General features: G+C 48.1%; 11 protein-coding genes across 24 annotated transcripts; 5 read left to right on the forward strand and 6 right to left on the reverse strand.

The window, feature by feature from the left end:
- The first annotated feature begins 4036 nt into the window (after positions 1-4036).
- CCT3 (chaperonin containing TCP1 subunit 3) lies at positions 4037-31020 on the forward strand. Its single transcript, XM_066362189.1, has 14 exons — positions 4037-4192; positions 9524-9585; positions 10372-10422; positions 10509-10571; positions 12323-12419; positions 16663-16780; positions 21599-21785; positions 22748-22897; positions 25497-25629; positions 25812-25893; positions 27305-27485; positions 29024-29269; positions 29539-29670; positions 30682-31020. Exons 1-14 carry the CDS (start codon positions 4162-4164, stop codon positions 30784-30786), a joined length of 1638 nt encoding a protein of 545 aa, XP_066218286.1. The 5' UTR covers positions 4037-4161; the 3' UTR covers positions 30787-31020.
- Positions 31021-42275: 11255 nt separating this feature from the next.
- On the forward strand, positions 42276-45594 carry GLMP (glycosylated lysosomal membrane protein). 2 transcript variants are annotated; one of them, XM_066362191.1, is made up of 6 exons: positions 42276-42433; positions 42879-43136; positions 43353-43553; positions 43679-43897; positions 44745-45001; positions 45114-45594. In XM_066362191.1, the coding sequence occupies exons 1-6, from the start codon at positions 42317-42319 to the stop codon at positions 45277-45279; spliced, it is 1218 nt and encodes a 405-aa protein (XP_066218288.1). In that variant the 5' UTR covers positions 42276-42316; the 3' UTR covers positions 45280-45594. The 2 variants fall into 2 exon arrangements, with proteins under 2 accessions (XP_066218288.1, XP_066218289.1); XM_066362192.1 differs by lacking the exon at positions 44745-45001.
- Positions 45595-45842: 248 nt separating this feature from the next.
- On the reverse strand, positions 45843-53622 carry TMEM79 (transmembrane protein 79). Of its 3 annotated transcripts, none has more exons than XM_066362194.1 (4): positions 53509-53622; positions 51942-52739; positions 51479-51692; positions 45843-46905 (listed from the first exon to the last, which is right to left on the reverse strand). In XM_066362194.1, exons 2-4 carry the CDS (start codon positions 52696-52698, stop codon positions 46698-46700), a joined length of 1179 nt encoding a protein of 392 aa, XP_066218291.1. In that variant the 5' UTR covers positions 52699-52739; positions 53509-53622; the 3' UTR covers positions 45843-46697. The 3 variants fall into 3 exon arrangements, with proteins under 3 accessions (XP_066218291.1, XP_066218292.1, XP_066218290.1); XM_066362195.1 differs by having other exon boundaries at positions 45843-46861; positions 51942-52861; positions 53509-53606; XM_066362193.1 differs by having other exon boundaries at positions 51942-52861; positions 53509-53606.
- A 1440-nt stretch (positions 53623-55062) lies between these two features.
- On the forward strand, positions 55063-92981 carry SMG5 (SMG5 nonsense mediated mRNA decay factor). Of its 3 annotated transcripts, XM_066362198.1 has the most exons (23): positions 55063-55288; positions 64348-64485; positions 64872-64970; positions 65494-65617; positions 65940-66096; positions 68527-68616; positions 69583-69672; positions 70344-70422; positions 75554-75679; positions 75785-75853; positions 77333-77541; positions 78161-78298; positions 78454-79038; positions 82176-82351; positions 83392-83467; positions 84199-84374; positions 85243-85401; positions 88974-89033; positions 89424-89583; positions 89991-90081; positions 90881-90955; positions 91357-91495; positions 91675-92981. In XM_066362198.1, the coding sequence occupies exons 4-23, from the start codon at positions 65519-65521 to the stop codon at positions 91756-91758; spliced, it is 2838 nt and encodes a 945-aa protein (XP_066218295.1). In that variant the 5' UTR covers positions 55063-55288; positions 64348-64485; positions 64872-64970; positions 65494-65518; the 3' UTR covers positions 91759-92981. The 3 variants fall into 3 exon arrangements, with proteins under 3 accessions (XP_066218295.1, XP_066218293.1, XP_066218294.1); XM_066362196.1 differs by lacking the exon at positions 64348-64485; XM_066362197.1 differs by lacking the exon at positions 64348-64485 and having other exon boundaries at positions 78161-78292.
- A 787-nt stretch (positions 92982-93768) lies between these two features.
- Positions 93769-98827, forward strand: PAQR6 (progestin and adipoQ receptor family member 6). 2 transcript variants are annotated; one of them, XM_066362199.1, is made up of 8 exons: positions 93769-93874; positions 95058-95169; positions 95574-95701; positions 95814-96019; positions 96142-96268; positions 96644-96740; positions 96940-97090; positions 97867-98827. In XM_066362199.1, the coding sequence occupies exons 2-8, from the start codon at positions 95083-95085 to the stop codon at positions 98139-98141; spliced, it is 1071 nt and encodes a 356-aa protein (XP_066218296.1). In that variant the 5' UTR covers positions 93769-93874; positions 95058-95082; the 3' UTR covers positions 98142-98827. The 2 variants fall into 2 exon arrangements, with proteins under 2 accessions (XP_066218296.1, XP_066218297.1); XM_066362200.1 differs by having other exon boundaries at positions 95058-95133.
- A 97-nt stretch (positions 98828-98924) lies between these two features.
- BGLAP (bone gamma-carboxyglutamate protein) lies at positions 98925-100944 on the reverse strand. Its single transcript, XM_066362205.1, has 4 exons — positions 99840-100944; positions 99584-99622; positions 99324-99393; positions 98925-99199 (listed from the first exon to the last, which is right to left on the reverse strand). The coding sequence occupies exons 1-4, from the start codon at positions 99976-99978 to the stop codon at positions 99070-99072; spliced, it is 378 nt and encodes a 125-aa protein (XP_066218302.1). The 5' UTR covers positions 99979-100944; the 3' UTR covers positions 98925-99069.
- Positions 100945-101106: 162 nt separating this feature from the next.
- Positions 101107-134928, reverse strand: PMF1 (polyamine modulated factor 1). 2 transcript variants are annotated; one of them, XM_066362202.1, is made up of 5 exons: positions 134745-134928; positions 109024-109129; positions 106990-107090; positions 103822-103956; positions 101107-103475 (listed from the first exon to the last, which is right to left on the reverse strand). In XM_066362202.1, exons 1-5 carry the CDS (start codon positions 134900-134902, stop codon positions 103436-103438), a joined length of 540 nt encoding a protein of 179 aa, XP_066218299.1. In that variant the 5' UTR covers positions 134903-134928; the 3' UTR covers positions 101107-103435. The 2 variants fall into 2 exon arrangements, with proteins under 2 accessions (XP_066218299.1, XP_066218298.1); XM_066362201.1 differs by having other exon boundaries at positions 103822-104017.
- On the forward strand, positions 131231-131746 carry LOC136390980 (NHP2-like protein 1). Its single transcript, XM_066362204.1, has one exon. It carries the CDS (start codon positions 131252-131254, stop codon positions 131636-131638), a length of 387 nt encoding a protein of 128 aa, XP_066218301.1. The 5' UTR covers positions 131231-131251; the 3' UTR covers positions 131639-131746.
- A 214-nt stretch (positions 134929-135142) lies between the features above and the next one.
- On the reverse strand, positions 135143-157125 carry SLC25A44 (solute carrier family 25 member 44). The gene is made up of 5 exons (XM_066362206.1): positions 156991-157125; positions 152641-152794; positions 147461-148098; positions 142520-142647; positions 135143-137808 (listed from the first exon to the last, which is right to left on the reverse strand). Exons 3-5 carry the CDS (start codon positions 148083-148085, stop codon positions 137617-137619), a joined length of 945 nt encoding a protein of 314 aa, XP_066218303.1. The 5' UTR covers positions 148086-148098; positions 152641-152794; positions 156991-157125; the 3' UTR covers positions 135143-137616.
- Positions 157126-168914: 11789 nt separating this feature from the next.
- Positions 168915-200425, reverse strand: SEMA4A (semaphorin 4A). 7 transcript variants are annotated; one of them, XM_066362210.1, is made up of 15 exons: positions 200263-200425; positions 190641-190808; positions 188737-188897; positions 187123-187185; positions 186768-186866; positions 186430-186535; positions 185500-185616; positions 184979-185103; positions 184650-184822; positions 183485-183638; positions 172837-173017; positions 171277-171395; positions 171028-171185; positions 170631-170731; positions 168915-170262 (listed from the first exon to the last, which is right to left on the reverse strand). In XM_066362210.1, the coding sequence occupies exons 2-15, from the start codon at positions 190777-190779 to the stop codon at positions 169670-169672; spliced, it is 2289 nt and encodes a 762-aa protein (XP_066218307.1). In that variant the 5' UTR covers positions 190780-190808; positions 200263-200425; the 3' UTR covers positions 168915-169669. The 7 variants fall into 7 exon arrangements, with proteins under 7 accessions (XP_066218307.1, XP_066218306.1, XP_066218308.1 ...); XM_066362209.1 differs by lacking the exon at positions 200263-200425 and adding an exon at positions 195912-196028; XM_066362211.1 differs by lacking the exon at positions 200263-200425 and adding an exon at positions 195936-196021.
- A 10310-nt stretch (positions 200426-210735) lies between these two features.
- LMNA (lamin A/C) lies at positions 210736-231355 on the reverse strand. Its single transcript, XM_066362215.1, has 12 exons — positions 230776-231355; positions 218808-218964; positions 216874-216999; positions 216432-216602; positions 216128-216253; positions 214775-214995; positions 214462-214684; positions 213926-214033; positions 213711-213830; positions 212970-213059; positions 211969-212238; positions 210736-211674 (listed from the first exon to the last, which is right to left on the reverse strand). The coding sequence occupies exons 1-12, from the start codon at positions 231129-231131 to the stop codon at positions 211648-211650; spliced, it is 1995 nt and encodes a 664-aa protein (XP_066218312.1). The 5' UTR covers positions 231132-231355; the 3' UTR covers positions 210736-211647.
- Positions 231356-252504: the final 21149 nt, after the last annotated feature.

Below are 252504 nucleotides of genomic sequence, written 5' to 3' on the forward strand. Positions count from 1 at the left end.
GAATTAAAGGGCTCAACACAATAAGAACTCCATAATTTACTGTCTTAATGAGATAAAAAATAAAAAGGACAGAAAAATTGAATCATTTCATTAATGCATACACATAACAGGTAGCTAAAATGCCTGCGATGTGTCAGCCACTGAGGATACCACAGTAAGCTAACCAGATAAGGTCACTACTTTCATGAAACTTACAGTATTGCAGTAGAGATAGTAAGGGATCAGACACACACATTATTACACCCCAAGAGTGCTATTTAGAGCACCTAACTTAGTCCAGGGAGCTAAAGAATGTATTCTGAGGAAGTGATTCAGTGTCAGCTGGGGTTTGAAGGATGAAGATAGAGGACCTCTTTACTGAAAACAAGCCTAAAGGCAGAAGTGTGACAGTAGGTTGCATGAAGATCAAAGACGTCTTACTCAAAGTGCAACAAAGAAGGAAGTGCTCCTACGTGGGTGCCAAGCTGAAATGCTTTCTGTTTGGAAAGTCATCAAGCCTATGAAAAAAAATTTTTTTTTACAGTGACAGAGAGAGAGTCAGAGAGAGGGATAAATAGGGACAGACAGTCAGGAACGGAGAGAGATGAGAAGCATCGATCATTAGTTTTTTGTTGCGACACCTTAGTTGTTCATTGATTGCCTTCTCATATGTGCCTTGACCATGAGGCTGCAGCAGACCGAGTAACCCCCTGTCGAGCCAGCGACTTTAGGTCCAAGCTAGTGAGCTTTGCTCAAATCAGATGAGCCCGCGCTCAAGCTGGCGATCTCAGGGTCTTGAACTTCGGTCTTCCACATCCAAGTCTGACACTCTATCCACTGTGCCACCACCCGGTCAGGCAAGCCTATGAAAATTTAAATATATTTTATTCCCTGTTACTCTTTGGTGAGGGGAATCTGTTTTGTTCTGTTTTTCTCTTTGCATAAAGTTTGTGGATTTTCCAAGCCCTACTGTAAGTTATCCACCTTCTCCTTCCTGCTGCTCTAGAGTCATCAGCCAAGTGATGGCTCATGCAGAGCAGTAAGGAGATAGAAGCTGAAACTCAGATGCCAAAATTCTCTTTACCAGTTGAAAAATTTGTTAACTTCCATGCAAATGCACCTCTAAATAATTTGAGTTCTTCCTAGATATATGAGGATACATTTTCTCCTTGGTTGTAAGATTTGAAGAATACTTTAGACACACTCCATACTAAAGGAACCATACTTCTGATTAGACAATAACAGAGGATAAGGTTAGAGAATAGCAAAAGGAGGCAGGAGAGAAAATTCAAAAAGTTGCTTTATATACATTATCTTATATATTTCTCAGAGTAACCTGATGAAGTAGGTAGCTTTATCTACATTTTATTTTCTTAAGTGAGTAATGAAGAGGCAGAAAGACAGACTCCCACATATGCCCGACCAGGATACACCTGGCCAGCCCACTAGGGTGTGATGCTTTGCCCACCTGGGGCCATTGTTCCTTTGCAACCGCAGCCATTTTAGTGCCTGAAGTGAAGCCATGGTGCCATCCTCAGCACCTGGGCCAACTTGCTCCAGTGTAGCCTTGACTGCAGGAGGGGAAGAGAGAGATAGAAAAAAGAGGGGGATGGGTGAAGGAGATGGTTGCTTCTCTTGTGTGCCCTGACCAGGAATCAAACCTGGGACATCCACACACCAGGCCGCCGCTCTACCACTAAGCCAACCAGCCAGGGTCTTTATCCACATTTTATTTGAGAAAACTTAAGTTAGAAAATTTGCTCAAGATTCCACAATTAGGATATGGCAGTGCTGAAATCAAATCCAGGCCTGTAGACTCCAAAGTCATGCTCTTTACCACCGCGCAACATACTCTGCAAAAAGAGCTAGTTCACTGATGTCCCAGCTGTGACACAGTAAGCCTCTCAGATCTGTTCCGCCTACAGTGAAGTGGATAGTCAGATAGCCTCAGGTATTTCCCTAGCCACTGTGTGACTGTCCTACTCAAACTGAGTATCTGTTCACTTTAGTCAACACTATGTCTCCTGGGATCCCTGTGCAAATTTTGTTTAAGTATTAAGAGGAGACACAAAGGAAGAATACTGTATTCATTCAATATATAATTATTGATCATTTATTATTTAAGAGATCCAGCTCCAGGCTCTGGAAATACAGCAATGTTCCCATTTAATGGGAAATGAAGAACAAGGACAGATAATTTCCAATTCACCAAGTAACAGGAAAAAACATACATACGAGTAGAATCATTTTCCAAAATGCTATGCAATTAAGGTCTGGCTTTTAAGGGAAGGGAAGCAGGGCCTGCAACACATAACTTTTCCATTAGTAGGATAGCTAGTATGCTGCTGCTCCAAGTGAACACCAACAACTGTGGTGCCTGGAAAAGAATTATAGGATTATATGATCAACAACTGTGCTATCATTTTACTATTGACAACTTCCTAAGTTCTCTCCAGCAGATCACAGGCTGTCCCAATTTGGGGAGGATAAAGTATGTAAAAGTTCTCTTCTGTTTCATGGCCAAATATAAGTGACTCCTGAATTGTTCATGCTCTCATGGTTCCTTCACTAGTTTGGAAAACAGCTGTTTCTACCATTATTATTGTTTCTCTTTTTTTCTTTTTCTTTTTTTTTTTTTTTTTAAGCAAGAGACAGAGCCAACCAGATAAGAAGAGAGATGAGAAACATCAACTCATAGTTGCAGCACCTCACTTGCTCATTGACTGCTTTCTCATATGAGCCTTGACAGAAGGGCTTCAGCAGAGCCAGTGAACCCTTGTCCAGGCCTTGGGCTCAAGCCAGTGACTATGGTGCCATGTCTATGATTCCACACTCAAGCCAGCAACCCTGCTCTCAAGCTGATGTGCCCGTGCTCAAGCCAGCGATCTCGGGGTTTCAAACCTGGGTCCTCAGCATCCCAGGCCAATGCTCTATCGCACCACCACCTGGTCAGGCTGTTTCCCTTTTTTTTCTGGAAACAAGAAAAAGAAAAAAGGAGGGGAAAAAAAAGAAATGTAACTAAACCCCCGACACAATGTCTTAGATAGAATAATTTTGGGGATAAATAAGCCATAACCCTCTGGTACAGCTCACAGCCTCTGTAGAAAACATTTGTCTAAAAAAGGTAAGGTCCTCAGCCATAAGAAATGATGACATCGGATCACTTACAACAAAATGGTGGGATCTTGATAACATTATACGGAGTTAGTAAATCAGAAAAAAACAAGAACTGCAGGATTCCATACATTGGTGGGACATAAAAACGAGACTAAGAGACATGGACAAGAGTGTGGTGGTTATGGGGGGAGGGAAGGAGGGAGAGGGGGAGGGGGAGGGGCACAAAGAAAACTAGATAGAAGGTGACAGAGGACAATCTGACTTTGGGTGATGGGTATGCAACAGAATTGAATGACAAGATAATCTGGACCTGTTTTCTTTGAATATATGTACCCTGATTTATTGATGTCACCCCATTAAAATTAATAAAAATTAAAAAAAAAAAGGTAAGGTCCGCGCACAGCAAAGAGCCCGGAGACAATAAACCGTAAATCCCAACGTGCCCACAAGAAAGAATGGTTACCACTTAGCCCAGCCCCATGGGACTACAACTCCCAGTTCACCACGTACTCAGCTCGCCAAGTCTTCCCTTAACTGCAAGTAAACCCCGCCCCTTTATTCTTGCCCCTTGCTAAGGCTGGAACCAACTAGCGAAACTTTCACGCCTCTTTTGACCTTTGTGGCCCCAGAGGAGATGAGGTACATGCCAATCTATTGACTTCACCTGCGCTACACTGGAAACCCATCCTTTAATTGAAACACATGCGCAGTGGCGTGCCAGCCAACGGCCCAACCTTTGGCGCTTGCGCCGAGGTTGGCTGCCGCACGCGGCCGGGAGCGGCTGCCTTATTGCGCAAGCGCAGGTGCTCTCCCACATACTTCATCGCGCTGTCTCTATCTAGCTTGCCCTGCCGTTCTTGCGTAGGGGGCGGGGCTAAGAATGTCAATTGGCCTATTTTCGTGCCGGTCAATGAGGTGAGTGCGGTGATTGGTGGCGACCGGAGGGTAGCGGGGTTAGGTGTAAGCCCTGAGGAGCAACGTTTTCTGGGCTTTTCTCCGATTCTCCCTCCGGAAGCTTCTTTCTCTTCCCTCAGCTGTGGGTGTCGGGTTCTGCATCGCATCGCCATGATAGGCCAGCGTCCCGTCCTCGTGCTCAGTGAGTTGTGGGAAAACCGCGGGATGGACCCCCTTTTTTCCTCCCTCGGTCCACACTTTTGAGATTTGCCACAGCCCAGTCCCTCTGTGGTCCGGCCATGAGTCTTAACAATCATTCTTTCTCATTTGGGGATCTCTTGTCTCCAGCTTCCTGCCATCCCATAGCGCCTTTTCCCGTTTTCGCAAACGCAAATAGACCTTCCCATTGCCGAGCCTCCTGTCTTTACGGCTACTCGCCTCAGGAAGCTCCTTCCCACTAGGCCTTCGTTCTTCACCCTCTGTACCCTTCCTAACGTGATTTTCAGTGTGTAAGTGAATGAGTAAATGTTTCTCCAGTTTGCCCTCGCTTTACAATCTTGGTCCATCCCTTAATAGCCGGTGTGGCCTCGGCCAAATTGCTTGACTTGAGTTCTCCCATCGATATCATTGAGGTTAACAGTATTTCCTCGTAGAATCATGAGAATTAAATGAATAAGTTGGTAAACTGCTTAAAAGGGTGTCTGTCTAGCAAACAGGCAAGTGGTTAGTTTTCAGTAATAGCCCTCTTGAATTTCCGCTAAGCAGCCCCACCCCCACCCCCACCCCCACCCGCACCCCCACCCCCTGAAGTAACTGCTTTCTTCGCTGGTCTGCGGTGGGTGGCAGTTACTCCCTCGGTATTTGCGCTGTAATCATTCCCACTGACCAGCTTGAGTTTGCCCAGATTTTTTTGACTGGTTCTCTTTACCCTTCAGGAACATCCTAAATTTCTTTCTGACCAATAAGGACCTGATTTATTGTCTTCCATAGATGTGTTTCAATTCTGTGTGTAACTTGGATATGACATTTGCAAGACCACCCAAGATGGCCAACTAGCCGTTTCCCTTGCTTGCCATTCTCTGTATATTGAATGCTGCTCAGATATTTTTATCTCTTTCTTTATACCTGAAAGATAACTTTTCAGAAAAAGAATTGCTAACCTAGAATAAAACCTATTCTTTCTGATGAATCCATCAGAAAGGGTCATGCATGTTTCTACTTGCCACTGCCTGAAATAACTAGATCCTGAGAATTGGAATGTTTAGATGGTATTGGATTTAAATTTTTACAGGTTTAGATTGTAGGGAATGTATAATTTGAAGAGAGGAGGGGAATGAATATATGTTGGTTTGGTTATAACCACTGATTTGTCTCCATTGAGAGGGCCCAGGGGTAAGTGGTGCATTGTGAAGGCTTTTTGAGGTCTGCATTAATCCCTGGCATTAGTGGCTGTAACTGATTGGGTGTCCTGTAAAAATATGTACACAGCCCTTACTGATACATTATTATACCCAAGCAAGGAGTGACTGTATCTTGCAAACTGGGACACTTCTGAAGAGTATGTTCCTATTCCACAGTATACAGTGGGGGGCACTGTCAATGATTATGAAGAGTTTGGTTTACCTGACCGGGCGGTGGCACAGTGGATAGAGCAGTGTTTCCCAACCTTTTTTGTGCCATGCCCCACCTTAACCTTTCTAAAATTTTTATGCCCCCCCCCCATGTAACATACATAATTTTTAACATTAAAAAATTGATTTGTTCACTTAATAAACATAAATGATAGGTTCTAGGAAGAAATCACTATGAAATTGTTAACAAAACACAGTAAGCAAAATTTCAAAACATATAATGAAAAACAGAAATTTAAATTCCAAATAATTTTAATACAGATTTTTCTATATTAATTTATTATTTTAATTTAGTGTGATCCTTGCGCTTGATGCTTGCTGCACAGAGATTTTATATTAGGTTCCAATTTGGTTAGCTTTAGTCTCAAGTCTCCACGTTGTGTTATACCCAGCCGATTTCTTTTTTTTACCAGTAAATCATTTACAGCACTAAATCCACATTCAGCTAAAAATGAAGATGGAAACGGTAGCAATAGTTTTCTTGCACATTTGGTTGAATTTGGGTATTTGATTTCTGTTTCTTCACAAAGCCATGCCATCGCTCCTTTGATATTAAATAAAGCTTTAACTGACTCATCATTTTGCAATTCTGCAAGTTCTTGATACTGCATATTTGATATATCAGACAAATCCACTAACATTGGCTGCATCATCCATGTTGGGAAATCAATTTGTTTTAAATCAGAAAATCTTTCTTTTAAATCAGCCGATAGAATATTCAAATGATTGACAATAACAAGTAAAGCGGTATCAGTTACTTCACATTTTGGAGCCAATGAAACTGTTTAAAGTTTTTGTTGTTAATATGTTTCTGACATAACTCAATATTGGTAATGAAACCAAATATCTTTGCATCGACAAGAGTTTTATTTGTTCCTTGAAGTTGCTTATTTAATATATTTAGTTTTTCAAAGATATCGGCTAAATAACTCACAAATGCTTTATCATCTATTGTTAACAGATACTTCATTTCAGGTTTGTCGCTTAAAAAATCACTAAGAGTATCAAACAGTTCCATAAATCTTTTCAAACAGTTTCCTTTAGATAGCCATCTTACTTCAGTATGAAGTAAAAGTCTCACATGGTCTTCATTTTGTTCTTCACAAAATAGCTTGAAAAGACGCTCACATTTGGCACTAGCTTTAATAGCATTAACACACTTTATTACTGTATGTAATACTTCATTCAGAACAGGCGAGATGTTTTTAGCTACCAAGTTTTCCCTATGAATAACACAATGCACAAGAATCATTTCTGGATTCATATCTTTCATCAATTTTAAGCAGCCATTTTTCTTGCCCAACATATTGGGAGCATCATCTGCAGCACAAGATGTTATATTTTTCATTGGCATATCATTGACATCTAAGTAGTTTTTTAGCTTATTATATATATCTTTGGAGGTAGTGGTGCTTTCTAATCTTTTACAGAACAACATTTCTTCAGCAAAATGTCCTTTATCAATATATCTTACGTAAGTTATCAATACTGCCTCACTGTCTCTCAAAGTTGATTCATCCATTTGCAAGGAGAATTTTCTTGATTTCAGCTTTTCAACAAGTTGTTTTTCAATATCCTCACTCATTTCGTCTATTCTTCTGCTAACAGTATTGTCACTGAGTGGCATAGCTTTTACATCTTTGTCATCTTTTTCAAGAACCGTTTTAAGAAATGCTGATATTGACGGTTTTATTAAATTCTCTCCTATAGTGTGATTTTCTCCAGTTTTAGCGATGAATAAAGAAATTTGATAACTAGCCTCAAGAACACGATTATTAGTTGAAGTATGGGCAGTAAATAGAGACTTTAATGTTCTTTTTTCAAAATTTTTCTTTAAAGTTTTAAAGTAACTCAAATCTGAATTAATATGAGCACTATGTTTCGCCTTCAAATGCGCCTCAAGACAACCTCGTTTCATTGATTCGTTGGTCAAGCATTGCTGGCATAAAAGACAAAAAGGAATCCACTCATTGTGAACAGCGGGTATGAACCCAAATTTTAAATATTCCTCCGAATATTGAAGAGTTTTTTTCTTGCTTGCACCACTCATTTTACTATGGGCTATAAGAAATAAAAATAAGATCAATTAAAAACTAATATTAAAATATGTGTTAAAATATATTCAATGTGACATAGAGTAAACGTATACTAAAAATTCGTATTTATTTAAATGTATATAACACATTTACTACACTACCACCGCAAATCAAAAGGTATCTATATTTTTTTCCACTTGACAAAATTTTCTGGAAAGTTATGCATCTAAAATTAAAATTGTCGTGCATGCACTATTATAGCCCCAATAATATTTATAAAATATTAGTGCTTTCTAGCCCCAATGCAAGAAGTACTTAATAAAGAGTTTAATATTGATAAAAATAAAATCAAATACTTACCAATTATATCTATACAATATATATATGTATATTTATTAAATCAACGAGCTTTTACAACAGTTTTGACTGACACTTATTTCAAATTAACACCAACTGAATGATGTGAAACACTACAGAAGTTGCGATGGGCCAGTTAGGTGAGAATAACTGCATTGTTTAGCGAGTTTTTAAAATGTCCGGGGTTCCCCACGGCAGACGGCACGCTCCGCGGTGAACCCAGGACGAAGTTTACTTGACGACGCCAATCACCCAGTTGATATTTTGGTCTCGTCAAACGAAAGTATACTTAATAATTATTTACCGCAATTATTTAAGAATTGCAGCATCGACCTGGAAATGCTGAGGTCGCCAGTTCGAAACCCTGGGCTTGCCTGGTCAAGGCACATACGGGAGTTCATGCTTCCTGCTCCTCCCCCCTTCTCTCTCTCTCCTTTCTAAAATGAATTAAAAAATAAATAAATAAATAAAAACGTACCCTTTAAAAAAAAAAAATTGCATTTTTTGTTAAATTTGGCACTGATATCTAGCATTGCATTTAAATGGCCCGGGGCGAAAGAGTTAAAGTCGTGTTGAGTCCATTTTCGAATTGCCCCCCTGTGGGGCGTGGGCGCACGTTGGGAAACACCGGGATAGAGCGTTGGACTGGGATGTGGGGGACCCAAGTTTGAGACCCCGAGGTCGCCAGCTTGAGCGTGGGCTCATCTGGTTTGAGCAAGGCTCACCAGCTTGAGCCCAAGGTCACTGGCTTGAGCAAAGGGTCATTCAGTCTGCTGTAGCCCCCCGGTCAAGGCACATATGGGAAGCAATCAATGAACAACTAAGGTGCTGCAATGAAGAATTATGCTTCTCATCTCTCTCCGTTCCTGTCTGTCCCTCTCTCTGACTCTCTCTGACACTAAATAAATAAATAAATAAAATTAAAATGCTTTTAAAAAAAAAAGGAGTTTGGTTCTCCTTATCCAAGTAGGAAAATAGGAACTCCAAAATGCTCTTTTTACATAAAGCAGTGATTGGTGCTTTTTTATAGTCACCAGCCCTTTAAGAATCCAATGAGAGCTGTAGATCCTTTTCCCAGACAAAATGCAGTATCTCCCGTTTTGTCATATAATCTCAGGGATTTCACTTTCTTGCTAAGCTGCATTCATGAATATCAGGTATGATTCCTTGCTATAAATCCATGAGTATTAGGTTAAAGGGAACATGATGACCAGGATTCCAAAGTTGAAGCATTATGGATTGTTTCTTAGTATACCAGGGGTTGAAGAAAATAAGTAGCTTTAAGTACATAATTTTATGTTTTTTGAGGTATAATTGACAAAACAAGCTGTACCTATTTAAAGTGTCCACTTTTGATAATGTATACACATTATCAATGTATCAATGTATACATTTCATCAATGTATACACCCATGAGACCTGTGTGTGTTTATTTTCAAAGGTTGAAGAATAAATAGCTTATATACAATAGGACAGTCCTGAGTTGTCTTTTGTTTTTACCTATTTTAGGCCAGAACACAAAGCGTGAATCTGGAAGAAAAGTTCAATCTGGAAACATCAATGCCGCCAAGGTAGCATATCTTTGAAGTTATTTAAAGTAGTAGATTTTCCTCTATCTGCCTTCCGTATTAGCTATCTGTATATGCAGTTAGGCAGAGGGAAAGTTGACTTCCCTTTCAGGACATTTTATTGACGATGGTAGGGAAAAGGAAGCCCTCCCTCTCTGAATTAGGCCTAATAGCTTTCTCACATTAACTTATGCATAATTCTGTTGCTGTTTATTGCTTTATATTCTATTTGTGTTTGTCTCCCATTTTAGACTGAGTTACTTCAAAGGAAGGACTATGTTAATCCTCCCCCCTTTTATTTATTAAATTTCTTTTGTAGTCCTAGTGCCACTGTAGATTCTGGATAGGTATTCAATATCTTTTGAATGAAATAGTGCTACATCTGATTTAGTGTGGTGTGGAAGCCACTGTCATGGAAAGAAGTACTAAGACATGGATTTCTATTTATCTGAACTATTAGGAACCTGAAGTTCTGGAAGGCATGTCCCCATTTTTCTTGTGAAAAGGCATTTCTTTCTACATCCACCCTGAAAGCATTCATTCCCAAAGGGGAGAACAAAAAACAGAATGTAACCACACAGCATGCTATATCTAAAGAGGCTGCTGCCCTGGTCAGAGGTTGCCAGTTTGATCCCTGGTCGGGGCAATTAAAAAAAAAAGCCTGCCAACTCTGCTTTAGAGATGACATTGTTAAAACACTGGCACTTGTGGGTTACTGATATCCCTTTTTCTACACATTTTCCTCGGATTTGTGCTTACCTGCTGCCTTTTTTTTTTAATTCCCAATAGACTATTGCAGATATCATCCGAACATGTTTGGGACCCAAGTCCATGATGAAGGTAGGCTTATTCCTTATTAAAACTTTCTGATTTTTTCTTTTTGTTACCTGGAACATTGAAATACATAACTTTTTCTTTTGTCCTAGATGCTTTTGGACCCAATGGGAGGTGTTGTGATGACTAATGATGGCAATGCCATTCTTCGAGAGGTGTGATTTTTCATTATGCTTTCTAACATTTTTATAAAGTATTCATAAAGATATATGTAGATGATGATTAGTTTCTTAGGCTGTTGGAACAAATTGTTGCAAACTATGTGACTTTAAACAACAGAAATTCTTTCATAGACTGGAGGCTAGAAATCTGAAATCAGGATGTCACATTTCTTCTTAAGGCTCTTGGGAAGAATCTGTTTTTGCCTCTTTTTTTTTTTTTTTTTAATTTTTATTTATTTATTTATTTATTTTTAATTTTTTTAATTTATTTATTCATTTTAGAGAGGAGAGAGAGAGAGAAAGTGGGGAGGAGCAGGAAGCATCAACTCCCATATGTGCCTTGACCAGGCAAGCGTAGGGTTTAGAACCGGCGACCTCAGCATCCCAGGTCGACGATTTATCCACTGCGCCACCACAGGTCAGGCTATTTATTTTTTATTTTATTTTTTATTTTTCCCTGAAGTTGGAAACGGGGAGGCAGTCAGACTCCCGCATGCGCCCAACCGGGATCCACCCAGCACGCCCACCAGGGGGCGATGCTCTGCCACAATCAGAGCCATTCTAGCGTCTGAGGCAGAGGCCACAGAGCCATCCTCAGTGCCCGGGCAAACTTTGCTCCAGTGGAGTCTTGGCTGCGGGAGGGGAAGAGAGAGACAGAGAGGAAGGAGAGGGGGAGGGGTGGAGAAGCAGATGGGCGCTTCTCCTGTGTGCCCTGGCCGGGAATCGAACCCAGGACTCCTGCACGCCAGGCCAATGCTCTACCACTGAGCCAACCGGCCAGAGCCTTGCCTCTCTTTTTTTAACTTAGAAATTTAATGGGGTGACATTGATCAATAAGAGTACATAGGTTGCCTGACCAGGTGGTGGCGCAGTGGATAGAGCATCGGACTGGGATGCGGAGGACCCAGGTTCGAGACCCTGAGATCACCAGCTTGAGCATAGGCTCATCTGGTTTGAGCAAAGCTTACCAGCTTGGACCCAAGGTCGCTGGCTCGAGCAAGGGGTACTCGGTCTGCTGAAGGCCGAGGTACATATGAAGGTCAAGGTACATATGAGAAGGCATCAATGAACAACTAAGGTGTTGCAACAAAAAACTAATGATTGATGCTTCTCATCTCTCTCCGTTCCTGTCTGTTCCTATCTATCCCTCTCTCTGACTCTGTAAAAAAAAAAAAAAAAAAAAAAAGAGTACATAGGTTTTAGGTGGACATCTCTATACTGTAGCATTTGAACTGTTGATTGTGCCCATCACCCAAAGCTCTTCTAGCTTCTGATGGTTGACTTGACTACATCCTTGATATTGCTTGGCTTGTAAATTCAATATCCTCTTCAGTTTTCATATGGCATTCTCCTGTGTCTCATTATAAGGACACCAGTGGTTGGATTTAGAGTCTACATTAATATTCGTATGAGCTCATCTTAATTTGTTTACATCCTTTTGGAAGACATAATTCAACCAGGACAGTTGTGCTCCCAGAAAATAAGCTAAAAGATATTGTTCTATTCTCAAAAAACTTTAATAGTTCAGATGGCATAATACATTTTTCCCAAAAAGAAAAGGAACTTGGAAAGGTGGTTTAGTTGGAATCCTTTTGGTGGCCACTTTTAATCTTTCAAGCTGTGGGAAAACAGGAAAAAGGAGTTATTATGGAAGCAAGAAGCTTAAGAGTTTCGGCCAAGCAGAATGGATTAAAAGGTGTTTGAGTACTGTTGATTCTAGTGGCAGTCTACATTTTTTTTTTCAGATTCAAGTTCAGCATCCAGCAGCCAAGTCCATGATTGAAATTAGTCGGACACAGGATGAAGAGGTTGGAGATGGTACCACATCAGTAATTATTCTTGGTAAGCAGACAGTGGAGGGTTGGTAAAGAAAATTGGATTGAAACAAGAAGGGTTTTTTGCCAGAAGTAACATAGTATTTTAAGAAGGAAATTGTTGCCAATCTACTAACTATAAATACTTGAGTAACTTGTTGCTAATTACTTATGTATTCTCTCCATTTGAGTATAAAATATTCATCAATAGTGCAAGATGAGCTATGTAAATCTGGATGAATAAAATAGTTCTCATTAGTCATAGTAAGTTATGTTCTTATAAAGTCACCACAAACTGAATTAATAAATTTAAACCACTCCTAGGAGAGACACGGGATTAAGTTCCTGTGAGCCTCTGGTGCACATGCATCAACTGATAAATATATTTTACTTTATTTTATGTGTTTTTTGTTTTAAAGACATTTTATCTAATATTATTGAATTATTAGCATTGAACTTATGGCCATTGACTATAACTCATGCCTAAACAAAGCTAATGTATTTTTTTCTGTAAGGCACATTACAGCCTTCTTGTATTTAAAAACTAGACGGCACTTTAGAGCTATACTTAAGGGCTTTTTTTTTTTCTTTTAATTTTCCACTGATTGAGAAGGAGAGAAGCATTAACTTGTTATTCCATGTAGTTGTGTACTCATTGATTGCTTCTCATATGTGCCCTGACCAGGGATTGAACCTGTGACCTCAGTGCACTGGGATGCACTTTAATCACTAAGCCACTTGTCCAGGGTCTGGGGGCCATTTTAAAGTGAAATCAACAAAAAACATGGTACTAAATATATCGATTAAGGGATACTTATTTACAGTGAGAGCTAAAACGAGGCAGAATGTTGTCTTGTTCAACCTGATCTGGGACTGTATTCATTGGGTAACTCAAAAGAGAGTCTTATTTCAGAGTTATTTATTTTTTTTATCAACTTTTTTTTTTTTTAGATTTTATTTATTCAATTTAGAGAGAGGAGACAGAGACAGACAGAGAGAGAGAAAGGGGGAGGAGTAGAAAGCACCAACACCCTTATGTTCCTTGACTAGGCAAGCCCGGGGTTTTGTACCAGCGACCTTAACATTCCGGGTCAATGCTTTACCCACTGCACCACCACCGGTCAGGCCTGTTTTCAGTTTTAATGATTAATCTTTCCACTTATAGAATCATAAAGCATGTTGCTTCTATTTGTCGTATAAATTTTAAATTGGTAAGATTTTTATGACAAACATTTATTTTTTTAAATGATTGCAGTGACACATTGTTAGGAAATGAGAACTATATTTTAGAGATGCCAGTTAATAGTGTTGGCTCACATGCCTGAAAAATAAAGTCCTTAGAACAAAATTATATGGACTTTTTAAAAAATGACATTTAAAAAAAAAAAAAAAATGACATTTTAAATTATTCTAGAATATCTTCATGTACTGCATTTTGAGAATGGTGGGTTGGGTGGGATATTGACTTGTGTCACCACCAACCAGTCACATCTTTAGATTTATTTCTTTTAAGAATTACATATCACCGGCTTGACCTGTGGTGGCGCAGTGGATCAAGCCTCAACCTGGAATGCTGAGGTCACTGGTTCAAAACCCTGGGCTTGCCCAGTCAAGGAACATATGAGAGTTGATGCTTCCTGCTCCTCCCCTCTTCCCTCTCTCTCTCTGTCTCTCTTCTCTAAAATGAATAAATAAAAATAATTAAAAAAAAGAATTACACATCACCAATTCTGTACCTTGGAGGATGAAACAGGGAAGAAAGACTTCAGATGCTTTCTCACCTTTTTGGGTAGAAGATGAGCTTCAGGTATCAGGCAGAATTTTCTAGCTAATAATTTTAGTTAAATCTCCTGGAGATATAGGAAGGTTAAGTATCAGTGAATCTAGGTATCTCAGATGTAGGTTACTTTTAGAAGAAAAACAGTTTTGCCATCAATATAGACATCTTTCTTCTGTTACTGTTGTTTTTGTTTTTTGTTTTCCCTTTTAATTATTTTTTATTAATTTTAATAGGTGACATTGATAAATCAGGGTACATATGTTCAGAGAAAACATTTCCAGGTTATTTTGACATTTGATTATGTTGCATACCCATCACCCAAAGTCAAATTGTCTTCCGTCACCTTCTATCTGGTTTTCTTTTTACGCCCCCCTATAACCACCACTCTGTTGTTTTTAACAAGCCGTATAGCCTGAACAGGCTGTGATGCAGTGGATAGAGCATCAGACTGGGATGCGGAGGACCCAGGTTTGAGACCCCGAGGTCGCCAGCTTGAGCACTGACTCATCTGGTTTGAGCAAAGCTCACCAGCTTAGACCCAAGGTTGCTGGATTGAGCAAGGGGTTACTCGGTCTGCTGTAGCCCCACGGTCAAGGCACATATGAGAAAACAATCAATGAACAACTAAGGTGTCGCAACAAAATACTAATGATGCGTCTCATCTCTCTCCGTTCCTGTCTGTCTGTCCCTCTCTCTGTCTCTAAAAAAAAATACACACACACACAGAGATCAGTTAGGAATTGATAACAAGTGTTGAATTCAAACCTTTGAGCACATAACAAGGAGAATAGATATGTACTTGGTATAAGTTTTAAAAATTAGTGCCTGTGCCTGATCTGTGGTGGCGCCTGATCTGGAATGCTGAGGTCGTTTCAAAACCCCAGGCTTGCCAGGTCGAAGCACATAGGAGAAGCAGCTCGTAATATTTGTATACAGTGTGTCCGTAAACTCATGGTGCACTTTTGACCGGTCACAGGAAAGCAACAAAAGACAACAGAAATGTGAAATCTGCACCAAATAAAAGGAAAACTCTCCCAGTTTCATACCTATTCAGTGCAGTTTGATGTGGGCTCACACACAGATTTTTTAGGGCTCCTTAGGTAGCTATCCCGTAGAGCCTCTACAGACTCGTCACTGACTGATGGCCTACCGGAACGGGGTTTCTCCACCAAACTGCCGGTTTCCTTCAACTGCTTATCCCACCGAGTAATGTTATTCCTATGCGATGGCGCTTCGTTTTAAACGCGCCGATATTCACTTACACTTTGGTCACAGATTTGAATTTAGCAAGCCACAGAACACATTGAACTTTCCTCTGTACCGTCCACATCTCGACTGGCATGGCCGTGGGCTTCTCCGCTTTATACATGGTGTTACATCACCCTCTGTGCATGCTGCTACATCATCCTACAGAAACTGGGAGGATTTACCTTTTATTTGGTGCAGATTTCACTTTTCTATCATCTTTTGTTGCTTTCCTGTGACCGGTCAAAAGTGCACCATGCCTGACCAGGCAGTGGCGCAGTGGATAGAGCATCAGACTGGGATGCCAAGGACCCAGGTTCAAGACCCCAAGATTACCAGCTTGAGCGCAGGCTCATCTGGTTTGAGCAAAAGCACACCAGCTTGGACCCAAGGTTGCTGGCTGGAGCAAAGAGCAAAGGGTTACTTGGTCTGCTGAAGGCCCGCAGTCGAGGCACATATGCGAAAGCAATCAGTGAACAACTAAGGTGTCGCAGTGCGCAACGAAAAACTAATGATTGATGCTTCTCATCTCTCCGTTCCTGTCTGTCCCTGTCTATCCCTCTCTCTGACTCTCTCTCTGTAAAAATAATAATAATAAATAAAAATAAAATAAAAAGTGCACCATGATTTCACATACACACTGTATTTCTGTGGGTATTTTTTCAGGTGTAAGGTTTTTGTGTTTTGTTTTTGTTTTTAGTACCAGCTATTTGCATCCTAGGTGTTCAGATTAGTCCATTTTCTGTTCTTTTTTTTCTGTTTTAGAGTCTTGGAAAAATATTTTCCTTTTGTTTGTTACACTGGTGTAACAACTATTTAGTTAGATGAAGAGAATAAGTAACAAACTCTAGGGTCAATCTTTGATCACTTAAGACATATATGAAGTTGGCCTGATCTGTGGTGGCACAGTGGATAGAGCGTCGACCTGGAAATGCTGAGGTTGCTGATTCGAAACCCTGGGCTTGCCTGGTCAAGGCACATATGGGAGTTGATGCTTCCAGCTCCTCCCCCCCTTTCTCTCTCTGTCTCTCCCTCTCCTCTCTAAAATGAATTTTAAAAAAAAAGATTTTAAAACATATATGAAGTTAGTTTATGAATTGTCTTATACAAAGTGTAAAATTTGGAATAATAGTAATAGCCAAATAGCCTATTTTAGGAAGAAAGGTAAGATATCTCTAGAAGCATTAATGAAGTTGCATTTATATCCAGGCAGTTTTTAAAACATGGTGTTTGTATTCTTTTTCAGCAGGGGAGATGCTCTCCGTGGCTGAGCACTTCCTAGAACAGCAGATGCACCCGACGGTGGTGATCAGTGCTTACCGAAAGGCATTGGATGATATGATCAGTACCCTTAAGAAAATCAGGTATGGAGGGGAGGGCCAAAAATGGGTAGTATCAAATACGGGAATACGGGAGGCCTGGTAGAGTGACCTGTTCTTAGGCAGGTGCAGGGAGTCCCAATATATCACACGCAGTGGCTTACACTCTTGTTTATATCATGTTGTGAGAAGGAGAAAGAAAGGAGAGCACATAAGGAAGAAAAGGGTAAGGGAAATAAAGAGTTTTAGAAAATGGTAAAGGATACAAAGCACACAAATAAAAGCAGCTAGGTTTAATTATAACGTTTTGATTACTTGCTATCTTCTGGTTTCCATGTTAAGCACTGCAATGGGAAATGTGTAGTAAGTAAAATAGACCTACCTTCTAAGAGCTTTGATTCTTGTGGAGAAAAGTTAAGGAGTTAAATAAATGTAATTATGCCTGACCGGGCGGTGGCGCAGTGTCGGACTGGGATGCGGAAGACCCAGGTTTGAGACCCCGAGGTCGCCAGCTTGAGTGCGGGCTCATCTGGTTTGAGCAAAGAGCTCACCAGCTTGAGCCCAAGGTCACTGGCTTGAGCAAGGGGTTACCCGGCTTGCTGAAGACCCGCAGTCAAGGCACATATGAGAAAGCAATCAATGAACAACTAAGGTGTCGCAATGCGCACCGAAAAACTAATGATTAATGCTTCTTATCTCTCCGTTCCTGTCTGTCCCTGTCTATCCGTCTCTCTGACTCGTGTCTCTGTAAAAAAAAATTAAATTAAAAAAAATAATAAATGTAATTATTCAGGATTTAAACTATCCTACCATATGTACATTTATAACTAATTCAGCCAGTACAGTACCCTAATAAAGCTCTGTGAAAGATGGTGGCCAACAGGTCTGTTGTTGTTGTTTTTTAATTAAGTGAGAGGCAGGGAGACAGAGAGACAGTCTTCTGCAAGCACCCTAACCGGGATCTACCTGGCAAGCCCTGTACAGGGCAATGCTCTGCCCATTTGGAACTGCTGTTGTGTTGCCCGGCAAACAAGCCACTCCAGCACCTGAAGTGAGGCCATGGAGCCATTCTCAGTGCCCGGGGCCAACCTGCTCAAACCATTTAAGCCATGGCTGCAAGAAAGTGTGAGAGTCAGAGAGAAAAGGGGAGGGGGAGGAGTGGAGAAGCAGACGGTCGCTTCTCCTGTGTTCCCTGACCTGGAATTGAACCCAGGACTTCTACACACTGGGCCGACGCTCTAGTCGCTCTATCGCTGAGCCAACTAGCCAGGGCAGGTTTGGGGTTTTTTTGTCTATTTTATTGATTGTTTTAGAGAGAGACAGGAACATCTGTTCCTGTATGTGCTCTGACCAGGGACCAATCCAGCAACTTCTGCACTTTGGGACGATTTTCTAACCAACTGAGCTGTCCAGCCAGGGCTCAGTCCCAGTCTTTTTTTTTTTTTTTTTTAATTCATTTTAGGAAAGAGAGAAGAGGGGGGAGAGCAGGAAGCATCAAGACTCACATATGCCTTGACCAGGCAAGCCCAGGGTTTCAAACCAGCGACCTCAGTGTTCCAGGTTGATGCTTTATCCACTGCACCGCCACAGATCAGGCCAGTCCCAGTCTTTTTTATTTTAATGAAAAACTGTAGGCTACTTGCCCTGGCTAGATAGCTCAGTTGGTTAGAACATCATCCCAAAGCACAGAGGTGGCTGGTTTGATCCATAGTCAGGGCATATACAGGAACAGATCGATGTTCCTGTCACTCTTGCTCACTCGCTTTCTCTTTCTCCTTTCCTCTCCTTCTCTCACTAAAATCAATAAATAAAAGTTAAGCCTGACCAGGCAATGGCACAGTGGATAGAGCATTGGACTTGGATGCAGAAGACCCAGGTTCAAAACCCCATAGTCACTGGCTTGAGCAAGGGGTCACTCCCTCTGCTAGCCCCCTGGTCAAGGCGCATATGAGAAAGTAATCATTGAACAACTAAGGTGCCACAATGAAGAATTGATGCTTCTCATCTCTCTCCTTACTATCTGTCTTTCCTTATCTGTCCCTCACTCTGTCTTTGTCATAAAAATAAATAAAATAAGTAAAAGTTAAAAAAAATAACAACTGGGACTGAAAATGCTATTTGAATCTCAGTAATTGAAGAACTTATTATTAGTCTCTGTTTGCTAAGGGCAAACGGTAATGAATATAGAAATGCATGACTTTTAACTTCAGGGAATGTTAGTTAAATCCTAACAGGCAGAATGCAAAATTTTTTTGATAAAAAAATTTGTTTTACCTGACCAGGCAGTGGAGCAATGGATAGAGCGTTGACTGGGATGCGGAGGACCCAGGTTCGAGATCCTGAGGTTGCCAGCTTGAGCACAGGCTCATCTGGTTTGAGCAAAAATCACCAAGGTCGCTGGCTTGAGCAAGGGGTTACTCGGTCTGCTGTAGCCCCACAGTCAAGGCACATATGAGAAAGCAATCAATGAACAGCTAAGGTGTCACAACGAAAAACTAATAATTGATGCTTCTCATCATCTCTCTCCGTTCCTGTCTGTCTGTCCCTGTCTATCCCTCTCTCTGACTCTCTCTCTGTTAAAAAAAAAATTTTTTTTGTTGTTTTAAAAGTAAAACTTTCCTGACCTGTGGTGGTGCAGTGGATAGGGCCTCGACTTAGAATGCTGAAATAACCAGTTCAAAACCCCCATTTTGGCCCTGGCCAGTTGGCTCAGTGGATGGAGTGTCAGCCTAGCTTGCAGACATCCCTGGTTTCATCCACAATCAGGGCACACATGAGAAGCAGCCATCTGCTTCTCTTCCTCTTTCTCTCCCTCTTCTTTTTCTCTCTTCCCCTCTCACAGCCAGGTACGTATGAAAAGCAATCAATAAACACCAAAGTGCCACAACTACGAGTTGATGCTTCTCACCTCTCTCCCTTCCAATCTGTCTATCTCTTGCTAAAAATGATTACAACTAACTCATCCCAGCAAAGTCCCTGAGTAATCTGTTCCTATGTCTGGTAACTGGTACTTCTTATTTCTCTCCATTCCAGTCTTCCCCTCATCCCCACCCAAAAGAGCAAGCAGTACAATACAAAGCTCACCAAATTACTAGGTACTTATGTACCAAATGACCCAGCCATATCAAAGAATAGAATGTTCTGGTTTCACTTTATTCATCATCATCATTATTATTATTATTATTATTTTACAGAGACAGAGAGAGAGTCAGAGAGAGAGAGAGAGAGATAGGGACAGATGGACAGGAACGGAGAGAGATGAGAAGCATCAGTGATCAGTTTTTCATTGCGACACCTTAGTTGTTCATTGATTGCTTTCTCATATGTGCCTTGAATGTGGGCCTTCAGCAGACCGAGTAACTCCTTGCTCGAGCCAGCGACCTTGGGTCCAAGCTGGTGAGCTTTTGCTCAAACCAGATGAGCCCGTGCTCAAGCTGGTGACCTTGAGGTCTCAAACCTGGGTCCTCCGCATCCCAGTCTGATGCTCTATCCACTGCGCCACTGCCTGGTCAGGCTATTCATTATTCTTAAAAGGTTTTTAAAATTGATTTTAGAGAAGAGCAGAGAGACAGAAAACCTAGCTGTATTGGTTTGAGCATCAGCCCAGGTGCTGAGGATAGCTTGGTTGGTCTGAGCATTGGGCCTGGATGGGGATTGCTGGGTAGATCCTGGTTGAGGCACATGTAGGAGGTGGAAGTCTGTCTATCTTCCCTCCTCTCAAAAAACAAACACAAAACTCGGCTTGCCCTGTCAAGACACATGATAGAAGTAACTGCTATGAATGGACAATTTCTGCTCCTTCCCCCTTTTCTGTCTCTCTGCTCTTCTCTAAAATCAATTTTAAAAACCTTTTAAGAATAATGAATAGCCTGACCAGGCAGTGGCGCAGTGGATAGAGCATCAGACTGGGATGCAGAGGACCCAGGTTTGAGACCTCAAGGTCACCAGCTTGAGCACGGGCTCATCTGGTTTGAGCAAAAGCTCACCAGCTTGGACCCAAGGTCGCTGGCTCGAGCAAGGAGTTACTCGGTCTGCTGAAGGCCCACATTCAAGGCACATATGAGAAAGCAATCAATGAACAACTAAGGTGTCGCAATGAAAAACTGATCACTGATGCTTCTCATCTCTCTCCGTTCCTGTCCATCTGTCCCTATCTCTCTCTCTCTCTCTCTGACTCTCTCTCTGTCTCTGTAAAATAATAATAATAATAATAATGATGATGATGAATAAAGTGAAACCAGAACATTCTATTCTTTGATATGGCTGGGTCATTTGGTACATAAGTACCTAGTAATTTGGTGAGCTTTGTATTGTACTGCTTGCTCTTTTGGGTGGGGATGAGGGGAAGACTGGAATGGAGAGAAATAAGAAGTACCAGTTACCAGACATAGGAACAGATTACTCAGGGACTTTGCTGGGATGAGTTAGTTGTAATCATTTTTAGCAAGAGATAGACAGATTGGAAGGGAGAGAGGTGAGAAGCATCAACTCGTAGTTGTGGCACTTTGGTGTTTATTGATTGCTTTTCATACGTACCTTGACCCGGAGGCTCCAGCTGAGCCAGTGACCCCTTGCTCAAGCCAGCAACCATGAGATAATGTTTGTTTTCATGCTCAAGTAGGTGACCTTGGGGTTTTGAGCCTGGGTCATCAGCATCCCAGGTTGTTGCTCTATCCAGTCAGGCGGGTTAGTTGTAATTTTGCTAAAGAGGCAAAAGACTTGATTTCACTTTTACTTTCCTATAAAGAACAGATTCCCCTAATTTTACCTGCTGGCCCATTATTATAGTCATTGCGATATAGATGAGGGACTTCCTTAAATGTCCAAGACTCCTGTTGAGCATATTATTTTTCTCTTTTTCAGTATCCCTGTTGACACCAGTAACCGAGATACAATGCTGAACATTATCAACAGCTCCATTACTACCAAAGCAATCAGTCGGTGGTCCTCTTTGGCTTGTAACATTGCCCTGGATGCTGTCAAAACTGTACAGTTTGAGGAGAATGGTCGGAAGGAGATTGACATCAAGAAATATGCAAAAGTGGAAAAGGTAAATAAACTCTTCCAACCAGTACTTTGAGACAAATTGTTTCCTAGAATGAGTCCTCTCAATTGTAGAGGAAATAGTTTAAATCCAGAGCAAGCTATATTTATAGTTAGAACTCAGAAGAAGAATATTTGCTGCCTGGAAAACAAAAACTTGGAAAAGGAGGTATCCATGAAATAATTCTATTACCTTCACTGCTATTCCGACACAAGATTTATAAGGGCTACATGCTCTCTCCGTGTTTGTGTATTTGTGTACACATCAGCCACTTGGTTGGGATATAAATAATACTGTTAAATTCTATCTCCTGGCCCTGCCTGGTTGGCTTAGCGGTAGAGCAGCAGCCCAGCGTGTGGAAGTCCCGGGTTCGATTTCCAGCCAGGGCACACAGGAGAAGCGCCCATCTGCTTCTCCACCCTTCCCTCTCTCCTTCTCTATTTCTCTCTTTCCCTCCCGCAGCCAACACTCCATTGGAGCAAGGAGGATGGTTCTGATTGCAGTGGAGCAACGGCCCCTGGTGGGCAAGCCAGCAGGAGTCTGTTTGACTGCCTCCTCGCTTCTAACTTCGGAAAAATACAAAAAAAAAAATTCTATCTTCCTACTTATTTAAGATTAGAATGTAGCATTAATATCTTGTGGCCAGTAGATGGAGCTACAATCCAAAAATTTTGTGGAGCTATCTTTCGGGAAGTAGAAGAGATCTGAGCCCCTTTATTAAATCTTTGTCAGTGGCTCAGTTTCTGTGAGTCCCAGATGATCTTAATGTTAGGTGTCAGGGTCCAAGGTTGATGTGCTTCCTAGAGGGGGGAAAATGTAATTGCAACAGAATTTTGCTCTTGAGGTTAATGGAACAAAGATACTTTAGAAACCTAAAATGATGGTCCTTTGGGAAAGATAAACATATGGGAACAGAGTTAAGAAATTCTCTCCTCCTGGTCGTGGATTAAAATGTATCTTTTGCTCAGGTACCTGGGGGTATCATTGAAGATTCCTGTGTCTTACGTGGAGTCATGATTAACAAAGATGTGACCCATCCACGAATGCGGCGCTATATTAAGAACCCTCGCATTGTGCTGCTGGATTCTTCTCTGGAATACAAGAAAGGAGAAAGCCAGGTAAGGTTTCTGCTTGTTTTTTTTTTGTTTTTTGTTTTTTTTTACAGAGGCAGAGATAGACAGGGACAGACAGACAGGAACGGAGAGAGATGAGAAGCATCAATCATCAGTTTCTCGTTGCGCGTTGTGACTTCTTAGTTGTTCATTGATTGCTTTCTCAAATGTGCCTTGACCGTGGGTCTTCAGCAGACCGAGTAACCCCCTGCTGGAGCCAGCGACCTTGGGTCCAAACTGGTGAGCTCTTTGCTCAAGCCAGATGAGCCCGCGCTCAAGCCAGATGAGCCTGCGCTCAAGCTGGTGACCTCAGGGTCTCAAACCTGGGTCCTTCCGCATCCCAGTCTGACGCTCTATCCACTGCGCCACCGCCTGGTCAGGCTGCTTCTGTTTTTTAAAGATGTAAGAACCTATGTACTGACCAGGCGGTGGCGCAGTGGATAGAGTGTCGAACTGGGATGCAGAAGACCCAGGTTTGAGACCCTGAGGTCGCTGGCTTGAGCAACAGGTTACTTGGTCTGCTGAAGCCACGGTCAAGGCACATATGAGAAAGCAATCAATGAATAACTAAGGTGCCACAACAAGAAACTGATGATTGATGCTTCTCATCTCTCTGCATTCTTGTCTGTCCCTATCTTACCCCTCTTTGTCTCTAAGTAAATAAATAAATAAAATCTTTAAAAAAAAAAGAACCTATGTATATGGAAAATAAAAGGTATGGATATGTTTATTCCATGTCTGTTAGGTGTTATTCACCAACCTTTATATGTAATTTATTTATTTTATTTTTTTTAAGATTTTATTTATTGATTTTACAGAGAGAGGAAACAGTTGGGATGGAGGGGAGGAACAAGAAGTATCAACTCGTAGTTGCATCACTTTAGTTGTTCATTGATTGCTTGTTGTATGTGCCTTGACCAGGCAATGTAATTTCTGATTCTTTCAACACTTTAAAATGGTTGGTATTGACTTTCATTTTACAGATGAGGAATCTAAAGCTTAGAGAAGTTGATTAATTAGTTAAGGAATACAGGTGATACTGGCCAAATCAAGGTTTGAACCCTGCTCTGTTTGGCCTCAAATCCACACTACCATGCCAGTAGAACATAGAATAGGAATTAATTTAATTTAGCTTTGAAGTGCTAAAGAAGAATTTCCAGAGAGCAGGTGTCTCACAAGGCTCCTTTACCCTTGTATAAAACAAAGTAATTAGAACTTATTAAACAAGGATTGAAAATAAGAATCAATTTATTGGTGGGAAGAGTTCAGACCTAGCATTACTATGCACACTGACGGATAGAGATAACATTAAATTGATTGGTTAGAGATTAGGCCACACTCTCTCCTAATTATAACTTTGAATTGCAGTTGCTTTATAATGAAGGAGTTGAACTAAATGATCACTAGAGCTAAACTGCTTATAGAGGTGTGAGGTCATGGCTTTAACATTACTCTGACTCGTGCTTTCTGGGATACATGAGAAGACTGGGTAGAAGGAGCATAGTAGCTGGAATGACCCTGATTTGCTCCTCAGCTACTATTAATGCAACTTTTTATTGCACTACTTTTGCACTGATGTTGACTCAGATAACAATTTTAATGCTATTTTATAATAAAAAAGATTAGTCTACCCCAGCATCAAAATACATCATAGACCCAAATCAAATTTTTATTTCGGCCTGACCTGTGGTGGCGCAGTGGATAAAGCGTCGACCTGGAAATGCTGAGGTCGCCGGTTCGAAACCCTGGGCTTGCCTGGTCAAGGCACATATGGGAGTTGATGCTTCCAGCTCCTCCCCTCCTTCTCTCTCTCTGTCTCTCCCTCTCCTCTCTAAAATGAATAAATAAAAAAATTAAAAAAATAAAATAAAATAGTGAATTTAAAAAAAAATTTTTTTTTATTTCTTCCCTGTTCAGTTGCTCAGTGATAGAGCGGTGGCCCAGCGTTGGCCGTCCTGGCTTTGATTCCCAGTCAGGGCACACAGGAGAAGCGCCCATCTGCTCTCTACCCTTCCCCGTCTTGCTTCTCTTTCTCTCTTACTTGCTTCTCTCCTCCTGCAGCCATGGCTCAATTGGAGTGAGTTTGCCCCAGGTGCTGAGATGACTCTATAGGCTCCGCCTCAGGCACTAAAAAATGACTCTGGTTGCAACGCAGCAAGGATCCCAGATGGGCAGGGCATCATCCCCTAGTGGGCTTGCCGGGTCGATCTTGGTCGGGGCTCATGCGGGTGCTCCCCTCCTCTCATTAAATTTTTTTTTTTTTATTTCTACTTCTGCTTGCTCTGAAATGGCTCTGGGTATATTTGCATGTATTTAGTTGACCCTGCATGCCCATAAGTGGGGGGGAAAGAGTGACAAATATGAAAATCAGTCCTACATTTATTAAATTAGGTCAGACATATATTTATGTACTTATTTACCTTCTCCTTGCTTGCCTTTGCATCATCTTTAGTAGAGTCCAGTTATTGGCCTTGAAATCTAACTAGGTAGGATAGAATGAATTCTATCTAGAAATGACCATGATGTGGTATATACATGTAAAATATGTGTAAGAACTCATTTGTCCAAGATTTTTAAATTGGAGTGACTTTTCTTCTTCACACAGACTGACATTGAGATCACACGAGAAGAAGACTTCACCCGAATCCTCCAAATGGAAGAGGAATACATCCAGCAGATCTGTGAGGATATCATCCATCTGAAGCCCGATGTGGTCATCACTGAAAAGGGCATCTCTGGTAGGGCTCTACTCATTTATTTAGCCTGGTCTTGAGGTAGAAGAGGATGGGTGATTTTTCCTACCCATGTCGATATAGACTGAACATAATAAACATGTGATGGTTAGGGTATATTGAGGATAAAACTAGTTTAGAACCCAATTCTGGTTTCAAGCTTGACACCTCTATTCTTGGGTCTGCAGATTTAGCTCAGCACTACCTCATGCGAGCCAATATCACAGCCATCCGCAGAGTCCGGAAGACAGACAATAATCGCATTGCTAGGTGAGTAGGCCAGGTAAAAATAAGATTCTTCCTTTCCCTGTGTTGTTGTCATCATTAATTGGAAAAGTCTAATTAATATAGGATATAGTAAAAAAAATAATAATATAGGATATAGTCAGTGAAACTGGTTACAAGTTGGAGATGTCTGCTGTCTTCAGAAGTGCTTTATCTAGTCCAACAACTTGTCTACTGCATGAGTCTCTTCTGTACTGCTCCTAACCAGTAGTAAGAAGTTTATACTTAGTCTGACCAGGAGGTGGCGCAGTGAATAGAGTGTCAGACTGGGATGTGGAGGACCCAGGTTCGAGACCCCAAGGTCACCAGCTTGAGCGCGGGTTCATCTGGTTTGAGCAAAAGCTCACCAGCTTGGACCCAAGGTCATTGGCTCAAGCAAGGGGTTACTCAGTCTGCTGAAGGCCCGCGGTCAAGGCACATATGAGAAAGCAATCAGTGAACAACTAAGGTGTCACAACGAAAAACTATTGATTGATGCTTCTCATCTCTCTCCATTCCTGTCTGTCCCTGTCTATTCCTCTCTCTGACTCTCTCTCTCTGTCACTGTAAAAATAAATTAAAAAAAAAAAAAAAGTTTATACTTAGATATCTGTGATCACTACTTTGGTGTAGGAGTCCATTACAGAGTAGCCTGTTTTTAAGTCATTCAGAATATAGCAGAACCATCTGTTTCCTTAACTGGCTCCTAAGCTGCTATTAATGCTTCTTTAAATTACATTCACTACTTCTGCACTGATGTCTGTGCTTAGAAACCAATTATTTTTAATGCTAATTTATAAAAATCACAGTATCACAGAATATATCATAGATCCAAATCAAGTTTTATACTTCTGCTTGCTTTGAAATGGCTCTGGGCATATGTGCATGTACATTAGTCGACCCTCCATGCCCATTAAGTGAGGAGAAAGAGTGATAAATAATAAATTAGTTCCATATTTATTAAAATTGGGTCAGACATATATAGTTATTGACCTTCCTCCTTGCTTGCCTTTGCAATACCTTTAGTAGAGTCCTATTATTGGCCTTGAAATCTTAGTAGAACAGAATGAATTCTGTCTAGAAATGACCACTAGTATGTACATGTTAGATATGTGTAAGGACTCATTTGTCCAAATTTTAGTAGTCACAAAATTAATTAAATTATACCTGGTTATAGTATGTAGTTGCCTTAGGTATGCACACTTTTATTTATAAAGCCATATTAGTTTAAGCAGATTTTACTTATACATGTTTGAAAATCTATTTCAGCAGGCAGCCAAAACCTCTTGAGTTAGGCAACAATGTTTCTAGCAATCCACTTTTATCCTTATCCCCAGCCATGGATCCCAAGGACTAATAGATGAGTAAAAGTATCTGAAATCATCTGATTTTTTTTCCCCCATCTTCTAATTAATAGAGCCTGTGGAGCCCGGATAGTCAGCCGACCAGAGGAACTGAGAGAAGATGATGTTGGGACAGGAGCAGGCCTGTTGGAAATCAAGAAAATTGGAGATGAGTACTTTACATTTATTACTGAGTGTAAAGACCCCAAGGCCTGTACCATTCTCCTCCGGGGAGCCAGCAAAGAAATTCTCTCGGTGAGTCAGCCTTGGAAGTATATCTGACTGAACTTCAGGTCATTTCATTTCTTGACTTTTCCAGAGGGCTTAAAAATCACCCTGTTGTCTACATGTAGCTATTTTGATCTGTAGCCACTTATATCTGTCTCTCCTGCTTGCTTTTTAAGCATGTTTACATTCTTGTACAACAGAACTCTCTGCAGAACTGAGACAGTATTGAACAGTGACTCATCATTCCCCAGCCTCTGGCAACCATTGCTTTCTTATTTTTTAAGTTAAAATGATAAATATGCCTGACCTGTGGTGGCGCAGTGGATAAAGCGTCGACCTGGGAACACTGAGGTTGCCGGTTCAAAACCGTGCACTTGTCTGGTCAAGACATATATGGGAGTTGATGCTTCCTGCTCCTCCCCCCTTTCTCTCTCTCTCTCTCTCTCTCTCTCCCCCTCCCTCCCTCCTCTCTAAAATGAATAAATTAAAAAATAATTTTAAAAAAATGATAAATATTCAAAACCCCAGGCTTGCCTGGTCAAGGCACATATGGGAGTTGATGGTTCCTGCTCCTTCCTCTGTTCTTTCTATCTCTTTCCTCTCTCTGTCTCTTTCTCTCTGTGTGTCTCCTCTCTCTAAAAAAATGAATAAATAAAATGTAAAAACTAAATAATAAAAAAAAAAAAAAAAAAATGATAAATATTACCTGACCAGGTAGTGCGCAGTGGATAGAGCAGGGGTCGGGAACCTATGGCTCACGAGCCAGATGTGGCTCTTTTGATGGCTGCATCTGGCTCACAGACAAATCTTTAATAAAAAAAAATAATAACGCAAAAAATATAAACATTCTCATTTATTACAATCCATTCATTTCCTATCACTCATGTTCATGGTTGCAGGTGGCTGGAGCCAATCACAGCTGTCCTCCGGGACAACACCAAATTTTTATTGGATAATGTGTAATGTACACGGGTCGTTGAATGGCTCTCACGGAATTACATTTTAAAATATGTGGGCGTTCATGGCTCTCTCAGCCAAAAAGGTTCCCGACCCCTGGGATAGAGTGTCAGCCTGGAACACTGAGAACCCAGGTTCAAAACTACGAGGTTGCCAGCTTAAGTGCGGGGTCGCTGGCTTGAGCAAGGGGTTACTCTGTCTGCTGTAGCCCCCCAGTCAAGGCACATATGAGAAAGCAATCAGTGAACAAATAGAGTGCCACAACAAAGAATTGATGCTGTCCCTCCCTGTCTCACTAAAAAAAATTATAAATACTACTTTTATTCCTCCATGACATTAAGTAACTTACCCAAAGGCACAAAGCTAGTAAAGAGTTTAACTTCACTATGACACCTTCTGTCCCTGTCTCCCCCCACCCTTTTGCAGTTGTAGTTTGTCCATGGTAAATAGCATCTGCCTTGCCCAGTAGGTAGTCCAAGGACCTTTCTTATTTCTTAGTTACTCTCCTTGGTGATTTACTGAACTTGGCAGTCAGGAAGTCCTTTGATACCTCTGATTTGTCCCTGAGTCATCACACTTGCTTCATACTATCTGCTTGCTTTCCCAAGGAAGTGGAACGCAATCTCCAGGATGCCATGCAAGTGTGCCGCAACGTTCTCCTGGACGCTCAGCTGGTGCCTGGAGGCGGGGCTTGTGAGATGGCTGTGGCCCATGCCTTGACAGAAAAATCCAAGGCCATGACTGGTGTGGAGCAATGGCCATACAGGGCTGTCGCCCAGGCCCTGGAGGTTATCCCTCGTACCCTTATCCAGAACTGTGGGGCCAGCACCATTCGTCTACTTACCTCCCTTCGGGTGAGTTCCTTTCTATGGTACAGTATTCTCTTGGTGGGGTAGGGGAACTGTTTTGCTTACGAAGATGGCTGACATCTGTCGAGGTTCTCCTTTATTAGAGCTTGTTTTCTTAATATTTCCCCTAATTTTTATTTGCTGTCGTTGCCATTTCCTCTTACTCTTTTTAACAGTCCATTGTTTTTGGTTTAGTTTTTTAACTGATGTTCCCTGCCAGATTATTTGTTCCCAGTATTTCCCCCTTTAACTGTTTATGCTTGTTTCAACTACAGGCCAAGCATACCCAGGAGAACTGTGAGACCTGGGGTGTAAATGGTGAGACAGGTACTTTGGTAGACATGAAAGAACTGGGTGTCTGGGAGCCATTGGCTGTGAAACTGCAGACATACAAGACAGCAGTGGAGGTGAGGCATCCTAAGGCATATGCTAAGCTGTTTACTCCCAGATAACCAGAAACCCATGCTTTTGGTCCCATCTTGAAGGGAGGGGGTATAGAAGGCAGAGTATTAATCCAAAGATCTCTGAGGGAATTCCATTTCTCTACTTACTTTTAGCTTATATAAAAAGCAAGGTCGGCCCTGGCCAATTGGCTCAGTGGTAGAGCGTCGGCCTGGCGTGCAGGAGTCCCAGGTTCGATTTCCGGCCAGGGCACACAGAAGCGCCCATCTGCTTCTCCACACTTTTCCCTCTCCATTCTCTCTCTCTCTCTCTTCCCCTCCTGTAGCCAAGGCTCTACTGGAGCAAAGTCGGCCTGGGTGCTGAGGATGGCTCTGTGGCCTCTGTCTCAGGTGCTAGAATGGCAACATTTACAAAAGAGCAACAGCCTCGATGGGCAGAGTATCGCCCCCTGGTGGGCATGCCGGGTGGATCCCAGTCAGGCGCGTGCAAGAGTCTGTCTCTGCCTGCTTCTCACGTCAGAAAAATACCCCCAAAAAAACAGAGGAAGGTCACCCTGGCCGGATAGCTCAGTTGGTTAGCGCGTCTTCCTAAGGACAGAGGTTGCTGATTCAGTCCCTGGTTAGGGTACATACAGGAACAGATCAAATTTCCTGTCTTTGTCTCTCTTTCCATTCCTCTCTCTCTAAAATCAATAAAATAAACATTTTAAAAAGAAAAAAAAAGGTTGCCTGTTTGATCCCTGGTCAGGGGACATTCAGGAACAGATTGATGTTCCTGTCTTTTTGTCTCTATCTAAAATCCATAGGTTTTTTTTTAATTTAAATATAAATGAAAAATAAAAAGCACAAGCTGCATTCCTTGATTAGGGAAAACTACATTTTACATTCAAGACTCTGAAAAGGTAGCTTTCAGATAAAATGGTAATTATGTAGAAGGAGTTAGTTGTTAATATCTAAAATAAAACAAATGTCCTTCCCTTCTCTGCTTACCTCTTTGGGGCTGTGGTTTTCTTCTAGACTGCAGTTCTGCTGCTGCGGATTGATGACATCGTCTCAGGCCACAAAAAGAAGGGCGATGACCAGGGCCGGCAAGGCGGGGCCCCTGATGCTGGCCAGGAGTGAGTGGTGGGCAAGGTGACCTCAACACGCAGAGTCATCACTCTCTCTCTTCCCTGAGCCTGACTGCCAGGGACACTGTGGATATCTTTGTTTGGAAGGGATCAGGTTGAGGGGCAGCCCCAGTTCCTTTCTGTCCCAGTTCAGTTTGCAAAAGGCACTGACATGTAATTCTTCTCTATTGTAAGCTTTCCATTTAGTTTGCTTCCGATGATTAAATCTAAGTCATTTGAGACAGTTCTTATGTGTTTTTCAATCTTCGGTTATATCTCTTCCTCCGGGCAAAGAGGGAGGAAGCAGAACACTGTACTGAGGAGGAGGGAAAATGGGAATACAGTCATTTAAGTGATTATGCCTTCTTGAAAGAGTATTTTTTAGACTTCTCAGTAAATACTGATTGGAAAGACTTGGAGTTCAAAGGATGTTACTGTAAAGCTTAAAGAAGCATCACCTTGTAGTCACCACCTAAAGAACAGGAGGAACCTGTCGATAAACCATAGGTGTTTCCCCATCTGTGGTTGTTTGTAGAACAACACTCAATTTATGCTAGGGCTCAGGCATGTGTCTTAAAGCACGTAGAACATCTATTTTTCATATGTAGTTTATGGGTTTTCAGAATCCTTCCTATCTTAGCTGTAATTTTTTTTTGTTGGTTTTTAGGTAAGAGGAGGGGAGCTAGGCAGATTCTCACATGCACCCCAACCAGGATCCACCTGGCTTCCCCATCTGGGGCCAATGCTCAAGTACTGATCTATTTTTAGCACCTGAGGCCGATGTGTTCCAAAGGAGCTATCCTCAGTGCTCGGGGCCACACTCAAAGCAATCAAGCCACTAGTTGTGGGAGGGGGAGAGGGAAAGAATGGGGGAAAGGGAGGGTGGTAGAAGCAAATGGTAGTTTCTCCTGTGTGCCCTGACCACGAATTGAACCCAGGGCTTCCATACTCCACACAGACACTTCATCCACTGAGCCACCAGCCAGAGCCTGAAATTTTTTTTTTTTTCAGAGCCTGAAATTCTTTTTCTCTGCCTTCTCCCAGTGTTCTTCCTGATTTTAATTATATTTTAGGTTGTTAACTTATTGTTGAGGCATGCTTTGTCATAGTAGGACCTCTGCCTTCCCTCCCAACAGAAATAAAATAACATTAACTTTGCGCTTTTTTTTTTTTTTTTTTTTTGTATTTTTCTGAAGTTGGAAACAAGGATCCACCCGGCATGCCCACCAGGGGGCGATGCTCTGCCCATCTGGGGTGTCGCTCTGCTGCAACCAGAGCCATTCTAGCGCCTGAGGCAGAGGCCACAGAGCCATCCTCAGCGCCCGGGCCAACTTGGCTCCAATGGAACCTCGGCTGCAGGAGGGGAAGAGAGAGACAGAGAGGAAGGAGAGGGGGAGTGGTGGAGAAGCAGATGGGCACTTCTCCTTTGTGCCTGGCCGGGAATTGAACCCGGGACTCCTGCATGCCAGGCCAACACTCTACCACTGAGCCAACCGGCCAGGGCCACGCTTTGTTTTTATAAAGGAAAAAACTTGACTATTGGCCCTGAGATGTAGGAGGCTAGGTAGGCCTAGCCCTTGATTTCTTCAGTCCTTCTATTGGGGCTTCCACTTTTTGTCCTTAAACCTATACAATCATCCTTTAACTCCTCCCTGCCCATAGGACTTAATTGTATTAAGTTGAATAGGAGATTGAATAATACAGTGTAATACACATGTTCTAGTCGTAATACACGTTTTAGTCACTTTGCATATATTAACTAATCCTCACACTGACCCTATAAGATAGGTAATATCCCCTATTATTTTGTGGGTAATTAAAAGCATAGAAAAAGAAACTTGTACAGAGGAACCTAGGGCAGACATGCAGTCAGCAGATCGGCCTTTGGTCCAGGTTTACCCAGTTTGAAGTTCAATCCCCTCTAGGATCTTGCAATGTTTAAGCATCTACCAGTTATTAAAACATCTCCAGAGAAGCAACTTAACAGAGATTGAATTCCTGAAGTCTAGAGTCTCTGAAAATACATGTTAAGAATTACCTTAGTCCTTTCCAGTGGCTCAGTGGATTGTCAACCAGCATATGGATGTCCCAGGTTTGATTCCTGGTCAGGGCACACAGGAGAGGCAACCATCTGCTTTTCTTCCCCTCCTGCTTCACCTTCTCTCCCTCTTCAGCCAGTGGTTCTATTTGTTTGAGCCTGGCCCCAGGCCCTGAGGATAGCTTGGTTGGTCCAAGCATCAGCCTCAGGCACTAAAAATGGCTCTGTTGCGAGTGGCCCCAGATGGGCAAAGCATTGACCCCAGACAGGGTTGCCAGGTGAATCCTAGTCAGGGTGCATTTGGGAACCTGCTTCACTTTCTCCCCTCCTCTCACCTAAGAAAGAATGCCTTTAGATAACAGAATCTCCATGTTGAGGTGAATAATTCTGGAATGATCCTGAATCAGAAATCTAGAACTTAACTCTAGCCAAGAACCTGCCATTCAGGAAGGAAAGGATTCCTGAGCACTGAACTCAGTTCATTTCAAAGCAGCAATAACATGTGCAAGGTAGGAACTGCAAAGACTAAGTCATTTCACTCAGGGCTGCAGCCATAAAAACAGCAAGGATGAAATTCTCATTTGATGCTGAAACAGTTTACAATCAGTAAGCACTGCAGTGATGGGTCCATGTTGAATAAGAAATAGGAATCAAGAGTAAGAGAAACCTGGAGACATTCATGGAAGACCCAAGTGATGATTGCATGAAGCCCCTTTAGTCCACATCCATATGCAGGGACAGAAAGCCCTCTTTTTTTTTTTTCGCTCCATTTTGAGAGTGGGTGAGAAACCTCAAGTCTTCGTTGCTTTCACTTGAGTTGTGCATTGATTATTTCTTGTACATGCCTTGACTGGGACCAAGCCAGTGACTTTTGGACTCAAGCTGGCGAGCTTTTTAGAATCATGTGGACGATTCCCCTGCTGAAGCCTGCAACCCTATACTGATGGGCCCATGCTAAGACCTCCGGACTTCGAACCTGCAACCTCAGCATCCCAGGTTGACACTATCCACTGTGCCACTACTGGTCAGGCAGAAGCCCTCTTTTTTGTGTGTGTATGTGACAGAGAGGGACAGACAGGGAGAGAGATGAGAAGCATCAATTCTTTGTTGCGACATCTTAGTTGTTCATTGATTGTTTTCTCATATGTGCCTTGACCAGGGGGCTACAGCAGATTGAGTGACCCCTTACTCGAGCCAGTGACCTTGGGGTCTCGAACCTGGGTCCTCCACATCCCAGTCCGACGTTCTATCCACTGCGCCACTGCCTGGTCAGGCTGAGAATATGCTCTTAAGTCACTGCACTTCAAGAAACAGTTGTCAGCAGGACACCAACGGTGGCAAGAGTGGGAACACCATCCTGAACTCCCCAAAATACTTCTCTGCAAACAACCGGAGATAAAATAGTGGCAATACTTCTATGAAAACTACTGAAGTAAATGACAATGTTACTAGTCAATACAAACCCCTTCCCTGCTCATCCAGGAAGAGAATTGTCTTGGGCCAGAAGAGAGAGGTGTTTCTATGGAGAATCCACTTAGCTCCAGAAGAGCAAGTCTAGGCCTCTCCAGGTCTCAGGAAGGATCCCTAAAAGGACCCTTTTATCAAGATGTCCTTGCCTGACCTGTGGTGGTGCAGTGAATAAAGCATCAACCTGCAATGCTGAAGTTGCCTGGTCAAGGCACATATGGGAGTTGCTTCCTGCTCTTCCTGCTTCTCTTTAAAATTAATAAATCTTAAAAAAAAAAAAAAAAAGAGCCTGACCAGGCAGTAGCACAATGGATAAAGCGTCAGACTGGGACTCAGGACCCAGGTTTGAAACCCCAAGGCCACCAGCTTGAGCGCAGGGTTGCTGGCTTGAACATGGGATCATAGACATGACCCCATGGTTGCTGGCTTGAGCAAGGAGTCACTGCTGTAGCACCATGGTCAAAGCACATACGAGAAAGCAAACAACTGCCGCAACGAAGAATTGATGCTTCTGATCTCTCCCTATTTGTACTTATCTGTTTGTCTCTGTCTCACACAAAAAAACAAAAAAAAACATGGAGGTGGGATCAATGTTCCTATGTGTGTTCCCTGTACCAAAGAAACTACCACCAGTCATCCACATACCACGGCCACCTGAGGACACCAGAGAACTGCCTTCAAATGTGTTCCTCCACACCAGGAGCTTCCTCAATGTAATGCATATGAATATGTCTGCGAGTATGTATGTTTCCATAGCACTACTCTTTTTAGAATATATAACTTCCTGAGTATATTTTCCATTCATTGTCTCCCCCCACTAAAATGTAAGGAGGGCAGGGAATTTCTGTTATGTTGTTCACCAGAGTATCTTGAGTATCCAGAAAGTGGCTGATAAATTTCAAATGACCAGTAACTAACTGTTGAATTAAAAAAATACAGCAGCAGCAGCTTGTCCAAGGGTCACAAAGCTGGTAAGTAGCAGACTTAAACTGTTTAGGCAGACTGGTTGTAGAAGCCATGCTATTAGAGCTGGCTATGTTGGCTGGATTGAGGTAGAAGGTGGAAAAGGGCTTTTGACAGGGCCTTTGGAGGCTGTTCTGTTCGTACTAGTATTTAGCTTCCTGCTTAGGCCAGTCTAAAGTCCTTAGCCTATAGACTGGGGGCCCACAATGGACCTATAAGAGTAAGGGACTCTGCCTGACATGTGGTGGCGCAGTGGATAAAGTGTTGACCTGGAACGCTGAGGTTGCCGGTTCAAAACCTGGGCTTGCACAGTCAAGGCACATGTGGGAGTTGAAGCTTCCTGCTCCTCCCCCCTTCTGTCTCTCTCTCTCCTCTAAAATGAATAAATAAATAAAAATAATTTTTTAAAAAAAGTAAGGGACTCTAAAATAAGCCTACATACTTTCTGTTGGGTTGAGGTCCTACCTCCTGTGGTGTTGAATACTCTCAAGAGTTTTAAAATCTTAGATTAATTCTTTAAGTAAAAAGATCTTGAAGGAGGAAGCTAATCACACCGTGTGGATTGTTTCCTACTATTTGTCCCTTGCTCTTATAGGTCCATTGTGGATTCAATTCTTAGCAGTTAAGCACTTGGATAATTGTACATGGTAAACTTCCCTTTAGGTACCAACAATGTCTCCTGAAACTCTGGAAATCCTATCTGGTATGTTAGATCAGTCTGTACTCTTCAGTCTAGCTTTCAAAGCCCCTTTGTGCTGTCCAAAGCCTCCCAAGCCACTTTTCTTACAGCCTTGCATGAACCCTAATCACTAAATTTAGTGATTCCATTAATACAATTTTTCTATCTCTTTAACTTTGCTCATGGTTCTTCCTATTGTAAACTCCAAAATTCAGCGAAATTATATCCACCCTCCCCCTCCCCCAATAAAGCAGTATCTTGGGTGGTGAGAGGCTTGATTTCCTGAATACTCAAACCTTCTATACTGAGTCCAGACTTGTTTTTATTCTTTATCGGGCCCTAGAGTTGATACCTCATAAGACACAAGTACTACATTTTTTTCCCCAAGAAAAATGAAAGTTTTTGAGGAAAAGAGTTCATCTTAGAGTAGCCACTTGGGAAAAAAAATGAAATAGAATCTCTACTCATTACCGTTAAATTAATTCTGGGCTGCTGAAAGATTTAAATAGAAGAAAGTGAAACCATAAGTACTAGAAGAAAACATGATTTAAAAATATATAAGAGTGGGAAAAAATAAGTGCAACTATGTTAGATAATTTGCATGGTGCCTGGCCTGTGATGGTGCAGTGGACAAAGCATTGACCCAGAATGCTGAAGTCACTGGATCGAAACCCTGGGCTTGCCCAGTCAAGGCACACATCAGAAAAGCAAGCAGTGAACAACTAAAGTGAAGCAACTATGAGCTAATAATACCTCACGCCCTTCCCCTGTAAAATCAATAAATCTTTCAAGTTTTTTTGCATGGCAAAAGACAAACAGTAGCCTGACCAGGCGGTGGCGCAGTGGATAGATCATCGGTCTGGGATGCAGAGGACCCAGGTTCAAGACCCCGAGGTCGCCAGCTTGAGCACGGGGCTCATCTGGCTTAAGCAAAAAGCTCACCAGCTTAGACCCAAGGTCGCTGGCTCGAGCAAGGAGTTACTCGGTCCGCTGAAGGCCCGCAGTCAAGGCACATATGAGAAAGCAATCAATGAACAACTAAGGTGTTGCAACAAAAAACTGATGATTGATGCTTCTCATCTCTCTCCATTCCTGTCTGTCCCTATCTATCCCTCTCTCTCTGACTCTCTCTGTCCCTGAAAGAAAAAAAAAAAAAAAAAAAAGTAGAGGGAGGATGTTTTAACAATATAAATTAATTTCCTGGCCCTGGCTGTTTTGCTCAGTGGATAGACCATCGGCCCGGGTTCAATTTCCAGTCAGGGCACACATGAGAAGTGATCATCTGCTCCTCTTCCCCCTTCTGCTCCCCCTTCTCTCTTTCTCCCTCTCACAGCCAGTGGCTTGACTGATTTGGGTGTCAGCCCCTGGCACTGAGAATAGCTCATTTGGTGTAAGCGTCAGCCTCAGGTGCAGAGGATATCTCCACTGGCAAGCCCGTTGGCCCCAAATGGGCTTGCCAGTGGATCCTGGTCGGGATGCATGTGGTAGTCTGTCTCTCTATCGCCTCTAAAAAAAAAAAAAAAGGTCAATTTTCTGAAACAACATTTAGGACTTAGCAGCCAAAAAGACAAGACAATTGGACCTCTATGCCTGACTGATGGTGGCACAGCATTGACCTAGGCTAAGGAGGTCCCTAGTTCGAAACCCTAAGGCTGCTGTCTTGAACTTGGGCTTGTGGGCTTGAGGGTGGGGTTGCCAGCTTGAGCGTGGAATAATTCACATGATCCCATGGTCACTGGCTTGAGCACAAAGGTCATTGGCTTGAACCCCAAGGTTGCTGGCTTGGTTGGAGCCCCCCTCCCCGGCCCCATTAAGGCACATAAAAGAAGCAATCAATGAACAACTAAAGTGCTGTGCAACTACAAGTTGATGCTTATCTCCTTTCCTGTGTCTGTGCCTCTTTCTCGACACACAAAAAAGAAAAAGGGTATAAATAGCTTCAGAAAAGGAAAGTAATTAAATGAAAAACATGAAGAGATGCTTAACCTTATTTATAGGGAAATGACAAATTAAATTTGATAAGCATTTGCAAGAGTGTGGGGAAATGGGCCCTCAAAACATGGTTTGAGCTGACCAGGCGGTGGCACAGTGGATGGAGTGTCGGACTGGGATGCAGAGGACCCAGGTTCAAGACCCCGAGGTCACCGGCTTGAGTGCAAGCTCATCTGGTTTGAGCAAAGCTCACCAGCTTGGACCCAGGGTCACTGGCTTGAGCAGGGGGGTTACTTGGTCTGCTGTGGCCCCACGGTCAAGGCACATATGAGGGGGCAATGAATAAGCAACTAAGGTGTTGCAACGAAAAACTAATGATTGATGCTTCTCATCTCTCTTTGTTCCTGTCTGTCTGTCCCTATCTGTCCCTCTCTCTGACTCTCTGTCTCTGTAAAAAAACAACAACAACAACAAAAAATCCCCATGGTTTGAGCAGCAATTGATAAGCTTCACAGAGCAATTTGACCTGGAATTTCCACTCCTTGGTGGGTTTAGTTAGATTTCCACTCCTTGGTGGGTTTAGTTAGGAATATACAAATATTGATTGACTTACGACCTATGCAACTTATGGCCATTCGACTTTACGACCACAATCGCTAGCCACGACTGCCCTGTGTCTGGCAGCGCAAGCGTTGCCCAGCTGGGTTTACGACAGGGTGGACCAGCTTCCGGCAGCACTACCATCCCGCGTGCACCATTTCAACTGTTATCCCAGACTCGGTACAGCAATTTGTGTTTTGTGTCTTGGATTTTTTTCATCAAACCCCTCGCAAGATGTCTACCAAGAGGAAATTGTCTTTGCAAATATTAAACCAGTTGTACTGGTAATGCAGTGTTTTACTTAAACCTGATGAATGTAAAAATAAGAAACAAAATGGTGTAGAGATGATACAAATGGCATAAAATGAACAAAGAAAATTATGATATATAACAATAATGAAAGAAAATTATGATAAAATATGACTTAAAGATTTTTATAACATCATTTCACAGTACTGTACATGTAGCCTACTCAACTTACTACCAAATCGTTACAACTGGTCTGTCAGAACCAGTCGTAGTCGTAAGTCGAGCACTAGCTGTATATATGAATATTCCCTTCAACATTGCCATAGTGAAATATGGAACTCTGAAGGTTCTGGCTAAATATATTCATGGAACATCCCTCTGCAATGTATATATAGACCTATTATGTATTTTGGATATAGATATATATTCTAGATATATATATGTTTTTAGAGATGGAGTGGAGGAGAGTGAGTAACATGTAGTTACTTCACTTTTTGTTTGTTTTATTTTTGGGTTTTAATTTTTTTGTGTGACAGAGACAGAGAGAGGGACAGTTAGGGACAGAGAGACAGGAAGGGAGAGAGATGAGAAGCATCAATTCTTTGTTGCAGCACCTTAGTTGCTCATTGATTTCTTTCTTATATGTGCCTTGACGGGGGGGGGGGGGGGCTACAGCAGCCTGAGTGACCCCTTGCTCAAGCCAGCGACCTTGGATTCAAGCTGGTGAGCCTTGCTCAAACCAGATGAGCCGCGCTCAAACTGGCGACCTCGGGGTTTTGAACCTGGGTCCTCTGCATCCTAGTCTGATACTCCATCCACTGCGCCACCATCTGATCAGGCTGTTGTATTTTTTTAAAGATTTTGCTTATTCATTTTAGAGAGGAGAGAGAGAGAGAAAGGGGGGGAGGAGCAGGAAGTATCAACTCCCATATGTGCCTTGACCAGGCAAGCTTGGGGTTTTGAACCAGTGACCTCAGCATTCCAGGTTGACACTTTATCCACTGTACCACCTCAAGTCAGGCTGTTTGGTTTTTTGTTGGTGCTCCAAATAACGGTGCGGAATTAAGGAAACACACTTTGTCAAAACAAAAACGATGGGACCCGGAGGACTCCTCAAACTGCCTGGCAGTATCTGAGTGCCTCATAGCCCCAGTTAACTTTATTATATAGACATATGCAAATCAAGGACCCTGATACAAAGTTGCACAGCAAAGGCTAAGACAAGAACTCTCCCAAGGCAAAAACAGGATACATTAGTGAAATTTACAAACATCTGAAACAAACAAAGAGTCAGAGGAAAGGCATTTATATTGCTTCCAGCAACCCAACGAAGCAAGTGGAGTGAGTGCAAATACTCAGCATCAAAGCCAAATATGGAGATGGAGGGGGGAGAACTTAGCCTTTTGCTAAGCCTCGAATCTATAATGGCTTTTTGCCATTAACGGTCCACAACATGTTGGTTTTTTGTTTTTAATTCAGTGAGAGGAGGGAAGACAAAGAGACAGACTCCTGCATGCTCCTGGACAGGGATCCACCCAGAAAGCCTACTAGAGGGTGATGCTCTGCCCATCTGGGGTGTTGCTCTGTTGCTCAGCAACCAAGCTCTTCTTAGCGCCTGAGGCAGAGGCCATGGAGCCATCCTCAGCACCTGGGGCCAACTTGCTCCAATTGAGCCATGGCTGTAGGAGGGGAAGAAAGAGAGAGAGAGAGAGAGAAAGAGAGAGAGAGAGAGAAGCTAAAGGGGATGGAGAAGCAGATGGGCATTTCTTCTGTGTGCCCTGACCAGGACATTCATGTGCCAGGCCAACACTCTACCACTGAGCCAACTGGCCAGGACCCATAGTTGCTTCACTTAAGTTGTGCATTGATGGCTTCTCATGCATGCCTTGACAGAGGATCTGACATGTGGCTCAAGCTGAGCTAGTGATCCCTTGCTTAAATTGGTGAACTTTGGACTCAAGCTCCAACATTGGGATCGTGTTAATGATCCCATACACAAGCCAGTGACTCCGTGCTCAAGTCAGCAACCTTGGGATTTCTAACTGGCAACCTCGGCATCCTGGGTTCTATCCATTGTGCCACCACTGGTCAGGCTGCAATGAAATACTTCCGTGGAGAGTGAGACAGTTCCAACTGTATTGATACAGAACAGTGTTCAATATACAAGTGAAAAAGCAAACTTCAGAATACTGGATGCCATTTTATGGTATTTTACACATGTACCTAATATGTATTGTACACTTGAATATACATAAAGTATCTTCGGAAGGATACAAACTGGTAATGGTAGTTGTCTCAGGGAAGGAACCAGGTTGCTAGGGAATTGGGATGATATCCTGTGAATATTTTTACCACATCCATTTATTATTAGTGAAAATAATTTTAAGATTAAGAAAAAAGCCTGACCAGGTGGTGGTGCAGTGGATAGAGCATCGGACTGGGATGCTGAGGACCCAGGTTCAAGACTCCAAGGTCGCCAGCTTGAGCGTGGGCTTATCTGGTTTGAGCAAAATCCCACCAGTTTGAACCCAAGGTCGCTGGCTCCAGCAAGGAGTTACTCGGTCTGCTGAAGCCCACGGTCAAGGCACATGTGAGAAAGTAATCAATGAACAACTAAGGTGTTGTAACGCGCAATGAAAAACTAATGATTGATGCTTCTCATCTCTCTCCGTTCCTGTCTGTCCTTGTCTATCCCTCTCTCTGACTCACTCTCCGTCTCTGTAAAAAAAAAGAAAAAAGAAAAAAACCCAGCCCTGGCTGGTTGCTCAGCGGATAGAGTGTTGGCCTGATGTATGAATGTCCCTGGTTCAAGTCCAGGGTACACAGGAGAAGCGAGAAGCGGCCATCTGCTTCTCCACCCCTTCCCTTTCTCTCTCTCTCCCCCTCCTGCAGCTATGGCTTGATTTGTTCAAGTGCCTTACCCCCGGGGGCTGAGGATGGCTTTGTTGCAAGTATGGCCCACAAGGACAGACCATTTGCCCCAGACAGGGGCTGCCGAGTGGATACTGGTTGGGGCACATGCAGGAGTCTCTCTCTCTCCTCGTCTCACTTGAAAAATAAAAAAATAAAAAAACAGAAAAAGAAAAGCCCAAGAACAACACAAAAAACGTTCGTTCCGCCAGCTATAAGCTCCTTTTGACAAATAACATGTTTTGCTGTCATACCTTATTTTCAGAGGCATCCTTTTTTTTATCCATCTCCACCTCGGGGCTCAATGAATAATTGACAAAGAGCCTTCTAGAGTGTGCTACCTCCTCCAAGGAATTCCTTTAAATTCCTCTCTGTCCCTTTTCTACCAAAGTCATTTTTTGGGATCTCATTTGAATCTTGAATCTAGACATCATATAGGTAACTAACTGTTCAGTGGGATCAGTTGAGTAGAAGAGGTTGGGCGTATGTCTATGTATCTATCTAGTCTGGATGTCTTTCTTGCCAGCCCAATTAGGGATGACAGACTTCTTACCTTTCTAATTTCTATTCTCACTCAAACCTAAATCTGGAAGTGAAGTGGTCTCTTTAAGAACTGGTGTGATGGCCCCGCCCGTTAAAGAGATCAGCTGAGTGTGTAAGTCACATGACTTCGGTGTCTCTTCCGACCTCTGAAGCTGGGGCTGCATGTGCAGCTGTGAGGGACCCCGCTGGGGGTGGGGGCACTGTGCCCCCACCCCCATCCTCCTCCTGAGTCTTCTGTCCGCAGCTCCGTTTGGCCTGTTGGGGGAGGAGACGCGCCAGGTGAGGGGCTAACGCAGTAGAGATTTCAGGAAATGCTACCCTTGAAGGGGGTGGTTGGAATCTAGGGCGTCAAGGGGTGGAGGGGCAATGGTGGCTGCAAGGAGAAGAGTTCTTCAACTTGAGGGTGGGGGCAGCCGTGGAGCAGGGCGGGTATGAGGGCTTCCTGTCTGCTGGGGAAATTTGGACTCGTACTCAGCCCTGAGTTACCCAGGTCCAGGCAGTGGTAGTTTTTCTTCCTCCCCTTAGCTTCATGCCCTGATCTCTCAAGCAGGGTAAGGGCAGTTCTGACTCTTAAACCCTCTCCTTCACCCTACCAAGATACCTTTAGTTCCGACACATATTTCTCTTGCCTAGGCCCCACCCTGTGTCTGTCCCCAAGCTGCTCCTTTGCCCTCTGTCTCTCCCTACTCCTGTTCTCTTCACCCTCCACCATTCCATGTTTTAGGTGTCTCTGGAGGTCATCCCTGACCAGGTGGGCACCCCCCAGAACCTGCTTCATATCCGAGCAGTGGGCACCAATTCCACACTGCACTATGTGTGGAGCAGCCTTGGGCCTCCAGCTGTGCTTCTGGTGGCCACCAATACCCCCTACAGCAACCTGAGTGTCAACTGGAGCCGGCTGCTCTCCCCTGAGCCTGATGGGGGCCTGATGGTGCTCCCCAAGGACAGCATCCAGTTTTCTTCTGCCCTTGTCTTTACCAGGGTGAGGAGGTGTGGGAAAACCAAGGGGAAGAGGAGAGGGTTCATCAAATTAGAGGGAGGAACTGAGGAGTGGGTGTATTAAGTAGAGTCAGGTGTGAGAATCTGGGCATATGGTCCAGTGAGTGATTGTGGTGGTGGTGGGGGGGGGTTGATTCAGAAGAAAGCTGGACTCAGGCAAGCCCAGTCCCACCCCACCCCACCCCACCCCACCCACCAGCTGTTTGAGTTTGACAGCACCAACACGTCTGATGCAGCAGCAAAGCCTCCAGGAAAACCATATCCCCCGTACTCCTTGGCTGAATTCTCCTGGAACAACATCACTGACTCACTGGATCCTGCCACCCTGAGTGCCACATTTCGAGGCCACCTCAGACACGACCCCACCAGGGCTTTTGCCAATGGCAGCCTGGTTTTCAGGGTAAGGGCATGGGAAGCAGAAGAACTCAAAAACCTGGTTTATGAGGGTGGGAGTTAATGATGGGAGTGGCCTTCATGTACAGACACCCATCTGCTTCCCACACCCCCGTGCCTCCTCCATCTTAGGTGCAGGCTTTCTCCAGATCCGGCCGAGCAGCCCAACCCCCTCACCTCCTGCACACAGTGGACACTTGCCAGCTAGAGGTGGCGCTGGTTGGGGCCTCTCCCCGAGGAAATCGCTCCATTTTTGGGCTGGAGGTAGCCACCTTAGGCCAGGGCCCTGACTGCCCCTCAATGCTGGTGCAGCAGTCCATCAACGATGAATATGCACCTGCCGTTTTCCAGGTCAGCCTTCAGCAGAGAGGCAAGTGGGTGGGGGAATGTAGATGGAACCCCAATTAGGACCTCAGACATCATCCAACTGTTTATCATTTAGCAACACTTTATTCAGCTTTTAGAGCTGGGCACCATGCTATTAAATTTGGCTAAGGCCCTGGCCGGTTGGCTCAGTGGTAGAGCATCGGCCTGGCATGCAGGAGTCCCGGGTTCGATTCCCGGCCAGGGCACACAGGAGAAGCGCCCATCTGCTTCTCCACCCCTCCCCCTCTCCTTCCTCTCTGTCTCTCTCTCCCCCTCCCGCAGCCAAGGCTCCATTGGAGCAAAGTTGGCCCGGGCGCTGAGGATGGCTCTATGGCCTCTGCCTCAGGCGCTAGAATGGCTCTGGTTGCAACAGAGCAACGCCCCCTGGTGGGCATGCCGGGTGGATCCCGGTCAGGCGCATGCTGGAGTCTGACTGCCTCCCCGTTTCCAACTTCAGAAAAATACAAAAAAATAAAAAATAAAATTGGCTCAGTCTCTGCTCTCAGCAGGGAAGACAGAAGGCAGAAGGCAGGCAGTGCAGTGTGAATCAGTGCTCTGGCGCATGGGATGTGCAAGGGCCTAGGGGCCCAGAGGAGGGAGCTGAGTGTAGGCTTGCAGAGAGTCGGAATTGGAAAACCACCCAGTGCTCATCCAGTCCACCTCCCCTCTCTACAGAGGAAAGATCGAGGTCCTGGTACAAACAGCCTGTGAGTTCTAAAACCAGGCCCAGGACTCAGGATAACTAGTGACAGATGAAGTCTGAGAATGGTAGAGGTACAGAAGAGTCACATACAGGTTGGTCCTCCTCACCCTGCCTTGCCTTTCTCCCCAGTTGGACCAGTTGCTGTGGGGCTCCCTCCCAACAGGCTTTGTGCAGTGGCGACCAGTGGCTTTCTCCCAGAAGAAGGGGAACCGAGAATCATCCCTTCCATGCCAAGCTTCACCTCTTTATCCCACCTTGGCGTACTTTCTCCCCCAGTCACCCATTGTCCGAGCCTTCTTTGGGTCACAGGACAACTTCTGTGCATTCAATTTGACATTTGGGACTTCTACAGGTCCTGGCTACTGGGATCAATACTACCTCAGCTGGTGAGAGTTGGGTTCTGGGCCGAGGGTTTGGGAGGTGGAAGTGGAGGAGGGCTGGGCCTCTCAGCCTTTCCTTTTAAGCCTGCTGACCTCTTTCTCACTCTGCTTGCTCTAGGTCAATGCTCCTGGGTATGGGTACCCCTCCAGTGGATGCCTTGTCCCCGCTAGTCCTAGGCATCATGGCGATGGCCCTGGGTACTCCAGGGTTCGTGCTGCTGGCAGGAGGCCTGTTTCTGCTGCTGGGCCCCAAAAGGCACTCAGAATATCAGCCCATAAATTGAGGCCTGCTCTCAAGAGGGAAGGACATTACTGGACTTGCCATGCTATGCCTTAAACCTCTGCAGGTTTGAGGGTCAATGTTTCCAGCCAGCTACTCCTTTCTCCCATCTTGCTTTTCTGCAGAACCTCAGAGACTAGCATCAACTTCATATTCTGGATGACCAGGAACAGGTTATTGCTAGAGGGCTGGTGCACTTGGAGTTGCCTCGCTGCCCCTCTAGACCCCATTTCTCTTGGATGGGATTCACAGGCTGAAATGAAAAGCTTTCTGACTGGTTGCTGCCTTGTGGGCATGAAATAGACCATTTTGTCCCAGGGTTTGTCTCTGTGAGTGTTGTTGGGTTGGTTCCAGAGAATAAAAAGGCTAAGTGGTGGGTGTGGAGGGCAGGTTTCTGTGTATGGCCCCATTTTCTCACCAGATCTAGTTCTTTCTCTTCACATGAGACCAAAGTTCCTCCCAGCCACTCTCCATCATGTGGAGCAGGGAAGTTTCTGGCGTAGTATGAATCAAACAAGGAAGGGACACTTGTGACTCAGGTGCAAAGATAAAGAAAGAGCCAAGTAAGACTGTAGTAGTCATTTACTGTCACACCCACTCCCCCACACACATTCACACGGGGTTAACACCAGCCTCTGTGCCTTCCAACCACTCCCCAGCACCACATGTGTGGACACAGATGGGGAAACACATATGCGCACGCGTGCGCGCACACACACACACACACACACACACACACACACACCCCTTTTGGGAAGCAGGTTTCTCTGTCCGCTCCTCTCTTCTGGGCCGTTTGGAGATTAGAAGTTACAGGGGCCTAATAGGTTGGAAAGGAGGAGGCAGCAGCTCTGGGCTGGAGCAGTTGTAATAGTCCTGACTGAGGTTAAAGGGCCTGTGAGGGCCAGTCGTGGAGGGTCTTCAACCCACACCTCCAGGGTGGTTTTACCCAACATGAAAGTCCTATTTGATCTGATGTCCAGTCTTTATCTTTAGGCATGAGCAATATTTCCAGTCTCGTTGAGGGCCTCTGCTGAGACAACTGGCACAAAAATGGTCAGAGTTTTGGCTGTGGCTCTGCACACTGCCTCACAGGAGGCTGGAGAGTAGAAAAGAGTCCAGCAGTGGTGGGCCCTCGTGGCTGTAGTGGGATGCTGCTCACGAAGGAACCATGCTTCTCCTAGTCCTGGCCTGGTGTTCTCAGCATCCTTAAGGAACATAACTGTTTACCTCTTTCTCTGCAAGAAAACATCTGGTCTACCTCCCTCCCTCATGACTATCCCAGGTTCCTAAGGTGAAGGACATCTCCAATTGGAAGAGAGGGAGGAAGGCAGTCCAAGCTCTGATTGGATGGGACCCTGTCCAGTTAGTAGCAGGGTTCATTTCATCGAGGCACCCAGGCTGAGGGCAAGAGGACTCAGTGGTTCAGCCCCAGGGGCGAGGCCTGTAGTCTGAGTGGGCATAGTCGGGGTAGTCCAGGCGGCTCTCGGTGGCAGTGAACATGCGCTCAGGCTCCACCACGAACATGTAGTAGAGGTTCCACACCAGCATGGACAGCAGGGGCAGGAACGTCAGGCCATAGCCGAAACCTCGGAAGGAGCGGCCCACAGCAAAGGTCAGCCAGTATATCAGCCTGCCAGGGTGAGAAAAGGTCAGGCCACCCCCAGGGTAGCTAAGTAGCAGTAGGCTGAGGTGGGAAGAACACACAGCGAGGGAGGTAGATGAGGGTTGATAGGTACGACTGATACTTCTAAAGACAGTACATGTTTATGTACTGTGTGCCAGGCACACTGATAGTTACTCAAGGGGCACTACGTATTTAATTTAGACTTCCGGCCCTGGCCAGTTAGTTCAGTCAGTTAAGTGCATCAGACCAAAACAACAAGGTTGCGGGTTCAATACCCAGTCAGGGCACACACAGGAAGCAACCAATGAATGCACAACGAAGTGGAACAACAAATGAATGCTTCCCTTTCTCCCTCTCTCTCTCTCTCTCTCTCTCTCTCTCTCTAATAATCAATCAATAAATTAAAAAAAGAAGAAGCCCTGGCCAGATACTTAAGTTGGTTGGAGTGTCATCCCAGAATGTAGAAATTACCGGTTCAATTCCTAGTCAGGGCACATACAGGAGCAGCTTGATGTTTCTGTCCTCCCTACTTCTCTCAAAAAAAAAAAAAAATTGTTTTTTAGACTTCCTCACATTGCTATGAGGTGAGTTTATTATTCCCCTCCCTCTTTTGTTTACTTTTCAAAAATTTTGTGTGTGTGTATGGTGTTTTTTGTGGTTTTGTTTTTTTGGGAGGGGTTTCTTTTTTGTATGAGAGACAGACAGGAAGGGAGAGAGATGAAAAATGTCAACTCATAGTTGTGTTACTTTAGTTCATTGATTGTTTCTCGTATGTGCCGTGACCCTGGGTGCTCCAGCCAACCCAGTGACCCCTTGCTCAAGCCTGCAACCTTGGACTCAAGCCAGACCTTGGACTTCAAACCACAGATCTTTGGGCTCAAGCCAGCGACCATGGGATAATATCTATGATCCCATACTCGAGCCAGCGACACTGCGCTCAAGCTGGATGAAACTGCGCACAAACCAGTGACCTTGGGGTTTTGAAGTGGGGTTCTCAGTGTCCCAGGTCGACCTTTTATTCACTGTGCCACCACCTGGTCAGGCTACTTTTCAAAATTTTTTTTAAAGATTTTTTTAAATTAATATTTATTCATTATAGAAAGGGAAGAGAGAGAGAGAGAGAGAGAGAGAGAGAGAGAAGGGGGAAGGAGCAGGAAGCATCAACTCCCATATGTGCCTTGACCAGGCAAGCCCAGGGTTTTGAACCGGCGACCTCAGTGTTCCAGGTTGATGCTTTATCCATTGCGCCACCACAGATCAGGCAACTGCTCAAATTTTAATTAAAATTTTTTGAGTAGGCAATATAGTCACATGGTTCAGAATTCAATGCATATAGTTGTCTTTTTTTTCTTTTGGCTTGTTTTTGAGAGAGAAAGAAGAAGGGAGAAAAATGAGAAGCATCAACTTTTAGTTGCGTCACTTTAGTTCACTGATTGCTTTCTCATACGTGCCTTGACTAGGAGGCTGCAGCTGAGCCAGTGACCCCTTGCTCAAGCCAGTGACCTTGGGCTTGAAGCCAGCGACCTTTACGCTCAAACCAGCAAAACTTGGGCTCAAGCCAGTGACCTTGGGTTTTTGAACCTGGGACCTCAGTGTCTCAGGAAGACACTCTACCCACTGCGCCACCACCAGTCAGGTGGTACCAATGCATACAGTAAAATGTCTTCCTCTACCGACCCCCAACCACTCTGTTCTCTTCTGCCTGGGGTATTCTCCACCTCTACTCCACTCCCACCCCAGGCATCCAATATTATGGTTTCTTGAGCCACAGTGATTTTTTTACATATCTATGAGCAAAAAGATTTATATTTTCCTCCTACCACCACTTTTTATTTTATTTTATTTTATTATTTTTTTTTTCTTTTCATTTTTCTGAAGCTGGAAACAGGGAGAGACAGTCAGACAGACTCCCGCATGCGCCCGACCAGGATCCTCCCGGCACGCCCACCATGGGGCGACGCTCTGCCCACCAGGGGGCGATGCTCTGCCCATCCTGGGCGTCGCCATGTTGTGACCAGAGCCACTCTAGCGCCTGAGGCAGAGGCCACAGAGCCATCCCCAGCGCCCGGGCCATCTTTGCTCCAATGGAGCCTTAGCTGCGGGAGGGGACGAGAGAGACAGAGAGGAAAGCGCGGCGGAGGGGTGGAGAAGCAAATGGGTGCTTCTCCTGTGTGCCCTGGCCGGGAATCGAACCCGGGTCCTCCGCACGCTAGGCCGACGCTCTACCGCTGAGCCAACCGGCCAGGGCCTACCACCACTTTTTAAGCTTGGTAGCATACTATGTAGACTATTATGCACATTGACTTTTTTCCCATTTTAAATATCATGGAGACTATTTTCATCAGTATATAAACAGTTTCTTCATCCTTTTACAAATACAATACATTGCACTGTATTTCCCCTTTCACAGATGAAGAAACTAAGATTCCAAAGGGGTTAAGTAAGACTAGTTTAGGGTCACACATCTGGGAAATAGTAAAACTGTGATTTGAACCCAAGCCTGTTCACCACCCCCTCTCCTGCCATTTCAGAGGGGCAGAGGAAAAGAAGAGAGTAAGGAAGGCAGCTTCAAGAGGGCTTGAAGCCCAGAGGGATGAGTAAGCCACAACCAAAGTGCCCCTCTGGGAAGATCCACTAAAAATACACACTCCCCCATGGGGGAAGGCGGCAGCTTCCTCTTAATAGGTGAAGAACAACTTATTACAAAATTGACATGCCTCTACATTTTTACCTGTTAAACATAGGGAAGAGTAACTGCTGGCTTCTCTATTGCACCAGGAGGCAGCATGTTACAATAATGGTAAAAGTTCACATTCAGCAAGCCCTTACCAAGAGCCAGGCTATTGTATTCACTCTACGTGATTTAACTCAATCCTCACAGCACCTTCATTTCATAGATGAAATGGATGATGATGAAACAGATGCAAAATGCTTAAATAACTTGTCCATGGTAGAGAAGAAAGGACTTTGAATGAGGGAAGGAAGGGACCTGTATTCTAGTCCTGTCCCTTCTGCTGACTGACCTGAGTGACTCTCCCCCAATCTGTCATGATTTCCTCTCTATAAAATGGGTAGGATGGCCCTGGCCAGTTGGCTCAGTGGTAGAGTGTCAGCCTGGTGTGCAGGAGTCCCGGGTTCGATTCCCGGCCAGGGCACACAGGAGAAGCGCCCATCTGCTTCTCCACCCCTCCCCCTCTCCTTCCTCTCTGTCTCTCTCTTCCCCTCCCACAGCCAAACCTCCATTGGAGCAAAGTTGGCCCAGGCGCTGAGGATGGCTCTGTGGCCTCTGTCTCAGGTGCTAGAATGGCTCTGGTTGCAGCAGAGCAACGCCTCAGATGGGCAAAGCATCGCCCCCTGGTGGGCGTGCCGGGTGGATCCCGGTCCGGTGCATGCAGGAGTCTGTCTGACTGGCTCCCCGTTTCCAACTTCAGAAAAATACAAAAAAAAAAAAAAAAAATGGGTAGGATGGACCAGACAATCGCTGAGTCTTCATCTCCCTGATGATTCTTACTGCTTAAGCCAACTTATATCTGAGACCAACATTACCCGAGAGGAAGATGGGAAGTGGAGTTACACGAGCGGGGACATTTATCTCAGGAAACATCTACTGGGAGAAAATGCAGGGCTGCGTGATGGGAGCCTGGTGGGACAGATGACCACTAGACAACAATCAGAAGTAACAGGAAGACAAATTTTAGCTCAATAGAAAGAACATTTTAGCAGTTAAAGCAACCTGGAATCATAGATCAAAAGTGACAAAAGGAAATATATTAGAGAAAAAGTGTGAAGACCTGCATTTATTTGGTTTCAGAAATTCAAAGGTACCTTCTGGGTTAACAGTTCACGTGAAAGCACACCTAAGGATATCAAGTGACTGTAAATTCTACATGGAAGAGAATAATGAGGCTGCCATGATAGCTAATATAGCCTTGGTTTGTATGAGCAGGACAATATCCTTGACCAGGCCCCCTCACCCTGTATGACAAGCAGGAGAATTTCCTGCCCAGAGGGAAGGACCCAGGACAGTGAAGGAATCAGGGCCACTTAGCAAAGTAAACACTACGGAAGCAGGGTGTTGGAGGGAGGGTATTGAGAGCTGTTGTCAAATTTCTAAATCTGTCCTAGGCAAGTTCAGAGACCAGTCAGGGCAGCAGTTTTTTTAGCACAATATAGGGAATTTTGTATTCATTAGGATCTTTGAAAAATGAAACAGATTACCTGAGCACTTGGTTATAGGGGGTGTTCAACTAGAGGCCAATGGCTACTTGATCTGATTGTCACAGAGGAGTGACTGCAATGGGTGGGAAGCTGGGTCTATACGACACCTGAAAGCCTTTCAGTTCTAGATGGCTAACTGTCTCTGAAATCAGCTTCCAGTGGAAGACATGCAAGCTTATCACCTGCCACCAGGTGAGGTGAGGTGAAGTACAAAGGAGAGAGTGGACTCACCTTTCCAGGGCACACATTCGGGCTGATGCAGGATCCAGAAAGCTCCCTGTTCCTGGCTCTCCAGATATTCAGACACGGGTTACTTTAGCACCAGTACCTCCCCTGTGCCCAACGCCCAGCCCCAACTCACCGGGAGACTGCGAAGAGGCCAGTGAGAAGAGGGAGCAGCTTGAGGGTGTCTTGGGGCAGGTAGGTGGAAAGCACAGCCAGGTTGAAGAAGTAGAGGATGAAGAGCTGGACCGACTGGGCCACATACTGCCGGTGGATCTCCACCTCCCGCCGTGGCTCCCCAAAGGGTTGCAGGGCAGAAAAGCACAACAGGCTCAATCCATATACCAGGAGCCCTGGGCAGGGGTGGGGGTGGAGGGGGTGGAGAACCTGGGTCAGAATGGAACAGGAGGCAGGAAGCAGGGGCATGAGCTCTACCACAGAGGAACTTAGGGGGTCCTGGGAGGGGAGAGGCACAGAGGGTGTGGGAGGCCCTGAGGGTCTAGGCTGAGTGAAGAAAAAGTCTTGCTCCCCAAGCCAGGCAGGCCCTGACTGAAGGTTCAGTTCCCAGATGCCCCCTTCCTTCTCACAGGGCCCCAGCTCACCCAGCACGATGGGGAAGGTGGCGAAGACACCACAGCGCAGTGTGTAGACAAGGCGTGAACTCATGGTGGGCAGCCGAGGGGCATCGAAAGGCAGGAAGGTGTATGCCCCATACAACAGGCAGGGGAAGAGGATGAGGGCAGCTCCCACCGAGGCCACGGCCCTCAGCCCCTCATGGCCCCCACAGCTCCCGAAGCTCCCACAGGAGTGGCCGGGTGGCCTCACCACAGCTTCGGCCCACTTGTGCTCAGAGGGCTCAGGTTGGGTGGTTCGGGTGGGCAGGAAGGTCCGGCGACGCTCACCCTCGCCCACCTCACAACGCACAAGGTCCTCCTGGGGCCGCCGCTCAATGCACTGTAGGTCAATGGGCACAAAGGCCCGGATCGCCTTCTCAGGCAGCAGGTTGACATCATCTTCAGGCAACTCCTCTAGCTTGCTGAGTGGTTCCGACTCAAGGGGCTCAGGCTCAATGTCCCGCCAGCCAGGGGGGTCTGGGAACAGGGCACTGGGCTGCGGGCCAGTCCCCCAGGGCAAAGTAGCAGCCTCACTCACTGTGCTGTCTAGACCATCCTCAGCCCCCTCTCCAGCTGTGGGAGACCCAGCTGAAGACCTCACTCTAGAGGACTCAGCACCGGGGGACTCAGTCCCACCTTCCCCTTCTGGCTGCCGGCCATTGGGAACCAAGTCCTGGGGTGGGCTCTTCTCCAGGGCCTCAGGCCTCTTCACTTCCAACAGGGCCAGGGTCTCAGGTTCTGTCATCCTGGGACCTCAGTTCTAGAGTCTACCGTGAGGTCATGTCACTGTGGAGGTTAGCAGAAGAAAGCTCTGTCAGAAGCTCCTGTCCTCTGGCCCTTAGGATGAGTTGATAAAATGGGATCGCTCTAGGGCAGCTGGCCTCATGGGCTTTTGCCCCTTCTGGGACCTTAGGAAGAACATGATATGGAGGAAGGTGTTGAGCAGGAGGCAGGAGGGAAGTAAGCAGCTGAAATGGAGGCACCCTCTCGACATCAAATGCAATCTAGCAGGAGAGGGTGAGTCAGGGGGCATAGGCCCTGGTAGCTGTGACCTCAGCTAGTCCCCCCCTGGGGTCATTGCCACCCTAATGCAGAATAGGAGGAAGAAGAGGCGCCTAGAATTTTGTTAAGAGCTCCCTTCCCACTAAAGATCTCCTTGTGGACAGAGAGGCTGTCCCTTTACCTTCAAATCTCCCTTCTCCCTTGAGATCCCTGCATGGAACTCTCCTGGCAACTGATACCAGTGATTTCCTGACAAATCTGTCCCAAGAAACTGGCAGTAATAGTGCACCCTGTTCTTTAGTCTCCAGTCTGGGTATTTGGGCAATTTCTAAACTCCTCACTGGCCCACCTCATCAATCTCGGGAGGGCCTAGGTCTGTGCATTCTGATTTCTAGGTCCAATCATGGCTGTTTTCTATGCCTCCTCTCCTGTCTTTCTCCTCTCCTTACCATCCATCCCTGTTTCACTGCTCCTTGATGGGGCTGACCCCCTCCCTCTACCTCCTTAAATGCCTCTTACCCCCTTGCCATTTGGACCCATGACACCCTCTTACTTTGCATCTGGAGAGAGGTGGAGGGTCGGTCCCCAGCGTCAGCGTCAGCAAAGGAGCTGCCCAGCTACCTGCTGGCTCTGCAAGTATTTCTTTCTCTCCCTCCCTTTACCTGTGTCTCCAAACCAGTCTGACCAGAGCAGGTGGGGCCCAGATTAAAGGGGCAGGCCCCGCCCTGCTGAATCTGCCGACAGAAAAAGCATTAGAACAGGATGTCATTCTTTCTGAAAGTGGGGGGGGGGGGGCAGCTGGTCATAAATGGGTGTGTTCTAGGTAAATGGGATATACATATAGGAGCTCCCACCTCAGGAAAGCAGAGGTGAACCATCGGGTTTGTGCATCAAAGGGTGTTTAAAGTAGGTTGGAATACCCAGAAAAGAGGTGGAATTTCTACACTTATTTACTCAATATTTATTGAGCACCTATTATTAGCTAGGCACTATTCTAGGCATAGAAAGGGAAGAGAACAAGATTACAGGCAAGGTCTCTGCTCTTGAGGAGCTTGTTCTATTGGAGTAACAGATAATAAAGAAGTTTAGCAACTAAATCAATAAGATAATTTCAGTAGGAAAAACCTATTCGCCAAGGTGCCATTTGAGCTGAGACCTAAAGGGAAACCGAGTATGAATGTTCCAGGCAAGGGAACAGGGAGTGAAAGGCCAATAAGTAGGAAAGACTTATGCTGTTTCAGAAACAGAAAAGGGGTGGGTGGCTGGAACCAGGATGATAATGGTCAAAGGGAAATTTATGTTTCCACTACATCGTGTACACAGCACCCCAAAACCCGAAACACCTTGCTTTTTAGCTTAGGTTTAAGGTCAAGAAAGCAATAGGCATCCAGGAATCCAAGGTGATCTTTTCAGTAGGAGGACAGAGGGGGGACAGAAACATGAGGGAGTGGTTCCTCATTCCTTTGGGACCTTACCTTTCTAAAGTCATTTGGGCTTTGTGTGGGGAGGTGTATAAGGGTTGTTCATTTTTGTCTCCAGAACCCAGCATTTGAGGCCGGAAAAGAGCAGGTGTTCAATAAATGTTTGCTGGACTGGAAATCTTTGAGAGGGAGAGTCTGAAGGGCTAAGGCGCTGTACAAGTCACGTCTTGGAATGCCTTACTCTTGTTTTGTTCGGCTCTTTATAAGAAAATTTTCACATACATTTTTGTTTTGTTTTGTTTTGTTTAAATAATGGGAAAAAGGCAGACTTGTAATCACTCTAATCTAAAAAGTACTTGGCTCAAATGGTGAGGGGGAGCAGAATGATGGACTAAATAACCACTGTAGGACAAAGCAAAGTCATAGTCCTAGCTCCCAGCATGAGCCCATCTACCGCATCCCGCTTAGCTTCATTCAGCCCATTGACTGGGTCCACTGTTCATTCTCTGGTAGCTTTGTCAATAAAGTTTTCCTTAAGGACTTGAGGAAGCCCGAAGGAGGCTATACTGCCCGAAGTTAGTTCGGGCAACTTCCCGGGAGGGAAAACGAATTTCGCGAGATTTGGTAGCAGCAGGCCACTGGCCCGCAACTGTGGAGCTGCTATCGCGAGATGTGGCAGGAAGAGGAGGAGCTGTCGCAGGCAGCCGCCTTACAACGATGGCGGCCGAGCAGGGCCGGTCGTGGTGGCGGCTGCGGCTACGGTCGGAGACAGCAGTGGTAGCAGTAGCGGTGGGTGGCGGGGGCCTGTGACCGGGAGCCATCCCCGGATCCGGGCATCATGAGCCAAGGCCCCGCCACAGGGGAGAGCAGCGAGCCCGACGCTAAAGTCCTTCACACTAAGCGACTTTACCGGTGAGAGGGGCCGGAGCGTGAGTGCAGCTGCGGAGGGAAGTAGGGGACAGCGAGGTTTGGGGCCTTTGGGCGGCTGGTGCCAGCATGCGGGGCTGGGGTGCGGGCGATGGAGAGGTTGCAGTTTTGGAGGGGGCGGGGGGCGGGGTCCCGTAATCCGTGATGGAGCTGAAAGTGGGAATTGGGTTGCTGAGAGGTTTGGATAGAAGCACGTGGAGGACTCCCCTCCGCGGTGCGCGGTGAGCTAGGTATAGGCACCGAGCTTTGCGGATTTGGGTAAGAAGGTGGGAATTGAGGGGTTGGGAAGGTAAAGCGTGGGGTCAGAGATGGAGAAACCCGGAAGGGAATAGTACTAAGAAGCCTGTAGGATTTACTGGAGAGAGAGCCAGGTTCAGGTCCTTGCCTTGTCACCTCTCTGTGTGTGACCTTAGGAATGAGTTTTCTCATCATTAAAAGGAGAGATTTGGATGTAATACTCTCTGAAGCCTCTTATGGCTCTAATTCTTCGGAATCTAAATGAAAACAAAGGCCGGAAAGACTGTTGAACCGAAAGAGGCATGAAAGACTTTGAGGCGATTGGCCTTAGGTCATGGTAGCCCCCATTTCAGGGCACCAGGGGACTCCTGATTCCTGCCGTCCTGCCAACCTCATGACAGCAGTCTTTTGCCAGGCAACTTACATTCTTAGTTTCTGATTTCCACAGTGCTATGCACACTCCTCAACATCTTCAACCCTCTATTGGGAACAGGCCAGTATGAACTCTTCCCACCCTGGGTCAAGGACTTTTTGTGGGGGGCAGTTAGAATATGGGCTGTAGAACTGGATCGAAATAGAATGAAGCATAGAAATCAAGCTGAGTTTTCTGCTTTCTAATAGGGAGTAGGGTTCAGGCTCAGGTTCTACTGAACAGAACTGTTTGCATGAGAAGACTGCCCGCTGAACCCTGGGCCCCATCTTGGCAGTGAAAGAGTCAAGAGCATGTGTCTTTTCCTCCTCTGAGTAGGCATCCTGCCTGCTCTGGCTTTGTAAGTCAAAAGATGGGGTAGTATAGGCTGCTCCCAAAATAGAAAAGTGATCCAATCCAGCAGCCCCTGGGCTGCCGCTGTGGGTTGCCCCAAGCAGTCCCAGTGAGGAATTGGCTGGGGTAGCACGTGTGCCTTGTCATGCTGCCAAGTGTCAGCACTGCCTTCAGACAGAGCATGGGCAGTGTCTGCAGGATTCCTTGTCTCCAGCTTTTAGTAATGGCTTTGGTCATCCTTCTAATCATTGTCAAGTGTAGTTCTTTTTCAAGTCTGTACCTTCACAGGACTGACTGATTTAAGCTGATGTATTTGTATGTGTGGCTTACATGTGTGCACATAGGTATCTCTGACTGTAATTGTATGTTGTTGACTTTAGCGGGGTAGAAATTTGAGGCAGCAGGTCTCTGTTTTATTCTTTATTATAGCAGCGGTGACTGATGGAAGGAACTGGAGGAGTGAGGTCTGATTTCAGTGCCCAGGATAAATTTATCGTTAGACCATGAAACTGTTACTCAGAGCTTTAGTAAATTCAGGACATTTCCATGGTGAGCTGTTTCCAAAAATGAAATTCTGAAGTTTTTTAAGTCTCTCAGAAGAAAAGGCAGCTGGAGAAGAGATGCTGGAAGTAATACAAGCACAAATTAATTAGGCCAATTAACTTAAAAAATATTTTTCTTTTTTTAACACTGTGCTTGGTCCTGGCCGGTTGGCTCAGCAGTAGTATTGGCCAGGTTTGTGGATGTCCCAGGTTCAATTCCCAGTCAGGGCACATAGGAGAAGCAACCATCTGCTTCTCACCCCTCCCCCCCTCTTTTTCTCCTGCAACCATGGCTTGATTGGTTCGAATGAGTTGACCTTGGGTGCTGAGGATGGCAGTATGGTCTCTGCCTCAGGAGCAAAAAAAAAAAAAAAAAAAAAAAAAGGCCCTGTTGCTGAGCAATGGAGCAACAGCCCCAGATGGGCAGAGCATTGCCCCACAGGGGGCTTGCTGGGTGGATCCTGGTCCTGGCACATGCCAGAGTCTGTCACTGCCTCCCCTCCTCTCTCTAAAATGAAAAAGAAGCCTGACCTCTGGTGGTGCAGTGGATAAAGCGTCGACCTGGGAACACTGAGGTTGCCGGTTCAAAACCCTGCACTTGTCTGGTCAAGGCATATATGGGAGTTGATACTTCCTGCTCCTCCCCCCTTTCTCTCTCTTTCTCTCTCTCTCTCTCTCTCCCCTCCCCCTCCCTCCTCTCTAAAATGAATAAATAAAAATTAATTAATTAATTAAAAATTAAATTAAATTAAAAAGAAGTTAAAAAAAAACAATACTGCTTGGCCTGGAATTGCAGTAGTGAATGAGACACAGGACAATTTTTGTGATTCTGTTCTAAAAGAGATTACAGTTTAGTGGAGGAGCTATGGTCTGATGGGGAATGGAGAAAAAAGTACTGAGTCCACTGAGGTTTAAGAATTTATGATTACCCAGTATTTATAAAGAACTTATAAAACTCAACACCAGGAAGACAGGAATCAGTTAAAAAATAGACAAAAGATCTGAATAGACACTTCTCCACAGAGGATGTAAAAAGGCCCATAGGTATATGAAAAAATGCTAAATGACACTAGTCAGAGATTTGCAAATTAAAACCACATGAGATATACAGTAATCTCACACCTGCTAGAGTGGCTCTCATTAACAAATCAATAAGCAAGTGCTGGTGAGGGTGTGGAGAAGAGGAAACCCTCCTGCACTGCTGGTGGGAATGCAGACTCCTGCAGCCACTGTGGAAAACAGTATGGTGCTTCCTCAAAAAATTAAAAATGGAGCCCTGGCTCATTGGGTAGAGTGTTAGCCTGGCATATGGATCTCCCTGGTTTGATTCCCGGTCAGGGCACACAAGAGAAGCGACCATCTGCTCCCTCCCCTTCCCCTTTTTCTCCCTCTTCTCCCACAGTGAGTGACTTGATTGGTTTCAGCATTGGTCCTGGGCACTGAGGATAGCAGATAGCTTGGTTGATTCAAGCATTTGCCAGATGGGCATATGTGGGGAGTCTGTCTCTCTTATCTCCCCTCCTCTCACTTAAAAAAAAAAGTAAGAATGGAGCCGCCTAGCCTGACCTGTGGTGGTGCAGTGGATAAAGTGTCGACCTGGAATGCTGAGGTCACTGGTTCGAAACCCTGGACTTGCCTGGTCATGGCACATGTGGGAGTTGATGTTTCTTGCTCCTCCTCCATTCTCTCTCTCTCTCTCTCTCTCTGTCTCTCTCCTCTAAAATGAAGAAATAAAATCTTTTAAAAAAATGGAACTGCCTTATGACCCAGCTATCCCACTTATAGGGATATATCCTATGATTCCCAAAACACTAATTCAAAAGAAGATATGCACCTCTGCGTTCATGGGAGCGTGTTTGCAATAGCCAAGATCTGGAAACAACCCAAGTATCCATCAGTGGATGAGAAGATAAAAAAGCTGTGGCATGCCTGACCAGGCGGTGGCACAGTGGCTAGAGTGTCGGACTGGGATGTGGAGGACCCAGGTTCGAGATCCCGAGGTCACCAGCATGAGTGCCGGCTCATCTGGTTTGAGCAAGGCTCACCAGCTTGAGCCCAAGGTCGCTCGCTCGAGCAAGGGGTCACTCGGTCTGCTGTAGCCCCCCAGTCAAGGTGCATATGAGAAAGCAATCAATGAACAACTAAGGAGCTACAATGAAGAATTGATGTTTCTCATCTCTCTCCCTTCCTGTCTGTCTGTCCCTATCTGTCCCCCTCTCTGACTCTGTCTCTGCCACATAAAAACAACAACAAAAACTGTGGCACATTTACACAATGTAATATTACTCGGCCATAAAAAAGAAGGAAATCTTACATTTTGCAACAACATGGATGGACCTGGAGGGTATTATGCTAAGTGAAATAAGCCAGGCAGAGAAAGACAAATACCATATGATCTCAATTATATGTGGAGTATAATGAACACAATAAACTGAGGAACAAAATAGAAACAGGTAGGGTCACAGAGGAAAGATGGACAGCTGTCAAGGGGAAGGGAGAAGAAAGAATGGAATAAAAGAAGGTGAAGGGATTAGCCAAAATCATATTTACATAATACATATATACAGACAGCAGGGTAGCAATAGCCAGAGGGAAGAGGGGAAATAGGGATGGAAAGCACTTTGCATGGGGCATTGATGTGTTTAGAGGATGTTATAGTGAGTGGGACACTTGAAACAATGTCAAGAGAATAAATTAGAAATAGAAATTTAGGCCCTGGCCAATTGGCTCAGTGGTAGAGTGTTGGCAGGCATGTGGATGTCCTGGGTTCGATTCCTGGTCAGGGCACACAGGAGAAGCGCCCATCTGCTTCTCTGCCCTTCCCCCTTTCCTTCCTCTCTGTCTCTCTCTTCCCCTCCTGCAGCCAAGGCTCCATTAGAGCAAAGTTGGCCTGGGTGCTGAGGAGGGCTCCATGGCCCTCCGCTTCAGGTGCTAGAATGGCTCCAGTTTCAACGGGGCAATGCCCCAGATGGGCAGAGTATCGCCCCCTAGTGGGCTTGCCAGGTGGATCCCAGTAGGGCACATGCAGAAGTCTGTCTCTGTCTCCCCGCTTTTTACTTCAGAAAAATACAAAAAAAAAAGAAGAAAGAAAAATTGAAAGCTAAAAAAAAGAATTTGCAATTAGACCTTAGAATAGTGGAGGGTTTTTGTTTGTCTTTTTGTGACAGAGAGTCAAAAAGAGGGACAGATAGGGACAGACAGACAGGAAGGGAGAGAGATGAGAAGCATCAATTCTTTGTTGTGGCTCCTTAGTTGTTCATTGATTGATTTCTCATATGTGCCTTGACCGGGAGGGGAGGGACTCCAGCAGAGCGAGTGACCTTGGGCTCAAAGCTGGAGAGCTTTGCTCAAACCAAATGAACCTGTTCTCAAGCTGGCGACCTCAGGGTCTCAAACCTGGGTCCTTCGCATCCCAATCCAACACTAATCACTGTGCCACCACCTGGTCAGGCAGAGTAGTGGTTATTAACCTTATTTGGATTGAGAATCTAAGGAGAGCTCTGGAGCCTCTCCACAAAAATATATACATAGTCCTTACATCTTCCTATGGCACTGAAGTTAAAAGCCCTGTTCTGAGGCCTGGCATGTGGTGGTACAGTGAATAAAGCGTTGATGCAGAATGTCGAGGTTGCTGATTCAAAACCCTGGGCTTGCCCGGTCGGAGCATATAAGAAGCAAGCAATGAACAACTAAAGTGAGGCAACTATGAGTTGATGCTCTGCACACTCTATTCTCTCCCTCTCTCTAAAAATCAATACCCCCCCCCCCCCCCGCAAAAAAAACCCTGCCCTGGGGATTAAGCTGGTATAGAGTAATTACTGATTGCTCCCGGACACTGCTCCTGCCATCAAGGGCCAGGCTTGCTAAAAGGAGTTGGCCCCCTTCTCTAGGCAGCCCAGAAAGTGTTTGCAGAAATGCTGTGTTCTCAAGATTGCCTGTGAGAAGGCCTTAATTACCATCCCACCCACTCATCTGGGTTCTGGGGGTCACTTTGCCCTGTAACGGGCAGCTTTTATGGTGTACCACCTGAGTCCCCACAGAGTGCTCACCCGCTGTGACCCGCTTTCCTTAGCCTGGGAGCACGTGTGTTCTGAAACAACCTTGGATTGTTTTGGGAATCATCACTTCTTGGTTTTTGGTTGCTTTTGTGTTCAGAGCTCTGCCTGATTCATTTGTTCACACAGCTGCTGTCTGTCATCTCTGGATTTTACCCTTCCAGAGATGACACCTGCCTCTGGCATTTCTTAGCCATCCATAGAGTTTCCTTGTCCTTTTCTGTTAGTTTCTGGAATCTCCTCCTCAGCCTTATAACAAAGATGGAGATTTATACTTATTGAGCACTTAAAGGCACTGTTATAAATGCATTCTGTATTAACTAATTTAATCCTCATATAGTAGGTGATAATGTTAATTCCCATTATGCTTTTTTTTTTTTCCTGTATTTTTCTGAAGCCGGAAACGGGGAGAGACAGTCAGACAGACTCCCGCATGTGCCCGACCAGGATCCACCCAGCACGCCCACCAGGGGGCGATGCTCTGCCCCTCCGGGGCGTTGCTCTGTTGCGACCAGAGCCACTCTAGCGCCTGGGGCAGAGGCTGAGGAGCCATCCCCAGCGCCCAGGCCATCCTTGCTCCAGTGGAGCCTCCGCTGCGGGAGGGGAAGAGAGAGACAGAGAGGAAGGAGAGGGGGAGGGGTAGAGAAGCAGATGGGTGCTTCTCCTGTGTGCCCTGGCCGGGAATCAAATCCAGGACTTCTGCACGCCAGGCCGACGCTCTACCACTGAGCCAACTGGCCAGGGCTTTTTTTTTTTTTTTAATTCAGTGAGAGGAGAGGAGGCAGAGAGACAGACTCCTCCATGCACCCCAATGGGATCCACTTGGCAAGCCCAATAAGGGATGATGCTGTGCCCATTTGGGGCATTGCTCCGTTGTTCAGCAACCCAGCTCTTCTTAGTGCCTGAGGCAGAGGCCATGGAGCCGTCCTCAGCGCCCTGGGCCAACTCATTCCAGTGAAGCCATGGCTGCAGGCTGGTGGCTGGGGCAAGAGAGGGAAGGGTAGAGAAGCAAATAGGTGCCTCTGTGTGCCAACTGGGAATCAAACCTGGGACATTCACATGCTGGGCCAATGCTCTACCACTGAGCCAACTGGCCAGGGCCAATTCCCATTTTATAGATGGAAGAAGTGAGACATAAGGAATTTACGTATTTTGCCCAGGACCACATAGCTGGTAAGAATTAGAACCAGGATTTAAACCTAGGCAGTCTGGTTCCAGAGCCTACACTCTGTATTAAACAATCCCTTCAGCAGAATCCAGAAGATCTATGATAAGGCAGCTTAGGAACTGTGCCCCCTCCTTCCCCACTACTTTTTCTTACTCCACTATTCTTTTTCTTTTACTTTTTTTTTTTTTTTCAGAGACAGAGAGATAGACAGGGACAGACAGACAGGAACGGAGAGATGAGAAGCATCAATCATTAGTTTTTCGTTGCACATTGTGACTCCTTAGTTGTTCATTGATTGCTTTCTCATATGTGCCTTGACACCGCGGGCCTTCAGCAGACCGAGTAACCCCTTGCTCGAGCCAGCGACCTTGGGTCCAAGCTGGTGAGCTTTTGCTCAAACTAGATGAGCCTGCACTCAAGCCGGTGACCTTGGGGTCTCGAACCTGGGTCATTCTGCATCCCAGTAGAATGTTCTATCCACTGTGCCACCGCCTGGTCAGGCTTTTTTTACTATTTTTAAAAAGATTTTATTCATTTTAGAGAGAGAGAGAGAGAAGTGGGGGGAGGAGCAGGAAGCATCAACTCCCATATGTGCCTTGATTGGGCAAGCCCAGGGTTTTAGACCAGCAACGCCAGCATTCCAGGTTGACACTTTTATCCACTGCGCCACCACAGGTCAGGCCAGTCTTTTTCTTTTTTTATGTTTATTTTATTGATTTCAGAGAGAGGAAGGGAGAGAGCAGGAGAGATCAAACTGGCATCCTGAGCTTCAAGACAATACTCTAACCAACCGAGCTATCTGGCCAGGGCAATACCCCACTATTTCAAAGCACAATTTTATACTAGGAATACGTTTCCTTTCTGTCATAAATAATACACCCATACATAATAATAATACTTTTTAGTGTGTGTGTGTGAGAGAGGGAGTGGGAATACAGAGGAAGGGAGAGAGATGAGAAACATCATCAACTCATAGTTGTGACACCTTAGTTGTTCATTGATTGCTTTCTTTTTATTTATTTATTTATTTATTTATTTTTTACAGAGACAGAGAGAGAGTCAGAGAGAGGGATAGACAGGGACAGACAGACAGGAACGGAGAGAGATGAGAAGCATCAATCATTAGTTTTTTATTGCGCGTTGCAACACCTTAGTTGTTCATTGATTGCTTTCTCGTATGTGCTTTGACCACGGGCCTTCAGCAGACCGAGTAACCCCTTGCTGGAGCCAGCAACCTTGGGTTCAAGGTGGTGGGCTTTTGCTCAAACCAGATGAGCTCAAGCTGGCGACCTCGGGGTCTTGAACCCGGGTCCTCTGCATCCCAGTCCGACGCTCTATCCACTGCGCCACCGCCTGGTCAGGCCATTGATTGCTTTCTCATATGTGCCTTGACCTGGGTTGGGGGCACCAGCCGAACCAGTGACCCCTTACTCAAGCCAGTAACCTTTGGGCTCAAGCCAGCGACCTTGGATCATGTCTGTGATCCCATTCTCAAACTGGTAGACCCATGCTCAAGCTGAATGAACCCGTGCTCAATCTGGCACCCTTGGGGTTTCAAACCTTAGTCCTCACCATCCCAGGCTGACACCACCACCTGGTCAGGCTAATAATTCATTTATTCCATCATTTATTAAACGCCCACCATTTACCAATGCTGTGTGTAAATTTATTTTTTTTTCATTTTTCTGAAGCTGGAAACAGGGAGAGACAGTCAGACAGACTCCCGCATGCGCCGGACCGGGATCCACCCGGCACGCCCACCATGGGGCGACTCTCTGCCCACCAGGGGGCGATGCTCTGCCCATCCTGGGCGTCGCCATGTTGCGACCAGAGCCACTCTAGCGCCTGGGGCAGAGGCCACAGAGCCATCCCCAGCGCCCGGGCCATGTTTGCTCCAGTGGAGCCTTGGCTGCGGGAGGGGAAGAGAGAGACAGAGAGGAAAGCGCGGCGGAGGGGTGGAGAAGCAAATGGGCGCTTCTCCTGTGTGCCCTGGCCGGAATCGAACCCGGGTCCTCCGCACGCTAGGCCGACGCTCTACCGCTGAGCCAACCGGCCAGGGCTGTGTAAATTATTTTAATTCTCACAACAGTACACTGAGGTAGCTGCTATTTTTTTCTCCATTTTTATCACGGTAACTAAGGCTTAAAGAGATTAGGTAATTGGCTGCCCAAAGTTACAGAGTTCTTAAGGCATAGCCAGGGTTCAAACCTTGTATTTTCTGCCTGGGATCACAGCCTATGCTCTTTATTTTTTTTAAAGACTTTATTTATTCATTTTAGAGAGGGGAGAGAGAGAAAGAGAGAAGGGAGGAGCAGGAAGCATCAACTCCCATATGTGCCTTGACCAGGCAAGCCCAGGGTTTTGAACCGGCGACCTCAGCGTTCCAGGTCGACGCTTTATCCACTGCGCCACCACAGGTCAGGCACAGCCTATGCTCTTTCCATTGAGAGGGTCCACCTTCTCATACCACAGGGCTTCTCTTCCTTGACACTGTTGACATTTTGGGCAGGATAGTGACTGTGGTGAACTGTCCCATGTATTGTGGGGTGTCTAGCAACACCAGCTAAATGACAGTAGCAACTCCTCTCTACTCTCAATTGTGACAATCAGTACTGTCTCTGTTATTGCCAGATAACCCCTGGGAGGGCTGCTGTATCAGGATGGAGACTATTTATCTTGTTTTACACAGAGATCAACCTATAGCTTTCCCATTTCCCTACCCCTAATTCTTGAGGGTCAGTGCCCTAGCATCCTAGGTGGGCTGTACATGGCTCAGGGACTGTTTGCCTGTATTTCCCTGCAGGGCTGTGGTGGAGGCTGTGCATCGACTTGACCTCATCCTTTGCAACAAAACTGCTTATCAAGAAGTGTTCAAGCCAGAGAACGTTAGCCTGAGGAACAAGTAAGCTAGAAACTAAATCACAGATCCTTACAGTTTTTCTACCTCTTTTCACCTAAAACCGTCACATATAGACACATGTTCTCTCTTATCTCCTGTCCGCATGGTACAACGATGGTCTCTGAAGTCTCTGGCCCTCCTAAGAAAGGAGATGGGGATCTCTCCCTTTATCTGCAGCTTCTACATCTAATAAACTGGAGCCATAGATTGGCGTTTGAGTTGGGAATTGGCCATACTGCATAATGAAAGGGAGAAAAAGGGGCTAAAAAGCAGAGGGGAAAAAAAGACAGGAAGGTACAGGGAAAGAAAATGAAACTTGTTAAAATTCTTACTGTCCTGTCTATCTTTTGGGGCTTCTACTATCTTCTAGCACTGCTATTGTCCTGGGTCATACTTATTGAGCCTTAATGGCTCTTGGGAGGCCCCAAGATTTGTCAGTAGGGTATTGGTCAGTGCCTCTTTGCCCTCAGTTCTTGTGTCTTTCACCAAGGAATGGGCAGTCTCATGCTCCTCTGCATCCTTCCAGGCTGCGTGAACTTTGTGTCAAGCTTATGTTCCTGCACCCAGTGGACTATGGGAGGAAGGCTGAGGAGCTGCTATGGAGAAAGGTATACTATGAAGTTATCCAGCTTATCAAGACTAACAAAAAGGTAAGGGGAGATCCTAGGTATTGGAAAGAAATGTGTCTAAAGAGGGGAAGCTAAGGAAGGAAGAAACAGCCCGGAAAGTGGGCCATAACATAATTGGAGACAGGAGGGCATTAGATAGAATTAGGATTGGGGAAGGAGGGGAGCCTGATCCCAGATGGAGAGACCTAAGGGTATGGGGCAATTCGTGCTAGAGAGGAGATGTGGATAAAGTTCCAGAGCCAAGATGTGAAATTTATTTCCTCAGTGAGATGAAAAAGGTAGGGAGGGGGGAGTGGAACCCTGAGCTTGTTGCTTAGTCAGCCCCTTCCCTTTCCAAATCTAGCATATCCACAGCCGGAGCACCTTGGAATGTGCCTACAGGACACACCTGGTTGCAGGTATTGGCTTCTATCAGCATCTCCTTCTCTATATCCAGTCCCACTACCAGCTTGAGCTGCAGTGCTGCATCGACTGGACCCATGTCACCGACCCCCTCATAGGTTAGTGAAATGTGAAAAGTGGACTTGAGGAGCAAGTTCATAGCCTCTACCTCTGCTCTTCTTACCTCTCAGGTAGCTTGTGACCCAGCCAGGCAGAGAGGAATCTGGCAAGACCCACAAATGGTTTATGAAGTTTGGATTTATCCAAATGAGCATATGAATTAGGGTGCAGATCTTAATAAAAGAGAGGCTCTGTTGGTCTGGGATTGTAGACTGATGCAGAGTCGGGAGGAGGGGTGGAATGATCTAGATTAGGTCTGGCACTGGAAGATGGTATTAATAGCATTTGTTTTCTTCTCCCAGTTGAAATTGGCTGGCACTGTTTCTTTAAAGCTCAGAGATTGTTTCTCAGTGTTTGATGAAAGTACTAACATTTTTAGAAATGTTGGGGATATTTTGGACATTCTTTGAATATAATACAAATCTATAGCCATCAGGTATCGGCAGCTACAGTTTACCTCCTTTTCTAGTTGGTAGTTTTCTCTTTAATTCAGCCACCCTTTAGTACTCCTTCTCTCTTCCTCCAGCTTCGCTTGTTCTTTATACTCCCTTCTTTTCCCCCAACCCCATGCTCCTGCCCCCACCAGGACATAGACATTGTGTGTCAGAGATGGAGGTTGTGTTCGTGCCACCACATGGAAGCATTTTCTGGTTAGAAGCACATTACTGTATTTTGTGCATTTAAAACCATCATTTAGCCCTGGCTGGGTTGCTCAGTTGGTCCTGATATACCAGGGTTGTGGGTTCAATCCCTGCTCAGGGCATATACAGGAATCAACCAATGAATGCATAAATAAGTAAAACAACAAAGTTGATGTTTTTCTCTTTCTTGTTTTCTTTCTCTCTACCTTCTCTCTCTAGATCAAAAACTATATCATTTTTAAAAAACAGCCCTGGCTGGTTCGCTCAGTTGATAGATCATCAGCCCAGTGTATGAATGCCCTGGGTTCAATTCCCAGTCAGGGCATACAGAAGAAATGACCATCTACTTCTCTCCACCTCCCTCCCCCTTCTCTCCCTCCTCCTGTTGCGTAGCCAGTGGCTCGATTGTTAAAGCAGCATGGGCCCTAGGTGTTGAGGATAGCTCAGTTGGTCTGAGTGCAGCAGCTTCAGGCACTAAAAATAGCTTGATTGATTCAAGCATTGGCCCCAGAGGGGGTTACTGGGTAGATCCTGGTTGGGGTGTGTGTGGTAGTCTGTCTCACTATCTCTACTCCTCTCGCTTAAAACAAAACATTCATCATGTATAGGTTTATACCAGATGGCCAGAGGTGTGTAGCCTAAAAAAAGATTAAGAACCCTTACTTCAAAAGGTTGGTTCCCACCTGACCTGTGGTGCACAGTGGATAAAACGTCGACCTGGAACACTGAGATTGCCGGTTCGAAACCCTGGGCTTGCCTAGTCAAGGCACATATGGGAGTTGATGCTTCCTGCTCCCCCCCCCCCATCTCTCTCTCTCTCTCTCCCTCCCCCTCTCAAAAAATGAATAAATAAAATCTTTTTTTAAAAAAAGGTTGGTTCACCAAACTACTTTAGTTTTTCTCTTTAGAATTGATATTTTTTCCATTCAGCCAACTAAGAGATGCCTCTATAGAAAACATTAGGAAGGGCTTTTCAGAATGGGAGCTGCACCCCCAGGAGAGTGGCAGCAAGGTGGAATAGATAAAAGGATGGTCTCTGGAGTCAGACTACCTTTTGAGTCCTGACTCTGTCACTCACCCGCTGTATGACTGATTTCCTCAGCTATAAAATGGGAGGAAAAGGAGTAGCTACCTTACGGGGTCGCCGTGAAGCTCAGCTAAGTTGGTATTGTAAGACTCTTAGACCAGTACCCAGCACATGAGAAACTGCCTCCCAGTGAGCTCAGACTTTCTGAACTGAAATTACAAGGAGGTGAGAGCCCAGCCATCACCATCCTCGGGCAAGGCAAGTGTACCATGTTCCTTCCTGGTTAGACTGTTCAGTCTGCTACTGTCTCTTCTGTGACTTCTCTCCTAGGCAGAAGCTGAGCATTTACCTTGGCCTCATTTATATTCCATTCTTCCTGGGCATGTTTCCCTTCTTGACCCAAACATTTTACCTTTATGTGGTGATCTACCCAAGGCACCCATGACTGTCCTGACACTTGAGCCTCACCTCTTCTTCCTTTCTAGATGCCTTCCTATGATGACTTATCACATGACATTGCCCCAGGGAGCTATGCTAGGTTGAGGACCCTAGCCCTTCTTCTATTCCTTTTCCTTCCTGTCCTATGAATGAGTCTTACCTGCAAAACCTTTGTGTCCTGGATGAGTGTCTTCTCTGTCCTGTAAGACAGTGTTCCAAGACTAGCCCTTGATTCTTGAGTTCCTTTCTCCACCTAGGAAAGGTATTTCCCTGTAGGTAGGGGAAGAGAAGGATGGGTTCATAAATCTCTCTCTCTTTCTCAGGATGCAAGAAGCCAGTGTCTGCCTCTGGGAAGGAGATGGATTGGGCACAGATGGCATGCCACCGATGTCTAGTGTACCTGGGGGATTTGTGTAAGACAATGAATCTTTCATTTCCTCTGTTTTAGGCTATAGGACAGGCTCTAGTTGCTTCAGTTGTTGGTTCCACCCTTTTGTGATTTGAGAGCAGGAGGAGTAGTTTGGCCTCTGATAACTTTCTTTTTTGTATGCTTACAATGTTCCCTTTTCACTGCTCTTCCATGAGTCAGAGAGGATACAGGAAGAAGGAAAATGCTTTTGAGCTTTGAGAAAGTCCAGGTGATAAACTTAGTTTTAGTAGTGTATTAGGAAGATTTTAATTTCTTCTTTGTGGTTTTTTTTTGTTTGTTTGTTTGTTTTCTTTTCTTTCTTTCTCTCCATGGACTCATAGGGGAATTGAAGTCAGGTTCCAGGGAGGACTTATCTGCCTAACAAATGTTTCTCAAAATGGAGAAATACTCTTTCTATGGCTCCTGGGTCTCCAGTTCTAATAGACAAAGGGTCATCATTAGGCTGCTGGTGTGTGGCTTTTGGGTACATTATCTTTTATTGACCTGAGGCTCCTTCTCCCCCTGCCCCAAGCCCACTTCTGGAACCCTCAGAGCAGGTGCACAGCAAGAATCAGCTGTTTTACAGTAGACTGAGCACTGTCATCAGTAATGTCTTCTCTCTAGGACTGAGCAGTTACATTCCAGAACCAAATATCAGAAGTCTTTCTAAGTAATTATAAATGCTGCAGCTTCCTTAATTGGGAAGAGATAGTTAAGAAGAGCTTCTTTACTTTACAAACTAAGTATTGTTTACATTTTTAATTTACTAGTGAGAAGGAGAGGGTCGGACAATTTGCTCATAGTCATGCACATTTAAGACTGTGCTAGAGACCCAGGCAGCTGGCCTCCTAGCTCATGTGTCTTCCTCCCAGGCTCTTACTACAGTTCCTCAAAGTGGGCGCCCAGATGAGAGAAAGATTTTCTGAAACATGAAATCATCACATTTCTCTTCCTTTTCTCTCTCCTGCAGCACGGTATCAGAATGAATTAGCTGGCGTAGACACCGAGCTTCTAGCTGAGAGATTTTACTACCAAGCCCTGTCAGTAGCTCCCCAGATTGGTAAGTGGACCCTTGTTTGGGCCTTCTAACCCAGCATCATTTCCCAAGAGGAAGATCATGTTGAGATGGCAGGCAGGCCACACTCACTGTCCCCTGGTCCTCCCCTCACTCAGTTCTCTTGTGTTTCACCTTGGTTATGCATTGTCCCCCTTGTGATGTGCATTCAGAAGATGATGGATGGGAAAGAGATATGGGAGTTTGGAACTAAGAAGGAGGGAGGGAGAAGAGAGGGAAGAGAGATGTTTTCCTTGTCTCTGAGGTCTGGATAGAAAGAGGAGACTGGACTCCATCTGCCCCCACGGGGAATTAGGCTTCATTACAGGAGGAAATGGGGATTAGAGAAAGGCATGTCAGAGGTAAGAAACAGCTGGGTTAGAGAGGAAGGCTCCAGGGAATTCTGTCAACCTTGGAAGAGTCATATATGCCACTGAAGGAATGAGACCCGTCAATGCTGAAATTCTTGTCCTGCTGGGCAGGACTGATAGGAAGTGAGTCTATAATCGATAATTCCCTGGAGGAAGAAGATTAAGCTGCTAATCACCTAGACATTTGCAAGATGCAGCTTTTCTCCCCATGAGTTCTCTAATGCTTAGTTTTGGTTGGGCCTGGCCGCTTTGGGTGAGTATTGTGGCTACAGGCTGTGTGACTTTCTGACTTTTCTATCTCCCCAGGAATGCCCTTCAACCAGCTGGGCACCCTTGCAGGCAGCAAGTACTATAATGTGGAAGCCATGTATTGCTACTTACGCTGGTGAGTATTTGCTGCTCTCCCCAGCCCTGTTTTCTTATCTGTGCCATTCCTGCTTTGTTTTTCCTCTTCCCTTCATCTGTCTCTAGCTCCTGGCTGAAATAGATAGGGGAATGCTATGATTGACAGGTCCCTCCTGCTGGGGGCATTCTGACACAGTCCTGCTGCTTTTCATACAGCCACCTGGGTTTATAGGCTATTAGGCAGCTAAAATAGCTCTTCACTATCTTATGCAAAATATAGGATTATTGTCTTGAAGAAGGAAATAAATTTGACAGAGTTGGTAAAATGTTACTAAAGTAATAGCCTCTGACAAGAACCTCAGAATTGTAGAGCTTCAGTGTTTGGAGGTGACGGTGATGATAATGTGGGGAACCAGCTTCCCCAGATCTGACACTCAGCTCTTAGGATAAAAAAAGACATTATTTAAAATTTTTTGCTTACTATTTTTAATTTATCTTATTTTATTTTTTTTTTAGCGAGAGAGAGACACAGGAACGGAGAGAGATGAGAGAAGCATCAACTTGTAGTTGTGGTACTTAGTTGATCATTGATTGCTTCTCATATGTGCCTTGACTAGGGGGCTCCAGCTGAGCAAGCAACACCTTTTTAAGCTAGTGACCTTGGTTGCACTTAAGCCAGAGACCCTGAGCTTCAAGACTGGCCTTTAGGCCTGACCTGTGGTGGCGCAGTGGATAAAACGTCAACCTGGAAATGCTGAGGTCGCCGTTTCAAAACCCTGGGCTTGCCTGGTCAAGGCACATATGGGAATTGATGCTTCCAGCCCCCCCCCCGCCCCCCCCCGTCTCTCTCTCCCTCTCTCTCCTCTCTAAAATGAATTAAAAAAAAAAAAAAAGACTGGCCTTTAGGCTCAAGCCAGGGACCATGGGTCAGGTCTGTAATCCCTTGCTCAAGCTGGCGATATTGGGGTTTCGAGCCTGAGTCCTCAGCATCCCAGGTCAACACCGCACCACCACCTAGTCAGGCAAAATCAATCAATAAAATCTTAAAAAAAAAAAAAAAAAAAAGACAGCTAGAGAAACATTAATTTGTTCTATTGATTTATGCATTCATTGGTGATTCTTATATGTGCCCTGACTGGGGATTGAACCCACAACCTTGGCATATCAGGATGATGCTCTAAACAGGCTGAACTACCCAACTAGGGCAGAAAACATATTTAAAAGTAATTTTTAAAGCCCTTACCAGTTGGCTCAGTGATAGCGCATCAGCCTGGTATGTGGATGTCTCAGGTTCAATTCCTGGTCAGGGCACACAGGACAAATGACCATCTGCTTCTCTACCCCTCCCCCTCTCCCTTCTCTTTCTCTCTTCCCTTCCAGTAGCCTTGGCTCTATTGATTCAAGTGCATTGGCCCTGAATGCTGGGAATGGCTCCATGGCTTCACCTCAGGTGCTAAAATACATAGTTTGTCTGCCGAGCAATGGAGCAGCAGCCCCAGATGGGCAGAGCATCACCCCACTTGGGGCTTGCTGGGTGGATCCTGGTGCGGGCACATGTGGGAGTCGGTCTCTCTGCCTCCCCGCCTCTCACTTAATAAAAATAAAAATAATAATTTTTTATTTTTCAATTACAGTGATGTACAATTATTATTAGTTTCAGGTAAACTTTATTTTATTGATTTGAGTAAGAAAGAGAAACATTAATTTGTGTTTCACTTATTTGTGCATTCATTGGTTGATTCTTGTACGTGACCAGACTGGTGATTGAACTCACAATCTTAGCTTATGTGGACGATGCTCTAACCAACTGAGTTACCTGGCCACGGCAGGTCAACACTTTTTCAGGGCACTCAAAGTTGATTAGGCTTCAGTTACTGAGTCACCATCACTAAATGCACCTGAGACTGAAAGGTAAACCAGAATGCCATTGATTGTGTTATAGTGAGAAATGAACTGCCAGGGAAACTGGGAAATTCACTATTGTCATCAAATCAGGGCTGAAGTGTACTTGTGGATCCAATTATTCTAGGAGAGCTTATATTGGCAATTGAGCTTCAAAGGAAAGGAATAAAATGGTATTCATAGCTTAGGTGGTCAAATACTGAAGTGTAAAGGAAAATACCGAATTCTGCCTTAAAATTCTTTGTGCCGTGATCCTGGGTTCGCTTGTCCAGTGAACCTGTTCCCTATTATCAACAAAGTATTTGCTCTTGCAGTGCCTCTCTTCCTTTCAGTACAGACTCGCCTTGTACCACTGTATTTGTCCCTAAATATCATTGTCCTGGGTTCCTCCTCACACTTGGGATTATGATTTAGGGTGAGTCACTTCCAAAGAGAGCCAAGTGCATCCAGGTGTAGGAGGTGCCCAGGAAGATTCTCTCCTGTGCTAAAACAGTTACATATCTCAGGCAGGGGTGAGGCAGGTGGGTAGGGCTCAGTTCGGCAGTTCTCCTCTTGGTGTCACTGTCCAGGATTAATATTGATATTCAGCTGACCTGGAGGTCGAATATGTCTGAAGGGTGAGCTCAGCTGGACCCCTCTCCCTCTCCTTGTAGTCTCAGGGTCTCTTCAAATGGTTTCTTCCTCAGGGTAGACGGACTTCTTACATGGTGGCTCAAGGCTCCAACAATGAGTAATGACCTGAAATACTTGGAAGTAGAATCTGCTAGTCTCTTTAAAGCCTGAACCTAGAAACTGACAGAGTTACTTCTACAATATTCAATTGGTCAAAGCAGGATTTAGTCCTTTCCTCTTCCATCAATACCCTGTCCCCCAAGATTTAAAGGGCTGAAGAGATATAAAACCTACTTCTCAACATGTATCTCTTTTATACCTCTTTATTTTTTTATTTATGCCTGATTTTTAATAATTAAAAGGTTTTTGTCTTTTAAAATATTTATTGATTTTTTTGCCTGACTAGGTAGGCGGTGGCACAGTGGATAGAGCTACGGACTGGGATGCGGAGGACCCAGGTTCGAGACCCCGAGGTCGCCAGCTTGAGCGCGAGCTCATCGGGTTTGAGCAAGGCTCACCAGCTTGAGCCCAAGGTCGCTGGCTCGAGCAAGGGGTTACTCGGTCTGCTATAGCCCCCTGGTGAAGGCACATATGAGAAAGCAATCAATGAACAACTAAGGAACCACAACGAAGAATTGATGTTTCTCATCTCTCTCCCTTCCTGTCTATCTGTCCCTCTCTCTAACTCTCTCTGCCACAAAAAAATTAAATAAATAAATAAAATGGGAAAGAAAATTAAATAAATAAATAAAAGCTCACCAGATGTCAGAGATAGACACAAGAGTGGACCAGAGAGCTAAATATATATATTTATTTTTAGGGGGGGGGGGTACAGAGGCAAGAGTGAGGGAGAAGCAGGAAGCATTAAATCATGCTGTTTCCTATATGTGCCTTGACTGGGCAAGCCCAGGGTTTTGAGCCGGTGACCTCAGCATTTCAGGTCAATGCTTTATCTACTGAGCCACCACAGGTCAGGCTTGTTTTGTTTTGTAAAATGGCTTGCCTGACCTGACCTGTAGTAGCTCAGTGGATAAAGCATCAACCTGAAATGCTGAGGTCACTGGTTCAAAACCCTGGGCTTGCCCGGTCAAGGCACATATGAGAATTGATGCTTCCTGCTCCTCTCCCTTCTCTCTCTCTCTTTCTTTCTCCCCCCCCCCCTTTCCTCTCTAAAAATGAAAAAATAAAGTCTAAAAAAAAAAAAAAAAAGGCTTGCCTGACCAGAAGGTTGTGCAGTGAGTAGAGCATTGATCTGGGATGCTGAGGACCCAGGCTTGCAACCGTGAGGTCGCCAGCTTGAGTGCAGGCTCATCCAGCTTGAGTGTGGGCTCCCCAGCTTAAGTGTGGGGTCATAGACATGAGCCCATGGTCACTGGTGTGAGCCCAAACCAAAAGGTCTCTAGCCTGAAGCCCAAGGTTGCTGGTTTGAGCAAGGGGTCACTAGCTCAACTGGCATCCCCTGGTCAAGGCAGATATGAGAAGCAATCAATGAACAACTAAAGTGCAGCAACTATGAGTTGATGCTTCTCATCTCCCTTCCTGTCTGTATCTCTCTCTCTCTTAAAAAAAAAATTAAAAAATATACTGAGCATCACACAATTTTGTCAGGCACTGTACTCTGATATTGTCCCTACATATAGATGAGGAAATGAAGCCTGAGAGAACACGTGTATTGCCACGGTCACACAGCTAATACATGGTAGATAGAGCTAAGTCTCCAAATTGAGTCAGTCTTGCTGCAAAGTCTATGACCCTAACAGTGTGCTATGCTTTTAAACTTTTTAAAAATATATTTTGTGTGTTTATTTTATTGATTTTAGAAAGAGAAGAAGGGAGAAAGAGACAGGAACACCAATCTGTTTCTTGCCGTGACCAAGGATGAAACCGGCAACCCCTGCACTTTGGGACAATGCTCTAACCAAATGAGCTACCCGGCCAGGACTTAAGTCTTTTTCCTTTATTTTTTTTTTTCCAGAGAGAGAGACAGAGAGAGGGACAGATAGGGACAGACTGGAAGGGAGAGAGATGAGAAGTGTTAATTCTTTGTTGCAGCACCTTAGTTATTCATTGATTGCTTTCTCATATGTGCCTTGACCCGGGGTCTTCAACTGAGCCAGTGACCCCTTGCTCATGGCAGCGACCATGGGGTCATGTCTGTTATCCCATGCTCAAGCTGATGATGTCAGGGTTTCAAACCTGGGTCCTCAGCAACCCAGGCCAACACTTTATCCACTGCACCACCACCTGGTTAGGCTATATTTGCATTTGAATGAGCATTAGGCTCAACTGAAATGTATGTAAATATCCTTAAACATAGTAAATGCTTGTTAAATACTATGTTTTAGGCACTCAGTGCTTTAAAAAAATGGAGAGAGGGATGGTAACTAAGTTAAGTTTATAATATAGAGTAGGATTGTTTCATTTTTAGATATAGAGGAAACCTAGACATCATCTTTATTCTGAGGAAGTTGTGTGTATGTGTGTGCACATGTGTTTTATCAGGAGAGTAGCTTTCACCCTGAGTATATCTAGTAAGGGAGGTTGGGGTAGCCTGTATTTACTAGAAGCATTGTTTCATAAAACCCTGGCAGAGTGATGTTTCCCTTCCCTTCGTGTCCTTGCCAAGACTCAGTAGCTTGCTTCTGTGTCTCCTTCAGCATCCAGTCAGAAGTGTCCTTTGAGGGAGCCTATGGGAATCTCAAGAGGCTATATGACAAGGCAGCCAAAATGTACCATCAGCTGAAGAAGTGTGAGACTCGGAAACTCTCTCCCAGCAAGAAGCGGTGAGTGAAGCCTGTGGCAAGAAGGGGCTCTTCCTGATTTGGTGCAGTAGAACCATAAGGACTCTGGAGCCACTCAAGATTTACCCTGGGCTCCTCTCATTTCAGATGTAAAGACATTAAGAGGTTGCTGGTAAACTTTATGTATCTGCAAAGCCTCCTGCAGCCCAAAAGCAGGTAAGTGGAAGAGAGCATGAGCAGGAACTCTGTCTAGTTAGCCCATCCATGACAGCTCCTTTACAGAGCACGCTTGAAGGGGAGGGAGTGGGCTGCTGAATTCTGCTTCTCAAATATAAATTCTGTAGCCAGTTAGTATTTTCTTTTTTTTTTCTTGTATTTTTCTGAAGCTGGAAACGGGGAGAGAGTCAGACAGACTCCCGCATGCGCGCGACCGGGATCCACCCGGCACGCCCACCAGGGGGCGACGCTCTGCCCCTCCGGGGCGTCGCTCTGCCGTGACCAGAGTCACTCTAGCGCCTGGGGCAGAGGCCAAGGAGCCATCCCCAGCGCCCGGGCCATCTTTGCTCCAATGGAGCCTTGGCTGCGGGAGGGGAAGAGAGAGAGAGGAAGGAGGGGGGGTGGAGAAGCAAATGGGCGCTTCTCCTATGTGCCCTGGCTGGGAATCGAACCCGGGTCCCCCGCACGCCAGGCCGACACTCTACCGCTGAGCCAACCGGCCAGGGCCCAGTTAGTATTTTCTTAGCATCCCTCACTGTTTTGCCTAAGGAAGGGTTCTGTGCCGATTCCCCTCTGAGCAGCTCTTCCTCTGGCACAGAATGGGCTTTTTTAAATTTTATTTTATTTACAGAGACAGAGAGAGATGGACAGACAGGGACAGACAGACAGGAAGGGAGAGAGATGAGAAGCATCAATCATTAGCTTTTCATTATGACACCTTAGTTGTTCATTGATTGCTTTCTCATATGTGCCTTGACTGTGGGGCTACAGCAGAGCAAGTAACCCCTTGCTCGAGCCAGCGACCTTGGGTCCAAGCTGGTGAGCTCTGCTCAAACCACATGAGCTTGCACTCAAGCTGGTGACCTTGAGGTCTCGAACCTGGGTCTTCCACATCCCAGTCCAACACTCTATTTACTGCGCCACCGCCTGGTCAGGCACAAAATGGGCTCTTAATAGATGTTGAAGGAATAACTGAATGGGAAGCCCACTTACATCCCTTCCATTTTATGTCTGCCTTTCCCATATTGTTTTGTCTGCTTCAGAGATCAGCCTGGCCTGACCAGGCAGTGGCGCAGTGGGTTGAGTTGTCTGCCTGGGATGCACGGGTGTGTCCGGCTCGAGCGTGGGCTCACCAGCTTGAGCGTGGGGTCGCTGGCTTGAGTATGGGATCACTGGCTTGGCTGGAGCCCCTCAGTCAAGGCACATATGAGAAAGCAATCAGTGGACAACTAAGGAGCTGTAACTATGTGTTGATGTATCTCATCTCTCTCCCTTCCTATATGTCTGTCCCTGCCTGTCCCTCTCTTTCTCTCAAAACAAGAGAGAGAGAGACCAGCCTGGCACCTACTCCCCCCGCTGCACTGTCTGAAGTCTCCCTTGCAGGATCCCTTAGTCTTTTCTCTGAATCCTGTATTCCCAACTCTCCACCTGCCCCAGCCTCCATCACTAACCTCCACTATTATTCCTGCCTTTTTGTAGCACTGTGGACTCAGAACTGACGTCTCTTTGCCAGTCAGTCCTGGAGGACTTCAACCTCTGTCTCTTCTACCTGCCCTCCTCACCTAACCTCAGCCTTGCCAGTGAGGATGAGGAGGAGTATGAGAGCGGGTATGCTTTCCTCCCAGACCTTCTCATCTTTCAAATGGTCGTCATCTGCCTTATGGTTGTGCACAGCTTAAAGAGATCAGGTAACTCTTTCTGGGTCCCTCTTTTCTTTCCCACTGGCTTCTGGGATCCTCTACCCTTTTCTGCAGTTTCTATTTATAAACTTCTACCACAAGCAGCCCCTTCACTACTGTGTCGCTGTGTGGCTGTGGGAGAGTGAGGGACAAGGTGCCTTACCCTAAAGGGCCTCCTGATGAATGAACAAGGCAAGCAACATATTTCCTTTCCCCATTGCCTCACTCCCGCAGACACACACACCCTTGGCCAGGACCCAGGCAGATACAAGGGTCAATTCTGCACACTTTCCTGGCAGAGGTATATGTAGAGCAAGGTGGAAGGAAGGAAGGGAGAGGCAGGGCTGGATATGAAGGTGCTTGAGGTTTGCAGAAGAGCCTTTGTGAAGGCATCAAAGCCAGGAAAGATGAGATGGGACAGGAGGATGCGCTTATGTGAGGAAGTGCTGGGTGAGCTGGCACAATCTAGATTGCAGGATAATAGTGGAAAGTCTTTTTAACCTTAGAAGAAGCTTTGAGAGGTAATTTGATCCTTGGAAGGGTTGAGAATAAGTGAGATTGGGTTGGAATCAGTGGTGCCTCATTCTCAGGGCCTTGGGCCCCTAATGCCTGGCTTTCCTGGCTTTAGGATCCAAGCAGTACAGTGCAGCTATTGCCTTCACCTTGGCCCTCTTCTCTCACCTCGTCAATCATGTCAACATACGGCTACAGGCTGAGCTGGAAGAGGGCGAGAATCCCGTCCCGGCATTCCAGAGCGATGGTACAGGTGCAGGAATGGGGGAGGATGTGACTGGAAATGTGAGCATGTGGATCCAGGGAGGGGAGCACAGGCATGGCGGGGTTGGTGGTGCCGAAGGATATCTTCCAGCTTTCAGCCTCCGCTTTGTCCCTAGGTCCTACCTGCCCGTCCTCTTTCCACAGATGAACCAGAGTCCAAGGAACCCTTGGAGAAGGAGGAGCCTCCTCCCACAGCACCTCAAGTGGATGATGTTAGAAAGAGCCGGAAGTTCTCCCGCCTCTCCTGCCTCCGCCGCCGCCGCCACCTGCCCAAAGCTGGTGATGACAGTGACCTGAGCGAAGGCTTTGAATCTGACTCAAGTCATGACTCAGCCCGGGCCAGTGAGGGCTCAGACAGTGGCTCCGACAAGAGTCTTGAAGGTGGGGGAACAGCTTTTGATGCTGAGACAGACTCGGAAATGAACAGCCAAGAGTCCCGATCAGACCTAGAAGATATGGAAGAGGAGGAGGAGACACGGTCCCCAGCCCTCGAACCCCCTCAGGCCAGGTCAGAGGCTCCTGAACCCCTCAATGGCCCTCTGGGCCCCAGTGAGGCTAGCATCGCCAGCAATCTACAAGCCATGTCCACCCAGATGTTCCAGACCAAGCGCTGCTTCCGACTGGCCCCCACCTTCAGCAACCTGCTCCTCCAGCCCACCACTGAGCCTCACACATTGGCCAGCCATAGGCCCTGTGTCAATGGGGATGTGGATAAGCCTTCAGAGCCAGGTATTTAGGGCCTCTGTTCATGATCCTGCTCTGCTCCACACCTCCATGCCATCAGCAGTCACCTGAGAGAGGCCACTTCACTGTCTGCGAGCACCTCTCACCTCCATCCTTGCAGCCTTACCTTTGGCCCTCTTCATAGCCAGGATTTTTTCCTGAGAACCCTCATCACCTGCTCACTTCCTCATTCCCAGCTCCAAGCCTACCTCATGGTTTTCTTCCTCTCTCCCTTCACCCTACCCTGTGGGTTTGGGGCTTCTTCATGTGACAAGTGCAGCTACAGTTTCTTCCCCTGGTGCCACCCCAGGTCCTGTCAGAACTACTGGAAGTTAGAAAAACCAGCACTCACCAGGGCAGGTGAATTAGAGTGAGACTTACCTCCTGAGCGTCTTTCCTACAGGGAGCACCTGGTCAGCAGCAGCAGTGAGCACTGCTTGAGTCTGTGCCAACCACTAGGCTGGGCCTTTTTCAGGTGTTATCTCACTTAACTTTCACAGCAGTCTGGTGGTGGAATTGTTGCTACTCCTGATCTAAGTGCTGTTCTTTACCTCCAAGCTGCTATACATGGTGCTCCCTTGGTCTGGGCCGTATTTTTCTTCTCTTTCCCAAACCTATTGCTTGGCTAATTTTTACTTGCTGTATAGATTGTAGCTTAAAAGTTAACTTGATCTGGGACTTCCAAGGTTAGGTTAGATTTTCTTTTCCTCCCCTCCCCTTCTCTTCCCTTCTTCTTTTTCAGTGAGAGAGACAGGAAGGGAGAGAGATGAGAAGCACCAACTTATAGTTGAGGCATGTTAGTTGTTCATTGATTGCTTCTTAGACATGCCTTTACTGGGGGCTCCAGCCAAGTCAGTGACCCCTTGCTCAAGCCACCGACATTGGGTTTCAAGCCAGCAACCGTGGGGTTATGTCTATGATCCCACACTCAAGCCAGCGACCCTGCACTCAAGACAGATGAGCTCATGCGCAAGCGGGCAACCTCAAGAGTTTTGAACCTGGGATCTCAGTGTCCCAGGTTGACACTATCCACTGCACCACCACCAGTCAGGCAGGTTAGATTTATTTTACGTGAGCTCCTTTAGTTTCTGCACTTGTGCAGCTTCCAGCCCTTTCCCAGTCAAGTGTAATTGTCTATTGACTTTCCTGTCTCTCCCAGTAGCCGTGAGCCTCTTGAGAGCAGGATAGTCTATGTTTTATCCTCAGTACCTAACACTACCTGGCATATGGGTGGGACTTAGGAAACATTGAATAAGAGAAATGATGCTTAACCAGGTGGTGGCGTAGTGGATAGAGCATCAGCCTAGGATGCTAAGGACCCAGGGTTTGAAACCCCGAGATTGCCAGTTTGAGCATGGGCTTATCTGGCTTGAGCGTGGGTTCATAGAATGACCCCATGGTTGCTGACTTGAGTCCAAGGTTGCTGCCTCCCCCCCCCCCATGCATGTGTGCGCAAAAAAGAAAAAGAAATGAGGAAGCTGATGCTCAGAGATTGACTTAGCATACCGAGTTGCAAAGTTGAAGAGCTAAAAACTAGAAGTAGTTCTTTTAGTTCTGTACCCCTTTTCTCCCTGCAGCTCCCCTCTGTCTGCCCTGCCATCCAGCACAGAGTAGACACTTCATAAGTACTGGTTGAATAGCCTGACCATGTGGTGGTACAGTGAATAGAGCGTTGGCCTGGATGCTGAGGACCCAGGTTCAAAACCCTGTAGTTGCTGGTTTGAACACAGAGTAACTGGCTTGAGCGTGGGATCATAGACGTGAGCCCAAAGGTCACTGGCTTAAAGCCCAAGGTCACTGGCTTGAGCAAAGGGTTACTGGCTCGGCTGGAGCTCCCCAGTCAAGGCATGAGTGAGAAAGCAATCAATGAACAACTAAGGTGCCATAATGAAGAATTGGTACTTCTTATCTCTCTCCTTTCCTGTCTGTCCCATCCTCTCTCGCTAAAAAAAAAAAAAGAAAAAAAAAAGTATTGGTTGAATATAGCTGTAGACCAGCCTCACAAATTACCTTGAGACTAAAAGAATCATTTAGGCCCTGGCTGGTTGGCTCAGTGGTAGACTGTTTGCCTGGCATGTGGGTGTCCCAGGTTCAATTCCCAGTCAGGGCACATAGGAGAAATGCCTGTTTCTCCACTCTACTTTTGCTTCTCCCTCTTTCTCCCTCTCTCCCTCTCTCCCTCTCTCCCCCTCCCCCTCTCCCTCTCCTCCTCTCTCTCCCCGTCTCCCTCTCCCTCTCCCTCATTACCCCTTCCTTTCTCTCTACCTCTCTCCCTTTCCCCCTCTTCCTCCCCTCCTCCTGCAGCCATGGCTTGATTGGAGCGAGGTGGCCCCGGGCACTGAGGATGGCTCCATGGCCTCCACCTCAGGTGCTAAAAAGAGCTTGGTTGCTGAGTAACAGAGCAACACCCCAGATGGGCAGAGCATTGTCCCCTAGTGGCCTTGCCAGTTGGATCCCTGTGGGGACACATGTGGGAGTCTGTCTCTCTGCTTCTCTTCCTCTCCCTGAGTTAAAAATTATAAAGGATCCCCTACTGCCAAACGTACACAGCTTCCCAATAAATGGTTGTGGGGAGGAAAGAAAAAAAAATTATAAAGGAGCCTGACCAGGCGGTGTCGCAGTGGATAGAGCGTCAGGCTGGGATGCGGAGGACCCAGGTTCGAGACCCCGAGGTCTCCAGCTTGAGCACAGGGCTCATCTGGTTTGAGCAGAGCTCACCAGCTTGGACCCAAGGTTTCTCTGGCTTGAGCAAGGGGTTACTTAGTCTGCTGTAGCCCCACGGTCAAGGCACATATGAGAAAGCAATCAATGAACAACTAAGATGTCGCAACAAAAAAAACCCCTGATGATTGATGCTTCTCATCTCTCTCCGTTCCTGTCTATCCCTTTCTCTGACTCTGTAAAAAAAAAAAAAAAAAATTATAAAGGAATCATTTACAAAGGTACCAGGCTCTTGGTTGAAAAGCAACCAGTTAGAAGTTAGTAGGTCTGGAAAAATTAAGCAGGGATCTATAAGTGAGTTTTTTATTTTTCATATCAATATTTTGCAAAAGAGTCCAGACAGGGTGGGACATGCTCTCCCCACATACCTGAAGCCTGTTGTCACATGCCTATTCATCCCAGTTCTCTTCACCCACTCCCAGGCTCTGAGGAGGGTTCTGAGTCAGAGGGGAGTGAGTCCAGTGGGCACTCCTGTCGGAATGAGCGCAGCATCCAGGAGAAGCTACAAGTCCTGATGGCAGAAGGCCTGCTTCCTGCTGTGAAAGTCTTCCTGGACTGGCTGCGGACCAACCCCGACCTTATCATTGTGTGTGCACAGGTGTGTCACTCCACTGCCCTTTGTCAGGTCTCGGCATTGGAGAGTATGATGGGGCCTAGGAATCCCCTCTGATGGTCTGCTCAAGATTAGAGTTGTTTCCAAGCACCTGCTCTGTGCTGGGCTCTTAACACTTTCTACGGAGGAGTAGGCCTGAGCTTTGCTTTGGAAGAGCCTATGACCTGGAATATAAATTGTATGGATGGGAAAGTGAGAGAGCTTCTTACTCTGCTTTGTATCTCCAATGCCAGGCATTGTACCTGTCATTAGGATTAATGCTGATGAGAATATGAGTTTGGTGAGTCTCAGGAGAGGAAAGCATACTGAGCAGTAACAAAAGAGATGGGAACTAGGGAATTGGTGGCATTTTCAGACGGGTTGTGAAGGTGCTTAGGGAATAGCTCAGTCCTGCAACCGGACCAAATGGTGTCAAGCTGACAGCTCAAAGGCTGGCTGGGGCAGTGGTGGCCGCAGGTTCAGAGTCTTGGTCTTGAGCCTCTGGTGCTTTTATTCAGTGTAGCTTTACCCTAGTAGCGCACCTGCCCTGAGTGGAGGTCCCTTCTCCTTGCAGGGCGCCCTAGATGAGAGGGGTCAGGGCCACACACACCATTGGGTGTGTGCTTATGTCTGATGACAGCTTAATTACTCGGTCACTGTTAGTCATTGAGGGAGGTGGGGTCACATTTCTGAGAGGTGTCTCAGTGTGGGCATAGTGAGGTTCTGTAGTAGGCGTGGAGAAGCGTCCTTCCATGTTCTGGCTTTTTCTACCACCAAGATTCAGACAGTTCTTCCTGTAGTAGCATACCTTCTCTTTTTGTAAAGCCTTCAGCTGGGGGTAAAGTTCAGCAAGGCTCCATAGCCCCCTTCATTCCTCTCGGTTTCCAAGTCCTCCACAAACCCTTCTTGACCTCTGTTCATTTTTTATCAAGTCTGACTAGGCTTGTGATCACAACCGGCAGCCTCTCAAGTAGTGCTTTCTTGCTCCCTCCCGTCCCCCTCCCCCACTGCCCTGGCTGAGGACCTCTTCTGCCCTCTCTCCCCAGAGCTCTCAGAGTCTGTGGAACCGCCTGTCTGTGTTGCTGAATCTGTTGCCAGCTGCTGGCGAGCTCCAGGAGTCTGGTGAGTGACTCCCAGCACCACTCTCCTTTCTCTCTCCCTCATTGGCCCCACGAAGCCCATCCCCCCCTGCCTGGTAACCTGGCCCTTGGTGTAAGGAGGTTAATGGGATTCACTGCCAAGCCTCCCTCGCACACAGCAGTCATTGTGGCCTTGGCCTCTCTGGTTTCTCACCTCAACACTGCCCCACTGTGGGCAGGTGGCCTGGTCTTCCAGAGGATGGCAGTGGAGTCATCCCTGGGGATGGCAGTGGAGTGGGCAAGAGCAGACAGAGTAAGGGTGACTCGGAGGCCAGCTGCAGGTGCTGGTGGCACGTTGGTGCCTTGGTCAGGGAGCATTGATCTCGACCTCCAGAGCTCATCTGCCGGGCTTGTTTCCTTCCACTACCTTTCAGCCGAAAACCTCCACATTCTCCTCCGACTGGACTCAGCAAAGGCTAGGTTCCTTCCTTCCTCCAGAGTCAGCCCCTCCTTTCACTTTCATCCTGATGTCATTGCCCTTGGTCACGGAGCCTTAGTCTGAGCTGTCCTGGTTCTCCCCACCTGCTCTGCTCGTCCAGCCCTTCCAGCTCTGGGCTTCTGCATTTGTCTCTGTCCTGTCCTCCATTTCTCCCCATTCTGTCCTCAGGGTATGTATATCTCATTAGCCTGGGAATCTCCAAAGGACCAGGCTGTGTCCCTCTGACTGGGGGTTTCCTTAGGGCAGGTGGTCTCATGGGTCCTCTTTCTCCCCAGGCCTGGTCCTGTGTCCCGAGGTCCATGACCTTCTTGAAGGTTGTGAACTGCCTGACCTCCCCTCTAGCCTGCTGCTCCCCGAGGACACAGCACTTCGCAACCTGCCTCCCCTCCGCGCTGCCCACAGACGCTTTAACTTTGACACGGATCGGCCACTGCTCAGCACTTTAGAGGAGGTGAGAACATCATTTCTCAGGCCACAGGTTCTGTTGTTAGTCAGACACAGTAGCACAGCAGGTGCTCAGCGCTGGCGGGGCAGGCAAGCACGCCTCCCGCCCAGGCAGGGAGTGAGCCATTGAGCTTGCTGTCCTTCCTGGCGGATGTCCTTGCACAGGTCTGCTGTGGGTAGGGTCTTCCTCCCCTTTACCTATCTTTTGTAGAGGACAGAACAAATGAATTCTTTGGGCTTTGAGTCTTTTATCAGTCTCTTTTTTTTTTTCCTATGGGCCCAGGCTTCTCTGAGCTGAGCATCAGACAATCAGAGAGTTAGAGCTGGAAGGGCTTGCACTGCCCACTTAGTCCTTGAATCTGTGTCACCACGTGGGCATCTGGGGGCAGCAGAGGGAAGCCAAGCAGACAGGCTGCTGGGCTTCCTCCCTCCTCCCTCACCCCCGACACACACACTTTTTCGTTGCTCTCTCTGTAGCCAGAGCAGCTTGGCTTTATTCTCTTTGGCAATTTAGGGTTCTAGATAAGGTATTTGATGGGAAGAAGGGTTCTGCCGATAAAAGTAAAGTAAGTTAGAGATGTTGGTTATACCTGAGGAACTGAGAGTCAGAGGAGAGGGATGGCATTAGAAGCCAGGCCTCCAGGCTCTTCTCAGCCCGAGTCCTGGTTCTCTGGTCCTCTGAGTCTCTCGCCCTTTTTGCGTACTCCTCGCAGCTGGAGGCTTTGGGCCTCGCTGCTCCTATTTTGCACCCTGCAGACCACGAGCCTTTCCAAGGAGCACTTGTTGCTGAGGTGGCTGACGTAGGGAGGCAAGGGGGCAGGAGCCCTAGTGGGCAACCCTGCTCAGCTGGGCTGGGCCCCTGTGTCTCCTCACAGTCAGTCGTACGAATCTGCTGCATTCGCAGCTTTGGCCACTTCGTCGCCCGCCTACAAGGCAGCATCCTGCAGTTCAGCCCAGAGGTCGGCATCTTCGTCAGCACTGCCCAGTCTGAGCAGGAGAGCCTGCTGCAGCAGGCCCAGGCCCAGTTCCGCATGGTGAGTCAGCCCCGCTACCGTCCGATCCACTCAGCCCCCGTTGGACTCACTGGGAAACCAGGGTGAGGGACTTAAACTGGTGGCCCGTGACTGAAGAATGTGGTGATGGGGTTGAGAAACTGAGCCTGGGGAGAGAGGAAGCAGGGAAGGAAACTAAGGGAGAGGCTGCCCGACAGGAATGAGAGTTGCTCTGAGCAGAGGCAGCATGGCACTGGACCAGTATCCAGACAGCCTGGGGATTGGGGGCCATCTCTGTCATGTCCTTGTCTGTGATTTGAGCGAGTTGCTTAACCCTTGCTAAGCCTCTTTCCTTTTCGGTTTTGTGGGAATTGCAGCATCAGCTTTCGTTGTGATGATGGAATGATAGTGCCTATCAGGCACCTTGTACATGATCACAGCAGATGCTCCCTCTCTTCCCTTCCCTCTCAGAGGGCTGAAGACGGACGAATGGAAGGGAGTAGAGGGATGTTGTATCAGACACCATGCAGGGACCTTCCCATCCCCCAGAGGCCTCAGACAGGTGGAGGCGGCCTATTTTACCCCTTTTCCATTCAGTAATTTATCCCATAAATATTTATTGAGAGTCTGTTCTGTGTCGGACCTGTCAGTATTCCAGGCACTGAGGTTACAGCCCCAAACAAGACAGACTTTTCTCTTGTGAGGCTAATACTTTGTGAGCACAGTCTGTGTTCCACAGTGGGGCCTGCATAGCTCTGGGTATGTCGTCCTCCCTGAGCTGAGTGGCTCCCGTACACTTTGGGGGGGGGGGGGCGGCATGTGGCTAGGGAAGCCTTACGTTCTTTTTCATCCTAAGCCAGTCCTTTCCCTGTGTCCCTCCTTCCTTAGCCCAGGCTTCCCTACTTGTCTGAGCACCTCCTTCCTGCACACAGTCTTGGCTGGGAAGGAGTACAGGCTCTCCAGAAATTCTCTTCCTTACTGTCTTAAAAGCAAGGACATTTTGTTAAAAATAATTCTTTGTGTTAAGGTTTTTACTGCTGTTCCATTGGGGAATATACAGGAGGGTTACAAAAATGACCATGGGGAAATTACATAGCTTCAAAAACTGTTAAAAGTTTTTGCAAGCATTTCCTCTAGCCTAAATTCTTGAAGACTGCTCCAGAGGGGCAAGGAGTACCTGAGAGCGCCTCTCATGTGGTATTGGACACCATCGACCAAGCTGGCCCCGGGCCACATTGCCACGGGGCTGCCTCCTGCTCTGCCTGAGTCCCAGGGGTGCACCCGAGGGCTTTATCTCCTAGCAGCAACAGCAGTGTTGTCATCGTCATACTGCCATGCTAGCCCCTGTCATTTATCGAGAGCTTTCTGTGTGCAAAGCCTGGTTTGTATGACATCTCATTTAACCCTCGCAGCAATCCTGTAAGGTAGGTGCTGGATCCTCATTCTACAGATCAGGAAGCGCTAGGGCTCTGAAATGGACAGATCAGGTTCTTGTCTGTGTTCAAAGCTGCTGTGGGCTCAGTTTTCTGGTACCACTTGGGCACCAGAAGTCGCTGCTCCTACTTTCTGGGGCTCTTCCATCTCTTCTGGTGAGACCTCAGGTTTCCCCAGAGGAACACGTCAGCCCACATCTCTGAACTCCTGGACCAGAGGCGGCAGAGCCTGAGATCCACACAGCACTCCTCTTCCTGGGTCCGGGTGGATCCCCACTCATTGCACTGGGTCGCTGGGGGGACTTACTCCCATCCCTCTCCTGGAACATGGGGTTTCACAACTCTAATTTTAGCCTAAAAGTAAGATTCCTGGGCTTGATTTTGACAGTTAGAAAAGGTGAGTTTGTCTAGTGCTCTATTTCCTTACCAGTCTGCCAGTGGCCTATAAGAAAATGGCTCTCACTTAAGTTCTGGTCTTCTTTCCTTCCTCTACCAGTATTTTTCAAAGGGGATACTCAGCATTTTGGGCAGGAGCACTATTTGTTGTGCAGGGCTCTGCAGAGAGGATCGGAGTGGAGATGGATCTTACGTAACTATAGTGTAATTATCAAAACTAAGAAAGTAAGGTGCCACAGTGGATAGAGTATCAACCTGGAATACTGAGGACCCAGATTTGAAACCCCAAATTCACTGGCTTGAGCATGGACTCACCAGCTTGGGCACGGGGTCGCCAACTTGAGCATGGGGTCATAGACATGACCTCATGGTTGCTGGCTTGAGCACAAAGGTCTCTGGCTTGATGGGGGTCACTGGCCCAGCTGGAGCCCCCCTCGCCCCCCCCCCAAGGCATGTATGAGGAAGCAATCAGTGAACAACTAAGGAGATGCAACGAAGAATTGATGCTTCTCATCTCTCTCCCTTCCTGTCTGTCCCTGTTTGTGTGTGTGTGTGTGTCTCTCTCTCTCTCTCACTAGGGGAAAAAAAAAGACAAACCTAGGAAAGTAAGGAATGGTACATAACTGTGGACTACATTCAGATTTCACTAGTTTTTCCACTAAGGTCTGTTTTCCCTCCCAGGATCCCACTTTGCATTTGGTTGTTTTGTCTCCTTAATCTCCTCCAGTCTGTGACAGTTCCTCAGTCTTTCCTTGTCTTTCATGACCTTCCTACTCCCGAATAGTACTGGTCGGTTATCTTGTAGAGTGTCCCTCGGTTTGGCTTTGTCGGGTGTCCTGTCAGGATTAGAATGAGATGATACATTTCAGACTCACATTTTAAAGCACCACTCTAATGATGCCACTGTAGTCATCACAGAGCCTTTAGTGGCTGCCCATATCTTTTAGGATAAGTTGTCATCTATGGTCTCATCTTTTAGACTATATTAAGAAATTTGCACTTTGTCCAAAAGACAAAGGAAAACCATCAAAGGACTTTTAGTCAGGCCCATGATGGATATCAGATGGTTTTTTTGGAAGAAGCCTTGGTTAGAGGCAGAGACTAGTAAGGAGGTAGGTATAATAGTTGAGGTGGGAGATGCTGGCTTAGACTAGAGTTGTGCAGTGGAGATGGCGGGATGTGGAAGGATTTGAATAGTTTTTTTAGGAGGTACAATTGACAGGAGTGAGAGGCCCGGTAATTGCTGGGGCTGAGAAAAGGAAAAGTCAAAGCCAGCTCAGCTTTCTGAGTAGGGTAGATGGTGGTTTATTTACCAGGTTGGGGAACACTAGAGGAAGAGGAGGAGGTTTGGAGAAATAGATGGGACTGCTAAGTAGGTGGTTGGCTATGTGGGTCCGGGATGGTTGGGTGTGAGCTGAAGCTGCAGATTTGGAAGAAGTGGGCAAGGTGAGGAGGTGGTGCATGGACGATAGCCCCTGGAAGGGAGAATGGAGTGAGGAGAGCAGAGGGGCGGAGCTCAGGCCCCAAGGCACAGCAGGGGCTGTCCTCTGCGATGACAGTGCCCACGGTCCGCTCCCCCCTCCTGGATGCGAGAACACAGTGAGGAATATTTTTCTCTCGTGCTTCTCTTCTTTTTACTTAGCAGGATCAATAGAGAGCTGACTTTGTATGAGGCCATACCTACTTCAGACTCCAGAATTATTCTTGGTTTTCTTGATTGCTGGCGAAAGGAATATGGCCCCAACTCCTCATCCCAAGCTGAGCATTTGTTTTTTTCCCTTGTAGGCACAGGAAGAAGCTCGGCGGAACAGGCTGATGAGAGACATGGCCCAGCTACGACTTCAGGTAGGAAGTCGGAGCCCAAGGACTGTTCCTACTCTTAACCTGGTCATTGCCTAAAACCCACCATAGCCCCTCCCCCTCCAGCTGCAGTCCCTTTCCCTGCGGCCCTCCACTTTGCTCAGGTTACCTTCCTGGCCTCCGAGATCACCCTCCCAGCGCTGTTCTTCACAAAGCCTTCAGAACGTCTTCCTGCTGCCTTCCCTTCTGTCTCTTTTCCTCTCTCTCTGTACTTTAACCCTGTTTTTGTCTACTTTTTCTCCGAGGCCATTAGGAGGAGTCCCCTGTCCCTGGGGCAGCAGGAGGAGACCCATAAGAGCCCTCTTGTATTCCATTTTCCCCCTTCCCAGGCTGTGGGGCCCACACAGCTCCACCCGCTCTGCCTTCTCTCACCAGCTCGAGGTCTCTCAGCTGGAAGGGAGCCTACAGCAACCCAAGGCCCAATCAGCAATGTCACCTTACCTCGTCCCCGACACCCAGGCCCTCTGCCACCACCTCCCCATCATCCGCCAGCTGGCTACCAGTGGCCGCTTCATCGTCATCATCCCAAGGACAGGTGAGCATGTTGGGGAGGTGGGAGGACAGAGTGTGGCTGAAAGAAACTCTGGGCTTGGGATGGAGAGACCCTTTTTTGGGACCCAGTTTATACACAGTGGCCTTGGTCAAATCCTACCACTTCTGAGCCTCAGTCACTTCACCTGTGAAATGGGAGTGATCTTCTCTGTTAACCCTGATGGAGAAACAGATGAGAATAGCTTAGTGAAAGCATCTGGTATCTTGCCGAGTATATAACTAGCAGAAGGTCTTGTTCTCTGACAGGCTGTCAGGAGCCCTGTCAGAGTCATAGTCCCTTCTTTTCCTGCAGTATGTGCTGGAGGAGCTCAGATACTTCCTGCAGAGCCCACGTCACAGCACTCTGAACTCGTCTGTTTTGTCCTTCCCCTCCCCCACCGTGCCCACTAGTGATTGATGGCCTGGATTTGCTGAAGAAGGAACACCCAGGGGCCCGGGATGGAATTCGATACCTAGAAGCAGAATTTAAAAAAGGAAACAGGTGAGTGTTGGCCTGTGAGGCCTGTGCCGAGCCAGTGTCTCCCAGACAACTGCGTATGTATTCCTCGTTACCTGTGGGGAAGACACCTGCAGTCCCTGCTCACAGTTTGCTCACTCCTGGGGAGGGAAACCAAAGAAGTTGGTAAGGTTTCTAAGAAATACTAAGAAGTAAAGGTCTTAGATGCTGAAGTAGAGGGCGATCAGAAGAGCCAGGAGCCCTGCAGGGGAGCGCTGACCTGCTGCCCATTTGCTTCTGGGGCACACATGAAGTCAGTATCATCAGGAAGAGGGGACAAACTTCCCAGCCCCAGGCTGATGGCACCTTTGCAAGCCTTTCTCCTGCTTTTGGGTGGGACTGGTGATCAGGTCTTCTACGTAGGAGTGCTTTCCTTGGATCTGCCTGGGGCTTCCTGCCTCCCCCTGAAGCCGTGATGAGCAGACCGCAGGCTTGTCCTGCCCTCCCTGCTAGCTGACACCCTCTCCCCCCCACCCCCACATCTGCCCTGCCTGGCTGAAAGCTGCACAAAGCCTACTTGTCTCCAGAAGCCCTGACTTGAAAAGCATCTGCTCTTCTCCCCTCCCAGCTCCTCCCTGTGGGAGGACGAGGAATTGATGTTATCAGGAGGAAAACTGAGCCAGCATCCAAGAAATGTCGAAATGACTCCCAACAGACCTGTGACGGGAGAGATGTGCCCCTCCCTGCTCCCCTGGATCTGGGCCCCTGAGCCACAATGGTCTGCTCTGTGTGAGACACCCTCCCTACTCTGCCCCCCATCGCCACTCTCCTGTGTCCTTTGCAGGTACATTCGCTGCCAGAAAGAGGTGGGGAAGAGCTTTGAGCGACATAAGCTGAAGAGACAGGATGCAGAGGCCTGGTAAAGTTTCAGTCCCTCCCCTAGAGCCTCAGACAGACTGCCTGCCTCGCTGCCCCGGCTCCTCTGTGCCGCCTCCCGGGAGAGCAGGACAGGGCCGAGGGATTCTGAGACGGGGCAGACCCAGTCTGGGGCCTCCTGCAAGTCTTACCTTGGAGGAAGAAGTTGCTCTAGCACCCTCGGCCTTGAGAGGCTTGGGCTTGGTGTCCTCACTCAGTGCACGAGTGCCCACTTCCCACAGCACGCTCCAGCACCAGCTTCCAGGACCTGCTGCCTCAGCTGCCTCATTGCTCACTCCTTGCTGGTGCCCTCCCCACCCTAGGCCTCCCCCGTGCCCTGGAAATCCTGGTGTCCGGGCTGTGCTAATGCTGGGGCTTGGCCAACTTTCTCCCCCTCTCCACCAGGACTCTGTATAAGATCCTGGACAGCTGCAAACAGCTGACTTTGGCCCATGGGGCAGGTGAGGAGGACCCAAGTGGCATGGTGACCATCATCACAGGCCTTCCACTGGACAACCCCAGCGTGCTCTCAGGCCCTATGCAGGTGGGTTATGGGGCGAGTGAGGGGACTAAAGTGGGGAAGAGGCTCCAGAATAGAGCCTCCTCAGACCCTCCAGACAGTTGCCCTTTTCTTTTCTGTCACCCCTTACCTAGCCCCGCAGTGACTTGTCCCATAGTTCAGGATCCTGGTCAGACTCTCATCTGTCATACCCCCTTCCACAGGCAGCCCTGCAGGCCGCTGCACATGCCAATGTGGATATCAAGAATGTTCTGGACTTCTACAAGCAGTGGAAGGAGATTGGTTGAGACTGATCCCCAAGCCCTGCAGTGGGGCTGACTCCAGATCTTTCCTGCCCTCCCTGGCTGCCAGGACCACCACCTGTAGTCACCCCACCACACGCAAGCTCATGCACGCACTCGGAAAGGAAGCCCAGCTGCACACAGGCCGAGGGAGGGCCCAGGAGCCAGCTGGGAGGGTAGGGTCCCCCTGTTGCCAAGACGATGTCAGGAAAGTGAGGAAAGTGCCAGGAGTAGGAGAGGCCCCTAGTCAGCCTTCCTGCCTCAACCTTCCTGCTGTCCCAGAGGCAGGTGGCAGGCATGGGTGCCTGAATTTCATTGGAGTGGTTCCTGGACCTCTGAGGGCAGGGTCGGCAAAAGCGGCCCTTCACTCAAGATGCAGGGTGGTTGGGGCTAGGAGTTTGGACCCTCCAGCCCTGGGGGAAGAGTTGGGAACACCAGATATCTGGGTGGTTTTCTGCAAACTCTTCCCCTCGAAGATCACCCATTCTCTCATTTCCCCCTTCTGGAGGCTGGGCAACTCTGGAGCTTTGGGGACTCAAAGAAGAGGGGCCTGGAGTAGTCTGGAGCTTCTGCAAGATGGCAGGGCCTGGGCTGCACACCCAGTTGCCCCACCTGCTGTCTGTTCTCCCTCTGTCTGGCTTCCAGGGCAGGGAGCAGGCCCCACAAATGGCTGCAGGCAGTCTGGCCTGTACGCCAGTGAGAGTTCCTATGCCCACCAGCCCAACAACAGTCACCATCCTTTGTGCTCTTGGCTGCTGTGCTGGGACAGTGGATCCAGTAAGAAGAGAGGGGGGTAAAGTCTGAGGCTGCCCAGTCAGGATCCCTCATCTTGATGGGCTTCCTAACTCTCCCTTCCCCAGGACTGAAGGCCTGGAAGGACTGAGGATGGGGCTGGCTTTTGGAATGTGGAGGTGACAGGGAGCCGAGATCATGAAGAGCTCAATAGCGCAGGACAGTGAATGGAGCGAGAGCAGTGCTGTGGGTGGGGAGCTTTGGCCAGGACTGCCTTAGCCCCTCCCCCTGGAGTGGAGGGTGGGAATCTCAGTTCTGCTGTCCCTCACCCCAGCTCTAGCCTAGCTTCCCAGGCCGTTCTCAGAGGGCAGGCTTCCTGCCTCCTTCCTTCCAAGACAGCAGCTCTGGGACAACCTGGGGGGAGTAGGGTCAACCCCACTCCCAATCCTTGTCAAACTGAGATGAAAGCATCACTTAATAAAGACCCCTGAAGCCCACTCCCTGTCTCCTGGTGCCTTTCTGTACAGTTTTATTGGGATATTGGAGAGGACATGCTAAAAGTGGCATTCTGGAAAGGTTTCTTCAAGATGGGCCCACTGTAGGAAAAAGTTGGCAATTCCAGAAAAACCAGAAATTGTTTTGTGACATTGTCAAGTCGTCGATCCTGTGAACTGAGCTGGTGCCTTTGCAGGGGTGATAGGTGAAAACAGTATTTTGAAGGCCACAGTGCTGCCTGGGGCTGGTTTGCTATCTCCAGTTGGGTCCTCTGAATCAGAGAAGCATCCTCAAGGGGGAGGGATAAGCCTTGAAACCAGCCTCAATAACTGTCTCAGCAAAGACTGGCACCTCAGGTGTGTCTTTGAGGAGTAAGCTTGGCAAATCCCTTGTAGTTGAACCAACAATTCCTAAAGGCATTTGCTCTGGACTCTGCCTAGCATCGGGAGCTGAGCGGCATTGAAGCACAGTAAGCGGTGGCTTCTGAAGCCCAAGGCCAGGATTTGGAATTTGCCCAGTCTATGGCAGAGCCTACCCTGAACTGGGAAAGCTGGAATGGTGGTACAGCCCGATCGGAGGGGGAGCCTGTATCACACTGTCCTCCTCCTGGCTAGTGCCCCAGCCTGTTCTGGCCAGTCATCTGTTTCAGTCAAGCTTGGAGGGGCTGGCTGTGTGCAGGAGGCCCAGTGAGCTGCCTGCTAATAGGGCTGGGCCACCCTGCGCTGCTCCCTGGAGGCTGGACAAGGCTGGGATTGTTCCCTGGCTCCCCTTTGTTTCCCACTGCCTGCCCAGGCCTGGTCCACTGGCCTGCCACTCTCTTCTCCCTCCCGTTGACCTGGCAGAAGCACCCCGGGCCTTCTGACCCACCTGCTTCGGAGTGCAAGTCAAGCTGTGGGTAAGGAAGCTCACCTGGGGCTCTACCACCCATTGGGGGGAATTAGGGTCTGCTTCTGTCCCTCCCCCACCTACAAGGCTCCACACTACACAGACCTCCAAACCCTATGCTAAGGGAAGGGACCCCGAGAGGAGCTGGAACCCAGCCAGCACTTCCTTTCCCACTCCTCCCCCAAGTCACTGGGCAGCACTTGGGTCAGACCATTCCCATCCTGCTCCTAGGCAGGAGATACCTCTCAAGGCCTCTATCTTAAGGCTTAGCAGGGGTGCAGGGACTAGGAACCAGATCTGTCTTGTGTCTAGCCAAGTCCCCAGTACCCAGCTCTGGCAGAGAATCCCCAAACTGTTGGGGGACCAATGGGTGGGGTGAGGCCCACGGAGCACCATTGAAGTTGGTGGCAGGAAGAGGCCAGGGCTAGGCTGTAGAGTTGCTGAAAAGTTTGGGCCTTGGGATATGGGGGAAGTGTCCTATCCTCCCTCCTCTTGGGGCAGTTCCACTGCCTAGCTGGCCCTGCCCCACCACTTGTGCCAAAGAATGTGCCTGGGAGAGGCGGCCTGAGGCAGGCGGGGTAGCAGAGCCATGGCCAACCGGAGGCAGTGCACAGGTCTGGGGCTGCAGGGCTCAGAAGGGAGAGGGACCTGAATGCCCCCTGGGGCACAAGCATCCTCAGAGAAGAACCAGTTGTTCCCTTAATTTCTCGCCCCTGGCATCTGGCCTCTCCAATAATTCTCCCACTGAGGATCATGAGTTTTCTGTGTTCAGCCTGCACACTGTAGGCCAAGGGCTTTCGGTGGTGGGTTGGTGGGCTTGGGGTCTCTGCATTGACTTCCATGAGTTAGATTTCTGCAGACAGAATTGGAGGATTGAGGGCCTGGACCTAAGGTCTGGGGTTACACCAAGGCAGCATTCACTCAATGCTGGGCTAAGTCTGACCGCCCCCCCTGCCCCCCCCCACAATGGGGAAACTGAATGCCCCCAGGCTAGGATGGGGAGGGGTCAGGGAAGCTGAGCCACCCTCCCCTGGCCTGAAGTAAGCAGCTTGGTGGCCAGCCACCACCCACACACATGCTTGCACAGCCCACCCTGGGACTCAGTGACCAGCCCCCCAGCCTGGCCCTGGGTGATAAGCAGTCTGTGGATAGGAGCAGATATCTGATTTTCTCCCACCCCCCTCTGTATCTAGGTCAACGTGGAGGTGCCAGGCCACCATGCTCAGTCTGAAGCTACCCCAACTCCTTCAAGTGCACCAGGTCCCCAGGGTGAGAGGCCACACTCTCCACCTCCTACTTCCCAGGGTACTGACTGGGGCTGAGGTTCTTTTAGCAATAGGGGAAGTCCCTCCTGCAAGCTCACTCTTATCCCTCCCATTCCAGTGTGAGACTCTTCCTCTGTTCTCTAAGGAACAGGCTTGTGACCCACTCCCTAGGCCCAGACTGCTCCTGTAAGGGTCTCCTTCCCTGGAGTGCTGGGTCTGCACCAGCCAACTCCTGCATCCTATCTTGTCCCCTTCTGCTGGCACTTCTGTTTCTTATCTGCTTTCTGGATATTGGAACCTGTGATAAGAGGGAGGTCAGGTTTAGTTCGGCTTGGGGGCCACTGTGTCCACCAGCCCATTCTCTTCAATCCTGCTTCCACAGCTCTCTCCCGGGGAGAGAGAGCCCAGCATTGTGAGACCCCCTCCCACCCGCCACTACCTCAGGTGTTCTGGGAAGACGGCATTATGTCTGGCTACCGCCGCCCCACCAGCTCGGCTTTGGATTGCATCCTCAGCTCCTTCCAGATGACCAACGAGACTGTCAACATCTGGACCCACTTCCTGCCCACCTGGTGAGGGAGGCTCTCCTCGACCTTGCGCTCAGTGGGGTACTTGGGCAGGCTGCAGGCTGGAGTCGCGGGGCGGGGCGGGGCGACGCGGCCACCTGAACACAAGCCACCGCAGGTATTTCCTGTGGCGCTTACTGGCGCTCGCACGAGGCCCGGGCTTCCAGGCGGAGCCCTACCACTGGCCGCTGATCATCTTCCTGCTGCCGGCCTGCCTCTACCCTTTCGCGTCGTGCTGTGCGCACACCTTCAGTTCCATGTCGCCCCGCGCACGACACATCTGCTATTTCCTGGACTACGGCGCACTCAGCCTCTACAGCCTGGGTGAGCTCCGTGGGAGGCGGGGACAGGGGGTGGTGGACCAGGGGTTGGGTGAGGGGGCGGGCGGCGGTACCTGCGGAGCGGAGCGCACCGTTCGGGCCTCAGCTCCTGCCCGCGCCCCACAGGCTGCGCCTTCCCCTATGCCGCCTACTCCATGCCGGCCTCCTGGCTGCACGGCTGCCTACACCAGCTCTTTGTGCCCGTCGCCGCACTCAATTCCTTCTTGTGCACCAGCCTCTCCTGCTACTCCCGGTGGGTCCTTGGCTAGTGTTTGAAGGGGAAGACAGAGGGAGAGGACAGGGCTCCTGCAATCACACCGACACCTGGGACCGCTGGGAGGCCAGCAATCCTGTGCCTGTGCCTCTGTACTCTTGAACATTAAGAGCAATGGGGACCATTTATTGAGACTTACTGTGTGCCAGAGCCTGTATACTGGCACCATATCTGCACTGTCTCCCTTAATTCTGCCAACCACCTAAGAGGCAGATGTCTTTATCCCCATTTCAAAGATGTGGTCATGTGTCACTAGGCTACACTTATATTCCATCTAGGTTAGAGGCCCCGCCTTTCCTCTGACCCCCACCCTAGCACCAGGATAGTGACCAGCCTTTCCCTCCTGCCTCCCAGGTTCCCTGAGCTGGAAAGCCCTGGGCTCAGTAAACTCCTCCGTACAGGCGCCTTCGCCTACCCCTTCCTGTTTGACAACCTCCCACTCTTCTATCGGGTAAGGGCACCTGGGGCCCCTGCCTAGTGCCCCTTCCAGTCCTGCCCCCTTGATCCCTCACCTCAGCCCTGCTGCCCACCCTCCAAGCCCAGCACCTAGTCTGGCTGTAACCCCTAGACCCCCATTCTCACTAGCTCCCAGACACATCTGGGTCCACTCCCCAAACCCCTCCTTCTCAGCCTTGCTTTTCCTTTGCCAGCTGGGACTGTGCTGGGGCAGGGGCCATAGCTGTGGGCAGGAGGCGCTGAGCACCAGCCACAGCTACCACCTCTTGTGCGCACTGCTCACTGGTTTTCTCTTCGCCTCTCACCTGCCTGAGCGGCTGGCACCAGGACGCTTTGACTACATTGGTGAGAGCAGGCCCCGCCAGGCCTGGGAAAGGCCAAGGGGAGACAGCTTCTCAGAGCACAGAGAGTGAACTGAGTAAATGGTGTATTACAGCCAGAGGACAATGTCTGTCACTGGAGGGTCCTCAGGGTCCAGTTCCCAACCCCCATTTCTCAGATAACAGGAAAACTAGTAGCATGTATGTTAGGGGCATTATGTTTGTGTTTTTTTTGTTTTGTTTTGTTTTGCATTTTTCCAAAGCCAGAAACGGGGAGGCAGTCAGACAGACTCCCGCATGTGCCCGACCGGGATCCACCCGGCATGCCCACCAGGGGGCGATGCTCTGCCCATCTGGGGGATCGCTCTGTTGTGACCAGAGCCACTCTAGCGCCTGAGGCAGAGGCCACAGAGCCATCCTCAGCGCCCGGGCCATCTTTGCTCCAATGGAGCCTCGGCTGCGGGAGGGGAAGAGAGAGACAGAGAGGAAGGAGAGGGGGAGGGTAGAGAAGCAGATGGGCGCTTCTCCTGTGTGCCCTGGCTGGGAATCGAACCCAGGACTCCTGCACGCCAGGCCGATGCTTCACCACTGAGCCAACCGGCCAGGGCTAGGGGCATTATGTTTTATGCATATCAGCTCATTCACCCTTTCCAAGAATTCTTGGAATCAGGTTTTCTTATTCCTAAGTTTAGGGTAGTAGCAGGCCCAGAGGATGGGGTGATTTGCCATGGGTCAGAGAGTGAGATGAGGCAGCCCTGGGAATGGGATATGTGCCCTGACCTGCCCACCCTCCCCCTACAGGCCACAGCCACCAGCTATTCCACATCTGTGCAGTGCTGGGCACCCACTTCCAGCTGGAGGCAGTGCTGGCTGATATGGAATCTCGCCAAGGTTGGCTGGCCACACAGGACCCCACCCTGGGCCTGGCAGGCACAGTGGCCACTCTAGGCTTGGCAGTGGCTGGAAATCTTCTCATCATTGCTGCCTTCACAGCCTCCCTATTTCGGGCCCCCAGTACATGCCCCCTGCTGCAGGGTGGCCCGCTGGAGGGCAGTACAAACACCAAACAACAGTGAGGCCCCATCTCTGAGCCTGCCCTGGAGGGAGGTAAAGGCCAGGCCTTGGTGTGGGAGAGGAGCCCAGACCCAGACCTGAAAAGGTGGGGGCACACCTGGGACTAGAACCAAGAGTGACTGAGGAGAGAGTGCAGAGGAGAGGAGCCGGTGGGCTGGCAGAGAGCAGGAAGGTTGGTGAGGGTGCTCTTGATGGGGCGGGCATAAGTGTTGAGGGTCTGAGAAGGGAGGTACGTGTGTCCAGGCTAGAGAGCCCACCCCCTGGCAGAGGCTGGGCTGGGGAGGTGTTGGGGCCCTTTCATCTGGTCCCATTTCTGGTGCTCCTGGAAGTCTCTGCTCATCCCAGTGAAGAGCTAACATGACTAACTGAGGCCTAACCCTGAGTGCTTGTTAACCAGGCCAGGAAGCTCACTTTGGCTCCCACCCCTCAAACAGGCAGTGCCATTTGCATATAGCTCTTTGCCTGTAGTGGTGCGTCCGTCCTGATCACAGTAGTGTACTCAAGGTGTCCAGGACCCTGGGGTCTGGGTCTGCCTGAGTGTGTCATGGATGGAGCACTGGGTTGGGGTGGGAGGAGGTGCTGGGCTAGAGGGGGAACCCTAGTTAGACTTTAGAAAGCCACCTTCAATGCTTCTGAAATGAGGCAGGTACAAATAAAAAATCAATAGACTTTGGGAAGCACTTTTTGGGACTAAAGGTAAAACCTCTTTGCCACTCCCCATCCTCCTAACACCAACCCCCCTCCCTGCCCCACTCCGTGGTGGACAAAGAATCAGACCCCACCAATTCCTCTTCTGGAATTTATTCTGGAGCAGTTAGATGGATGGTGACCCCACACTGGTAGGGCAGGGAGGTCAGGGTGAAGGGCGGGGAAGGGGTCCCCGAGAGGACCAGAGCAGGGGCCGCCAGAGGGCCAGCAGGGCTGCAAGCTCTAGGCTGTGCCGTAGAAGCGCCTGTAGGCCTCTTGGAAGCCAATGTGGTCAGCCAGCTCGTCACAGTCCGGGTTGAGCTCACACACCTCCCTCTTGGGCTCCAAGGGATCTGGGTAGGGGGCTGGGGCTCTGAGAGCCCAATACAGTGGCATCAGCTTCCCTGCAAAATGCCCCCTCCTCTCCCACCGCACATGGGGCTCTGAAGTCCTCACCAGGGCCCACCCTGTCCTCCCATCACCTCCTTTTCTCTCACCCCAGCCCGTGATCCAGGTAGCGCCGGAGTCTCTTTACCACCTCGCTGCCCTCCTGCTTGGACACGAAGGCTGTGGACCAGAGGGGGCAGGCATCAGGTGGCTGTGAGTTTGGGGGGATGAGGTGGGGAGCAGACTGGCCTTCCTGACAGCCAGACAGGAGCCAGCAGGAGGGAGGCAATGGGACTGAGGGGACCAGAGTGAGGGAGTGTGGGGCAGCTGGGTGATGTGGCACACAGCCCCCATCAGACCTGCCTCCTACCTGCACCTCTGCCAGACTCCGCACCGCTGGGCTTTGCATCTGCAAAGGAAAGTAGCCCGGATCACCCCTGCTCACCCCTCAGCCCCCTTCCTCCCCTGCCTGCCAGCTTGCTCTTCCCTCTCTCCCTCCACAAGGACAGAGCTGGGGGCAAATGGATTGAGCTTATATGGCCAAAGGGACTGCCAGTAGAGGAGTGAGGAGAAGCGGGTCCATGGTGCTCCCTCCTCACTGGCTGGGGGGAGTGGGGGATACTCACCTGCCTGGCCAGTGAGGCAGAGTGCAGCCAGGGCCAGTAGGGTGAGGAGCATGAGGGGTCTCATGGTGTGTCTCAAGAGGCTGCGTTGGATCTGCTGCACGGACTCAGCTGGCCTGTTTCTGTCAGCCTCCAGCACCATTTATACTCTTTGGGCTGTGCCTAGAGGCCAGGGTGGAGGTGCCTGATCATGGTGCGGGTGGGACATGGGCAACCCTGCCAGGGCTATTTGGGGGTCATCCGCCCCAGATCTACAGGCCAAACCCCAAAGGATGTTGTGGTTGCATACAGAGCAGACAGGGCAGGGCCCTGGTAGTGAAGGAGGAGGGTGGGTGGTAATCCGAGACTGCCAGCCTCTGGATGCCCCCTGCCCCTCCCTAAGGGGGCCACCCCAGGTCCCCCAGCCCCTACTTATTCTATCTCAGAGACCCAACCTCAGCCTCAGTTTGAGCACCAGCTGGACAGGCCAGGAGGGGAATGGGGGGACCCAGGGAGGAAGGGGCCCAGAGGTCCAAAATAGACTGGAGCAGAGCTGGGCTATAGCTCTCTAACAGACTGTGATTTCCACTGCCAGCTGTGGGCAGGAGCCAAACCCAGGGAGGGAATGTCCAGCGATGGCCTCATTCACCCTGTGAGACACCAAAGGCAGGCCTAACGTGGGGGTGGCTTGACTCTGGTCAGATCTTGTGCATCAGGACAGAAGAAATGGTCAGCTAGCTGACGGCCAAGAGCCAAAAGCCAACACAAGTGAGGCTGGGCATGATATTAAGGACAGGTTTCTGTCTGGGGCAGGCCAGGTGGTCAATGTCGTGAGGACCACCTTCCCTGTGCCCCTCACAGGGCCTTTGAAGAACAAGGAGATGAAGAGCACCTCTGGGCTCCTGATCCTGACTCTTCCTGTCCTTGCAGCATCCTCCACATGAAAAACTTTGGGGACCTGTCCTAGGGGACAGAACATCCAGTCTGAAAACCCCCATCCTATACTTGAGCTCCACTTCTGCCTCAGCGCAGCCTGCAGAGGAGGGAGGGTAACCTCACTCTCCACCCACTCACTTGACAAAGCATTTGCTCCCCCCACCCCAGGGCCTGTGTGGCTGGGCAGGAGGGGGCAGAGGGAGTGTCTGTTTGGTTGGATGCTGCAGCTCCGGGGGGAGGGGGGGGGAAGAGCCATGGGCTCAATTTTGGTGGAGGTGGCAAGCAAGGGGCCCCTGATGCCCGAGTTTTCCAGTGCTCCTAGACCAGGCATGGCCAACAGTTTTTGCCCCTGGGCCAGATTAAAAGAAAACCTTTTTCATGGTCCGGACGAAATATTAGAATTAAAAAATGTGAAATACAAAAATGATTTGTTTAAGTAAACAAAATTTTATTATGTGACTTATTTATGAATAAATGTAAGTAATTTAGTACAACAAATTAACAAAAAAAATTAATGTGATGTGTTGAGGTGCTTTGCATCACCTATTATTTTTTTAATATCTGGCTCTATACTTGTAGTAGCTATTCTTAACACAGCCTCCAAATATAAATCATTCAATCTTGATCTTGTTGTATTTTTTATTTTTCTTTACAGGGACAGAGAGAGAGAATCAGAGAGAGGGATAGACAGGGACAGACAGACAGGAATGGAGAGAGATGAGAAGCATCAATCATCAGTTTTTCGTTGCGAGACCTTAGTTGTTCATTGATTGCTTTCTCATATGTGCCTTGACCTCGGGCCTTCAGCAGACCAAGTAACCCCTTGCTTGAGCCAGAGACCTTGGGTCCAAGCTGGTGAGCTTTTTGCTCAAGCCAAATGAGCCCGCACTCAAGCTGGAGACCTCGGGGTCTTGAACCTGGGTCCTCAGCATCCCAGTCCAATGCTCTATCCACTGCGCCACTGCCTGGTCAGGCGATCTTGTTGTACTTTTATTTAGAATTCATTAAAGTTTGTTCACAAATATAAGTTGAGCTGAAGATTACTAAATATTCTTTGGCAAGTTTTTTTTAATTTCCATATTTTCCATTATTCAATTGCTTATAAAAATGCCACAAATACAAAAGTTGTAAATCTTTATAATGGAATTATTTAAAAAATAAAGAAGTATCACGAATCCATTTGACCAATTATTGGAAGTTAACCCTAGATTAGTCACACGCGGAATTTTTTTCCATGTATCACTATCTTCTTAAATATCTCAATTTCCAATAATGAAAGACGCTTCCGCTTCTGAGTAGCTGAGATTTTAACTTGCATTGTTGTACAATGTTAGATATCATGGTTTTTATGTACAACAATTTAAAACTACCACTTATTTCCACAGTGTGTCATGCGGAGAATATTAAAAATTTAATCGCAGGCCACATAAACTGGGCTGTATGTTGGCCATGCCTGTCCTAGACAGACCCAACCAATCCTCTATCCACAGAGTAAGGGGTGAGACTCACCAGGCAGGAAGTTTGCTCTGCCCATCCCCTCCCCTTCACCCTCTGGTCTGGATGAAGCACCTATCCTGCCCTTTTTTTTTTTAAATTTCATTTATTGATTTTACAGAGAGAGGAGAGGGGCAGGGAGCGAGAAGTATCAACAGTTGCTTCACTTTAATTGTTCATTGACTGACTGCTTGTCATAAGTGCCTTGACCGGGTAAGCCCAGGTGTTTGAAGAGCTGACCTCAGAGTTCCAGGTCGATGCTCTATCCACTGCACCACCATGGGTCAGGCTCCACCTATTCTGCCTTTGCTGAGCCCTCCTATGCTCTGCTGGCCCTGGCTGAGTGAGGTGTGAGAACCAAGAGGACTACGCATCCAGCTTTTTGGAGGGCCTACCGATGTGTGTACTCACCAGACACAAACACTGAGGCCCACTAGTGGAGCCTTTTTCAGAATTAACCCAAATTGGCAAAGAGAAAGGTGGGCTGGGCTGGTCAGAGTGACACTCCCCTGAAAGCTTGTCCTGGCCTCAAGGAACCCAGGGGACCTGGTTTCTGTGACCAGGGGCTTCACTGACCTTCTGCACATGATGGTCAGATACCCCCACTAACCCCCCTGAGACTGGAGGCTCTCAATGGACTACAGCTGAAGCCTTGAAGAGCCAGAACTCAGGAGCCCAGCAGGGGGTCTTGGCCCATAAGTGCAACCCAGGCAGAGGAAACATGCTTACAGATTACAGTGTGGTGGAGGAGGTTTATTTACGGACGTGGGAGAGAACATGGCATGACTGTCAGCTGGCTGGCAAGGGGGAAATCTGTAGAGATTGAAAACAGATTCCCCAAGCCAGGTCCTAGGGAGAGCTCAGGAGCTGGCAGGGGTGTGAGGTGGGGTGGAGGTACTGGCCAGAACCTAGAGGACAGAGGCATGGCACCTGATTCCCAGGTGGGACCTGGCCAAGAATCCTCAAGTTAGAAGAAAACGGGGAGGAATTTGAGGGGTGGGGGAGTGTGTGTGTGTGTGTGTGTGACCCCAAGGCACAATGGCAGTGGGGACTGCTCAGGCCTTGTCTCCCATCAAATTCCATCGCTGCTTAGGGACTGGGCAACGTGTCAGTTGTTCTCAGAGGCAGCTTGCCCTTCACCCTGACCACCTTCTGCCCCTGGGCCTGCACATCTCCTCACTCAGGCTCCCTCAGCATGGCCACCAGCTCCTTCTGTCCTCTGTGTAGAGCCTGCCATCAATGGGAGAAGAGACAAATTGGGAAAGGATAAAATCCAAATCCTCTACCTGCGGTCCTTGCCTCCAGGCCTGGGTTCCCCCAGATTGGTAGGGGTCTGTGGCTCACGTCAAAGAAAGGCCCAGCAGGGTATGTAAAGAAGTCTCCCCCACCACCCCATTTAACAAGTGTTAATGGCAGGCTGGGTGCCTTGGCTACCGAGGCTAGGCCTCCCCAGAACAGTGCCTATGTTCAATAAGGGATCCCAAAGTGTCCCCCAGATCTTCTGATCTCTCTTGGTCTGTTTTCTCCTCTGCTGCAGCAGAGAACAGGTGCCTGAGGGCAGGGCTAAGGCACTCACCTGCCAGGCTTGCCACTGGGCCTGGCCCTGCAGCTGCAGCTCCTCCACTTGCCTGCGCCCAGCCAGGACGGCGTCTGCCAGCTGCCTGTTCTCAGCCTCCTGCTTCTGCACACGACGCTGCAGGATGTCCCGCTGCTGCAGGAAGTAGGGCACCAGGTTGCTGCGCAGGTCTTTCTCAGGGATCCCGCTAGGGCGCCTGGAGAGCAGCAGGGAGCATGGCGTGGGGACGGGGAGGACATGTGTGGGATGACTGTTCTACTTCCGACTTCATCAGTGATATTCCCATCTCTAATCTCAAGTTGGACCGGTTCCTCTCACCTCCTAAGACCCAACTGCATGGCTCCTGCTCCTGATGGAAACAGTAACCTCCTGTCCCTCAGCACTGGTACCCAGGAATCCACCTTTCCTCCTTCTCACTCCATATCTTAGCCCTCCCAGCCATTCCCCTCTTGTCCACATACGCTCTTCCATCTCCAACACTCCAGGGCTAGAGGTGGCTTCAGCCTTTGACTCTGTCTTACTGACCATCTGTCCTGATGGTGTATCCACTCTAGACTGAGCTGGAGGTGTGGGGACAGTGGTAGCAGGATGAGCCTTCTGAGATGGAGTAGCTGCCTGAGAGTTGGCCCAGACCTGGAGAGGCCCTGGTATTAGCTAACAAGGGAAGAAGGAAAGATAGTTCTGGAGAGACAAGATTATAGGGCATTCTGTGTACCCAGAGTGAGGAGATGGATCAGTTCGGATGGGTACTGGGATGGAAGCCACTGTAGGTTCTTTTAAAGTTTCTTTTTCAGTTATAATACTTAATTCTTTTTAAAAAAATAAATTTATTTATTTTTTTAGAGATAGGAGAGAGAGAAAGAGGGGAGAGAAGCAGGAAGCCTGAACTCGTAGTAGTTGCTTCTTGTATGTGCCCTGACCAGGCAAACCTAGGGTTTCGAACCTGGGACCCTTGCACCCCGTGTTGACACTTTATCCACTGCGCCATCATAGGTCAGGCTAAAACTTAATTCTTTTAAGTATTAAGGTCACAAACTGCCTGACCTGTGGTGGCGCAGTGGGTAAAGTGTCGATCTGGAAATGCTGAGGTTGCCAGTTTGAAACCCTGGGCTTGCCTGGTCAAGGCACATATGGGAGTTGATGCTTCCTGCTCCTCCCCCTTCTCTCCCTCTTTCCTCTCTCTAAAACAAATAAATAATAAATAAAATTCAAAAAGCATAAAAATGTTGGAAAGCATAAGAAAGTTATTGACTCCCCCTGGCCTACAATCCAATTCAGGCATGAGAGGGTGGCAAGAGGCAGAAGCCCAGGTCACTTGTGGTCTTGGTGGCCTCAACTCTTCACTCCTCGTCTCCATCCTGCACAGGTATACCAGGCAGCAGGGCTGCCCCTAAAATGTCAGCTCCAGGAGAAGCAGGTCTTTTGTGTCTTATTCATTGCTGAATCTCTGGCATTTAAAACACTACTGGGCCTACAGTATGTGCTCCCTAAATATTTGTTGAATGAACAAATGAATAAAAATCAGATGTTGGACCTAATCAGTGGTAGTACAAAGGATAGAGCATCAACCCGGGACACTGAGGTCCTAGGTTCAAAACGCTGGGGTTGCTGGCTTGAGTGCAGGCTCATCTGGCTTGAGGGGTTGCTGGTGTGTGTGGGATCATCAGCATGATCCCATGGTCTCTGGCTCAGCAAGGGGTCACTGGTTTGGCTGGAGCCTCCCATCAAGGCACACATGAGAAGTAATCAGCGAACAACTAAAGTGTTTCAATAATGAGTTGATGCTTCTTTTTTTTTTGCATTTTTCTGAATTTGGAAATGGGGAGGCAGTCAGACTGACTCCCGCATGTGCCTGACCGGGATCCATCCGGCATCCCCACCAGGGGGCGATGTTCTGCCCATCTGGGGCATTGCTCTGTCACAACCAGAGCCATTCTAGCGCCTGAGGCAGAGGCCATGGAGCCATCCTCAATGCCCGGGCCAACTTTGCTCCAATGGAGCCTTGGCTGTGGGAGGGGAAGAGAGAGACAGAGAGGAAGGAGAGGGGGAGGGGTGGAGAAGCAGATGGGCGCTTCTCCTGTGTGCTCTGGCCAGGAATCGAACCCAGGACTCCTGCACGCCAGGCCGACGCTCTACCACTGAGCAAACCGGCCAGGGCCGAGTTGATGCTTCTTAGCTCTCTCTCCCTTCCTATATGTCTACCTGTCTGTCTGTCTCACTATAAAAACAAAACAAGCCTGACCAGGTGGTGGCGCAGTGGATAGAGCGTCGGAATGGGATGCAGAGGACCCAGGTTTGAGACCCCAAGGTCACCAGCTTGAGCGCGGGCTCATCTGGTTTGAGTAAAGCTCACCAGCTTGGACCCAAGGTCTCTGGCTCGAGCAAGGGGTTACTCGGTCTGCTGTAGCCCCACGGTCAAGGCACATATGAGAAAGTAATCAATGAACAACTAAGGTGTCGCAACATGCAACGAAAAACTAATGACTGATGCTTCTCATCTCTCCATTTCTGTCTGTCTGTCCCTGTCTATCCCTCTCTCTGTCTCTGTAAAAAAATTAAAATTAAAATTAAAAAAACAAACAAACAAACAAACAAAAAATACCAGATATTGAGCTAGCCCAGTGGACATAATATTTCAAACCTACTATTCTGCCTTTCATTTCCCCCACCTTTTCTCCCACAGGCTAGATAAATCTTAAAATGAGCTCCCTAGGAAGGTTTCCCTCAGTCTGCCTCAAACCCCTGGCCAACATGCACTTGGCTCTGGGGCTTTTTTCCCTAGAGCAGCGGTTCTCAACCTGTGGGTCGCGACCCTGGCGGGGGTAGAACAACCAAAACACAGGGGTCGCTTAAAGCCATCGGAAATACATATTTTATTTAAAAATGTATTGTATAATAAATATGTATTTTCCGATGGCTTCAGGCGACCCCTGTGTTTTGGTCGTTCAGCCCCCGCTGGGGTCCCAACCCACAGGTTGAGAACCGCTGCCCTAGAGGGAGCTATTCATTTCATGGTTTTGGGTTACTATCTGGTGTCTGTCCTCTCCACCTGTCTCTGTTACAGGGTCCCCTCTCTGTGAACCCAGGGTCTCGTGCATATGGGTCCATTAATTCCAGATACCGAAATGCAGCCTCTTTCTCTCTGAGCCCTCCCATGGCCCTTCTCACCAGGCTGGCTCCTTTAGGTCTTTGCTTTCTTCCACAATTGTATCCAAGGCATTCAAGACAGCTTCCAGGTTCCCCTCTTTTTTAATTTCAGAGATTTCCTCCTGAAGAGAAAGGAGGAAAGAGCGATGATACTAGACAAGTCTATAGTGGAAATATGCTAAACTGCTAATAGCACTTAGTAAGATTTGGGCTAAATTCTGTAGTGTCTTTATACAAACATTCCGATATTTCTACATGTGACTTTTACAGTAAGAAAATAAAGAATGACCTGGAACTCAGAGGTCACTAGTTCCAAACCCTGGGCTTGCCTGGTCAAGGCACATGTGGGAGTTGATGGTTCCTGCTCCTCCCCCTGTTCTTTCTTCCTCCCTCCCCCCTCTATTGCTCTCCTCTCTCTAAAACAAGTAAATTAAAAAAAAAAAAAACTTTATTTATTGATTTTACAGAGACAGGAGAGAAAGGGGAGCATGGAATGGGAAGTATCAACTCATAGTTGCTTCATGTTAGTTGTTTATTGCTTGCTTATTGTATGTGCCTTGACCAGGGCAGCCCAGGGTTTTGAACCGGAAACCTTGGCATTCCAGGCCGAAGGTTTATCCACTGCGCCACCACAGGCCAGGCTAAAATAAGTAAATTTTTTTAAAAAGGAAAAGAAAATAAAGAATGTCTGATCAGCCTGACCAGGTGGTGGCACAGTGGATAGAGTGTTGGACGGGGATGTGGAGGACCCAGGTTCGAGACCCCGAGGTTGCCAGCTTGAGTGTGGGCTCATCTGGTTTGAGCAAGGCTCACCAGCTTGAGCTCAAGGTCGCTGACTTGAGCAAAGGGTCACTCAGTCTGCTGTAGCCCCCCAGTCAAGGCACATATGAGAAAGCAATCAATGAACAACTAAGGAGCCATAACAAAGAATTGATGTTTCTCATCTCTCTCCCTGTCTGTCTGTCCCTCTCTCTGACTCTCTGTCTCTGCCACAAAAAAGGAAAAAAGAATGTCTAATCAGGCAGTGGCACAGTGGATAGAGAGTTGACTTGGGATGCCGAGGACCCAGGTTCAAAACCCTGAGGTTGCCGGTTTGGTCCCCAGTCAGGGCACATATGAGAGTAGATGTTCCTGTCCCTTTCCTGCTTCCTCCATTCCTCTCTCTAAAGTCAATAAAATAAACATTTAAAAACAAACAAAAATAACCCCTGAGGTTGCTGGCTTGAGTGCAGACTCCTCCAGCTTGAGCGCAGGGTCACCGGCTTGAGTGTGGGATTATAGACATGACCCCATTTTTGTTGGTTTGAAGACCAAGGGCGCTGGCTTGAGCAAAGAGTCACTGACTCTGCTGTCAAGGCACATATGAGAAAGCAATCAATGAACAACTAAGGTGCTGCAACTACAAGTTGATGCTTCTCATCTCTCTCTCTTCCTGTCTGTCTGTCCTTGTCTGTCCCTGTCTCTTTCAAAAAAAAAAAGGATAAAATGGAAAACATTTAAAAAGAGCCTGCAGCAAGCCTCTCCTTCGGCTCATCATCTGAGTACTGCAGGCCTTGCTGTTTTCCCCATGCCCTTGCTGATACCACATGTACACCTGGGTGCTTAAGGGGCCCATCCTGAAGTGTAACAGCAGGGAAGTTTAATTCTCAAAAGAGAACATGAATGGAAGCCTGTCCTTTCTATGTTCCCTCTAGCATGCAGTTCCACTGAATTCAACAATTTGTGAAATGCCTCCTGTGTGCCAGGCATTGCACCAGGTCTGGAGATACAAAGAAGAGGAAGACCCAGTCATGTCCTCGCTGAACTCACAGGTCTAGTGGGGCAGACAACATATAAACACATAATTATAATACAGGACAATGAAAGAAGGGGCATTTAAGATACCCATGTCATTTGAAGGGAGGGACAATTGCCACTGCAGCCTGATGGGCACAAAAGATAGTTACAGGGACTGAGGCTAGAAAGGGGTGGAGGGTAGGGTCCCTGCCTTGGGGGGGTGATGGTCTGGAGGCAGGATCCAAGCCAACAGTAACTGCTGGGCATCTTGCTACTCACCCGGATAGATGTCTGCAACTGAGTTATAAACCTGTCATAGATTTGCTGTGTCATCTCAGGTTGCAACTGGTAGAAGCACTTGTAACAGTCAGTGAATCTCTGGTAGCTGTGGTGGGAAGGAGAGATGGCAAAGATGGGAGAGTCAAACACATGGCCAGTCATAAGTCATTGGCTTTTGCCTGGGCACCTCTGCCTGTCATCACAGCCCTCTAGGTTATTGCTCTGGTTATAAGTGGTGGATGCAAAATGCCTCATTGGCAACGCCAGTCAGTCATTGAGGAAGGCTGAATCTCATCAGTCCCCGTTAGTCTCCCTTCTGCCCCTCTGCAGAGTCCCAGCTGATTTCAGGTTGTTTTCCCCTCAAGGGAGAGTCACAATTAATTCAGCCACACTTTTTGTTTCTGATACTTTATTGAGCATCAAATCACCAGGAGGGTTTTTAAAAACTCAGATTACTGGTCTGAGCACTTGGTCATTCCAGTCCCCTTTCAGGGCTAGATGAGGACAGGGCATGCAGCTTGTGAGAACTTTTCTTGTTCCTAAAGAGAGCAACTCTAGCAAGAAGGAACTGATGCCTTTTCCATAGGACATGACTGTATCCAGGTGATGCCTCCAATTCCCAGCAACCACGGGGGACCTGGCCTGAGGGCAGGGTTTATCCCTAAGGAGGCAGAGAGAAGGACAAATTGGAGTCTCTGAAGACATCGTCAAGCTGCTGAAAACACCAACCTGAGCCACTCTCCCTTGGGGCTTCTTGTCAGTGAAGTAATGGATTTCTATTGTTCAAGCCATTTAAAAATCAGGTCTCTGGCGCTGAGAGCATCTCACTGATACATCCTTTCTATCAAAAGTTACCCAGTACACTCCTAATAGCTGTTCCTCTTGGAAAAAGAAATAAGTTATATGAACTCTTTTGGCTGTCTTCTCTCTCTTCTCCTTACTCTCTCAGGCCCTTCCCCTTCTACAAACATTCACTGAGTGCCCACTATGTGCTGGTCACCCATCAGGCACTGAGTGGTGTGTCTCCCAGAGCTCCCAGTAGAGAGATGGCAGCAGACACAGAAACCCACACATGAAGATGGTGATGACCACTTGTGGAGAGTGCTTCAGGATTTCAGGGCTGAGAGAGTATGCTATGGGGATCATCTTTACGTTGGGGGCATAGTGAAGACCTCTTTGATGAAGCAATGTTCAAATGATCTGCAGAAAGGAGTCTTCGGAGGCATGAATGCTCACGTTTATGCTTTACTGTGGGTCCATATGCTCAACATTGTGGGTCAGGCTGGTGGATAGCCCCCCCCCCCCCCCCCGCCACCTTCCCCACCTTGGGAATTACTGCTGGGTCTTCCCCATTCCCCTGGCTGTCTAGGCCTCCTCACCCTACACAAAAATTACTTTCCCTAAATAATGTTTTCTGAAACGGGTGAAGAATAACAGCAGTGGTATACTGAAGTCAGTTCATAGCTGCTTGCTAAAGACAATTGTTAAATTTTCAGAAAATCTGTGAGCCAGCTGTTAAACACAGCCATTATTTAAAATTAAATTATATAGACTTACAATAAATTGTATTAAAAACATAGGTACTACTAATTAGTGAATACATACAACTTCCTAATCATTCTAACACATTTTGCTCTTAAGGTTGTTTATACCTATTGTTTCTATCTATGGGAATATACTATAAAGGTGTATGTACTGCTGTCCTTCTCTCAACTCTGTATATTGAGAGCTGGTTGTAAGCATCCAGTAGCATACCTCTGGGTAAGGGCGACAAGTGTCTCACCTTTTTGGCAATACATTTGGTATTAGTACACCGTGGACGCTAAACCTAGGTGATAAAAGGACAATACAAAGAACACAGATGTGCATCCTTTCAACTCTCAGCAGAGTCCCAGACATCTTGTTGTTTTGCTTCCGGCCCCACTAGCCACGCAGTCTGTGGCTACATGGAGGAATGTGGAGGGACACATGACTCCTAACAAACTGGGGCTGAAATCAAAACCAGGTAATTGTGGCTTGAAATGGGTTTGGCTTGGATCCAGGAGATCCTGTTCCTCCCCCCCCCCCCCCCCCCAGCCCACTTGACAGGAAGTGGGTCTGAGCTGGGCGTATCTGTCCTGAGTTTAAGGAGCTGGCAGCAGAGGGCCCAGGGCAGGGGTGTGACAAAGTCTGCCCACAGTGCTGCTCATAAACTCTTCTAGTGTCCTCCTTGGAGTCTGAGAACTCAGTGCAAGTGAAGGACTGTGGAAATGTGCATTCATGTAAGATGGGGAATATACACTGCAAACAAAAGGAGGGAAGGCAGCCTGACCAGGCGGTGGTGCAGTGGATAGAGCATCGGACTGGGGTGCCAAGGACCCAGGTTTGAGATCCCGAGGTCACCAGCTTGAGCGCGGGCTCATCTGGTTTGAGCAAAAGCTCACCAGCTTGGACCCAAGGTTGCTGGCTCGAGCAAGGGGTTACTCAGTCTGCTGAAGGCCCGCGGTCAAGGCACATATGAGAAAGCAATCAATGAACAATTAAGGTGTCGCAATGCGCAATGAAAAACTAATGATTGATGCTTCTCATCTCTCCATTTCTGTCTGTCTGTCCTTGTCTGACTCTCTCTCTCTGTCTCTGTAAAAAAAAAAAAAAGGAGGGAGGAGGGAAGGCAGCCAAATTGGAGGCCAGTGTAAGTCCAGGAAGAAAGTGATTCCTTTCTTTTTTTCCAGTTATTTATTTCTTTATAATTAGTAAGAGAGACAGCCAGGGACAGACAGAAGGAAGAGAGATGAGAAGCATCAACTCGTCTTTGCAGCACTTCAGTTGTTCATTGATTTCTTTCTTATATATAACTTGATGGGGGGGTGGGATGGGAGGGGACTCCAGCTGAGCCAGTGACCCCTTGCCCAAGCCAGATGAGCGCATGCTCAAGCTAGATGAGCTTGCCAGAGACCTTGGGATCCTTAGCATTCCAGTTCAACGTTCTGTCCACTGTGCCACCTCCTGGTCTGGTGTCTTTTTTTCTAAGTTTTATTGAGATATAATTGGCATATAGCACTGTTTAAGTTTAAGGTGTACAGCATAATGATCTGACCTACATGTATTACAAAATGATTACCACAATAAGATTAGTTAATACCCATCTTTTTTTTTTTTTTTCTTTACAGGGACAGAGAGAGAGAGTCAGAGAGAGGGATAGACAGGGACAGACAGACAGGGATGGAGAGAGATGAGAAGCATCAGTCATCAGTTTTTCGTTGCGAGACCTTAGTTGTTCATTGATTGCTTTCTCATATGTGCCTTGACCGCGGGCCTTCAGCAGACCGAGTAACCCCTTGCTTGAGCCAGCGACTTGGGTCTAAGCTGGTGAGCATTTTTTATTTTGCTCAAGCCAGATGAGCCCGCGCTCAAGCTGGCAACCTCGGGGTCTTGAACCTGGGTCCTCAGCATCCCAGTCAAATGCTTTATCCACTGCGCCACTGCCTAGTCTTTTTTTTTTTTTTTTTTTTTTTTTACAGAGACAGAGAGTCAGAGAGAGGGATAGATAGGGACAGACAGACAGGAATGGAGAGAGATGAGAAGCATCATCAGTTTTTCGTTGCGACACCTTAGTTGTTCATTGATTGCTTTCTCATATGTGCCTTGACCAAGGGCCTTCAGAAGACCGAATAACCCCTTGCTCCAGCCAGCGACCTTGGGTCCAAGCTGAGCCCGTGCTCAAGCTGGCGACCTTGGGGTCTCGAACCTGGGTCCTCCGCATCCCAGTCCGACGCTTTATCCACTGCGCCACCGCCTGGTCAGGCAATACCCATCATCTTTTGTAGATACAAAATAAAGTTTTTTCCTTGTGATGAGAACTCTTAGGATGTGCTCTTAACAACTTTCAATATACCATAAAGCAGTGTTAACCAAAGTCATCATGTTATACATAACATCCCTAGAACTTATAACTGGAAGCTTATACATTTTGACCACCTTCATTCCATTTCCCCTCCTTCAATCCCCTCAGTGATTCCCTTTTGAGAGCCAATTCAGACTTGGGTTCAGGAAAAGTGAGGCATTTTAGAAAATATTCATGACCATCCACCCGCAAACTGTCATTTTATCTTCTCATGTAAGCTGTGATAGCCTTGTGGATAGGGATGCCATCTGCAATGTCAATGGGACCTACAGGGTGCCCAGGACAATGTTGGATATGTAGCAGCACACAAGACACGCTGCAGACCAGGCAACTGGGACTGAGGTGAAGCCTGGGCTGCCTGGCCCCAGGCTGGTCCCACTACTGGCCATCTCCCCAACCCTGGACTTCAGGGTACCAAGACCTGGGTTACTTGAGTGGAGGAATCCTCTCCCAAGAGCATCCCTGGAGGCCTCTCTGCCAAGCCCCCTTTTCCCTCTGCTGGAATGGTCTCCCAGCCTTGGCTTTCCTAAGTTCTGGGTAAGTGCACTGGCTCTGAAGACAAACTGCCTGGGTTCAAATCCTACCTGTACCACTCACTGACTGATCTTGGACAACTTCTTTGCCTATATAAGCCTCAGTTCCTCTTCTGTCAAATGGTGATAATAAGGGCCCTGGCTGGGTAGCTCAGTTGGTTAAAGCATTATCCCAATACGCCAAGGTTGCAGGTTTGATCCCTGGTCGGCACATACAAGAAGCAACCAATGTGTCAGTTCAAAACCGTGGGCTTGCCTGGTGAAAGCATGTATGATAAGCAACAAGCAAGAAATGAACAACTAAACTGAAGGAACTATGAGTTGGTACTTCTTGCTTCCCCACCCCTCTCTCCGTAAAAATCAATAATTGAAATCTTTTTTTTTTTTTTACAGGGACAGAGAGGGGGATAGATAGGGACAGACAGACAGGAATGGAGAGAGATGAGAAACATCAATCATTAGTTTTTCGTTGTGACATCTTAGTTCATTGATTGCTTTCTCATATGTGCCTTGACCGAGTAACCCCTTGCTGGAGCCAGCGACCTTGGGTCCAAGCTGGTGAGCTTTTTGCTCAAGCCAGATGAGCCCGTGCTCAAGCTGGCGACCTCTGGGTCTGAACCTAGATCCTCCTCATCCCAGTCCAACGCTCTATCCACTGCGCCACCGCCTGGTCAGGCAATAAATTAAATCTTAAAAGGAAAATAAGAATTTCTAAAAAGAAGCAACCAATGAATGCACAACTAAGTGGAACAAGAAATTAATGCTCTCGCTCTCCTCAAATTAATAAATTTTTAAAATCAGGATAGTAACTGTCTATAACTCAAAAAATTACTGTGGCCTGACCTGTGGTAGCACAGTGGATAGAGCATTGACCTGGAACGCTGAGGTCACCGGTTCAAAACCCTGGGCTTGCTGGGTCAAGGCACATACGAGAAGCAACAACCAAGCAATGAACAACTAAAGTGAAGCAACTATGAGTTGATACTTCTCAATTCCCCCACCTCCTCTCTCTGTAAAATCAATCAATAAAATATTTTTAAAAAATTACTGTGAAGATTAAATAAGGTTACATATATAAATACTTAGTACAGCTCACAGCACATTGAAATGCTCCATGTTTGCTATAATTGCTGTTATTAGTCTCAAAAGAACAGACCTCACTGCACCCTCGTGGGAAATGAGGAACACAGTAACTTGACTTCTCAGAGTTGAAGTCTCCTCCCCTTAAGAAAACAAGTGCTTAGTAAAATGCAATTTGATTACAATTGCCTGTGCAGAAACCAACCCAGCTGTAGGAAGAACAGACTGGACCCATTAGAGATAAAATGTTAAACTGTGGCCTCCATCTAAAAGTGTTATATTTGCCTGACCAGGCGGTGGAGCAGTGGATAGAGCGTCGGACTGGGATGCGGAAGGACCCAGGTTCAAGATCCCGAGGTTGCCAGCTTGAGCACTGGCTCATCTGGCTTGAGCAAAAGCTCACCAGCTTGGACCCAGGGTTGCTGGCTCCAGCAGGGGGTTACTCGGTCTGCTGTAGCCCCATGGTCAAGGCACATATGAGAAAGCAATCAATGAACACCTAAGAAGTCACAATGCGCAACGAAAAACTAATGATTGATGCTTATCATCTCTCCGTTCCCGTCTGTCTGTCCCTGTCTATCCCTCTCTCTGATTCTCTGTCTCTGTAAAAAAAAAAAAAACAAAGAAAAAAAACCCCCTGCATTTACTGCCTGACCAGGCAGTGTGCTGTGGATAGAGCGCTGGACCGGGATGCGGAGGACCCATGTTCCAAACCCCAAGGTCGCCAGCTTGAATGTGGGTTCACCTGGTTTGAGCAAGGCTCACCAGCTTGAGCCCAAGGTCGCTGCTTTGAGCAAGGGGTAACTGGGTCTGCTGTAGCCCCCCTGGTCAAGGCACATATGAGAAAGCAATCAATGAACAACTAAGGTGCCGCAACAAAGAATTGATGCTTCTCATCTCTCTCCCTTCTTGTCTGTCTGTCCCTATCTATCCCTCTGTGTCTCTCGCTGTTTCTGTCACACACACACACACAAAAACAACAAAAACTGCATTTACTGAGTTTCCAAACAGAAATGACTATGTTAACTGATTTAGCCTATTTTTCTTTTATATACTATTTGAGACACCATCATTGTTTTTGAGTTTACTGTCAGCATTTCATTTACTGCATTTTTTTTTTTTTTTTTTTTGCGAGAGAGAGAGAGAGAGAGAGAGAGAGAGAGACAGCTAGGGACAGACAGACAGAAAGGGAGAGAAATAAGAGGCATCAATTCGTTGCAGCACCTTAGTTGTTCATTGATTGCTTTCTCATGTGCCCTGACAGGAGGTGGGGTAATACAGCAGAGCAAGTGACTCCTTGCTCAAGCCAGTGACCTTGGGCTTAAAGCCAGTGACTATAGGGTCTATGATCCCATGATCAAGCTAGCAACCCCGTGCTCAAGCCGGATGAGTCCACGCTCAAGTCGGTGACCTTCGGTTTCAAACCTGGGTCCTCCACATCCCAGTCTGACGCTCTATCCATTGCGCTGCCACTTGCTCAGGTTTTTACTGCACTTTTTAAAAAGTCAGCATAGCCTGACCTGGGAGGTAGCCAGTTTAAGACCCTGGGCTTGCCTGGTCAAGGCAAATGGGAGTTGATGCTTCCTGCTCCTCCCCCAACTCCTCTCTCTTTCTCTCTCTCTCTCTCTCTCTCTTTCCTCTTTAAAGTGAATAAATAAAAAAGAATAAAAAGAAACACAACCTCAGTATGAACTGAGTTTTCACATAAGATTAACTTAAAATTTGACTTCAAAATTATTTAAGCCAGAATCAAGCCCTCGTGACCCATCTGTCAGTTTATATATACAGGCAGATTGTGCAGGAATGGAAAGATAAGGCACAGACAAGTCAATGCGCTCCTATGGTGGTTAGTGCTTAGGCAGCCAAGTTTGCCTTCCTCACCCTAGTCCATAATTTGCTTGTTGCCCAACTGAAGGCCTATTTCACACCCTGTCCACCAGAGGGCAAGCAGGCACTGGCACTTCTCTGAGATCAAGACAAGCTGCTGATGGATAGAAGACAGGGATCATTGTGACAGAAATTTATGTTCTCCACCCCCCACCCACGACCTTCACAGCTACTCTTTTTATTAAGAAATGTTTCAATGGTCTTTTCCCTCTCCCTTGTCTTGTCCTGGGAAAACTAGACAGCCCCAGGACTGAGAAAGGGATGCGGGGACAAAAATGTTTCTTTTTTTCCACCTCTTCTTTTCCAAGTAAGAGGATGGGAGACAGAGACACATTCCTGCATGCACACTGACCAGGATCCACCCAGCAACCCTGACTGAGGCCAATGCTCTGTTCATCTGGGGCCATGCTAGCAACCAAGTTATTCGTTTTATTTTTAATTATTTTTCTATTTTACTGAGAGGCAAGGAGGCGGAGACAGACTCCCACAACATGCCCGGACCAGGATCCACCCAGCAAGCCCTCTAGAGGGCAATGCTCTGCCCATATCGAGCTATTGCTCCTTGCAACTGGAGCCATTTATTTATTTATTTATTTATTTATTATTTATTAATTAATTTATTTATTGTATTTTTCTGAAGCTGGAAACGGGGAGGCAGTCAGACAGACTCCTGCATGTGCCCGACCGGGATCCACCCGGCACGCCCACCAGGGGGCAATGCTCTGCCCATCTGGGGCATCACTCTGTCGCGACCAGAGCCACTCTAGCGCCTGGGGCAGAGGCCAAGGAGCCATCCCAGCGCCCGGGCCATCTTTTGCTCCAATGGAGCCTCGGCTGCGGGAGGGGAAGAGAGAGACAGAGAGGAAGGAGAGGGGGAGGGGTGGAGAAGCAGATGGGCGCCTCTCCTGTGTGCCCTGGCCGGGAATCGAACCCGGGACTTCCGCACGCCAGGCCGACGCTCTACCACTGAACCAACTGGCCAGGGCCTTTTTTTTTTTTTTTTTTTTACAGAGACAGAGAGTGAGTCAGAGAGAGGGACAGATAGGGACAGACAGACAGGAACGGAGAGAGATGAGAAGCATCAATCATCAGTTTTTCGTTGCAACACTTTAGTTGTTCATTGATTGCTTTCTCATATGTGCCTTGACCGCGGGCCTTCAGTAGACCGAGTAACCCCTTGCTGGAGCCAGCGACCTTGGGGCCAAGCTGGTGGGCTTTTCCTCAAACCAGATGAGCCCGCACTCAAGTTGACGAGCTCGAGGTCTTGAATCCGGGTCCTCTGCATCCCAGTCCAATGCTCTATCCACTGCGCCACTGTCTGGTCAGGCTGGAGCCTTTTTTTTTTACCACCTGAGGCAGAGGCCACGGAGCCATCCTCAGTGCCAGGGGCCAACTCGCTCTAATCGAGCCTTGGCTGCAGGAGGGGAGGAGAAGCGATAGAGAGAGAGAAAGAGAGAGAGAGACAAGTAAGAAGGGAGGGGTGGAGAAGCAGATGTATGCTTTTGTATGCCCTGTCTGGGAATTGAACCTGGGACATCCCACACACGGAGCTGACACTCTACCACTGAGCCAACCAGCCAGGGTGCAACCAAGCTATTTTTAATGCCTGAGGCTGGAGGCTCCACAGAGCCATCCACAGGGCTGGGGCAATGTGCTAGAAACAAAGGTTGCAGGAGGGGGAGGGGGAGGGGGAGGTGAAGAAGCAGATGGTCACTTCTCCTGTCTGCCCTGACCCACAATCAAACCCAGGACTTCCACATGCCAGACTGATGCTGTACTACTAAGCCAACTGGCCAGGGCCCAGAAATGTTTCTTGATGAAAAGAAGAGTGATTACTGATGAAGACTATTTTAAAATGTCTTTTAAAAATTAATCTCAATTACGTCTTTAGGCTATTAGATCTCTTGGATTAATTTAATCCAAGAGATTCTCCACCCCTCCCTTCTTACTTGTCTCTCTCTCTCTTTCTCTCTCTCTATCGCTTCTCCTCCCCTCCTGCAGCCAAGGCTCGATTAGAGCGAGTTGGCCCCTGGCACTGAGGATGGCTCCGTGGCCTCTGCCTCTTTTGTTGCTTGGATTCTCTGGAAACTGCTAGAAACCTGGTGAGAATTTGAAATTGGGACACTTTTTCTGAAAAAGATAAAAACTTCAAATTTGATAAATACTAGCATGAATATAAAAATACCATCATAATAACTGTATTCATTTATTCACTTGACAAACACTGAGCACTAACCTATCTCAGTGGCACAAACCCGAAGAGAAGAAAGTACAATCCTTGCCCTGAAAGGGGATATAATTTACAAGGAAAGACATCAATCACCAGGAAAAGGAGGCTGGAACAGTACAGGGGGCCCAGCTGGGGGCTCTGGGAAGACTCCCTGGAGAAGCCTAAGAGAGAAGTAGGAGTGTGCCGGAGGGCAGGAGAGACCCAGGCTGCATAGCTGAAGAGTAGTGTCCATATGCACCCCCACGTGTGAAGATGTACAAATAGGAAATGGTTACTGAGCATTGACTAGAAGCAGGCACTGTTCTAAGGACTTTACATGGAGTACTCGTTTTAATCCTCATAACTCTATAAGGGAGGTTCTATTATCATCATCCCCATTTTCAGAAGAGAAAGCTGAGGCAGAGAGAAGCTTGGCTGAAGTCACACAGTTGGGACAGGTGGAGCCATCTGGCTCTGGATCAGGTGCCTTTGGCCTCGATGGCACAAAGCCTGCAGGTTGGTTGAGGCAAGCAAGGAAGAACCAGACACGTAAGTCTGGACTATATCATGATGGAAGAAGCTAGAAAAGTTTTAAGCAGGGAAGGAATTTCAGAAGTGTACTTTAGAAAGCTCCCTTGTGTTGCTGTGTAAGGATGGACTTAAGAGGCAGTTGAGCCTGACCAGGCAGTGGCGCAGTGGATAGAGCATCGGACTGGGATGCGGAGGACCCAGGTTCAAGACTCCGAGGTCACCAGCTTGAGCGCGGGCTCATCTGGTTTGAGCAAAGCTCACCAGCTTGGACCCAAGGTTGCTGGCTTGAGCAAGGGGTTACTTGGTCTGCTGAAGGCCCGCGGTCAAGGCACATATGAGAAAGCAATCAATGAACAACTAAAGTGCCACAATGAAAAACTGATGATTGATGCTTCTCATCTCTCTCCGTATCTGTCTGCCTGTCCCTATCTATCCCTCTCTCTGACTCTCTCTCTGTCTCTGTAAAAAAAAAAAAAGCAAAAAGAGGCAGTTGAGATTATGGCAGACTCAAGCAAAGCAGACACAGTAAGGGTAGAAAGAGGTGGATGGACTGGAAACATAAAGAACAGAATCAACATGATAAGGCTAAAGTCTGATGAGTCATACCCATACTTCAGAAACAAGTCACTGACAGTAGCATGCATCATCTATCTGCACTTTCAAAGAGGGTGAGTTATTTCTGAGGCATTAGTCAGAATATCTTATGTATTAAACCAACCTTTTTTCTGTGAAGAACTGTTTCCTGTGAACACTAGTAGTCTTTGCCACTAGTTTAAAACTCTACCAGTTCATGTTCAAATACTGTTAGTTCTCTTTCTTAATGGTTGCTCTCAGACGTGGATTTTTAATCAATTTATTATACAAATCATACTCTGCACAGCACATCCCAGGCTGGACTTCTGGACCAAGACAGGCACTGGACACAGTTTAGTATCTAAGAATGCAGAACTGTCAATCACCTCTCACTCCCTAAGCCCTCATGGACTGATACTACATGTGATACAGCTGCTGGGTTGCTATGGGGACCTATAGCAGACCCAGCTTTCCTCTGAACAGTGTTGACTGGTCTTCAGCCAGGGCCCTGCCAATACCACCTCTATCCAATGGCCTCTCTTGGAGGATCCTGATTTGTAACAAAACATAGAAAAGAGATAGCCTCATCTGCTTGCTTTAGCTAAACAGGAGAAGGCTGTTTCTCAGAAGGTCCAGGAGGTTATGAGGACAGAAAAGATCCCTTCATTTTCAGAAGACAAGGCAGAGGTCACAGATGGTAAGCTCCAGCAGGGCCACATTTCTGTTCTGAAGCCTGAGAGAGGGCAGATGCAGGAATCTTTGCCTCAGTTGGTTCAGTGAAGGGAAGATGCCCTAACTGAAGACAGTAAGGTGCACGGTCTGTGGGATCTGAGAGCCCAGTGAGATCAACCATCTTCCAGTCACTCTGGGGTGAGTCATATAATTTGCCCTTCTAGTAAAGGTAATATTTACATAAAAAATATGCTAAGTTGTGGGGAAAATTAATCTGGGGTTTAGAAAAGGGACTTTTTTTTTTTTTTACAGAGACAGAGAGAGAGTCAGAGAGAGGCATAGACAGGGACAGACAGACAGGAATGGAGAGATGAGAAGCATCGATCATTAGTTTTTCTTTTTTTTTTTTTAAGAGGTTTTTTTTAAAATTATTTATTTATTTATTCATTTTAGAGAGGAGAGAGAGAGGGAGACAGAGAGAGAGAGAGAAAGGAGAGAGAGACAGGGGGGAGGAGCTGGAAGCATCAACTCCCATATGTGCCTTGACCAGGCAAGCCCAGGGTTTTGAACCGGCGACCTCAGCATTTCCAGGTCGACGCTTTATCCACTGCGCCACCACAGGTCAGGCACAACAATCATTAGTTTTTCATTGCGCATTGCGACACTTTAATTGTTCATTGATTGCTTTCTCATACGTGCCTTGACTGTGGGCCTTCAGCAGACTGAGTAACCCCTTGCTGGAACCAGCGACCTTGGGCTCAAGCTGGTGAGCTTTTGCTCAAACCAGATGAGCCTGCGCTCAAGCTGGCGACCTCGGGGTCTCGAACCTGGGTCTTCCGCATCCCAGTCCGACGCTCTATCCACTGCGCCACCACCCGGTCAGGCTTAATCTGGGGTTTAAAATATCCCTTTGGATCACTGACATATGAATATACTAGCTTTTACTATGCAGAGATTTCAGTCCTGGGCATAGGTACTTGTCTTTGAGATTGAGCATTTACAGTTAATGACTTGTGAAAGGGTCGAGTATTTGCATGCATCTTAAAAGGCTGTATTCATACATGTCATATATTGAGCCCTTCCTATGTGACAGCCACAGTAAGTTAGATTTAACCAAATGAAGGAAAAGATATTCTATTAAGGAAAAGCAGTAAGTGGAAGAAGCAGGTGGCAAAGATGAAGGGACAGTGGCAGCACTCAATGCAAAAGGGCTTATATGCATGTGTTTGTTTGTAGTGCATGCAAGTGTGCATGTATTAAATATATGCCCATGGTCTTAGCCATGGCTGGAGAGATAGGGAGGGGTCAAGGAGTGAAAGGCTTTGTATACTGAGCTAAGGAGCTTAGCTTTGATTCTGGAAGCAACCCTGAACCAATTAAACAATTTAAGCAGGAGAAGGTCAAATTTCAGCTGTACCATCTCGCTGGAGCAAGATTGAGGCTGGAAGTCCTGTCTAGAGGCTGGTGCGACTATCTAGCAAGAGATGATGAGGGCCTGGACTAGAGCACTGGAACAAGGATGGGAAGGAGGAAACTGAGGAGAGAGGTTAGAACTAACAGGGCTTGGTAGCTGACCAGAGGTGAGAGGGGCCTGACCTGTGGTGGCGCAATGGATAAAGCGTTGACCTGGAATGCTGACCTCACTGGTTTGAAACCCTGGGCTTGCCTGGTCAAGGCACATATGGGAAGCAACTACTATGAGTTGATGCTTCCCACTTCTTTCCCACCCCCCACTACTCTTTCTCCCCCATAAAAATCAAATAAACAAACAAACAAATAAATAAATAAAAAGTGAGAGGGAAGATGGGGTCAATGAGGACTTACAATTTCTGGCCTAGACAATGGGTAGATGGTGGTATTTTCAATCAAGTTAAAGACCCCAGAGGGAGGAGAAATTGTGTTTCTGCCACACCGAGCTTGGTGGTTCTGTAGGACACACTATCTGGAGATTTCAAGTAGAAAACTATTGGCGATAGAGGTCTGAAGCTCAGGGGAGATGTGTGGATTGGGAATCCTCATTTACTCCAAAACTATTTACTGTCTCCTTTGTGCAGGGCACTGTGATAAGCAATGAATAGAGAGAGTGGGGAACAAGACAAATAAGATCCTGTCTTCAAGGGTCTTAACATTTTATGCTGGGAAGAAGCTCTCAAACAAGTAAACAGGCAGACAATAGAACTTTATACCGTGGGTAAGTCCTATGAAGAAGTAAAATAAAGTGTCATGATAAGGAATAACCGGGGGAGAAAGGTGGCTTCAGAGAGGTCAGGGAAGAGATGGAAGAAAACCAACCTGAAGGAGCAAACATCAAGTGCAAATGTCTTCAGGCAGGAAAGCTCCTGATAGTCTAGGAAATATGGAGGTCAATATGACCTAGTACCATGGGAGGGGCACAAGAAGTAGGCAGGGGCTTGTGGTGCCTTGGAGGCTATGGTAAGAAGCATGACTCTGAGCGGCTTTCAGCAGCAGCAAGATATCAAATGGGATGAGGTCATTCATGTGAAGATGAAGTAAGGAAAGGGCAATGTTCACACATTTAAGGGAGAAGTAGAGAAAGAGGACCCCAAGGAGCTGCTAGTGAAGTGAAGGAGCAGAGAATGGTGTTGGAAGTCAAGGAAGAAATTTCAAGGATAGAGAAGTAGTTAACAGTGTCAAATGCTACAAGGAGCACAAGTAGGGTAAAGCCGAAAAAATATCCACAGTATCTAGCAACAGAATTATTAAATAATCTGGAAAGGAACAGTTTAAGGGACTGGTGGCAAACTGCCCTAAACTGAGAAAAAAAAATGGAGTTAGTAAACCAGAGCCTGAGAATGTAGAAACCTTAAGCCATAGCCTTGATGGCAAGGTAGTTAGGACAACTCAGGACTGGGCATCTCTCAGCCAAATTTATAGATGTAGAAAACTCCTGCCTAGTGGCCTCCATCTTCTCTATTAACAAGCTGTTCAGGTCATTTCACTGAGACCTGTGAGTTGATGCTTCTCGTCTTTCCCCCTTCAGAGACATTTTCACAGGCAGCAGGGAAACAGAACTAGCTCTCAGGGTATGAGACTCATGGGGCTCACTGAGGGCCCAGCTGAAGCCAAAAGCCATATTTTGTGGATGGAGTGAGTATTTTTCACCATGGGTGAGATTCTACAGTGCTGCCCAGCAAGCTGGGTACAGGGACGAAGAGTACAGACTCACCGAACTTGGAGTTTTGCCAGTTGATGGGTTAAAAGGAAGAGGGAGCCAAGGAGCTGAGAAACAGAAGTGTGGCTGCCTTGCATCTCAAACTCCAGACCTGTTTCTTTCCCTGAATTCTCAGTGGTCAGTGTTTTTCCCACATCTCAGTACATGGCACTACCCTCCACCCAATCACTATCATGAAAAGTTGACATCCCCCTGGAGTTCCCCTTTCCCTAATCTTCCCCTCCAATCCATTCTACCTCCAATCAGCTCACATCCACCCATATGTCTCAGCTGCACCACGTCTCTTACCTGGACCTCTGTGGCTCCTACCATGTAGTTAGCAGCCCAGGCACAGAACTTTTGGATGACAAGTTTTTCAAGGACAGACAAAATACTTTAGACTTAAAAAAATAAAATGGTGCCCTGGCCGGTTGGCTCAGCGGTAGAGCGTCGGCCTGGCGAGTGGGGGACCCGGGTTCGATTCCCGGCCAGGGCACATGAGAGAAGCGCCCATTTGCTTCTCCACCCCCACCCCCTCCTTCCTCTCTGTCTCTCTCTTCCCCTCCCGCAGCCAAGGCTCCATTGGAGCAAAGATGGCCCGGGCGCTGGGGATGGCTCCTTGGCCTCTGCCCCAGGCGCTAGAGAGGCTCCGGTGGCGGCAGAGCGACGCCCCGGAGGGGCAGAGCATCGCCCCCTGGTGGGCAGAGCACCACCGCCCCTGGTGGGCGTGCCGGGTGGATCCCAGTCGGGCACATGCGGGAGTCTGTCTGACTGTCTCTCCCCGTTTCCAGCTTCAGAAAAATACAAAAAAAATAAAAAATAAAAAAATAAAATAAAATGGTTTTCCCTGACTGATGGTGGCACAGTAGATAAAGAATCAACCTGGGATGCTCAAGTTTGAAACCCTAAGGCCTCAGCATGCGATCATGGACATGATCTCATGGTCACTGGCTTGAGGGCAAAGGTCACTTGCTCTGCTGTAGCCCTCAGTCAAGGCATATATGAGAAGCAATCAATGAACAACTTGTACCACAACTACGAGTTGATGCTTCTCATCTCTCTCCCTGCTTGTCTCTGTCTCTCTCTCTTGTAAAATAATAAATAAATAACATGGCTTCTAAGTATAAGCTCAAAATTGAATACTTATTATTTTAAAATGAATATAAAATGCAATATTATATCAACTGCAATTTTAATGTAATTAGATAAAAATGATATTTAATATAGTATGTGGATGCTTTTCTACCATAACCTAATTATTTATTTACTTATTAATTTTTTTATTGAGAGAGAGACAGACAGAGACAGAGACAGACAGGAAGGGGGAGAGATAAGAAGTATCAAGTCATAGTTGTGGTACCTTTGTTGCTCACTGATTGTTTTCCATATGTGCCCTGGTGTGGGTAGAGGGTGGGGCTCCAGCAGAGCCAGTGTCCCTTTGTTCAAGCCAGCGACATTGGGCTCAAGCCAGTAACCATGGGGTCATGTCCATGATCTCACTCAAGCCAGCGACCCTGTGTTCAAGCTGGCTACCCTGGGTTCTCGAACGTGGGTACTCAGCATTCCAGGCCAATGCTCTATCCACTGTGCCACCAACTGGTCAGGCTACTGTACAACTCTTTATACATGTTTATATAAGGCTAATGTATCTTTTTTTAGATTTTATTTGTTGATTTTTTTATATGGGGGGGAGTGGGAAGCATCAACTCGCAATAGTTGCTTCTTGTATGTGCCTTGACCGGGCAAGCCCAGGGTTTCAAACCAGCTACCTCAGCGTTCCAAGTTAAGGCTTTATCCCCTGCACCACTACAGGTCAGGCCATGTCTCCTTCATTCTATAAGCAGATAAAGGCAGTGAAAGAAAATATTATTGGCCTATTTTGCTTATGAGCATATGAACACAAATCTCATTAAATATAAATATATACAATATTTTTTATATATATTTTTTACAATATTTTTAAAATACATCATAATCAAATAGATTTATTCTAAAAATGCAAAGACAGTTTAACTTCCATAAAATCTGCCAATATAGATAATCAGCATTAATGAACCAAAGAAAAATTACAGGATCATCTTAATAAGAAAATATTTGGTAAGGTTCAACACTTAATTATGATTTTTTTAAAACTCTCAGCAAACTAGAAAGAGACAAAAACTTTCTTAATTTGCAAAAATGTACCAAAAACGTATAGTAAACTTTATGGAGAGATTTCAGTAAACATTAGGGATGCTTTACATTTGCACAAAGACAAATATATCTCTCTAAAAGTCCTTGATTATAATTTGGATGACTCTCACACAGGCAATGTTGAGGAAAGAAAGCCAGACATAAAAGGTAACATACTATATGATTTCATTTAGTGAAGTTAAAAAAAAAAAAGGCAGCTTGACCTATGGTGGCATAGTGGGTAAAGCATGACTTGTAATGGTGAGGTCGCCTGTTTGAAACCCCAGCCTTGCCCAATCAAGGCACATATGAGAAGCAATGAATAACTAAAGCAAAGCAACTACAATTTTACTCCCTCTCTCTCTAAAATCAATAAATAAAATCTTAAAAAAAAAAAAAAAAAGCAGGCAAAACTAATCTATGGAAACAGAAGTCAGGAAAATGACTACCCTTTCAACTTAAGATAAAGAGGGAAGAGAGCACATGAGTATCTCCTGGAGTTCTGGTTCTTGATCTGGGTGCTGGTTACATGGGTGTGCTGGGCACCTATGATTTGGGCACTTTGAGGGAGGATATACTTTAATAAGAGTGGAGCAAGACCCTGGCTGGTTAGCTCAGTCAATTAGAGTGTTGTCCCGAAACACCAAGGTTGCAGGTTTGATACCTAGTCAGGGCACATAGGGGAAGTGACCGATAAATGCATAATTAAGTAGAACAACAAATGAAGACTTCTCTCTCACTCTCTCTCCCTTCCTCTGTCTCTCTAAAATCAATCAGTTTAAAAAAAGACATTAAAAAAAAAAGAGTACAGCAAAGTTGCTAGATACAAGACCCTCGCTGGTTAGCTCAGTTGGTTAGAGCATCATCCTAACATGTCAAGGTTGCAGGTTTGATCCTGGGTTAGGGCACATACTAGCATCAACCAATGAATGCATGAATAAGTGGAACAACAACTTGATGTCTCTCTCTCTCTAAAAAATCAATAAAAGTTAAAAAGATTGCTAGATACAAAATAATCTTATAAAAATAAATAAATTCTCTAAGCATCAGCAACTAACTTTAAAAGAAAATAGAAAATGAGAGTATTCACAACAGCAAAAAAACAAAACAAAACAAAACAAAACTGTCAAGTATTAGGCAGTAATCTAAAAGAGAATGAATGAGTCCTAAAGAACTTTAGAACTTTACCGTACATTGCAAACAGCCAGTTTTTCCCAAATTGATATATATTACAATAACAGCCAAAATAGCAGCTTCAATGTTTTGAGGAACCAGAAAATTTCACTTTAAAGTTTACAAGGAAATATCAAGGTCCCCAAATAGCTGTGACAAATTTGAAGAGAAGAGAAACGAGGGGTGATTCACCTGCCCCAGACTTAAGTTTTCCTAAAAAGTCTTGGTTGGTATTAAGAATCCATATGCATTGCCCTGGCTGGTTAGCTCAGTGGTAGAGTGTTGGCCCAGTGTGTAGAAGTCCCAGGTTCGATTCCTGGCCAGAGCACACAGGAGAGGCGCCCATCTGCCTCTCCACCCCTCCCCCTCTCCTTTCTCTCTGTCTCTCTCGTCTGCTCCCACAGCCAAGGTTCCATTGGACAAAGTTGGCCCAGGCGCTGAGGATGGCTCCATGGCCTCTGCCTCAGGTGCTAGAATGGCTCCGGTTGCAACAGAGCAATATCCCAGATGGGCAGAGCATTGCCCCCTGGTGGGCATGCTGAGTGGGTCCCAGTAGGTCACATGCAGGAGTCTTGTCTCTTTGCCTCCCGGCTTCTCATTTCAAAAAAAATACCAAAAAAAAAAAAAAAGAATCCATATGCACTTGCACAAAGACAGGCAAAAAAGTCAGTGGTGCAGAGAGACTCAGGGGCACAATAAACAGAGGGACTTGTCATTTATAAAGGGGGATCCATAAGCAATGGGGACAGATGAACTGTTTAGTTGACAATGACTTGGAAAACTAGAAAAATGAGACTCGCTGAGACAACCACCTTACTCCTTAATCCAGACAGATTAAAGATTTATTTTTTTAAAGATTTTATTTATTTATTTTAGATGGGGCGGGGGAAGGGAGTGGATGGGAAACATCATCTCACAGGTGCTTCTCATATGTGTCTTGACCAGGCAAGCCCAGGGTTTCAAACTGGTGATCTCAGCATTCCAGGTTCACCCTTTATCCACTACACCATCACAGGTCAGGAAGATTAAAGATTTAAGTAGAAAGTAAATTATAAAATAGCCAACAAAAGCAAACACTGGAGATTATCTTTGTGACCCAGGTGTAAGTATAGCCTCTATAAACAAGACCCCAAAAGCACAAAACCATAAGAAGGAAAATGTAATCACATAAAAATTAAGGGTTTAACAAATAGATTAGGCAATACTTAACAATTTATAATGTCTATTTGAGGGAGGCTGAGAAAGTAGTCATGAGGATTCATACAGTTTGTGAGGAGGTCCCCTGAAATTACTGCATTTCTCTTTCTTCTTCATCCTCTTAGGGTAAAGTATAAACAACTAAAATCTGTGGGTTTAAAATTTGATTAAAGATTTCTGTTCCCCAAAAGACATTATAGACAAAATTAGCACCTAACAGACAGAGAAAGATTATTTCCCTCTTTAGTCTGACAAGAGATGGATTTCTACACTATACCAGGAACTCAAGCAGATCAAAATAAAAACCCCAATTTAAAAAAAGGGAGGGAGTCTGAAAAAAAAGCTGGAGGAAATGAGTAGGCAGTTCACAAAAGAGGAAGCCAAATAACTAACAAGTATATGAGGAAATCCCCAAATCTCTGAGGAAATCAATGACATGCAAATTCAAACAACAATGATACCCATTTCACAACTTCAGAAGAGCAAATGTTAGAATGGTGGATACCCAGTGATGGTGAGGCTGTAGGAGAAAGGAACAGCTTTTCTGGAAAGCAGTCTGACAAAATATAGGTAAACCCTCAGATCTAGTGATCTCTCTCCATTAAAGACCTTAGAAATTCTAGCACTACTTCATGAGAAGATGTACAAGGACATTCAACCTGGCATAATACATGGAGGCAGGAGTTGGAGGCAAGGAGGTGTCTATGGGAAGCAATGGGTAAGAGCTGGATGCTTATCATGGAATGACAAACACTGAAAAGCTCTGAACCATATGCACTTACAGAACATGGTTAGAGCTTTTGTAAAAATGGTGTTGCCCTGGCCAGTTGCTCAGTGGGTAGAGCATCGGCCCAGAGCAGCGACGTCCCAGGTTCGATTCCCAGTCAGGGCACACAAGAAAATTGACCAGCCTGACCAGGCGGTGGTGCAGTGGATAGAGCATTGGACTGAGATGCGGAGGACCCAGGTTTGAGACCCCGAGGTCGCCAGATTGAGCGCGGGCTCATCTGGTTTGAGCAAAAAGCTCACCAGTTTGAACCCAAGGTTGCTGGCTCCAGCAAAGGGTTACTCGGTCTGCTGAAGGCCCGCGGTCAAGGCACATATGAGAAAGCAATCAATGAACAACTAAGGTGTTGCAACGCGCAATGAAAAACTAATGATTGATGCTTCTCATCTCTCTCCGTTCCTGTCTGTCTGTCCCTGTCTATCCCTCTCTCTCTCTCTGAAAAATAAAATAAATAAATAAATAAATAAATAAATAAATAAATAAAAGAAAAGAAAATTGACCATCTGCTTCTCTCCCTCTTCTTCTCTTGCCAGTAGCTCCATTGGTTTGAACATCACCTGGGCGCTGAGGATAGCTCAGTTGGTCCAAGCACTAAACATAGCTCAGTTGATTGGAGCATGGCCCCAGAATGGGGTTGCCAGGTGGATCCTGGTTGTGGGGGGGCACATGCAGGATTCTGTCTATCTCCCCTCCTCTCACCTAAAAAAAATGTTGTTGATGCTACAGTGCCCTTCAGACTAGGTGTGTGTTCACTGTATGTTATAGTATAATTTCTGGTTCCTTTACCCAACATGCCTAACAAACTTTTTATCCAGTCACTCACAACCTGCGATTCAATGTATAAATCCAATAGCACACATCTTGTGCATAACTATTCTAAAGATTTCTTTAATCGATTTTACCGGTGGGGGGGAAGTGGAGCAAGAAGCATCAACCCATGGTTGCTTCACCTTAGTTGTTCACTAAGTGCTTGCTCTATGTGCCATGACCGGGCAATCCCAAGGTCTCAAACTGGTGACCTCAATGCTCTATCCATTGCACTACCACAGACCAAGCATAAAAGGACCTTATTTTGTATACTATACATATCAGAATAGTGTATATTGCCATATTATGAAAAAAGAAAAAAGTTTGCATAGTAATAATGCAGTCAACTACACAAGTATCATACCAACTAAAATACCAAGTAAACCTTGAACAATAAAAGTGTTGAGTGAAAAAAATATGTAGCACAATTATGATTCATATAAACTTAAAACATACACACACAAAACATTTTACAAGGAAACGAACATATTCAAATGTCACTTCCTTACACTCACATTAACCCAGACCCCTTTCCCCACTGCTATTCCTTTACCTTGATTTCTTTTTCTTTCTTTCTTTCTTTTTTTTTGACAGAGACAGAGAGTCAGAGAGAGGGACAGATAGGGACACACAGACAGGAAGGGAGAGAGATGAGAAACATCAATTCTTCGTTGTGGCTCCTTAGTTGTTCATTGAATGCTTTCTCGTATGTGCCTTGATGGGAGGAGGGGGGGCTACAGCAGAGAGAGTGACCTCTTGCGATCTTGGGCTTCAAGCCAGCAACCTTTGGGCTCAAGACAGCAACCATGGGGTCATGTCTATGATCCCACGCTCAAGCCAACCCGTGCTCAAGTTGGTGAGCCCATGCTCAACCCAGATGAGCCTGCGCTCAAGCTGGCAACCTCAGGGTTTCAAACCTGGGTCCTCCACATCCCAGTTCAACGCTCTATCCACTGTGCCACCGCCTAGTCAGGCTGATTTATTTTTCTCTATGGTACTAGAATGTCTACTCCATGACAACAGTAACCTTTCCATCTTTTTTTATTATTATTAATTTTAAAGAGAGAGAGGAAGGAAGGGAGGGAAAGAGAGAGAGAGGAAGGAAGGAAGGGAGGGAGACAGGAAGAAAGAAACATCGATTTGTTGTTCCACTTATTCATGGATTCATTGGTTGATTCTTGTATGTGCCCTGACCGGGAATCAAACCTGCAACCTTCATACATCAGGACGATGTTCTAAGCTGAACTAACCAGCCAAGGTACAACCTTTCCACCTTGATCACTGATATACCTCTAGCTCCTAGAACAAAGCCCATGACATTACAGAGATGGTGGATAAATATTTGTATCCAAATAAATGAAAAATGGAGGACATATAACCAACAGAAAGCAGGGCCTATGGAGAGGGGAGAAGAAGGCAAGAATGAGTAGGGAAAAATCAATCAACCAATCAATGAATCAAAGGAAGAAGCTTGCCTGGACATATAATGATGTGTCACAAATAGCCCATAAAAATAATTACAATTGAGAGGCGAGACAGCGGAACCGCAGCTATGAGTGAGGCTGATGTAAATCCGAAGGCCTACCCTCTCGCAGATGCCCACCTCACCAAAAAACTATTGGACCTTGTTCAGCAGTCATGTAATTACAAGCAGCTTCGGAAAGGAGCCAATGAGGCCACCAAAACTCTCAACAGAGGAATATCTGAGTTCATTGTGATGGCTGCAGACGCTGAACCCCTGGAGATCATCCTGCACCTCCCACTGCTGTGTGAAGACAAGAATGTGCCCTATGTGTTTGTACGCTCCAAGCAGGCCTTGGGCCGGGCCTGTGGAGTCTCCAGGCCTGTCATCGCCTGTTCTGTCACCATCAAAGAAGGCTCACAGCTGAAGCAGCAGATCCAGTCCATTCAACAGTCAATTGAAAGGCTCTTAGTCTAAACCAGTGGTCTCTGCCATATTCTCCTGCTGACTCCTCCCCCTGGGGTCGTCATCCTTACCTCGCCCCCTCCCTGAATCTCTCCTTCCATTTTCTCTCTGCCATCTTTCCTCCCTTTTGAAAAATGAACTAAGGCACAAAACAGATGAAAGCAGAGTAGTGACACCATTCAAAAGGAGGAAAGGGTCAGGGTAGAGATCCTGTTCCTACTTTTTAGGCACAAACTACCTTCTGTGTGTGGGGCACGGTGAAGTAAACACCCCCACTTGATTTCCCTTGCACCTGGCCTACAAAATCATTCCATACATTGATCTAGGGGCTCTCTTTGCTCTCTAGGGGAATGTGTATCATTTGGGGATGAAGCATGTATTCTGTGAGGTTGTTGTATGCCCAAGTGTCATTTGCTAATGTACCCCTGCTGTTTGCTTTTGGTCATATGATGTTATGCTTGTCCCTCCCACTTCTAACTGTGCCCCTGAGGATGGTAGGATGGCAGCATACCAAAGATGTGCGTGCTGCAGAATTCCAAAAGAGGCCTGGACTAGTAAGACATGAGGCAGCTGACCTAGGTCTTAAAGGAGTCTAGAGTGGCAAGAAAAAATAGGGTCAAATGGTGCTGGCATAAAGGATTCTGGGCAAGTCATGGACACCTGAAAGCTACAACAGAGATTATGGAGTCCAGGAAACATCCTGTCTTTGGTAAATCGAGATTTCTTCAGTGGATACTTGGTACCATCTCTGAGAGCCCCTACCCCTGTTTCCTGCCACTGTGTGGCTCACATGTTTGTATTCTGTATCACATCAGAAAATGCTAATGTGTCATTCTTGTGAAAAGCCTAGTAAAGAAATATGTTCTTAAAAAAAAAAAATAATAATAATTACAATTATTTTACCAAATTCGTTACTATGGAAATTAGACCCCGTATAAGTCTGTCACCCGCTTGTCTAGCCTTCTCTGATTTTACTCTCCCTCTGATCACTATGTTGTAGCCCAGCAGGACTCTGCCAGTTCCTAGAATGCCCTGACCATCTTGGGGCCTTTGCACAAGATGAACCCTTTGCCTAAAGGCTTTGTCTCTAGTTCTTTCTTTCGTTCTTTAAGTTTCAGCTTAATGTTACTTCCTCAGAATGGGCTCCCCTAACCATCCTAGCTAGTGTATTCCTTTCCCTTAAGTTACTGCACTATCTATTCAATATCTTACCAAGCTCTGTGATTATTTTGTTTACTGAACCTCTCTACCCACTGAATGAAAGCTCCATGATGGGGACCCCGTCTGCTTCATTTTATCTCTAGCACCTGACACACAACCTGGCACAGTAGGCACTCAAATATTTTCTGAGAGAATCAATGAGTGAAGAGATGGATTATAAAATCTCTGTAGAAAAAAAGGGAGAGGGAAGAAACCAAGAGGAAAGGAGATTAGGTGAAGATGAGAGTCTTGATGAGGTCAAAGAACAGGTGTGGAAACAGGGCTGGATGGAGAACAGACTGTGGTCAAACACCTTTAAGTTCTGATAACAGTGTTTCAGTGTTAACATGCCGGAAGTTGGGGTCATGGGCAAAACTCTTCCCTTAGAGCAGGGGTCGGGAACCTATGGTTCGTGAGCCAGATGTGGCTCTTTTGAGGGCTGCATCTGGCTTGCAGACAAATCTTTAATAAAAAGAATAATGTTAAAAATATAAAACATTCTCATGTATTACAATCCATTCATTTCCTACCGCTCATGTTCATGGTTGTAGGTCGTTGTATGGCTCTCACGGAATTACATTTTAAAATATGTGGTGTTCATGGCTCTCTCAGCCAAAAAGGTTCCCAACCCCTGCCTTAGAGCCTGACCAGGCGGTGGCGCAGTGGATAGAGCGTCAGACTGGGACACAGAGGACGGAGGTGTGAAACCTCAAGGTTGCCAGCTTGAGTGCAGGCTCATCTGGTTTGAGCAAGGCTCACCAGCTTGAGCCCAAGGTCGCTGGCTCGAGCAAGGGGTCACTCGGTCTGGTGTAGTGTCCCCCCCTGGTCAAGGCACATATGAAAAACTGAGGTGCTGCAGTGAAGAACTAATGCTTCTCATCTCTCTCCTTTCCTGTCTGTCCCTATCTGTCCCTTGCTCTCTCTGTCTCTGTCACAAAAACAAAAAAACTCTTTCCTTAGAGTGTCCACTATCGTTACAATACTGTTCATATAAAACATAGAAAAATAAACTATATATAATAAAAATTAAGACAGGAAAAGTCTTATTTAATAATACCCAGTGAAGGTATTATTCCCAGAATAATTAAAATTCTAATGCTTTCTATGTGGCAGGCACCGTTTAAACGCCTTTTGTGTATCTACTCATTTAATTCCCAAACCGACTCTTTGAGAAAGGTCCTATTGTTTCCATTTTACTGCTGAGGGGCTGAGGCACGGAGCGGTTAAGTCTTGCTCACACTATGGCGCGCCATGACTTGAACCCTGATCTAATTCCAAAGCCTCTATCTTCCCTCTCTAGCACCTACGTCTGTCAAACCTAGACTGGCTGGCCTGACCACGCGGGGGCGCGGCGGAGACAGCCCTGGACGGGACCTGGAGGACCCAGGCTGACACCTGGGGTCACGGGCGTGAGCGCGGGGTCGCTGGCTTGCTGCCTGGGATCAGAGACAGGACCCCGTGGTTGCAGGCTTGAGACGAAAGGTCGCGGCTTGAGCAAGGGGTCCCCACACCAGCTCTGCTGCAGGCTCCCCCCGACTCCCTGTAAGGCACATATGAGAAAGTGAACTACGGAGCCACAGCGAAGAACTGATGCTTCTCATCTCTCTTCCGTCCTATCCGTCCCTGTCTGATTCTATCTCTATCAAAAGAAAAAGAAAAAGCTGGAGAACAGGGTGACTAGTCCCGGCTACCTAACCCGTGTGAACACACATCACGTGACCTCGCGAAGCTCAGGAACTGCCAGAGTTCCATTAGACTGTCAGTCAATAACCCTTGAACCCGGGACCCACGTGACTGACTTCTTTGCGGTTTTACCGCGCTGACCTCGCGGAACCTACACTGGCGGACCAAACTCGCTCCTCAGCAGCTCACGCCTAACCCACCGAAATTTATTCGCAGTCCCACCTCTCCACCTTACCTCCCGGCGGCGACCAGCTTCTGGAGAAAAGTATCCACCGTGGTGTCGAGGAGCTTCATCCTCGAAATGGTAGTGCAGTCGGACACGGATTCGGGGGACTTCTCAGGCACCTTTTCGTCACAGCCGCTACCTACAGCGGCCTTCCTTGCTTCCGCCATGTTGAAGTCGAACCGCCAAATCTAACTGACCCTGCTGTCCCGCCCACTGAAGCCCCTGACTGGCTTCTCTAGGCACCGAGAGCGTCCGATTGGGTGCAGCGAGAAGTCTATCACCGAGCCGTCGAAGGGGGAGGGGAAACTGCTGGAGTCTTGAGATTTCTGCACAGGTAGGGATAGTGCTGTAGAGCACTTAATTTAGTACTTTTTCCGCAAGCTGGCAAAATAAGCTCTAGCCAATGCTCAGGGGCTCAATACAAACTTTTAATTACACTTCAAAGACTTCGTACAGTGCAACAGTGAATGAATGTTCGTAGTTAATATTCACAAGGGTCCACTTTATTAAATGTTAACCCCATCTTTATTTTTAGTCCCCTGTCCCTCAGGACTTCCATTAGGTTTCCTGTCTTGCCCGGTTTCAGGTTTCTTCCAGTTTTGGCTATGGACCAGTACATCAAAACTTCCAGCTGGTCCGGTCTAGGGTCCTGGGAAAATGGAAGCCCTCTGCCCCACTCTCACCAAGACATGTTTTAACAGAACCCAATTATGTGGGAAAGAAGCCAGGGGTTCGGTTCCTTTCATTATAAAAAGTATAAGTTCATCATCCTTTGAAACGTGTGTGTGTATGTGTGTGTGTGTGTGTGAGAGAGAGAGAGAGAGAGAGAGAAAGAGAAAGATCACTTCTCAGCTTTTTGGCTAACATCAAGAGAGAAAAGAGGAGAAACACAAAGAAAATAGGTAAAAGGCTATGAAATACTGTACAAGAAAATAAATCAGAAGGAGTCTTGGAAGGAAAAACATCCTAAGGCATGCGAGGCAAGAGACTACCTCGTGTTCATGATACTTTACCTACTTTGCCATAGTGGGGACATGTTTCTAGGGAGTGGAAAGTGGGGGGCTGGAAAATGGTCTCCAAAGGTGCCACAAGAATGAGTTTAAAGAGGGAGAAGGCTGGCTTCTATTATGTTGGTGGTTCTTAAAAGGGGTGATGAGGGGCAGATTCAGAATGATCTGTGGGCCCAACCGTTTGGATGACCATCTGTGGATAGAAAATTGAAGGACTCTTGACAAAATATAAGAAAAGGCAAACAAAAGTAAAGATAAGTTAAAGGGAAAATAACCCTCAAAGATAAAAGACCAAGATGGGCAGTGGTGGTGTCGAAGGTAGAAAAATGTGGTTTTCAGATTCTGATCTGGCCAGAGTGATAGAATGTGGGGCAGCCATAAAAACAGCAAGGCTTCAGAAGGTAGCTAGCACCTTTCAAATTGGCACCATGGCCCTTCCCAGAAGGTGGGACCAATATGAAGGTTTGAAGAATAATCCCGGCCAAATGTCTCAAGTGCAGTTTGATATGCCTTTTCATCCCATTTGCTGCACCTCTCCCCCCTGCAGCACAGGCTTGGTGGATAAGGGGGGAGATGAGGCAAGGAAGGAGCGCTCATCATCTAGCTCCTGAGAGCTTCAAAAGATAATCTTGGCAGTATCAGGCTGGTATGCAGTGGTCCTGGTATTGGGTGACTTCCTGACCCACTCTTTACTCTTCCAAGCATCCCTAGAGGGTTCCATGACTGGGATGACTTCATATTGGGGAGAAGAAAACAAATATTTTCACATATCAGAGATTCCCATTGGGATACAATATCTGTTTCTGTGAGTCCAAGAAATTGGGGTATATAGTTATAACTGCCTGGGGCTGAGAACCTACACCACCTTCTAGGCTTGGCTCAGCTGCTCTGGGGAAGATGGGCTGGGGCATACATACTCACTTGTTACTTTCCAAACCAGCTAGTCTCTCAATCTGAATTTTCAGGGTAGTGCTCCAAGTTCCCTGTGCCCCAGACAGCCAGATCTACTTAGAATTGTGCCTACCACTGTAGTCATCTGGGCCAGGGGAAGCCAACAGCTTATATGTCCTGGGGCTCCAGGAACTGACCGGACATTGAAGGGATAAGGAACTGAGATTGAGGTAAAAGCTGTATCACATTTTTCTATCTGAGGAAGGGGTGAGCTCTGGCTGTAGGATTAGATTGGTACTTTAGCAGGACAAAGACAGTAACCTGGTTCACAGAGGTTAAAAAATTTAAACACACAAAGTATTAACATTTCTCCCCAACCTAATATCTCCAAAGAGAGAGTGACTGCTCTGAGGTTTTTGCTGTTCCTACTCCCTGTGCAAAAGTGCCTGGCACCTCACCCCCAGTGGCAGGAAAAAGCAGAGTAGTATGGTGGGCAAGTCAGTCCCAAAATAAAAATAAGCAAGCCTAAGAGATGAAGCAGGAAAGGACTGATGGCAGCTGTTTGGAATCTGGGCTGAAGGCTCAAGTGGAAGAACCAGTGGTAGTAAGCAAGCTCTTTGTACAGCTGTTATCAGGATCTCAGGACACAGATGGAGAGGGAAGTCAGGAGAAGGGTTAACAGGGAAGGGGTGGAGTTGAACTAGCAGGGAGGGTGGGTTTCCTTAGGGCAGGACTGAGTACAAGGATTGAGTGAGGGAACCCAGTTTGGCAAGAAAACTAAATTAATGGGAACAGAGGATGCAGGTGTGGAGCCCGTTCAGCAAGGACAGTTCAAAGTCTCTGTTCCTGTCCCAGACAGGGCACCTGGCCCATGGCAGGGCTAGGTATGTGGTAGGAGCACTTGGAAAGGGTGCTAACCTCCCTACTCTGCCCTGACCCAGAGTAGTGTGGGGAACAGCAGGCTTCTCTCCCACCACTGGTTACCAGTGTCTTGAGTCCACCAGCTCAGGTCGGAGGCTGAGTTTCTTGAGGCTCTCATAACCCACCACAATGACAATGGTAGAAGGCGTGGCTGAGATTATTCTGGCTGAGAGGCCCTTCATGAGGCCCCAAGGCCCCTCTTCCGCCATCAACTGTCTGAAGGTCAGGATGATGGAGTTCTTGCCCTCAACCTGGAAAACAACACAGTCATGGTCTACAGTCAGAGTTCCTCTGTTCATTCCTCTGCCTTAGGCAGAAGTGAATTTGAATTCTGCTCCCCAGTTTATACTAACAGCATAACCTTAGATATTTTACTTAACTCTTTGCACCTCAGTTTCCTTGAATATAAAACAGTGATAATAGTTCCTATGCCATGTGGTTGCTCTGAGTGGTAAACAAAAGGATACTTGGAGATGTTGAGACCAGGGCCTGGGAGACAGTAAGTGTTCAATAAACATTAGCCTTTTTTCTTTTCTTCAGAGAGAGAGAGAGGGATAGATAGGGACAGACAGGAATGGAGAGAGATGAGAAGCATCAATCATTAGTTTTTCGTTGCAACACCTTAGTTGTTGTTCATTGATTGCTTTCTCATACGTGCCTTGAGCAGACCAAGTAACCCCTTGCTCGAGCCAGCGACCTTGGGTCCAAGCTGGTAAGCTTTGCTCAAACCAGATGAGCCCGCGCTCAAGCAGGCGACCTCGGGGTCTTGAACCTGGGTCCTCCGCATCCAAGTCCAATGCTCTATCCACTGCACCACCGCCTGGTCAGGCTAACATTAGCCATTATTAATGTCATTAGATAAGCTACACAGCTATGAGTTGTTGGACTGGGTGTTTCTCTCTGGTCTCAGGGAGACTGAATTAAATCACCTCCAAGACCCTCTACTACTCTGCCAGTCTATGATTTTGACTCTGATCATCTCAATCCCTCTGAATCCCCCTGGCTAGTGTCCTCCCTCTGATTCTGTTGTCTTCCAGGTACTTATCTTCCCTATCACGTTGGAAGCCTGGCTAAGGCAGGGATCTCTTTTCTTTCTCAACAGTCCTGCCCCTTACCCCCACCTCCATACTCTGCCACCAAACTACACCTTTAGAAACCGCCCACTCAGAGCCTCAGTCAAGACTGGACCGATGCACTCCTTGTTATACCTCCCCCTGTACTGCATGACCTTCAGAAGGTGATCCCATCTGTGGCTAAGAACATCTCCCCACTTGTTCTTCCTCCTTTAGCACCCTTCTCCATACTCCCTTCTTCCTCTCAGTACTCTCATCTGACCACCTCTACTCTCCTAATCCTTGCACTTATCCACGGCCATGTCAAGGGCTATACCTCTGGCCGTCATATGTACTTCGTCTCCTGCAGCTGGGAGCACCTCAAAGACCTGTCCTTTCCCTGGATCTCCTTGTGGACAAGGATCAAGAATGAAGATGGAACCTCTGTACTTTTTATTATACTGCTCACAAAATTAGGGGATATTTTATTGCTTCATATTCAGTGATAAAATATTCCCTAATTTTTGTGAGCAGTATATTTGCAAACTAATCAGATACCAATTTATTCATTTTCAAATGTATGTGGTTAGGGGAGGGCATTCTTTCTTGAGACACATATTCCTAGATTTTCCCAGACAAGTTAAAGGAGTTCATCACCACCAAACCGGTATTATAAGAAATGTTAAAGGGACTTCTTTAAAAAGGAAAAAAAGAGATAAAAAATATGTAAATAAAATGGCAATAACTACATAGCTATCAGTAATTACTTTAAATGTCAGTGGATTAAATGCTCTAATCAAGCCTGACCTGCGGTGGCGCAGTGGATAAGGTGTCAACCTAGAATGCTGAGGTTGCTGGTTCAAAACTCTGGGTTTGCCCAATCAAGGCAAAAATGACAAGCAATCAACGGACAACTGATGTGAAACAACTATGAGTTGATGCTTCTTTTTTTTTTTTTTGTGGCAGAGACAGAGAGAGTCAGAGAGAGGGACAGATAGGGACAGGCAGACAGGAAGGGAAAGAGATGAGAAACATCAGTTCTTCGCTGCGGTTCCTTAGTTGTTCATTGATTGATTTCTCATATGTGCCGGGGGGCTACAGCAGACCAAGTGACCCCTTGCTCGAGCCAGCAACCTTGGGCTCAAGCCGGTGAGCTTTGCTCAAACCAGATGAGCCTACACTCAAGCTGGCGACCTCGGATTCTCGAACCTGGGATCTCGAACCTGGGTCCTCCGCATCCCAGTCCAACACTCTATCCACTGTGCCACCACCTGGTCAGGCGAGTTGATGCTTCTTGCTCTGCTCCCTCCCCTCTGTAAAATCAGTAAGTAAAATCTTAAAATAAAAAAAAAGAGACTCCAATCAAAAGACACAGGATGGATGAATGGATAATAAAACAAGACCCATACATATGTCGCCTACAAGAGACCCACTTCAGATATAAAGATACACAGACTTTGGTATGAAAAAAGAAATTTTGTGCAAATGGAAATGGGAAAAAAAAGCTGGGGTTCCAATACTTACATCAGACAAAACAGGCTTGAAAACAAAGGTTATATCAAATAAAGACCCAGCAATTCCACTTCTGGGTATTTACTATTACTGGGAAAAACCAAAAACACTAATTCAAAAAGACATATATTTCCCCTATGTTCACTGCAGCATTATTTACAATAGCCAAAATATGAAAGCAACCTAAGTGCCCACCAATAGATGAATGGATAAAAACGTCGTGTGTGTGTGTGTGTGTGTGTGTGTGTGTGTATATATATATATATATAGAGAGAGAGAGAGAGAGAGAGAATGGAATATTACTTAGGCATAAAAAAGAATGGAGGCGCCTGACCTATGGTGGCACAGTGTATAAAGCGTCAACCTGGAATGTTGAGGTCGCTGGTTTGAAACCCTGGGCTTGCCAGGTCAAGGCGCATACAGGAAGCAATTACTATGAGTTGATGCTTCCTGGTTCTCCTCTCTCTTTCCCTCCCTCCCCTCTATCAAAAAATCAATAATAATAATAAAAAAGAATGGAGGTAATGCCTGATTGGTGGTGGCACAGTGGATAGAGTATCAACCTGGGATGCTGAGGTCCCAGGTTCGAAACCCCGAGGTCGCCAGCTTGAGCACAGGCTCAACCAGTTTGAGCAGGGTCATTGGCTTGAGCCCAAGGTTGCTGGCTTGAGCAAGGAATCACTGAAGTGCCACAACTACAAGCTGATGCTTCTCATCTCTCTCTCTTCCTGTCTGTCTCTCAAAAAAAGAAGAAAAAAATAAAGGACTCTTGCCATTTGCAACAACATGGATGGACGGATGGACCTAGATGGAATTATGCTAAATGCAATAAGTCAGACAGAGAGAGACAAATACCATATGATTTCACTTATATGTGGTCTCTAAAAAAAAATTAAATGAATAACCAAAACTGACTCACAGATACAGAGCACATTTACATTTTGTAAATTGATGGTTACCAGATGAAAGGGGTTGGGGGGATTGGATGAAAAAGGGGAAGGAATTAAAATAAGCAAACTGCCAGTTAGAAAAACAGTGCCTTTTGCAACAACATGGATGGACTTTGAGAATATTATGCTATAAGTAAATCAGAGAAAGCTAAGAACTATATGGTATCACACATAGGAGGGATATAAAACTGAGACTCATGAACATAGACAAAAGTGAAGTGGTTACCAGGGGGAGGGGAGCCGGGGAAAGGAGTAAAGAGAAACAAATATATGGTAATCAAAAATGATTTGATTTTGGGTGATGGGCACACAACACAATGAGTAGTTCACATGCTATAGAGATGTATACCTATACACGAAGGTTGTGGGTTTGCTTCCTGATCAGGGCACATATAAGAAGCAACCAATGAATATATAAGTAAGTGGAACAGTGCCAGGGCTGTAAAGTACAGCATAGGAAATAGAGTAATAACTATGGTGCCAGGTAGGTAATAGACTTAACGGGGTGATCACTTCATAATTTACATAAATGTCTAATCATTATGTTATACACCTGAAATTAATACAATACTGTATGTCAACTATAATTGAAAAATAAAAAACTATTTAAAAAAGTACCTAGATTTACCAGCCACCTCTATCCCAACATCCTAGTATCAGGAAAGTTGACTGTACCCCCAAACTGTTAAGGCTATTTTTCTTCCCTTCCTCCTCACCATAATCAAATGACCCCACTCTCCTGGACAGCTTTCCTCTTAAGTTACCCAAATTAGACACTAAACCCTCTCCCCATTCTCTTAACCCAAAGCTTTATACAGTAAAACCTGCCATTTGTATATTATATATCATCATTCAAATTCTATTTCCTTGGACTAAGTACTATGGAATTGTTTCTGAGTGGACTGAAGACAAGGACTGTAACTTCTGGACAGCACCACCAAAGACTTTGTCAGTATTTTTGCAAAGTCTACATAGTACAATCCATGAAACTTATTCAAGAATAGTTACTTTCAGTGGCTGTGGAGAGCTCATAGAGAGAAACCAGATTTATGAAATTAACTGAAATCAGTATTTCTAATAACTACAAATCAGCTAGGTAAGGAAAAGGTGGTTGATGGGTTATGCTAATAGGATAAAAGGCTAGAAGAAACCAGTAAGAATTCCTAGAGGCATGGGCAAGTCAAGTAGAGGCATGCAAGGTAGCAGACAGAAGGAGAGAAACATTCTAGGTGCTTCAAAATGCTCAGCTGGTTTCTGTAAATGGTAAGTCATAACCACATGGAGGGGACTCAGATGCCCAGAGAGCTGCTGGACTAGAGAGAGAGTCATGACACAGAGAGGTAAGGGGAAGACTGAAGGGCCTGAAGATCACACTTCTAAAGGCTAATGTGGGAGGAGGGCGGAGGCGGAGGCTGGTCGTGGAGGCTGGCCGAGGAGGCTGGACTTACCTGCACTCGGGTTCGGATAACATCCATAGGATTGGTGAGAATGGAAGCAGTAGCTGCAGCTAGGGGCCCCGAGATGGCTTGAAAGACAATGTGAGGGCATTCCTTAGGACAGAGGTATGAGAGCTGCTCTGGAATGGAGGGAAAGACAAAAGACAATGCCTTAAGACATGAGGCACCACCCCATCTGCCCTCATACTGCTTCTACCTGTTGCCCAATGATGACAAGTTCTTCATCCTTAGCCTCCTTGGACACCCCCATCCCCATAACTCCCATCTTTTTTTTCTGTTTCCTTCTTTTTTTAAAAAAAAAAAAAGACTACTTATTCATTTTAGGAGAGAGAGAAGGTGGGAGGAGCAGGAAACATCAATTGCCGTATGTGCCTTGACCAGGCAAGCCTAGGATTTCCAACCGGTGACCTCAGCGCTTCAAGTTGATGCTTTATCCACTGTGCCACCACAGGTCAGGCTCTTTGCTTCCTTCTTAACCAACAAAAAATTATAAATCTCTGGCTCCTTCCAGAAGTCATCTTGGTTTCATCCTCTAAAGAAGGAAATTTCAAAAACTCTTTGCTTGCTGACTACTTTCATCTGATGGACAGAAATTCTTCCTGATATAAATTTTTTTTTTTTTTTTTTTTTTTTGTATTTTTCTGAAGCTGGAAACGGGGAGAGACAGTCAGACAGACTCCCACATGCGCCCAACCGGGATCCACCCGGCACGCCCACCAGGGGGCAACGCTCTGCCTGCCAGGGGGCAATGCTCTGTCCCTCCAGGGCGTCGCTCTGTTGTGACCAGAGCCACTCTAGCGCCTGGGGCAGAGGCCAAGGAGCCATCCCCAGCGCCTGGGCCATCTTTGCTCCAATGGAGCCTCGCTGCGGGAGGGGAAGAGAGAGACAGAGAGGAAGGAGAGGGGGAGGGGTGGAGAAGCAGATGGGCGCTTCTCCTGTGTGCCCTGGCCGGGAATCGAACCCGGGACTCCTGCACGCCAGGCCAACGCTCTACCACTGAGCCAACCAGCCAGGGCCCTGATATAAAAATTTTATGCCTGTGCTCTGCTTTGCCCAATTCATAGATTAGAAAAGCACACACTAGCCTGATCAGGCAGTGGCGCAGTGGATAGAGCATTGGACTGGGATGCGGAGGACCCAGGTTCGAGATCCAAGGTTGCCAGCTTGAGCGCGGGTTCATCTGGTTTGAGCAAAGCTTACCAGCTTGAGCCCAAGGTCGCTGGCTCAAGCAAGGGGTCACTCGGTCTGCTGTATCTCCCCACGGTCAAAGCACATATGAGAAAGCAATCAATAAACAACTAAGGTGCCGCAACTAAGAATTGATGCTTCTCATCTCTCCCTTCCTATCTGTCCCTCTCTCTGTCTCTGTCACACACACACACAAAAAAAGCACACACTACATATTTCCTATTATATGCACTGACTAGTAGGATACATTAAAAACTGGTAATGCTGATTATCTTAAGGCAGGGAGTTGTGTGACTGTGGTGGGTGACAGGCCTTTTTACAGTATACCCTTTCCTACCTTTTAAATTTTGAACCATGGGGATGTTTTTACAAACAACAACAATTAAAGTCATATCCTAAGTGAGAACTTTTCTCCAGCCTCTATCAAGAAAGAAAAATTCATCTTTCAAAATGCTGGTAAAGCCTGACCAGGCGGTGGCGCAGTGGATAGAGCGTCGGACTGGGATGCGGAGGACCCAGGTTCGAGATCCAAGGTTGCCAGCTTGAGCGCGGGTTCATCTGGTTTGAGCAAAGCTCACCAGCTTGAGCCCAAGGTCGCTGGCTCGAGCAAGGGGTTACTTGGTCTGCTGAAGGCCTGTGGTTAAGGCACATAGGAGAAAGCAATCAATGAACAACTAAGGTGTCACAATGCGCAACGAAAAACTGATGATTGATGCTTCTCATCTCTCTCTGTTCCTGTCTGTCTGTCCCTATCTATCCCTCTCTCTGACTGTCTCTCTGTCTCTGTGTAAAAAACACACACACACACACACACACACACACAAAAACAACAGGAAAAGAATATAGGAAATGCTAAGGGGAGAGGGTGAATGGGTTGCCATTTTAAACAAGGTAGTCATGGGAGCCTTCTCCAAGTTGAAGTTTGAGCAAAGTCCTCAAGGACAGTGCAAGCCATATGCTCTGTGGGAAGAACTTTCCAAGCAGAGTAACATCCTATGTAAAAGCCCTGAGATGAGCACACCTGAAGTCTTCAAAGGGCATCAAGGTCAGTATGCCTGGGGCAGAATGAGGGAAAGAACAGTAGATGAGATCCAAGAGGTAAGTTATTTAGGACTTTGAAACCATTGCAAGGACTTTGGCTTTTACTCTAAGTGAGAATGGATGTAAAATAGATTCATCATCTCAAAAATTCTCTCCTAGTTTTCTTTACAATTCAGTCATCATAATACCTTTAAAAAGTTTTTCCTCATGCTCCTAGTTGGGGTAATTTGTGGCCAGGCGACTAAATATTAGGGAACAAGTAGGATGGTGGGACTTGGCAGGGCAAAACTCAGAGTGTCTAAGTCCTGGCAGCATGGCAGAATTCCTTACGCCGTACTAGAACCACCTCTTCCTTCCTCGCTCTTTTCTTTCTTCCCTTTTTCTCTCTTTATTTCTTTCAAATGAGAGGAAGGGAGAGAGATGAGAAGTATCAATTTGTAGTTGCAGCACTTAGTTGTTCATTGATTGCTTCTCATACGTGCCTTGACTGGGGGGTTCCAGCTGAGCCAGTGACCCCTTGCTCAAGCCAGTGACCTTGGGGGTTTTGAACCTGGATCCTCAGTATCCCAGGTCAATGCTCTATCTATTGCGCCATCATATTGTCAGGCCCTGATTTCCAATCACTTTCCCTACTGTCAGCACAAAGAGAAACAAAGTGAACTGGTGGCTCCACCTCATGGGTGTCCTGTTTCTCTTGAGAAGAAAGCATTTCATAACCATTAGAAGGCAGCATCTGGACTGGCACTGCCAGCCTCCTTGGGCCAGTCTATACTGGCCCCCAGGCTTGTAAACTGCAGTGGGATCCAGATTCCAATTTTAGTCACACATACATGCCATTTTCCTGGGGCTTAGGGAGAGGATAGACAAAGGCAAGAGGGTTGGGGAAAGAGCCCTATGTCTTTCATTCTTTATTCATTCAAAAGTGTTTATTGGGCACCTATTATCTGACTTGGTTTGAGACCCTCCTGGCTAAATGACTTTGGACAAGTAATAGAAATCGTTATTTATTTAATGCTTACTAGATGACAGGCATTGAGATAAGCACTAAACGTAAAACAGAGAAACAGGGAAATCCCTTCATGGAACAAGGAACTTGGAGTTGGAAATAAAATGACTGCAAATTATGTGCTCTAAAGAAAACAAGGTACTGAAAAAGAAAACAGAAAGAGTCCTCTGTCCAACTGGGTCATTAAAGGAGTCCACTTTGGCCCCTTATAAAATTTGGCTAGACAAGTCCCAGATGGGATGAGACAAAATGTCCACTGCCAAGGGTTAGTAGCCAGCAGCAGGAGTAGGAAGGTTGCAGGCACAGGCTGTCCTAACTAGAATTTGGTAGTTGATTCCATTGTACTCAAAGCTGTAGATGTCACAGGGTAGCAGGTACACAGAGGTCCTGCTCTTGATAATGTGTTCTACCCTTTAAGAAGGAAATCTGGGCCCTGGCCATTTGGCTCAGTGGTAAAGCATTGGCCAGGGTGTGGCTGTCCCAGGTTTGATTCCTGGTCAGGGCACACAAGAGAAGTGACCATCTGCTTCTCTACCCCTTTCCCTTCTCCCTCTCTCCCTCTCCCCCTACTCACAGCCATGGCTTGAGTGAGCTGGTCCCTGGTGCTGAGGATGGCTCCTGGGCCCCCTTAGCCTCAAACGCTAAAAATAGCTCAGTTGCCAAGCAATGGAGCAATGCCACAGATGGGCAGAACCTCACCCCACAGGAGGCTTGCTGGGCGCTGCAGGAGTCTGTCTCTCTACCTGCTCTCAATTAAAAAAAAAAAAAACGAAGAAGAAGGAAATCTGGCAATATGTTTATTGAGGCCCTCAAAAATCTTATCTTTTGATGCAGTAATCCCATTTCTTGGAACTACTTAAAAAGAAGTAAAGTTTTATGAATAAAAATACATTATAGGGTCTAATCAGTGGTGGTACAATGAATAGAGTGTAGACCTGGGACGCTGAGATCCCAGGTTTGAAACCCCAAGGTTGCTGGCTTGAGCATGGGGCTCACTGGCTTGAGCACAGGCTTGCCGACTTGAGCACAGGATCACCAACATAATCCTGGGATTGGTGGCTTCAGCCCAAAAGGTTGCTGGCTTGAAGCCCAAGGTCAATGACTTGAGCAAGGGGTCACTGGCTCAGCTGGAGCCTACCGGTCAAGGTCAAGGCATGTATGAGAAGCAATCAACAACTAAAGTGCTGCAACTAGGAGTTTATACTTCTTATCTCTCTCCCTTCCTGTCTGCCTCTCTCATAAAAACAAACAAACAAAAACATTATAGGAGTAGAGAGGCTCAAGGTTACATCACATCCTGAATTTAACAATGCTGAGGAAAAGACATCTAACTTAAAAGCTCACTATTATTTATTAATTTTATCTCAAATTCCAGATTCCCCCTAATTTTGTCCTTTCCCATCTTCCAATTTTCTATCAATATTCCACTAGGCCTAGTTGATTATATTGTACCCAGAACACTCTATGTTCGATAATCATCTACTTTACTTGTCTGATTCCACCCCCCCACACACTCTGATCTAAGGTCCTTGAAAGGCAAGAAGCAAGAACTGTGTATTATTCTTCCTTGAATCCTCTTGAATCAAATGTTTGCTGAATGATTGACCCATTCTCCCATTAAATCTCCCACTGTCACATGTACAGAACAATGGCATCTTAGCCATTTTAGTAAACCCATCCTCCTGATCCCTGCTTACCTGCATAGAAGTGATAGAAGGGCCACCAGACAGCACTGTTTGGGATGTAGGTAAGTAGTGAAGCCACATAGCCTCGGTAGAAGCCTCGAAGCCCATCAGTCCGCAGGATCTGCCTGATGATGTCCTTGGTTTGGCCAAAGGCAACTACACCTTGTCCCTGTGGGTTCCCTTGCACTTGGAAGCGGCCCATTTTCTCACCCTTACGCTGCATCATCAGGTGCTGGGAGACCACATCAATGGGCACTGTGATGCTCTGGGCTACGAGAGAGGCTGAGCCACCAGCCACCAGTGATTTGACTGTGTTGCTCTGGCTATAGTCAGCTACAAACTTCCGGGTGAGCTCGTAAGTGGTTACATAGCACTGGCCCGAGATGAGGGTGAAGGTGTTGACCAGGAATCCCCGGTAGAGGCCAGTCACTCCATCTGCTCGCAGGATCTTGATGAAGGCGTCAAAGGTCCCATGGTAGAGACTCTTGCCTTTCTGAACCTGCAGCCGAGTGCGGATGAGGGTAAATGGGTAGACGCTGACACGGATCATCATTGTCATTGCCACACCAAACACGTAGAACTTCTTCTTGTCCAGGTGTTCCCACTCGATGATCTGGATATTGCGTTTGTCCTCCATTGTGCCTGAAGTCCTGGGGATTTGAGAAGGGTGGAGGGAAGTGAAGTAGGTGAGAACTTTGAACTCCCCTCTTCTGGCTAGGCTCTGAAACCCCATGCTCAGGCTTCATCTCCCCGGGTACTTACCTCCCCGTATTTTCGACTTCACCCAGTCTGGCTCTGGGTCTTCCTTCACACATCAGGAAACTGCTCTCCTCCTTTATCAGTCCTTCCCAATTCCGGAAACCACTGCTTACCTCACTGACCCCTCTGGTTTCACTCCCACCCCAGCTTCCTACACCCAGCTTATCATCTGTTCTCTACTTCTGCCTGGACCTTGGTGTCATAGCCCCTTGTCCTTCTCTGGTTCACGAGAACAAACCAACAACCTGACAGGATGCAAAGCTCCTCAATGGGCTAATGGGATGTCACTAAGTGACATTTAGCAGGTTCCAAAGGCTGGAGGGAAATGCTCCATTTAAAAAAAATTCTGTTTTTATTTATTCATTTTAGAGAGGGTAGAGAGGGGGAGAGAGAAAGAGGGAGGGAGGGAGAGAGACAGAGAGAAAGAGAGAAGGGGGGAGAACAGGAGCATCAACACCCATATGTGCCTTGACCAGGCAAGCCAGGGATTTCAAACCAGTGACCTCAGCATTCCAGGTTGGCGCTTTAACCACTGTGCAATCACAGGTCAGGCAAAAAAAATTTTAATTCTTTATTTATTGATTGATTTTTAGAGAGAGGAGAGAGAAAGCGGGGAGAGAAGCAGGAAGCAGTAGAAGTTGTTTCCCGCATGTGCCTTGACCAGGCAAGCCCAGGGTTTTGAATCAGAGACCTCAGTGTCCCAGGTCGACACTTGATCCACTGCACCACCACAGGTCAGGCACTCCATTTTTTAAAAAAATGTATTTATTGGTTTTAGAGAGAGAGGAAGGGAGAGAAACAGAAACATCAATCTGTTTCAGTATGTTCCGTGACCAGGGATCAAACCTTTGACCTTTGTGTATCGGGATGATGCTCTAACCATCTGAGCCATCCAGCCTGGGAAGGAAGTGCTCCGTTTTTGATGCTCCAGGCCCACTGAGGAGGTCCTCTTTTATTCCACTTACCAGCTAACTCACCTGACTTTATTTCTGGTTTCCATGCTGGCCGCTCTGAGCTCCCCTGGCCCACACTCAGTACACTTAGATTTTCTCCAGTCCACATTTGAAGAGAGGGGAAGAAGCTAAGTGGGGCTTTCAAGCCACAGAGCACCCCTTCACACACACCTTCCCTCCCTCCAATGAGAGCAGAATGTTAGGAACAAGGCAAAGGTCACAGTTCTCTCTGGTTATTAGATAACTCACTCTAGAGAAAGAAAAGAACCACCTGGAGAGTCTTGAGAACTACAGGGTAAAGAACATGTTTGGCCCCTTCCATCCCTAAGCATCTAAATCATAACTTCAGTCCCAGATAATGAAGGGAGATTCAATTGACACAGAAGATACAGACTCTGCCTTAGAGAAACTCACAGTCTGTTCAAACTGACCCAGTATCGCACTGGGAAATGGATGTCAGTTACAGAGATAAAGAATCCAGGGAAGCCCTGGCCGGTTGGCTCAGTGGTAGAGCGTCGGCCTGGCGTGCAGAAGTCCCGGGTTCGATTCCCGGCCAGGGCACACAGGAGAAGCGCCCATCTGCTTCTCCACCCCTCCCCCTCTCCTTCCTCTCTGTCTCTCTCTTCCCCTCCCGCAGCCGAGGCTCCATTGGAGCAAAGATGGCCCGGGCACTGGGGATGGCTCCTTGGCCTCTGCCCCAGGCGCTAGAGTGGCTCTGGTCGCAACAGAGCGACGCCCTGGAGGGGCAGAGCATCGCCCCCTGGTGGGCAGAGCGTCACCCCCTGGTGGGCATGCCGGGTGGATCCCGGTCAGGCGCATGCGGGAGTCTGACTCTCTCCCCCCATTTCCAGCTTCAGAAAAAAAAAAAAAAAGAATCCAGGGCAAAGTAATGTACATGTGACCCTCATGTTAATTATATCCATTGCCTAATGTTTCAAACCAAACTAAAAAGCTTACTAATGTAATAATTGCATAAAATTGAGACATTCCAACTGAAGAACTGTCAAATGAGAGGACATGATATATTGGATATATTATTAGTAACAATGTAATGTGCTCCTGTGTAGGACACTAGCCATTTTCAGCTACAAGGGGAAAGTGGGAAGTTCAATTCCAGGATGTGAGAAGTCAGGGGCTCCCTAGCTTTTGAGAGAAATCCCTAAGAGCTGGGAAAGCAGGTGGCCACATCAAAGGGACAACTCGAAAGGGTTGAAATGTTCTAATTAAGCAGTCCCAATGCTAATAATGCCTTGGCAAACTTCATGTCAAGTGTTTAACCGGCGTCCGTCTTCAACCACCATCCCCAAGCAAAGGTCCCAACTAGCCTAAGTAAGTAGTTTCTTGGTTTACCATGTAAGTCAATGGGGAAGCAAGGTTAGCTTTTCAGTATTTCCTGAACTGGACTGTGTCACTTTCATTAAAGTACAGGATACAGGATACCTGCAGTGCACACTGAGTGCATGGGAGCTGAGGGAAAACCTCTCACCTTCAAGGTGAAGCATTGGTGAGGTACATGTAACCAAAACAGGCTTTCTGGAGGAAGTCAAAGCAGTTTGAATGAAGGAGGAATACATGTAGACAGTGAAAAGGAAAGAACAGCTTCCAACAACTGGGTTGGCCAGAATGGAGAATCTAGGCTGTGGAAAGTAAGCTCCAGATGGGGTTCTAGGAGGAGAACCCCTGAAAAACTGATGTACCATTTGCTGTGGGCAAAGTGGCCCTTTCTTCCCAACAAGTCCAGCAGGGCAATCTTCTCTTTGAGGCCCTTCAAGAGACAGTGATCGCCTGACCTGTGGTGGCGCAGTGGATAAAGCGTCAACCTGGAAATGCTGAGATCGCCGGTTCGAAACCCTGGGCTTGCCTGGTCAAGGCACATATGGGAGTTGATGCTTCCAGCTCCTCCCCCCCTCTCCTCTCTCTCTCTCTCTCTCTGTCTCTCCCTCTCCTCTCTCAAATGAATACATTAAAAAAAAAAATACAGGAAAAGAGGGTGATCACTGTCTTCCCTACCCCAGGGTGTTTGTCATCCAGGGCCCCAAAGTCATGTTTCCGTTACCACTGAGAGTTGAAGAGAAACATTAGGATTTATTGAATACCTAATTACCCCACACAGCCCTTACAACCTCTGCACAGTTGGACACTTCTGCTAAGTGAGGAAACAGAGGGTCAGATGTATTAAAAGGAATAGGCCCCAAGGTCACACAGCTGGTTAGTGGTAGAGGCAGGATATAAGCCAAGATTTCTTCTCTACTCCACCATGTCTTCTACCCCCCTGGGAGTTGAAGAGCTCCAACACAAATCACTGTTTGGTCTAAAGCCAAGTCATTCCCACCATGGGAGCCAGAACAAATGCCCTCATGACTGCCAGTCAACCGAGGGTTAAGCACAAGGTCCTGGCCTTGCAGGTGCCCAGGGATTTCTCTCGGCTTTGTTCTAGAGAAACCAAGAGCTGCCTCTGCTTTCAGAGTGTGCTTGTGGAGTGACAGAGCTGAGTGGCTGGGCAGTCACATTGTTGTCATAGGACAAATACAACTGGACTCAAGCAGGAGTGCCTTCTACAGGGATCATGCAAATTATATGCTAAACAGCTCAGAGAGGCAGGGCAACAAAGGATTCTGTTGTAGGACCTGGTTTTGTGGGCACATCTCAATTTATCAAGCTGAATTACAAAGTACCAATATCTCCTGATGAGAAATCCTAAGGCAGGAGCCAGTGCCTGCTTTCCTCCATCTCTGATATGTGCTAGTCTATTTCAAATTTCCAGAAGGAAAGGAGGACTCTTCAAGGCTGAAGCCAGTAACTTCTGCTATTGCCATGGTGACAGGAGAAGCTATTAAGAGTCATGCCTCGAGAAATAAACCTCTACAGCTGTAGGAGAGGGACACTGCACCCATCCTTCTTCCCTCCAAATAGTGGGACTGCTCCGAAAAGGGATCTCAACCTGCTCTTTAGTATATAACCTCCAAATTTCCTTTTGAAATATCAAAACCAGTTCCTTTTATTTACCCTCTGGAAAATCCTCCTTGCAGATACTGTATGCAAACTTTCTTCAGCCTTCCCTTCTCCTATCTCAATCAGCCCAACTTCATCATAGCTCTTCTCAGACCCTTATTTGTGTACATGACTCCAGTTCTAAATTTCCCCCATCTTTTAACAATGTTTGGGTACAAAAGGCTAAAGTGCTTTCTATGGAGATGGGTCAAACAGATGACCCAAGATATTCTGAAGTCATCATGTAAGATGTCAGAGGCAGAACCCCTACTAACAAGCCTGCCAGTGGAAAGGGACAACTGGGGAGCTCTGTACACCTCCTTTCCACTCCACTTTCCTTGTACCAGAAAAATCACACTAAGACTCATTCACTAGGTTCTGAGATTCTGGGTCAGAACAAGGCAGTGTCACCTGGAAGGCAAGGTCATGCAGTGGAAAGAACACTAGTAATCAGGAGACCCAAGTTTGAGCTCCACTTCTATTACTTACCAGTAGGATTAGAACCAAGTCACTTCGCCCTGGTCGGATAGCTCAGTTGGTTGGAGCATTGTCCTGAAGTACAGAGGTTTCCAGTTCGATCCCCAATCAGGGCTCATACAGGAAAGATAAATGTTCCTCTCTCTCTCTCCTCCTTCCTTTCTTGCTAAAATCAATTTTAAAAGAAAAAAAAAAAGAACCAAATTATTTCACTGAAGTTCAGTTTCCTCATCTGTGAAATGGGGATAACAAAGCCTGCTACAGCTATACAGTAATGCACCTCTTTTTTTTTTTCATGCACCTCTTAATGATAGGGACACAGTCTGGTAAATATGTCATTAGCAATTTCATTGTTGTTCAAACATCAGAGTTCATTTACACAAACCTAGATGGTATAGCCTACTATATATCTAGGCTGTATGGTATAGCCTATTGCTCCTAGGCTACAAACATTTACAGCATTATTACTGTACTGAACTCTCTAGGCAACTGTAACACTATGGTATTTGTATATCTAATCATATCTGAACACAGAAAAGGTACAGTCTAAATATGGTATAAATGATAAAAAGTGGCCCTGGCCAGTTGGCTCAGTGGTAGAGCGTCGGCCTGGCGTGCGGGGAACCCGGGTTCGATTCCCGGCCAGGGCACATAGGAGAAGCGCCCATTTGCTTCTCCCCCCCCTCCTTCTTCTCTGTCTCTCTCTTCCCCTCCCGCAGCCAAGGCTCCATTGGAGCAAAGATGGCCCGGGCGCTGGGGATGGCTCCTTGGCCTCTGCCCCAGGCGCTAGAGTGGCTCTGGTCGCTGCAGAGCGATGCCCAGAGGGGCAGAGCATCGCCCCCTGGTGGGCAGAGCGTTGCCCCTGGTGGGCGTGCCAGGTGGATCCCGGTTGGGTGCATGCGGGAGTCTGTCTGACTGTCTCTCCCCGTTTCCAGCTTCAGAAAAATACAAAAAAAAAAAAAAGATAAAAAGTGCCTGACCAGGCGGTGGTATAGTGGATAGAGCGTTGGACTGGAATGCAGAGGACCCAGGTTCGAGACCCCAAGGTTGCCAGCATAAGCGCAGGCTCATCTGGTTTGAGCAAAGCTCACTAGCTTGGACCCAAGGTCGCTGGCTTGAGCAAGGGGCTACTCAGTCTGCTGGTCAAGGCACATATGAGAAAGCAATCAATGAACAACTAAGGTGTTGCAACAAAAAACTGATGATTGATGCTTCTCATCTCTCTCTGTACCTGTCTGTCCCTATCTATCCCTCTCTCTGACTCTCCCTCTGTCTCTGTTAAAAAAAAAAAAAAAAAAAAAAAATATATATATATATATATATATATATATATATATAAATAAAGTGATACACCTGTATAGGACACTTACCATGAATGGAGCTTGCAAGAACAGAAGTTGCTTTGGGTGAGTCAGTGAGTAGTGGTGAATGAATGTGAAGACATAGGACATTACACTACTATAGACATTATAAATACCATACACTTAGGTTAGACTAAATTTATAACATAACACAAGGTTAAACCAAGCACAATATAAAATGATGAAATCAAGAGGCTTAGTAAACATAAGATGGGTGAGGCTGCTGTTGGTGTAGCATGGCAATATGTTTATAGCTAACTTTTTTTTAAGTAGAAATAATGATTAAAAATATAGTATAGTAAATACATAAACCAGTAACAAAGTTGTTCATTATCATTATCAAGTATTATAATTGTACATGCTATACTTTTATATGACTGGCAGTGCAGGTTGGTTTACACCAACATCAGCACAAAACATCTACGTAATGCATTGAGCTATGACATTACATCAGGGGTCCCCAAACTGCGGCCCCCTGAGGCCATTTATCCGGACCCCGCTGCACTTCCGGAAGGGGCACCTCTTTCATTGGTGGTCAGTGAGAGGACTGTGCTTCTGGAGTACTGTATATGGCGGCGTCACTCACGTACAGTATTACTTCTGGTGACGCGTGACGCACGCCTCACAGCTCCAGAAACGCGTCATATCACTTGTTTCGGCTAGCCATGACAAATATGGAACCGGACACTGACCATCTCATTAGCCAAAAGCAGGCCCATAGTTCCCATTGAAATACTGGTCAGGGCTTGGCCGGTTGGCTCAGTGGTAGAGCGTCAGCCTGGCGTGCAGGAGTCCTGGGTTCGATTCCCGGCCAGGGCACACAGGAGAAGCGCCCATCTGCTTCTCCACCCCTCCCCCTCTCCTTCCTCTCTGTTTCTCTCTTCCCCTCCCTCAGCCAAGGCTCCATTGGAGCAACGATGGCCCGGGCACTGGGGATGGCTCCATGGCCTCTGCCTCAGGCGCTAGAATGGCTCTGGTTGCAACAGAGCGACACCCCGGATGGGCAGAGCATCACCCCCTGGTGGGTGTGCCAGGTGGATCCCGGTCAGGTGCATGTGGGAGTCTGTCTGACTGCCTCCCTGTTTCCAGCTTCAGAAAAATACAAAAAAAAAAAAAAATACTGGTCAGTTTGTTGATTTAAATTTACTTGTTCTTTATTTTAAATATTGTATTTGTTCCCGTTTTGTTTTTTTACTTTAAAATAAGATATGTGCAGTGTGCATAGGGATTTGTTCATAGTTTTTTTTATAGTCCGGCCCTCCAATGGTCTGAGGGACAGTGAACTGGCCCCCTGTGTAAAAAGTTTGGGGACCCCTGCATTACATTATGACAACTACAACATCACTAGGCAATTGAAATTTTTCATCTCCAATATAATCTTATAGAACCACCAGTCATTAATGTGGTCCATCATTGATTGAAATGTCATTATGTGATGCACGACTGTATAATAGTGTGGTGCAACTCATATGAGCTAATATGTATGAAGGCATTTTAGGTTTTTTAGCAACAGAGAGATGCAGCCAGTGGCTTGATTGGTTTGAGCGCCAGCCCTGGGCACTGATAGCTCAGTTGGTCCCAGCATCAGCTTCAGGCACTAAGGACAGCTCGGTTGATTTGAGCATTGGCTCTGGAAGGGGGCTGCCAGGTGGATGCTGGTCCAGACACATGTGGACAGGGAGAGAAATGAGAAGCATCAACTCATAGTTGTGGCACTTTAGTTGTTCATTGGTTTCATATGTGCCTTGAATAGGGAGCTCCAGCCAAGCCAGTGACTCTGGCCTCAAGCCAGTGACTCTGAGATCATGTCAGTGATCCCACACTCAAGCCAGCGACCCTCTGCTCAAGCTGGCGAGCCTGAGCTCACGCTGGTGATCTTGAGGTTTTGAACCTGGGACCTTGGTGTCCCAGGTCAATGCTCTATCCATTGCACCACCACCAGTCAGGTTGTATGAAAGCATTTTAACAGCAAAGCATTTCTATCATTATAGAAAGCTCTATTGGACAGTGCTGCTCTAAATCCTTGCTGTTCAAAATGGTACACAGACCAGTAGCATGGACATCACCTGGGAGCTTGTGAGGAATACAGAATTTCAGAATACACCCGAGATCTACTGAATAACAGCCAACATTTTAAGATCTGGGATGATTAGTATGTGTGTCAGAGTTTGAAATACATTACTTTAAATATTAAGGATTGTCAGTATTATAACAATGATAATAATTACTCTAAAAGTACAGGACCATTATAACTAATGTTAGGAACCCTGACTCCATCCTGACTTGTCACAAGAACTTGGCCCAATAATGTCTTTCTACTAGACTCATTCAGATATTTTCACTCAACCATCCCCACCAAATTAAATCACCTTCTATAACTCCTGACAAGACACCCTGGGATTCGATCCCCACTTCTCAGCTGGAAATAAGATCTTTGCTTCCTCCTTCTGTTCCTTTGTTCTCCCTACTGCATCTGCATCAACGCTCTGCACTCTGGTAGCTAGCTACATGAATGTAAACATATTTACATGCTTACCCATCTGTCTAAATATGTATTTTCTTAGAGGAGGTCCCTGATGATACCACCAACCCCTCCCTCCAGAACGTCTCCCTTGGATTAGGTGAGATTCCCACCATGCCTTCCTTTGGTCTTCAGTGGATGCCATGTGATTCCCTCATCACAGACAGCACATGACAATTCTCTCCACCTATTCTATATGACATTCCCTTTATACACTGTGTCCTGGCTTCCGCACAGCTGCCTCTGGGTCCTCGGCTATGCCCCTCGCTCTGCCTCTCCCCATGCTTCTTTCGCTGTCAGTGAACCTCATGCTCCTCCGACAGGATACGATGCCTCATTGGAGTCGTCCTTCGTCCCCAAAACTGCGTGGCAGGTTCCCATGCTACTGCAGCCAGGCTCTGCAAACACCTTTTGCTCCTTGACAGGTCCGGCTGCTCAGAGACCTTAGTCTTTAGGCACCCAAACCCAGTGGTTTCTTACCTTCTCAGGTCAGGGCGACCCCGCCGCGTCTGAGGCGAACTCCAAACCCGGACAGCTAGGCCGCGGCTCCCACTCTATCCGCGCCTCCCGGCGACTGGCAGCCTCGGGGAACATCTTCCTCCATCTCGACCAGAGTCCCGGTACTAACGGAACCGGAAATTGGACGCTAGTATTCCCGCCCCTCGGGGGGCGGGGATGAGCGATGGGAAACCACATTAATAGCGTTCTGCATCCGGGGCGAGAGTGAACTGGCCTGGCGGCTATCTTGAGTTCTGGCAGAAGCGACGCCTTTATTAGCTTCGCCATGCCTTTAGCTCTACAGCGCATGAGTGTCTTTTCTAATTCATAAGGTGACCAACTTTTTTATTTTTATTTTATTTATTCATTTTTAGAGAGGAGAGAGAAAGGGAGAGAGAGAGAGACAGAGAGGAGAGAGAGGAAAGAGAGACAGAGAGAGAAGGTGGGGAGGAGCAGGAAGCATCAACTCCCATATGTACCTTGACCAGGCAAGCCCAGGGTTTCGAACTGGCAACCTCAGCATTTCCAGGTCGACGCTTTATCCACTGTGCTACCACAGGTAGGCTGACCAACTTTATTACAATGAAAAGGACAAAAATAAATTGAAGTAAACACTATCATAAATAAAAGAAACATTTTATTCATTGCAACAATAATAACTATCAATATAATATAATAAATGCATAATAAAGACATTTGTAATGTTTTATATTGTAATTATGCTTACGTGCCTATTAATTTTTAATAGTAATTGTAAGAAAAAAGTACTCATTTAGATACAAATACGTCAGTCACATCACATGCAATGGATCGACTCTGCATTGATCGAATACGGACATTTACAGATTAGTCTTCCAGTATCAAAAACAAGGACATGTAGGAGGACACTTTTTAAGGGAGGATGGAACTTACAAAAGAAGGGCTGTCCTCCCTAAAGGAGGACAATTAGTCACCTTATAAATTGAGTCACGGGACGATTCTTGAAGATCCAGGTCTAAATGTGTCACCTGGTGATTGAGGTCTATTGGTATCCTTAAGTTAAAATCTGATCTAATTTTTCTGTAATATTTCTCATCCATGGAGTCAAAACAGTAGAGGCCATTGTGCAGCAGGAAGGACTAAGGGTAGACAACCAATTTTGAAACTTGGGAACTTAAAAAAATTGCAGAAAGAGGGGACATCCTGGAGGTGGCATAAATGACATTAAGGGTCTGTTCAGCTCTGAAACTATGTATTTGCCTATGAGTGGATTTAAAACAAGAAGAAGAGCTCTTTATTTTTTATTTTTTATTTTTTTCTGAAGCTGGAAACAGGGAGAGACAGTCAGACAGACTCCCGCATGCGCCCGACCGGGATCCACCCGGCACGCCCACCATGGGGCGACGCTCTGCCCACCAGGGGGCGATGCTCTGCCCATCCTGGGCGTCGCCATGTTGCGACCAGAGCCACTCTAGCGCCTGAGGCAGCGGCCACAGAGCCATCCCCAGCGCCCGGGCCATGTTTGCTCCAATGGAGCCTTGGCTGTGGGAGGGGAAGAGAGAGACAGAGAGGAAAGCGCGGCGGAGGGGTGGAGAAGCAAATGGGCGCTTCTCCTGTGTGCCCTGGCCGGGAATCGAACCCGGGTCCTCCGCACGCTAGGCCGACGCTCTACCGCTGAGCCAACCGGCCAGGGCAGAAGAGCTCTTTAAATGAGTAACTGAATGCCTGGAGTGGAGAGTCAATTCTTTTCAAAATAAATATTTCCACGACTCAAAACAAAAAGACAACCCAATTTAAAAATAGGCAAAAGGCCCTGGTCAGGGCACACACGAGAAGCAAACATCTGCTTCTCTTCGCCTCTTGCAGCCAGTGGCTTGATTCCGGTGTTGGCCCCCCAACGCTGAGGATAACTCTGTTGACAGGACCATCGCCTCAGACGGGCTGCCGTGTGAATCCTAGTCTGGGCTATGCGGTAGTCTGTCTATCTCCCTTCCTCTCACTTAAAAGAAAAAAAAAAGGCTAAAGACTTGAATAGATATTTTTCCAAAGATGTACAAATGGTCAACAAGCATGTGAAAAGGTGCTCAATATTATCAGTCATTAAGAAAATACAAATCAGAACCATAGTGAGCCCTGGCAGTGTAGCTCATCTGGATTTACCAAAGTTGTGGGTTCGATCCCCAGTCAGGGCACATATGGGAGTAAAACAGCGAGTGCATGAATGGGTGGAACAACAGGTAGATGTTTCTTTTTTTTTCCCTTCTTTTCCAAGTGAGAGGAGGGGAGATAGAGAGACAGACTTCTGCATGTGCCCCCAACAGGGGCTGATGTTCTGCCCATCTAGGGTCATGATGGCAACTGAGCTATTTTTTAGCACCTGAGGTGGAGGCTCCACAGATCCATCCTCAGCACCCAGGGCTTATGTGCTCGAACCAATTGAGCCATGGCTGCTGGAGAGAAAGGGAGAGAGAAAGGGAGTGAGAAGGGTGGATGGAGAAGCAGTTGGTCACTTCTCCTGTGTGCCCTGATCAGGAATTGAACCAGGGACATCCACACGCTGGGATGACACTCTACCACTGAGCAAACTGGCCAGGGCTAGACGTTTCTTTCTCTCTCTCTCGCTCTCTCTTTCTCTCTCTCTCTCTCAAATAACTTTTAAAACTTATAAATAAAATAAAAACCATATCAGATCCCACTTCACACCTACTGGGATGGCTATAATTAAAACAGACAGCCTGACCAGGTGGTGGCACAGTGAATAGAGCGTCGGACTGGGATGCAGAGGACCCAGGTTCAAGACCCCAAGGTCGCCAGCTTGAGCGTGGGCTCATCTGGTTTGAGCAAAAAGCTCACCAGCTTGGACCCAAGGTCGCTGGCTCAAGCAAGGGGTTACTCAGTCTGCTGAAGGCTCGCAGTCAAGGCACTTATGAGAAAGTAATCAATGAAAAACTAAGGTGTTACAATGCGCAATGAAAAACTAATGATTGATGCTTCTCATCTCTCTGTTCCTGTCTGTCTGTCTATCCATCTCTGACTCTCTCTCTCTGTTAAAAAAAAATTTTTTAAATTAAAAAAAAAAACAAACAAAAAAAAACAGACAGCGGCACAGTGGATAGAGCGTCGGACTGGGATGCGGAGGACCCAGGTTTGAGACCCTGAGGTCACCAGCTTGACCGCAGGCTCATCTGGTTTGAGCAAAAGCTCACCAGCTTGGACCCAAGGTCGCTGGCTCGAGCAAGGGGTTACTTGGTCTGCTGAAGGCCTGTGGTCAAGGCACATATGAGAAAGCAATCAATGAACAGCTAAGGTGTCGCAATGTGCAACGAAAAACTAATGATTGATGTTTCTCATCTCTTCGTTCCTGTCTGTCTGTCCCTGTCTATCCCTCTCTCTGACTCTCTCTGTCTTGTAAAAAAATAAAATAAAATAAAATAAAATAAAATAAAACAGACAAAACCCCTGTCAGCGAGGATGTGGAGAAATTGGAACCCTCAAACATTGCTGGTGGAAATGTACAACAGCAAAAAAGTAGAAACAAATTGTGTTATAGTTATACAATGTAATATTATGCAATGATAAAAACTAATGAAGTATTGATACATGCTACAACATGGATTAATCTTGAAATCATTAAGTGAAATAACCTAGACACAGAAGTCATATATTGTGTAATTCTATTATATGAAATATGTAGAACAGAATATCTATAGAGACATATAGCAGATTGGTCGTTTCCAGGGGCTGGAGGGAAGAAAGAATGGGGAATGACTGCTTAATTAGTACAGTTTTGGTTTTATTTTTATTTATTTATTTATTTTTGGTATTTTTCTGAAGTTAGAAGCAGGGAGGCAGTCAGACAGACTCCCACATGTACCCGACCAGGATCCACCCGGCATGCCCATCTGGGGGCGATGCTCTGCCCATCTGGGACGTTGATCCCTTGCTGCTGATGCCATTCTCAGGACCAAGGTGGAGGCCATAGAGCCATCCTTAGTGCCCAGGCCACCTTTGCTCCAATGGAGCCTTGGCTGTGGGAGGGGAAGAGAGAGACAGAGAGGAAGGAGAGGGGGAGGGGTGGAGAAGCAGATGGCGCTTCTCCTGTGTGCCCTGACTGGGAATCGAACCCGGGACTTCCACACTCCTGGTCAACGCCCAGAGTTTCATTTTTAGATGATGAAAATGTTCTGGAAGTAGAGAGTGGTGATGATTGCACAACATTATGAATGACTAAATGTCACTAATAGCAAATTTTATGTTATGTGTATTTTACTACAATTTAAAATTTTGATGCCTCTAGGATAAATCCCTCCTGAACTCCGGATTTGTGTTGACAGCTGCTTCAAAATATCTAATGGAGATTTCAAACTTAGTATGATGGTTAGTTATATGTTAATTTGGCTAGGCTATATAGTACCTAGTTATTCACTCAAACACTAACACTGTTGCCATGATGGTATTTTGTAAGTGTGTGATTAACATCTACAATCAGTTGACTTTAAGAAAAAGAGATTACTGGCCCTGGGCGGGCCGGTTGGCTCAGTAGTAGCGTATCAGACAGTGTGTGGAAGTCCCGGATTCGATTCCTGGTCAGGGCACACAGGAGAAGCAAGCATCTGCTTCTACCCCCCCCCCCCAATTTCTCTCTCTCTCTTCCCTCTGCAACCATGGCTCAAATGGTTTGAACAAAGTTGGTTCTGGATGCTGAGGATAGCTCCATGACCTCAGTCTCCGGTGCTAAAATAGCTCAGTTGCCAAGCAACAGAGCTGTGCCCCAGCTGGGCAGAGCATGGCCTGGTAGGGGCTTGCTGAGTGGACCCTAGTCAGGGTGCATACAGGAGTCTGTCTCTGCCTCCTCACCTCCCTGCCTCTCAGCCTCTCACTTAATAAAAAAGAAAGAGCGCCCTGGCTGGTTGGCTCAGTGGTAGAGCATCGGCCTGGCGTGCAGAAGTCCCGGGTTCGATTCCCGGCCAGGGCACACAGGAGAAGCGCCCATCTGCTTCTCCACCCCTCCCCCTCTCCTTCCTCTCTGTCTCTCTCTTCCCCTCCCCCAGCCAAACATCCATTAGAGCAAAGTTGGCCTGGGCGCTGAGGATGGCTCTGTGGCCTCTGCCTCAGGCGCTAGAATGGCTCTGATTGCGGCACAGCGAAGCCCCAAGATGGGCAGAGCATCGCCCCATGGTGGGCATGCCGGGTGGATCCCGGTCAGGCTCATGCGGGAGTCTGTCTGACTGCCTCCCCGTTTCCAACTTTGGAAAAATACAAAAAAAAAAAAAAAAAAAGAAAAGAAAAGAAAAAGAGATTACCCTGATAATGCATGTGGGCCTCATCTAATCAGTTGAAAGACCTTAAGAGCAGTTCTGGCTAGGTGGCTGAATGGATAAAGCATTGTCCTGGCATGCCATGGTGAGAAGTTCGATCCCTTGGCATAGCATGTACAAGAAGCAATTAATGAGCCAGACCAGGCAATAGCACAGTGGATAGAGTGTTGGCCTGGGATACTGAGGACAGCGGTTCAAAACCCCAAGGTCATCATAGACATGACCCCATGGTCACTGGCTTGAGCCCAAGGTCGCTGGCATGAGCAAGATGTCACTGGCTTGGCTGGAGCCCCCCAGGCAAGGCACATAGGAGAAAGCAATCAGACCCTGGCCAACATCAGCTCCTGCGCCCAGAATTTCCAGACTGCACACCTGCCCTAAAGATTTTGGATGTGCCAGCCTCCACAAGAGCATAATCAATGGCTTGAAGGATATATATTGGAGAACCCTGACATTTTTAGCATGTCAAAAATGGAACTCCTGTTCTTCCTCCAAATCTGACCTACCTGCTGTCTTCCTCATCTCAGTTGATTGGCATCTCATCCTTCCATTTGCCCAGACCATAAATCTGGGAGCCATCCTTGAATGTTCTCTTTTTCTCACATATCCCATGCAATCCATCATCAAATACTATTGGCCTTATCTTAAAAGTCTGTCCAAAGCTTGACCACTTCTCAATACCTCCATAATACCCCCTTGGTCCCAGCCACCATTATCTCTCACCTGGATTATTCTAGTAGCTTCCTCACTGTTTTTCTTTGCTTCACCTTTGCTTCTGCTACATTCTAATCACAATAAAGCCAGTGATACTTTTAAACTGTAAGTCAGATGATGTCCCTCTGTTTAAAATTCTTGAATGGCTATTTATGCAGAGTAAAAGCCAAAGTCTATGCAAAGACCTACGACCAGCCCCACACACTCCCATTAACTTTCTCACTTCATTTGCCACCCTCACTCTGGTCTGGAGCCTTTACATTGGTTGCTGCTTGTTTCTTTTCTTTTTAAAAAAAAAGACAGAGAGAGAGTCAGAGAGAGGGATAGACAGGGGCAGACAGACAGGAACGGAGAGAGATGAGAAGCATCAATCATCAGTTTTTTGTTGCACGTTGCAACACCTTAGTTGTTCATTGATTGCTTTCTCATATGTGCCTTGACTGCGGGCCTTCAGCAGACTGAGTTACCTCTTGCTCGAGCCAGCGACCTTGGGTCCAAGCTGGTGAGCTTTTGCTCAAACCAGATGAGCCCGTGCTCAAGCTGGCGACCTTGGGGTCTCAAACCTGGGTCCTCTGCATCCCAGTCCAATGCTCTATCCACTGCACCACTGCCTGGTCAGGCAGTTGCTGCTTATTTCTTGATGCTCTTCCTACAAGCAGGCACTTAGCTTGTACTTTCATTTACTTTGTCTCATTGTCCAATTCAGTTATTGTTCAAACTTCACCTAATCAGTGAGACCTATTCTTTTCTTTTTTTTTTCACAATTAAAAAAATTTTTTGATTGATTTTAGTGAGAGAGGAAGGGAGAAAGAGAGAGAGAGAGAGAGAGAGAGAGACAGGAACATTGATTTGTTCCTGTATGTGCCCTGACTGGGGATTGAACCAGCAACCTCTGCAGTTCAGGACAACTGCTCTAACCAACCGAGCTCTCCAGCCAGGGTGAGACCTATTCTAAATCCCGTTTAGAGCTATAGATGCACCTCCCACTCTCAACCTTTCTTCTCCAACTCATTTTTTTTCTTCTCCTTAGTGCATCACCTTTTAATATACCCTACTTATTTAAATATATATTATCTGTCCCCACACTAGAATATATGCTTTATGACAGCAAGAATTATGTGTTTGCTCATTGATGTGTTCTCAGCACCTAACAGTGCTTGTTACATAATAGGTGCTCAGTAAATATTTATTGAATAAATGCATGCATTTCAGCACTGAGAGAACGCCTTCCATGTGCCAGGCACAAGAAAACACAACAAAGCAGTATAACAAAGATTAGACTGAAGTGTGCATAGGGCACTAAGTCTGATTGGGAGGTTAGAAAAGAATCTGCAGAGGATAATGTTCTAGGTGGAAGAAATAGCATGCCTTAAGGAATCTCAGGGTCAGTTCCTTTAAGCAGGATGGCTATTAATATCTGTGTAACTAAGGCCTGGAATAATGCCGGACACTGCACAGGTTTTCATGATACTGCATAGAGGGGCTCAGGAACTGCAAGGATTGCCGAGGTGTGTATGGAAGAGCTGGAGGCAAGGCATGCTATCCCAAGGGGGTTTTACTTTTTTATTCTGAATTTAATAAAAAGTTATTTGGAGTTTTAGGCAAACATTTTTTCTTAGTAAGCTCCTCTTAACTCTTAACTGGAGGTGCATTAATGGGAATGGGAAAGGTGGCAGAGACTGGTTTGGGGTTGGCTCTGGTTGTCTTAGAGGTGGCCTGGGCCTGACTGGACTGGAGAGGTGCTGAGAAATGCCAGGAAGAGGGAGGGGGAGGAGGGAGAGGTGGAACTGGTGGAGGGGGTGAGAGAGGAAATGGGGGATAAGTCCCAAGCTGCTTCATTGCAGTGTGATTAACGAGCATGGGGAACATGGGACAGAGACAAGGTCTGGAGAGAATGATAACTTCAGTTTGGGACATGTTGCATTAGGTATGCCTGTGGTGCATCTGGTGGGAGATAACCAGTAGCTAGAGGGGAGGCAAGAAACCTGAGTTAGCAATACACTGTCCTCACAATACCTCTTTACCACCCCACCCCCAACTCTGATTGTTGCCATTCTGTTCCTACTGCTGAACTGTAAGCCCTGTGAAGACAAGAAGCAGGTCTTTTTTTATTATGGTGATTGAATGATTGATTAGAGAGAGAGAGAGAGAAACATCAATCTGCACTCCATGCATCCATGCATCATTGGTTGACTCCTGCATGTGCTCCAACCAGAGGTCACACCCACAACCTTGGCATATCAGGATGACACTCCAACCAAATGAGCAATCAGGCCAGGGCAGGAAGCAGGTCTTGGTCAGATATCTCCCTAGCAGTCTAGGCTAGATTCTAAACCATAGCAGGTACTGAATGTATGTTTACTGAATGAATGAATAGATATCCTTGGTTAACAGGTGCAAATGGAAGCAATAGGCATAGAAGACATTGTCCAAGGGGACTTTTAAAGTGAGATAAGAGCAAAGGAGACCTTGAAACAAACTGAGAAGCAGTGTCCAACAAGGTAAAAATGTAGGAAGAGCACTGTAAGTAACCAGAGGCCAAAGGAAAAGTGTGACCAGAAAGAATTATCACCAGTGTCAAAGCCTGTAGAGAGGTCACATGGGATGAGACTAACCAAGCCTTTTCTCTCCTAATTGGTAAGCATTTCCTAAGTCCTCCTTTCACTATAGTGTAGTGTCTCACACTGAAGATCATGGAGACAGGGTTGCTGTACCTGTCCCCAGAGTTTTGACAGTCTAGTAGGAATTCTCTGTTCACATGTGCCATCCACTCCATGTCTTACATTCATATGGTTCAGTCTAAGTGCCTCATGAGTGATAAAGACAGTGAGTGCTAGGGAAATATTAGGGGAAAATGATCAGCCAGGGCTGGGAAGATGGCACAGAGGAGATAGTCTCTAAACTGTATCTGAGAGAGAGATGAGGAAAGAGTACATTCCAGAGTGACATGGTGGAGGGGGGGGGGGGAGGCAGAGAAGAGAAGGAGCTGTACATTTGGTAGTGAGGGATTCATAATGCCTAAATGAGAAAGAGCTTCCTGTGCAGTCCTTCCTTCTGAGGTACAAACTGGAAGGGCTGTCTGAGTCTATAACAGCAGATGAAGGCCCCAGGAACCCTGGCTTAGTGCTCTTTCCATTGCTCCACGCTGCCCCACTGCTCTTGGCCTCGAGGTTAACAGGGGAGCCACTGGAGAGGAAGTCTGGAAGGGGTACTTAGAAGGTGAAAGCCAGGACTCAGATAAAAGTGCTGGGTAATGGGAGGACACAGAGGAGCTAGCAAGGGAGCAAGAAAGAACTAGAGAAGCCGATTAACTCCAGTAAAGGAGCCAGAGCAGACAGGGTCTGGAAGAGAGGTCTGCATACCCATGTTCACTGCAGCATATTCACAACGTCAAAGACATCAAACAGCCCGAATGTCCCTGAGCAGATGAATGGATTTTAAAAAACTGTGGTTTATACATACAATAGAATATTATTCAGCCACAAAAAGGGAATGGAATTGCCGCCACATGCTACAACGTGAATAAACCTTGAGGATAGAGAGTGAAATAAGCCAATCACAGAAAGACAAATACTACCTGGCCTGTGGTGGCGCAGTGGATAGATCATAAACCCGGAACGCTGAGGTCACCGGTTTGAAACCCAAAAGTCGCTGGCTTGAGCATGGGCTCACCATCTTGAGCACGGGGTAGCTGGTTTGAACGTGGGATCATAGACATGACCCCATGATTACTGACTTGAGCCCAAAGGTCTCTGGCTTGAAGCCCAAGGTTGCTGTCTAGAGCAAGGGGTCATTCCGTCTGCTGGAGCCCCCTGGTCAAGGCACATATGAGAAAGCAATCAATGAACAACTAAAGTGCCGCAATGAAGAACTGATGCTTCTCATCTCTCTCCCTTCCTGCCTGTCTGTCCCTCTCTCTCTCTGTCTCTGTCAAAAAAATATTTTTAGTTCCCTTGCCCCCTCCCGTCCCCCAGCCAGAACGCACATGCTGAGGATGATGAACCCAGCTCTTGTCTGCACACGCGGCTCAACATTGACAGCAGCTACCCAGCACCCCGCCTCCATCCCCACTGGCCTTGCGTGGGGGTCAGAGGCATAAGGGCGCCTGGCTTGGTGGCTTCCCGTCCAGGCCTGTTTTTTTAACAGTGACCCCACAAACGAGCGCCTGGTGTCCCACTGCAGCTGGGAGCCCTGTTCCAGGAAGAGATTTTCACCGGGGCTTTTTCCAACAGAGGGGACACAGCATGAAAAGCAGATAATCCGGGTCTTTGGACACCTTGGAGAACCAGGAAGACTGCGGTTCTCAAACGGACAATTTTGCTCTTGAGGGCCTCTGGCAATGCCTGGAGATAGTTTTGGTTGTTACAACTGGGGAGAGGGTATTGTGTCCTCTTGGTCTTTAGTGATTTAGAGGCCAAGGATGTAGCTAAAATAAAAAAATTAAAAAAAATATTTTTAAACAGAAACAAAAAAAGAAACCATAGTAGAAGAGTTGTGAGATGTGAAGAGAGTTGTGGCCAAGGTGTGAAGACTGCATAGAAGTCATGGTCAGTTAGGGGCTTATGGGTAATTGTGGAGAGTCATTTAAGCAGAGAGGTGGGGAAGAAAGCCAGACCACAGGAGATTAAAGAGGGTGAGGGTGACATTAAGGGTGGATGGGGGAGGCAGCTAGTGCAGACTGTTTCTGGTGTTTGATGCTAACAGGAAAGAGAGAGCAAGTAGGGGTGATATGCACAGATTTCAAGGTTGAGGTTGGAGAGGGTTATTGTTTTAGGTTTTTTCTACAGAGAATGGGTAGCACACCTGAGGGTAGGAGGGGAGATTAAGCTGAGGGAGTGGGAAAGTGAGGGGGCAATTCATCTGTGCAGAAAGAAGGAGGCAAAGGCACTGGGTAGCCTTGGTTGGAAGAGGGACATGAGCCTTTGTGAAAGGAGAGTGAGGGGTCAGGTGGTGTGGGGTGTGGAGAGAGCACTGTTTGTCAGACATTAGGAAGGATGTGTCCAGGATGGGGGAGGCTGCATGGTCTTTCTTTTTTTTTTTTTTAATTTTTATTTATTTTTTATTTATTCAATTTTTTAGGAGAGGGAGAGAGAGAGAGAGGAGAGATGGAGAGACAGAGAGAGAGAGAAGGGGGAGGAGCTGGAAGCATCAACTCCCATATGTGCCTTGACCAGGCAAGCCCAGGGTTTCAAACCGGCGACCTCAGCATTTCCAGGTCGACGCTTTATCCACTGGGCCACCACAGGTCAGGCTGCATGGTCTTTCTATAAATTCAATCCACCAAGAGTTGAAACCGACGGCTGCAGTAGGGTAAGGGGCTGAGTTGGAGTTAGAAGAATTGTGGGAGAATTAGGGACAGCAACTGTAGTGCTGCAGCAGGGACACCTGCCAAATCGTCTCCCAGTGATGGATAAGGTGTTGCCTGGCCAGCAGACACAGCTGAAGCTGGTCAACACAGAACATTGACCTGAAAGGCAAAGTCTTAAGGCACTCTCTGGCAATGGCTGGAGTGGAGGAAAGGGCTGTCGGCTGGCTCTGGGGGAAGCTAGCAAGGCAGAAGAGTTCTAGGAAACAGCCACCCCACAAACCTGGCCCTCTTCTCACTGATGTCCTTGATGCCTGTTCCCTTACATCTTTTTTTTTTTTTTACTTTATTTATTTAAAAATTTTATTTATTGAATTTTTTAGAGAGAGAGTGAAACATCGATTTTATTGTTCCACTTACTTATGCATTCATTAGTTGATTCTTGTATGTGTCAACCAGAGATCAATCTTGCAATCTTAGCATATTGGGACGATGCTCTAGCCAACTGAGCTACCTGGCCAGGGCTGCTCCCCTTACATCTTGCAGTCCTCCACTGGAGAACTCTGCTCTGATAAAAATAACGCCAATCATAAGTTTTGTCATTTTAATAAAAAATAAACTGTGACAGTTTTCTGAATCCCAAAGCAAAGGAAAGGGGAGAGGAGGGAGGTCAAAGGGTCAGCCAGGGTAAATGCACGAACAAGGCTCAGATTACCTCTGCCATTCTAGCCCAGCTGAAAGGCTCACAACCTCCCTGAACTGAAACAAGAAGGAAGGTGGTCAGACTTCAGGAAAGACTTCCCAGGAGTCAGTGGTGTGCAGTTGATAAGGGGAGCAGGAGAGGGCAGCTCCCAGCAGAGCCCTAAAGATCTCTAGGAAAGGGAAGTACTGATGGCCCAGGCAGCAGCTGCTATCAGAGTGGAGTCTCCAGGGGTGGCATGCTATCTTATGGTTGTTTAGATGTTTGGTGTTTATTACCATCGGGTTCTGGAACAGTCAGATGTTTTAGGGTCTTCTGGAGCAAATTTCCTGGAGTGTCCCAGAATGGGTGGAACTGAAGGATCTTCTCTAGGTCTTCCTGTCATAGCCTATGTCCAGGTCTGGGGCAAGCCCCATTTGAGAGCTCATGTGTTTGGTAGAAGGGAATCCCATAGGGCAGTCAGCCACGTGCCCAGGCCTGCTGAGTGCTACTAGTGGTGCAGAATGGCAGAGCAGCTGCCCTGGGGGGAGGAAGGTGATCTTTCCTGCTGCTCCCACCCGACTCAGGTCTGCACTGCTCCAGGCGCCCTGGGCGGCATGACCAGGCACCATGCCCTGCCCTGCAGCCCCAGTCTGTGCCCAGAGTTTAAGCCACCTCAGTGCCCTCATGGTTGTTGTCAGCGTCCAGATCACTGGCAGAAGACCTGCGTTCCTTGGGAAGTTGGAGGTGCAGCTTTCTGCTCAAGGGGGCTTTCTCCCTGGGGGGCAGGGTCTCACAGCCCTGGACCTTGCTGCGGGCTCGGAGTGCCCCCAGTGGGAAGATGAGGAGGATGATGAGGGCTCCTGAAAGCACTAAGGCAAGCAGTACAGTGACCGTGAGGAAGTGGGGCCAGTAGGACCTCTGGGCAGCCAGGGCGGCCCCGCCACTGACCCTCGTCAGCGGGCCCTCCACACGCTCCCGGGGAATGCCGGCCAGTTCAGGGTCCAGGGCCAGGGGCTGGTCCTGGCTGTTCACCCAATAGGAGACTACAGGGTATAAGAAGCCATTCTCCATGGCCCAGCACTGGTAGAGGCCCCCTGCCCCGTCCCGCAGTAACAGCAAGAGGGAGCCATTGTAGACCATGGAAGAGGCTCCTGGGACTGGTGTTCTCCCGTGAGTCCAGTAGTAAGAGGCCAGAGCTGAGAGGTGGGGACAAGGGAGCTCCAGAATGGAGTTGGGGACAGCCAGCACTTCTTTAACTATAGATGAAGAAAAGAGGGCAAAAGGTTAAGGGAGGTGGGGGCAAAGGAAGGCGGGGAGTATCTCTACCCTACATTTGGACTTTCTATGAATATCTCCAATTTCCATTTAACTCCCAAACTCAACCCTAACCCTTCCCTAGCTCTAATCAGGACCCCAGACTACTTCCAGTCCATCTGACTCCAACTTATGACACCAAAACCAGCTTTACCCTCAATCCTGAATCCCCTTTCCCTAAAGGCAAGACCCAAATGCATGCCAACTCTGGGTGTTCAGGTCTCAAGCTAGACGAGTGCTGGGGGAGGAAACTGAGGAAGGAACGCACAGCCCTCCCAAGCCTTTGCACCTGCCCTGGTCCCACACTCACTGATCTGGGGTTGTCTCTGAGGCCGGAGGCTCCTGCCCATGGGGCCATTGGCACACGCCCAGTCTGGGTTCCCTCTCTCCACATCCTGCCTCCAGGACTTCCTGAGAGGGCAAAGAGATAAAAAAAATAATAATAAATCTTCTCTTCAGACAAAAGTGGGAAGAGCAGGGAGGAAGCAGTGGGAAAGAAGGAGGGTTGGACACAGGTAGAACAGAGGAGGGGAGACCCAGGATTCTAGAGCAGCTTCTAAACTGCTGGGTGCAACCCCTTCCCTGGAGGAGCCCACCACAGGAGAGGAGATCTTGGAGGGAATGTGTCAGTCGCCCCTGGAGAGAGGAAGAACAAGAACACAAGCTAGGTAGAAAGGGTCCTGGTGCCATCCAGGACTGGCACTCACGGGATGGAGGTGGGCAGGAGGCGACAGATTCTGGACTCGGGGTCCCAGGCACAGTGGGGGTCCCGGGCAAGGACACAGTCCATACAGGTCTCATAGACACTACAGTTGGCTCGGGGGACCCTCAAGACGCCTCCTGAGAAGCCTATAAACAATGCACCCTGGAAAGAAGATAGAGTGTCAGGGTGCTCCCACCACGCCCAGCAAGGACCCAGCACCCGAGGCCTGCCCCTTTAGAAGGTCCCTTCTCACCTGGGTAGGGGACAGCTGTAGGTTTTGAACAGGTTCAGGCTCGGGGAACAGCTGAATCTCCTCTACCAGATAAACTCTGCTGTCTCTGCTCACCACAGCCTTGTGCAGGGACCCTGTGGCTGTGGAGAGACAGAGCTGAAACTGCCTCACCTTTTCTACAGACCCTGCCCTTCTCCCTCCCCGACTCCAGATGACCTCCCAGCTATCAGAAGGTTCTTTCTGCAGTGTCACATGCGCTGGACACAGATCCCTCAGACTGCTTCCCTCAGTGCCCTGGAGATGGAGCGCTCTTGTAAACTACTTGAGTACCTGCCCCTCTGCCCTTCTCTGCACCACTCATTAGAACTCTGTCCCTGAAGAAACCCAACTTTCCACATTCTCCATGGACACAGGGCAGTGAACAGCTGAGTGCTTCTGTGGGAAAATCACATCACCAGCCTCCCCCACCTCCATCAAGTTTTTCTACTCAAAGGCATTTCAGTGAGTTCTATCCTGCCCACCCTTTTAAAAATTGCAACCACCTTGACTGGCATTCCTGATTCCCCATCACATCAGATGTCTCATAACATCTGATGTCACTGACTTGGTATGTTTATTGTCTGTCTCCCTGCACTCCACAAGCATGAGCTCTCTGTTTTGTTCTCTACTGTATACCCCATAAATGCATGGCTGATAGGGTGACTCCTAACAGGTCCTAAAAGAATGAATGAACCTGGTAGATTTCTTCCACTAAAGCTCAAGGTCATCTATCTCACCAGGCCCTCAATATTTAGGCTTGGCAATCTTCCACATTCCTGTGATCCTTCTCTCCTTCTTTCCGCAATGACTATTTGAATCTACCTTCCTTCAAACCTCCCATCTTTTCCACCCCTCATTCCTAGCTCAAGACCAGTGTCTCCTACTTCACAGAAAACAGAAAAGCCTTCACATAAGAGCTCCCTCTGCTTCCTGCCTGTCCCTGAGGCTATACCTACCTGTCTTACTACTCCTGGCTCCCACCCCTGCAGGGACGCTGGCCCTCGTCAGCTCACAGCCAGTCTCTCCACCTGTTTCCTGGACTCTGGCTTCCTGCTCCCTCTGCAACTTCACCTGCCAATTATCCCCTTGTCGGCCCATCTCTCACCATCTCCCTCTCTCCTGAATCCCGACAATGTTTCCTGTATTTAAAAAGAGAATGCTGGATGGACCCCACACCCTCCTCCAGTCACCTCATTCCTCTCTTCCACTTCACAGTCAAGCCTCGTGAAGGAAAGATCTCTGTACTTGCTGAGTCCAGCTCCCCTCCCCTCCCCTCTCTAACATGCTTTCCCTCATAAAATAAACAGCTCTTGCTAAGGCCACCAAAGCCCTTGTGTTGTCTCCCTGACCAGATTGAAAGCTCAGAAAAAGTAGGGACTGAGCTGTTTTGTTTCCCCACAGTATTTTCAGAGCCTAACGGGGTGCCAGGCTCATAGTAGGTGCTCAGAAAACATTTATTGAATAAATGCACACATGAATGAACTCAAAGATTTCCCTCCTCTGCTCTAGTCCCCTGAGGAATGTCCGGAGCCCTTTACTCACCGGTACCCAAGTACATGACCAGATAGCTGTGCCCATCAAGGCCCTGGGCTGTCTCCACCGCAAGTCGTGTGTACTCCACACCAGACTTCACCAGCAGGGGCTTTCCCACCACCTGTCCATCCATCAGGAAATGGTCCTTCATGAAGGTCAAGGCTTTATCAGAGGAAGGGCCCACGGGGCACTGAAGGGGGCAGAAGGCAGATCAGGTCAGCTTCCTCCTTCCTGTCAGCTCGCCCATTGATGCTTCCTTCCCTTCTTCTCCCTCTGCTAATCTCCTCTGCCTTCCTCCATGGCAGTTCTTATCTCTGGATGGTTAAGGTTCAGACTCTGGAGCTGCCTGGCTTTGAATTCCAGCCTCTATATTCCCTATCAGTAAATTGGGCATATTAGCAATACATGACAGGCTTGCTGTGAAGATGAATGGTATTACACAGAACGTAATCAGAACAGTGATTGGCTTGAATTAAGGACTCAGTAAATGTTAGCCATTGTGACTTTCCTCATCTTCCACACCTTCATCAAGGATGCCTCGCAGCCAGCAGGAAGCGGGTTGAGGGCCTTTTGCAGGCAAGGACTCTGTTTTACTCATATCTTAGCACAGGATGCGGCACACAGTTGATACCCAATAAATGTTTGCTGAATCAGTGATTAAATGAAAGATGTCACAGAAAGGGGTGGTGTGGCAAGGTGTGTTTCTCATCAAGGTTTTGCACGAAGTTGCTGCATGATTCTGGGAGAGTTTCTTCTCCACTCTGGGCTTCCTTTTCTCATCCATAAAATGAGGGGGCTGAACCAGTTCTCTAAAGGTCCTGCCAACACCAGCATGCTAGGGCTCTTGGGGTACCTGTGCTATAATCTTTAGTCAGGATCTTTCTCCTTCATACCCAAGAGCGCTGTCTTAGGGCCAACCTCAGCTCTGTCACCTACAAGCTGTGTCCGCAAACAAGGTACTCCACTTTTAGGAGCTTTAATTTCCTCATCTATAAAATGAGGTAATAACCTCTATTTCCCCCCCCCCCTTTTTAGTGAGAGATAGACAGACAGGGAAGGCAGAGAGATGAGAAGCATCAATTCATAGTTGCAGCACTTTAGTTGTTCATTGATTGCTTTCTCTCTCTCTCTCTCTCAAATGTTTATTTTATTTATTTTAGAGACAGGAAGGGAGAGAGCAGGGAAGAGACAGAAAAATCTGTTCCTGTATGTGCCCTGACTGAGGATCAAACCATCAACCTCTGTGTTTTGGGACAATGCTCTAACCAACCGAGCTATCTGGCTAGGGCATTGACTGCTTTTTCATATGTGCCTTGACCAGGGAGCTTCAGCTGAGCCAGTGACCCCTTACTCAAGCCAGAGACCTTGGGCTCAAGCCAGCGACCATGGGGTCATGTCTGTGATCCCACACTCAAGCCAGTGACCCCGTGCTCAAGCCAGCAACCTAGGTGTTTCAAACCTAGGTCCACAGCATCTCAGGTCAACTCTCTATCCACTGCACCACTACCTGGTCAGGCAATATCTATATCTCATTTTGATGCCACAATGAGCATATGTACCTACTCTTGCTTCCTCTCAATGAGGCTTTTTTTTTAAAGGCAAATTTACAGAGGTGGGAGAATAGGAGAGGAGGCAAAAGCCCCACATTTAGAAGTTGGATAACAAATTAATAAATAGTAAAAGACTTAAAAAAACAATCTTCTTAAGATGGCCCTGGAGTAGTCTAAAGCTATCTGGTTTACAAGACAGTTTCTAAAGTTCATGAATTAGTGGCTCCAGTCGCCTCTGGAAGTGGGTAAAAGGAGGACTGAACAAAGAGAATTATGGGAAAATATGTTAAAAAAAAAAACAGGAAGATCTCTTCCCAGCTACATACACCTGAGTGACTGTCCCTTCCATGCCCTGGCCCAAGACTGGGGGTTCATTCACTGGAGAGGGTAAGACAGAGGGTCTCTGGATGAATGAAAGCAAGCACGGTTGAGGAGGGCACCTCCGTAAAGGCAGGGGAGTAAGTGTAGTTAGGCACAGTGCAAGCGGAGACTCTTCCACACCCTCAACCCTCTTCCCCCATGGCTCCCTGACACCAGAAACCAGACTATCTTCCTCCAAACAGAAGACAGAAATGTCTGCTCTGGGAACACTGACTAAAGGTCCCATAGGAGAGCTTTAAAGATATTAACATTGAAGGTCCCCCCCAAAAACAGCCTGGCTAGACTATCTTCAGTGGAGCTACATGAGCTCAAGTTGCCAAGTCATACCCAAGGGCACAGAGGTTTCCAAATAGCTTCATGGTCCCCTGCTCTTAAATATGAGTAGATAGCCAAGGATTACCAGACATGTGAGTGAAACCATGATTATGAAAGAGACCAAAGCAAACAAATAGAAAAAATGGACAAATGAAAACCTAAGAGGAAACACAAATGATTCAGAGAAAAGAAAACTTCACACCAAAGTATCAATATTATCGTAAGAGAGATAAGTGAAGACGGTGCACCCATGAAACAAGAACGTAATGCTACAAAAGAGGAGGTCTTACTTTAAGAGGACAGCCAGACATTACATATGTTCTGAAGAAAAAACACACTAACCACGATGAAGTAGTCTCGCCCCTCCCCAATCAAAGTTTAATCTGATCAAGTCTCTAGATCCAAACACCAACGCACAGAAAATACTTATATTCTACCATTGAGATGCAAAATCATCAAGTTCAGATTATGAAAAATTCTACATGACAAATTGCAAGAGAAAAAAAAGAAGATAGAAAGGGAACATCTAGATTAAGAGATTTATTGAAAGGATAACCAATCCAAATTTATAGGTCTTATTTAGGTTTTGACTCAAATAAACAAACAAACTATATTTTAAAATACTCTTATGACATCTATGAGGCTATTAGAAATTTGAACACAAATGTGTATTATATTAAGGAATTATTACTTTTTTGGTGTGATAATGGTACTATGGGTACTTTTTAAAGCCCTGCCTTTTAGAGATACATACTAAAATATTTATGGATGATATAGTAGGTTGAATGGTAACCCCCCAAAAAATATGTCCATCTAAAACCTGTGAATGTGATTGTCTGGGGCCAGCTCTCGGGTCAGCCAGAGGTTGTGTCCTCTCCATATTCCCTTCCAATACTGTGATCATTGCTTATGGTCAAAGTTAACCTTATCTGGGGTGTTCCTGGATATTGTTCATATATTGTGGGAGGCCATGCTGGCCAAAGGCAAATTCAGAGTAAAGGAAACACCTAGAGACTTATTGTGTTCCATTCTTTATCTTTTCACAACCTCTACTTCTGCTTTTATCATGTCATCAATATTTAGGAATGAAGAAGAGCTCCTGTAACTAATAGTTACAACTCAGTACATAGTGGTGTTGATGGCCTGAGTTCTCACTGCCTGAGGTGCCAAGTTGAAGGGATGTCTTTAGTATGGAAAAAACCATCTCTGTACTCACAGTCCACCAAGACTCACAGTGTATCCACTCCTTCTCCAGATCTTCTGTCTCTTCCTTGTGAGTGCTATGAAGCTCCCTAAGGAGCCCTAACCTGCAGCAGCTCCCATCTGTTCTAGTTAAGTGGTATCACAGAACATTTATAGGTGATCTCTTGCAAGTCAATCATTTCTACAAAACCTGATAAAAGTTTGTTCCAAAGAACAACTGTTGTCTCCCAACAGGTACACAGGCCAAATAAAAGATGTGAAACTAAAACATGTGTCAAAATTATATCTTTTTCTTTTAAGTGAGAGGAAGGGAGATGCAGAGACAGACTCCTGTGTGCGCCTTGAATGGAATCCACCCAGCAACCCTCATCTGACGCTGATGCTCGAATCAACTGAGCTATTCTCAGCACCTGAGGCCAACATTTGGACCAACCGAGCTATCCTCAGCACCTGGACTGATGCTTGAACCAATTGAGCCACTGGCTGTGAGAAGGGAAGAAAGAGAGAAAAGGGGGGAAGGGAGGGGAAGAGAAGCAGGTGGTTGCTTCTCACTTGTGCCCTGACCAGGGATCAAACCAGGACTTCCACACACCAGGCTGACATTCTACCCACTGAGCCAGTCTGCCAGGGCCCAAAATTACATCTTTTAGTATTCATACAGTTGCTAAAAATCACCTCTTACTAAAATCTCCATATAGTAATAACAACTAATGCCATAGGTAACCTAAATAAATATCTAAGCTCTTCTGCTAAACAAAATAAAATAAAACCTATGAGTGTGACCTTTTTGCAAAAAGGGTCTTTGGAGATATAATTTAAAATCTCAAAATGAGCTCATTCTGGATTATGATGGGCTCTAAATCAAATAACAAGTGTCCTTATATGAAAAGTAGAGGAGACACATAGAGGAGATGGCAAAGTGATGAGAGAGGCAGAGACGGGAGTGAGGTGTCTATAAGCCAAGGAGCACCAAGGACTGCCAATAGCCAACTGAAAGCTAAGAGACGCATGAAACAAATTCTCTCTCAGAACCTCCAGAAGGGTTTTGATTTTGAACTCCTGGCTTCCAGAACTGTGAGAGAGAATAAATTTCTGTTGTGTTCAGCCACCAAGATTGTGGTAATTCAGTATAGAAGCCATAGTAAATTACAGATGAAATTATATGATGTCCAGAATTTGCTTCAAAATAATAAGGGAGGACGTAGGTGAAGTATAGATGAAACAAGTTTGACTGGCTATGGGTTGAAGCTGGCTGATGGGTATATGGAGGTTCAGTATACCATTCTGTCTACTTTGGATATCTTTTTCTTTTTCTTTACAGAGATAGAGAGAGAGTCAGAGAGAGGGATAGACAGGGACTGACAGATAGGAATGAAAAGATGAGAAGTATCAATCATCAGTTTTTCATTGCGACACTTTAGTTGTTCATTGATTGCTTTCTCATATGTGCCTTGACCGTGAGGTACAGCAGACCGAGTAACCCCTTGCTCCAGCCAGCGACCTTCGGTCCAAGCTGGTGAGCTTTTGCTCAAACCAGATGAACCTGCGCTCAAGCTGGCGACCTCGGGGTCTCAAACCTGGGTCCTCTGCATCCCAGTCCGACACTCTACCCACTGCACCACCACCTGGTCAGTACTTTGGATATCTTTGAAATTCTCCATAATAGAACTTTTTTTTTTTTAAGATTTTTACTTTATCAATTTTTTTAGAGAGAGAAGAGAGGGAGAGAAAGACAGAGGGGGGCAAGCAGTGAGAAGCATCAACTTGTAGTTGTTGTTTTTTTGTTTTTTTTGAGGGGGGGTTTGTATTTATTTTTCTTCTGAAGGGGAAACGGGGAGGCAGTCAGACAGACACCTGCATGCGCCCGACCAGGATCCACCCGGCACGCCCACCAGGGGGCGACGCTCTGCCCATCCGGGGCGTCCCTCTTGCAACCAGAGCCATTCTAGCGCCTGAGGCAGAGGCCACAGAGCCATCCCCAGCACCCAGGCCATCTTTGCTCCAATGGAGCCTCGGCTGCAGGAGGGGAAGAGAGAGACAGAGAGGAAGGAGAGGGGGAGGGGTGGAGAAGCAGATGGGCGCTTCCCCTGTGTGCCCTGGCGGGGAACTGAACCCAGGACTTCCGCACACCAGGCCGACACTCTACCACTGAGCCAACCGGCCAGGGCCAACTTGTAGTTGTTTTTTGTATATGCCTTGACTGGGCAAGCCCAGGGTTTTGAACCTAGGGCCTCAGTATTCCAGGTTGATACTTAATCCACTGCACCACCAGAGGAAAAATAAAACTTTTTTTTCTTTTTTTTTTTACAGGGACAGAGAGAGAGTCAGAGAGAGGGATAGATAGGGACAGACAGACAGGAATGGAGAGAGATGAGAAGCATCAATCATCAGTTTTTTGTTGCGACAGCTTAGTTGTTCATTTATTGCTTTGTCATATATGCCTTGACCGTGGGCCTTCAGCAAACCGAGTAACCCTTTGCTCGAGCCAGTGACCTTGGGTCTAAGCTGGTGAGTTTTGCTCAAGCCAGATGAGCCCATGCTCAAGCTGGCAACCTCGGGGTCTCGAACCTGAGTCCTCAGCATACCAGTCCGATGCTCTATCCACTGCGCCACCGCCTAGTCAGGCAAAATAAAACATTTTTATAAAAGAAATATTTAAAGGTCAAAAAAAATCTGTCTGCCAGGCAAAATAAAACATTTTTATAAAAGAAATATTTTAAGCTAAAAAAAAAAATCTGCCTAACCAGGCAGTGGCGAGGTGGATAGAGCATCAGACTGGGATGCCGAGGACCCAGGTTCGAGACCCCGAAGTCGCCAGCTTGAGCGCGGGCTCATCTGGCTTGAGCAAAAGCTCACCAGCTTGGACCCAAGGTCACTGGCTCGAGCAAAGGGTTACTTGGTCTGCTGAAGGCCTGCAGTCAAGGCATATATGACAAAGCAATAAATGAACATAAATGAACAACTAAGGTGTCGTAATGTGCAACGAAAAACTAATGATTGATGCTTCTCATCTCCCTGTTCCTGTCTGTCCCTGTCTATCCCTCTCTCTGACTCTGTCTCTGTTAAAAAAAAAAAAAAATCTGAGAAATTATATATTTTAGCAGAAATTTAAAATCTGAAGGATTAGAAGATAAAGTTGAAGCACTCGCCCAAAAAGTAGAACCAAACTAAAGCCTTAGAAAATCAGAAAGGGTTTGTGCCTGACTAGGTGATGGTGCAGTAGATAGAGTGTCAGCCTGAGGACCCAGGTTTGAAACCCTGGGGTCGCCGCTTGAGCACAGGTTCACTAGCTTGAGAGCCAGGTTGCTGGCTTGAGCATGGGATCAGAGACATCACCCCATGGTCGCTGGCTTGAGCCCAAAGGTCACTGGCTTGAGCCCAAAGTTGCTGGCTTGGCTTGAGCAAAGGGTCACTGGTTTGGCTGGAGCCCCTGGGTCAAGGCACATATGAGAAAGCAGTCAGTGAACAACTAAGGTGCCGCAACTATGAGTTGATGCTTCTCATCTCTCTCCCTTCCTGTCTGTCTATATGTATGTCTCTTTCTCTAAAAAAAAGAAAAGAAAAGAAAAGAAGAAAGGGTTTTAAAAGTTAGAGGACCAGTCCAAGAAGTCCAGAAAGAAGAGAAAAATGCCCTGGTGGATTAGCTCAGTTGGTTAAGAGTATCATCCCAAAATGACAGGGTTGTGGTTTCCATCCTAGTCAGAGCACACACGGGAAGCAACCAAGGAATGCACGACTGAGTGGAACAACAAATGCTTCCCTTCCCCTCCCCTCTCTATCCCTTCTTCTCCCTGTCTCTCTAAAATAAAATCCAATAAAGGCCCTGGCCAGTGGCTCAGTGGACAGAGTATTGGCCTGGTATATGGACATCCCAGGTTCAATTCCTGGTCAGGGAACACAAGAGAAGTGATGTGACCATTTGCATCTTTCCCCCTTCCTCTCCCCCTTCTTTCCCTCTTCAGCAGTGGCTTGATTGGTTTGAGTGTGGCCTTGAATGCTGAGGACAGCACCACTGGAGCACATTAGCCTCAGGTGCTAAAAATAGCTTGGTACTCGAGCACTGGCCCTAAATGGGGCTGCTGGGTGGATCCCAGTCAGGGCACATGCGAGAGTCTATCACCCCTTCTCTCATCTAAAAAAAAAAGAAGAAGAAGAAGAAAGAAATGAAAATAACAAATATCCATGAAAATTAAGCCCAGGTCAGATAGCTCGGTTGATTGGAACCTCATTCTGGAGCCTGAAGCTTCACTGGTTTGACTCCCTGGTCAGGGAACATAGAGGAGCTCGATGTTCCAGTCTCTCTCTCTCTCAAAAAAAAAAAAAAAAAAAAAAGAGAGAGAGAGAAATACACTAACATTAAAATGTCAGCCTCATGAGAAAAGGGATTTATTTTATTCACTGCTGTATCCTCAGTGCCTGGAACAGTGGCAAGTGGTCTCAGAAAATATTTGTTGAATGAAAAAAGAGGAAATAGTCCAAGAAAATTTCTCAGAACTGAAGGAACTAAATTTCCGGCTGAAGGGGCAAATTGAATGTCTAGCACAATAAATGGACAGAATCTCAACAAAGCAAAATATTGTAAAATTTCACAACAGTCAGGAACAAAGAAAAGACCCTACAAGATTCCTGTAAGAGCCTGACCAGGCGGTGGCGCAGTGGATAGAGCGTCGGACTGGGATGCAGAGGATCCGGGTTCGAGACCCCGAGGTCGCCAGCTTGAGTGCGGGCTCATCTGGTTTGAGGAAAAGCCCACCAGCTTGAACCCAAGGTCGCTGGCTCCAGCAAGGGGTTACTCGGTCTGCTGAAGGCCCGCGGTCAAGGCACGTATGAGAGAGCAACCAATGAACAACTAAGGTGTTGCAATATGCAATGAAAAACTAATGATTGATGCTTCTCATCTCTCTCCGTTCCTGTCTGTTTGTCCCTGTCTATCCCTCTCTCTGACTCTCTCTGTCTCTGTAAAAAATAAATAAAAATTAAAAAAAAAGAACATTAAAAGATTCCTGTGAGAAAAAACCAGATAAAAAACCAGATGACATTCAAAGAGTTAGGGATCAGAAGAGCTTTGGGCTTCTCAACAGCAGCACTGGAAGCTAGACGATAATAGAGCAAGCCTTCAAAGTTTTTAAGGAAGATTATTTCTATTCTAAAATTACATGTACCTAGCCATACTGTCAAAAGTGAAAGTAGAATAAAGACATTTTCAGATATTCAAGGTCTCAGAATATTTTACTATAATATTTCCCCATCTAGAAATCTACAGACTATCATCCACTAAAATAAGGAGGAGGAAGAAGAGTAGGTGGAGGAGAAGGAACAGAAGCCATGAAATGCAAGAAACATGAGATCATCACAAGAAAGGCAAAAAGAAAGAAGGAAGGAAGGGAGGGAGGGAGGGAGAGAGGGAGGGCGGGCAGGAAGGGAAGGAAGGAAAAGAAGGAAAGGAAGGAAAGGGAACAGCCAAAAGGATGAAGAAGAGAGATTCCAAGATGGCAGATTCCAGGATGGCAGCTTGTAGATGGCAGCAGTAGACAGGAAGGAGTTGAAACTATTGGAACACCTAACAGGTCTGTCTTTAGAAGAGATTCAGATAATTTAGTAAAAGTTTGGGGTTGGCTGCTCTGCTTATGGAGTAGCCACTCTGAGTCTCACTGCTTCACCAATAAACTAACTCTCTTTCACTTAAAAAATAAAGTTTGGGATTAAAGATAAGAACTTAGAAAATAAAGCAAGCAAAGAAACATCAAAATAATTACTAACCCCAGGGAAAATAAAATATTATGCAAAAGGAAAAATAATCATGGCTTGCTACAATACTTGGCTAATCTGTAAAGGATAAGACTCATAAATATTAATCTAACCAAAGGGGTGGGTGCACTGGTGTGATGGGAAGGCAGCTCTGGAGTGAGGGATGGGGGAGCCCTGATTTGCTGATTCCTGTGGTTTATATTCCCACATGATCAATTTCAAGTTACCAATGTAACGTCACTGGACAGGAACTTGGAAAGAGATGTGCAAAAAGAGTTTTTGCTAGTTGCTGCAAGCTAGCTCTAGCACACCACTGGGTGGGGAAACATAGTTAAATTCTCCCCTTCCAGAATGGGAATTCAATAGATACTGCTTGAAACTGAAACATCAAGCTGTAATAATAAGCCTTGTCTGTGGTGGCGCAGTAGATAAAGCATCAACCCAGAATGCTGAGGTTGCTGGTTCAAAACCCTGGGTTTGCTGGGTCAAGGCACATACAACCATCAATGAACAACTAAAGTGAAGCAACTATGAGTTGATACTTCTTGTTCCCCCACCCATCTCTCCTTTCTCTGTGAAATCAATAAATAAAATCTCAAAAAAAAGATGTAATAAAAAAGTATATTATTTAGAGATATGGAGATAAATACTAAAAGAATTGAAGCTGAACCTGATTGGCATAGTGGATAGAGCATCGATCTGGGACGCTGAGGTCCAAGGTTCAAGACCCCAAGGTTGCCAGTTGAGTGCAGGTTCATCAACATAATCCCAAAGTCACTGGCTTGAAGCCCAAGATCGCTGGCTTGAGCCCAAGTTCGCTACCTTAAGTAAGGGGTCACTGGCTTGGGTGCAGCCCTTGGTCAAGGCACATATGAGAAGCAATCAATGAACAACTAAAGTGGCGCAACTATGAGTTGATGCTTCTCATCTCTCTCCCTTCCCTTCTGTCTATCTCTCTCTCTCTTGCACGTGCATGTGTGTGCATGCTAAAAAAAAAAAAAAAAAAGAAAAAAAGAATTAAAGCTGGTTTTCTCCAGAAAGGAAAAAGTGAAGGGTAGGGGGTAGAATAGGACTGTTTCTTGTAACCAATCATGTAAATCTATATGATCCTTGAAATGGTGTACTCTAATCAAAACCCAAAAGTTAAATAAGAAATGCAGGTGAAGATGCTCTCAGCACAGCCCATGCTCCTGTTTCCTTGGTGAGATACCCAGGTGTTTGGTATGTACTTAGCTGGGATGGAAGGGAGTGCTCTATGTGTAGGACGGGACTGGACATGTGTGAAATGTGGGCAGCTGGACCTGGTGTATATCTGAGCAGATAGGACTGTTGGTGGCGAAGAGGAGCACTGACATTTATTAGGAATTTTTTATGCCAAGATAGGTACTTTGATAAATGCATTATGTGTGTGTCTCTGTTGGGGAGAGGGGGCTTTGCTCAGTGTGGAAAATGGTACTCACGCTGCCTGGCCGAGGACTGATATCATCAGGGACATCATGAGTAGTCCATCGTGAAGTTTCTTTGTTTAATTCCTTGTACTTCCCCTCAAAGACACGTTTGATATCCTTGAGAGAGAAGGCACAGACAGCGGAGCTCCTGGTTCCGCCGATCTGCCTGGAGACAGCCAGAGGGGACATTGTCTATGATCTCCTCACTTATATCAGGAAGCACCCCCTCCAGCCCTGGCCCACCCTTGGTGAGAAACCCAGAAGGGCAGGAATGTGGAGTGTTGTGTCAGCCTCAAGCTGCCTTTCCTTCTCCTAGTTGTGGTGTTAAGAGCTAGGAGGGTCCTTGGCTTTGGCCCATTTCAGGATCTGAAGTGTGATTATCCTTAAAGAGAATTAACTAGGGCTTAGGCCCTAGGGTTACCCATCAGAGAGGCAGTGTAACCAGTTCCTGACAGGCTCCAGGTGAAGCTCTCATCCTGGAGGTCCCACAGATTCCTGGTCCTCAGAGAATGAACCAGAGCCTGACCACAAGACTATTTTTATTCCTTCAGCCCTGGTCTGTGGAGACAGGTCTATTTTCCCTGTTCTCTTTAATTTGACTGTGGCACACATACATACCTGACCCTGTTTACACCAGATACCTCTGCTACCTGACACGTTGTCAGCAGGTATCTAAAACACTGTGGAGTCAGACCACAGCAAATCAGTTAACCTTTCTTAGCCTCTAAGCAATGGCTATATTTTTTAGCTTATGATGCTAATGGTGTTTCCTTTCTTGCTCTGGCCATTAAGAAGCTCAGAGCTAAATTTGTGACTGGCATCCAGAGACTGCATAAATGACAAACATTTGTAATGTGTGGATCCTATCCTTGACTTCTCTTATTCTCCCTTTATTCCCATTTCCTTATTGGTTTTTTATTTTACTTTATTTTATTTTAATGGCTGCGTTTTGTAAGCTGCCTCCTATCCTTTTTGGAACCAGGCAGCATATAAACTAATATCTCTCTAAGCTTTATTTTCCCCCACCTACATGGAGGGCATAAATCTACTTCCTGAGAAGTGGTGACGATCTGTGTTCGGCTCACGTCAGTTCCTACCCCTCGTGGCCAGTGAGGGCATCCTGGGCGCTGGTCTGAGATCTCGCATTTAGCCCCCACGTTCCCACCCAGGGGCTCACCATTGAGAGGTGAAGACTGCGTAGACTTGGAGATCGGTGGAGAAATTGGCCGGCAGCAGGACCGCATGGCGGATGACGTTAAAGGGCAGTTGCCCGGGCTGGGTGCATAGCAGTTGAGCCTTCAGGAAGGTGGTCCACTTCTTCTGCAGCAGCCTTTCACCGCCCACGTCGTTCTAGGGGACAGGCTGAGTCAGGGGCACCTCCAGAGCAAGTCCCCGCCCGCTGACCCGCCTTTCCCCCTCTACAGGGTAGTAGGCTCTCAGCCCCGCCTCTGCCATCTCCCTATTGGCTCCTCCATGTCAGCCCCGCCTCCCGCCCAGGCGGCGGACCTTACAGACTCTGGCCACCCGGGATGTGTGGAGCTTGTGGAAGAACTCGAACTCGCTGGCTGTTTCCTCAAAGAAGAAGTAGACGACCTGAGTAGAAGGGATGGCTGCCACAAAGGAGGCGTCCGCTGCGACGGGGTGGGGGTGGGGGTGGAGAATGGAGGGGAGAGGCAGATAGGCTTAGGGATTGAGCACTTGGATGCCCTGGGATCCCCTTGGTGAAAACCCTTAGGTTGTCTCTGCAGGCCAGGAGACTGGATGCCTCGGGCCCCACAGCTGATCGAGGGTGGCCATCGGGTGGACGGGTGTGTGTGTGTGTGTGTGTGTGTGTGTGTGTGTATTATTACCTCTTTATTTAGATGAGTACGAGAGCTTTGTCTCCTTCTCTGCTATACCCCCAGCGCCTAACAGTACTGCCTTGAACGAAGTATGCGTTCAACAAATGAGAGTTGAGTGAATTGCCAAATCTCTGGGACTCGGAGGAAGGGGGCCAGACCTGTACTGGGTGGGGCTCAGGTTCTTACGTTGCAGCCAGCGGAGGAAATTGTCTGTCTTGAGGACAGGCTGGGATCCCAGCGTGCGGATCAGGATGGGCTCACTGCCCAGGAAGTTGTTCATGGTGCCCGAATAGAGCATCCCATCTTGGTGAGGAAGACGTGGGGAGAGACATTATCAGTTGGAAGGTGTCTTGTACCCTCAGACCTGTCTGAGTCTGGGGCTAGCATTCACATAGTCTCATTCGTTCTACACCTTCCTGGGGAGCTCCAAAGCCCACCTCACAGTCCCCAACTTGAGCACCCCACTCAGGTCCTTCTGCCCACAGAAAATGGCCAACTCTCCTGGCTTTCTGTGTTTGGGCACTTTTCCAACCATTTTCTAGCTACTCCCCAACACACCCAGCTGAACCACTTGCCAAATAGAATCACTCATTGTTCCCAGAAGGTGACTGTGTTTGCTGCTTCCACACCTTAAGTCCTACTCTTTTCCCCACCCATCTACCTGTCTTTTTAGGTCCCACTCAAAAGCCAAAGGCCACCTTCTTTAAGAAGCGAAGTTGGGAAGTCTGTAATGGTTTGTGTCTGGGAGAGCACAGGGCTGTGATTTCTTCTTAAGTTGTTAGAACAATGCCTGGCATACCACAGGAGATGTTCACGCAGTACCTATTTGTTGAAGAATTGAGTGAATCTCATGCCTCTTTTCTGCCAGAGATTTTCTAGACCCTGCTGCCTATGTGTATATCTCCACAGCCATTTCTCTTCACCCCCTTTGTAGCAGCTTCAGCAGGAGCTGGCAGTGGGTAGGGTGTCTGATTCTCCCTCTGATCTTATGCTCTGAGGCTCCTGGATTTCTCTCTCTCTGTCCTCTGCCTTTCAGGAAAGTCTGTCAGATTCCATATGTCACAGAGTGACCTGGGAAAGCAGATGTTGGGATGGACCAGGGAACCTGATACTCACCTACCAAGACAGCTGTGTGCTTATGGGCAGGATCAAAGGGGCTTTGGCCTTTCCCCTCCACAACCTTGTCCTCCAAGATGGGCAACAGGTGGGAATTTTGAAGTCCCTACAGTGGGGGAGAGGATGGGAGACTAGAACACTAGAGTCTCACATCTGGAAAATGAGGGGCCTGAGGGAGGAAGGGAAAGGGACATAGAGGGAAATTGGTCTGGGGCCAGGAAGCCCATGAGGGTTTTGCATCTAGAAGACCAGAGGTCTCCACTGTTGCAAAGCATGGGCTAGGAGTAGAGGTGAGGAAGGAGGCGTGGTGCCTAAGAGCTGGGTGCCAGGTAACTCACAATGAAGGTACAAGCAGGGCTGAAGGCGAAGGTGCCGCAGGTGTAGAGGTGGGTGGCATTGAAAGAGACCAGGACACGAATAAAGTTGAAACACTGTGTCTGGAGGAGATATAGAATTCAGGCCTCCAGGCCACTTGCCCCAAACTCCTGGGCTCCCAAACTCCAAGGCCCCTCACTTTCTAGTGGGGAAAATGGCTGGGCAAGGCTGAGGCAGTCTGTATATGTCTTCATAGAACATGATGCAGGCAGTAATCATGCAAACAAGCAGCCTCTGCTGCCTGCATCACCTGGGGTGATGGTCTGGGGGAAACCAGGGTTCTCGACTAAGAGCCCCTAGATCCCCACCTCTCCTTACCTCATTGCTCTTCTTCTTTAAGACACATTCACTCTTTTTTTGGTCACTGGCCGGCCAGGATATCTAAAGTGGGGAATTGGGATGGGGGAGATGAAAGGGATATGAGGTGTTTAGCTCTAGCTCTGACTTGCCATCCCCTTCTTGGCTCTGGTGTGAAATAACCAGCAGGCGTGGTGGTTGGTGACCTGCTCATAGGCTATAATAACATCAGTTGGTGACCAGAACAATTACTCTAATAATACTGTTATTCATTAGGATGTAGCTCCATGCTAGAACATGGCCTGTGAAATCAGACCTGAGTTGAAATCAGGCTCAGCCATTTACTAGTTGGGGTGATCTTTGTCCAGTTTCACAGGCTTTTGGAGGACACAACAAGGTGGCATATGTAAAGCGCCTAAGGCAATGTATGGTATTCGGAGCAGCAGTTGTCAAACCACACATTTCCTAGAGAAATTGTTTAAAATGTCAGCTTCTAGGTCACACCTCAGAGAATCTTCTTTTTTTTTTTTGAGAATCTGCATTTTTAACAGGTATTCTGTATGTGATGTGGCCCACAGACTGTACTGAGAAACACAAACCATGGAGATGCTCCATAATTGCTAGCTCTCTCCCTCCCTCCCCTTTTCCCTTCCTTCTCACTTTCTGTCTCACATGATTGTCACCAATACTCACCATGGGTAGGGTGACAAAATTTAACACAGAAGCTTCGGTGATTTCTCCCAGTGGGTGGATATCACATTATTGATACAATTTGCGTCAATGTTTCTCTCATGTGTCAATGATTTCCATCTTGGCCATTTTAGCAATTAATATTATTCAACCAGTAATCATTAAACCAATGAATAGTAAGGCCACTATAGTATTTCTTGGCTGTTGTATAGACCAGGTATACATAACAAGAGTTGTTGATTATTGCTGAATATAGTTTACCCTTGAACAACACAGGGATTAGGAACACCAACCCCTTGCACAGTGAAAAATCCACAGATAAGTTTTGAATCCCCAAAACCTAACTACAGTTTGTCCCTCAGTACCCATGAGGGGTTGGTTCCAGGATCTCCACAGGTGCTTTTAAGTCCCTCATATAAAATGGGGTAGAACAATTTATATAGTCCACCCTCTGCATCCATGGATACCCAGCCATAGATCAAAAATGCTGATTGAATTCGTGGATGGGAAACCCGGGGTTGCAAAGGGCCAACTGTATATTTATTGGAAGAAAAATCTGCATAGAAGTGGACCCACATAGTTCAAAACCATGTTGTTGGCCTGACCTGTGGTGGCGTAGTGGATAAAGCGTCGACCTGGAACACTGAGGTCGCCGGTTCAAAAACCCTGGTCAAGGCACATATGGGAGTTGATATTTCCTGCTCCTCCCCCTGTTCTCTCTCTCTCTCTCTCTCTCTCTCTCTCCCCCCCCTAATAAAAATGAATAAATAAAATCTAAAAAATTAAATAAATAAAAAAATTAAAAAAAAAACCCATGTTGTTCAAGCGTCAACTATATAGATAAGAGAAATGGGGCAATTTTTCACCCATAGGCAGCCCTGGCACAGGGCAACTGCTAGCCCCCTCCTCACTCCCAGTCCACTCCGTTATCCCTGGCTTCCTCACCATGTTCTTTAGCTTTGGCACACCTGGATCCTGGATATTCAAGGCCAGAATGGCCTCTCGGGCCCCCACATAGAGCGTACTTCCATCACCACTCAAGAGCAGAGTATCAAAATCCTGGAGGCTCTTCTGGTGGAAGAGGCTAAGAGCCCTGCGTCCATCCCCTGTTGGGAGAGGTGTGATGGAATGAATGAGGAGGGGCTTGTGGGCTGGCAGCTGACCACTGACATCAAAGTGGAGGGGAAAAGGTTGGCAGAGGGTACTCCGCAGACCTGGGCAGCTGGACCCATTCTCCATCAGCAGCTCCCCTTTAACTCCACCCTGCTGGCAGCCGTAGGAACTTTGTGGACTGAGCCCACAGTAAGGAGGAGAGATAGCCAAAGACCGGGTAATGACAGCCTGGCTAGAGGAGGGTGGCCCACACTCAAGAGACAGACAAAGGGACAGGAAATAAAGTGAAGCACAGGGATGCTCTTCCAGGCCTGGGAGCTGCGGTGGGGGAGGACACTTTGGGTCCTCACTGGCAGGGGGAGCAGAAGGCAGACAGACAGGAGGATGTTGGCAGCCACACGCAGGAAAGCTAGACACAGGAAAGGCTGTGTCAGAGTAGCTGTGGGTTACAGGGTCCCACTCACCAACCCCACTTCCGTCCCCTTATCTACTGCAGGAAATTTCCACCACTAGAATGATGGCCATAGGCTGAACAGAAAGAAAACATCTTTCTTCAAAGGGCCCATGGGCATGCTTGGATGTCACCTGGACGAGGAGGTGAACCTTGGTGGCTCATCTAGGTCCTCCCTATCACCTTGGCGTAGTGATGGGTTATGTGTGCTCCTGTCCCTCTGGCCATCAGCAAGGGGGAAGGAGCTTCTCAAAACCTCTCTCAAGGGCACATTTGCACTTTTTCATTAGACGATTGACTGCTCATTGTTACCTTAGAAGGCTCAGAGTCTTAGATAGGACCAATAGGAGGAGTTCGGGAACAGTGTGTGGCCAGGTGCTGGAAGGGCCAACCTCCTCCAGAACTGTATAACCCCTCTGTTACAGAACTGTTCCCTCTGTAGTATGACTGTCTCATCGTTCATTTGCTTCTGCTTGGGCTATAAGCACCTTGAAGGCAAGAGCTGAGTCTTGTTTATGTTGGTAATCCCAGCACCCAACACAGAGGAGGCCTCTCCATCAATGAGCAGCATGCATTTTCTTTACCACATTGCCCCAGAAAGATGTTAAATGCCCACGATCCCCTGCCCCCCCCACTCCTACTCCTACAGGGCCATTGTCCTTCCCTGAATCTTCTTCCTGGAGGTGAGAGGATCAGCAGCCCCACAGCCTCAGTAAAAAAGCAGTTAAGCTGTGCCCACAGGGTTCTGGGGCTTGTACCACAGTTAGGCCACCACAAGTTCTCACACCCCCGGTGTCCATGGTACTAGATACAGCATGGTCCAGCAGGGTTGGCATGGGCCTGGAGTGACCTGAGTCATCAGGTCCACAGATGATCCTCTAGCATGGGCTTTGGCTTTGGGGGCCACTTGGGGGCATGAAAGCAATTTCAGGTTTGAGGTGCCCAACCTGATGCTGGTGACATTTTAGGAGGGAAAGAAAAATCACTGATTTTGGAGAATCAGAAGAAGTGATGCCCCCGGTCCCTGGACTCCCAGCTCCTCTTCTCTCTTTCCTCAATCTTTACCCCAAGTGGTTTCATCTCTCACTTCTGTCTGTCTCAGTCTGAATGGCCGTTTCTGGCTCTCTCTCTCTCTCTCTCTCCCTCTCTCCCTCTCTCCCTCTCCCTCCCTCCCTCTCTCTGAGGCTATTTCTCCCTGGCAAGTCTGTTTCTCCGTGTCCATCCCCCCCATCCCTCTCTCTTTCCTCCGTGCCCCTCCACTTGCTGTTGCCATCCCCACACTTACCTGCAGGGTATTTGACCCTGGGCAGGGGTCCCTGCCCACCACTTCCCGTGGTTGTTGTTGGCAGCAGCAGCAGGAACAGTTGTAAGATGAAAAGGCCTAGGAGGCTCCATGGGTCCAGGCCCAAAGCTGGTAGGGCCATGCTCAGCCAGAGGCTGTCACCAGATGGCTCTGAGGAAACAGGCACAGGGGCACTCTCTGGGTAAGCAATCCTCACCACATCCCCCCCAGGGACCAATCAGAGAGCCCCAGACAGCAGAAGTGTGTAGGGAGGGGAGGCAGGGGAGGGGACAGTTTCCTTTCCAGAGGGCCCTCAAGGAGTCTAACCCATCATTTTCACAGGCCCCTGCCAGCGCCTCACTCGCCCCTCTGGGTAGGAGGACACCAGTGGTTCCCCAGCCTGCACTTCTGACCTCTTTTCACCATTCACCAACAGCCCCGCTCTGCCCTTCTCTTACTTTACTCTCAGGGAGGCCCTCCTTGCTATCTGCTCTTTGCCTTTCTTCCTCCCTCCCCTACCTCAGATCCCAAAACATTACCTAGCCTCAGAGGACTTTCTGGGGTACAGATTGTTATGCTCAAATATAAAATTCCTCAGATCTGACTCTTTGAGATCTGTTGATACTTCATCTCATACTTACCCTAGCCCTCCGATGACCCAAGCAGTCAGACTAAGTCTGAATCAGTTGCTCTGACCTTGCCCTAGCCCCAGTTGGGCTCGGGTCTTTGATGCACAGGCCTACCTGGCCCTCTTCTTGTAGGGAGGCAATGAGAACACAGCCCACCAGGCTGGCTAACAGCATTGCCAGGAATGTGTTCCAAGGCAAGGAATGGCTGGCTATCTCCCAGCCTCTGCAGCTGCCCACAGCCTCTTTGGACTCTACTGTCTTTGCATAAACTTCTCCCCAGGACCGCAATCCCGAGCCACCCGTCTCATCTCACGTACCCTTGAGCCAGCCACAGCGTAGAACCCAGGTGTCTGGACTCTTGGGTGAAGGCGCCATCCAAGAGAAGGAAGGTGAGTGGGGGTCCAGGCCCCAGAGGCGAGGGAAAGAGGTTCAGCTCGGCCGTGCCGGGAGTGAGACCCTCCAGGTACCCATCGTGCCAAAGTCAGCAATGGGAGCTCTGGGCGAGGGAAACCAGAATTTCCACCTCTCGAGTTATGACAGATCCCAGCCTTGGGCGGAAGTTGGTAGATTGGGAGGGGAATAAAAAGAGACACACCTTTCTCTTTCCCCCTCCTCTCACCTCTGTCTATCCAGAGAGTTTAAAAGGCCAGAAAGCTTCTAGGTCATTTCAGCCATTTCTCTGTTCCTCTATCTATCACATCACATCAAGTCTAACAAGGCTAGTAGTGGTTTCTATTCTTGCTCAAGATTTCCCAGACGGGAGACATGACATTATCTTTCACATTCCTTTTTTTCACTTACCCACAAGGTGGGGTCTCTCCACTCCTGCCTACTGGGAAGTCCCTGAAGTGGTCTAACCTTCAAACCTCAACTTCCAGCTGAGCCATAGTCTTTTTGTTTCGTTTTGTTTTTTAAGTAGGAAGAGGGGAGACAGAGAGACAGACTCCCACATGCGCCCCGACCGGGATCCATCCAGTAACCCCTGTCTGGGCCAATGCTTGAATCAACTGAGCTATCTTCAGTGCCTGAGGCCAATGCTCGACGAATTGAGGCACTGGCTGCAAGAGGAGGGGAAAGAGAGAGAAGAGGGAGGGGGAGGGGGAGAGAAGCAGATGGTCGCTTCTCATGTGTGCCCTGACTGGGAATAGAACCCGGACGTCCACATGCCGGGCCAATGCTTTATCCACTGAACAAACTGGCCAGTGCTAAGTCTTTTAAAAAATAAAACAATTGCAGCCTGACTGTTGTTGGTGCAGTGGATAAAAGGTCAACTCAGAACACTGAAGTTGCTGGTTCAAAGTCCCAAGGTCACTGGCTCTGAGTGCAGGCCCATTAGCACGGGGTTGCTGGCTTGTCCACACGATCACAAAGCTTGCCAGCTTGAGCCCAAATGTCACTAGCATAAAAAGCCCAAGATTTCTGGCTTGAACAAGGGGACATTGGCTTGGCCCCAGTCAAGGTGTGTATGAGAAGCAATCAATATACAAATAAAGTGAAAACACCTACAAGTTGATGCTTCTCACTCCCTCTCTCCCTTTCTGTCTCTCTCTCAAAATACATACATACATACATACATACATACATAAAACAATTGTATTCGGCTCTTATCCATGAGTTTGCTAAGAGCCTCCCATGATCTAATCTCCATCACTCTTAGAGCAGCATCAGGCCCAGAAAGTTTCCCAGCTGAGCTTATACCTCAGGAACATACTTCTGAGGCACCCAAACTCCCCATGGTGGCTGCTTACCCCTTCCTGATGGCCCCAAGGGGAACTTCATAATACAGGATTAAAGAGGCTTCTGGCACCAAGGGCTCCCTGACCCACAAAGGGGGTTGTTTTCTGCCCACTCAGTCCAAGACAGCTGACTGCTGCTTAACGAGCACAGCCATGGCAAGGCAAGTCCGACTCCAATAAATAACCCACCTCCTTCTTAAGTGCACATTCCTCACTGTCAGGAAGTCCTTCCCGTAGCGTAACTTCCTTCCACCTGTCACAGTGCCAGCCTGCGGGGCCATGGTACAGCCCCAGCTATTCCTTAGGAGCTATTCCTTGTCAAAGGCGGCTCAGCCTTCTTTCCTTCTCCCTCTGTTCCCGTTTTCCCATAATTTTCCTGAGGGTTGGTGTCAGCCAGACCCCTCCTGACAACTGTTTCTTGTCAAGACTTGCCTAAGACTCCCTCAGACTCTCATGGAGGCTCTCAGACAAAGTGTTCCTGAATCTCAGAATCAAGGGGAACTCCCACACAGACCCCACCTTCTGTGTCTCCCCAGCCCCACTCAGATTTGGGAACCTATCCTGCCCCTGGGCCTCGCTGCTTGAACAGATCGGCTTATCTGGGTCACTGGGAGGTGTTCTGTTGGGGGAGTGTATAGTAGGGGAGAACGTTTCAGCCCCACCCCGCCAGCCTGGTGCCTTGGGCTGGCCTCTCTGGAAGTGTTAGATTAATGCCCAGCCCCTAGTTCTTTCTTCTCCAGAGACCCAGGAGTTCTCCTTCGGGCTCCAGGCCTCCTTTCCCCGTCCCTCCAGCCAATATGAATCCCTCACATTATCAGGCTGTGGTCTACCCAACAACTTTAGCAGATAGATACCACCAGGATCCCATTTTACAGATGAGGAAGGTTATCAAGGAGTTCACACAGCTAAAAGCCAAGTTAAACTCAGATTAGCCTCAGTCAAAGCTAATCCTACACAATCTACACTCTCTCCAGAGTCCTACTCCTGCCCCAGTCCAGGAAACTCAGCCTCTTGAATGGAGAAGGCAAGTGGGTGGGGAGCAACAAGCTCTAGATGCTGAGTCTGGGCTAAGAAACAGTGTCTCTGGCATGACTCCTGAAACCTCTGTGAAGAAAGTCCACGGAAGAGCCTGGTGGGGAGGCAGAACTGCCTGCCCCCTACCCACTGACCCTCTTGCACTAGAGGCTCTGGAATCAAAGTAACACTGCCATCTCCCTTGCTGCAGCTGGCAGAGCCCACAGCCAGGCTGGCTTCATGGGCACATGACTTGAGCAGTCACACAGGGCCCCATGCTCAAAAGGGCCCTCACTTCATCTAATGCTCTACTGCGGCCATATTGAAAGTCTTTTTATTTTTTTATTTTTTTTATTTATTCATTTTTTTAGAGAGGAGAGGGAGAGACAGAGAGAGAGAAGGGGGGGAGGAGCTGGAAGCATCAACTCCCATATGTGCCTTGACCAGGCAAGCCCAGGGTTTCGAACTGGTGACCTCAGCATTTCCAGGTCGACGCTTTATCCACTGTGCCACCACAAGTCAGGCCTATATTGAAAGTCTTGATCATTTTTGAACAAGGGGCCCCACATTTTCATTTCTCACTGGACCCCATAAGTGATGTGGCAGGTTCTGCCTGCAGCGTCAAGGAAGCTGTAGGCAGAGAGGTCCCACCCTCTCACTGTACAAATGAGGGAACCAAGGCCAGGGAGGGGAAGTGTCTTGGCTGGGTTCAGGTCAGGCAGTGGTTGGGGTGGCACGGTGGTGGGTAGGGGTCAGATGTTCAGGGACCATGCTGAAGAGGCAGTGCCATTTCATAGCTCCACTGTGAGGGTTCCCCACTTTTTTCTCCCCATGCCTGAGAGCCCAGTATAAGGACCCTCACGACAACAATGCTGAGTTCAACCCCCCAACCAGGTATTCCAGGGACTCCTCCCGGCAGCCTCTAGATCACATTAAACAGTAGCCACTTCCTGCCAGGCTTTCTGGCCCAGGATAAAGATCCAGATGTGGGGGTGGGAGGGGAGAAGGTGATGTTACTCCTCATCCCCACCTCATGCTCACCCCAGGGCTCTGTTTTTTCTGCACCCCTGGAACATGGATACCTCACTGAGGGGGCAGCTCCTGGGGCCAGGAGAGAAGCCACTCAGGGCTCCACTCAGTAGGTCCAACGTCCGCTTTCCCCTCTCCCTTCCAGTCTCAGAGGCAGCCCCAGAAGAGCTCAGTCCTGGAGAATATCAGCTTCCAGCTTCCTTTCCTTAGCCCCACCTGCCCTGCCCTCCTTTTATGATGATAAGCAAGTTAAAACAACTTATATTTATTAAGTGCCTACTGTGTGAAAAGCGCTAGAGATGTCCCCAAGCATCTACTCTCCCAGGGTCCCCCCACCTCTTCACACCCCTGCTGTCTCCCAGTTTTCTTGCCACCTGCCCAGCTCGACACCCCCTTCCTTACCCAAGCCTCGGAGGTTTCCTCCTCCAGTCTGACTAGTGCTGGAAGGCTGAGCTGAATATCGCACACAATGGCCAGACCCCCTCTGTCTGCCCCTTCCTCAGGGCAGAACCAGCTCCAGACAATGGCCCGCCCTCATCTTTCTGAACTATCAGCTCTCTTGCTTCCTTACCTGGAGCTTGGGGATGCTGCTGCGTTTTCGTCCCCCTGGAATGCCAGACTCGCGGTCTCCGTCTCCCGGTGTTTAGTCCCTGCCACACCCCCGCCCCCCATCCCAACCCCATCCCACCTCACTGGTCCTCAGTCACCATGGCGACCACATTCTAAGTGGGAGGGACTACAATCTCCCCATATTCTTCCTCCTCCTACTCGCGTCCCCCTGCACCCCACCTTCTGCAGCGTCTGGATCCACATGTGAAGGAGGCAGTACTCTAGATGTGGGGGGAGATAAGAAGAGGCACACTAACCCCTGGGGATCATCGTTCAGCTACCTTGCCCACTGTCAGGCAGGCACCACCACACAAATGTCCGCAAGCTGGGTTCAGGGTCAGCTGGGGGCCAATTCCACTATGGTGAGTCCCTCTGGGTTTCCCTCTTCCTGCAGTGTATATGCAGGTGGTCACACCTGGATGCCAGCCAGCCTGACCCCATGCAAATTGAGTTTGCCAATGAAGAAGCAACTGAACATATAAATATCTATGCAAATAAGCTAGGAGACAGGGTCTCTTCTCTGTTACGAAGGCTAAGAAGCCCTCTTCTATGAATAGCCTGGCTTCTGTGGGAAGGGGGCCACCTCCAGGTTCTGAGTCTGCCGTTCTTCCTCAGCTATCAAGAATATGACTTCTCCAGAAGCCTTTGACTAACCCCCTGAGACTTATTAGGAGGGGAAAGTTTGTGCTGTAAGAAGAGGGATGGAGGGAAGAGTTTAGAATGGACTTCCCAAAGGTCTAGACCAGATAGGGATAAAAAAGAGACAAACATGAGCTGAGTCCTTTCCCATCTGTGAAGGAGCTGAGGCCAGCAGGGGTCTGGGTGGGCGCTTTGGGAGCTGGGCCTTGGGTCCTCTCCTACCCCTGATCCTGAGCAGCCCTAGTTACCAGGTCCCTGCCTTCACTGGACTTCTTTACTGATAACATGAGGAACTGAAAAAGCCTTTTTCAAGTTGGCCTCTCTCAGCTTGTGGGCAGAGGCCCAAGGGTGTGAAAGAGGCATTATGGGACTGGGCAGCAAGATTCTTGGGTCCTAGGCCGTGTTGTGTGATCCTGGGCAGGGGGTTTGCCCTCTCAGGTTCACATGTGTAAAATGGCTTTGCAGCCTACCTGGGAGCAGCTTGGCTTGTTTCTAGACTAGGAAGAAGGAAGTGAGTGTCCTGGTGCCGCCTCAGACAGAGGGTTTCACAGGCTATGTTCGGTTCCCTTTTAGGTCTGGGTTGGGGTGATGGGTGAGCATTTCCACCTGGGGTGGGCAGGGAGGACATGACATGTATTGAAAGCAGAAGTGGACTCTAAGCAGAGCTGCTGTCACATCCTCCACCACTCCTGACTCCATCCTTTTTTTTTTTTTTTCATTTTTCTGAAGCTGGAAACGGGGAGGCAGTCAGACAGACTCCCGCATGCACCCAACCGGGATCCACCCGGCATGCCCACCAGGGGGCGATACTTTGCCCCTCTGGGGTGTCTTTCTGTTGCGTCCAGAGCCATTCTAGCGCCTGAGGCAGAGGCCACAGAGCCATCCCCAGCGCCCAGGGCTATCTTTGCTCCAATGGAGCCTTGGCTGCAGGAAGGGAAGAGAGAGAAAGAGAGGAAGGATAGGGGAAGGGGTGGAGAAGCAAATGGGCGCCTCTCCTGTGTGCCCTGGCTGGGAATCGAACCTGGGACTTCTGCACGCCAGGCCGACACTCTACCGCTGAGCCAACCGGCCAGGGCTCTGACTCCATCCTTGCTGCCCTCAGCACCTAGGCCTTGGGGACTCGGAGGGTGCCTGCTTATTCAGGCTCTTCTCCCCCAAGACTGGGAACATGGTAGCAGGGGAGGAAATCACTTAGAATCGAGATGACAGGGACTAGAGGAAACTGAACTAGTGTTGTAACAGGAAGGAAGATTTCACACCCAAGGGATGTCCTTGGGTCCCTGCCCTCCCCCCATCTGCTTCCCTTTTAGGGATAATGGACCCAGGCTCTGTAGCAGAGTTGGAAGGGGCTACATTTCTGAATACTCCAAGGGAGTCAAGTGAGGGAGCCTACAAGCTTCCTGGGGCTCCACTTCATCCTGGGTTTTCTAGCTGAGCTTCTGGGAGCCTCTTCTAGCCTTGACATATGAAAATCAAAACCTCCAGGAAGGTGCTAAGTTGCCCTGATGAGGGAGCAGGGACCTCGTCTGGATGGTAGCTATGGCTGTAGTTGGAAACTTGCTGCAGTAAGCTGAACACACAGCTTCTCTGTGTCCAGTCCTCTGGGGTGGAGAAAGAGGGAGAGTATTTCTGCAGTCTAATCCCCATTTCTCCTACTGCCTCACACACAATTCCATTTCCTCTGCTTGGCTGAACCTCAGTTTCCCCACCTGTGGAAGATGGGGTTTCAGGGCCCTCTGTCTCTTATTGCAGGAGGGAAAGGGAGTGACTGATGGAGTTTAGTAAATGAGGGTCCTGTGAAAATGAGATGGGGAACTGAGGCTGAGGAGACCCACACATCCTGCCCCGCTAGGCTCTGGCCCTCAAGGTCCACTGCTGTTCTCCCAGTCTGAGGCCAGAAGACCACCCATCCAGGCACCCCTGTGTTATCCACTGAAGTTGGCACACAGACACTCCGTGTCCACAGAGCTAGGAAACTGGCACCCCCTGCCCCCCATCCCAACCCAGGGACCACAGTCCACCTTCCCCACCACTTTCAAGCCTTACCCCTAGCCCAGCAGTGGAGACCCTAACCCAAGCGTCCAAGACTTCCAGCAGAGTCTGTACCAGGCATGGGGAGGAGCACAGGCGGGTATGGCAGGGTAAGCAGTGGGGGCCCTGCCAGCCCCCTCCATTGCCCCAGTTTCCAGGCAGCTCTTAAAGGAACCAAGACGAATTAGTTTGGGGGAGCTTAAGAGGGTGGGTGAGAGGAAAGTGGGTGGTGGGGAGATGACTAGGTTTACCAGGAGCAGGAGGGTCAAAGTAGGGTGCTAACACCTCCTCTATTGCCCTGGAAGCCCCCAGACTCCTCAGTCTAGGCTTTCCCTCATTCCATGTGACCCCTATGTTGGCCACCTAGCTTCTGACTACCCCCTCCTCTATCCTGGTCCCTTGGGCCTCTGCCCACTTCCTCCCACTTCCTCCCCCTTCCCCCATAGTTGTGCCACCTAAGTCTTTGGTGAGAGCTGCCAGCTGGCACTGACTGGTACCAAGTATGGAGAACCAGCCCAAGGATTGTAACGGTCTGATGTCTGGCCCTAGACGGGGCAGGGAGGCCAGCACCTCAGAGTCACTCAAGGGGGATAGGAGCGAGAGGCACCATCCCCTCCCAAGTGCCTCTCCAAGTCTTATTTCCTCTGCTGCTCCAGGGGCAGAATAAGGGGGCGCTGAGGCCCTGGGGAGGCTAAGAGACACTGGGTCCTGGCTCATCCCTTCCCTCGCTTACTTCCTGATAGGTCGTCAGGGTGATGACATAGAAAAGGAGAATGACTTAGACCAGGGGTCCCCAAACTTTTTACACAGGGGGCCAGTTCACTGTCCCTCAGACCGTTGGAGGGCCGGACTATAAAAAAAACTATGAACAAATCCCTATGCACACTGCACATATCTTATTTTAAAGTAAAAAAACAAAATGGGAACAAATACAATATTTAAAATAAAGAACAAGTAAATTTAAATCAACAAACTGACCAGTATTTCAGTGGGAACTATGGGCCTGCTTTTGGCTAATGGGATGGTCAATGTGCTCCTCTCACTGACCACCAATGAAAGAGGTGCCCCTTCCGGAAGTGCGGTGGGGGCCGGATAAATGGCCTCAGGGGGCCGCATGCGGCCCGCGGGGCCGTAGTTTGGGGACCCCTGACTTAGACAGTTACTTATGGCCATGCAGGGGTTGAGGACAGCCAAGAGAAATAGACAGATAAAGAGGGCCAAAAAACCCTGTCTAGGTAGCTCAGTTGGTTAGAGTGTTGTCCCAATACAACAAGATTGTGGGTTGGATCCCCGGTCAGGGCACACACAAGAACCAACCAATGAATGCATCAATAAGTGGAACAACAAATTGATGTTTATTCCCCCCCTCTAAAACCAATAAAATAAATTTTAAAAATTAGTTTTAAAAATAGAGAGGGACAAAGAAATGGAAACTGAAAGACAACAGATGGACAGACAGTGAGACAGCTTAAAACTTCAGTTCTCATGTCACTCCTTGGCTGGAAATCCCCCCTGGCTCCAGAGTGCTCATGGTATTAACCCTTTGAGTAGTAAGAACGTTAATGTCCGTCCTTGTGCCTCCTGACCATCCAGAGTACGATCGTACAAGAATTTTTATTTTTAAAATGTGTAAGGCAACATTAAAAAAAGGTAAATGTATGATCTTCTTGTTTCCATAAATTGGTTATCAAACAAACATGATTTTAAGTTAATAAAACTGTAACTGTAACTAAGTTCATTTTTTGAAAACAAAAACAAAAACAAAACTCACTCCCAGGGGTCAGCGAGCATGAAAAAAACTCACTACTCAAAGGGTTAATTTCAAACTCCGTGGCTGGTGTTCTTGGTCCCCTCCCACCTCTGTAGTGTGGAAGACTCTACACTAGTCCACCTGGACCCTGTCCATCTTCAAGATTCAGTTTATATTATATCTCTTACCTGAAATGTAGCAATGTGGTAATGCCTAGAATTTCTTCTCATTTCTACCTGACAGAATTCTTCCCATTCTTCCATGCCCACCCCAGAAGAACCTCTTCCGTCCTCTGTTAAGCTCTCCTGGATCGCCTCACGGTATTTTAAGTCGCCACAGCATTTCCTGGCAGTCAGGAATCCTGAGCTCCACCACCAGCAAGCTCTCCTCACTGGGTCTCAGTTGCCTCACTCAAAACAGAAATACTGTGCTAATAGGCTGCCCACTAGTGGTGAAAGTGTAAATTGGTTCTATCTCTCTGAAAGCAATTTAGCAACAGGACTCAAAAAATTCTGTAAAAGTGCTCACACTAAGGGATTCCATTTCTGAGTCTATGCATTTACAATACTCATAAAGTACCTACTATGTTGTGTAGTACACTAGGTCCTGGGGACTTAGCATGAATAAAACAGACAAAAATACCTGCCCTGAGGTGTATGTATTCTAGTATAAAAGACAGAAAATGGCCTGACTCGTGGTGGCGCAGTGGATAAAGTGTCAGCCTGGAACACTGAGGTCACTGGTTCAAAACCCTGGGCTTGCCTGATCAAGGCACATATGGGAGTTGATGCTTCCTGCTCCTCCCCTCTTCTCTCTCTCCCCGCCCCCTCTCTTCTCTAAAGTGAACAAATAAAATCCTTTTTAAAAAGAGACAGAAAATGAACAAATACACAAATGTCCAAGGGTATTAAGTGCCCTGGAGAAAAATAAAGCTGGAAGGGTGGCTTGAAAGCAATAGGGGCCCTGGCTGGTTTGTAGTAGATAGAACATTGGCCCAGCATATGGATGTCCTGAGTTAAATTCTCGGTCAGGGCACACAGGAGAAGTGACCATTTGCTTCTCTCCCCCTCCACTCCCTCTTCCCCTCCTCACAGCCAGTGGCTTGATTGGTTTGATCGTCAGCTCAGTTAGTCCAAGTGTCAGCCTCAAGCACTAAAAATAGCTCAGTTGATTCGAGCATGGCCCCAGACAGGGGTTGCCGGTTGGATCTTGGTTGGGGCACACATGTGGGAGTCTGACTCACTATTTCCCTTCCTCTCACTTAAAAAAGAAAAGAAAAGAAAAAATAAGCAATAGAGCTCAGGATGGGGAGGAGGATGCTATTTCATAACATTTGGTTGGGGAAGACTTTATTAGATGGTTATATTTGAATAGAGTCCTGGAGAAAATGAAGGAACAAGCATGCAGATATTTGACAAGAAAAGTGGTCCGGGCAGAGGAAAACATTAGTGCAAATGTCCTGAGGCAGGCATGTGCTTGGTGTGTTCTGAGAATACCTAAGGCGGTCACTGGGGGTTGAGTGAGCACAGGAGAGAGCAGTGAGAGATGAGGTAAAGGGGTGGTCATGCATGGCTTTGCACGGCATTGTAAGGACGTTAGCTTTGGGAAGGCTCTGGAGGATTCTGAGCAGAGGAATAACCAACTGTTGAAGGATCACTCTGCTGCTGTGCAGAGAATAAACTGTATGGGGCAAGAGCAGGAGACCACATTGGAAACTAATGCCATAATCCAGACAAGAGATATTGGCGGTGGTGGCAGCGGTGGTGGTGGACAAGATTCCAGATATATTTTAAAGATGGAGCCTAACCAGGCGGTGTTGCAGTGGATAGAGTGTCAGACTGCGACACAAAGGACCCCGGTTTGAAACCCTGAGGTTGCCGGTTTGAGTGTGGGCTCATCCAGCTTGAGCACGGGGTTGCAAGCTTGAGCGTGGGATCATAGACATGACCCCATGGTTGCTGGATTGAGCCCAAAGGTTGCTGGCTTGAAACTCAAGGTCACTGGGTTGAGCTCAAGGTCACTGACTTGAGCAAGGGGTCACTCACTCTGCTTTAGCCCCCCCCGGTCAAGGCACATATGAGAAAGCAATCAGTGAGCAGCTAAAGTGCCACAACTATGAGTTGATGCTTCTCATCTCCCTTCCTGTCTGTCTGTCCTTACTTGTTCTTCTCTCTGTCTCTGTCACCAAAAAAAAAAAAAGATGGAGTTGACAGGATTTGCTAATAGAGTGAATGTAGAGTATAAGAGGACAAGAGGAATTAAGGATAAACTCAGGTTTTTTTTTACCTGAACAGAACTGGAAAGAATGATGGTCACCGGCTGAGAGGAGGAAGATTATGGCCGAGCACATTTGAGAAGTCAGAGGGGTGGGGAGGTGGGTAGACCTCAGGATATTAGTTTTGGACATGTTAACTTTGAGATGCCATTAGACCACTGAATGAGTATTCATGACTGGAGTTTAGGGCAAAGGAATGGGATGAATTGTAAACTTGGGAGTCACTAGTGTGTAGACAATATTCAAAGTCATGAGGTTGGAGGGAGTCTCTCAGGACTCAGCATGGAGAAGAGAAGACTGAGCCCTGGGGCATGCCATCTGTCAGAGGTCAGGGAGAAGAGGAATAAACAGCAATGTGGGCTGAGAAGGACCAGAGAGTGATCATCTGTGACAAACAAGGTCAACGAAGATGAGGGCTATGAAGTCACCACTGGGGAAGCAATGTGTAGGACATGGGGACCTTGACAAGAGCAATCTTTTTGGAAGGAAGAACTGAGGAAGAGAAGTCTGAAGAGGGAGGACCTTGAGAAAGGGGACACTGGGCTAGGGACAGAAGCAGCAGAGGCGGCAGTACCAGGGGGTGTGTTGTCATGAATTTAAAGTAAGACCAGTCATCAGGGGAATCATTAGGATTCCATCTTAAGAAATTACCTGAAATATTTAAAGAAAAGGCATTTATTGCCTGACCAGGCGGTGGCACAGTGGATAGCGCATCGGATTGGAACGAAGAGGACCCAGGTTTGAAACCCTGAGGTTGCCAGCTTGAGTGCGGGCTCATCAGCTTGAGTGCAGGGCCACTGGCTTGAGCTTGGGATCATAGACATGACCCCATGGTCACAGCTTGAGCCCAAAGTCTCTGGCTTGAAGCCCAAGGTTGCTGGCTTGAGCCCAAGGTCGCTGGCTTGAGCAAGGAGTCACTCACTCTGCTGTAGTCCCCGGGACAAGAAACATATAAGAAAGCAATCAGTGAAAACTAAGGTGTCACAACAAAGAATTGAAGCTTCTCATTTATTTCTTTTCCTGTCTGTCTGTCCCTATCTGTTCCTCTCTCTGACTCTCTGTCTCTGTCAAAAAAAAAAAAAAAAAAGAAAAGAAAAAACAGAAAAGAAATTTACTGTATAAAACTAGGAATTAATGAAATGTCCAGAAGCAATTGGTTAAATATTGTATAAACATTCAGCCATGAAAAAGTATGTTTATATAATTAACATCCTTTATAAAATATTTTCAAAACATATTATCTTAAGAACCAACATGAAAAAGATAGTCTTGACAATAGAAAATGAGTAAAAGGGGCCCTGGCCAGATAGTTCCGTTGGTTGGAGCATTGGACCAAAGCACAGAGGTTGCCGGTTTGATCCCTGGTCAGGGCACATACAGGAATGGATTTATGTTCCTGTCTCTCTCTCTCACTTCCTCTCTGGCTAAAATCAATAAACAAAAACAAAAATAGGCCCTGGCCCGTTGGCTCAGTAGTAGAGCGTCGGCCTGGCGTGCGGGAGTCCCGGGTTCGATCCCCGGCCAGGGCACACAGGAGAAGCGCCCATCTGCTTCTCCACCCCTCCCCCTCTCCTTCCTCTCTGTCTCTCTCTTCCCCTCCCACAGCCAAGGCTCCATTGGAGCAAAGATGGCCCAGGCGCTGAGGATGGCTCTGTGGCCTCTGCCCCAGGCGCTAGAATGGCTCTGGTTGCAACAGAGTGATGCCCCAGATGGGCAGAGCATTGCCCCTTGGTGGGTGTGCCGGGTGGATCCCGGTCGGGCGCATGTGGGAATCTGTCTGACTGCCTCCCCGCTTCCAGTTTCAGAAAAATACAAAAAAAAAATTTTTTTTAAGTAAAAAAATAATAATAATAATAATAAAGAAAAAATGAATAAAAGGGATAGAAACAGCCTGACCAGGCGGTGGCACAGTGGATAGAGCATTGGACTGGGATGTGGAGGACCCAGATTCGAGACCCCAAGGTCGCCAGCTTGAGCACAGGCTCATCTGGTTTGAGTAAGGCTCACCAGCTTGAGCCCAAGGTCACTGGCTCGAGCAAGGGGTTACTCGGTCTGCTGAAGGCCCACAATCAAGGCACATATGAGAAAGCAATCAATGAACAACTAAGGTACCGCAACGAAGAATTATGTTTCTCATCTCTCTCCCTTCCTGTCTGTCTGTCCCTATCTGTCACTCTCTCTGACTCTGTCTTTGTCACACACACACACAAAAAAGGGGGATAGACACATGTTATAGAAATGCAAATATCCAATACACATTAATAAAAAGAATTTAACTTCTCTTCATAGAAATGTAATTGAAAACAATAATGAAAATAATTTGCTCAGTGGATATAGCACTGGCCCAGTGTGCAGAAGTCTCAGGTTTGATTCCCAGTCAGGGCACACATAAGAAGTGATCATCTGCTTCTTTTCCCCTCCCCCTCCCTCTTCTCTCTCTTTTCCCCTCTCACAGCCAGTGCCACAATTGGTTCAAGTGTCGGCCTCAGGCGCTGAGAATAGCTCAGTTAATTTGAGCATTGGCCCCAGATGGGGGTTACTGGATGGATCCAAGTCGGGGCACATTTGGGAGTCTGTCTATCCTCACTCCTTTCACTTAAAAAAAAAAAATCAGCCTGAGCCTGACCAGGCGGTGGCATAGTGGATAGAGCGTCAGACTGGGATGCAGAGGACCCAGGTTCGAGACCTCAAGGTTGCCAACTTGAGCATGGGCTCATCTGGCTTGAGCAAAAAGCTCACTGGCTTGGACCCAAGGTCATTGGCTCGAGCAAGGGGTTACTAGGTTTGCTGAAGGCCCGCGGTCAAGGCACATATGAGAAAGCAATCAATGAACAACTAAGGTGTCTCAACAAAAACCTGATGATTGATGCTTCTCATCTCTCTCCATTCCTGTCTGTCCCTATCTATCCCTCTCTCTGACTCTCTCTCTGTCCCTGAAATAAATAAATCAACATCTCTTGAAATAAAAATATTTAAAATAATAATAAAAAAAATCAGCCTGACCTGTGGTAGTGCAGTAAGCAGGGCGTTGACCTGGAATGCACATACGGGGAGTAACTGGGCGTGATGCTTCCCGCTTCCCCCTTTTCTCTCTCTCTCTCTCTCTCTACAATGAAATCTTAAAAAGTAACAATAATAAAAAATAAAATAAAAATGATTGTTTTCCTATCAAGTTAGCAAAGATGAAAACTGACAAACCTCGTGGTGTTTGGGAGCAGTATGGGGGGTAAGTGAGCTCCGTGCAGGTAAGAACGACAAGAGTCCAGTTTCTCTGGCTGACACTTGGAAATATTATCAATGGCTTTTATAATATGTGTACCTTTGAGTCAGCCAGTCCTTTTCTTGGAATTTACTTCATGGAAATTCCCAGAGATATGTACAGACATGTACATTCCTGAAAGCATTATTTATACCAGCCTGCATAAAATGGTAAATGTTTATATTTTGATATTGAAAAAATAAAATAATCTAAGGCCTCCCACTATAATGTTTATGATGGTTATCACTTTTTCTTCTTGCTCCTTTTTTTTTTTTTTTTTTTTTTTGTATTTTTCTGAAGCTGAAAACGGGGAGAGACAGTCAGACAGACTCCCACATGCGCCCGACCGGGATCCACCCGGCACGCCCGCCAGGGGTGACGCTCTGCCCACCAGAGGGCAATGCTCTGCCCCTCCAGGGCGTCGCTCTGCCGCGACCAGAGCCACTCTAGCGCCTGGGGCAGCGGCCAAGGAGCCATCCCCAGCGCCCCGGCTATCTGCTCCAATGGAGCCTTGGCTGAGGGAGGGGAAGAGAGAGACAGAGAGGAAGGAGGGGGTGGGTGGAGAAGCAAATGGGCGCTTCTCCTATGTGCCCTGGCCGGAAATCGAACCCGGGTCCCCCACACGCCAGGCCGACGCTCTACCGCTGAGCCAACCGGCCAGGGCCTGTTTGGTTTGGTTTGGTTTGGTTTGTTTTTAATAATCAGTTATTTTTTTCATTTTTTATTTTATTTTATTTTTTAAATATTGAAACGGGGAGAGACAGTCAGACAGACTCCCGCATGCGCCCGACCGGGATCCACCCGGCACGCTCACTAGGGGCGACGCTCTGCCCACCAGGGGGCGATGCTCTGCCGCGACCAGAGCCACTCTAGCGCCTGGGGCAGAGGCCAAGGAGCCATCCCCAGCGCCCGGGCCATCCCTCCTCCAATGGAGCCTCGGCTGCGGGAGGGGAAGAGAGAGACAGAGAGGAAGGGGGGGTGGAGAAGCAATGGGCGCCTCTCCTATGTACCCTGGCCGGGAATCGAACCCGGGTCCCCCGCACGCCAGGCCGACGCTCTACCGCTGAGCCAACCGGCCAGGGCCAATAATCAGTTATTTAATAATAATGTTTATAAACTTTGAAATTACATTGGAAAGTGCTAATGCAAGTTAACAAAAAAAAAAGCAGAATAAAAAAATTTTTTTTTTTTTTTGTATCTTTCTGAAGCTGGAAACGGGGAGGCAGTCAGACAGACTTCCGCATGCGCCCGACCGGAATCCACCCGGCACGCCCACCAGGGGGCAATGCTCTGCCCATCTGGGGGCGTCGCTCTGTTGCGACCAGAGCCACTCTAGCGCCTGAGGCAGAGGCCACGGAGCCATCCCCAGCGCCCGGGCCATCTTTGCTCCAGTGGAGCCTCGGCTGCGGGAGGGGAAGAGAGAGACAGAGAGGAAGGAGAGGGGGAGGGGTGGAGAAGCAGATGGGCGCTTCTCCTGTGTGCCCTGGCCGGGAATCGAACCCGGGACTTCTGCATGCCAGGCCGACGCTCTACCGCTGAGCCAACCGGCTGGGGCAAAAAATTTTTTTTAATCTCTCCACTGATGAGGTGGGGCAAGAACTATCAACTGGTTGCTCCACGTAGTTGTGCACTCACTGATTGCTTCTTGTAGACCTCTGGAACCTTGGTGCGCTGGGACTTCGCTCTGCCTGCTGAGCTGCCTGACCAGGGCTGAAGCAGAACCAAATTTTAAGCCAGAGAGAGATCTTAACTGTGTAAAGTATATGCTCAGCAAAAACAAAACAAACAAAACAAAAAAAACCGCCTGGAAGGAAATCTATCAGTGGTTGCCTCTGAGCAATTGGCGTTCTAACAACAAAAAATATTAAAAAAAATAATCATGTGTAGCCTGCAGAGTGACGAGTTGTGTCTTGTCATGTGAGGTGATGGCTTGCAGCAATTTTTGCGGACTTGTCTTATCACTTCAAATCCTCTTCAAGAACAGGGACCTCACCTGACCTGTGGTGGTGCAGTGGATAAAGTGTCAGCCTGGAACACTGAGGTCACCTCTTTGAAACCCTGGGCTTGCCTGGTCAAGGCACATATGGGAGTTGATGCTTCCTGCTCCTCCCCCTTCTCCCTCTCTCTCTCTCTCTCTCCCCCCTCTCTAAAATGAGTAAATAAAATCTTAAAAAGAAAAAAAAAAGAACAGGGACCTCACCTGCTGGTTCAGGTGTTCCCCAGCCCACAGTGTCCCCACAAACCCTTATAATTCAGAGTCTGATCCATCCATCAGGCTCAACTGAGCCTAAGGTGAGCAGTCCCCTAGCGGGTCATTGGTGTGGCTCAGGCGCCCCCAGGTGCCGAGACCTGGAAGTGCACTTGGACACCCTCAGAGATGGGACTCCTTCATTGATGTCCAAGACCCACTGGGGACCCTGGGGTCTTTGCCTAGGACTGGGAGAAGGGTTTAATTTTTTTTTTTTTTTTTGGTATTTTTCCGAAGCTGGAAACGGGGAGAGACAGTCAGACAGACTCCCGCATGCACTCGACTGGGATCTACCCGGCACGCCCACCAGGGGCGATGCTCTGCCCACCAGGGGGCGATGCTCTGCCCCTCCGGGGCGTCGCTGTGTCGCGACCAGAGCCACTCTAGCGCCTGGGGCAGAGGCCAAGGAGCCATCCCCAGCGCCTGGGCCATCTTTGCTCCAATGGAGCCTAGCTGCGGGAGGGGAAGAGAGAGACAGAGAGGAAGGAGAGGGGGAGGGGTGGAGAAGCAGATGGGCACTTCTCCTGTGTGCCCTGGCCAGGAATCGAACCCGGGACCCCTTGCACGCCAGGCCGACGCTCTACCACTGAGCCAACCGGCCAGGGCCAGGGTTTACTTCTTCGAAGCTGCCCACTTTAGGCAGGGAAACTTTCCTCTCTCAGAATCCCTTTCCAAGCATGTGGGAAACCAGGTGTCCAACATGAAGTCAGAGGCTCTTTTCCTCTCATTTATTTTGCTTTTTCCAATGTTTTCCCACAATCCCAGATATACTTTTTCCTGACTTGTAAACAAGTTCAACTCCTCTGCCCCAGGGAATGTAGACTTATATTTTATCATTAATTTTTTGTTCAGAAGGAGAGTATGTCACAGGAGCAGGGGTCTGCAGCCACAACCCTGGGGATCTCCCCCACCTACTAGCTGTATGGCCTTAGGCAAGTTCACTCTGAGTTCTGTTTCCAAGGCCAAACAGCACCTCTCAGGACAGTATGAGCACCAAATGAGATAGTGCAGAGATGCTTTGGAATCTACAAAGGGCCACAGAAAGGTTGGTTTCCACAGCTCATTTCCCCTTTTGGGGTCCTTTTCCTCAGTCCGGGCTCCTCATTCACCCAGGTTATAAACCACCTCCCTCTCTGAGGCTCCTACTCTACCTGACACACCCTTTGGTTCACAGCAGCCCATGTTTTTTCGATTCTCACTGGAGTGTAAGTTCCCTGAGACCCTGAAGGGTTTGTCTTATTCATTTCCTGTCTGCAAGCTGAGCACAGAGTTTGGCACAGAGGGACATTATCTGCAAGTTTGCAGTCAGTCCCACTTCTTTCCTGTCACTAGCTTCTACTCCCCGAGATGTCACCACCCTCAGACTGGGTCCATATACAGAAAGTGCCCCTGCCTGACCAGGTGGTGGCGCAGTGGATAGAGCATCAGACTGGGATGTGGAAGGACCCAGGTTCGAGACCCCGAGGTCGCCAGCTTGAGCGCGGGCTCATCTGATTTGAGCAAAAACTCACCAGCTTGGACCCAAGGTTGCTGGCTTGAGCAAGGGGTTACTCGGTCTGCTGAAGGCCCGCGGTCAAGGCACATATGAGAAAGTAATCAATGAACAACTAAGGTGTTACAACGAAAAACTGATGATTGATGCTTCTCATCTCCGTTCCTGTCTGTCCCTATCTATCCCTCTCTCTGACTCTCTGTCACTGTAAAAAAAAAAAAGAAAGAAAAAAAGTGCCCAGTATGTAGACGGTGCTGGTAAGTGCTGGTAGGATGAAGGGAAAGAGACTCCCCCAAGTAATTCAGTGCTTCTTATGTCACAGCATCTGCCCACCAGCCATCACTAATGTCACCCAAATGTATATCAAGAGTACTCTGAAGGTGCCTGACCAGGAGGTGGCGCAGTGGATAGAGCGTCGGACTGGGATGCGGAAGGACCCAGGTTCGAGACCCCGAGGTCGCCAGCTTGAGTGTGGACTCATCTGGTTTGAGCAAAGCTCACCAGCTTGGACCCAAGGTCGCTGGCTCAAGCAAGGGGTTACTCGGTCTGCTGAAGGCCCGCGGTCAAGGCACATATGAGAAAGTAATCAATGAACAACTAAGGTGTTACAACGAAAAACTGATGATTGATGCTTCTCATCTCCGTTCCTGTCTGTCCCTATCTATCCCTCTCTCTGACTCTCTGTCACTGTAAAAAAAAAAAAAAAAAAAAAAGTGCCCAGTATGTAGACGGTGCTGGTAAGTGCTGGTAGGATGAAGGGAAAGAGACTCCCCCAAGTAATTCAGTGCTTCTTATGTCACAGCATCTGCCCACCAGCCATCACTAATGTCACCCAAATGTATATCAAGAGTACTCTGAAGGTGCCTGACCAGGAGGTGGCGCAGTGGATAGAGCGTCGGACTGGGATGCGGAAGGACCCAGGTTCGAGACCCCGAGGTCGCCAGCTTGAGTGTGGACTCATCTGGTTTGAGCAAAGCTCACCAGCTTGGACCCAAGGTCGCTGGCTCAAGCAAGGGGTTACTCGGTCTGCTGAAGGCCCGCGGTCAAGGCACATATGAGAAAGTAATCAATGAACAACTAAAGTGTTGCAACGCGCAGTGAAGAACTAATGATTGATGCTTCTCATCTCCGTTCCTGTCTGTCTGTCCCTGTCTACCCCTCTCTCTGACTCACTATCTCTGTAAAAATAAATAAATAAATAAATAAATAAATAAATAAATAAATTAAAAAAAGAGTACTCTGAAGGCTGCATCTTGCACCCCCCCCCCCCAAGAGCAGGGTTGAGGCTGGGCAGCAGTGAGCAGGAGGATGCTGGTGATCATGTGACATTTGTCTACCCCTCAGAACACATGGTGATGCCCACCAACAAAGACACAGCAGACTGGGATAGAAACAATCTGTGTATTGACTCAGGGAGGAGAAAAGAGGTGCAGATGAGGAATGGGGAGACTAGGGGATCCTTAGTGTTTGCCAAAAACCACTGACACCCATCCTCCACCCCTTCTGACCTTCCTCCTCTGGGGTGGGGCCCCATAGGTTCTTACCCTTTCTAGTAAGCCTCCCTTCCCCCTCCCTTCTATCCTGCATCCACTTGACCTTGATCTCCAGTGACCAGGCAGACCCCACCATGCCTCTAAAGCTAGGTAAAAGCAGGCTCAAACCAACCTTTCTCCCCCTTCCTTTACCCCCCACCTCATTCCCATCTCTTGTCTACATAAAATATAGAAAAAGCAAGCGCAGCTGGTTCCTGGGAGAATCGTCACCCCGAGGCTGGAGGCAGGAGTGGGACTGGGGGCAGGCAGGCAGAGGAGCCTCAGCCAGGTGTGCCGGAACAACGGGGGCCAGCCCAGGCGCCTGGTTCAGCCCTCCGCCCTCGGAAGGCGGCAGAGAGGACTCCACACCTGCCTCTCAGGCACCATGTTCATGGGGTCTCTGGGTGGGGGCTGCAGGCAGCGCAGAAAAGCAGAAACTCGGTTCTGTAAAAGCACCCCTATCCCTTGGCTCCTGGAGGAGCCCTCTTTGGTTTTAAGGCAGATATAGAGTTTCTTGGAAGCAGGAAAAATAAAGAGCAAATTGAGATAGATGCTTTTTTTTTTTTGCTTGCGTTTTTCCTTCAGTATAAAATCACTGTAGAAAATAACTTCTCTTAGAAAAAAAACCAAAACATTGAAGAAAATAACCAAAGGGGTATTTTTCTTTGGCGTCAAGCCCCCTCCCATGAGGTGCAGGGAGGGGGTGGGCATGAGGTGAGGAGGAAGCTGGAGGCCCGTGTCCCCACCTCTGCCTGGCAGGTCCCAGATTACATGATGCTGCAGTTCTGGGGGTTCTAAGAGAAAAGAGAGGAGGAGAGAGGTGTGAGTGGCAGTTCTTGCCCCTGTACCCTCCCTCCCCTGCCCTCCCGACCCTCAGCCTTGCCCCTGTCCTCCAGTCTGGGGCTCAGACAGGAGGGGCAGGGTGCAGGAGTGGACTGTCTAGGATCTTGGGTGGCAGAGGTGGGGGAAGGCTCCCACTCCCCCGGGCCGCGGAAGAGAAGGCTCTCCCCCTCACAGGGCCACCTGTCCTAGCCCTCAAGGACCAGGGTCCTCTGCCTGTGGGTTGTGGAGGCAAAGGGATAACTCACCTGGGTTCGGGGATTGGAGTTGCCCAGGAGGTAGGAGCGGGTGACCAGGTTGTCCCCGAAGCTGCCACCCCCACTGCCCCCCACACTGCGGTAGCTGCGAGTGACTGTGACACTGGAGGCAGAAGAGCCAGAGGAGATGGATCCGCCCACCTGGGCTCCCGAGCTGCTGGCAGGCGCCTTATCGGCAGGCTGCCCGCAGGTCCCGCACAGCACAGTGCGAGAGCGCAGGTTGTATTCAGCTGGGTCCCCCGAGCTGCTGCAGTGGGATCCCTGAGGAGGGAGACAAGGCTCAGGCGGACGGCGAGTCAGGGACTCTGTTTAGGCCTAACACTCAGCTCCACGCTCCTGCAGGCTCCCAGCCACCAGGCAGGAAGGTGAGGTTCTGTCCTCAAGGGACTAGAGGGCAGGCAATAGGGCTTAGGAGACTGGGCTGGGAAGAGGGGGAGGGAAGACATGAAAAGGGAGATGTGTCAGGAAGATTTGGGGACAGGTAACTGGAATTATGGCTTTCACTGTCCGCGCTACTCTAAGAGGGAAAGGAGAGAGCAAGTAAGCTTGTAGGGCAGTAGGCATGCAAAATAAATTGGAGAGGGTGGGAATGAGAGAGAATGTTCTTGCAGGAAAATGAGGAAGAGAGGACAGGCATGCAACAGGAATTGGAGGGGCAAGAAAGGAAATGCATGCCACAGAAATGAGGGGAGAGAGGCAGGGCTGGGTGCCCCGCATCTGTCCTCCCATCCCCTTCCCCGGAGACAAATTCAGAATACTCCATGACACCAGAGAGTTCCCACTCCGTTCTTTACCAGAGTAGGACACCCAGACACCTGGGTTCCCTGTTCAAAGTATAGGGAGGAGAGAAGAAAAGCCAGGGCAGCAAGTGAAGTTCCAAAACATTCTTTAATGAAAAGATTTTTGGCATGGGGAGGCCACGGAGAAGCTGCCCCCCAGGTTTGGCTGGGTGCCCCAGTGTGGGCTCGGCCTCAGCGGCGGCTGCCACTCACATGGTGGTGATGGATCAGGTCATCTCCATCCTCATCGTCGTCATCCTCAACCACAGTCACTGAGCGTACCAGCTTGCGCATGGCTACCTCCTGTCGGGGACACAGGACCAGGCCCAAGGTTAAAGGTCAACACTAGAGCAGGGATGTGCAGTGTATCCACCCATACTGACCACCTAAGAATCTTTTTTGCGGCCTGCCTTTTGTCTCCAGGCATCCCCAAACTACGGCCCGCGGGCTGCATGTAGCCACCTGAGGCCATTTATCCGGCCCCCTGCAGCACTTCCGGAAGGAGCACCTCTTTCATTGGTGGTCAGTGAGAGGAGCACTGTATGTGGCGGCCCTCCAACGGTCTGAGGGACAGTGAACTGGACCCCTGTGTAAAAAGTTTGGGGACCCCTGGTAGGCTGTTGCTTATTTGTCCTCCGTGGTGCTGGAGCTAAGGAACTGGTCAAGCCCAGAGGAACACTGTCCAACTGTCTGGGTAGGAGTGTGGTTCTGTATTTAACAACCCTCGCTATCTAACTTCTGCCATTCAGGCTGCTGGAGGAGGCAGCTTTTGACTTGCCACCTGGGTGGAGAGTTTAGGGCCCAGGACTGCACCACAGAGACAGAAGAAAGTGGCCCTGAATTGGCTTCCTTGGGTTAGGAGCAGCTGGCTCCCAACTGCCCCCGGGGAATCCCCTGCATTGAGGCCACCAGGGGCGTCCTGCCCAGGAAGAGGCGAGCCTGCAGCACACTCACCTCCCCAGTAGAGTTGATGAGAGCCGTGCGCAGGCTATTTCCACAGCCCCAGGTGTTCTGTGCTTTCCACACCAAGTCGGTAGGAGGGCTATGGGTGGCTCCCGCTCCTGCGGCCCAGATCTGAGGAGGGAGATTAGAGAAAGGCACTCACTCCAGCGCACCCGTCCTCAGGCCAACCACTCCCCAGCCCCGAGTCCAAACACCCTGCCACTCACCGTCACCACCTGCCCAGCCTTCAGGGTGAACTTGGGTGGGAAGCGGTAGGTCAGCAAGGGATCATCTCCATTCTGGCGCTTGATTTGCCAGTTGCCCATGGACTGGTCCTGCCAGGGAGTGGAGGGGAAGGTGGGGGATGCTCATCCCGACTCCTGGATTTATCTTGCTCAAGGGCCCAGACAGGCACAACTGGAGGCTCTCCCTCCATTCCCCAACACTGCTCTTCCCATCAGGAGTAACAGGTGCGACCTGTGGGCACTTATGCTATGTCACCCCAGATACTTTCACCTTCTCTACAACTCAAAGTTAGGGATTATTATTCATCCCCTTTTTATAGATGAGACTGATGCTCTGAGAGGGTAGATAACTTGCCTAAGGCCTTACAGCTGGGGATGAGTCCTGGAACCAGGACCAGGTCTAAAGAGTGGGACAGATACACACACTCACCGATCTGCCTCTCTCCAACTTCATCCCTTTGCTTTCTGGTGTTTCCCTCCTCCAGCTGTATTCCCTCACACCTGTCCTGGGCGCCTACCTCATTGGACTTGTTGCGCAGCCGCACGAACTTGCCTTCTTCATCCACCTCCTCCACAGCCACACGCCCGCTGGTGCGAGCGTGCTGGGAGAAGCTGCTGCGGCTCTCCGCCGACTCCAGCTTGCGCTTCTTGGTGATGCTGCCCCCACCCTGCGTCTGGGATGAGTGGGAGGAGGCACGGCCACGGCTGCGCTGGGAAGTGGGGCTGGGGGACAGGCGGAGCCTAGGGAGGGAAGACAAAGTGAGGGACCTCGTCAAGGCCAGTCACAGGCCAAAGCTGATAGGAGCACCTTCCCAATCCTCCTCAACCCACCTCTCCTCCTCGCCCTCCAGGAGCTTGCGGTAGGCATGGATCTCCATGTCTAGTGCCAGCTTGATGTCCAGCAGTTCCTGGTACTCATCCAGCTGTTGCTGCATCCTTGCCCGCATTTCCGCCATCTCCCGCTCCTTCTCGGCCAGCAGCCGCCGGCTGCTGTCCCTCTCACGGGACAGTGAGTCCTCCAGGTCCCGCAGCTTCGCTTCCTTGGCTGCCAGCTGGGTAAGGAAGGTGGGGGGCTGGTGAGCTGGTAGGGGACACCCCGCCACACTCCCCAGGATCTCCAGGCTCCTATTAGAGACGATCATGGGGCCCTGGCTGGGTAGCTCAGTTGGTTAGAGCATCATTTGGATATGCCAAGGTTGCAGGTTCTATCCCTGGTCCAGGCAAATACAAAAGTCAACTAATGAATGCATAAAAAAATGAAACAACAGGCCCTGGCCGGTTGGCTCAGCGGTAGAGCATCAGCCTGGCGTGCGGGGGACCCGGGTTCGATTCCCGGCCAGGGCACATGGGAGAGGCGCCCATTTGCTTCTCCACCCCCCACCCTCCCCTCCTTCCTCTCTGTCTCTCTCTTCCCCTCCCGCAGCCGGGGCTCCGTTGGAGCAAGGATGGCCCGGGTGCTGGGGATGGCTCCTTGGCCTCTGCCCCAGGCGCTAGAGTGGCTCTGGTCGCGGCAGAGCGACCCCCCGGAGGGGCAGAGCATCGCCCCCTGGTGGGCAGAGCATCACCCCTGGTGGGCGTGCCGGGTGGATCCCGGTCAGGCGCATGCGGGAGTCTGTCTGACTGTCTCTCCCTGTTTCCAGCTTCAGAAAAAAAAAAAAATTGAAACAACAAATTGATGTTTTTTTTTCTCTCTCCCTTCCTCTCTTTCTAAAACAAACAAATAAATAAAGTTGAAAGGGAGAGAGAGAGAGAGACTTTTATCATGAGCTCTAACATTGCCTGGGCTGGTGACTCAGAAGCCCTTCCCAATATCTAACTGAAATCTATCATTCTGAGGCTAGAAGCTATTTCCTCCTGTCACAAATGGCATGGCCGACTAGAATAACATTGATGCTTTCAACACCTCACACTGAGTCACCTAGCAGATTACAAGTTTGGGAGGATAAGGATGATCTCCATTTTCAAATGGGAAGCCAAGGCTCTGAGAGGTGGCGGTCGTACAAGTAGTCCTGGAATAGCAAACAGGTCATCCGATTCCAAATCCTGGGCCCTTTCCTAGTCTGTGGGAACATGTTCTGTCCCTTCCTCCTGCCTTCTCCTCCTCAGGAAGCCCCCCACCCAGACTTCTCCCAGACATCCTGCCCAGACTCTTGGACGATGAGGGAAGAGGTGAGGGGGCATCACCTGCTTCTGCAGCTGACTGAGCTGGGCCGAGAGGCTGTCGATCCGAATTCGGGACTGCTGCAGCTCCTCGTGTGCAGCCCCCACCAGGTTGCTGTTCCTCTCAGCGGACTGCCTGGCATTATCCAGCTGGAAGGGAGGACACAGGGTTAGGGCGGCAGGGAGTGGGAGGGAGGGAGGGCCTGAGAAGGGCACTGCTGCTGCAGCCACAGGTCCTGGACACCCTGAGCCCCGACCACCGTCCATCTGATCCCCTGTGGAACAGCCCAGGGTGGGCAGCGTAGGGCTGCCGGGGCAAAGGCAGCACCTTAGCAGAATAGGTCTTCTCCAGCTCCTTCTTGTACTGTTCCACCTGCTCCTCATGTTGGGACCGCAGCTCCTGCAGGGCATCTGCCAGCCGGCTCTCAAACTCGCGCTGCTTCCCGTTATCAATCTCCACCAGCCGGGTCTCATGGCGGCGCTTGGTCTCACGAAGCTCCTGGAAGGGTTGGACACAAAAACCAAAATCAGAACTAGGTCCTTAGAGGCTACGACCCAGGTGGCCAAGCTCCCTGCCCAATCCAAGCCTCGTGAGCCACTGTTAGCCCTACTTTAACCTGGGAGCGGGGTGCTAGCCACTCCCCACCCCCATCCACCAGTGCAAGGGAGTCAGGCAGGTGAGCTCTGCACAGAGCTGATCCTACAGCCCCAACAATGGTGCCTGTCATCGCCCACCCCTAGTCCTCTGGCCTACAGAGCACGGTACTCACCTCGCTGTAGATGTTCTTCTGGAAGTCCAGTTCCTCCTTCAGGGTCTGCAGCCTGTTTTCAGCATCAACCCGCCGCAGCATCTCATCCTGAAGTTGCTTCTTGGCCTCACCTAGGGCTGCCTCGAGCTGAGAAGAAGGGGGTAGAGGTTCGGGAGGGGGTCACAGGACATCATCAGAGCTGGAAGGAGGCTGAGAAATGGGCTGTTCCCAGTGCATCCCTTACACGTGTGAAATAGGTCTGCGGACTGAGAGCCGCGGAGGGCCACAGAGATAATGGTATCTCCTTAGAGTAACTACTCTGGGTAGACACTTGCTAAGAAATAAGAGATAACAATTCCCGTCTCTGGCATAATACAGCAATTGCTATAAAAGAGGTATGTCCAAAGTCTAAAGGGATCATGAGAAAAGAAACCAAAGTGTGCCTGGGGTGGTCAAGGAGGGTGGGAAGGGCTCCTAGAGGCTGAGACCTGAAGGCCAGGTTCGTGGGCCTGGGAGGGACACTGCTGTGGCTGGAGGGCAGAGGGGAGCGTGTGTGTGCGAAGGCGCAGAGGGATGAGGCAGGGAGCTTCAGGATCTACAGGAGGGTCAGCACGGGAGCTTCAGGATCTACAGGAGGGTCAGCACTACTGATGGCTGGGGTCACGGGGGAACGATGGGAGGGGTGGCTGGACTAGAAGGCAGAGGCTGGATAACGAAAAGATGTACCCTTATCTGCCACAAAAAGACCCTCTGAAATTTGAGTAGGAAAGCAGTCTTAGAAAGCATAGGCTGGCCAATGCAGTTGGGAAGGGCCGGGAGGCAGGAAAGAGCTGGAGGCAGGAGACCTGGGAGGAGAATGGCCCAGGCTTGGTTTTGTAATCAACCTGTTATCATCTCTCGGTCTCTCCATGGTGACCTGTGGTGTCGGGGCCTGGGAGGGGAGAGAGTCCAGGACAGAATCTTGGCAACTGACTAGTACTGGCCCTGCTGTGAGCAGATGAGGCTGTGAAATTGGGAAGATGCCAGCTTTTTTTTTTCTTTTCTCTTTTTCATCCCTTGAATAGGAACAGGCCAGCTTTTTAAAGTCTGTTTCCTAGCTTGTAACATGAAAGTATGTCCTGAGCCCTGGCTGGTTTGCTCAGTGGTCGAGCGTCAGCCCCGTATATGGATGTCTCAGGTTCGATTCCCAGTCAGGGCATACAAGAGAAGTAACCATCTGCTTCCCCACCCCACCCATCCCCCTTCTCTCTCTCTCTTCCCCTCCCGCAGCCATGGCTCGATTGGTTCAAGCGTATCAGCCACCAGGCACTGAGGACTGCTCATGGAGTCAAGCAGCTCGGTTCTGATCATGGCCCAAGATAGGCAGAGCATCGACCCCAGACGGGGATTGCTGGGTGGATCCTGGTTGGGGTGCATGCGAAGTCTTTCTCTCTATCTCCCCTCCTCTTACTTGGAAAAGAAGAAGAAAAAATATGTCCTCAGAGTAAGTACTTGCTAAGAAATAGGAGATAGCATCTCCCATTATTCTAACATAGAGTAGACAGCTGAGTGTTTTGAAAGTAAGGACCAATATGCCAATCATTAAGAATCGGTGTCCCACGTGTGATTATCATCAGCTCCCAACTATAGGCTCTGTGGATGGTCTACACTCCTCTCCTGTCTCCCAGAGTGGTTGTAGCTCCCCATAGGAGGGCCAAACATAGTTCATTGCAACGTTAAATGGAAATAGCTTGTGGATTATTTTAAATTCACTGTGTTAGATGCCATGGGCAGCAAGGAACGATGAAATATGGTCTGGAGAGGTGAGACAGGTGAATGGCTCTGAGGCTGGAGGACAAGTACCTCCTGAGAGCAACAAATGGGGTAGAAGAATGAGTGTGCTTTTGTTTAGGGGTGGGGGAAGGGCAGGTGTGGGGGGGTGGGGGGCCATGGGCAGGCCTGGAGGAGGGGCTCACCTTGGCTACTTGCCCCCGCAGGTCATGCAGCTCCCCCTCCAGCGTGCGCTTCTCGCTGAGAGCGGTGCTCAGTGCGGCCTCCTTGGAGTTGAGTAGAGCCTCCAGGTCCTTGAGCCGGGCCTGGGCGGACATCAAGTCTCCCTCCTTCTTGGTATTGCTAAAGAAGCAAGGGATGAATGGGTTTAAGGGTAGAAGTCTGTGTCTCTAGAGAGAGCCACATTCCCCAGGAAGAAAGAAGTCACTTCCCCAGTGGTCAGCTGTGGGGCCTGAATCTGCTGTACCTCCAACTGCCAGGAGAGGGCATCGTGGGCTTCGGTTTGTTGGCATCTGCCTGTCTCTGGGACTGGACTCCCACTTCCCCCAGAGTCCCCGAAACCCCTTTCCTGCTTCTCCACCCTTCCCATGACTCAGTGCTCAGGAACGTGCCTGGGGCCAAGGGCAAAGCTTGATCCCATGAGATGAATGCTTTTCACTTTCTCCCCTCCCATTCCGTCCCAAAGAAACAGGGCCACCTTTGTCTCCCACCCCTTCTCACATGAGGCCTTAACCTTCTCCTCCCTGATGCCACCCACCTTTCATTCAGCCAAGCTCCCCCCCCCCCCACCGTCAGCAGGGACCCAGACATCTAGACTGCCAGCCTCCAGGTCTATGCATCCCCAAAAATGTTGGTCACCTCCCTTAGTCCCTTTTATACTCTGAAGACTGTCGGGAAGAGCAGGTCTGGTTAGAGCTCAGGGAGATCTGGAATGAGGACAGCCAGGCACGGTATGAACTTCCGCAGTCCTCAAAGTGGGTAAAGCTTTAGCTAGAACCAGGCCCATGGGGGTTGCCCCTGCCACTCCCTCCAGTTTCTGGGCCCCTCGTTGTTTTTGCTGGATAGTGAACTGGAAAAATAGGGGGTCTTATTTTCTTAAAAACCTCTAGGGAATCTAAGAACTCTCCAGATGTTGTGATCCCTTTACCGATGTCTGGTGAGAGAAAGGATTAAACCCAGGGGATGACAGAAAGCCAAAGGTCCTGGTCCCAGCTGCCATCTGTAATGCATCAGTCCTCCAGCAAGAGCCCACCACAGCAGATGGAAAAAAGGGAAACCAAACCAAACATAGGCAGGAGAAAAATACTCTATCCTGGAAAGGAAAAAAGTGGCTTTGCCAATATTTTTCTTTTGCCACAAAAGCACTAAGCTCCAAGAGCCCAACAATTCACTGCGAAGCAGTAGGGAGAGGCCAGAACCGAGGGCGTAGTGGAGGGCGTGTTCTGTCATCTTAGCAGATTTCAAACAGGAGTCACCTCCCCTTCAACTGGGCTCTCCTGGGAGGGGGGCAGATGACATCCAGACAGGCCCAGGGAGGATGTGGATACCTGGAGGGAGCACCCCCGGCCTGCATGCTTGCTCCTGTCCAGGCCTCTGGCAACACCTCAAGACAAGCTGTTTAATGCAACAGTGTCTGTCTCCTGAGAAAAGAAGCCTTCCAAAACTGGAAGATGGTCTCCCCTCCTCCGTCTCAGCCTGGAAAGCTAAAAATAAAGTCAAAACCCAGCTCAGGTTTTGGCTGCACAACCCCAACTTTCCATGACTTCAGAACTTTTCCGAAGCTGAGGCAGCTGAAGGGGGAGGAGGGAGAAAACAGAAAAACCGCTGGTAAAGCGAAGTGACGCGGCAGACCCAGATTCCAAGGGCCCTGAGTTGGCTCCAAGGCTGGCAAGGGCTTCCCAGAAGTGGCCTCTCTACCCTGCAGGCTAACAGCCATAGCTGGCTGTACTCGGATGCTCTCAGAATTTAGAGAACTAAAAGGAGCTTAGAGTGGGTTCAGCTCAACCGCTTCCTTGTACAGATAAAGAAACTGAGGCACATGGCCCTGGCCAGTGGCTCAGTGGATAGAGCATTGGCCCAGCATATTGACATCCCAGGTTCGATTCTGGTCAGGGAATACAGGAGAAGCAACAATCTGCTTCTCTCTTCTCTCCTCCTCCTTCTCTCCTCTCTTCCCCTCCTGCAGCCAGTGGTTTGATTGGTCTGAGTGTCTGCCGCAGGCACTAAAAATAGGTCGGTTGATTTGAGCATCGGCCCAAGACGGGGGTTTTGGGGTGGATCCTAGTCAGGGTGCATGCAGGAGTCTGCCTCACTCTCTCTCTCCTCCTCTCACTGAGGCACAGAGAAGGACGGTAAAGGGCCTAATGTCAAGCAATGGAAGCTGCAGCAAAGACAGGGTCAAAAGGCTCCGATTCCTCTGCCTCACTGCTTTCTAAGTCATAGGTCTAGAGAGAGTGGAGAACCAGAGAGTGGAGGAGGAGGGCTCCACTGACCCAGACAGCTGAGCTGAGAGAAGCAGGAAAGAGTGATGCTTTCAGATGACATCTTTTTTTTTTTTTTTTTTTTTTTACAGAGGCAGAGATAGACAGGGACAGACAGACAGGAGCGGAGAGAGATGAGAAGCATCAATCATCAGTTTCTTGTTGCGCGTTGCGACTTCTTAGTTGTTCATTGATTGCTTTCTCACATGTGCCTTGACCGCGGGCCTTCAGCAGACCGAGTAACCCCCTGCTGGAGCCAGCGACCTTGGGTCCAAGCTGGTGAGCTCTTTGCTCAAACCAGATGAGCCTGCGCTCAAGCTGGCGACCTCGGGTCTCGAACCTGGGTCCTTCTGCATCCCAGTCCGACGCTCTATCCACTGCGCCACCATCTGGTCAGGCTCAGATGACATCTTAAGGGCATCTCTTCCCTAGTCCTGCTCCCTGGCCTCCTCATACCCCAGAAAAGGGACGCCAGGGGATGACAGAAAGCCAAAGGTCTCGTTAGAAGTACCCTTTCTGTAGCAGACACTGACCCAGGAAAACAGAGGTGCATAGTCCCTGCCCTCTGGCAACTTACAGGTGAACAACTACAGAATTTCTCCTTCAGTCTAACCTCTTGATTTCCTACTGCTCCCAAAGGTGGGGCAGTAATAGAAACAAAAATATAATAACAGCAAATACTTATGTAGAGCTGATTATGTACCAGGTGCTGCTCTAAATATTACACTGTTAACTCAATCTTTACAGCTTCCCTACAAGACAGATGCTATCATTGTGTGATTGAGGAAACTGAGGCACAGAGAGCTGGGTTCAGCGTCCTGCAGTGCTGTTTCAGCACCTGCCATGACATAATAGCTCCAAAGAAATATCCTCCTGGAGGCTTAGCTTATCACCTAAAAGAGATGACATTAAAGGACTAAGACGCTGCCTGGCCACGCAGTGGCACAGTAGGTAGAGCGTCGGACTGGGACACAGAGGCCCAGGTTTGAAACCCTAATGTTGCCACCTTGAGCGCGGGCTCACTGGCTTGAGTGTGGGATCGTGGACATGACCCCAAGGTTGCTGGCTTGAGCAAGGGGTCACTGGCTCAGCTGGAGCCCCCCAGTCAAGGCACATATGAGAAAGCAATCAATGAACAACCAAGGTGCCGCAACAAAGAATTGATGTCTCTCATCTCTCTCCCTTCCTGTCTCCTGTCCCTATGTGTGTTCTCTCTCTCTCTCTCTCTCTCTCTCTCACCAATAAATAATAAGAAGAACTAAGACATTTCCTGCAGATGAGGAAAACCATGAGCAGAAGTGAGGAAGAGGCTTTGTGGTTTTCTCAGACAGGCTCGGGGAGCTCCCATCTGTGAGGAAGAAGCCACTATCACTCATGACTCAGACCTCGGGATCTCTGTGGCCAGGGAGCCACATACACACACCCTCTGAGATGGCTCTCCTACCTCCTTCCCTGGCTTGCCTACCCTACCCGCTTCAAAAGCCATGTCCTAGCTAGCTGGGGTCTTCAGACCTAGTCCAGACCCAAACAGACACAGTCGCGCTGCCTGTGCCCGAGTCTGTTGCGGGTTGGCGGTGGGAGGGCTGGGCACGTGCTGACTGACTGCTGTCCCACGCTAGGGTGGCAGGGGGGTAGGGTGGGGCAGGCAAGGGGAGCTGGGAAGGGTGGGAACCAGGGGCTCCAGAGGTGACTCATCCTCAGGCAGACAATACCCGGGCAGGGGTTGGGAAATCCTCTAGTGCTCACAGGGGAGACCCTGGCTTTGCCTGCGTCCTGCCCCAGGTCCGATGCCAGGCCAGTGGAGGGGCCTGTCTCTCTCTCTCATCCACCACGTTCCTCAAGCACAGAAGTGGCTTCATCCCAGCCGCCTCATGTGGCAAGAAGGGCTGGGCATCCTGTTGTTAACTCTTCCCACAGCTGGCAAACCCCATCTCTGAAGGAGGGAAGAGAGTTGGGTAGAGAAAGGCAGTGAGGAAAATAAGATAGAAAGGCTAGCAGGGAGCTGGCTGGCCTGGCGTAAGGCCAGATGGGGAAGCCCAGCTGCAGGCCTCTGCAGGTAAGGACCCTGAGACACATTTTGGGGAAGAAAGGTACCCAGCAAAGCAGAAGGGCTGGGTGGGCACCGGGCCCAGTGCTGACCCACCCACTGAGTCACCCTCCTTAGCCCAGCTTCGATGCCAGCTATGGAAGCCAGGGCCTGCCAAAAGCCTGTTTGGGCCTGGCTGCTGGGAGCAACCGGCTAGGCCCTGAGGGAGGCCCCCATTTCCTCCTCTGTGCTGAGGAAGAGACTGGGGGGCAGAGACGTGGGCTGGGGCTAAAATAAGAAGCGGGAAGGGAAGATGGTGAAGCGGGCTGCCTCAGCCTCACCAGCGATGGAGCTCTCCATGGTTGAAGAGAGACTTGGGAGGAATGGGGCGGGGGGAGAAGGGTAGAAAAACAAAGGTCTCTGAGCCTCTGGGGCTTCCTGCCTCACAGGAAAGGGCACCCCTGTGGCTGGGCAAGGCTGGGCAGGGAGTCCTGGCCCTCCTGGCTTAAGAACAGTTCTGTCCTCCCAGGTGGTCAGGCTGACTTCCTGCCTGGTGATGGGACAGCTCTGAGGGCCACCCCAAGCCCGCGTGCCTGTTCCTACTAGTCCTCCCTTTGTTTCAGCAACCCCTCTCACGGCAATATATCCCCCTTCCTTCCCTCTCTCTATCTGTCCAAATCCACCCCCAACTGTGAGCCTGGCTAACTTAGCTCTGCCCAGCTCCCTGTCTCCCATCCTCTTCCAAAATACATTCACTTATCGTTTTACCTGCCGGTTTACTCTCTTTCCACTTGCACTGTATCTCGGGGACTTTTTCTGTATGTCCCCTGATGCCCTGACACTAGGAGGTTCGTATGCTCAAGGCTTCTAGAGGGACCTCCTCCTGGACTAACTCCTGAACTTTTACATACGGGGAAACTAAGGCCTGGAGAAGGGCAGGCTCTGACACTAGAAACCTGTCTACCCGGTTACCTGAGGACACTAACAGAATACAGGACAGACCACAGAAAATGGCATAATGCATGCCAGGGGTGCAGCAAGTGGCACAGAGACACCCAGGAGGAGAGCCTGGGAGACGTGCGACCTCTGCCCCACCGGGAGACGCCCCAGCCAGACACAGAGGCTTAGTAAAACAGCCTCAGGTGTCACACACTCGTACTACTGTGTGCAGAGCCACAGGTTTGACATGTCTGCCTCCAAAAGGAACCACTGTGTGGTTTCTTGGCTGGTCTGTGGGTCTGGCCTCACTTCTGGGTAATGGCAGGGTGTGGGAAGAATGGGACATCTGGCTTCCCCACCCTGGCATTCAAGGCACCTTCTCTCTCTGGAGAGGAGACCTTAAAGAGAGGATCCGAGGGGGAAGGTGTTTCAGGGATGTAGAAGCCCCTTGAGGCTTCCTGAAACTCTCCCCTGAGTTCCAAATGTCTTACACCCAGAAAGCATGCGGTCGGCCCTCCAGGGTGGACCGCCACTCCTGACCTCCCACACAAGCGCGTGCACATACAGCAGACACAGCTCTGCTTCCACACGCTTCTCTCTTGGGTGTGACACTGGCCACACATGCCTGGTGCCTGAGGCCCATCAGATCTCCTTTGAGAGCCACCAGGCTCTCAGCTGTCCTCCCCTCAAACAAAGCTGGGTCTTAATTCCAGAGAGAGGACTGGGATGGGGGAATTGGAGTTGAGAAGGGGGATAGGAGGCCTGCTGACATTTCAGACACTGGGCCTGGCAGGGGGCCCGGCTGAGTCACAGCTGCTGAGTATATCAACGTGGCATTGTACGGAGGCAAGAGAAGCCTGTGGCCACAGGCTAGGATACTGGGGTCCTAGGCAACAGGAGGCCAACTTCCTGACCAACCGCTCCCTCAAAGTCCCCGCCAAACTCCACTTTCCTTCTTCCTGGCCTTTTTCTACAGAAATCATTCCTGTATTGTCACAGAAATGCATGGGTGAGGCCTGGGGACAGACCAGAGAAAATGGGGGCATGGAGGGAGGAGGGGTGGATGGCCTAGGAGGAGACGGAACATCTTGGGGAGTGGGAGGGAGAGGCCAGTGGCCAAAGGAAGGGACTGTTAGAAGATCCTCACAAGAAGGTGACTCAGCCATCCCTTCTTAGGACATATTAACCCTCCATCTGGTGGCTCATGGTTATTAACCCTGACACAGCGGGAGGGGGTGGAAGCCGCACCCCAAGATCAAGAAAGGAGGTGGGGGAGGACCTAAGAGTTCTGGTCACACTACATTCCAGCTCCAGCTGGAAGATGCAGGTCTCTCCCCCAGCCAGCAGAGGGTGGTAGTGTTAGTGCTTTGGGAGGAAGGGGGGACTTGACAATCCCAAGCTGCTTCCTCTCAACTGTCCAGAACTGGGACCCTCAAAATGAAGAGTCTCTAGCTCCTCTGAGTCAGCCTGCAAAGAACTCAGAGGTCCTGTCTCCCGCCATAGGTCTTGCATCTGATTCAGACTCACCCCTCTTGCTGCTCAGCAAGAACACCCCATACCCATGGTAGTTCTCATAAAAGGCTACCCCTCAGCCTTTTTTTTGACTGGACAAGCTCAGGGTCTCCCGTCCACTCTCTCCACTCTGCTTTCTCCTGTGACTCAGCTCTTCTGTTGGGCGTGGGATCCTAGCCAGAATTATTCCTGGTTTTCACAGCAGGGACTCAGGCTTCCTCTCCCACAAAGGGCTGGGGAGCACCCCCAGGCCCTCCTCTTTCACAAACTGTCACCTCTCTTGAAGGATGATTTAGGGCCAAGACCTCCTCACAGCCCAGCCTCAGGTTGGGGGAGCCAAAATGGGTGCAGGAAGTGTAGACGGCGGGGATCTCAAGGTCACCCTGCACCTTTGTCTGACTCCAGGCACTGCCGTCTAATCCTGGCCAGCTCTAAGGTAACAGACCTGCCTTTCCCAGGGCCTCTCTCCTACCCCAACACAGGTCACCGGGACTCTCCCTCTCCTCCTGCATTGTACAGCCCTTTCTACTGCCCTGAAGGGAAAGGCATTGAAAATGAAGTGCCCTTTCCTACTAGAAATAAAAACAAAGCATAAGCCAAGAATGTAATGTCATAATTAACCATTTCTAACAAACTTTCTTTGAGAAAGAAACAGGGTGTTAGTACTTTAAAATTCCACAGCTTGTGGGAAATATTTCTATTAAGAATAGCATTGGCTATTAAGTATATTCACAATTAATTATATTTTATTTTAATATTTATAGCTTGGTATTTAGAAGGCTGTTTTTTCAGCCTTTGTGGGTCATTGTATTACTTTGGAAACTGAGGGAGACCTGTTTTAACCCCTTTCTTTTATAGCTAAGGAAATACAGAGAAGGGAAGTTGATTTGCTCCAGGTCACACAGCAATATAGTAGCAGGGCCAAGCCTAGAACTAAGGACTCCAAGGACCAGGGCTGTTTCAACTCCCTCTCACAACCTGTCATTTTGTCGATGGACCACCATGCCCCTTGTTAAGAGATGAGACTCTACAACCTCCCCAAAGATAGCTTGAAGAATATTAGAGCTTGGCTTATGTCGCCTTCAGTACCTGGGGGCCCAAGAAGGTAGGAATTGGATGAACTGCCCTTGTATCTGGGCCTCTGAGCCGGCCCTTGTCTTAGCTGCTTCAGCTGTTAGAGGGGTCAGGGGGAGGAGAGCAGAGGGCACAGTTGGTAAATGAAAGCATCTCCTACCAGTTGTCCCCCCAGCTGTCCCTGGCTTCAGCCCTGACACTGAGCTACTGAAATATGGGGGGTGGGACTAGGAGTAGGAACGACAGACACATCCCAAACAAGAATAAATCTCAAAACTCTGGAAGGCCAGGGGAAGTGCCAACTAGAGGCATCAATTGTGGGAAGACAATTGGGGGCCCTTGTCAGAATTACTCTCTCTTGTGATCCTTAAAAACTGCTCAGCCCCCCCCCCCCAAAAAAAACCCAACTGCTCAGCCCCAAGGTTTAGCTACACCTTCTTATTTCCCTTTGAATCAGAATGTGAACTTTGGGGGGTGGGTAGGGGCAGAGATAACATCAGGAGGCCTCCTCGAGTGACGACTGGGGGCCAGGCATCCTCAAAGGCTTCCATGCAAAGGGCACAGCTTCCTTCAATTCCTCTAAGTCCCAAGACAGGAATCACCAGCCTCCAGATTCATGGCCTTGCAGGGTCCTGTGTCTTTCAGGCTGAGGCAAAAACTGTTATTTGTTTGTTTGTTTGTTTGTATTTTTCCGAAGCTGGAAATGGGGAGGCAGTCAGACAGACTCCCGCATGCACCCGACCAGGATCCACCCGGCATGCCCACCAGGGGGCGATGCTCTGCCCATCTGGGGCATCGCTCTGCCGCAATCAGAGCCATTCTAGCGCCTGAGGCAGAGGCCACAGAGCCATCCTCAGCGCCCAGGCAAACTTTGCTCCAATGGAGCCTTGGCTGCAGGAGGGGAAGAGAGAGATAGAGGAAGGAGAGGGGGAGGGGTGGAGAAGCAGATGGGCGCTTCTCCTGTGTGCCCTGGCCAAGAATCGAACCCGGGACTCCTGCACGCCAGGCCAATGATCTACCACCAAGCCAACCAGCCAGGGCCCAAAAGCTTATTACGTGTTAACAGGCCCTGGCAGAATAGCAGAGCAGTAAGGTATCATTGGTCCCAGAGCAGAATCTCCAGTCTGCAGGAGTGAGCCTTGGCTACCCCAGCCTACCCTCTGGATCCTCTAACCTGTTCCCTAAGCTACAGGAGTAAGGTTTAATGGTATGACCACTCAACTGGAAGTCAGAACTGGACCTCTGCTCAAGCTCTGACATGTCACTCCCTCACTCTGTGACATGGAATTTCTCTGGTCTTTGCTGTTCTTATTCTGATGAGAGCTTGAGTAAACTCAGGTCTGCACCTCCCTGTCTGTCCCCACTGAGGCTGCATAAGCCGGGCAATCCAGGAAGTTGTAGACTATACAGGTCTCGTCTGGAGGGAAGAGGCGCTTCTGCTTTTGTGGGCCTGGGATCTCCCCACTTCTGACTCAATCTTCTTCTTCTACCAGTTCCTCATGGGAAGCCACAGATCCTGGCACTGTCCTGCATGCCAAGCCCATAACTCTGGCCTCAACTCTAGAACCACTTGTGCACAATGCCTATCCATAATTCTAGTTCCAGACCACCACCAGAGGTCCTAAGGAAGAAGGCAGGAAAGGATCCCAGGATGTGAGGAGTAGCATACAGGAGGTTGGGATACAGATGCAGACATTCAGGCCCCCATCCTTCCCTTTAAGACATCTGCTGTCTCCACCCTGTCTGCTGTCTCTTATAAAGCTACCAGGGTGGGAAGGAGGGGGGCAGCATCTGAGTCATCTACCCAGCTGTTCTGCCTGGGGTGGGACCCAGCTCCAAGTCTGCACCGCAGGCAGGCCTTCCCTGGTGCTTTCAATCTCCTCATTCTCCTGCATTTAGACTCCAGAATAGAAAGAATGTGTATGTGTGTAGGGTGGGTGGGTGGGAGAGTGTTTCTGTTTGTAGCCTATAACCCAGCTCACCAAGAGAGCGCCCAAACCCCTGGGTGTGGTCAAGGTACCCAGGCTGGGCCACAGGGTACAGTCAGCTCTGCATCCCAACCCAAAGCCTGGCCCTGAACTCTGAGCTCTAATTAAACATTAAACCAAACAACACCTTCTCTTTAGGTTTTAGTGAGAGGAGTTAGGACAATGCCTTTCTTTCTCTTCCAAATTCTTCCTTCACTTCACACTAAGTAGAGCAGATGCAAAAGGGGACAACAAATCCTAGCCCCTTCCACTGGGGACATAGAAGAGGACTGTCGTCCCAGTCTGAGCCCCCTTTGTTTCCACCTTGCTGTCCATCAACCTGAGATCCAGATGTGCAAACCCACCCCCCTTTTCCGGAAGCCCGGCCTGCCCAGCCAGGATCAGTGGAGGAGGAGAGTCAGGTGGCTAAATATAACAAGTACACACACCACCCCCGCCCCTGCCTCACGTGTGCACCCCCCCTCCGCTGTGTCCAAGGCATGGACAGCTGCACCAGGAGGAAGAGGAGACAGGCTGGTATGACGGGGTTAGCATGAGACCATAGACTCCAGTTTTCTTGTTTCCTGATCAGTGTCTACCCCAGAAAAAGATCTGCCAAGAATGCCCTTCAGAGGGATCTGCAAAGGTGATTGTGGTGGTTGAATGGACGAGTTTAGAACACTAACATTCTCTGGGACTGCCCTAGCTTGCCTCTTGTCTGTCCTGCTAACTAAATTGTTCAAATCTCTAGTGAAAAAGACAGAGTAATCCTTATCAACAGAAATAAAAGTCAGCCTATCTCCCCACACAACTTCAGTCCACTCTCCACATGGGGATGGATCTGTCATACTCACCCCACCTGGGGCTGGGGCTAGTGAAGGGGGGGATGAAAAATATGCACAAATTCTGAGAGCGAGAGTTTGGAGATGATACAAAGGGAAAGAGGTGAACTCAAACCATAGCTCCCCTCTCACCCCTCCCATGCTCAGGGGTCTTCACAGAGAAAGGGGTAATAGAGGAGGAAACCAAATTCTTGGAGGACTGAAAGAGGGCCTAAACTTCCAGGCTCCAAAGGCCTTTTTAGAAAAGGAGGTGGAGTTAAGTAGGGTGGGGTAGGGTGGGGCAGGGATGGGTGAGGTAGGAGTGGCCTGAAGCTTCCAACGGCTGGATTTCAAAAATGTCACTGTATTCCAGCAATTTATTAAGGCAAAGATTGAAAAAAGGCAGTGGCTGAGTGGATTGGCCAGAGCAAAAATGGGTTGGCTTGGCTGGGAAAACAAAAGTGGCTCACTCCAAGAAGGGAGGGAGAGAAGGACACAGCCTTAAACCCTCTAAGACACCGGACAGAGCGGACAGAGCGTGTCTGGGAGGCTGGGAGAGCCACCAGACCTGGGCATAACACAGCTTCCTGAGGTGGAGCCTCTGCCTCTGTCTCCCTCCCTCCTTTGCATTCCTGGGCCAAGCAGGCCAAGGGCTGTGGGAGCCGCGGGGGAGCCGCTCTCCTGGAGCTGTTTGGTGGACTGTCAGGGCCCAGAGAAGGTCCCAGACATGCAGGAAGTGAAGGACAGCTTCCCAGCTCTTAGAACCTCAAAAAGGGTCGTGCCAAGAGGGCCACCTACATCCTCCTGTAGGGGCTAAAGGGGGTCAAGGCCTTGGTGACCTCTCTCCAGCACCGCTGGACATCTGCCAGCTTGGGAGGGTTGTCTTAACATCATGTGTTCAGAGCCTGTCTGGGCAAAACTGGCACTGTGCCAAACCTACCAAGAAAGTTCTAACAGGGCCCTTTCACTCACTCTGTGTCCTGGGTGCCGTTTTCTTAGATCAGGCAGTGTTAGGTCTGCTTAACTCAAGCCCCTCTCCCAGGCTCCAAATGGCTGATAAACCTTACCCTGACTGCATGTGGGCCTGCCAACCAGCCTCTACTTGGCCCTGATGCCCTCATCATTCCTTATATACCCCACACTCTCCCAGAGACCCCACCCTTATCTCTCCTATCCAGACGATTTCCCTTGGCACTGCCAAGTCACCCGCTGGGGGCAGTTCCGGGGAGGGAGGAGACAATATGGCAAAGTTATCACCCGCCTGGGGCCGGGCAGGGGTGACCAGTCCGCCCGCACGCCACCACCTGGGCACTCCGCCACCTGGACGCACTCACCGCGCTTTGAGCTCCTTAAACTCCTCGCGCACTTTGCTCAGCTCCAGCTGTAGGCGGGCGCGCTCCTTGGCCACCGAGTCGAGGGTTTTGCGGGCATCGCCGAGCTCGGCCTCATAGGCGGCCTTGAGGCCGGACACCTCGCGGCTGACAACTTCCTCAGACTCGGTGATGCGAAGGCGCAGACCTGCGTTCTCCGTCTCCAGCGAACGCACACGGTCGATATAGACCGCCAAGCGGTCATTGAGTTCCTGCAGATCCTCTTTCTCCTGCAGCCGGGTGATTCGGGTAGGAGACAGCGGAGTGGTGCTGGCCTGCGCCCCGCTGCGGGTGGCGCGCCGCTGGGACGGGGTCTCCATGGCCGGCAGGGTGGCAGCGCTGCCCTCAGGGCAGGGGTCCCGGGAAGGGCACGGGGCTCTAAACGAAGGATAGAGACGGCTCCGGGTTGGAGCGCGCCGGCTGGCTGGCTCTCGGCTGGCTCCTGGTAGACTTGGAGATCTGGGCCGTGCAGTGTCGGACCTGGAATCCCGGTTGGCTAGTGCGGCTGCGGCGCTCCAGTGAACACTGAGTCACCGGCGTCCCGGCAAGGGCTCTAATAGGTCCTGGGAATGGGAGGAGGAGCCACTGCTTTTAAAGGAGCCGTCGCATGCTCACAGGGATGGGGGCGGGGGGAGTGGTGAGTAGAGCGAAGACAGCCCAGCTTTGGCGGAGTCAGACCCCACCCTCTCCCTCACACCCCACTCGTCCTGGAGCTTCGCTGAAGTTCCCATCTTAGTTTCTGGTGCTCAGCCCTCCTTCTGTCTCAGGCCTCAGGGGTAAAGAGCAGAATCTAGGGGTGGGAGTGGGTGGGTGAAGGGCAGGGGGAAGAGGGAAAGTGGGTGTAAAGCAAGGGAAGGCGCCAGGCAGGCAGATAGATCCAGAAACGGGGGAGGGGACCGGAGGCTGGTGCCCATCAGGGTGACTCACACTTCTTCCACCACTGGCTCCCCCTTTCCTCCCATAGTAATAGTGAGTCACCCTTACCCCCCTCCACACGTGGGCAGCCCATTCAAAGCTGCATCTAAGTATGCCAGGATGGAATGGGGAAGGAATGCCTGGGGGGAGTTGGGGGAGTGCAAAAAAGTTCTAGATTCTGAATTCCTTTTATACCCTCAGTTTTGGGGTGAAGGCCAAGAGTTTGGGGTCCCCCTTTTCTATCTTCTGCCCCACTAATCTCCCTTCAAATCCAACCGTTAGGTCTTAGACCCAAGCAACAAGACATAGACACCCAGAGAGGGCCAAGAACAGGCCCAGGCACTGCCCCTCCATCCCCTGACCACATCCTTTGGATCCAAGCAACTGGAAGAAAAGGCTGCCTCCATTCCTCCCCCTTCAGTCCCTTCTTACTGCTTACCCCACCCCGCCAAATGCAGGACTGTACTAACTCTCCTTCCCCAGTATTGTACTTATTTTAATAGCTAATTTAAAACATATCAAAGCTGTGTGTGCACTCATCATGTTGCCAGGACACCAGGTCCCAGATTTTTGTGGTTCCTAAAGGGGCCTAAAAGGGGAAGCAGGGCAGAGGGCTGGATAGCCAATGGTAGTTCTCTATCCAGGGAAAGGTAGTAGGGAACAGAGACAGCAAAGCCCCCACAACCTTCGCATTGCATTTATCTCTACATTCCTTTTGCCCAGGTCTCCTTTGCAGCCAGCTGGCTCTGGGGAGGGGCCAGTCCCTCACAAAACAGGATTATCCAGGTCCCCAGGCTTCCTACCCCAGGCTCTAGAGCCTCTATCCTCAGGCCTCACCAAGGACCTTTGATCAGTCCTTCCACTCCTGTCCCCTAATTCTAGACCTTGCCCCACCAGCCACCTCATCCTCTCTAAGAGGTGGTAAAGCTGAGGCTTCGGAACCCATGCATGCCCTGCCCCTATGCCGCCCACGGCTTATTCTGATGGGGAACCTGGGACATCAGGGTTCCTGTAATATGCAAGGGAAGCAGAGCTGGACAGGCCCTCTGTTCTGGGTTCTGGAGCTGGCCTCAGATGGACAAGGGGCTGGAGTGTGACTAAGACAGGAGTGGGACTATGGCAGGGACTCTAGGTACTCAGAGAGGGGCACCTAGGAGGGAGGGGCTGCTCTGGTTCCCATCTGTAGGAGGGTACTGGGCAGTGTGGTGAGCAACCAGGACGCATCCAAGTAAGGGACCCAGGATATGACTTCCCCTCCCTGCAGTCCTCTCCCCTTGGGGTGCAGCACCCTCCTTTGGCTTCTCAGACAAAACAAACACTTTTGTTCTGCTTCTCTCTCTTCTGTTCCCCAAACCAGGAGTGGAGGAAGAGTAGGTGGGCCAGTGAGGGACAGGGCTCCTGCTGTTCCCACTGTCCTAGCACCCCTGACACCAGCTCCCCCACCCCATACCTCTGCCGGGGCCTGCCTGGTCTGGCTTCCCCTCTTGGCTGGGGAAGCAAAATCATACTTAACTCTTCCTATCCCAGACCTCCCTATCTTTGGGGAAAAGAGGCAGGAGAAAGGAGGGGGGAACCTCACCCCAAATTTCACTCTAGGCCAGGGGTTGGGAACCTATAGCTTGCGAGCCAGATGTGGCTCTTTTGATGGCTGCATCTGGCTCGCGGACAAATCTTTAATAAAAAAAATAGTGTTAAAAATATAAAACATGCCTGACCAGGCAGAGGCGCAGTGGATAGAGCATTGGACTGGGATGCCGAGGACCCAGGTTCGAGACCCTGAGGTCGCCAGCTTGAGCGTGGGCTCATCTGGTTTGAGCGAAGCTCACCAGCTTGGACCCAAGGTCACTGGCTCGAGCAAGGGGTTACTCGGTCTGCTGAAGGCCCGCGGCCAAAGCACATGTGAGAAAGCAATCAATGAACAACTAAGGTGTTGCAATGCGCTACGAAAAACTAATGATTGATGCTTCTCATCTCTCTGTTCCTGTCTGTCTGTCCCTGTCTATCCCTCTCTCTGACTCTCTCTCTGTCTCTGTAAAAAAAAAAAAAAAGAATATATATATATTTTTATAAAATATATAAAAGAATATATATATTTTTATAAAATATATAAAAGAGTATATATATATATATATATTTATAAAACATTCTCATGTATTACAATCCATTCATTTCCTACCGCTCATGTTCATGGTTGTGGGTGGCTGGAACCAATCACAGCTGTCCTCTGGGACAACACCAAATTTTTATTGGATAATACCTAACGTACACGGGTCATTGTATGGTTCTCATGGAATTACATTTTAAAATATGTGGTGTTCATGGCTCTCTCAGCCAAAAAGTTTCCTGACCCCTGCTCTAGGCTTTTACAAAGAGTCCCCTACCTCACCACCACCAAAATAGCCTCAATTCTAAATCTGAACTTCAAAGTGGGTCTTTATCCTAAATATTCAATCCTAACTCTGGACCCCAGGTGCCTTCAGTCCACTCTCCTCCTACCACAGCATAGATTCCTAGTCTCAGCAGAAGCAGGAGAAAGCAGGGGAGGCCAGCCAGGTCCAGAGGAGCAGAGCCAGCTGGGGATGAGGGTGGTGGGCATTGGGACTGGGTGGAAATCAGGTCTCAGTCCTGTCTCTTACTTGCTGTGTGATGATAGATCTAATGAATTATCTGGGCCTCAGTTTCCTCATCCAGGCAGAGTGGTTATCAAGACATGGAGGTTGAGCTACTATGCTTTCTCTCAAGGGAGTTGCCCACTAGTAGAGAAAACAGAGGGAGCAAAAGCAAGCATAGTGGTTAAAGAGCAGCATAGGACCCTGAACTGGATGAATTCCTAGTGGATTCCAGAAGCCTGGGGACTAGAGCATAAAGGAGTACTATCAAAATATAATGGTTGTGGCCTGACCAGGCGGTGGCGCAGTGGATAGAGCATCGGACTGGGGCATGGAAGACCCAGGTTTGAGACCCTGAGGTCTCCAGCTTGAGAGCAGGCTCATCTGGTTTGAGCAAGATCACCAGCTTCAGCCCAAGGTCTCTGGCTTGAGCAAGGGGTCACTCGGTCTGCTATAGCCCCCTGGTCAAGGCACATATGAGAAATCAATCAGTGAACAACTAAGGTGTCACAACGAAGAATTGATGCTTCTCATCTCTTTCCCTTCCTGTCTGTCTGTCACTATCTGTCCCTCTGTCTGACTCTGTCTCTCTGTCTCTCTGTCTCTCCCTCACACACACACACAATATATATATATATATATATATATATATATATATATATATATATATATATACACACACACACACACACACATACACATGGTTGTGTTTTATTTTCTGGTTGTATTGGAATATAATCATGTTCTGTTAAAATATACATACATATATATATATATAGTGGTTGAGTCCAAGGGGTAGTTTGGGCAGTGAAGGGACACTTGTCTTGACAACCAATAACCTTGGAGAGGGCCCTCTTCTGTTCCCATAGCATCCTGGGCCTCCCTCTATGACCCTTCCTGCCAAAAGTGCTGTGAGGGACAGCAAGGACTAAGTCTTGGTTATCTATGTCCCTAATACCTGGCACACAGGAAGTGCTCAGCATTTTTAAATGAACAAATGCATCTGGCCCTGCCACTTTCAGGTGAGTGATCCTGGGCAAATTTCTTTATCTATAAAATGGGGATGCTGCAATGATTAAGTTACAAGCCTTTGAAGGGAGGCTTCTTGGAGGAGGTAGAGTTAGGGGCTTTACAGAAGTCACTCACAATAGATAGTGAATTCATTCATTCAACAACTACTTACTAAACACCTACTATGTGCCAGGTACTGCTCTAGACACTAGGGATACAGCAGTGAATAAAAGACAAAAACCTCTACCCTCATGGAGCTGACATTCTAATGGAAGGAGACAGTCAATAAATAAAAGACAAAATTATAGTTTGTTAGAAGGTGGTAAACACTATGAAAATAAAAATACAAAGCGGGACAACACACAACAAACTGAATAACTTATACTTTTACACTCTTTACAGTTGTATGCTTTCACTTACATGTTCAACTTGGCCCACAAAACCACCTCCTGGGTGGAGATCATTTCCCTATTTTACAAGTGAGAATGACATTCCCAAAACTGAGTAGTAAGTAGTTAAGCGAAGCTGACTTGGGCCAGGCATCCTGGTCCAAATCCAAGATGTGCTTCACTATCTTATGCCACTTTTCCCAGAGGTGTGGGTGGCATTGAGATGGACTGGGGCCTGGAGGAAGTCTGTGCAGAGGGAGCCACCAGAGGTGAGGTAGGAAAGTGTAAGAGGAGGGGGTGGCAGGGAGAAGTGGGAGAGGAGGCAGGAGCTGGTGCTGGGATGGGGTCTGAGGGAGAGGGTTCGGCTGTTTGATAAGGCTTGGATCAAACAGGAGAGAAGGGAGGCATGGAGACCAGCAAGGAAAAAGTCAAGAGACACTGGCCTGGCAGGAGGCAAGCCAAACAGAGTGGGCTTAGCAGAAAGATAAGCCAGGAGGGATTCTAGAGGCAGATTAATAATGACTTGTGTAGGGAGTATTTATGAGGACCTGCTGTTATTAGACACTAGGTATCTGAATTACCTTGTTGAACCTATACAAGGTAGATACTAGTATTAGTAGATACTAGCTCTACAAGGTAGATACTAGTATTAGTAGATACTAGCTCTACAAGGTAGATACTAGTATTAGCTCTATTTTACAGATGAGAAAACAAAGCCCAGGAAAATTAAGACATTAAGGCAGAATGTTTCCATGTTGGCACTATTGACATATGGACCAGATAATTCTTTGTTGTGGGGAGGGCCTATGCATTGTGGGATGTTTTGCAGCATCCCTGGCCTTTACCCACTAAATGCCAGTAGCACCTCTGAGCCTAGGTTGTGACAATCAAAAAAGTCTTCAGAGGCCCTGGCCGGTTGGCTCAGTGGTAGAGCGTCGGCCTGGCGTGCGGGAGTCTCAGGTTCGATTCCCGGCCAGGGCACACAGGAGAGGCGCCCATCTGCTTCTCCACCCCTCCCCCTCTCCTTCCTCTCTGTCTCTCTCTTCCCCTCCAGCAGCCGAGGCTCCATTGGAGCAAGGATGGCCTGGGTGTGCTGGGGATGGCTCCTTGGCCTCTGCCCCAGGCGCTAGAGTGGCTCTGGTTGCGACAGAGCGACGCCCTGGAGGGGCAGAGCATCGCCCCCTGGTGGGCGTGCCGGGGGGGGGGGGGGGATCCTGGTCGGGCGCATGCGGGAGTCTGTCTGACTGTCTCTCCCCGTTTCCAGCTTCAGAAAAATACAAAAAAAAAGAAAAAAAAAGTCTTCAGGCATTTGCAAGTGTCCCCTGTGAGGCAAAATCTCCCCCAGTTAGGAACTACTTGTCTAAGGTCACAGGGTTAGTAACAGAACAGGAATTTTAATACAGGCTGGCCTCACTGAATGCTATAATCCTGGACAGGTGGGGATGGGAGAGAGAATTCAAATGCATGCTAGGCCATTGGGGAGACAGTAGTACTCCTTCACAGTGGGAAGGGTTGACTCTTCAGAGGAGGGTCTAGGGAGTAGAGGTGATTTGGAGAGTCAAGATCAGGGTCTGTTCTCCCTTTCCAGTCAATTCTTTTTTTTTTTTTTTTTACAGAGACAGAGAGAGAGTCAGAGAGAGGGATAGATAGGGACACACAGAAACGGAGAGAGATGAGAAGCATCAATCATTAGTTTTTTGTCACGACACCTTAGTTGTTCATTGATTTCTTTCTCTTGACCATGGGCCTTCAGCAGACCGAGTAACCCCTTGCTCAAGCCAGCGACCTTGGGTCCAAGCTGGTGAGCTTTTTGCTCAAGCCAGATGAGCCTGCGCTCAAGCTGGTGACCTCGGGGTCTCAAGCCTGGGTTCTCTGCATCCCAGTCCGACGCTCTATTCACTGGGCCACCGCCTTCAGGCTCCAGTCAGTTCTTGAAGGAGGGTCCCTGTCTTCCTCATTCATTGATCACAGGCTCTGGTACTAAACAACTGTTAAACTGCTGAGTCGCTCATGCCTCATGCACAGTGATTGTCATAACCTTGAGAGCAAAAGGACTTGCCTATTCTTTAGTTGGTTGCCATGTACTAAGAGGCGTCCCCAAACTATGGCCCGCATGCGGCCCCCTGAGGCCATTTATCCGCCCCCCCCCCCCACCGCACTTCTGGAAGGGGCACCTCTTTCATTGGTGGTCAGTGAGAGGAACACTGTATGTGGCAGCCCTCCAACGGTCTGAGGGGCAGTGAACTGGCCCCCTGTATAAAAAGTTTGGGGACCCCTGAATTGACAAGGGGCTGTCTGGAGGTGATCCTGTTTAATCTTCATCTCAGCCTTATGAGGTAGGTATTATTATCCACATTATATATGCCAAGAAGCCAAAACTTCAAGAGGTTGAGTAACTGGCCTGAGGTAGCACAGCTGAGTAGACTGCCTTCTTTCCACCTAGACTCAGCAAGGAGAAACTGATGCAGGCTCTGAGTGGATCAGCTCAGTTTGGTTTGGTGGGAAAGGCTCCTAGAGGCTCCTAGAAGGAGTGATTTTATTTATTTATTTTAGAGAGAGAGAGAGAGAGACAGACAGACAGGAAGGGAGAGAGATGAGAAGCATCAACTTGTAGTTGTGGCACTTCAGTTGTTCATTGATTGCTTTCTCATACGTGCCTTGAATGGGGGACTTTAGCCAAGCCAGTGACCCCTTACTCAAGCCAGAGACCTTGGCCTTCAAGCCAGCAACCTTTGGGCTCAAGCTGGCCAGCCCACATTCAAACTGGATGAGCCCACACTCCAGCCAGCAACCTTGGGGTTTCAAACCTGGGTCCTCAGCCTCCCAGGCCAATGCTTTATTCACTGCACCACCACCTGGTCAGGCTAGAAGGAATAATGGACAGCCATTTGTAAAGCCAGAGAACCCCTCATTCAAATGAAATCTCACCCATAAAGCCCAATATACTAAATGACAGGAGGCAAAATCTACTAGGGAAGTTTGGGGCCCCTGTATGGTGATCTTTTATCCCTCACCCAAGAGGCTCCCAGGACTCTGAGAAATAAGCCCCTGCTTCTCTCTCTCTCTCTCTTTTTTTTTTTTTGTATTTTTCTGAAGCTGGAAACGGGGAGAGACAGTCAGACCCCCAGGGGGCGATGCTCTGCCCCTCCAGCGGGTCGCTCTGCCATGACCAGAGCCACTCTAGCACCTGGGGCAGAGGCCAAGGAACCATCCCCAGCTCCCGGGCCATCTTTGCTCCAATGGAGCCTTGGCTGTGGGAGGGGAAGAGAGAGACAGAGAGGAAGGAGGGGGTGGAGAAGCAAATGGGTGCTTCTCCTATGTGCCCTGGCCGGGAATCGAACCCGGGTCCCCCACACGCCAGGCCGACGCTCTACCGCTGAGCCAACCGGCCAGGGCCCCTGCTTCTCTTTATAAGTGGGCTTCTAAGGCCAGAGAAAGTAAGATTTGCCTAAGGTCACACAGCCAGGCCTGCCCAGAACCCCCCAAATAGAACCCCATCTCATGCTACCACAAGAGACAGGACATCACCCTGGACAGATCTGGAAGGGCTAATCCACTTTAAGAGAGCGCATTAATGTTACTATAATGTGGGGAGGGTGGCTGCTCAGCCAGAGCTGGCTTCTTCCCTCACTGCTCCAGCCAGGCTGAAATGGCTGGGTAACGCTTCACACCTGGGCAGGTCTCCCTGGCGATAACCCTTTCACAATCAAGATTACTATCTTAATTCTGTGAAGTCTCTTTGAGGTACACAGAGCAAGCACCATTATCCCCATTATATAGATGAGGAGATTGAGATTTGGGCAGGTTAACTGATTTGCTCAAAGCCACACAGCTGACATAGTGAGAGAAGCAGGACCCCAAATTCCATGTGTGCCTCCAGATTAACTACACCCAACCTCTCTTCTGCCTAGACCCCAAGGCAACCAATCCGACAGTAAAATCCTGGAGTCTGCTCTGGAGCTCTTCCCAACATTCCAAACCACCTGCTCCCACCGGCCCCCACCCGCTGTTATTAGGCACTAGGTATCCGGATTATGATGTTGGGTCAAGACAGTACCCCTGCAACCCCGCCATGAGTCGGGGCTCAGAATGATACACACCAGGCTAGAGCCAGTCAAACAGAAATTGAGCAGTGACATCGCCTTTTTCTTCCCCTTCCCTCTCCCAGCTTCAGCCCCTCCTCAGTCTTTGGGGATAGGGAAGGGTGGTAGGGGTACAAAGGAGAGGTGGGAGGTGGGTGGGGCCATGTGGACTGGCAGGTCCCAGGGCACAGCATTTGGGGCACTCGCCGGACTTGACTTGGCTCTGGCGGGGTTGTCCCGCCCCAGCCCGAGGCGGGCGGAGCTATCCGAGGGTGCTGACGCAGGCGCCTGTGTGTGGGCGGCTGACAGCGAGTCTGTGTGTCTGTGTGTGTGGTTGCTGGGGCCTCCCCGGCCTCCTAAATAGGGATTTCCTCTCTCTGTTGCCACGGAAACAAACAACCGCCACAACTCTTGGAAAGGGGCTGGAGGAAAGGGCCCCCAAGTCGCATGCCCCTACACACTTCCAGGAAGTGAGGCAGAAAGGGATTCCCCTAATCCTCTCCTCGTCCAGGTGCGTCCACCGTTCGTGGGGCCTGAAACTAGAGCGGTCAATTGTCCTGGTTTGCAAAGTAGTTAGGAGTTCCCTAGGTTTCATGCTAAAACCAGGACAATCCCTGACGAACAGTTGATCCTATTGGGCAAACAGGTGTGTTACGCTTGCTCACTTGCACTTTGCCTGATTGGTGCATAAACACGGGGCAGCACCATCTGTGCATAGCCTATGTAAGGCTGCAGGTGCTTGCCCTCAGGGTGGCAGATTGTAGACTGCAGATTGCCTGCTGCCGTTGGGAGGGGCTGTTTTTTGCTATTGTTTGAGGGAGAAGGGGTCCCCCCAACCTGTTTTGCTCATCAGCCCTGAGAGAGAGAGAGAGAGAGAGATGGAGAGAGAGAAAGAAGCAGTTTGTCCTGCCTGCTTGCTCCTCCGTCCTTGCGAGACTCTAATAATAAACGGAATGGCCCACCATCCTCTGGCTCCACAGTGCTTCTACCGTCTGCCTGAATCCAATGTGAATCTGCACTGCCATGGCCACCGGCCTTACATCTCCCTACATGTTCATCCAATTTTTGTGGGGAGGTCCTCTTTTAAAAATATGAGAATATCTTTTTACAAATTTTACATGGATATATGACCATGTGGAAACATAGGCGGGCTCCTCTCAGTCTTGGAAGGGCCTGTGCAAACCAGGGGCTCTGAAAGCTTCACTTTCATTAGCTTCATGACTAATCTAGCCCTGTTCCCAGCTCCTGCAGCCCCCCCAAGCTCCTCAGAGTGCCCCTGACACTCAAGCCATTGAAGTCAACTGGGACAACTCTCACAGGGATGGTGGTTAATCATCCGGTGTCCTGATGAATGGGTCGGAGCAAGGAGTACTTTCTGGAGAAGTGGCGGGAATGCCAGGTGGGGCAGGTGGATGTGCAGAGTCTCTGCCAGATCAGGAGCCCCTGAAGGGAGGGCCTGTGGGATGGGGAAGGGACTGCCTTGGGCCAGCGCTTCATCATTAATTGCCTAGGTTAGAAGCCAGAACTTCAGAGCTAGGAGGAGTCTTAGGGCATCATGCAGGCCAACCCCCTCATTTCTAGACCTTGCCTCAGTCCAGCTCCCCAGATTCCTCCATCCCACTATCCCTAAGCCAGCCTGAAGGCCTGCCCTAGAGCGGTACCACATTACCCATTTTGCCCAATAAGTCCAAAACTTACAGGGCACCCAGAGTCCACCTTACTTTGGCCCTTGACCCCTGAGTGGCTCTTCATCACAGTGACAGGTAGTGGGGAAATAACTGGAGAAGGGCAGGGCATCAGGGGCCTGGCTGGAAGGGACAGGATGTACAGGCTGAGGCTGGCTACTCTCAGGCTGCCCAGGGAGGGGCCAAGGGGGCATCTGTTTCCTCTTGGCCATGTTTCCCTCGATCCCTACCCCCAGAGGTGAAAATGGTGCTGGCTTCCTGAAGCGGAGCTTCCTGGCCTGGGGATGGAGGATGGATAGGGTGTCCATCAAAACATCCCATATCCCCTCACCTCTCTCCCCCTGGAGCTTTAGGCTTAGGTGGGGACATATTTCCTCTTGGAACAGAGGGGTGAGTTCCTGGGGCTCAGTGAGTCCCAATGAGTCCCAATGATTAATAAAATCGAAAGCCAGGCTGGACTCCCAGTGGGATGTGGTCCGGGAGAGGCGGGGACCTGTCTGGCTAAGGGGTGGGGTCTCACTCAGGCACCTTAGCGGATTAGGGGTGGAGGATGGACCAGAAAAAGTTGAGCAAAGAGAGTAAATGGGGATGAAGGGAGCGACGAGTAGGTAAAGGAAGGAGGTTGGGGAGAGTCTACCATGAGGGAGAAAGAACTGAGTTTTGAAGTGAGGGGGTTGGGAATCACATCTGGAGTCCAGGCCAGGAGGCCAGGGCAGGGGGAGCAGGGCAGAGGAGAGGCCCAGGTTTTGAGGAGAGGGGCAGCTGCCCAGGCTGACGCACAGCTCCAGCCCCAGTTCCTGGTGGGGCAAATATTTATCCAGCAACTGTTGCTAAGCAGGGAAGAAGGAGGAGGGAGGCCAGTAGCCAGAGGGCTTGTGAGGCTCCACCCCATTCCTCACAAAAGACAGCTTAGAGAATGAACCACACTATGCCCCTACCCTGAAGGCTTGGCTATAACCCTCTATGCACACATATCTTGGGGTCACCTCTACCCACCCCCCAACCCCAACCTAGCAACAGGCCAGAGGGCCAGGCTAAGGGGAATTTAATCCCTGGGCTGCCCGTCTTTTTCCCCATCCTGGGACATCTCTAGGAACTCAAACCTTACAAAATGCCCCTTCCCAACTGGTTGTTCAGTGAGGGCTGGAAAGGGGGGTGATCCAAGGAGTCAGGATACAGTGAGAAAAGAGATGCTGAAGGATGGAGACAATATGTCCAGAAGATGGAGACTAGAAAAGAGGATGAGGAGGCTGAAAGGGGAGAAAGGAGTAACTCTGTTAGAGGTTGTGGAGGGGCAAGTGGGGGATTGTTGATGGACCTAAAGAAGAGGGGTCCTCAGGGACACTTCCCTGCCCTGGCCTCTGGGCAGAGGAGGGGGGAGGACAAAGGAGGAGAGGGTGTGTTCAAATAGAGCCAGATGTGGCCCATGTTATGTGGGCTGTCGCTGGCATGGGCACAGTGGTGGTAGGACATGTAGCTGTTGCCAGGAAGGATTAGTCAGGAGCTGGGAGGGGGCAGGAGAGAGGGACAGCTAGTCCAGGACCTCCAAGGAAGCAGAAGGCTCACAGCCTGCAGGGAGGAGCCAGCGAGGGGCAAGGGCTGCCCTCCCCAGCCCCTCCAGCATCCTCAATGTTCCTACCCATTCCCCTGGCTGCGACTCGGTTTCCATATGCAGAATGACACCCCTTTCCAGGGCCCAAGATGTGTCCAAGCACACAGGGAAACAGATAGTAGTTCTCTTCCTTATCTACCTTCTCAGGCTGAGGTCTTTGGTCTGCAGGGATTCTCCCTGGGGGTTGGTTGATAGGTTCTCAACCTCTGGTATTGGGGTACAGAAATGGGAGGGAAGGGAACAGAGAAGAGGCTAGGGCTGAGAGGTGGTTCCCAGAGCCCAGGCTCCCTGGTGCTGATGGAGGTTCTTCAAGTTTGAAGGGTTGGCCAGAGTGGCTGCAGGCCCAATGTGTCCACCCTGAACTGGGGGTAGATGGAGGGCTGTCACTGTGAAATGACACCAGAAGGAAGACTGCAGCTCCACCCCAGGAGGGACCTCTGCAGGACTGTACAATAGCATGAGCGGGTCCAGAGGGCACCCTTACCCCTCCCAGCAAACAAAGCCAACCTGAAGGGTGTGCCAGGATGCAGCAGCTAAGGTAAGACCTTCAGAAACAGAACAAGGGACCCCTGGAGAGCCAGGCCCAAGCTGGCAACCAAAGGAATATTGTTTTCCAAACTTCCATTGGAAACTCTGAAAAATACACATGGAAAAATGACTCACTGCCCCCTCCCCACAGCCCCCCTTTCCTGGTTTCTGTGATTTTTCTCCCAAGAGTTAATTCAAATCACATTCTCACAGAAACCAAGCTTAATGAGGGAGGGCAAAGAGCAGCTGAAGGAGCCAGGGAGGCGCCGAAGGAGGGGCTGGAGATGGGAAAGTGTGCTGGCTGGGCAGCCGGGCTGCGGGGATCCTCCATTGTGGTCACCTTGGAGGAGGGGATCATTCACACCACACCTCTGAGATGGCAGTATGGCCACCACACTCTGTTGCCCTGTGTACCCCGGACTAGGGAGCTTGTCTTCTGGCCTCTTTGGAACCTTCCCCAGGGCCACACCTGAGACCAGAGGCTAGGGGGGGTGGTGGTGCAGGGAGCTCCCTGAACTCACCTATCTCCATTGCTCCTTCCCCCTGAAATATGTGTCCTGGAGCAGGCAAGAGTACATCCCCCCCTTTGGCCTGGGGAGGGTCCCTGGTCCCACCCCTGCTAGGTGTTTCTTTCTTTTTTTTTTTTTTTTGTATTTTTTCTGAAGCTGGAAACAGGTAGGCAGTCAGACAGACTCCCGCATGCGCCAGACCGGGATCCACCCGGCACACCCACCAGGGGGCGACGCTCTGCCCCTCCAGGGCGTCGCTCTGTTGTGACCAGAGCCACTCTAGCGCCTGGGGCAGAGGCCAAGGAGCCATCCCCAGTGCCCAGGCCATCTTTTGCTCCAATGGAGCCTCGGCTGCGGGAGGGGAAGAGAGAGACAGAGAGGAAGGGGAGGGGGAGGGGTGGAGAAGCAGATGGGCGCCTCTCCTGTGTGCCCTGGCCGGGAATCAAACCTGGGACTTCCGCACGCCAGGCCAACGCTCTACCACTGAGCCAACCGGCCAGGGCCGCTAGGTGTTTCTGAGCCAGGAATTTCCAACTGTCCTGAAGATGGGGAGTCTGGCACTGGACCAGGGGTGAGTGGCCCTTCCACTCCAGAGGTTCCTGAAAGAAATCTCCAAGCATTCCCAGGTTAGAGGTGATCCCCAAGCTCTCACACTCGCCATCCCTCTTTGGATGTCCCAGATGGAGTTCTCCATGTGTCCCCAAAACCCCCAGCCCCACTCTGCTCTTCCTTCCTCAGCATTGCCCTACATTTCCCTTGGCCAGTGATCCCCAGATCCTGTGGATCCTATCTCCGGAATCTGTCTCCACTCTGTGGACTGCTTCCAGCTCCCTGTTCTGATCACCACCACCCCTGGCCTGGGTAACTGCAGCGCGCCCCAACCAGCCTTCCTGCCTCTACTCTGATCCTTTCTCCTTCCTGAACCACAGCCAACCTTCCAAAATGTCAACCTTGGCATGTTTCTACAAGACTTCACACTGTGCATCCCATTGTATTTAGAGTGAAGTACAAATTCCTTGAGCAGGCTTATAAAGCCCTCCATGACCCAGCTCTGGTTTATCTCTGGCCTCATTGTTTGCCCTCTTGATTCTGGAAGTCCTGACCTTTCCTTTACAACTAAGGTAACCTGTTTGAACTTGGCACATGCTTTGCCCTCTGACCAACTCCTACTCATCCTCCAGCTACAAGTGCCATTAAGACTGGGCTAAGTGTCATTGCTAAGCCCCCAACATCTCTTGTCATACTCCAGTGATGTTATCTGCACACCCGTCTTCGCCTATTAGGGGCTATCCTTGAGGGTAGAAGCTGGGGGAATCTGGCCCTCCTGTATTCCCAGTCCCCAGCACAGTGCCTGGGACATGGAAGGGGCTCTTTTCATGCTTGAGCTGACAATTTCACCATACCTCCATCATAAACCAGCACTCTCAAAGTGCTCAACTTCTCCCTCTACTTTTCCCACACCCCTCACTCCTCAGTACCTAATTCTAACATCACCTCCCTCCCTGCCTTCCTTCCTCGGAGCTCCATGTGTGCCTTTCATCTAGGCCAGCGGTTCTCAACCTGTGGTTGAGAAACGCTGATCTAGGCCTCTCTCCACACCAACCCCAGGGCATAGTCACAATACTACCTATAGTAACAACAGCTACTGTTTATAGAGCACTCACTATGTGTCAGGACCTGTTCTAGGTTCTTTCCATTCATTGGCTCACTTGGTACCCAGGAGCTAAAAAAAAAAAAGGCGGGTTGGCCTGACAACTTGACTTGTCTCATGGTTCAGGGTGGATTTCTACAGGAACTAATAACTCAGTAGTCACTGAGTGTAAAGGAGATAGGGTATATGCTAGGCCCTTAATAAATGTTTATTGAGAGAAGGAACAATATAATTGCCTAGCTTTATAGCAGGCCCTATCACTACTGAAACATCATCTCCAAGAAGCCTTGGGAGGTGAGCATAGCAAGGTCATTAATCTCATTTTATAGGTGAATGGTAGTAATGGGCTCTCTCTCTTTTTTTTTTTTTAAATAATGGGCTCTCAAACTGTAGCACCTCCAGAGCTGTGTAGAGTCCCATGTGGAACAGGACAGGGCGTCACTGTGCCAGGAATAGGTTAATAGAGAGTGTTCAGGGGTCAGGGCTGGGGGAAACTTTGGAACACACCCCCAGAGGCCTCAACCCTCAACGGGCATCAAAATGGCTTGGGAGAGGAGGTTTGCAAAATTGTCAATGCCTATAGTCTCAGATATCTTGATTTATTAATTGGCCTGGGGTGGGCCCTGGGCATTTTTCAGCAAACACCACTTCAATTTGTCATTTTCCAGTTGAAGAAGTTGAGGTCTGAAGTGAGAACTATAATAGCAGCTAATACTTACTGAGTGCTTAGAAGCTAGACACTGTGCTAAATAGTGCAGGCGTGTTGTCCACCTGATCTTCACCATAACCCTGAAGAGAAGGAACTGTTATTACCAGCTCCTTTTTGTGGTGAGAAAACAATGCACAATGGATCCAAGGTCACACAACCAATAAGTGGTGGAGCTGGCTTTGAAGCTCACACATTCAGCCTTGACCCTACAGCTGTCAACTCCAAAGTGGCGAAGAAACCCTTGGAGGAGCCAGGCCCAGGACCCACAAGTCTGGGCAGGAAAATCCGGAGGTTGGTGAGAGTGGGTAAACTGAGGTCAGCGAAGCCACAGTCCCAGTGGGAGGCCTGGAGGCTCCTGAAGGGGCTGAGTGGTGAGGGGCTGGCCAGCAAGGCAGCTTTTCCACAGGACTGCCCTTTACCTGCCTGTCTCTCCCCCTCCTGAAGGGGAGCCCTGACCAGCCTCAGCTGAGCTGTCACCCTCCCTGTGCTAATTGATGTAGCCTCCTAATTGCTGATCACAAAGAGGCAATTAAGTCCAATTAAGGAGTGAGCGCTAATTAGTATTCAGCTTCCCTGGCCTCTGGGCACCCCCCCTTCCCCCACCCCAGGGTCTGCAGGAAACTGCTGCCCACCTAACCCCACCCCCAGGGAAGAGAATTGCTGCTTGTATTGAGCATGTTAGAAGTTCACATTCTTGCCTGACCTGTGGTGGGGCAGTGAATAAAGCTTCCACCTGGAATGCTGAAGTCACTGGCTCGAAACCCGGGGCTTGCCAAGGCAAGACACATATGAGAAGCAAATATGAACTGATGCTTCCTGCTCCATCGCTCTGTCCTCCCCCCTGCCTCTCTCTAATAAGTAGTCTTAAAAAAAATGTTCACATTCCTTGTTCTCCCAGGGATCAAGGCCCCCCACTCTGCACAGGCAGCACTATCTCCCAGTCTCACTAGACAAGGACATTCAGGTCAATCCGAGTACTTGCCCATCATCCCATCGCTCTTCCCCACCCATAACCCTGGAGATAGGGTACCCCTCATTATCACTGGGGCTCAGAGAGGATAAATGGTTTGCCAAAATCACACAGTACACTTTGACCCCAGATTTTGTATCCTGATGTACATATGTAATAAGTCTGTCCACTGATCTCACCTCCATTATCCTGATGTCACGTGGTAGATAGGTGGAACATGAACTGCGTACCTTCTTTCCACCGCTACCCATCTCCAGACTCTTAGCCATACTCTAACTTCTTTTCAGCTTTCTGAGTTTTCACTAACACGCATAGTCAGACTAGCCTGGGTTCTAATCCTGGCTCATGTCCTGTCCTACATACCTTATCCTGAGCCAGGGTGACAGTTTCCTGTAAAATGGGGTAACAGTAATTCTACAGACTGTTCTGAGCAATAAGTGAAGTGTGCACACACAGTGAGAGCAGAGAGCTCAGTTTCCCTCCTAGTATCTGGCAGAGCGCCAGCCCAGCCCAGCGGCTGAGGTTGGAGGAGTGTGTGCTGAGCATTGAGAAGGAGCCACAGAGCATCCGGTCCCCAGCACCCAGTTCCTCCGCAGCCTTCTCTTTCCTGTGGTGAATCACGGTTCAGAGGCCCTGGGGACTTGGGAGTCCCCAGCTTGCCACAAACACTACTTTTGTCATAGAAACTGGGTCTCCCCTTCCTTTCCCACTGATTGATTTCACCACATTGTCCCCCACACTGAGTCTGGTTCCTAGATCTCAGCTTTTGACTCACTAACTGAACCACCTCTCATTTCATGTCCCCAGTTTACTGTCAACCTCACCCCCACTCCACAGTCTGTGTCCCCAGCCCCTCAGCCAGGTACTTTTCCTCAGAAGCACTCCCCTCCCTTCCTTGCTAAGTTAGCCTGGGCACTCTCCAAGAAAAGATCTGTCCCTTACTCATAAGCACGCATCAGCCCCTGCTGCCTGGGGCCGAGAGCCCCATCAGGCCACAGAACCTCTGCACTCCAGCCCAGTTGACTACTCAGCTCAGGGATGTGAGACCAGAAAGAGCAAGGGAGGTGGCCACCAGCTGAGATTGACAGGCGCTGGCGCCATCTGCTGGTCTGGTGGGACCAACCCCACTTTCTCATGGGTGTGCCCAGGCTTGTCCTGAGGGGCAGAAGTAGAGTTGGGATTCAAATAATTTAACAGCTAATTCTCTGACCTAATGACTGTTTTAAGTATAAAAAAAGATATACTGAAAGGTAGTTTATTATTTTGTGCATTTAATACTTAAATAAGAACAGTAAAAGAGGTACACAAAACTAATTATAAGAGTTTTAATATATTAATGAAAAAATATTAATACCTGACAAAAAACAATAAAACTGTTATTTAAGATATTTCTATATTGCTTCTTGATTTGCATCCTCACTTGCAATTTTTTTTCACCTATGGACAGAATGAACATTACTACGGGCACTTAGAATACGCTGTTGTGCAGATGAAAATTAAAAAAGAGTAAGGAATGTAAATTTGTGATTTCCACACTGGGCAGCAGCCCAGGCGCCCACCTTAGAGAGAACCCTGATTACAAGTGCCATTTTAACAACCAGTTTGCCGAACTCAACAAAAAATCAGGTATTTGTTCTGCCGAACCCGTGCGAACTGGCTGAATCCCGTGCCTGGGCAGAAGGTCCTGGCTCTGTATCCTCTCAGGGGAGACAGTCATCCACACCATTTGTTCATCCATCCCCTCACAGATATTTACCATCTGTGTGCCCAAAATTGTTCTCGTCCTTGTGGAACAAGCAATTAAATTACAATGAGTGCCTCAAAAAGGGCAGCTCAGGGTAGCAGGGGGCAGAGACCAGGCTGTAGTTTTGGAGCAGGCCTCCCTGAGGAAGGGATGACTAAGTCCTGAACAACAATAACAACATCTATTAAGCTTTCTGTGTGCTAGATGCTATACCAGTACTTTACATGCCTCTTTCCACTAATCACACAACAATCCCATGAGGTAATTGCTACTCTGATCTTTGTGTTATTAATGGGAAAACAGGTTTGGAGACATTAAGTAATTTGCATAGGGAGCAGGCAGCAGCACCACCCTCCCACCGGTAGCCCAGGTTTGGAGGACATCCACACTGCTGCAGACAGGGGAAAGAAAGTATGTTTCAGGCAAACTACAGGCGTGGAAACCACTGGCCATATGGACAGAATACGGAAGGACCAAGGAGACAAAAAAGGAGCCCCTGAAGAGGTGGAAGAAATGCCAGGGAAGGAATAGTTTGGAGAAGGAAGGAGAGATCAGCAGGGTCTGAGGTCAAGTAAAATAAAAACTGAGACTGGACAGAACCCTTGCTCTGAAGAGCCCTGGTCGGCATGGGACACAGAAACAGGTCTGATGTCAGGGCCTGGGCCATCCAACAGGCCTTGGGTAATCTGTGAAGGCTGCCTGGAACAGGCATGTAGAGTTAGCCCCCTGGGGCGCCTGGAAGTACTTCTAGAAAACTGGCAATAAGAGGCACTGGGCAGCCTGGCATATATAGTGTTCCTCCTCTCTCTAGCACCTAGTCTCAACTCACCATACACAGCAGGGACTCAGTAATGGTGCGAACTTACTGACAGGACTTCTCGACTGATGGCTCAGAAGGGATCTCTAAGCATGTGAACCCCTTCCTTGAATCACCACTGGTATAAGGAATCTTGCGCATAGTATGCCATTGAGAGGGCAGAGCATATATACACAGGTCAATTGCTCCTGCCAGGCCCCCTAGCCTTTGCAGGTGCTAGTTCCTTTGCCAAGAACCCTCTCTGCTCCACTTATCTTGGCTATCTCCTACACATCCTTCAGAGCTGAGCTTGAGTCACGTCCTCGGAGAGGCCATCCTGACCATGCTGATGGCCTTGGGTGCTCCTCCTGAGTCTGCTGTGACACCCAGTACTTACCTTTTGCAAGTCTTTAGCCCACAGTGCTGTCAAAGCCATTTTATATGTTCTGCATGCTACACCAAACTGGAAGCTTCCCCAGGACAGGAGAACTGTCTCTCTAAGACCCATCATAGGAGAGGCACTCAATAAAAATTTTTGAGTGAATTATTAATTGAATGAGTAAAAGGAAAAAATTTACCATGTGATACTGAACAAGTCACTCCCCAACTTTGGGCCTCAGTTCCTTTTCTGAAAAGTGTGGAACAGTGATATACATACTTGTGCATATTTAATAACCAGGGGAAAGGGAGAGTCCTGATTTTTGGCAATTTCCATGGTGTAAATTCTCTTGCCGTGGTTGATTTCAAGTTGAACAATGGGTTCTCATCAGCAGGTGCAAGTCACCTTCAGCTCACCATTGCCTATGAGGTGGCCTGGGCCAGAGGGCCTCCAGGGCACTTTCTAGCTCCAATAGTCTCACACAGGGCCCCCTCCCAGAGGCCTTAGGGTCAGAGGTTAGGCTGCTCCCTACTCTCATTACCTCCCTAGCCCCTCCAATGATCTCTTGTATCTAGTTCCAGGACCTGGTGCCTTTTATTCCCATGATGTGCTCAAAGCCCTGAAAGAAGATCCATGTGGCTGGAGTAGAGAATGGGAGGGAGGGCAGGGTCAGACGGACAGATGTGCAGGGGCCAGAATATGAAGGACATTCTAAATCACCTGAAGGAGTTTGGTTTTTAATCTAATGGCAATGGGAGCTAATACCAAGTTTTAAAGAAGAGAGTTTCATGATCATATATTTATTTATTTATTTATTTTTATTTTTAGAGAGAGAGAATAATAGGGGGGAGAAATGCGAAGTATCCACTCATAGTAGTTGCTTCCCATATGTGCCTTGACTGAGCAAGCCCAGGGTTCCAAACTGGCAACCTCAGCATTCCAGATTGACACTTTATCCACTGCACCACCACAGGTCAGGCTCGTGATCATTTTTTTAAAAAAGGTGATCTCTCTTGCTACTGTGTGGAGAATTGATCGGAGAGGGCAGGAGAGACAAGAGCCGAAGTGGAGCCTGACCTGTGGTGGCGCAGTGGATCAAGCATCGACCTGGAATGCTGAGGTCACTGGTTCAAAACCCTGGGCTTGCCTGGTCAAGGCACGTGTGGGAGTTGATGCTTCCTGCTTCTCGCCCCTCTTCTCTCTCTCTCTCTCTTCTCTAAACTGAATAAATAAATAAATAAATAAATAAATAAATAAATAAATAAATAAAAAAGAGCTGAAGTGGAAGACCAGGTAGAAGCTGCTGCAAGCAGGAGATGGTAGGAGCTTGGATCAGGAGGGCAGCAGTGGAGGCGAGAAGTTGGTGGATTTGAGAAGTGTTTTGAGGTGTAGTTGTGAGGACTGATTGATGGACTGAATGGGAAGTAGGTAAAAAGCAGGAATCCTAGATCACTCTGAATTTCTGGCTTGAGCAGCCATGTGGATGGTGGTCCTTTACCAGAAACTGGGGAGAGGAGCAGGTCTGGACTGTTTTGGCAGTGCCAGGACTAAAAACTCAAGGCTCCTCGTTCCAAGCCAGGAAAATGGAAGCACCTGCTTTCCCCATGGGAGCCAATGAGACAAAACACAAAGAAAATTGGGACAGAGGAAGGGGAATGTGGCACTAGAGAGGGGCAGAAGCCAAGGGTATGCAGTGAAATCTCAGACATCTCTCACAGCAATGTTTTTGTCAATATATCTCCTCGAACAAGTGAAGCAAAGGAAAAGATAAACAAGTGGGACTACATCAAACTAAAAAGCTTTTGCACAGCAAAAGAAACCATCAACAAAATGAAGAGGAAATCTACTGAATAGGAGAACATATGTGAAAGGAACTTATACAACTCAACACCAGGAAGACAAGCAATCCAATTAAAAAATGGGCAAAGGACCTGAACAGACACTTCTCCAGAGAGGACATACAGATGGCCAATATACAAAAAAAAAAAAAAAGCTCAATGTCACTAATCATCAGAGAGATGCAAATTAAAACCACAATGAGATATCACCTCTCACCTGTCAGAATGGCTTTCATTGATAAATCCATAAACATCAAGTGATGGAG

The sequence above is a fragment of the Saccopteryx leptura genome, chromosome 2 (assembly GCF_036850995.1).
Source record: "Saccopteryx leptura isolate mSacLep1 chromosome 2, mSacLep1_pri_phased_curated, whole genome shotgun sequence".
Classification (NCBI taxonomy): domain Eukaryota; kingdom Metazoa; phylum Chordata; class Mammalia; order Chiroptera; family Emballonuridae; genus Saccopteryx; species Saccopteryx leptura.

What these genes read in the sequence shown, in the direction of transcription:
- LMNA (XM_066362215.1), bottom strand. Translation starts at nt 231,131, where the DNA reads ATGGAGACCCCGTCCCAGCGGCGCGCCACCCGCAGCGGGGCGCAGGCC. An exon ending in TCAGTCAGCTGCAGAAGCAG is followed by an intron (nt 214,996 to 216,127) that starts GTGATGCCCCCT and finishes TTCCTTACCCAG; the next exon opens with CTGGCAGCCAAGGAAGCGAA. An exon ending in ACCTGATCCATCACCACCAT is followed by an intron (nt 212,239 to 212,969) that starts GTGAGTGGCAGC and finishes CTCCCTCCTCAG; the next exon opens with GGATCCCACTGCAGCAGCTC.
- SLC25A44 (XM_066362206.1), bottom strand. Translation starts at nt 148,085, where the DNA reads ATGGAGGACAAACGCAATATCCAGATCATCGAGTGGGAACACCTGGAC. An exon ending in CTTCTATCACTTCTATGCAG is followed by an intron (nt 142,648 to 147,460) that starts GTAAGCAGGGAT and finishes CCTCCATTCCAG; the next exon opens with AGCAGCTCTCATACCTCTGT. An exon ending in TTATCCGAACCCGAGTGCAG is followed by an intron (nt 137,809 to 142,519) that starts GTAAGTCCAGCC and finishes GTTGTTTTCCAG; the next exon opens with GTTGAGGGCAAGAACTCCAT.
- CCT3 (XM_066362189.1), top strand. Translation starts at nt 4,162, where the DNA reads ATGATAGGCCAGCGTCCCGTCCTCGTGCTCA. An exon ending in GACCCAAGTCCATGATGAAG is followed by an intron (nt 10,423 to 10,508) that starts GTAGGCTTATTC and finishes CTTTTGTCCTAG; the next exon opens with ATGCTTTTGGACCCAATGGG. An exon ending in CACTGAAAAGGGCATCTCTG is followed by an intron (nt 25,630 to 25,811) that starts GTAGGGCTCTAC and finishes TTGGGTCTGCAG; the next exon opens with ATTTAGCTCAGCACTACCTC.
- PAQR6 (XM_066362199.1), top strand. Translation starts at nt 95,083, where the DNA reads ATGCTCAGTCTGAAGCTACCCCAACTCCTTCAAGTGCACCAGGTCCCC. An exon ending in TCCACCTCCTACTTCCCAGG is followed by an intron (nt 95,170 to 95,573) that starts GTACTGACTGGG and finishes CCACTACCTCAG; the next exon opens with GTGTTCTGGGAAGACGGCAT. An exon ending in ACCCACTTCCTGCCCACCTG is followed by an intron (nt 95,702 to 95,813) that starts GTGAGGGAGGCT and finishes AAGCCACCGCAG; the next exon opens with GTATTTCCTGTGGCGCTTAC.
- LOC136390980 (XM_066362204.1), top strand. Translation starts at nt 131,252, where the DNA reads ATGAGTGAGGCTGATGTAAATCCGAAGGCCTACCCTCTCGCAGATGCC.
- BGLAP (XM_066362205.1), bottom strand. Translation starts at nt 99,978, where the DNA reads ATGGTGCTGGAGGCTGACAGAAACAGGCCAGCTGAGTCCGTGCAGCAG. An exon ending in GGAGTCTGGCAGAGGTGCAG is followed by an intron (nt 99,394 to 99,583) that starts GTAGGAGGCAGG and finishes TCTGGTCCACAG; the next exon opens with CCTTCGTGTCCAAGCAGGAG. An exon ending in TACCTGGATCACGGGCTGGG is followed by an intron (nt 99,200 to 99,323) that starts GTGAGAGAAAAG and finishes TTGGGCTCTCAG; the next exon opens with AGCCCCAGCCCCCTACCCAG.
- SMG5 (XM_066362196.1), top strand. Translation starts at nt 55,215, where the DNA reads ATGAGCCAAGGCCCCGCCACAGGGGAGAGCAGCGAGCCCGACGCTAAA. An exon ending in AACGTTAGCCTGAGGAACAA is followed by an intron (nt 64,971 to 65,493) that starts GTAAGCTAGAAA and finishes GCATCCTTCCAG; the next exon opens with GCTGCGTGAACTTTGTGTCA. An exon ending in GGATAAGCCTTCAGAGCCAG is followed by an intron (nt 79,039 to 82,175) that starts GTATTTAGGGCC and finishes ACCCACTCCCAG; the next exon opens with GCTCTGAGGAGGGTTCTGAG.
- PMF1 (XM_066362201.1), bottom strand. Translation starts at nt 134,902, where the DNA reads ATGGCGGAAGCAAGGAAGGCCGCTGTAGGTAGCGGCTGTGACGAAAAG. An exon ending in AAGCTGGTCGCCGCCGGGAG is followed by an intron (nt 109,130 to 134,744) that starts GTAAGGTGGAGA and finishes TTCCCACCACAG; the next exon opens with CTACCAGAGATTCACTGACT. An exon ending in GACCTAAAGGAGCCAGCCTG is followed by an intron (nt 104,018 to 106,989) that starts GTGAGAAGGGCC and finishes GCTGCTCTCCAG; the next exon opens with GCGCCCTAGCGGGATCCCTG.
- GLMP (XM_066362191.1), top strand. Translation starts at nt 42,317, where the DNA reads ATGTGCAGCTGTGAGGGACCCCGCTGGGGGTGGGGGCACTGTGCCCCC. An exon ending in CTGCCCTTGTCTTTACCAGG is followed by an intron (nt 43,137 to 43,352) that starts GTGAGGAGGTGT and finishes CCCACCCACCAG; the next exon opens with CTGTTTGAGTTTGACAGCAC. An exon ending in ATGCACCTGCCGTTTTCCAG is followed by an intron (nt 43,898 to 44,744) that starts GTCAGCCTTCAG and finishes CTTTCTCCCCAG; the next exon opens with TTGGACCAGTTGCTGTGGGG.
- SEMA4A (XM_066362207.1), bottom strand. Translation starts at nt 191,641, where the DNA reads ATGGCGCCTTCACCCAAGAGTCCAGACACCTGGGTTCTACGCTGTGGC. An exon ending in GCACACAGCTGTCTTGGTAG is followed by an intron (nt 185,617 to 186,429) that starts GTGAGTATCAGG and finishes TTCCTCACCAAG; the next exon opens with ATGGGATGCTCTATTCGGGC. An exon ending in GGTCATGTACTTGGGTACCG is followed by an intron (nt 171,396 to 172,836) that starts GTGAGTAAAGGG and finishes GTCTCTCCACAG; the next exon opens with CCACAGGGTCCCTGCACAAG.
- TMEM79 (XM_066362194.1), bottom strand. Translation starts at nt 52,698, where the DNA reads ATGACAGAACCTGAGACCCTGGCCCTGTTGGAAGTGAAGAGGCCTGAG. An exon ending in CACCTTCCCCATCGTGCTGG is followed by an intron (nt 51,693 to 51,941) that starts GTGAGCTGGGGC and finishes ACCCCTGCCCAG; the next exon opens with GGCTCCTGGTATATGGATTG. An exon ending in GGCCTCTTCGCAGTCTCCCG is followed by an intron (nt 46,906 to 51,478) that starts GTGAGTTGGGGC and finishes TCACCCTGGCAG; the next exon opens with GCTGATATACTGGCTGACCT.